General features: G+C 37.2%; 1 protein-coding gene, 1 non-coding gene and 1 pseudogene across 9 annotated transcripts; 2 read left to right on the top strand and 1 right to left on the bottom strand.

Moving 5' to 3' along the window:
* The first annotated feature begins 40,110 nt into the window (after positions 1–40,110).
* On the top strand, positions 40,111–40,448 carry LOC123858300 (mediator of RNA polymerase II transcription subunit 21-like; annotated as a pseudogene).
* Positions 40,449–87,735: 47,287 nt separating this feature from the next.
* SNX7 (sorting nexin 7) lies at positions 87,736–256,612 on the top strand. Of its 8 annotated transcripts, none has more exons than XM_045897129.3 (10): positions 87,736–87,955; positions 114,509–114,691; positions 121,034–121,144; positions 121,488–121,652; positions 123,735–123,933; positions 128,565–128,764; positions 131,595–131,681; positions 163,583–163,735; positions 251,022–251,168; positions 252,305–253,919. In XM_045897129.3, exons 1-9 carry the CDS (start codon positions 87,776–87,778, stop codon positions 251,121–251,123), a joined length of 1,380 nt encoding a protein of 459 aa, XP_045753085.1. In that variant the 5' UTR covers positions 87,736–87,775; the 3' UTR covers positions 251,124–251,168; positions 252,305–253,919. The 8 variants fall into 8 exon arrangements, 7 of the variants coding, with proteins under 7 accessions (XP_045753085.1, XP_064444838.1, XP_064444839.1 ...); XR_006794438.3 differs by lacking the exons at positions 251,022–251,168; positions 252,305–253,919 and adding exons at positions 193,261–193,314; positions 193,420–206,641 and having other exon boundaries at positions 87,738–87,955; XM_064588770.1 differs by lacking the exon at positions 87,736–87,955 and adding an exon at positions 88,253–88,567.
* On the bottom strand, positions 252,120–252,221 carry LOC123860667 (U6 spliceosomal RNA). The gene has a single exon (XR_006794788.1). It is a non-coding gene; the product is annotated as a U6 spliceosomal RNA (small nuclear RNA).
* Positions 256,613–288,358: the final 31,746 nt, after the last annotated feature.

Raw genomic sequence — 288,358 nt, 5'->3', positions numbered from 1 at the left:
TTCCCACTGGTTTCTATTATCAAAGAGCCTATGCTTAGAAAATATATCAATGACAATGCATATTTTATCTGAATATTGAAAACATAACTAATTTTAACATAGGCATGCAAGTCATAACTGAGTAACATTTAACTCATTCACCACTCGCTAAAGAATTATGAATACTACTTATAAAATGACTACTGCATGAGATTAACTTTTCATTATTTGATTTCATTTGTACCCCCAAAACAAGCCCAGCTTGATTCTGATGTTTAATGTAATAATTTCTGGTGAATTCCTAAATTGATCTGTAGTTGGTCCATCTTTAAAGGGAATGTGTGCACAGGGAAAATTGTGACCCAATTAATAACATTAAAATCTGAAATACTGTTTTTATCTTCTTTTTTGTTTTGTTTTGTTTTTATCTTCTGTACATTTTTTTTTTTAATTTTGGGTAAGTATCCATAAACATGAAATTTACCATTGTACCATTTTTAAGTATACAGTTTGGTTCATTAAGTACATTCACATTGTTCTGCTAAAAATCACACCCACATACACACCACTTGCACACAGACTAGAATTATTATTAATATTTTCATTGAATATTTTAAAAATTAACAATGCTAGTAACAATGTTATTATTCTGAAAGATATAAGCAAAATTTTTATTAATTCATTCATCAACCGTTTGCTTATTTTGAATCTGTCACTTTGCTAGAAATTAGAGATTTGAAGATGAGTAACACCTTGTCCCTGCCTACAAAGAATTTGCAATCAGGGAGTTTGAATTTGGACAAATACTTGCACTACAGCTTAATAAAGGACAGTTTATACAAGGTGAATAGAAGAAGATAAGTAAAGGCTTCATATCAGAGTAGATGCAGAAGCTAAGTAAAGTGGAAAAGGCTGGAGGAGATATCCTAGCTAAGGTACCAGCACAACAAAGGCATAAAAGTCTGAAACAGCAAAGTATATTTGTAGGAAGGCAAGTAGTCTGGCTTGGTGGGGATCCTAGTTACATTTTCCAAACTTAGTGATCTGCATCTTAGGTTTCTGATTTTTGCCATATCCATGAAACAAGTATATCTTTCAAAAGACTTTTTCTCATATTTGCACATCATTTATATTTAGTATAGTCATTAAGCCACTCAATTCACTTCTTAAATAAAATAGATTTATTTTAAAAGGAAGTTCTATTTCACTGTCCTAAATTTAAAAAAAAAATTGATAATAAAAAGTAATACAGAGGGGGGAAGGATGGCAGAGGAGTAGGGGACCCTATTTTAACTGGTCCCCGGAATTGAGCTGGATATCTACCAGACCACTCTGAGCACCCACGAAACCAGCCTGAGATGTAAGAAGATCTGGATCTCTACAAACAATATCGCAGGCGGTTGGTTTTGAGGTACCAAGCAGGGAGCCGTGATTCCACCGGCAGATATCGGAGGATAAACGGCAGCGGGAGGGCGCCTGGCCGTGGGGATCCTACACCGCCAGTGAGTGACAGCCTCGCGCGCTGCGGTCGGGGCACAGACTCGCAGACCGGTAGCAGCAGGGAAAGGTCTTTAGGGCAGCCCCCAGGACGGAAACCCAGAGCGGCAGGGTCGTGTGCTCGAACTGGGAGTGGCTGGTGGTTTTAGAAGCACAAAGAGCAGAGACGTGCCCCAACCTGGAGGTAGGACTGAGAGTGCCGCGGAGGGGCACACAACCCAGGACCCTGCAGTTTATAGCAGCACGGACAGAAACAGTGTGGCCTGGAGAGCTCACTGAAGAATAGACTGCGATCTCTCTGCTCTGAGGCAGAGGGTTGGAAACAGCCTCTTCTGCTCTGACTCGCGGAAGAGACACGGAAAGCCACCAGGGAAAGCCACCAGAGAACAAAAGCCCCCCAAAAACTCATTCCCGCTGAGCCCATCCCCCGCCACAGGGGCGCAGGGCAACTCCGCCCAAACAGGGTTGCCTGAGTAACAGCGCAGCAGGCCCCTCCCGCAGAAGACAGGCTGGGAAAGCAAGAGGCCAGCAACCATAAGATCCCAAGAAAACAGGTGCATCTTGCTTGGGTTCTGGTAAATAACTTGGACTCTGTACATTCCCTCAAACACCCATCAACAGAATGACAGGAGGAAGAGCCCCCAAAATAGAAAAGACACAGAGATTATGACTTATGCTGCAGATTTACAAATGGATGCAGATATAACCAAGATGTCGGAGATGGAATTCAGGCTAGCAATTGTGAAGACAATGGCTAGAATGGAGAAATCAATTAATGGCAACATAGAGTCTCTAAAGGCAGAAATAAAAGGTGAACTGGCAGAACTTAAAAATGCTATCAATGAGGTCCAATCCAGTCCAGATAATCTAACAGCTAGGGTAACTGAGACAGAAGAGAGAATAAGTGATCTGGAAGACAGTATAATAGATAAAAAGGGAAAAGAGGAGGCCAGGGAAAAACAACTCAGAATCCAAGAAAATAGAATCAGAGAAATAAGTGACACCATGAAGCATTCCAATGTCAGAATAATTGGAATCCCGGAGGGAGTGGAGAGAGAGAGAGGACTAGAAGATGTATTTGAGCAAATCGTAGCTGAGAACTTCCCTAATCTGGGGAATGAAACAAACATTCAAGGCCTAGAGGCAGAGAGGACCCCTCCTAAGATCAAGGAAAACAGGCCAACACCCCGGCATGTAATAGTAAAACTTGCAAATCTTAGAACCAAGGAAACCATCTTAAGGGCAGTTAGGGGGAAGAGATTCCTTATGTACAGAGGGAGGAACATCAGAATAACGTCAATCCTATCCACAGAGATCTGGCAAGCCAGAAAGGCCTGGCAAGACCTATTCAGAGTACTAAATGAGAAGAACATGCAGCCAAGAATACTTTATCCGGCAAGGCTTTCATTTAGAATCGATGGAGAGATGCAGAGCTTCCACAACCGGGAGAAACTGAAAGAATACGTGACCACTAAGCCGGCCCTGCAAGAAATATTAAGGTGGGTTCTATAAAAGGAGAAAGGCCCCAAGAGTGATCTACAACAGAAATTTACAGGGACAATCTTAAAAACAACGTCTTCACAGGCAACATGATGACAATTAATTCATATCTTTCAATAATCACTCTCAACGTGAATGGCCTAAACGCTCCCATAAAATGGCACAGGTTGCAGATTGGATAAAAAGACAGGGCCCATCCATATATTGTCTACAAGAGACTCATTTTGAACCTAAAGATACATCCAGACTGAAAGTGAAGGGATGGAGATCCATCTTCCATGCCAGCAGACCTCAAAAGAAAGCTGGGGTAGCAATTCTTATATCCGACAAATTCGATTTTAAACTAAAGTCTGTAATAAGAGACACAGAAGGACACTATATCATTCTTAAAGGATCTATCAAACAAGAAGATCTAACGATTGTAAATATCTATGCCCCCAACATGGGAGCAGCCATCTACATAAGCCAACTGTTAACCAAAATAAAGAGTCATATCGATAACAATACATTAATTGTAGGAGACCTCAATACCCCACTCTCAGCAATGGACAAATCATCTAAGCAGAAAATCAACAAGGAAACAAGAGCTATGAATGATACATTGGACCAGATGGACCTCATAGATATTTATAGAACATTCCACCTTAAAACAACAGAATACTCATTCTTCTCGAGCGCACACAGAACGTTCTCCAGAATAGACCATATACTGGGTCAGAAACCAGGTCTCAACCGATACCAAAAGATTGAGATTATTCCCTGCATATTCTCAGACCATACTGCTTTAAAACTGGAACTCAATCACAAGAAAAAATTTGGCAGAAATTCAAACACTTGGAAGCTAAAGACCACTCTGCTCAAGAATGTTTCGGTCAACCAAGAAATCAAAGAAGAACTTAAACAATTCATGGAAATCAATGAGAACGAAAACACATTGGTCCAAAACCTATGGGATACTGCAAAGGTGGTCCTAAGGTGAAATACATAGCCATCCAAGCCTCATTCAAAAAAATAGAAAAATCCCAAATGCACCAACTAACTCTACACCTTAAAGAACTAGAGAAAAAGCAACAAACGACGCCTAAGCCACACATTAGAAGAGAAATAATTAAAATTAGAGCAGAGATCAATGAATTAGAAACCAGAAACACAGTAGATCAGATCAATGAAACTAGAAGTTGGTTCGTTGAAAGAATTAATAAGATCAATAAACCACTGGACAGACTTCTCCAAAAGAAGAGAGAAAGGACCCAAATTAATAAAATTATGAATGAAAGGGGAGAGATCACGACTAACACCAAGGAAATAGAAACAATTATTAGAAATTATTATCAACAACTATATGCCAATAAATGGAGGAATCTGGATGAAATGGAGGCCTTCCTGGAAACCTATAAGCTGCCAAGACTGAAACAAGAAGAAATTGACAACCTGAATAGGCCAATAACCAGTAACGAGATTGAAGCAGTGATCAAAAACCTCCCAAAAAACAAGAGTCCAGGGCCTGATGGATTCCCTGGGGAATTCTACCAAACATTCAAAGAAGAAATAATACCTATTCTACAGAAGCTGTTTCAAAAAATAGAAACAGAAGGAAAACTTCCAAACTCATTCTATGAGGCCAGCATTACCTTAATCCCCAAACCAGGCAAAGACCCCATCAAAAAGGAGAATTTCAGACCGATATCCCTGATGAATATGGATTCCAAAATCCTCAACAAAATCCTAGCTAATAGGATCCAACAATACATTAAAAGGATCATCCACCACGACCAAGTGGGATTTATCCCCAGGATGCAAGGGTGGTTCAACATTTGCAAATCAATCAATGTGATAGAACACATTAATAAGAGGAGGGAGGGAGAAGAACCATATGGTCCTCTCAATTGATGCAGAAAAAGCATTTGACAAAATACAACATCCTTTCCTGATTAAAACTCTCCAGAGTATAGGGATAGAGGGAACATTCCTCAAGTTCATAAAATTTGTCTATGAAAAACCCACAGCGAATATCATCCTCAGTGGGGAAAAGCTGAGAGCCTTTCCCTTAAGATCAGGAACACGTCAAGGGTGCCCACTCTCACCACTGTTGTTCAACATAGTACTAGAAGTCCTAGCAACAGCAATCAGACAACAAAAAGAAATAAAAGGTATTCAAATTGGCAGAGAAGAAGTCAAACTCTCTCTTTTCGCAGACGACATGATACTTTATGTGGAAAATCCAAAAGACTCCACCCCCGAATTACTAGAACTCATCCAGCAATTCAGTAATGTGGCAGGATACAAAATCAATGCACAGAAATCAGTTGCTTTCTTATACACTAACAACGCAACTGTAGAAAGAGAAATTACAATAGCACCAAAAACCATAAGATACCTCAGAATAAACCTAACCAAGAGGTACTCTAGGAACTACAGAACAATCATGAAAGAAATTGAAGAACACACAAAAAGATGGAAAAACATTCCACGCTCATGATCGGAAGAATAAACATTGTTAAAATGTCTATGTTACCCAGAGCAATCTATACCTTCAATGCCATCCTGATCAAAATTCCAATGACATTTTTCAAAGCACTGGAACAAACAATCCTAAAATTTGTATGAAATCAGAAAAGACCCCGAATCGTCAAGGAAATGTTGAAAAAGAAAAACAAAGCTGGGGGCATCACGTTGCCCAATTTCAAGCTATATCACAAAGCTGTGATCACCAAGACAGCATGGTACTGGCACAAAAACAGACACATATAGACCAATGGAACAGAATAGAGAACCCAGATATGGACCCTCAACTCTATGGCCAAATAATCTTTGACAAAGCAGGAAAAAACATGCAATGAAAAAAGACAGTCTCTTCAATAAATGGTGCTGGGAAAATTGGACAGCCACATGCAGAAGAATGAAACTCGACCATTCTCTAGCACCATTCACAAAGATAAACTCAAAGTGGATGAAAGACCTCAATGTGAGACAGGAATCCATCAAAATCCTAGAAGAGAACATAGGCAGTAACCTCTTTGACATCACCCACAGCAACTTCTTTCAAGATACATCTCCAAAAGCTAGTGAAACAAAAGCAGAAATGAACTTTTGGGACTTCATCAAGATAAAAAGCTTCTGCACAGCAAAGGAAACAGTCAACAAAACAAAGAGGCAACCCACAGAATGGGAGAAAATATTTGCAAATGACACTACAGATAAAGGGCTGGTATCCAAGATCTATAAAGAACTGCTCAAACTCAACACCCAAAAAATAAATAATCAAGTCAAAAAGTGGGCAGAAGATATGAACAGACACTTCTCTGAAGAAGACATACAAATGGCTAACACACACATGAAAAAATGTTCATCATCATTAGCCATCAGGGAAATCCAAATCAAAACCACACTGAGATACCACCTTACACCAGTTAGAATGGCAAAAATGGACAGGGAAAGAAACAACAAATGTTGGAGAGGTTGTGGAGAAAGGGGAACCCTCTTACACTGTTGGTGGAAATGCAAGTTGGCACAGCCACTTTGGAAAACAGTGGGGAGGTGCCTCAAAAAACTAAAAACAGAGCTATCTTATGGCCCAGCAATTGTACTACTGGGTATTTACCCCAAAGACACAGATGTAGTGAAAAGAAGGGCCATATGCACCCCAATGTTCATGGCAGCAATGTCTGCAATAGCCAAACCGTGGAAAGAACCAAGATGCCCTTCAACAGATGAATGGATAAAGAAGATGTGGTCCATATATACAATGGAATATTACTCAACCATCTGAAAGGATGAAGACCCAACTTTTACATCAACATGGATGGGACTGGAGGAGATTATGCTAAGTGAAATAAGTCAAGCAGAGAAAGTCAATTATCATATGGTTTCACTTATTTGTGGAACATAAGGAATAGCATGGAAGACATTAGGAGAAGGAAGGGAAAAATGGGGGGAATTGGAGGCAGAGATGAACCATGAGAGACTATGGACTCTGAGAAGCAAACAGGGTTTTAGAGGGGAGGGGGGAGGGGGGATTGGTTAGCCTGATGATGGGTATTAAGGAGGGCACATACTGCATGGAGCACTGGGTGTTATACGAAAACAATGGATCGTGGATCACCACATCAAAAACCAATGATGTATTGTATGGTGACTAACATAACATAATAAAATTTTAAAAAATAATAATAAATAAAAATAAAAAGTAATACAATAAAACTAAAATAAATAATTTAATTCTAGCTATATAACATTGACTGTTAAATGACTGTAAGAGGAGATCTATTAGCTTTTGTTTTAAAGGAAATTAGTACTAAAAACAAAAATGAGCCTTTCCTCTTGAAGTAGCCTGAATATATGAATGAGAATTGAAAGAATAATGTTTTCTTGCTATGTGGTTCCATCTTATTTAAGACCATGTTCGTGTATTTCCCAAAATCATTTCAAGTACTACCAGGGGACACATTTCACACTTAAGAAAAGCTGTTTTACAGAATTTTGGTAGTGGAGATGATAACAAATAGACAGGAAATATTTAAGGCCTAAAGGGCCCAGCCTACACAATTGTTAAAATGTAGTATACATTACTTACACCATAAAAAGGTTAGGAAATGAGTCAGGGTTTAAAGGAGAAGCAGAGCTGTTAAGACAAAGAGGGAAACAGCTCATACAAGGGGAATTGCTTTGGCAAAATATATTGTAGATGCTCAAAAAATGTTTGTTTCCTGGTGCACTGAGTCAGGAGTCAAAAGAGCGCAAGTGTTGGACAGTAAGGAAAGAGAATTTGGAAGAAGTAAGAAATCCATTTAATAAAGAGGGTGTGAGTTAACATTTTTTTTAGACTGAATTAGCATTATTTCCCTCTAAAGTCTGTTCCTTCCGTCTTCCCTCTTTTGGGGAACGCACTACTTCCTAGATACAAATTTCTCTGGTTGCAGGACTGGGAACAGCTATGAGTTTCTGTGCCAGTGGATTTGTTGCTACCTTCCAGGCAGCTGCCTGGATGTTGTAACTGATCATGTTGCTCTTACTGAATGACCTACTAAACATCTTGTGCTAAATCGATTTGTGACCCATCTCTAACAAGTTTTCAAGACTTCATTAAATTTGTTCATGTACTCATGCCACTTCTGGTTTTTATTTTGTTATAAGGCTATACTTTCCTATGTGCCTCTTTTTCTTTTTCCTTTGATCTTTTAAAAAATTTTACCATTGATATTTAATCATCTTAATTATAATTCTTGTAAGCCACCTTAAACATTTTTGAAAAATTGTGTGTTGGTATATAAGATAAAGAAACAGTCTTCAAATTCCACTCAGTTACCCAAATTAGAGTCTGTAGTCAGTTTTGGTATCAACTTTTTTCTATATCCCCATATCTAATCAAGTAATAAATGTTACATATTCTATTCTCAACATCTTTTCAATCTTTTAACATCAATTCAGAATTGCTGCTTTCATTATGGATTCAGATTTCTTAAATAAATTGATACAGAGCTATCTAACTGGTCAGATGGCCTTCAGTTTCTCCTGCTCTAAGCTTTTCTTCATAGAGTTTCCAGAATGAACTTTCACAAAATAACAAAACAAAAACAACAATTTGTTAATATGTTACTCCTGCTCAGTGTCACTCAGTGCTCCAACTTTCAGAATCAAGTCCAAACTCTTCCTTACAGCATATAAGACACCTAACAGTATGCCTTCCATCTTTTGCTGACCCCTCCTTCAAACTTCTCCGGCCTCATCTGTCATGATGAACCTCTTGAATGCTGTGTTTTAGATCCACTGAGCTATTTGTGATTTTCTACCATACCAGGTACTCTCAACTTTCTCTGGTTAAAATACTCTTTCAGAACTGTGCAGGGCTGGAACAAACTGTCCTTGAATTAACAAAGTATCAGATGGCTATTTTTAAATTAATGAATATTGGCCAGTAGCCCAGGTCTATGAGTAAGGTTATCTTAGGAGGTAGATGGCAAAATGGATGGATGAGCTACACTTTGTCCAGGGTTGCTAAAAGAACTGAGAACAGGCAAGTCTCAACTCCACCTTGCCTAAGGCAAGAGTATATTGCAAAATCGTAAAAGAATACTTTCTTCTTCTATCACCATCTACCATAATACATCTTAGATTATTGGCAGATGGCCTAGTGTTGTGTGAACAACAATGTAAGTGATTGGAACTTTGGGTCAAATGGGTACCATGACTTCTTTACTCTCAAGATGCTTTTCTTATTTTTTATAAAGGTAGAATAAGAAATCTTCATTTCTGGCAGTCTCTGCAATCCCTAATTTCTTGAAAGAATCTGTACAAAATGAAAAAAAAAAAAGTGGCCCTATGTATCCCAGTCTGGAGAGAAATACCCAGCTGATCTCAAAAGATATAAGGTATGTTTGTTATAGAATAAAATTCAAAATTCTGTCACAAAATTCTGTATTTTAAAATTCTGTGTTATAACTTTTATGATAACATTAATTATTAACATCCAATTGCTTCTTTGCTTTCTGGCATGGAAAACCAACTTTAAATTTCCTTGAGAGAATATATAGATTCTTAAACGCAGCAATATCAATGGCAAAAAGGGAAACAGTAATTACTTGGAAACAAGAAACTGCTCCTTCAACAAAGGAGTGGATGTTGGATTTAAGCAATGGACTCCATTTGAGAAAAGTGTACCCATTAAAAAAATCAATACTTCTAGCTCTAGGGGGTCCAAGCAAATGTTTTCAGATCCTGCCAAAAAAATTAAGGACTTGGGAGTATTTCACCTGGCAAACATTTTAAGCTTAAGATTTGTCAGACTTTTAAACTTAAGATAAAAAAAAAAAAAACCTCTCAGTATTGATGGACAAAGCCTTTGCAGAATCAAAATATCATAAAAGTAGTATCTATAGAAACAAGCTGTACAATCATATCTATGATAGAATTGCCTGTCCGAAGGGAGGATGCATATTGTTTACTAATGTAATTTTTTGTTCTTATACTAAAGACTAAATGAGAAAACATGAACTTAGTTTCCCCAATAATACAAGTTGAATGAGTTCTTAAAGGTGATTGGCACAAATTTTGTTTTTGAGTTTTTTTGTGAGGGGATTTGGAAAAATGTTAAAGTCTTGCCATTTTTGAGAGTAATATTCAACTGCTAGAGGTTTATCTATCATCTCAGTGGCATATTTGATAATTCAGTTCAAAATCAATGACAGTTCATCATTCCCCACAGGGCTTCAATGTTTCTATTTGAAATCTACAGAAAGCTGAGCCAAGAACAAGCAGCAAATTTTATTTTGGATCTCCAGCTGGGATAATTCCGTGGTAAGCTAAAGAATGAAAAGTCCAATTCTTCCAAGGCTCAATCAAAATATCCCGACTTTAAAACCAGGGAATCATCAATGAAAATAACATATTTGGAATCAGTTAAATGTGTTTCCCCCACCCCCCACCCCTAGCCCACCATATAGCAACAGATCTATCCCTCACAATAAAATAGAAGGGAACCTGCCACATTCTCCCATCTCCCTATTTTATGAGTTACAGGAAATAAAAACCAAATAGAACACATATGTGAACTCTGCTTAGAAAAGGTGAGTCACAGAGGCAAGATAGTGTGAGGGAATTACATGGAACTTCCCCTATGGTGCAGGATTATTTCATTCTGATTGGACATCTGCACAATTTATTTGTTCATGAAATATGAAAGGGATTATTAGCAACACTAATGATATCTTTTGCTTGTAAGTTAAAAAAAACTGAAAGTAACTCTGATGTTTTTATTATATGAAACAATTAGACTGGCTAAGAAGAACAAAGGAAAATGCTAGGTAGGTGTGGCTGTTTCAGTTGCATGCAAAAAGCCTCATTCAATCAGTGCACTTAATTTCTACTCTAAAATAACCTAAGAGATTCAGGGCTTTCAATTTTTTTTTCTTTTTCTTTTCCCATATCCTTTTATAAATACTTATAGACATCTAACAAATTTATATCCTTTCAAACATGTTTTCTTCTTGCAGGGGAATTTTTTTCTAAGCAACTAGTAAATATTAGCTCGAATCCTAACATCAATTTGATTCCTGATTTGGGTCAATTTTGTAAGTCACCTTTGTATTTCTCCTTGACTTTGCTTATCTTTCCTTGAGTTTTTCTCTCTAAATCACTCTTTTTTAGATTGCTTTCCAATAAACAGAGCTCTGTATCATTCTGTTGATATAAAGGGCTGCATTTTGAAGACAGCAAAATGGCAGTTAGATATTGATTTGTTGATACACTGGAACTTTACTAACACATTTCCCACTAATCTCAGACTTCTGGGCCATGATGGATTCCAAATTTGATGATAACATTGTCTTGAACTATTCAAGAAGTAGCACAAGCAAGAGGCAAAGAGTCTTATAGGGTAAATGCACACATGCAGATGGGACCTCAGAAATCATCCACTCAAATCCCTCAGTTCTACAGATGAAGAAGTGACCTAAGAAACACTAAGTTATGCACCTAAGAATGCACATTTACTAAGTAGCAATGGTAGCACTTGAAATTGGGCTTTATGATTTCTTCTCCAGGGAGGAATACCACAGATGACCTTGCCTACATGAAATATGGGCATGTGTTAGTAATCTATTATGCCTTCTTTATAGTAGTTAATCACTCATTTGCTTTTAGTTGAGTAGTTCTTCCTTTATTAAAAGTATAGCATCTGGAAACCCTATGTATTCAAGTCTAAGGACTATCTCAATTTTAAAATATTTTAAAATAATAATATGCTCAGTGTTTTATATAATTGTTCTCATTTAGACCTCAAAATACCCTATGAGGAGGGTATAAATAGTATCCCTATATTATATGAGAGCAAATTGAGGTATAAAAAAGTTAACTAACTTGCCCAAGACCACACAGCTAGTAAAATTGTGGAACCAGTTAGAAGAGGCAGAAATTAGTTGTTCTGCATAATATTCAACGTGTTTCCATGGCCTTTAGTTTGGGGACCATTGTTCAGGAATCACAATAATTTTATCTCTTGAAAAATGATGCCAGTCACTAAGTTGCATTCAGTGTTATGGCCTTGACTTACATATTACAGGGCCTATGTGTCCAGCTGGGCAATGTAGGTCCTGTATAATGTCAGTGAGAGCCATAGCATAGAAGACATTGCAGTGACGCCTCCTACAGAAGCCCTTGCATAGAGACATAGAAATAGAAGCTGCTATATGATACCATCACTGCACTTACAGAGAAGAATGAAGTGCTCCTTTTATGAAAATTTTTTTGAGACAAGTAATTTCCTGAATACTAGGAAAAACTTATTTTCTTTTTAGACATGGGGAAAAGGGGCAGAGGGAGAAGGAGAGAATCTTCAGCAGGCTCCATGCCCAGCATGGAGCCCAACATGGGGCTTGATCTCACTACCCTGAGCCAAAATCAAGAGTGGGACACTTAACCAACTGAGTCACCCAGGTGCCCCAAAAAACTTCTTTTCTAGGGGTGCCTGGGTGACTCAGTTGGTTGAGCATCTGCTTCGGTTCAGGTCATGATCCTGGAGTTCCAGGATCGAGCCCCACTTTGGGCTCCCTGCTCAGTGGAGAGCCTGCTTCTCCCTCTGCCCCTCACCCAACTCATGCTTGCTCTCTCTCTTTCTCTTTCTCTCTCAAATAAATAAAATCTTAAAAAAAAAAAAAAACTTCTTTTCTAAAGAATATATTCATATTTTCCTCATGGGAAATTTAAGTTAGTGTTCACTATTTGTGTTTTGACTACCATGAAGTTCAGCTTTAGAACCACAGCTAAAACATTGACAGACTAAATTTTTTCTTAACCTTATTTTTTATCCTATTTTTATATTTCCTGGTCTCTCTTGTATTTTATTTTATATCTTCTCACTAGCTTGAATATGAACATTTGGTGCACCTATAGTAGAGTACTAGAATTATAAGGCCAAGATCTGCTACAAATGAAATATATAAAACTGGCTATAGTTTTCAACAATTATGCTGTGTAAGTCTCATTCCCATTGCTGACAGGGCCCTGCTTTTTTAAGTCTCAACAATGTAAAAAAACCCACTTGAATGTTACAACTATAAGATTACAATTTAAAGAAGAAATAATGATGAAAAGGAGCTTAAAAATGATAATGGAAATGAGAAAATAGTTAAAACTGAACACTGATGAAAGCATTATGTATCAAAACTTATGGGATACAGTTAAGCATCTCTTAGAAGAAGTAGTATTAAATGCATTTATTACAAAAACGAATTTTTTAAAAAATGAGTAGAGCATTCCATTCAGGAAACTAGGGTCACAAAAAGAGTAAAATTAAAGACAAAAGAAGTGATAACATTGTGAATCCAAAATAACAAAATAGAAACAATAAAAAACTTTATTAGTTTGTAAAACAGACAATTATGTAATTATGAAACAAAATGTCTCAGAAATATCTTGATTAAAATAAAGAACAGAGTTTTGTTTTGTTTTTAAAGTAACAAATGAACAAGGGAGCAGTAAATGAAATGGTTAATAACACAGACAATAGAGCCTCTAAGGGCCAAGCATAAGGCAAAACTAAGACTCAGGTTAAACCAGGAAAGCAGAAAACCTTCCCTGTGACTACAATTAGGCTATCAAATACAGAGTAACAAAAGACAGTAGTAGTCTACTACTGGGCAGAGACAAGACAGTGGAAAAACTTCCCTCCTCTCCCTTTCCCATGATCAGATATATAGGGATGCATGAATATTGAGGGTAGAGAAAGCACAAACATTGAGAAAAATTCAGCAGCACTCCAGCCTTCACTCTATGTACAAGATATTGCTAGACTAATATGAAATCTGGGGTGCACTGTAGATGACCATAGCAGTAACAAAATCAAACTCATTTCATGACTACATTTACTCATTCTCCCACACTGACAGAAGAAGAGTGTCCATTATAAGCATAAAAACTATTTACTTCTGTCTCTATTGTTCGACTTATGATATGTATCATTTAAATCTTTTAAAACGTTATGAGACACACTAAAAAAGAAGATAAAACAACTCATTGTCAAGAGACAAAACAATCAACAGACCCAGACTCAGAGGAAAGCCACATGCTAGCACTATGAAACAGGGACTTCAAGTTAGTGTAACTAGTGTATTAAAGATTTTGTGGAAGGGCACCTGGGTGGCTCAGTCATTAAGCATCTGCCTTCGGCTCAGGTCATGATCCCAGGATCCTGGGATCGAGTCCCACATCGGGCTCCCTGCTCAGCGAGAAGCCTGCTTCTCCCTCTCCCACTCCCCCTGCTTGTGTTTCCTCTCTTGCTCTCTCTCTGTTGAAAAATAAAATCTTAAAAAAAAAAAAAGATTTTGTGGGAATGTGGAAATATGTATAAACAGGTATGGAATTTCAGCACAAAAATAGAAACAAACAAATTTAAAAAAACATAAAATGGAAATGCTAGAAATTACACACACAGCATTAGAGATGAAGAACTTCTTTGACAGATCCTTCAATAGACTGGAAATGGTTGAGGAAAGAATCAGAGAACTTGAGGAAAGGTCAGTAGAAATTATTCAGTGTGTGGAAAAAAAAAAAAAAAAACAGAAAAAAACATTCAAGAATTGTGGGACAATATCTAACAAACTTGTAACTTCAGTCCCAAAAGAAGAAGAGAGAACATAGGGCAGAAGAAATATGTAAAGAGATAACAGTGACAGATTTTCCTGAAATAGTAAACATTACAAACACCATGTCCAAGAATCTCAGAGAAACCTAGCAGTGTAAATAATTTTTTTAAATCCCAAAGACAGTACATATTCAAATTGTTAAAAAGAAAAAAAAAACAATAAAGATAATGAGAAAATTTGAGACTGATGCGGGGGAAAAGAAACATTGCATAAAGGAACAAAAATTAAGATTACAATGGACCTTGTTAGAAACTATACAAGCCACCAGACAATGTCATCTTTAAAGTACTAAAAGAAAGACAGAAAGGAAGAAAAGAAACCTGGCAACCCAGAATGGTATACCCAGTAAAAATAAAGGTCTTTGTATTATAAACAAAAGATAATAGAATTCATTACCAGCAATCCTACACTTTAGGGAATGTTAAATGGAGTCCTTCAGACAGAAATTTGGAAATGTATAAAAAAATTAATAGCCCTGGAAATAGAAATTAAAGTCAACATAAAATAATATTTTTAAATGTAACCTAAAATTATCTAAAGCAAAAATAAAACAAAACAAAAAAGGAGTAACAATGTTTTTGAATTTATAACATAGGTAAAATAAATGTATGACAATAATAACACAATGGAGGGAAAGGGAAATTGAAAGTACACTGTTAGAAGTTTCTTATAAGATAAACAGTGATATTTAATATTTGAAGCTACATTACAATAAATTAAAGATGTATACTGTAAACTCAGGCAACCATTAACAAGAAAATTAGAGGAAGTAGTTTAACTAATAAAACAATTGTAGAGATAAAGTATAATCATAGAAAATATTCAACTAATCAAAAAACAGAAAAAGAGAACTAAAGAAACAACAGGCCTTTTAAGAAATGATAAAAGGACTTCTTTAAGCTGAAGTAAAAGTTCACTAATTAGTAAGAGGAAAACATACGAAGTATTAATTTCACCAGTAAAGGTAGATACATAGTAAAATTCAGAATAATCTAATGTTGCAAAGTTTATGGGTTAATTACATAGAAAGCTAGTATGAAGTTAAAAGTCAAAAGTAGTAAAATATAACTATATCTCCAGTAATTTGTTAATGAATACACAAGATAAAAAGGTGCATATTTTGACATCAAAACATAAAGTGTGTTGGCGTGGGTAAAAATGTAGACCTTTAGAATGTGTTCAAACTTGTTACCAACTTAAAATTGACTGTTATAAATATAAGTTGTTTTATGTAAATCTCATGGTAACCACAAAGTAAAAACCTATAGTAGATATACAAAAGATAAAGGGAAAGAAACAAATAACAGATATGAAAATAGACAAAAAAAAACTAAAAGATTATTGATTTAAATCTAACAATAACAATAATTACATTGAATGTAAATGGCCTAAGCACTCCAATTAAAAGACAGAGATGGCAAGAACCCAATTTTAAATATAAAAATAGAGAGGCACCTGTGTGGCTTAGTCAGTTAAGTGCCCACCTCTTGGTTTTGCTCAGGTCATCATCTCAGGGTGTCTTGACCTCTCAGGAGGTCAAGTCTCACATCAGGCTCTGCACTCAGCGTGGAGTCTGCTTGAGATTCTCCCTTTCCCTCCCCCTGTGAACTCTCTAAATAAATAAGTAAATAAATAAAATCTTTAAAATAAATGAAGAAATATAAAAATAGTGATAATGTTAAGAATGAAAGAATGGAAAAAGAAGACATGTCATGTAAAATTTAGTCAAACGAAAAATTACATTAATATCAGACAAAGTGGACTTCCAAAGAAGATTACCAGAAATAGAGAGATCACATAATGTTAACTATTATCACTAATAAAAGTGTTAACTCATTAAGAAGGTACAATGATGCTAAATGTATATGCATCTAACAACAGAGCTTCTGAAACTACATGAGTCAAAACTGATAGAGCTGAAGGTAGAAATCAACAAATCTCCAATTACGGTTGGAGACTTCACACATCTCTCTCAGTAATTGATAGAATATATATGCTGGAAGTCAATAAGGATATAGAATTGAACAAAACCATCAACCAGCTTGAGCTAATTAACATATATAGAACACTATATTGAACAAAAACTCATTATATTTGCTTTTCAAGTATATAGAGGCATTTACTAAAACAGCATATTGGACCATAAAACAAATTTCAACAAAAATGTAAAAGAATTAAAAGCATCCTAGGTATATTATCTAATCACAATAGAATTTAACTAGAAATCAATCAAAAGATACTTGGAAAATATCCAAATATTGGAATTAAACACGTATTTCCAAATAATTTCCAAATAATTGCTGGATCATCAAGAAAATCAAAATAGGTATCAGTAAGTATTTTTAATTGAATGAAAATTAAAACATATCACATTAAAAAATGGATGTATCAGATGTACTTAGAGAAAAATTTATAGCATTAAATGATTAAGAAAGGAAAAGATACCGAAATCAATAATCTAAAGTTCCACCTTAGGAAACTAGGAAGAGGAAAATAAACTAAAAGCAAGCAAGAGGAGGGAAATAGTAAAGACAAGAACAGAAATCAACGAAATTGAAATATAGTAGAGAAAAATCAGTGTAACAAAACCTGTTTCTTTGAGAAACTGATAAAATTGTCAGACTTATAGCCATATTTGTCCTTTAAAAAGAGGAGACACAAGTTAAAAACATTAGGAATAAAAGAACAGCATCACTACAGATCCTGCCTGCAGACATTAAAATATTAGGAAATATTATGAATGATGTTTTTGGATAAATTCCACAATAATTAAATGGACAAGTTCACTGAGAGACGTAATCTACAAACACTCACTCAAGATGAATAAGGTAAGTTGAATAATTGAATATATTTGAAATTTAATTCACAACTAAAAACAGTTCGTAGATTTCTTTTTTTAATTTAATTTTATTATGTTATGTTAGTCACCATACATCATTAGTTTTTGATGTAGTCAATGATTCATTGTTTTTGTATAACACTCAGTGCTCCATGCAGTACATGCCCTCCTTAATACCCATCACTGGGCAAACCCATCCCCCCCCCCAAAACCCTCAGTTTGTTTCTCCAAATCCATAGTCTCTCATGGTTCATCTCCCCCTCCAATTCCCCCCCCCCTTCATTTTTCCCTTCCTTCTCTTAATGTCCTCCATGCTATTCCTTATGTTCCACAAATAAGTGAAACCATATGATAATTGACTTTCTCTGCTTGACTTATTTCACTTAGCATAATCTCCTCCAGTCCCATCCATGTTGATGTAAAAGTTGGGTCTTCATCCTTTCAGATGGTTGAGTAATATTCCATTGTATATATGGACCACATCTTCTTTATCCATTCATCTGTTGAAGGGTATCTCGGCTCTTTCCACAGTTTGGCTATTGCAGACAATACTGCCATGAACATTGGGGTGCATATGGCCCTTCTTTTCACTACATCTGTGTCTTTGGGGTAAATACCCAGTAGTACAATTGCTGGGCCATAGGGTAACTCTGTTTTTAATTTTTTGAGGCACCTACCCACTGTTTTCCAAAGTGGCTATGCCAACTTGCATTCCCACCAATAGTGTAAGAGGGTTCCCCTTTCTCCACAACCTCTCCAACATTTGTTGTTTCTTGCCTTGTCTATTTTTGCCATTCTAACTGGTGTAAGGTGGTATCTCAATGTGGTTTTGATTTGAATTTCCCTGATGGCTAATGATGAACATTTTTTCATGTGTCTGTTAGCCATTTGTATGTCTTCTTTGGAGAAGTGTCTGTTCATGTCTTCTGGCCATTTGTTGACTTGATTATTTGATTTTTGGGTGTTGAGTTTGAGAAGTTCTTTATAGATCTTGGAAATCAACGCTTTGTCTGTAGTGTCATTTGCAAATATCTTCTCCCATTTTGTGGGTTACCTCTTTGTTTTGTTGACTGTTTCCTTTGCTCTGCAGAAGTTTTTATCTTGATGAAGTCCCAAAAGTTCGTTTTTGCTATTGCTTCACTAGCCTTCAGAGATGTATCTTGAAAGAAGTTGCTGTGGCCGATGTCGAAGAGGCTGCTGCCTATGTTCTCCTCTAGGATTTTGATGGATTCCTGTCTCACATTGAGCTCTTTCATCCATTTTGAGTTTATCTTTGTGTATGGTGTTAGAGAATGGTCGAGTTTCATTCTTCTGTATATAGCTGTCCAATTTTCCCAGCACCATTTATTGAAGAGACTGTCTTTTTCCCCTTGCATATTTTTCCTGCTTTGTTGAATATTATTTGACCATAGAGTTGAGGGTCCATATCTGGGCTCTCTATTCTGTTCCATTGGTCTATATGTCTGTTTTTGTGCCAGTACCATGCTGTCTTGGTGATCACAGCTTTGTAATATAGCTTGGAATCAGGCAACGTGATGCCCCCAGCTTTGTTTTTCTTTTTCAACATTTCCTTGGAGATTCAGGTTCTTCTCTGATTCCATAGAATTTTAGGATTGTTTGTCCCAGCACTTTGAAAAATGTCTTTGGAATTTTGATCAGGATGGCATTGAAGGTATAGATTGCTCTGAGTAGCATAGACATTTTAACAATGTTTATTCTTCTGATCCATGAGCGTGGAATGTTTTTCCATCTTTTTGTGTCTTCTTCAATTTCTTTCATGAGCGTTCTGTAGTTCCTAGAGTATAGATCCTTTACCTCTTTGGTTAGGTTTATTCCGAGGTATCTTATGGTTTTTGGTGCTATTGTAAATGGAATCATTTCTCTAATTTCTCTTTCTACAGTTGCATTGTTAGTATATAAGAAAGTAACTGATTTCTGTGCATTGATTTTGTATCCTGCCACATTACTGAATTGCTGGATGAGTTCTAGTAATTTGGGGGTGGAGTCTTTTGGATTTTCCACATAAAGTATCATGTCATCTGCGAAAAGAGAGAGTTTGACTTCTTCTCTGCCAATTTGAATACCTTTTATTTCTTTTTGTTGTCTGATTGCTGTTGCTAGGACTTCTAGTACTATGTTGAACAATAGTGGGGAGAGTGGGCATCCTTGACGTGTTCCTGATCTTAAGGGAAAGGCTCTCAGCTTTTCCCCACTGAGGATGATATTCGCTGTGGGTTTTTCATAGACAAATTTTATGAACTTGAGGAATGTTCCCTCTATCCCTATACTCTGGAGAGTTTTAATCAGGAAAGGATGTTGTATTTTGTCAAATGCTTTTTCTGCATCAATTGAGAGGACCATATGGTTCTTCTCCCTCCTCTTATTAATGTGTTCTATCACATTGATTGATTTGCGAATGTTGAACCACCCTTGCATCCTGGGGATAAATCCCACTTGGTCGTGGTGGATGATCCTTTTAATGTATTGTTGGATCCTATTAGCTAGGATTTTGTTGAGGATTTTGGAATCCATATTCATCAGGGATATCAGTCTGAAATTCTCCTTTTTGATGGGGTCTTTGCCTGGTTTGGGGATTAAGGTAATGCTGGCCTCATAGAATGAGTCTGGAAACTTTCCTTCTGTTTCTATTTTTTGAAACAGCTTCAGGAGAATAGGTATTATTTCTTCTCTGAATGTTTGGTAGAATTCCCCACAGGCCTTGGACTCTTGTTTTTGGGGAGGTTTTGATCACTACCCCAATCTCATTACTGGTTATTGGCCCATTCGGGTTGTCAGTTTCTTCCCGTTTCAGTCTTGTGAGTTTATACGTTTCCAGGAAGGTATCCATTTCTTCCAGGTTGCTTAATTTATTGCCATATAGTTGTTGATAATAATATCTAATAATTGTTTCTATATCCTTGGTGTTAGTTGTGATCTCTCCTTTTTCATTCATAATTTTATTAATTTGGGTCCTTTCTCTTTTCTTTTGGATAAGTCTGGCCAGTGGTTTATCGATCTTATTAATTCTTTCAAAGAACCAGCTTCTAGTTTCATTGATCTGATCTACTGTGTTTCTGGTTTCTAATTCATTGATCTCTGCTCTAATTTTAATTATTTCTCTTCTAATGTGTGGCTTAGGCATCATTTGTTGCTTTTTCTCTAGTTCTTTAAGGTGTAAAATTAGTTGGGGAATTCGGGATTTTTCTATTTTTTGAGTGAGGCTTGGATGGCTATGTATTTCCCCCTTAGGACCACCTTTGCAGTATCCCATACATTTTGGACTGATGTGTTTTCATTCTCATTGGTTTCCGTGAATTGTTTAAGTTCTTCTTTGATTTCCTGGTTGACCCAAACATTCTTGAGCAGAGTGGTCTTTAGCTTCCAAGTGTTTGAATTTCTGCCAAATTTTTTCTTGTGATTGAGTTCCAGTTTCAAAGCAGTATGGTCTGAGAATATGCAGGGAATAATCTCAGTCATTTGGTATCAGTTGAGACCTGATTTGTGACCCAGTATGTGGTCTGTTGTGCAGAAAGTTCCATGTGCGCTCGAGAAGAATGAGTATTCTGTTGTTTTAGGGTGGAATGTTCTGTAAATATCTATGAGGTCCATCTGGTCCAGTGTGTCATTCAGAGCTCTTGTTTCCTTGTTGATTTTCTGCTTAGATGATCTGTCCATTGCTGAGAGTGGAGTATTGAGGTCTCCTACAATTAACACATTATTATCAATATGACTATTTTGGTTAACAGTTGGCTTATATAGTTGGCTGCTCCCATGTTGGGGGCATAGATATTTACAGTTGTTAGATCTTCTTGTTGGATGGACCCTTTAAGAATGATATAGTATCTTTCTGTGTCTCTAACTACAGTCTTTAGCTTAAAATCTAATTTGTCTGATATAAGAATTGCTGCCCCAGCTTTCTTTTGAGGACTGTTGGCATGGAAGATGGATCTCCATCCCTTCACTTTCAGTCTGGACATATCTTTAGGTTCAAAATGAGTCTCTTGTAGATAGCATATGGATGCTTTTTATCCAAAAAGACCCATATGTCTTTTTATCCAATCTGCGACCCTGTGCTGTTTTATGGGAGCATTTAGGCCATTCACGTTGAGAGTGATTATTGAAAGATATGAATTTATTGTCATCATGTTGCATGTGAAGTCCTTGTTTCTATAGATTGTCTCTGTAAATTTCTGTTCTATATCACTCTTGGGGTCTTTCTCCTTTTATAGAACTCTGCTTAATATTTCTTGCAGGGCCAGGCTAGTGGTCACATGTTCTTTCAGTTTCTGCTGGTCTTGGAAACTCTGCATCTCTCCATCCATTCTAAATGACAGTCTTGCTGGATAAAGTATTCTTGGCTGCATGTTCTTCTCATTTAGTACCTTGAATATGTCTTGCCAGGCCTTTCTGGCTTGCCAGGTCTCTGTGAATAGGTCTGACGTTGTTCTGATGTTCCTCCCTGTGTACATAAGGAATCTCTTCCCCCAACTGCCCTTAAGATGGTTTCCTTAGTTCTAAGATTTGCGAGTTTTATTATTACATGCCGGGGCATTGGCCTGTTTTCCTTGATATTGGCAGGGGTCTTCTCCGCCTCTAAGATATGAATGTTTGTTTCATTCCCCAGATTAGGGAAGTTCTCAGGTACGATTTGCTCAAATATATCTTCTAGTCCTCTCTCTCTCTCTCCACCCCCTCAGGGATCCCAGTAATTCTGACATTTGAACGTTTCATGGTGTCACTTATTTCTCTGATTCTGTTTTCATGAATTTTGAGTTGTTCTCCCTGGCCTCCTCTTTATCCTTCTTTTCTATGAATTGTCTTCCAGATCACTAATTTGTTCTTCTGCCTCGTTTACCCTACCTGTTAGATTATCTAGATTAGATTGGATCTTATTGATACCATTTTTAAGTTCTGCCAATTCAACTTTCATTTCTGCCTTTAGAGACTCTATGTTGCCCTTAATTGATTTCTCCATTCTAGCTATTGTCTTCACAACTGCTACCCTGAATTCCATTTCCGACATCTTGGTTATTTCTGTATCCATTTGTAAATCTGTGGCAGAAGTCACAGTCTCTAAGTCTTTCCTATTTGGGGGGTTCCTCCTCCTAGTCATTTTGTTGAGGGGTGGTTGAGGGAATGTACAGAGTCCAAATTATTGACCAGAACCCAAGCAAGATGCACCTGTTTATAGGGACCTCAGGGTTGTTGGCCTTTTGTTCTCCCAGCCTGTCTTCTGGGGGGGGGGGGGCTGCCACACTGTTACTTGGGCAACCCTGTTTAGGCAGAGTTGCCCTGCCCCCTGTGGGGGGGGGGATGGGCTCAGTGAAAACCGGTTTTGGGGGGCTTTTGTTCTCTGGTGGCTTTCCCTGGTGGCTTTCTGCATCCCTTCCGAGGTTCAGAGCAGGAGAGATCATTTCCAACCCTCTGCCTCAGAGCAGGGAAATCGCAGTCTGTTCTTCAGTGAGCTCTCCGGGCCACACCATCTCCATCTCTGTCTGTGCTGCTATAAACTGCAGCGTCCTGGGTTGTGCCCCTCAGCAGGGTTCCCAGTCCTCACTTCCAGGTCGGGGCCCAGGGCACATCTCTGTCCTTTGTGCTTCTAAAACCGCCAGCTGTCCCCACTTCACACGCAGGGCCCCACCGCTCCAGGTTTCATTCCAGGGGGGCTGCCCTAAAGTCCTTTCCCCGCCACTACTGGTCTGCGAGTCTGTGCCCTGTCCCCAGCATAGGAGGCTATCTCTCACCAGTGGTGTAGGATCCCCTTGGCTCCCTCCCCCTTCCATTTATCTTCTGATATCTGCCCACAGAATCATGGCTCCCTGCTTCATACCTCAAAACCAACCACCTGGAGTATTCTGTTTGTAGAGATCCAGATATATCTTCTTACATCTCAGGCTGATTTTGTGGGTGTTCAGAGTGGTCTGGTAGATATCCAACTCAATTCCAGGGACCAGTTGGAATAGGGTCCCCTACTCCTCTGCCATCTTTTTCTCCTCGATCCAGTTTGTAGATTTCTTACGAAGTTAAAAGCCATTTGATTCAGCAATCCCCAAAAGATGTGTTAACCCAAGTCAAATGAAAACATATTTTCACATAAAAACCTGTATGATCATAATTATGGTGGCTTTATTCACAGGCATCAAAAACTTGAAACAACCTAAATTGTCCATCAACTGCAGAATAAACATATGTAAATTCATACAATGGAAGCTCATTGAGTAATAAAAAGAAATAAACTATGGATAACATGCACAACATGAATAAGTCTCAAAGCATTATGATCTATAAAAGAACACACACAAAGATAGACTAAAATGGTTGAAAAACCTAAATGTGAGACAGGAGTCCATCAAAATCCTAAAGTAGAACACAGGCAGCAACTTCTTCGACCTCAGCTGCAGCAACTTCTTCCTAGAAACGTTGCCAAAGGCAAGGGAAGCAAGGGCAAAAATGAACTAGTGGGACTTCATCAAGATAAAAAGCTTTTGCACAGCAAAACAAACAGTCAACAAAACCAAAAGACAACCAACAGAATGGGAGAAGATATTTGCAAATGACATCAGATAAAGGGCTAGTATCCAAAATCTATAAAGAACTTCTTAAACTCAACACCCAAAGAACAAATGATCCAATCAAGAAATGGGCAGAAGACGCGAACAGACATTTTTCCAAAGAAGACATCCAAATGGCCAACAGACACATGAAAAAGTGCTCAACATCACTCGGCATCAGGGAAATTCAAATCAAAACCTCAATGAGATACCACCTCACACCAGTCAGAATGGCTAAAATTAACAAGTCAGGAAATGACAGATGTTGGTGGGGATGCAGAGAAAGGGGAACCCTCCTACACTGTTGGGGGGAATGCAACCTGGTGCAGCCACTCTGGAAAACAGTATGGAGGTTCCTCAGAAAGTTGAAAATAGAGCTGCCCTATGACCCAGCAATTGCCCTACTGGATATTTACCCCAAAGATACAAATGTAGGGATCCAAAGGGGTACGTGCACCCCGATGTTTATAGCAGCAATGTCCACAATAGCCAAACTATGGAAAGAGCCAAGATGTCCACCAACAGATGAATGGATAAAGAAGATGTGATGTGATATATATATATATATATATATATATATATATATATATATATATATATATATATAGTGGAATATTATGCAGCCATCAAAAGGAATGAAATCTTGCCATTTGCAACAATGTGGATAGAACTGAAGGGTAATATGCTGAGCGAAATAAGTCAATCAGAGAAAGACATGTATCATATGATTTCACTGATATGAGGAATTCTTAATCTCAGGAAACAAACTGAGGGTTACTGGAGTGGTGGGGGGTGGGAGGGTTGGGGTGGCTGGGTGATAGACACTGGGAAGGGTATGTGCTATGGTGAGCGTTGTGAATTGTGTAAGACTGTTGAATCACAGACCTGTACCTCTGAAACAAATAATACATTATATGTTATTAAAAAAAGAAGAAGATAGTAGGAAGGGAAAAATGAAGGGGGGGAATCAGAGGGCGAGACAAACCATGAGAGACTATGGACTCTGAGAAACAAACTGAGGGTTCTAGAGGGGAGGGGGTGGGGGGACGGGTTAGCCTGGTGATGGGTATTAAAGAGGGCACTACTGAATGGAGCACTGGGTGTTATATGCAAACAATGAATCATGGAACACTACATCTAAAACTAATGATGTAATGTATGGGGATTAACATAACAAAAAAAAATCTTCAAAAAAAATAAATAAATAAACGCATGGTGTCAGCCACAAACCCGTCACCTTGAAAAGTAAAAAAAAAAAAAAAAAACTAATGATGTAATGTATGGTGATTAACATAACATAATAAAAAAACTATACTCAAATATTCTTTATATTTTATTATTCTATTTATATGACATCTTGGAAAAGGAATATCTGTTGGGGCAGAAAACAAATCAGTCATTGTTAAGGACTAAAAAGCAGGGAAAGAATTGACAACAAAGGGTCACAAATGAACTTTATGGGGAAATATAATGTATTTCTTGGTTATGACAATAGTAGTACCATAACTGTATTCTTCAATATTCATTGAACTGTACAACTAGCAAGGGTGAATTTTTATACATCCAACAAGAGTGAATCTTATCAAGTGTAAATTGAACTTCAATAAATCTTACTAAAAAAAAAGAAATTCTAGTCTCTAAAAGGAGATTTAAGACAAAAATATATCAAAATAATTCAGCATATTGACATTATCATCTCATTAAAATAAGAAGGAGTATTTACTAAAACTCAAATCCCTTTTATTTCTTAGAAAGTCATATAAAGATATTTACTGCATCTTAGTTTAGATTCCCTTTGAAGAACCCTGAGCCAAATATTTAAGTAGAAATCTTTTGTTTAGTAGAGGATCTCAGAAAACACCAGTAGAGGAATGGAGAAGTGTGACAGAAAATAAAGCAAGCCAATAAATTATGTATAATCAAGGGCGCCTGGGTGGCTCAGTTGGTTAAGTGACTGCCTTCGGCTCAGGTCATGATCCTGGAGTCCCGGGATCGAGTCCCGCATCAGGCTCCCTGCTCAGCAGGGAGTCTGCTTCTCCTTCTGACCCTCCCCCCTCTCATGCTCTCTCTCTATCTCATTCTCTCTCTCAAATAAATAAATAAAATCTTTAAAAAAAATTATGTATATTCAAAAAAGTTACTGCTGTGGGCAGCTTGAACTGCATTTCACAACAAAATTCTGGGAGGTGTGACAGAACACCCATCTCAAAGTCAGCCTACTTATGGGGCAAGAGATCTGGATAGTTATTTATCAATTCCTATCAGTCATTGGTAGAAGGTTGCCTCCAGATGTTGTCAATGTCTAGTGCTCCTGATTTGCCATAAACACTGGAAAAAGAGAGAAAGTCCTTGAACAAAGGGAGTATATGCTGGAAGTTTGATGTATTGCTGATGTGACTAGAAATTGTAAGACCCAAGGAAATAGACAGGACAGGTCTACTACACTTAACAAACTAGGAGAAGAAAACATTTCTACAACTTGAAAAACATATAGACAATATCATTCCTATTGGTGAAATTTTAGAAGCAGTTTCCTTAAAATGAGAAATAAGACAAAAATATCTACTAACACTGATGCAAGGCCATAGTATATTGGCAGACCTCACTGATGCAATAAAAACTGGATAAAGAGATAAGTGACAAAAGACTGGGAAAGGAAAGATGAGATCACCATTATTTGCAGGTTATGTACATATATTTCTACATAGTAAATGCTGGTAAAGTCATAAACAAACTATGGCATAGTATTAAGAGAGTTCAGCATGATTTTTGAACATAGATCAGTATATGAAAGCATACCTCTCCTATATACCAGCAATAGCCACATAGAAAATGTAATAGAAATAAAGATCGTGTACTCACTAGCAATAAAACTATAAACTAATAATAACATTATAAAGAAAGTTACAAAATTTTATTAAGTAATATAAAAAGATCTAAGTAACTTGAAAGAAACATTTTTCATGAATGTTAAGATTCAATACTGTAAAGATGTCCATTCACTCAAATTAATTCATAATTAATTTTGATTTTCTGCCATTTTGATAGAAATTCAAAGAATAATTCTGAGGGAACTTGACAAAATCATTCTAAAATTCACACAAAGTAAGAAAGTTCTGAAAGGAATGTGGAAAAGGAACTTACCGTATATCAAGATATGTTACAAAATACAAGCATTAAAACTGCATTTTTGGCACAGGGGTAAGTAGGTAAATAAATAGAAGAGAATGGAGAACCCGGAAAGAGACAAAACTCTTGCAAAAATTGCTCTAAGATAAATGGGACATTTCAAATTAATTAAGAATAGACTATATTCCATTAAAAGCATTGACCCAATTGGCTTTTTCTACAGAAAAAACAGTGAAATCACAGCATTACCTCACACTATAGAGAGAAATAATCTCCAGCTGGATTAAAAACCTAAATATAAGAAATTTTTTTTTATTATTTTCAGTTAGCCAAAGAAATTTTTAATAATTGAAAAAATATGAGATTAATTTTATGCACATAAAATAGGAAGCTTTCCTTAACTAAAGTAGCAAAAACTAAGTTATAAAAGAAGAATTGGTTAAATTTGACACACAAATTATTTTTCTGTGTGTAGAACATAGGCACTGTAGTATTTTATAAAAAACAGAAGGGGGAAATATCCCAACTCATTTACCAAAAATATAGGTCAGGTAGCTGATACATAGATTAGATAGGTGGTGATGATGGTGATGATGATGATAAATAGATAGATGATAGATCGATAGATCTATAGATAGATGATATTTCTTTAAGAATTCTGATTAGAACTCAGTTAACCACCTTCTCTATATCTTTTCTACATCTAGTAGACTTAAATTACATATACCATCCAAAATAAAACCACTTCTCAAATTGTGCACTCAGGCTCAAGCAACATAATCCAGATGCTCACTGTTACATTACTTGTGCTCACTTTTACACTGAACAAATAGGACTCGCTTCTCTATACATTGTGGATAAAAATCAGGCCATGTTTCAAGACTCCTTTGAGCACTCTCAGCAGAATGTCCTCTGATTCTTAAGCAGTCACCTAATAATATTGTTCTGTTTTCAATTTTCAAAATATTGTGCAATTCAATATTCTCAAGCGACCTCTACTCTCAGTCAAGATGGAGTAACAGGGACCAGATTTCCCCCCATTTGAAACAAACAACAGACAATATGTATGTTTACACCAGACAACAAAGGCTAGTGATCTCCAAGGGGTGGGAAACAAAAGAGATGAGCCCTGCAATTGCTATAGCTTACTGCTTTGAATTTCTGGGAGGCCGTGCTTGAAGGGTGAACTGAGGCAGACTCCTATTGATTCCCTGAGCTGAGGAGGCAGAACTGAAGCCTGGAAACACTAAGGCAGCTGGAGCTATGGGGCAGAATGACAGAAAAGTGGGACCTGCACAGGTAAAGAACATGAGAAATCCACAGAAGTTCCCACAGAATTCTGTAGGACTATAGATCAATGTGAGGAAACTACCCAAGGCTGGAGACAGAATCACCTGGGAAAAGAATAGAGGGAACAATGCACAGTTGTCACACTGCCTTGCCCTCAACCCAGTCTCAGCTAACTGTTCTCTCGTCTTTACCAATAACTGTACTCCTTCCATAAGGCCAATTTAAACCTTCCCACTCTCTAGCCACCACCTGTTACCTTCTGGGCTTACATTGCAGCATTTCCACAGGGATAAGAAAGGAATAAGAAAACTTTAGCAAATCACTACAATTAATATCACCAAAATGATAAGATTTATCTCACTTCTGGCACAAAAAAGATGCTATGATACAGGGACACACACATACACAAAGCACTTGGAAATTAAAAATATGATAACCAGAATTTTTAAATTCCATGGAATGGCAAAAAACACCTTCAAAAAAGTAAGATTAAGAAATATACTTTGTCATGCACTGTTTCTCTGAAAACTAGTGAAGGATGTCATCTAGAAAAAGAAGGCAATAATCCACAAAGAGGAAACTATGGGATCCAGATCAGTGCAATAGATTAAACCTGTCCAGAGTAGAGGATAAATGGAAAGGTCTGGAGGACATTCTCTGGAAAGAAAGGGCGGTATTTGGAAAGCCATATGAATTTATTGGTGCTATTGGGAAGAATTAGCAACACACAAAGTAAATGAAATGAAAAAGAATTATTTATTTGGGGAATGTGGAGGATAGAGAAGATTGTGTTAGAAAGGAAACAATCATGATATGCTACTTGGCTTCACAATGAATAATATCCATATCAACATGAGGTAGGCACGGCCTATTGACTTAACCAAATGTTGATCTATAGTCCTTTGATCTATAGTCCTACAGAATTCTGTGGGACCTTCTGTGGATTTCTCATGTCCTTTACCTGTGCAGGTCCCACTTTTCTGTCATTCTGCCCCATAGCTCCAGCTGCCTTAGTGTTTCCAGGCTTCAGTTCTGCCTCCTCAGCTCAGGGAATCAATAGGAGTCTGCCTCAGTTCACCCTTCAAGCACGGCCTCCCAGAAATTCAAAATGTGCCACTATTTTTAAAAAGGATGCAGAGGAGAATCAATGGGGATAGAAGAATAAATATAAGATGAAGTTAATGATATATTAAAAATTAAGCCAAGTAATAGCAACAGAAGTGTATTATATACAAATACTGAGGAAAAAAATGGGAAAGATTGAAAAATGATTGTTCCTGAAGAATGAAGGATAAAGCAGAGAGGACATTTTTACCACAATCAAATTAAAAATTTATTTTAAAATATTCTTATAAGCATTTTATTGTAAGCCACCTCAAATTCTTTTGTGAATCAAATGAGGGGGATATTAAATAAATTAAATAAATAAATAAATAAATAAATAAATAAATAAATAAATAAATAATAAAGGCTCTTTGTGCATTCATTTATCCACCATCACTCATTGATTTACTAGGTAATTGTCCTTGAGCCAAAATGTATGGAAATGCAATTCGATAATGCTTCCTCAGAGGAATTATCAAAAGCTTATTGTTAATCTGACTCAGTATCAAGCATTTCAAGACAGATGCTGTCCAAACTGTGGAAATGTCCAGCCCTGTCTCTGCTGTAGGTGTTGACTAAGTGTGCAGCCCATTCTCTTTCATACCAGCTCCTGCTTCGGCCTTGCAAGAAGTTTCACCAACTGTGGCAACTGCCTTCCCCAGGGTGCTGCTGATTAGCGAGTGTGCACTGAGTGTTATTGCTGCCGCTGATTGTCTCCTCTTGACCAACTCAGCTGCTACTTCGTGTTTGACGACAGTCTTAGAAAATGCCTCTTTTCTGGAAATTTGATGGCGCCATGCTGGCATGCAGAACCTTGCTGTCCCTAATTAAGGACAAACCCAAAGTTGAAATGTGAAGTATTTTAAAGATACTAGGAAGCAAATAGGCATTAAGTTCAAATGTCCAATTACCCTCTGAGCTATTCTGATCTTGAATTCAGCATATAACATTACTTAACTCAAAGAACACGTGTTTCATCCTCTTTCTATGAATGATTACTGACTTCCCTCTCACTGTCAGCTGTCGGGCTCCCTTTCAGAGCTCTGGGCCACTCTATCTAGTGTTTGTCATATGTCACCATTTGAATGCAACCAGTGACTCAGCTGTAAGTCTGTTAACTTATCTTCTTCCCCTTCATTTATCCCTATCTTAGTAAATGTGCCATTATTTATGTGATCCTCATTCTAGTTCCTATGTACCTGCTTCTCCATGCTGGCTGATAGAGTCATCCATGGAAGCTTTACAAAATGCAGATGCTTAGTACCCACCTAGGTCTATTAAATCAGAATTTCCAAGGATGAGGTTAATTAGGTGTAATTTTTAAAAGCACCACAGTAATTATGCTAGGGAATTAAGTTTGAGAACCATGAAGTCTCCCCTTCCCCCAGTCACTGTCTACATTTGGACCTTATCACCTCTTGCCTAGATGATTTGAGGTAGTTTCCAACTGCCTTTCATGCATCCTGTTTCAACACTTTTAATATGCTGTCCTTTTTTTTTTTTTTTTAAATTTAACAGATTGATTGGAGGCCTTGCTTGGCAAGGTGTTTTTCTCCACCATGTTGCTAGAATCATTTTTCTAAAACACGGGTCTTATGATGTTTTGTTGCTTAAAATCCTGTAATAGTTCTTTTTTCACCCTCAGAATAAACTCCAAATTCATTAAAGATCATTGATCTTGCCCCCCCTTTTTTTTTACAAACTCAAATCCATTCAATACCTTGGCCATGGTATTTGTTAGTTTCTAAATAGCCGAAAATCTAATGAGATCATCTAATATAATATTTAAGAGCTCATGCATGGAATCATTTAGCTCTGATTTCAGTATACCACTTTGGTCCTTACTATCTACATGTCCATAGCAAGATACTTAATTTTTTAAGTCTCAGTGTTCTTCTCTGCAAAATAGATGTAATAATGACTACCTTATATGGATATTGGGATGAGTAAATTACAAAATTTATCTAAAGTGCATAACACAAAATAAGTACCCAGTTTTAGCAACTATTACTGGAGGCTACACATACTATTTTCTGCTTATAATGTTATTCCTTCACTCATTTTCACTTGAATTACCCCCTAATTGATATTTAAATCTCAGCTAGTCATACTTTTCTCCAGGAAGTCTTCCCTTACAATCACTTTTCACAAGAACCTTAATCTTTCTTCTGTCTCAGGGGTCACCCAACTATGGCCTACGGACCAAATCTGACCTACTACCTATTTTATATTGTCCCTGGGCAAAGGATGTTTTTTATATTTTTAAATGGTTTAAAAAGAAATCAAAAGAAGATACATGGAAATCATACAAAATTTAAATCTCAGTATCCATAAAATTTTAGGGGAACACGGCCATGCCCGTTTGTTTACAAATGGTCTATGGCTGCTTGAGCACTTGCAACAGAAACTGTGTGACCCACAAAGCCAAAAATATTAGCTCTCTCTTTTCAGAAAAGAGTTTGCCCATCCCTGTTCTACCTTATCCTAGCAGTGACCATCCTATATTGTCTGCTCACTTGTCTTCCCACACCAGTGACCTCCTTTAGGTCAGAAACAGTGTTTGATACTTCCTCCAACACTTTGCACACTGCCCTTGTGCTCTCAGAGAGTAAGCTCTCAATTTATCCTTATTGAGTGAATGACAGAATTATCTTCCTAAAGGTGTTTTTTTTTTCCTTTGTCAAATATGGCAACAATGTATAACTGAACATTTTTATAAATTCGGAGTAATAATGAGTTCCAAATTTCATTTAGGTATTACTTTTGTGTCAGTCAATTTTATAACCCCTAACATATATTATTTCATAAAGCACAGCCCTAAGAAATAAATCATATTATTGTTCCTTTTTTATCTATATAAGAAACCAGGGGCACAAAGAGCTCAAGTAATTTGACTAAGGTCCCAGAATTAGGAAGTAACAAAGCCGGACAATCTCACTCAGAGCACTCTCAATTACTATGTTATAAAGCCTTATAGTGAAAATGAAGAGGAAGCTGAGATAAAATGAGGTGTTTGTTTTAATTAGCATTATTTTAAACAACAGTGTTCTTTTTTTTTAATTTTTTTTATTCTTATGTTAATCCCCATACATTACATCATTAGTTTTAGATGAAGTGTTCCATGATTCATTGTTTGTGCATAACACCCAGTGCTCCATGCAGAACGTGCCCTCTTCAATTCCCATCACCAGGCTAACCCATCCTCCCACCCCCTCCCCTCTAGAACCCTGTTTGTTTTTCAGAGTCCATCATCTCTCATGGTTCGTCTACCCCTCCGATTTCCCCCGCTTCATTCTTCCCCTCCCGCTACCTTCTTCTTCTTCTTTTTTTTTTCTTAACATATATTGCATTATTTGTTTCAGAGGTACAGATCTGAGATTCAACAGTCTTGCACAATTCACAGCGCTTACCAGAGCACATACCCTCCCCAGTGCCTATCACCCAGTCACCCCATCCCTCCCACCCCACCCCCCACTCCAGCAACCCTCAGTTCTAAAATAAGTTCAAAATAAAATGTAAAAATGTAGATTAGCTCATTCTGGACCATCCTTTGTGATAAAATGCAGAAGAGTACATGTTAGATCATAGAATATGCTTCAATCTTAATGATGTGTTCCTGTCACTTTCGTCAGGCAAATGCTTAAAAACATTCAAAGAGCCTTATTATTTCTCTATTATAAAATGTATCTTAAAGCTAGACCGTTGGATTTGCTTAACATTAAAAGTGAATAGCAAGAATACATGACAAATGCAACCCTTTAGAAATATGATTCTATCAGCCCCAGAACACACCTCACATCTTAAATGAAATATAAAGAAACATTATTAAATGGAAACCTTCAAGACTCATGTCAAAATTAATAAGTGATCATTTAAGTGCTACAGTAGAGAAAAATTCAGTTGCATTCAAACGTATTGAAAGCATTTGCTTAGGCACTGATAAAAAATGACAAAAATAAGATCTTTAAAAACAGACAAACAGATTATATGCTAATATAATTTCAGTCATTGATAATAAATCAAGTTGCTTTATATTTATTAAATAATTACACTGTTGTTTTAGCTGGAATTCTCATTGTTTAAGCCTTTTTTCATATCAATATCATTATTACTGCTCTTGTATAGCATAGGTCTCTCTACACACAAAGAATGATTATATGATTTTCAACTCTTTACAACTAATAGTAGGATAAAATAAAAATTATAGTGATACATCAAGTACTTGTAGTAATAAAAGTTTTCTCAGAAGAGTTAAAATTTTCTGCATATTAAGTAGAATTTATTAAGTAGGAATGATAAGTTTAATTTTTCATTAGAACATAATGGGCAAAGCTGGTGGATCTTTATTTTAGAAAAAAAAAGTAAAAAAACTCATAGCAATGTTATAGATGTAAACCCAAAGATAACAATAATTATGTTAAATGAAAATGACCTATGCACTAGAGGTAAAAGAAAAAGATTTTCAGAGTGGAATAGAAAAGAAAAAAAAAAAAGACCAAACACCATGCTGATTTAAAGCAACCTATTCAAATATGAAGACACAAGGGTGCCTGGGTAGCCCAGTCAGTCAAGCATCCGACTATTGATTTTGGCTGGGGTCATGATCTCAGGGTCACGAGATTAATCCCCAGGTGGAACTCCATGCTCAGTGCAGAGTCTGCTTGAGGTTCTCCTCTCTTCCTCTCCTCTGTCCCCTCCCTCTCTAAAATAAATAAATAAATAAAATCTTTTAAAAAATAAAATAAATAAATGTAAAAACATATAGGTAAAAGTAAAAAAAATAAAAAGCTATACCATGCTAATGATAAGCGTAAGAAATCTGGAGTGGCTTTATTAATGCCAAAGTAAATTTCAAAGCAAGAACTGCCTTGATACCAAAACTAAAAATAACCAGAGAGAAGGAATAGCAGACCAACATACTGCATGAACAACAACAAAAGTTTTTAAAAAGTTAGCAGTCACACTCAGCAATAAAGTATAATAAATCTTGACCAAGTGGAATTTATCCCAGAAACAGCCTTTATCCCAGTTTTGTTTAGCATTTAAGCATCAATTGTAACTTACCATTTTAACAAAATAAGGAGAAAATTTTTAGAATCATCTCAATAGATACAGAAAATCGTTTAAGAAAATTTGACATCCATTGATGACAAGCCCTTAAAAAAAAAAAAGGAACAGGAGGGGCACCTGGATGGCCCAGTCAGTTAAGCATCCTCTTGGTTTCGGCTCAGGTCATGACCTCAGGGTTGTGAGATAGAGCCCCACATCAGGTTCCCCGCTCAGCTCAGAGTCTGCTTGAAATTCCCTCTATCCCTCTCTCTGCCTCTCTCTCTCTAAAATAAACAAATAGGGTTTTACTTAAAATCTTTTTCTAACCTCATAATTAATAGTGAAACATTAGATGCTTTCCCCCTAATACTAGGAACAAGGAAGTATTATTTAGTGTAATATGCAAGAATACAAAAAAAGCGCACATATTATTTTCTAAAGTATGTGCACCATTTTACAAGCCTGCCAGCAACATGTGAGTGTTCTTATTTTATCACATCCTTATCAATACTTGTTTTCCCTGTGAAAGACATATGTATATTTTTATAAATATTTCCACAAATATACAATAGGTATATTTTTGTAAATATTTTTATAAATATAAAAAAGAGGCATACAAATTGGAAAAGAAGGTGTAGAAATCTCTTATTCTTTATCCAGTGCCAGAAAATACACCGAAACTCCTCAGAAGTCTGTGAAAAATCCAGTAGAACTAAGAAGTAAGCTTGTATAGTCACAGGATTCTAGGCCTCATATAAAAAATGCAATTACATTTCTGTACTAGTGATGAAAAATTGGAAATTGAAATTGTAAAAAATACAATTTATAATATCATTAGAAAACATGAATATCTTCTGGGTAACAATATATGCAAAATCTGCACAATGACAACTGTAAATCATGGCTGAGAAAAGACTCCAGTAAATGAAGAGATATATTCATGGATTGGAAGAGTCAGTACTTTTATTTTTTTATTATTTTTTTTAAGTAGGCTCGATGCCCAGGGTGGAGCTCAACACGGGGCTTGAACTCAATCAAGACCTAAGGTGAGATCAAGAGTTAGACACTTAACTGACTGAGCCACCCAAGCACCCTGGAAAAGTCAGTATTTTAAAATATCAAGTTACCCAAATTGATGAAGAGATTTAAGACAGTGTTGATCAAAAGCCCAGCAAGACTTTTTATAGCAATTGACAAGTTGATTCTAAAATTAATATTGGAATTGGAAGAAGCTAGATAGACAAAACAATTTTGAAAAAGCAGAAAAAAATTTGGAGGAGTTATACAACCTTATTTCAAGATTCACTTCATAGCTACAACCATGAAGACAGCACAACACTGGTGTGAGGTTAGATATATAAATCAATGGAATTGAATTGAGAGTTTAGAAATAGATCCACAAATATATGGCCAATTAATTTTTTAAGTTGAGAAGGTAATTTTGTGGGTAATGGATAATGTTTTCAACAAATGGGCCTGGAAAAATTACATATCCATATGTAAGAAAATGAATCTGATTTTGATGAACTTTATCTCTCTCCACATGCAAAAAATTATTTAATAAGATTCATAAAATGCAAAAGTACAAAACACATAGAAGAAAATGTAGGAGAAAACCTTTATGATTTAGGGACATACTAAGATTTCTCAGCTAAAACAAATGAACACAACTTTTTGAAAATGATAAATTGGGGGACAGAGAGAATCTTAAGCAGCTCCACACCCAGCCTAGAGCCCAATGAGGGGCTTGATCTCATGACCCCGGGATCATGACCTGAGCCAGAATCAAGAGTTGGACGCTTAATGGACTGAGCCACCCAGGCACCCCAAAAAATGATAAATTGGTCTTAATCGAATTGGAAACCTTCTGTTCTTCAAAAGACATGGTTGAGAAAATGAGGAAGCAAGACACAAACTGGGAAAAATTATTTACAGTACATTTATCTGATGAAAGACCTGCATCCAAACTATATAAATAGATGATAGATGATGATAGAAGATAGGTAGGTAGATAGGTGAGTAGGTAGGTAGATGGATAGATAAATAGATAGACACTAGATATAAGTATAGTTACAAACTCCTACAACTCTGTAAGAAATAAACAACTAAATTTGTTTAAGTAGCAGAAATTTGAATGGAAACTCAGAAAAGAAGATGTAAGAACAGTCAATGAGAATAGGTAAAGAAACATCATCCTTCATCAACTCAACATCCTTCATCATCAGAGAAATGCAAATTAAAACTGTAACAAAATAGGGCGCCTAGGTGGCTCAGTTGGTTAAGCGACTGCCTTCGGTTCAGGTCATGATCCTGGAGTCCCGGGATCGAGTCCCGCATCGGGCTCCCCACTCAGCGGGGAGTCTGCTTCTCCCTCTGACCCTCCCCTCTCTCATGTGCTCTGTCTCTATCTCATTCTCTCTCTCAAATAAATAAATAAAATCTTTAAAAAAAAAAACTGTAACAAAATAACTTACACATTCATGAGAATGGCAAAATGTAAATGACTGATGATACCAAGTGTTAGCAATAATGTTGAGCCACTGGAGCTCTCTATATTAGTGATAGGAATATAAAATTGTATAACCACTTTGCTCCATTTGGCAATCCATCTGACAATAAAGTTTGACCCAGAGATTCCACTGTTAAGGTCCCCCCCCAAAAATGAAAAACATGTGTACACATAAAAATTTGTACACAAATGTTTATGGTAACTTTATTCAAATGTCAAAAACTAAAAATAACTCAGATATCCATGAGTAGATTAAATGAACCATATTTTTACAATTGAATACTACTCAGCAATAAAAAAAATGAACTACTGATAAATACAAAAACATGATTGAATCTGGACACAAATGAATACATACTGTCCGATTTCATTTATGTGAAACTTGACAAACAACATATCTATTATATAGTAGCAGAAAGGAGATCAATGGCTTCCAGGTGCTAAAAGATGGGTACAGGAATCACTTGGGTGAGGCTCAAGGGAACACTTAGAGTGGTAAAATATTTTTTATCTTTAACATGGAGGTGATTATACAGATGTACAAATTTATCAAAGCATATTGATATCTACACTTAAAATGAGTACATTTTGTCATATGTAAATTTTATCTCAATAAAGTTGATTTTAAAATATTACAGTAGATAAAACTTTTCATTCATCTCTATAAAAAACTAAAAATTTTTTATTATAGACATAGATTTGTCAAATCAGTATGTTGTACACCTGAAATTAATGTAACATTGTGTTTCAACTATGCTTCAATAAAAAAATTGATAATAGGCTTTGGAAAATAGATGTTTTCAAATATATTACCTGATATATGAAATGTATAACTTTAAGCTAGGGCAATTTCACAATATTTTTAAAAATTAAATATGTATTTTTAATGTCTTTAGAAAATATATATTTTTCTGACTCAAATATAGAATGTATATTAGAGATACACACTTCCATGTTCAATGTGACATGTGTATAAGGTTTTCATTCTGTAACTGTTCGTAATAGTAAAAAAAAGAAATAACCCAAATGTCTGTCAATAGAAGATTGGTTAGTAAAACAAATGAGAATATATTCATTCAATGGAATACTATCCAACTATAAAAAAATAATGACAATGTCCTTTATATATTGAAGTGGAATAATCTATAAGATACACTATTAAAAAAAGCAAGGTGCAGATCACCTTTTATAGTATACTATTTTTGGCTTATAATGTGTTTGTGTTTACTTAAATTTCTTAGGGAAGATAGACAGAAAATCTGTTAAACTGGATATTCTAAATGGGAAACACTGTGATTGGGAGTTAGAAATCGAAGGAGAATTTTTAATGAATTCAATTCTAAACTTTCTCATTTAAAAAATAAATAGAATTAAAAAGCAATATAGGGGAGCCTGGCTGGCTCAGTCAGTAGAGCATCATGCAACTCTTGATCTCAGAGTTGTGAGTTTGAGCCCCCACACTGGGTATAGAGATTACCTAAAAATAAAAAAAAAATCAAAAAAAGAAAGCAATGTCAATTTTTAAAAATGAGAATGCCAGTGGTATAGGAATAAACAAAATAAACAAAGAAGTAGAGCATTGTTAAGCAACAGACTCATGAATTTTTGCCAATTGATGTCAAAGTAAAGGCATCATCCAAATTATGAAGATAGAATTGGCTATTTCATATATAGTGTTAGATAGTTGAAAAAAATAAGACCTGAATAATGTGAGTAATGTTTTCAAATCAAGTACCTCGAAAGCAAACCTAAACTGGTTTCAGATAATTTATTGGCTTACCCAACAAATGTTTAGGGGGGTACTGAGTTCATGTGTGTCTTGATGCCATGCCACAAGACATACAATATTATCAGGATCTAGTTCTCTTACTCTCTTAGATTTGTTCTGCTTTTTTTCTGTGTGCTGACTTCATTGTTAGATAAGGTCTTTCCCTAAGCTATAGCAGCTCTAAACATCATATTTCCCTCTTCACATCCAGTGAATAGTCTTATAATTTAAAATGAATTGAATTTCATCAATTATAATTCATGATATTAATAGACTAAAGGGGAAAATATGTAATTTTTACAATCGAGGCTAAAAAGGCATTTGCTAAAAGGCAAGCTAAGGTTTTCCAAAAAGCATTAGCAAATTAGGAATAGAAGAGGACTATCTTGGGGCACCTATGAGGCTCAGTTGGTTGAGTGTCTGACTCTTGATTTTGGCTCAGGTCATGATCTTGGGGTCATAAGATCAAGCCCTGTGTCAGGCTCCACGATTAGTGGAGAGTCTTTTTGAGATTCTCTCTCTGCCCTCCCCTCCCATGCTCTCTCTCCCTCCCTCCAAAAATAAATAAATAAATAGATAGATAATAAATAAATAAATAAATAAATAATTTTTTTTAAAAAAAGAGAACTATATTTAACTTGGTAAGCTATATATACCAAAACCTACAACAAAATTTGTACCTAATAGAAAAACCTTAATGCATTCCTTTTAAGATGAGAAACAGTACTAACACTGCTACTATTAAACATGCTATTGGAAGTTCTGACAAAGACTATAAAGAAAGAAAAATAAATAATATAAAGTATTTGAAGGTAAAACATAAAACTGACATAATTTGCAGATAATGTGAACATCTACTTAAGAGAGATTTGGTTCTCTACACCAACAATAGCCAAATAGAAATTAACTTCAAGAGGATAACGCAATAGCAACAATAACAATAAATTGCCTGGGAATATCCTTAAAAGAATACATAAAATCTCTGCGGACAAAACTTCAAAGCTCTAAATAACATAGAAGATGATTTACATGAAGAAGAGAGGTGTTCCCTGCTCTTGGATGATATGTCTCAGCACTATAAGAAGTCATAGCTGTCTAAATCGACCTAAATGTTCAAGGGAACCACAAACAAAATTTGGTGTATTTTCTGAGGAATAATTACTCTAAAATTTATTTTAAAGAAAGAAATGTTCCACAAATAGTTCATTCGACCTTTAAAAACAAAAGAGGGGCTTTAGCCTCCCTTAGCTTGTGGAGGCATGGCGGATGGGCTCACACAGCTGCCGGACGTGATGAATTGGCTTGCAGATGGGTTTTGTAATGCCATCGGAGTGTTGTAGCACTGTAGCCTCCTGCTTTCTTTACTAATATTCAGACAGCAATTAACAAAGATCAACCAGCTAATCCTACAGAAGAATATGTTCCGGTTTTTCGCAGCACTGATTGCATGAACAGCAAAAGACATTGATGTTTTGATAGATTCATTACCCAGTGAAGAATCTACAGCTGCTTCACAGGCTGCTAGCTTGTATAAGCTGGAAGAAGAAAATCAGGAAGCTGCTACATGTCTGGAGGATGTTGTTCATGGAGGGGACATGCTTCTAGAAAATATACAAAATGCATTTGCTGATAATACACAGTCACAATTGAAGACAAGGAGTAGTACCCATAGCCAGTCTCTTCTAGACTCACAGTACCAGTATATACCATGTGGCTGAGAAAAGAACCATTTCGGTGCCATTAAGAATTCTGCATCAGATTTAGATGTAAGCCTTACCAACAGTTACAGAGACATTAAGCACTATGACACATGTTATCTTTTTAGCTATTTTTAATAATCTTCTATTTTCACTCTTGATAAGTAAGCCTCTAAAACTGCAATTGAACTAGCTTTAAACCATCATTATACCATATACCATACCACAAAAATGATGGTATACCATTATACCATCATTTTTTATTATCAGAATGAAATGATTGAGGCAGATATTCCATTAATGGTTATAATATAATTAAACAGATGTACTTTAAAATTAAAAAAACATAAGAAATAAAAACAAAAAAGGGAAACTTGTTCTACCAGATATATTAAGATATTCTACAAAATAGTAATAAGTGTTATATGCTCTTGGTGCAGTAACATATAAATGAACCACGGACTATTCCAATGAGTCCAGACGGATCTATATAGATATGAGAACTTAATGTACAATAAAGGCAGCACTACAAAGCAATGAAGAAATCTGTCAAGACTGAATGTTGCAGAGGATTTGGCTCAATGGGAATTTTTATGCCAGAGGGAGTGTAAATTGCGACACCCACTTTGGAATGTAATTTGGAATAAACATTCTCATACACTGTTATACAACTTTTGCACAGGTGCCCTGAGATTCTTACATAACTATGTTCTTAGCAGCACTGTGTTCATAATCGAAAGAAGGTAGAACCAATCCAAATATCAATCAATGAATGAAGAATGAGAATGAAAAAAATTATGTTGACTCAACTTTATTCACGAGAGGGTACATAGTAGTAAAATTAATGAATTACAAATATACAAAAAAAAAGATGAATTTTGGAAACTTGTTGAATGGAAAGAGTAGGTCCAGAGAACTACATAACATATGATATCACATACATGATACCACAAAACCGAACAATATATTGCTTAGAGGGATGTGTGTGTGTGTGTGTGTGTGTTAAATTATACTAAAAAAGAACAAAAAGTAAGTTCTCTGGAACTTCTGACCTGCTTTATCCACTCCAGAGAAATCCCCTAGGCAGAGCATTGCAGACACTTGCCATTAATACTCCATCTGCATTTATAGGAATGGTGAATGCCAAGAGGATGTAGGTGGGGCACTGACAATGTTTGCTACACAAAGATATGTGAACACAAATGGAGGAGAGCAATGACTTCTAGGGCAGAAACAGCTGTATGCAATAGGAGAGAGCACTTAACAGATATCTGTGACCTTCTAATTCTTACATTTCAGCTGGTTTGTGTTGTTAATTTTATTATTATGCTTCCTATCCTACATATATTTTTTTCAGCACTTCATTAATATGATGAAAGGAAAAATAAAGCACTTTTCTTGACATGAAAAAGTAAGTTAAAAAAAATAAGAGTTCCCAATTAGGAAAAAAAATTGTTTCTAGTTACAAAAACCTGTTAATTGCCCAGTCTGTTTTGGGCAGAGTACAAATAGGATAATGTTTTATTTTTTCTTCAATAATTTACTTTTCCTTTTTGGTCTCTTAAGACATTTTGGGCAGTATATATAGCCATGCGTTCATTTTCAGATGTTAAAAGTCCAATTGATTGCAGCTTATAGATAATTCAGTGCTCAACCTTTCACTGCCAGTGCGTGCAAGATATCAAATGGAAAGCAGGGGCCCTGTGGTGGACATTTTCATTCCTCTTGCCCCACGATGTCCCTCCTCCTTCAAGCATCTCCAGGGTTGGGAAAAGAAAGGAGGCATTAGAGAGAAGGGAGTAAAGGAAGGTCTTACTAGCTGTTATAGTCTACTTTTGGTTGCTGATGTCCTCGGCACAAGTAGGTGCCCATCTGCTTCTTGCTGAGCCATTTGGGAAGCCCCAGGAGAGGAGTCTAATTGCCACCGTTCACTTTCCTCATGTGGAAAACACACTGTCATCTCCACTCCCCCTATAGCTCCCACAGCCTTTGGTACATGTTAGAGGAGATCATCGAGAGGATGTGACTGCCAGTTAACTGGAGAACTGGACCCAGGCAATTAGAATCTCCTCACCCCTCCCCAGTGCTTGAAATGTAAGTTCTCCCCACACTGTTCTCACAATGGGAGCCATTCTCAAGGACATAGCCTTGAGAGAGCAATATGTTGCTGAGACCATATGGATAATGTATGTAAATGAATCCAGTTAAGGCCTCTATAAAGATTTGGCAGACAGGTGTGGAAATCTATTCATCTTTTGGCTGTCCAAGATAAGCCTCCTAAGTAAACTCCCTCACTTATTAAACCTTCTCTCTACCAATCGGGAGTGGCCTGACTCTTTCCTTGGTGTCTCCCTGCCCTCCTCCTCCCCTTGTGGAGCATGTTTCAGAGTACACCTGGGAAGCTCCCAGGGTTTGTGAAGCAACAATGTATTCCATAGCCTACTGGGGTTTTCTCATCTGGCCATGTTAAGAGTGCCAGGAAAAACAGTGATAACTCACGTATCTGCCATGTCCATTTTGCTTATGAGATGCGTGCTTTAGCATATTGGCCTATATTATCTTATTTAATTCTCATGACAATTCTATGAGGTAAGTACTATTTTTAACTTTATTTTGCAAATGAGAGAAGTGTAACTTAAAGATACTGAAAAGCCTGCAGCTAACTATTGAATGCTGGGGCTGGAGAGAACCAAAGCACTCTGACTTCAGAACCTGAAGCCAAACGATAATCAGTATGATGCTGGGAGGAAATGAAATCAGACAAATGGAGGTAATTTCATCCAGGCCATGTTCAGATATGTTGAATCATTCCTGTCTACAACAGAAACTTTATTAATTTTCCATAAAATTCAGTGTCTATTATTCCTGAAATATGATGGTTGTTTAATTACTCATCTCTAAATGTCAACACTTTGCCCTTTGGCTTATGTTTTCTGAATTCCCATATTTATTAACATTTTCTTTAGATATGTTTAAAAACATCAGTTAGGCTACAGTTTATCATGATTAGAATTTTATATGGATTTTACTTCCTTTTTAAAAGAGGATAATCTCTCTTCCAAATATAAGTTATTTGAAAGATATAGTACTGTTTCTTACCTTTGTAATTACACAAAGAGCAGCAATGTCTAAATTTATGATGATATATATAGGAAAACCAAAAAAGTCTGCAAAACAGTTTCTGGAACTAAAGACCATTTTTAGAATGGTCTCATGATACAAGATCAACATACAAAAGTCAATCACAATCTTAATTACTAGCAAAACTGGAATTTAAATTTTAAAAATACCATTTACACTAGCTACTCTAAATATGAAACCATTAGGAATAAAGCTAACAAAGTTTGTACAGAATTTATATGCAGAAAACTAAAAAAAATCATTAATGAAAGAAATCAAAGAAAACCTAAATAAGTGGAGAGATACACTGTGTTTATGTTTTGAAGACACAATATTGCTAAAATATAAATTTTCTTCAATTTAATCTATAGATTCAAGGCCATTCTAATCAAAACCCCAAGGTTTTGGATTTTTAAAAAATATTCACAAGTAGCTTCTAAAATATAAACAGAAAGACAAAGAAACAGAATAATAAAAACAATTCTGAAAAAGATCAAAATGGAAGACTCACACCACCTGATTTCAGGACTACATGTAAGTTATAGTAATGAAGAAAAGAAAGAACATTTTGTTGGTGGTGAAAGAATAGACACACAGATCAATGGAACAGAATGGATTGATTAACTGATCTTGATCATTTGTGTCATCTTTTTTTCTTGATTGGTCGAAATAGAGGTTTATCAATCTTCTTGATCTTCTCAAATATGAGATCAGGCCTAGAATTTGGGTCTGATTTATATTTCATTGATTTTCACCATGACCTCAATTATTTCTTTTCTTCTGCTTAATTTTGGTTCATTTGCTTTGTTCCTTTTTTTCTAGTTTGTTAAGATGAAAACTGATCTTCATTCATTCCCCATATAAATTGTTTAGTGGCATAATTTTCCCCCTAAGCCTGCTTTTCATTCATACCCCAAATTTTAGCACATTGTGTTTTAATTGTCATTCAGATAAAAACATATTTTTAATTTCCTTTTTGATTTTTTCTTTGAATGATGGGTAATTTAGATGTGTGTTGTTTACTTTCTGTGAATTTACTTTCTTTTTTCTATAAAAAAAGTTAATTTTATATGTCAACTTGGCTAGACTGTAGTGACCATAGTTTGTTGGGCAAACACTAGTTTAGATGTTGCTGTAAAGGTAATTTTTAGGTGTAATTTACATTTACAATCAGTTGACTCAAAGTAAAGCAGATTATCCTCCATAATGTGGGTGAACCTTATACAATTAGTTGAAAGCCTTAAAAGAAAAGACAGGTATCACGAAGAAGAAGGAATTCTGCCTCCAGATTGCAACATAAAAGTTCTGCCTGAGTTTGCAGCCTTTAGATGCAAAAATGCAACATCATCTCTTTCCTTAATTTCTAGTCTGCTGGCTTGAAAAACAGATTTCAGATTTGCCAGTCTCCACAATTACATGAACCAATGAGTTAAATCTTTAAAATCTTTTTCTTTTTCTTTCTCTCTAATATATATATATGGGTTCCTGGATGTGATTCAAGGGATCCAGGAATATTTAAAAATTGTTATATATGTATGTTTGCAGGGGAGGGGATTCTTAACTTTCAGGAGATTCTCAAAAGGACCCCTTAAGTCCAAAAGAGGTCAAGGATCATTGGTATAATAAAAAAGAATGAAGTATTAATAATGGTACAACATGGAAACATGGATGAACATTTAGATAGATAGATAGATGATAGATAATAGATGATGATAGATAGATAGATAGATAGATAGATAGATAGATAGATAGATAGATGATAGATGATATAGGTACTTAGATGATAGATACAAAGATAGATACAAATATAATGTATTGGTTGTGTCTTTGGAAAATATTGACTGAAACAATTTTCAAATATTTGGGGATTTTCCAGAGATCTTTCTATTTTTTATTTCTAATTTGTTCCATTGTAGTCAAACAACATACTTTATATGATTTAAATCCTTTTAAATTTAGTGAGAATTGTTTTATTGCTCCAAATATGACAGTCTTGGCAAATGTTATGTGTGCATTTGAAAATAATGTGTATTCTGCTGTCATTGTCCAGAAACGTCTATTAGGTCAAGTTACATGAGAGTGTTGTTCAAATTTCTATACCTTTACTGATTTAGTATTCCATTATATAGTATACTTGTCCATTTTGCAAGAGGGAAACTGAAATCTCCCTCATGCAATTATGAAATTTTTTTAGTTCTCCTTATAGATCTGTCAGTTTTTGCTTCATTATTTTCAAATTTTGCTCATAAGTTTATAAATATTTAGGACTGCTGACACAAGGGTTTGTAAAAAAAAAAGAAAAAAGAAAAAAGTTTAGGAATGCTACATGTATATTTGGATTGATCCCTTTATCTTTATGAAATAACTTTCTTTATGCATGGCAATATTTTTATTGATCTGCCTCTTCTGATATTAATATTGCCCTCATCTCTTGTTACAGTCTTTGGTTTAAAATCTAGTTTTTCTGATATAAGTATTGATACTCTGGCTTTCTTTTGACATCCATTTGCATGGTAAATATTTCTCCATCCCTTTGCTTTCAACGTGCAGTTGTCTTTAGATCTAAAATGAGTCTCTTGTAGGCAGCGTATAGATGGGTCTTGTTTTTTTTATTCATTCTGAAACCCTATGTCTTTTGATTGGAGCATTTAGGCCATTTACATTCAGAGTAATTATTGATGGATATGAATTTAGTGCCATTTTATTACATGTTTTTGTCATTGTTTCTGGAAATTTTCTCTGTTCCTTTCTTGCCTTTCTCACTTTTGGTCTTTCCCACTCAAAGAGTCCCCTTTAATAATTTTGCAGGGCTGCTTTAGTGGTCACCAAATCCTTTAGTTTTTGTTTATCTAGGAAACTCTTTGTCTCCCCTATTCTGAATGAAAGCCTTGCTGGAAAGAGTATTCTTGGCTGCAGATTTTTCCCATTCAGCACATTGAATATCACTCTCTTCTGGCCTGCCAAGTTTCTGTGGAGAGATCTGCTAAACTTATTTATCTTCCCTTGTAAGTTAGGGACTTCTTTTGTCTTGCTGCTTTTATGATTTTTTTCTTTTTCTCTATATTTTGCAAATTTAACTACAGTATGTCTTTGTGTTGCCTGCTTTTGTTGATTTTGTTGGAAGTTCTCTGTGACTCCTGGATTTGGATGTCTGTTTCCTTCCCCAGATTAGGGAAGTTTTCAGCCTTAATTTCCTGCCCCCTTTTCTCTCTCTTCTTCTTCTGGGACTCCTATGATATGAAGGTTATTATGTTTTATGGAGTCGCCAAGTTCCGTAAGTGTACATTTGTGATCCAGTATTTTTCTTTCCCTCTTCTTTTCCACTTCATTATTTTCCATAATTTTATATTACTTATTCATTCTTCTGCTTCTTCCATCCTTGTGGTCTTTATATCCATTGGTTTTAAATCTCACTTATTGCATTTTTCATTTCTGCCTGACTAGTTTTTACTCTTTTATCTCTGCAGTTAGGGACTCCCTGGTGTCTACTATGCTTTTCTCAAGCCCAGTGTGTATCCTGTGATTGTTGTTTTAAAATCTGATCAGGAATATTACTTATATCTGTTTTGATTAGATCTCTCATGTTTTCCTTGTACAATCCCCTGTGCACTTCTTTCTCTCTGTGGCTCCCTTGCCTCTGCAGCACCAGAGATCGGTTTCTCCCTTAAAACACATCTCTGCACCTCCTACCTTCCATGATGTGGCCTCTTCTCTCCTTCTAGTTGTGCAATTTGTTCTGTCAGTCCTCAGATTGATTTCTTGGGTATTGAGAATGATTTGATATTTATCTCACTGTGTTCAAGGGATCAGACAAGCCTGGAGTCCTTCTACTACTCCACCCCTCACTTTGATTTAAGCTCATTCATTTGCCTACCATTGACGGAGGAAGAACAACTTCTGTTTACCTTACACCTTCCAAATACTGCAAGAAGATTCTAATTGGCAGACTTTTAACTGGAATGCTTCTGGCAAGGGATTCTGAAAAAGATAATTCTCAGAATTCCAATCTAGGTTTGTAAGGGAGAAAAGAGAATGGGGAAGAATAGTAGTAAATGCCAAGATCATTTTCATCTAAAAACATTATGAATGCAGAATAAAACAAACCAGATACTATTTTTTTATCAGATTGGAAAACATTTTAAAAGTTGAGTACATGCAGTACTAGCATATAATCTGAAACACAATTAATACGAGAGCAAATTTGCAAAAACAGTTTTGTAGAATACTGTGGCAACAAACTTGTAAAAAATCTAATTAAATTATTTATTAAATTATTTATTTAATCTAGCAATTCCATTCTGAGGAATTCTCCCTTCAAAAACTACAGAAATAGTATATAAAGATGCATGACTGTTTATTGCAGCATTGTGCATGATATCAAAAAATGTAAGCAATTCCACGAAGGGGAAGTTCACACATATATTATGGAACATTCATTCCATGGAATAGTATTCAGTTATGATAAAGAATTAAGGAGATCTACACATAATGACCTATAAAGACAAATATGACTTATTTAGTTAAATGAATGCTTTAAATATATACATATAACCTATATATATACATATGTCAATATATATTTATAAATAAATATAATATTCTTATATAAAATGTACACATTTCTCATATAAAAATATGTGTATTTGGCTGTATATATTAGAGAAAACGTAACAAGGTTATAGGCCAGATCATCACCAGCAGTTACATATGCATGATGAATGTGTATGGCAAAATGAATGTGATATTAAAATCATTACTTTGTAAATTCTTTTAAAAAGCTTATGGCATTATAGTGACTTGGTTGCTACTGTTCATACATTCCAGGCCCAGATTGATGGCATAATCAAAGAAACAGCAAGCAAAAAATACTTTCAAAATAACTCTTTTTTATTTGCCTTTCTTGAAAACTGAAGGGCACACATAGATCAAAGTCACACTTCTTAAAATCTCTTATGCTTCACTTCCTCAAAGGCAAATGATTTCATGATTCCTTCTTTTAAACTATCCCAAACCAAGCCTATGCACAAAAATCTTGACTTTTTTACTCAAACAGCCACACCAAACCCCAAAGAACCGATCTTGTAAATGGTGGTTTTACCAAGTGTAGTATGTTTGATATTTCCAAAATAATTGTTCTTTACCCCAACAATTGCATGGGAATTGTCTATTTCTCTGACATGTTGAAGTTGTGCTTGGCCATGGCACTTGTTTTGGCCAGTGGAATATATGATGTATCTAGGCCTTTAGAGTTATCCCCATGTTTCCACTTGTCCTTCTGAGTACTTCCATTTTTGACTATAATAAGACCATGCCCATGAAAACTGCCACCCCTCAGTCTGGGTCCCAGTTGACTCGCACATTGCCATGTTGCAGATGTCCTCATTTCTTTACATAGTTGAGCAAATTCTATCCTCATAACAACCTTTGAGGTAGGTAATGTTATTGCCTCTATTTTACAGATGAGGAGGCTGAAGCAAAAAGAACTTAAATTACTCAAGTTTCTAGCAGTAGATGAGATTTAAATATACTCTACTTCAGATACTGCTCTTTGACCAATGATATTTATTTTAACAATGCTGGTCTTTTCCAAAATGTTACCAGAAGATCATTCTAAATTTAATCCTATAGATTTTAAAAGTTTTGTATTTCAATTTTCAATCTTTCAGCCATCTAAGAAAAATTTGTGTGATATAGATTTTCCTTTTGCATGAAATGTTGATTAAAATATCCTCAGTACCTGGTAGTTATTTTTTCCATAGAAAGCAATCAAATACATCTGTGTAGAATTTAATATTTTCTTGGTGTTTCTTTATTTTATGCCATCATTTATAATTTAAAATTTTTTTTGGTTTTTTTTTTAAGATTTTATTTATTTATTTGACAGAGAGAGAGATAGCGAGAGCAGGAACACAAGCAGGGGGAGTGGGAGAGGGAGAAGCAGGCTTCCCACTGACCAGGGAGCCCGATGTGGGACTCGATCCCAGGACCCTGGGATCATGACCTGAGCCGAAGGCAGACACTTAACGACTGAGCCACCCAGGCGGCCCACCATCATTTATAATTTAAATCAAAGCACATTGGCAGCTGTCTACTCCTGATTCTCTAGGCACCACTGCCCCAATATGTATCCACATATAAATAAATTATAAATATAATAAATAATATTTATAATATAAAAACAGAAACATGTCCATTCTTGATGGAGAAAACTTTCAGTTTCATTGCCTGAAAGCTCCCCAGTAGTCTCCATTCTCAAATTCATCATAAAACCAGACCACAGAATTTTTCTTTCCATATAGCTAAAAGAACCCCGACAAGAGGCACCATTGAATAAATGCACCCATAAGTTATGATTGAAGATCATTAAGAACTTGGAATGAAGAGGACGTGAAAGGAGAGTGACTGAAATTGTTGACATGACCAGTGCTCTTTATAAAATAAAAGTTTATATTTATCTATTTTACTTTTGGATGACAATATGAAAGGTAGAAAAGTATGATATATAATAGATTAGAGTGAGTTCATCTGTCACTAAGTCTTAAAAATACATAAAACTAAAACTAGGTTATAGTATGTGAAAAAATGATCCATTTTTTGCACTTACCACCTTTTAAAATGAAAAGGTGAGCCAAAATCTAATTTTTGAAAATGAGAAGTTGAGCTGAAATATAATTTAGGTAATTTTTAAAAATATTATTTTATGAAGTGCTTTGTATACAACGTGTCAGTGACTTTTATTGTGTCTGCTATATATTAAAGATTAATTGAATTGTTCATGGAATATTCAAGGCTTGAGGGAACATAGTCTTTAATGGAAGTATAAACCCAATACTCTTTATGGATTATTCATTGTTTTCAGCTTCTCATAGCATTTATATAAAGTTATATACTTAAGTTGCAATTATTTCTAAATTTTGGCTCATCACTTGCCAGTGATCTAGCTCAATATTCTCATCTCCATTTAATTGGAAGAAAATGTGAAGTTGGAGATTGAATGAAGTAGTTTAGCTTCTCACACAAAATTAGGAGATGTGATAAGTTTATTATTTTTAGACTTCATAGGCTAAGCTAACAACTTCTTTTTCTGAATTATAATTTAATGAAGTATAATGTGCTCTTTCTATTGCATTCTGGATATTCCTAACATTGGCACAACATGTTCTCAAATAGGAAAAAAATACTCACTTTTGTGAAGACATGTTAATAAATTAAGGCCAAGTTCTAAACTTATATTTGTGTGTGTTTGTGTGTGTGTATACATTAACCACCCATCTCTCAAGAATACAGGGATTCTTCCTCTTGATGTTCCATCAGTAGCACTTTTCCTAATATGACTACCTTTTCTAGAACATAAAGCACAACCCATCATCCACTATTTCCAGCATTTGCTTCCTGGAAATTGTAATCTCCTGATAGATGTAGAAAGAGAGTAGATGCTGGTGTAGTAAGGACAGAAAGGCAAGGGAAGAGACTAGATGTTGGTGTGGCAAAGGAATAAAGGCAAAGGAAGCACACTGATGTTTATGCATGAAGTTTCGCCTCATGTCCTGATAGAATGACTTGGACAACCAAATGTTAGATGCTATCTCCAGAGGTCATTCAAAGTTTTATATATCTTCTTTTGGCCAATAATTCTTTTCTGGGTCAGAATGAAGTGCATACATACTACTAGTTTATTCTTACCTAAAAAAAAAAAAAATCCCCAATAAAAATGCTAGTAGAAAATTTCCAAGGAGGGTCTATTTTTACTCTTTATTTTCAAGCACACATGCAGGGTATGGGTATGTTGGGGGGGTGGGGGTGTGTGTGTCTTTAAGGACATTCTTATGGAAAGTGTTATAGGTCTCCAAGTCTGCTACTCAAATAATCCCTGTCCCCACCTTTCTGACATTTGAAGTTTAGCTAAATACTGACTGTATATGAAAATCAGCCTAGTTTCTGGGTCTAGATCTGAGAAGGTGAAGTATGTCACTGAACATGCAGAATGTAAGGGACTATGAGAAAATCACGTCTACCTTATCTGACAACAAATGTAAGACCTGCATAGATCTCTTCTATTTGAAAATGAGTAATAAAGAAATAGAAACAAGAATAACAATATGGAGCCTTTGGAAAACATTTTGCTGCCAAGGGAAAAGAGTCACTGAAGAGCAAACACTAACTTTGAAAATGTCTTAACATAGGAAACAGAAGAAGATGTTATAAATATACTTCATATCTTCTGAAACTCAAATAGGCATCTTCACAATGTACTGTAATCAAGGAGCAGTTGGAAGTAAAGGCAGAAGTGAAAAGGCATATGGCTGAAAGAGAAATAATGCAAGGGAATGAGAATGGGTTAACAGAACTAGGTCTGCACTTAAAAAAGTAAAATCATAGACACATCATAAAAATAAATAACTGATATCAGGGGAGGTGGGAGAGACTGACATAATTGAGAAGATGCAAGGAAGCACCATCTCCATCAAAAACAAGCCAGCAGAATGGGAGAGAGGAGGTGAAACCATCTGTGGCAAGATGGCCTTCCCTGCCTACCCTCCTCTTTTTAAAAGAAACAAAAGTTGATGACCAGATTGCCTCACAGAAAAACAATTATAACAAATTGATCTGTGTGGTATTGCTCCATTCACAGCAAATAGAGAGGGAAAATGCTTCCTTTTGTTATCGCCCAAACCAGCTTGACACACAGTAAGTGTACAGACTGATAGTACCATGGGATAACAATGCAAAAGAAAATTCTACATAAAATATTAGCAAGTAGAATTGAAAGTACATATTTGCCGTGATTAAATAGGCTCTTGCTGGGGATGGAAAGATGATTTAATATAAAGCAATCTATTAGGATCCACCATTTAGTATGTCCTGGCGGGAGGAAAATTATTATCTTAATAGACTAAAAAGTATTAGATAAGATTTAAAACATCCATTTAAGAGATTCCCATTAAAATAGGAACAAAGATATCTACTTATTATGATGAATAAATATACATGGGTGTATATATATATATATATATATATATATATATATATATATATATAAAATGTAAAACACTAACATGTATCTATGTGTGTTTGTATATACATCAGTCCAAAAGCTAAAATCAGACTGAATGTTTCAACAATAGAAACATTCATATTAAACCCAAAAATGCTACTATCATTAATTATTCTGGCAGATCTAGCCAAGGTAAATAGCAAGAGAAAGAATATGAAGCATAACATTTAAAGGGAGAATGCAGTATTTTCATTAAAGCACGTAAGTATTATTCTATTCTAAAAAAAGCAGAAGAATAAACTGTCAAGTTATTAGACACAAAGAAACCAGTAAGTATGCTAGATATATAAAAATGTATTACATTTCTATAGATACACAGCAATCTGTTAGAAAATACAATGGAAATAAAAGTCAAATTTAAAAGGAACATTCCATGTGAGACACTAAAGAAAAACTTAATGAGAAGGGTAGTATATTTATATAACAAAAAATTTTAAATGCTACTAAGGGACATTAAAAAAGATCTGAATAAATGCCAAGATTTATTATATTCTTGGATAAGAGGAGACAATATTGTAAATATGGCAGTTCTTTAAATTTTGAAACCAGGCAAGCTAATTCTAAAGTTTATAGAGAAAAAACAAGTTACTGAGAATAGCCAGCAACTTTGAAAAAAAGGAAATAAAGACTAATCCTACCAGACATTATAATGTCACAGCAATTAAAACTCTGCTGATATAAAAATATATGCAATAAAGGTGGATAAAAGATGGGTTAAAATAGCACTACCATGTTCCTTTTATCAAATTAGGTTTGAAATATCAGTGATTTAGTAAAGCCATAAAAGATTTAAAATGAAATATGGGAGTATTTTTCCATAATAATCTTAGAATTAGGAATGCTTTATAGGACATAAACCCCGACACCATAGGGGAAGAATGATTAATTTGACCATATAAAAATCAAAATATCTGCATAAAAACATATAAAGTCTTAAGACAAAAAGTAAGAAAAAGTACAACACATTTGACAAATGGCTAATTTCTTTCATCTTTGTGGAGACATTTCAAATCAGTAAGAAAAAGAACAGCAATAAAGAAATATGGGCAGAGGACCATTCTCAGAAAATAAAAAATATTGGGTGTTTAAATATTTTTTAAAACCTGCTTTATTTTATAAAGATATCCTAGATAAAAGTGCTGATATCACTTCTTAACCTATTATTTTAAGAAATGAAAAGATATTTGAAAACTCACACTGTTGGAGAGCAGATAGGAGAAAAGGCCTCCTCAGACACGAACAGTATGAGTATAAATTGCATGAACTTTTTGGAGATCAATTTTGTAATGTCTATCAAAATTAGAAATGTACATACTCTTTTACCTAGTAGTTCAACTTTGAGTAATATCTTACAGATATACTGGCAAAATTGCCAAATGACATGTGTACAAGTCTATTGAATTATTGTTTTTAACAGCAAAAGACTGTATTATATAAAATGTCCATCAATGGTTTCTTAGTCAATTCAGACTGCTCTAAGTGGAATACCATAGACTAGGTGGCTTACATAACAAACATTTATTTGTCACTGTTCTGGAGGCCAGGGAGTCTGAGATCAGGGTGTCCATGTGGTCGGGTTTTGGTGAGGGCCTTCTTCCGGATTTATTCATGTATGGAAGAGAGAGCAAGAGTTTGGGTCTCTTCATCCCCTTATAAGGGCACCAATCCCACCCTAGTGGCTCTACCTCCACCTGCATGACCTCATCCAAACTTGATTAGGGCTCTACGTTGGAAAGTAAGGCCTCAACATATGAACTGGGGGGGTGGGACACATAAAAATTCGGTTCATAACAATAGTCAAATAAATTATGGTTCATCCATGTAATGACACAGTTTACAGTAATGAAAAATTTTTTCCAATATTTTTATGCAGCATTTTCCTTGGCTTATAGAATTTATTGCAATAGTTTTGTGTGAATCTATGAGGAAAGAATTCTGTTTTTGTTTGTTCAAAAATCTTAAATTCACCTTCATTTTTGAAAAATAACTTCATTGTTTAGCAGTAGGTTTCTTGCAGCATTTTAATACGTGGCTTCGGGTTTTGGCTTGCTTGTCTTGTAGCTCTTATTTTCCTATTTTAAAGTAATGGCTCCATTTCCTTTTGACAGTTTACAATGGTCTCTTTGTCTGATATGCCTTGATGCCATTTCCTGTGTATTTTCTTGCTTGGTGTTTGTAACAGTTCTTAAATCTATCAGTGATGACTCTAATTTCCAATTTGTAAAATTCTTAGCCATTATCTCTTTCAAATATTGACTCTGTCTCATTCTCTCCTCTACCTGGAGACCTTAGTACAAATATTCTAGTTTTTTTAAAATCATCTCCATATATCTTTTAGGCTCTTTTCTGAATTTTCATCTTATTTGCCCTCTCCACGCTTCAGTCCAGATATCTTATATTGACTTTTCTCCCAGTTCACCAATGTTCTCCTCAGCTGTCTTTAACCTGCTATTAATCAATGTATTAATTTCTTAATTTTAGTTACCTTATTTGTGCATTCTAGGATATCCATTTTGCTCATTTATGGATTTCAGCTATCTACTGAAAGTATATGTTTTGTGATATATTTTAAAAATATATTAAAACTATTTTAAAGTCTAAGTCTAGTAACTCCAATATATGTATCACCTGTGGGTCTATTTATACTGCCTATTTCTCTGTTGCTTTCAATTATTTAATACATTATCCCACCTTACAGGAATTTTGTTTTATTTTGCTTTTAATGCCAGACAAGGCGTATGCACATTGAAGTTCTAGATGATGTCCTCTTTCTTCATAGATTTACATTTGTTTCTGGTTGTCAGCTTGATATGGCAGTGGATCACCTTAATCCAGTGTGGATTGAGCCGTTGAAAAACTGGGTTTCAATCTTTGTGAGGGATAATCTGTTTTCTGTTTATCCTTTGTAGGATTTTCTGTTTATCCTATGTATTTGTAGGATGTAACTATTCCAGAATCCCAACTGAGTATCTAAGGTAACTTCCAGGGGCTTCATCCTTGGTAGGTCCTGAATTGAAGTTTGTCTTGCTCATACATTGAGTGCTGAAAATTCTGCTAGTTTTCTCAGCTTTTTAGTTGCTGCTTTCTGCTTGACTTCTCACTCTTAGCTACAACTTAAAAACAAAAACACTTCAAGGGGAATAGTGACACCAAATGTTAGGCTAAGCTCAATGCATTTTCCTTCTATCTGGGATCCTGGTTTCTCAGGTTCTGAATGCCATCCGGATTGTTCCCTAATGATTATGAACAGTCTTTATTTTTTATCTAAAAAACATTTACAGTTGTCCATTATGGGAATATTGGTCTAATACAAGTTAACTCTTAATAGCCAGAAGTGGAAGTCTGAATTAGGTACTTCTGAGGTGTGGGCATTTTGAATAACTTTTTATTTACTATAGTCATCACAAAAAGTTTCTTTCACATATGTCTATTATAGAAAATACATTTAATTGTTAGACATAGGAGGAATTCATTTGCAGGTGACTAAAAATGAATACATAGGGCAGAAGTAAAAAAAAAAACCAAGAGAACATGAAATAATGAAAGTCAAAAAAGAAGATTATTCAAGACTGTATAAGAGAATAATTTGTTGACTGATCCTGGGAAGGTAAGTAAGATAAGAAAAAGGGAAATGTATAAGGATATCAGTATGATTCCAAATACTGATATTAAGGTACAAATATTACAAGTGTGTAATAGGTGTCAGATACATCGATTGAATAAAATAAAAAGCCCATAAACAGACACAAAAATCTACACAACTATAAATGTCATTATTTTATTATAAAGGTGGTGTTTCAAGTCAATGAAGAAAATTAGTGATTAAATAAATAGCATTGCAACCCCTTGGTGCACTTAGTAGGAAAAGAAAAGTTAGAGCCTTAATTCATACCTTATATCAAAACAAATTCTACAGAGATCAAAGACAGAAACCATATAAAATACCATACAGAAATAGAGATATATAAGGTTCAATTCTTTTCTTTTTTTCTTTTTTAACAAAGAAAAAAATTAGGAGTCTGGGTGGCTCAGTTGGTTAAGTGTCTGCCTTTGGCTCAGGTCATGATCCCAGGGTCCTGGGGCCCCCCATTGGTCTCCCTGCTCAGTGGGGAGTCTGCTTCTCTTCCTCCCTCTGCCCCTTCCCCCTGTTTGTGCTCTCTCTTTCTCTCAAATAAATAAATAAAATATTTTTTAAAAAAGAAAAAAATGTATTCATAAATATTCAGGAAGACATATTAATTCTTAAAATGTGAAAAGGCTCTAAGGAAAATAATTTTAAAAGATAAATTAAGATTTATTTTAGAAATCATGAAAACATTGGAATTATTACTCTGTGAAACATTGAAAAAAACTCAAAAAGATAAATCTACTTGTAAAAAATGAGAAATTTAGCAGTAATATGAAAAAGCAAGTAAGTTAACAGTAGTTGGTTGTTGTTTTAATTTAAAAGAATGTTATACACAAATCCAAGCTAGTGCATCTCAATGAAATAAGATATTTTTGTATAAATTTAAAAAGTATCATAATTGACAAAAATAGCTACTAATTAAACATACTATTTAAGGAAAATTTGAGGGAAAAGTATTAAATGATTATAATTATCACTGTCCAGAATGTTTTGGGCCATGTGGTTTTGTGAACATGAGTTTTTAGTATTTTGAAGAATAGAATTTTCTGATTCTAGTATAATTTATTCCGGGCTAAGGAAAATGATAAAGAGCTGCCCAATTAATTTGACAGATGTAGGATAATTCTAAACCCAAATCAATAAAGATTGCAGAAAAGAATCATGTACACAACTTTATTTACATAAAGATTTATATATCTTAAATTATTTTTTTAAATATATTCATCAGTTTGTTTTAAAATTTTTCTATAATCAATAGATTGTGCTTTAAAAAGTATTCAATACACTCAGCAGCCATTGCTTATTTTTAAAATGCTTTTGAGGAGCTCCTGGGTAGCTCAGTCATTTAGCGACCAACTCTTGATTTCGGCTCAGGTCATGATCTCCAGGTCAAAAGTTGAGCCTGCATGGGGCTCCATGTTCACTGGGGAGTCTGCTTAGGATTCTCTCTCTCCCCCTTCTTCTACTCCTCCTCTCCCCCTCTTCAAATAAATAAGTAAATCTTAAAAAAAATAAAACGCTTTTGAGAAGTATGTATTAAAGAATATATCCTTCCCAATGGTGAAATCATATAGAGTAATTTTAATAGTTTCTTCCATTTATTGGGCATTTATTTCCATTAATCATTTCAACACTAGAAAGTAAGTTATTGTTCTGCCTTTAAAGAAATTTACTTTATACAGAAAGTAAATGGAAGAACTAAGCTAGGGAGTGTCTTAACCATTATGGTGAACAACAGAGGCATTACCATTTATTTTGAATAAAAAAGAGATTTGCTTTATAAACAATAGAGATCTTACACCAGAGACCACCAAAATCAAAAGTGAATAGTCACCTGCATTCTGGAAAAAATACTTCAACTCATCTGGTAGAAAATAGGTTAATGCCATTAATATAAAATCAGAAAACGTGTTTTCTTAATTTATTTTTAGAAAAGCCATCAACTCAAATCTTCTTTATACTTTGGATATTACAACTGTTTTCTTTCTGGTAACAATTATAGATTTCTCTTCTTCTTACCCAAGCTTATTGTCTTTTCTGGAAATGGAAAAGGAATAAGCATTAGAGAAACTCTTCATAAAAATTACTCTGTATTTAACTTCTATTAAAATGCACTATCTTTGATGATTCAATCCACTTTGACTTTAAAAATATTCCTGGGCTTCATAGTAAGATACTATCATCTTTGTATTTTTTTTTTTGACTCTTCAAAACAAGTAATTAAATTTTCTCACTTTCATATATTGATTTTATTCTTAGCATGAATGTGTCCTAACTATATATTTCAGGAAATTTCTGTCTTTAGTCATCGGAGAAGTTTAATTCCCTTTGATCAGCTAACCAGGTTAAACAACTTCATCAGGAGATAAAATTTTAATTAGCAAGGAAATACATTGGAACTAAAAGAAAAAAGTTACTAAAACAAGTTGAATACAAAATATTACCCATTTTTATTCATTCATGATAAAAATATTAGCTGGGCCTTTATGAGATGTGAGAGATTTACTACAGTCTCATTTTTTTCCAGTCTTTGTCCACATCTTTTTTTTTTAAGATTTATTTATTTATTTTAGAGAAAGAAAGAGAGCGTGGGGAAGGGCAAAGGGAGAAGGAGAGAGAAACTTTAGCAGACTCCTTGCTGAGCTCAGAGCCTAATGCAGAGCTTGATCTTAGAACCCTGAGGTCATGACCTGAGCTGAAACTGAAGTTGGATGCTTAACTGGCACCACCCAGGGGCCCCTTTGTCTCTGTCTTTTATTTAAATGTTAAATGGTAGGCCAGAGAATTGTATGTAAGTTAAGAGACCAACTCTTCATTTCAGCTCAGGTCATGATCTCTGCATGGAGAGTAATTTTCAAAACATATGTATTTTTTAAAGAGACATTCCTAAAATAATTTTCATTCTCATTTTCATCTGTATTACATATGAAATAGCCAAATACAGGCAGATCTATCTATCAGGGTTTCATGGGGCAGCAGGTCAATTTAACTTCTCTGTTCTCTCATCTTCTTTAGTGGGCATCAGTCTAAGGTATTGTCCCAGGGTTCACCTGCAGCCTCAAACAAACTTGGAGCCAATGTCAAAAGAACATTTCTTCACGATCTTTCACAGTTTGTTCTCTCGTTTATTCTTTCTGTTCTGAACACATAAGTTTAATGTTAAATCACCATCCAGTTGTTAGTTGGCTGTCTGGAAATTAGTCATAGCTATCTCTTATGCAATTTTATTATGAGAAGAATATCTGTTTGAAGTTTATGTTTGAGGTTCCACTGTATTTCTTTAGCTGTCTGCTTCCCTAGATATTTAATGGTGAGCTATAGTCCTATAAATGGTCCCTCATTTATTCTATTGTTCATCAAGTATTTATTGAGTGTTCACCGTGTGCCTGATATTACAGTAATTATTGGGGTTACATGTGGAAATAAGGCACAATCCTTTGCCTATCTCTTCAATCTTATCTCTTCTCATTTCTTGGGTCACATCTTATGCTCTCTTAAAATCACATTGCTCAGGCTATTCACATTTGCATCTCTCCTCATCTTTTAAGATTCAGCTCAAGTCCCATTCAAGCATCCCTTTCTCATATCTTTTTATTATTTCTTCCTGTTGGAGGCTTCACTAATTGCTCCTCTTCAGGGTTTCTTGGTGTCTAGGTAATCATTCTGTTTGCTTCATTGTATTGAAAATATCAAGTTATAAGCTAAGATTATAAGAACAGAATTGCATCATATTCATCTTTATATCACCCTTATTTGTCTGGTTATAACATAATAGCCACTCTATAAGTATTGGTTGAACTCATGTAAACTATACTGAACTGAGTCTAGTAGATGACTAACATATTCAGAGATATAATATAGCAAAATATTAACAATATGTCACAGTATTAACAAGACAGGAACAAGGTGTTGCAGAACTAGCACATAAAGAAGGAAAAAAGAACTAATTCTGTGTGCAAGTTTTTTAGTTCTTATCTCTCAGATCCAGATTCACTCTTTTTTTGTTGTTGTTGTTGTTGAAATCAGTATCCTTTATTTTTTTTAATTTTTTTTATTTTTTGAGGTTTTTAATTTTATTATGTTATGTTAGTCACCATACAATACATCATTAGTTTTTGATGTAGTGATCCACGATCCATTGTTCTCATATAACACCCAGTGCTCCATGCAGTACATGCCCTCCTTAATACCCGTCACCGGGCTAACCAATCCCCCCTCCCCCCTCCCCTCTAAAACCCTGTTTGTTTCTCAGGTCCATAGTCTCTCATGGTTCATCTCTCCCTCCAATTCCCCCCGCCCGTTTTCCCCTTCCTTCTCCTAATGTCCTCCATGTTATTCCTTATGTTGCACAAATAAGTGAAACCATATGATAATTGACTTTCTCTGCTTGACTTATTTCACTTAGCATAATCTCCTCCAGTCCCATCCATGTTGATGTAAAAGTTGGGTCTTCATCCTTTCGGATGGTTGAGTAATATTCCATTGTATATATGGACCACATCTTCTTTATCCATTCATCTGTTGAAGGGCATCTCAGCTCTTTCCACAGTTTGGCTATTGTGGACATTGCTGCCATGAACATTGGGGTGCATATGGCCCTTCTTTTCACTACATCTGTGTCTTTGGGGTAAATACCCAGTAGTGCAATTGCTGGGTCATAGGGTAGTTCTATTTTTAAATTTTTGAGGCACCTCCACACTGTTTTCCAAAGTGGCTGTACCAACTTGCATTCCTACCAACAGTGTAAGAGGGTTCCCCTTTCTCCACAACCTCTCCAACATTTGTTGTTTCTTTCCCTGTCCATTTTTGCCATTCTAACTGGTGTAAGGTGGTATCTCAGTGTGGTTTTGATTTGGATTTCCCTGATGGCTAATGATGATGAACATTTTTTCATGTGTGTGTTAGCCATTTGTATGTCTTCTTCAGAGAAGTGTCTGTTCATATCTTCTGCCCACTTTTTGACTTGATTATTTGTTTTTTGGGTATTGAGTTTGAGCAGTATTTTATAGATCTTGGATACCAGCCCTTTATCTGTAGTGTCATTTGCAAATATCTTCTCCCATTCTGTGGGTTGCCTCTTTGTTTTGTTGACTGTTTCCTTTGTTGTGCAGAAGCTTTTTATCTTGATGAAGTCCCAAAAGTTCATTTTTGCTTTTGTTTCACTAGCTTTTGGAGATGTATCTTGAAAGAAGTTGCTGTGGGTGATGTCAAAGAGGTTACTGCCTATGTTCTCCTCTAGGATTTTGATGGATTCCTGTCTCACATTGAGGTCTTTCATCCACTTTGAGTTTATCTTTGTGAATGGTGCTAGAGAATGGTCGAGTTTCATTCTTCTGCATGTGGCTGTCCAATTTTCCCAGCACCATTTATTGAAGAGACTGTCTTTTTTCATTGCATGTTTTTTCCTGCTTTGTCAAAGATTATTTGACCATAGAGTTGAGGGTCCATATCTGGGTTCTCTATTCTGTTCCATTGGTCTATATGTGTCTGTTTTTGTGCCAGTACCATGCTGTCTTGGTGATCACAGCTTTGTGATATAGCTTGAAATTGGGCAACGTGATGTCCCCAGCTTTGTTTTTCTTTTTCAACATCTCCTTGGCGATTCGGGATCTTTTCTGATTCCATACAAATTTTAGGATTCTTTGTTCCAGCACTTTGAAAAATGTCATTGGAATTTTGATCGGGATGGCATTGAAGGTATAGATTGCTCTGGGTAACATAGACATTTTAACAATGTTTATTCTTCCGATCCATGAGCATGGAATATTTTTCCATCTTTTTGTGTCTTCTTCAATTTCTTTCATGAGTGTTTTGTAGTTCCTAGAGTATAGATCCTTTACCTCTTTGGTTAGGTTTATTGCAAGGTATCTTATGGTTTTTGGTGCTATTGTAAACGGAATCTTTTCTCTAATTTCTCTTTCTACAGTTGCGTTGTTAGTGTATAAGAAAGCAGCTGATTTCTGTGCATTGATTTTGTATCTTGCCACATTACTGAATTGCTGGATGAGTTCTAGTAATTTGGGGGTGGAGTCTTTTGGGTTTTCCACATAAAGTATCATGTCATCTGCGAAAAGAGAGAGTTTGACTTCTTCTTTGACAATTTGAATACCTTTTATTTCTTTTTGTTGTCTGATTGCTGTTGCTAGGACTTCTAGTACTATGTTGAACAACAGTGGTGAGAGTGGGCACCCTTGACGTGTTCCTGATCTTAAGGGAAAGGCTCTCAGCTTTTCCCCATTGAGGATGATATTCACTGTGGGTTTTTCATAGATGGATTTTATGAGCTTGAGGAATGTTCCCTCTATCCCTATACTCTGGAGAGTTTTAATCAGGAAAGGATGTTGTATTTTGTCAAATGCTTTTTCTGCATCAATTGAGAGGACCATATGGTTCTTCTCCCTCCTCTTATTAATGTGTTCTATCACATTGATTGATTTGCAAATGTTGAACCACCCTTGCATCCCGGGGATAAATCCCACTTGGTCGTGGTGGATGATCCTTTTAATGTATTGTTGGATCCTATTAGCTAGGATTTTGTTGAGGATTTTGGAATCCATATTCATCAGGGATATCGGTCTGAAATTCTCCTTTTTGATGGGGTCTTTGCCTGGTTTGGGGATTAAGGTAATGCTGGCCTCATAGAATGAGTTTGGAAGTTTTCCTTCTGTTTCTATTTTTTGAAACAGCTTCAGTAGAATAGGTATTATTTCTTCTTTGAATGTTTGGTAGAATTCCCCAGGGAATCCATCAGGCCCTGGACTCTTGTTTTTTGGGAGGTTTTTGATCACTGCTTCAATCTCGTTACTGGTTATTGGCCTATTCAGGTTGTCAATTTCTTCCTGTTTCAGTCTTGGCAGCTTATAGGTTTCCAGGAAGGCCTCCATTTCATCCAGATTGCTCTGTTTATTGGCCTATAGTTGTTGATAATAATTTCTAATAATTGTTTCTATTTCCTTGGTTAGTCGTGATCTCTCCCCTTTCATTCATAATTTTATTAATTTGTGTCCTTTCTCTCTTCTTTTGGAGAAGTCTGGCCAGTGGTTTATCAATCTTATTAATTCTTTCAAAGAACCAGCTTCTAGTTTCGTTGATCTGATCTACTGTGTTTCTGGTTTCTAATTCATTGATCTCTGCTCTAATTTTAATTATTTCTCTTCTAATGTGTGGCTTAGGCGTCATTTGTTGCTTTTTCTCTAGTTCTTTAAGGTGTAGAGTTAGTTGGTGAATTCGGGATTTTTCTATTTTTTTGAGTGAGGCTTGGATGGCTATGTATTTCCCCCTTAGGACCGCCTTTGCAGTATCCCATACGTTTTGGACCGATGTGTTTTTGTTCTCATTGATTTCCATGAATTGTTTAAGTTCTTCTTTGATTTCTTGGTTGACCCAAACATTCTTGAGCAGAGTGGTCTTTAGCTTCCAAGTGTTTGAATTTCTGCCAAATTTTTTTTTGTGATTGAGTTCCAGTTTTAGAGCATTGTGGTCTGAGCATATGCAGGGAATAATCTCAATCTTTTGGTATCGGTTGAGACCTGGTTTCTGACCCAGTATATGGTCTATTCTGGAGAAAGTTCTGTGTGCGCTCGAGAAGAATGAGTATTCTGTTGTTTTAGGGTGGAATGTTCTATAAATATCTATGAGGTCCATCTGGTCCAATGTATCATTCATAGCTCTTGTTTCCTTGTTGATTTTCTGCTTAGATGATTTGTCCATTGCTGAGAGTGGGGTATTGAGGTCTCCTACAATTAATGTATTGTTATCGATATGACTCTTTATTTTGGTTAACAGTTGGCTTATGTAGATGGCTCCTCCCATGTTGGGGGCATAGATATTTACAATCGTTAGATCTTCTTGTTGGATAGATCCTTTAAGAATGATATAGTGTCCTTCTGTGTCTCTTATTACAGACTTTAGTTTAAAATCTAATTTGTCGGATATAAGAATTGCTACCCCAGCTTTCTTTTGAGGTCTGCTGGCATGGAAGATGGATCTCCATCCCTTCACTTTCAGTCTGGATGTATCTTTAGGTTCAAAATGAGTCTCTTGTAGACAATATATGGATGGGCCCTGTCTTTTTATCCAATCTGCAACCTGTGCCATTTTATGGGAGCGTTTAGGCCATTCACGTTGAGAGTGATTATTGAAAGATATGAATTAATTGTCATCATGTTGCCTGTGAAGACGTTGTTTTTATAGATTGTCCCTGTAAATTTCTGTTGTAGATCACTCTTGGGGCCTTTCTCCTTTTATAGAACCCCCCTTAACATTTCTTGCAGGGCCGGCTTAGTGGTCACGTATTCTTTCAGTTTCTCCTGGTTGTGGAAGCTCTGCATCTCTCCATCGATTCTAAATGAAAGCCTTGCCGGATAAAGTATTCTTGGCTGCATGTTCTTCTCATTTAGTACTCTGAATATGTCTTGCCAGGCCTTTCTGGCTTGCCAGGTCTCTGTGGATAGGATTGACGTTATTCTGATGTTCCTCCCTCTGTACATAAGGAATCTCTTCCCCCTAACTGCCCTTAAGATGGTTTCCTTGGTTCTAAGATTTGCAAGTTTTACTATTACATGCCGGGGTGTTGGCCTGTTTTCCTTGATCTTAGGAGGGGTCCTCTCTGCCTCTAGGACTCGAATGTTTGTTTCATTCCCCAGATTAGGGAAGTTCTCAGCTACGATTTGCTCAAATACATCTTCTAGTCCTCTCTCTCTCTCCACTCCCTCCGGGATTCCAATTATTCTGACATTGGAACGCCTCATGGTGTCACTTATTTCTCTGATTCTATTTTCATGGATTCTGAGTTGTTTTTCCCTGGCCTCCTCTTTTCCCTTTTTATCTATTATACTGTCTTCCAGATCACTTATTCTCTCTTCTGTCTCAGTTACCCTAGCTGTTAGCTTATCTAGATTGGATTGGGTCTTATTGATAGCATTTTTAAATTCTGCCAATTCACCTTTTATTTCTGCCCTTAGAGACTCTATGTTGCCATTAATTGATTTCTCCATTCTAGCCATTGTCTTCACAATTGCTAGCCTGAATTCCATCCCCGACATCTTGGTTATATCTGCATCCATTTGTAAATCTGCAGCATAAGTCATAATCTCTGAGTCTTTTCTGTTTTGAGGGCTCCTCCTGCTAGTCATTCTGTTGATGGGTGTTTGAGGGAATGTATAGAGTCCAAATTATTGACCAGAACCGAAGCAAGATGCACCTGTTTTCTTGGGACCTTAGGGTTGCTGGCCTCTTGCTTTCCCAGCCTGTCTTCTGGGGGAGGGGCCTGCCGCACTGTTACTCAGGCAACCCTGTTTGGGTGGAGTTGCCCTGCACCCCTGTGGCGGGGGATGGGCTCAGTGGGAATCAGTCTTTGGGGCTTTTGTTCTCTGGCGGCTTTCCGCGTCTCCTCCGTGAGTCAGAGCAGAAGAGACCATTTCCAACCCTCTGCCTCAGAGCAGAGAGACCACAGTCTGTTCTTCAGTGAGCTCTCCAGGCCACACTGTCTCCGTTTCTGTCCGTGCTGCTATAAACTGCAGCAGCCTGGGTTGTGCGCCCCTCCGCAGCGCTCCCAGTCCTACCACCAGGTTGGGGCACATCTCTGCCCTTTGTGCTTCTAAAACCGCCAGCCGCTCCCAATTCGCGTGCACGACTCCACCGCTCGGGGTTCCCACCCCGGGGGTTGAAGTTCACCGGCACGACCCCGGCGCACAGGGTTTCCGTCTGGGAGGCTGCAGTTCGCGTGTGCATGATCATTGCTCTGGTTTCTTTCCGGGGGGCCTGCGGTTCACGTGCGTGCGACCCCGCCAGTCTGGTTTTCCGCCCTGGGGGCTGCCCTAGAATCCTTTCCCTGCCGCTACCAGTCTGCGAGTCTTTGCCCCGACCGCAGCGCGCGAGGCTGTCACTCATCAGCGGTGTAGGATCCCCACATCCAGGCACCCTCCCTCCTCCGTTTATCCTCCGATATCTGCCCACAGAATCACGGCTCTCCTTGTAGTACCTCAAAACCAACTGCCTGCGATATTCTGTTTGTAGAGATCCAGATCTTCTTACATCTCAGGCTGGTTTCGTGGGTGCTCAGAGTGGTCTGGTAGATATCCAGCTCAACTCCGGGGACCAGTTGAAATAGGGTCCCCTACTCCTCCGCCATCTTTCCCCCCTCCAGATTCACTCTTTTATATTTTTTCTGTGACTCTGGGACTGGAACTGTGTTTTGCCAAAAGAAAGAAAAGATTGGAAGGCAAGAGGAAGGTAGATAAGGGGCTTCCTCCTTTGTGTTCTGCTTGCTGATCTTGACCGTGTTTCTGAGCCATGGAAAGATGCCACAGCCAGGAGTTGTTGGTTTTAGATACCAGCTTCTTTCAAGACTCCTAGAACCATCCTTATCTTGGTCCTTCACAGGAGTCAACAATAGCAGCCATGACTTCCTTCCTTAGAAGGACTGCAGCTCAGCTCTATAGGACTTCACCTCTGAGCTTCTAGTTCTGATAGCCCCAACCTCTTACCCTTGTTCCCCAGCCTTTGCAGTAGCTGCTTCTCACAGTTCTTATTTCTTCCTTACCCATGGCCTGTGTTTTGATTTGCCAGCCCCCTAACATCTATGTAACTAGTTCTTTTTGCAAAGTCTTCTTTATGAAATACCTTCGTTGGCTGATTTAGAAAGGATTTATTTTTATTACTGGCCCCTGTGACTAATATGTACGGCCTGGAGATGGTATAGAAAAGACCTTACAGAAGAAGTGGTATTAGAGCTAATTTTTAAAGGATATGTAGGAAAGCTAGAGAAAACTTTATGGACCTTAAGAAGCAAAAATGAGCTAAACCAGCTAATCAAGTGGCTAATGACTACAGTGATCTACTTCTAACTGCAGTTTTGTAAGACTTCGTTTGAACTAGGAATTCCTCAACCTAAAAAAATAAAGTTCGAGAAGTAATGCCCTAATCCAAAGATATGAATGAAGCTGATTGGGAATATGTCTGTGACCATTATATTCATTCCTATTACTAATAAAATCCTTTGTGATTCTGATATATGATCCGCTTTGATCTTTTCAATAACATTGTAAATTAACCTGTGTAGATATTTTAAATAGGTTTCCCAAAGTCATATAGCTTGTAAGAGACAGATTCCATTAGCATCTGTATTCTAATGTAAAATCCAATGTATTCTTCATACACAGTGTGGCCTTTAATTGCAGACAAAAGCTGTTTGGAGGCAAAAAGGGTTTATAGCCCTGTCAGATCATAGCATGCTCCCAGATGGTCCTGTAAATATGGGCATGGCATCCTTTTTCATAGTAAGAACTAATATTCATTTGGTACTTACTATTTGCAAGGCATTTTACAAAGTGTTTCTTATGGGTTATGTCATTCAGTTATCACAACTGTTACTCTACTTTAGAGATGAGAAGACTAGGACTTGAAGGTGTTAAATAATTATCACTTGGTAAGGGACAAAGTCAGAATTTTATAGCAGACATTCTGAATCCAGAGCCCACATGCTTAATCATTATACTCTGTTGTCTCTCGTAAAAAGGTATTCTTGCTTCTTAAATTCCACATATGAGTGAACTAACATAGGGAAAAGAAAAGAAAAAAAATAAAAGAGAGGCAAGCCATAAAACAGACTCTTAACTATAGAAAACAACTGAGGGTTGCTGGAGGGGAGATGTGTTGGGGGATGGACTGAATGGATGATGAGTTCTAAGGAGGGCACTTGTGATGAGCACTGGATGTTATATGTAAATGATGAATCATTAAATCCTACTCTTGAAACTACTGTAACACTATATGGTAACTAACTAGAATTTAAATAAAAACTTGAAACATTAAAAAAGAAAACAAGAAAGTATTCTTAAACTATCTTGTGGGGAAGGATATTTTCATCCTAAATGTCTGAGTGAATAAATAACATTTTTACATTATGAGTTAAAATGGAATGAATGTAGTCATTTGCATGTCACTGTAAGTTTGAAACAAAGTGAATTTGTTAGAGTATTGTAAAGTTGCAAGAAACAATCGGATTCCAACACTAAACTGAAATTATTTTTACTGAAGTATCAAACTTACTAACACTGGAAAATTGAAACTGCCTACATATTAATAACTGATGAAGATACATAAACTTTCATAATTTTCTGAATAACTTTTTTCTTTTGTGAATTTAAAATATGATACCATGGTCAAAAGTAATTTTGTTTAAAGGACTGCTATTATTTTTCAAAGACTTTGATATTATTATATATTTATATACTAGAGTTTGTACCACCCTCCTAGTCTGCTTTGTCCCCCATTTATAGATACTATTGAAAGGAAAAAGCCACTTCATTTTCTCTCACATGATCTGTCCACAATATTTCAATTCCTAACGAACTAACATTAATTACTTTTTAAAAGCTATTCAATTGTCAACTGAACTGGCAAATAAAATCAAGATAAAATTTGTCACTGCTTTTGTAGTCTACACTGACTTTTGTTAAAAAACTAAAAAACATTTATAGAAAATTTCTTTTTTTTTTTTAATTTTATTATGTTGTTAGTCACCATACAATACATCATTGGTTTTTGATGTGGTGATCCACGACCCATTGTTTTCGTATAACACCCAGTGCTCCATGCAGTACTATAGAAAATTTCTTTTTGAAATACAAACGAATGCCTAATAATTGCGTTAAATAACAATGTAAGTCATGAAAATGTTTTTGATAAAGGTTTTTTAATAGTCATAATATAAACTGTCATATTTGGAATATGTTGATGTGAAAAACTTTAAAAATTGGTTTTGAAGGGCATGAGAATAAAATTAGTTCACTTTATCTGTCCAGGATGTTGACCTTTAAATCAAACCATATCAAGTGACTTTCAGCTACCTTTTCTTCTTCTAAGGGCAGTGACAATGCAGCTGTTCGGCTTAATAATAGCAAAGTTTGGAAATTGTCATCACTCTTTCTGATCTAAAGTCTAAAGCTTAAGCACTAAGTCAGGCAGTTTCCCACCACAGCTCCTGCAGGACAGCAGGGCTGCCTCGCTTCATTCTTTGGCCGGGATCCCTGAGATGTCTCATTTTGCTGTCTCTCCCAGGACTGTAGGGGCCTCCTCAGCCTCCAGCTATCTGCTTCATTTCCTGCACACTAAGTCTTGCTTTTTCTTTCCTTAGTATTCTGTCTTGACAGAATATTTGGAATACACTCCTGGCCCTGTATCTGACACACTTAAAATCTCTATTCACATTTGCAAAGCTGTTTCCGCTGACTCCTAATCACTTCTCTCAAATCCCTTTTTTCCTTTAGTTCCCTAAATTCAGTTTCAAACATTTTAAGATCACACAATCATATCCAAACATTATTATTAAATATAAATACATATGCTATACAAATATAAGTTTTAAAAATCATTATTTTATAAAATAAGTTATAAATTTGTCTCTAGTCATATTTTTACCTCTAGGTGCAATGATACTTTGGAAAACCCTGCCAAGTCAATGTGTGTGGCTGGAATTCATTTCTTATACTGGCTGCATAATATCCCAGAATAAATTTCACAACTTATTTACCTAATCAATTGTAGATAGGCATTCAAATCCTTTCTAGTTTCAGCCACTATATAAACTGCTAAAATTAAAAAATTGTTAACAGACCGGTTCTCTTGCTTTTAAGGACCAGAAGTCAGTTTTTAAATTTTAATAGACATTTCAATAGATATGTTTTATATTTTAGCATATATCATGAGATTGCTTTCACAAAGTGGTGCAATAATTTATCTATCCACTGGTATTTTAGGAGAGCAGTTTCTATCTGTGCCCACAACAGCAGCAGGTCTAATTAATTTCCAGTCTTCTCTTGCAGTCACCTGGCTCCAGGGCAGAGGAAAGGGATCTGCATATCTAACCATTTCTCAGCCCACACATTTTTGGGGCCTTCGATTCCTAACTGTTTATGAAGTGGAAATTAGGTTACTTTTCCCACTTTACTCCAAGTCCTGAAAACTTGCTTTCTTTGGTATGTTAAGTCAGGTACTGCACACCCATCTCCCTTTCAGTGTCACCTGGCTTCTTGTCTAATCTTTTGTTATCTGTTATTTGTTTAAAATTATTCACAATTATGATAAGTTTAAAGAATAGGTGCATATGAAGAACGTATTATGGTTTTAAGTCAAACTTTGTGAATCCAGGTTTTATATATGACAAATGGCTACCAACAAATTCTTTTAACAGATGGAAATATTTTATATCATGATTATGGTTGTGGTTACACTATTATATATAATTGTCAAAATTTATCAAGTTGTACACTTAAATTTGGTGAAATTTGCTGACTATAAATTATACCTCAGTAAAGCTGGTCCAAATTTTAAACGCGATGGTAGCATTTGTATCCAGTAATAGTAGATTAGGTATTTCAGATCACCTGCTCCATCAGAAAAAAATACTGAATTAAGTATTCAAAACATGAAATGTACTTTTGTCTTGAAGGCATTTAGCAATCCAGAAGTATAGAATTTTAGTCTTTCCAGTCTCATAGGAGTAGATAAGAAAATGTCACATCCTATATCACATGGGGGGTTTAACAAGAGCCCCCATCTCATCCCCTCACACTCTGTAATAATTGTGTGGGTAAGAGTAGACCAGAAGTGGAATCCCCATGTAGCCATTTTCAAGTCAAGTTGAATTTGGTATTTTTTTCAGAATGTAGAGAAGAAGAGTGACTCAAATAACCTCAACAATTAAGACATCTATCATTTCAATCTGCATGCACAACCATGGAATCTTTGATAAAGACACTGCCAAATTTGCTTGATAAACACTACTGTCTTTATGGATCCAGATATTTTCTCATCTGTCTGTTAACTGTACAGTGTTGGTTTTGTTTTCAGGATAAATCCTCCTGTGGTCCCCAAATGGGCTCAACATTTCCGGATGTCAAATCCAGAATCAACAACTTCCAGGTCTTCAGAAGTGGAGCAAGTATTCTAACAGAGAGGGAAGGAGGATTGCATGTAGGCAGAATTGAGTGAGTCTGTATGTTTAAGACTTCTGTTTTCTTTATAAAGTAGGAGATAAAGCCACCTGCTGAGAATAAGGAGGGAGGTTATGCAATCAAGGTTCAGAGTTTTCTCTGAACTTCTGAGTTCTATCCAACTTTTGAAATAGTCATTGCGGGGAGTAAGAATGGGAGTTGAACAAAGAAACAGTAGAATAACTGGGTATCGGTGAGGACCCAGTTGAGGTAGGTGATTATGAAGTTACACTGAGAACAATTTGTCATGTTCAGTAATTCTCACTCAGAAAATGAATAGTTGTAATTATCTAGATTGAGGGTATTAGAGGCATGTGCAAAGGAAGAAAAAAGGGATGAGAGGACTGAGTACTAGAATGACCGAAATGAAGGAGCAGGAAATCTAAGCTGAACGGTGATGTATTAGAGAGAAGTAGCAAAAGCAATGACCTGAGGGCCCACCGAGACACAAGAATGATCACAGAGGGAGCAGTTGAAAGAATAAGCTAGAATAATAGAAGATTGTGCTCAGGAAATACAATGCTTGAATTAGTGTTTCGGTGGCAAAGGAGCTTTTTAAAAATTAATTCTTTATAAAGCATGAAAACATGGATGCATCCCCCTTTAAATGTTAGAGAAAAACCAAAGTTCTTTGATGCAATTGAGTAAAAGCTAAAGCATTTTTGGCTACCCACATCCTATATCCGTTTTTTGCAAAGGTAAACCGCAATAACAGTTTGGTGTCTATTTCATGTACAAACATACCTAGCCTCAGAGAATATATGTTATTGGTTTGTGTGTATGTACAGAGCTATGTGGCTATGTATTTGTTGTATATACATATCATTCTGCTGCTTGCCTTTTTTCATGTAATGATGTTTTATTTAACAGCCACATCTGGCTTTATTGATACATGGAGCTGCTCTTTACTCCTCTAATTAACTAATAGATCATTTCATTATATGCATATGTTATACTTAATTTTGTCATTTCCTTATTGGGGGTACATCAGTCAGGGTTCAGTTTGGGAAACAAATAGCTGTATGTAGATTAAGCAGGTAGAGATAGCATATAGGGAATTGGGGCTTACAAAATCATTAGAAAGGCTAAAAAGAGAGGGTTCTCAGTGGGCCCTTCAGGAATATCTTCTGAAACAGTACAGGATTGACTGACTCATGTAGCTGTTACCTCTGAGACCACCTCTGAAGCTGTACCAAAATCAAAATGCCAACCCTCCTTCTGCCCCTTCCTCCACAACCTCCCCTCGACACCCAGGAAGCTGGGGAATGGATCCTGGAATGCTCTGCTCTGGGAACAGTCAATCAACCAAGCAGAGCAAAAGCAAAAAGACTGTTCATTTCTACCACCTTGCTGACCTTTGGAAATTACCAAGTAAAAGCAAGAAGATGATGTCCACCTCACTTCCAAATGCCATACGAATGCATCTAAGTGGTTGATCCAGTTTGTACCCAGAGCCCTAGCTGCAATAGTGTCTGGAAAATAAAGTTCTTAGTGTTCCAAATTTGAAGAAGAGGTGGTAAAATGAAACCTGAATGAGCAAATTCAAAATATCTAACCCAGAAGAAAGGCACTGGAATTATGTCCAATTCTTTGCAATTGCAAAAATGCTGTAATGAGCATTCCCGATTGTGTCCCCCATCTTTATCTAGAGAAAAGACCTATAGTTGGAATTTCTGAGTCAAAGGTTTTGTGTTAGTTAGCTCAGGCTGCCAAAATGATACCACAAGCTGAGTGATATAACAGAAATGTATTTTCTCACGGTTCTGGAGGCCAGAAGTCCAAGATCAAGGTGCTGTAAGGATTTTGGTTTCTTGCGAGACCTCTCGTCCTGGCTTGTAGATAGCGTCTTTCTCATTTCCTAAGTGGTTTTTCCTCTGTGCCCATGTGGAGACAGAGAATGCTTTGGAGTCTTTTCCTCCTTTTATAAGGACACCAGTCTTATCAGATTAGGGCCGCACACTTGTGACCGCATTTAACCTTTATTACATCTTGACAGGTCCTATTTTCAAATACAGTCATGTGGTGGTGGTGGGGAACACAATTTAGCCATAACATCTCTGTACAATTTTTATTTGATAAATATCACCAAATTGCTCTCCAAAGAAGTTTTACCGAATTTATCAAATTCTCCAAGCAATAAAATTTGGAAAAGTAAACTTTGAGATCTTGCACAATCATATGAATTAAAAACTGGAACTTACTGTGAATTTTATCTATATCTTTTATCTTTGCATGAGTGTCTTTTTATAGGCTTAAAATCATATTATATATATATAAAATAAAATTTGTGTGTATGTGTGTGGGTGTGTGGGTGTGACAGTAGAAATAACTGAGTCGAAATGGACAAGAAAACCTTTAGAGTTGAAGAAGAAAAGGGACTTATAGGTCATCACATGGAATGGATTTACTCAGGATGAGTGTAGGATTCTGAGTATAAAGAAAGGCAGTGGACCTGATGCCAAAATTGTTATATATTAAAAGGAGCAATGGAGAAGTAAGTAGATGGTGTTATCAAGAACAGGGAGAGTATGCTATATCCAAATGGCAAACACCTCAGTGGAGTTTGATATGCAAGATCACCATAGCGAACAAATACTCTTTAGATTCTTTGGAAAGATGGTATGCCAGGGTTTCTACCTTCAAAGGCTGTATGGTCAGGTGGTTCACCCATATTGTCACAACTAAATCATTCTTTGGATATAGCTAGTTGAAAGAGAGAGAAACTTTTTACTTTAGGTTTCTACATATAAAATTCTCATTATCTTTTTAAAATAAAACAAAACAAGACAGTTTTACTTTGTAAGATCAAACTTCTATAAAACATGTTTGAAGCAATATTCCATCTTATAATGACAACTGCAGTGTTTTCAAGAGGAGATGGCTGAGGTTAAAACTGGTGTTTCATAGTTAAGAACATTCAAAACTCTTGCCTCTGTTCTCAAAGTATATTAAATATTCACCGCACATTTTCTTTTTCCTGAAGGTATTAAATGTGGGAGTTTTAATGTACTTCTTTGTCTTTTTTATATATTTGTTTTGCATCATCATTATTTATAACCCAGTAGGAATTTTAAAGAGTTGATTTTTTAAATAAGAACACTTTTATTTTCTTAAACTGTATTTAATGCAGATCTTTTAAAATATTTCTCCAGGCCAAAGCGTCGATCCTAAGTTCTGATACTAAGGAAATTGCTTGACAAGTTCCTTTTTGAAATAAAAACACAATTTTAATTAAGAAAAATCAGAGAAATAGAAGATTACCCTGGGATCATGTCACATTATAAAATTCATGTCTTCCAAAGTCTGTATCATAATGAAAAGGGGTGAAAACCACTCTTGTCTGGGCAATTTTTTTGACTTTGTGTTATTCACAGAAAGTAAGCATTTGAGACAACTTCCGGAATAGCTGCATGAGGAGCTCTGCAGACCTGCTCCCCCCACTCCTGAGAGACAACCATAAATGGTAACTGACCTTAGGGCATGTAGGAAATGTAGAAACATTTATTCAAGAAAATCTAAAATCTGTCAGAACAGTGAGAGTCTGTTGCACTTGAGACACAACCTGCTCTCTCTCTTTTCTCCCTCCCAGCTCATGGTGATGGAAACTCTACTCTAGGTGAGTGTGTACCTCACCTAGATTCCTCTTCCCCCAGCTATAGTTAAGAGCTTGAGTATCTCCCTGGGAGGGACAGGCCACCAGCATTTCCATTCCTCTCCTTCCCTTGCTCATGTTCCAGAGGTTAAATCTGAGGTGAGTGTAGTCAATGTATGGGGGTCCTTCCCTCCACCCAGCTCCCACACATAGGGTGGAGGCTCTACTGTAGGCATTATAGGCCAAGAATACAAGAATATTCGGCTGTGATAATCCTCCTGTCCTCAGTCATAGGACAGAAGTTTCAACCCAGGAGGACAAAATCCCCATTATTCTCTCAATCCATAAGAAACAACATTTGAGAAAATCCAAAACACATTCATGAAAAAAACAAAAAACAAAAACCACTCAACCAACTAGAAACAGAAGGGTATTGCCTCAGCCTGATAAAGGACATGTATTAAGACCACACAGCTAACATCAAACTTACTGGTAAATTTTGAATTCCTTCTCTCTAAAATCAGAAACATGACAAGGATGTCTGCTGTCTTGCATCTCGTCAACCCACTGCAGTTGCTAGCCAGGTCAATTAGGTAAGTGTGATGGGTGATTTTATGTCTCAACTTGCTGGGCCGTGAAGTGCCCAGGCATTTGGTCAAACATTGTTCTGTGTGTGTCTGTGTGTTGTTTCTGGATGAGATTCACATTCAAATTCGTAGACTGAGTAAAGTAGATTGCCCTCTCTAATGTGGATGGGCCTCATCTCATCAGTTGAAGGCCTGAATAGAACAAAAAGACTAAGTAAGAGGGAAATCCTCCCAGTGGGCAGAACTTCAAGCAGTGCAGTTGATCATTCATTTTGCTTGGAAGGAGCAATGGCCAGGGATGTGATTATATTTCAATTCACTGCCTCTGGCTAGTGGTTTAGCTAAATGGTCAGGGACTTAGAAGGAATATGATTAGATTATTGATGACAAAGAAATTTGGGGAGAAGATATGTAGCTAGACATCTCTGAATGGGCAAATGACGTAAAGATATTTGAATCCTGTATAAATGCTCAACAAATGGTGACCTTAGCAGAGGAAGTTTTAACAATCAAATGGACAGGATGACCATTCTGTAGTTACCAGTCAGCCTCTTTCTTCGGTCACACTTGTCACTAAGGAGAAATTGGACTGCTACTCCACAAAGGAGGTAAGGAAGAGTATATGTGGAATACAGGAGATCCCTTAAGACATCTCAGCATTGCCATGCTGTGATTAAGATCAATGTCAAACTACAGCAACCCAAATGAGGCAGGACTAGTCATGGCCCAAACTCCAGGAATGAAGGTTTGGGTTGCTCCATCACATAAAGAACTATGACTAGCTGGGGTGCTTGCTGAAGGCAAAAGGAATACAGAATGAGTAATAGAAGATGGTTGTTATAAGTATCAGCTATGACACATGACGACTCTAATCGTCATGAGTATTTCATCCTTATTCCTTATTTTGTTATGGATATATTTCTGTATGTGTGTATGTGTGTGCATGTATATACACATATGAAAGGAACAAAGATGTTTGCCATTTCTTTCCTCTCTTATTCCCTTATCATATAACATAAGATGTATTAACTTTATATCATAGTAGTTAAGCAGTGTTAGTTTTACATCATAGTATTTAGGTCATGGAATATCAAGGAAAAGAGTAAACATCACCCAAGAACTTTACCTTTTCTTCCAGGAGAGGGGCATTTTTTTTTTTTATTATGTTATGTTAATCACCATACATCACATCATTAGTTTTTGATGTAGTGTTCCATGATTCATTGTTTGCATGTAACACCCAGTGCTCCATGCAGAACGTGCCCTCTTTAATACCCATCACCAGGCTAACCCATCCTCCCAACCCCCTCCCCTCTAGAACCCTCAGTTTGTTTTTCAGAGTCCATCGTCTCTCATGGTTCATCTCCCCCTCCAATTTCCCCCACTTCATTCTTTCCCTCCTGCTATCTTCTTCTTCTTTTTTTTTTTAACATATAATGTATTATTTGTTTCAGAGGTACAGATCTGTGATTCAACAGTCTTGCACAATTCACAGTGCTCAAAATAGCACATTTCTTTCCTCTCTTATTCCCTTATCATATAACATAAGATGTATTGACTTTATGTCATAGTAGTTAAGCATTGTTAGTTTTGCATCATAGTATTTAGGTCATGGAATATCAAGGAAAAGAGTAAACATCACCCAAGAACTTTACGTCTTCTTCCAGGACAGGGGCATTTTTGGTTGTATGCAAGATAGTTGTATCATGCTGGGTGGCATTATGACCTTGTTATTTCTTGATTTGGATATGAAGTATGGCTTAAAGAGATGTGAATTGGGGAACACTTGGGTGGCTCAGTCAGTTAAGTGTCTGCCTTCAGCTCAGGTCATGATCCCAGGGTTCTGGGATAGAGCATGTATCGGGCTTCCTGCTGAGTGGGGAGCATGCTTCTCCCTCTCCCTCTGCCCCTCCCCTCCACTTGTGTGCTCTTTCTCTCTAATAAATAAATAAAATCTTAAAAAAAAAAGAGAGAGGGATGTGAATGGGTGCCAAATTGACAAGGAGTGAACTTGTGATGGTTAATTTTATGTGTCCAGCTGACTGGGCTATGGCGTGTCTAGATGTTAACTTTAACATTATTCTGGATGTTTCTGTGAGGGTGTTTCTGGATGAGATTACATTTGAATTGGTATACTGAGTAAAGCAGATTGCTCTCCCTAATGTGAGTAGGTCTTATCCAATCAGTTGAAGGACTTAAAAAAAAAAAAAAAAAGGTTGAGTAAGATGGAACTCCTGCCTGACAGTCTTCAAGCTGGGACACTGGCTTTTTCCTGCTTTTGGACTTGAACTGGAATGCTGGTTCTTTCTGTGTCTTCAGCCTGTTGATCTTCAGACTGGAACTACACCAGGGGCTCTTCTGGAACTCCACTGTGCTGACAGCAGATCTTAAGGCTTGTCAGCTTCCATAACTGTGTAGCCAATTACTCATTATATAATTGGTTCTGTTCTTCTGGAGAACCCTGACTAAAAGAGCAAGCAAATGAAATAAAAGGCAACTATACTGGAAACAAAGATGTGAAACTATCACAATTTGAAGATTACTTGATTGTGCATATTGGAGATCTTGAAGAATTCACTAAAAAATATTAAACCGAATAATCAAGTTAAGCAAGGTTATAAGGCACCAGATCAAAATAAAAAGAACTTGGGTGCCTGGGTGGTTCAGTTAAGCATCTGACTCTTGATTTCGGCTCAGGTCATGATCTCAGGGTTGTGCGATCAAGTCCGGCATCAGGCTCTGTGCTGAGCATGGAGCCTTCTTAAGATTTTCTCTCTCCCTCTCCCTCTCAAAATAAGTAAGTAAATAAATAAAAATTAAAATTAATAAATTAATTAAGTAAAAAACCCAATCATAATTCTATACAATAGCAATGAAAAATCTGTAAATAAAATTAAGAACATAATTCCATTTATGGTAGTATAATAAAGAATAAAATATCTAGAAGTAAATTTAATAAGAGAAATGCAAACTTACTGCTAAAAACTACTAAACATTTTCAAAGAAATTAAAGAAGACTTAAATAAATGGAAAGATACTCCATGTTCATGGATAGATTTAATACTATTATATGATTCCACTTATATGAAATGTGCAGAACTAGGCAAATCCATAGTGACAAAAAGTACATTAGTAGTTGCCATGGGCTGGGGGCTGGGGATAAATGGGAGTGCTTGCTAATGGGTGTAGGGGCTTCTTTTTTGGAGTGATGGAAATGTCCAATATGTGAATATATAAAAACCATTGACTTTTATAATTTAAATGGGTGCATTATATGGTATATGAATTATATCTCAATAAAGCTATTAATTTGTAAAAAGAGAAAGAAAATATCTAAGTCTCACTTTTAAGATATGGCATCTCTATGTTCCATAACTCCTTCATTTAAAAGCATTACCAAGCACATGAGGCACCTGGGTAGCTCAGTGAGTTAAGCGTCTGACGCTTGATTTCAGCTCAGATCACAATCACAGGACCCTGAGATCAAGCCCTGCCTCGGGCTCTGTACACAGTGGGGAGTCAGCTTGAGATTCTCTCCTTCTGCCCCTCCCCCCACTTGTTCTTGCACTCTCTTTCTCTCTCTCTCTCTAAAATAAATAAATAAATCTTTTAAAAAATTACCAAGGACATATAACTTATTGGAAAATTTTTTCTGAAGTTTCCTTAAAGCAAATATCTTCAAATGAACTTTTCTTCTAGAATTAAAATGAACTGGAGATAAATTCCCATTATACTAGGTACCACTTAAATGAAATTCCATGATACCAGTGATCTGTCTAATGGGTCTGTCCATAGAAAAGGAGTATGGTAGACCTGAGAAACTGAACATTTGTTAAAACATCAACATTTTATTTATTTATTTTTAAGATTTTAGGGGCACCTGGGTGGCTCAGATGTTAAGCGTCTGCCTTTGGCTCAGGTCATGATCCTGGGGTCCTGGGATCAAGCCTCACATTGGGCTCCCTGCTGAGCAGGGAGCCTGCTTCTCCCTCTCCCTCTGCCTGCCGCTCCCTCTGCTTGTATTCTCTTTCTCTCTGTCAAATAGAAAAAAAAAAAAAAAGAATAAAAAAATAAAAATAAAAAAAAGATTTTAGTTTTTTGAGAGAGAGAGAGAAAGTGAGCAGGAGTGGCGACAGAGGAGGGCATGCAGAGGGAGATGGTGAGAGAGATGGAGCAGGGAGCCCCACATGCGGCTCAGTACTAGGACCTTGAGATCGTGACCTGAACTGAAGTCAGACACTTAACTGACTGAGCCCCCAGGCTCCTCAAAACATCAACATTTTAGAAGCAGGGGAAATCGGAGGGGTAGACGAACCATGAGAGACGATGGACTCTGAAAAACAAACAGAGTTCTAGAGGGGAGGTGGGTGGGAGGATGGGTTAGCCTGGTGGTGGGTATTGAGGAGGGCACATTCTGCATGGAGCACTGGGTGTTGTGCACAAACAATGAATCATGGAACACTTCATCTAAAACTAATGATGTAATGTATGGGGATTAACATAAGAATAAAAAAAAATTAAAAAAAAACATCAACATTTTAAAAACAAGTTTGGCAATAGTAAGCTGTTTCTAAATCAGTTCATTCATCCAATTAATTAGGTAACAATTATTGAACAATTATCTTACAATGCCTGCCTTCTTAGGCCTCTTACCTCTGTATTTCTAGTTATGTTAGATAGTAAATTTGTTTCCTGTATTCAATGAAAATAATTCCTAGCTTTCCTGATAGGAGGATCATTGCTTTACATTCAACAGAAAAGCAGGCCATTATCGGTCATGGAATTACATGCATAATCCATGTCCTTTGGGTTTTGATGAGTTAAAGATGTTTAAAATCATGTTGCCTTATTATTCTAACACATTTATTTGTTTCTTTGTCGCAATAAATGACTGAGGACTTGGAATTGCCAGTGTTCCTTAAAAGTAAGGGAGACCTTAAAAACAAAACCCAAACCCATATATTCTAATCAAACTGCAAAGCATCATGTTACATTATGGGAACTAACCCAGACATTACTACTTGGGTGTCTAAATGAAATTATGGAGAAAATATGGCAATCATATGCTACTGCTTACATTAATAATATTAATAGTAATGAAACAATTAAGATTTGTACTTGTCTTTATTTCACAAATTATTTCACATCTATTAGTTTCTTTGATCCTCATAGCCTTTGAAGTATATACTAATTATCCCCACTTTTTAGATGAGAAAATTGAAGCTAATAATTTAAAATACTTGCTTGAATTTTTTAAGCCAGTAAGGAATTCTCTTTAAAGAACTGTACACTTACAGAATAAATGGGTATTAATCACAGACTTGGGTTATTGCTTTCCATCACCTTGTTTTTGCCTCATGTTAATTACCTAGAATTAACCACACATAGGTTGGAACTGTCATTTGTGCTATTCATCAAGTATTTTTGACCCTCTGCCTATTGAACATATGATTGTACTTCATGACCTCCTTGGGGTTAGATGAAGCCACATGACCAGCTCTGGCCAATTTGTTGTGAACAAAAGAGACATGAGTCACTTTTGGGCCAGAAGAGATGGAATGGAAAGCATATAGGTTAAGGGGTATATGGTAAGAATAATTGATTCCATGTACATGAGTTTATGATTTCCTTTGCTGTGAAATGAATTTTTTCATTTTGATCAGATGGAATGCTATATGGAATGCCACAATGGTGAATAAGATACTCTGTGAACTCATCAGTGGTGATGTTGGCAAAAACAATGGCAGGAAAGGAAAACTCATCTAGAATTTCTGTTTCAATGAGGATGAATCTCTACCTACTCCATGAAGGCATATATCCAGTGTAATCAGCTTGCCACCAATGACTGGCTTGCTGTCACATATCCCCAAAATGGTGCCATATTGAGGATTCAGTGTTGGTTTGTGCTGTTGGCAGATTAGTCACTAGTCAGGTCAGCAACACTAGTCAGGTCAGCTTTGGTAAAGGGATGTCCATGTTATCAAACTCATGCATAGATTCCATTCCTGCCACCATTGCTACTTAAGTTCACAGGCCCATTAAGTAAGGAATGTGATGGTTAGGGAGAATGGATGATTGACATTCCTAGAGTCTATAGTTTTTCCACCTGATCGTTAAGAACCTCCTCTGCAGGAGAGGTCTTTTAGTAGACATTTCACATTCACTAGTATTGTCACAGCCTGTGCCCCTACGGAAAGTCCATTGACATCTTTCTTCCCTAAGCTCCCTTTTCATCAGTTTTCCAATATTCTTTCCAAGTCTTTAACCATCTGACCAAACCATTTACAACTACTTATGAATTAAGACAGACCTACATTTCTGGACATTTCTCACTCCAGATGTAGTAGTTGACCACATTTCATACCTGAAGTTTTGGCCACTAGGAGGATTTTCCTTCACCACTGTTCTTCAGGTTCACCCTTGGGTGGGGCTATGGTGCTGCAGCTGCTCTTTGAGGGGCTACTAGCTCCTAGCATATCACGAAGATTCATCTGTAGATCAGGCTCAGGGTTATTTTTTCCTCGGTCACCTCGTTGTACAGAGATTCCCAGAATGCCATTTTTGTAGGTCTATGTCCTAGGACCATTCCTAGTACGAATTCTATATTGTTCAAGGTCCGGTCAGGAGATGGGACCCCACCATCATTTAAAAAGGGAAAGTTTAATATAAAGCTTTACTAGAAAGGGATTGGAGTAAGGAGTGTTTCAAAGAATTCTAAAGTAACAATAACAGAGAAAGATGTGACCACTACCCCTAGGGTTGAGATAAGTACCCAAGAAAATGTCCTCCACTGTTAGGGCTAAGGTCCAGATATCAGTGGAAAGAGTACCACACTGGCTTCCTGAATGGCGAAGTCAGCAAAGTGCTTCATTAGTGGAACCTGCTGGAAATCTACCCTCTGGGAAGTGCTAAGCCTTAGAACTTGTTAGGCACCAAGAGAGGCTGCTGGACACTGTTGGAGTCAGGAGCTTAAGAGGTCCCCCTCTTCAGGAGTCTAGTGCACTTCCATGTTCAGTTCAGACTGGGTCAGCTCTGGGCTGGGTGCAGGACAAAGGTCAGGGGATGGCAGACCTCCAGTGCCCCTGGGTGTATGTCCATGCCTGGGACTGAGGAGAGGGTATGGGTTGTGGCAACCTAGGCTGGGGGCAGGCTCACAATGTCTGGGTCTCTAGACTATGCCACCACAGTCGTATGAGTTTGGTAGTGGGTAAAACACCATCAAAGCTGTGCCCTGAAGGAAACTTACACTAGAGAAACTATGTAGGGGCTGAACAAAGGAGGAAAAATAGCTCTCCACAGGACACTGGTAAGATAGCATACCAAAAACAGGAAGAGGAACATCCTTCTTCCTCCAGTGCTCCTCCAGGCCCTCTACTGACAAGGCTTGACATCATGCCAGGTGGCAAAACAGAAATATTGACAAGGCCCAGCACCATCATTCTGGAGCAGGCAACAGGAGTTGATATGGAGTGAAGAGGCAAAAAATTAACCATCAGCACAATAACTGTATTTTTCATTTCTCAATTCTTAGCTATTTTTATAGCATCTTGTAGTTATTTTCATTCTTTTTATTTATTAAATAATTTATATTTTTGTGTACTGCTTAAAGTTCTCTAGGCTCTAATCCTTTTAATAGCTTTATATAGTGATTCTGGTACATGGTAGGTGGTTTCCTTGAACATTTTTAATCTCATGGATTAACACTGATCTCATCTACAGTAGAGTTTTATCTGTAGAAACTCTGTCAGAAGTGTTTTGAAGAGAGATTTTGTGTTTGGTTGTGCCAGAGGTTCCAGGTATATATCATTAACCCAGGTACACTTGGAATTTTTTGAAGTGTGACTTCCTGAACTATGGTTAGGATTTGGGGGCGGGGAGAAAAGGATTTGGGTGGGGAGTAGATATCTTTCTCACACAGAGCCCAGGCTGATGGAGAAAAGTTTTGTTATTGAGTGCATATTTTACAAATTTTCACTTCCATTATTCTTTAATTCAAACTTTTAGATTATAGAGGCCAATCCTATCACCCCACCCTGGGGGCATGCAGAGCGTCAGCTGAAATGTTTAGTCTCATTCTCTCAAGAACCAAGAATCCCAAAATATCCTTATAATTCCTCTTTTTTATTTTTTTAAGGCAACATACATAACACTGTCTTTCAGTGAGCTGTAGATTATTTGCCACTTATTACTTACCTTGGATAAGTTACTAAACCTCTCTGTTCATCAGTTTCCTCATCTATAAAATGGGGATGTTAATAATAGCACCTCTCATAAGGTGTTTTTGAGAATTAAATGAGTAAACATACATAATGTACTAATAACATTGTCAGACTCAAAGGAGGTACCAATTAGCTACTTTTGACAATATTATTGATGAGCCTGTAGAAACAGGATGCTCTCTGGAATCTGTGACAAGTTCTGAAAGAGAATAAAAAACATCAAGTTTTAAGGCAAAACATGTCCTCTTTTTTCATTTAGGAAACCAGCCCTTGGCTTGCTACGGGGTTTTGACAAATACTAAATACCTAAGCGTGGGACATCATGTGACTATGTGACCTGAGCAGCTCATCATGAAATTATTAACAAAATAATTATTAACAATATACTAACAAAAAACCATAAAATTAGATAAGCCCTCAGCCAACCATACTCATGTGGAAATGGTATATATAAAAATAGTCCTAAAAGCATACATTGCATGAGCATTTGGCTCTTGCTACCAACAGGCATACTGTTAGGATCTCACAGGGAACTCCATTTGAACAGTTAACTAAGGGGTAAAAATTTCAGATCTGGGTTGCAGATGGTTCTTTATCATATTCTGGAATCGGTGTACTGCTGTGAAAAAGGACGATGGAATAGAGAAACCCTCCCCATGGTATATAACAATGTCCACTAGGCTTCAAAGGAGAGAGGCTGGGATGAAGATTCTATATTGCTCCAAGGACACAGGCTGAAGGGTTGTTGGGTGGGACTTAGAAGGAACAAGGTGGGATCCAGAAGTCAAGGAGGTTTGAGAAAATATATGTGGCCTCTTGGAATGGTCCCAGAATAAAAGCCTATTTGTAGCCCATGGCAATGTTTTCCCAAAACTCCATTTGATGAATTTACATGATCAAATAGTATGTTTGATAAGAATTCTTGTTCTGTGGATGCTAATACTATTGCTTTGCCAGGCACTCCTATGCTTTTTCTATGGCCATGATGGTGGGAATGATGTATGCTATGCACCAGCTTAACAGCATGGATTTCCCACACACTAAAGGACAACTGGCTACTTCCACGGCTAAGTGTTCATCTCGCCACAGCAGCAGCTACTTCTGGTCCACCCCTGATACCCATCTGGAGGATGCCATGATTTGTCCTTAATGGCAAAGATATATTGGGTTTGCTTTTCCTGCTCAGTTTCTCCCAACATGATCATCCATGAACTCACTGACTGGTTGCTTTCCCATCAGATTTTACATATAACATTTTTTTTTTCTAATCAATTAAATCATCTTCCAGCAAAAGAAACAAAGCCATTGGGCAATACCCAAGGGGTGACCTGTCGTATCATGAACCCCATTACCAGAAACAGCTAACTTTATGGATGGCTGAATGTAACATTAAAGACTCAGTTATGGTCTCAGGAGATCCCAACTGGAAAGGGTGAGAGAGAGGAAGGTTTTTGACAAGTTGTACGTTCTCAGAAACAAAATTTAATATATGATACTATTTCTCCTATAATCAGAAAAAGAGTCCAGAAACCAAGGGACAGGACTGGGTAGGCCTCCTCTTAATATTACACCTGTACTTAAAATTTTGAGCCATGCTGGTTTATAGGCTTTGGTATCCAAATAAGAATTCTTCCATTAAAGAACCCACTGATGATCCCACTTAATGGTAAGCTTAGGCTGTTATGTGGCAGTTTAGGATTTTTCATGCCATTGAATAAGCAGGCCTGGCATTTTGGTAATTAAATTCAAAAATTTAGTCCATAAGTTGCAAAATATCAACAGGATTGTAGAACTGCAGGAGGAATGGACATGTTAGACTTGGAGCTGCCCCAGTAATGAATAGGTTTGGGTTTTCTTCCTTTGGGGAGCTAAGTACTATATTCTCAAGTGCTTGAGCCATAGCTGAACTATACAGCAGGAATGGAGGTCAGGGGGAGACAATGTGTGAAGAAACATGATATTAATGTTAGGCAGTCAAAGGAGTGAATTCTAGTGGTAGGGATTTTTTTTTTTTTTTTTAATCTTCTGACCAGCATCAATATGGCCTTTCTATGTTTAGAAAATTCTTTGCCTTAGAAACCTCTGTGGGATTTGGCCAGGTGGGTCAAGCAGATCTTTCCTCCAGGGTTTTGCAACTAGAACTACTAACACCGGGAAAGAGGACTGTGGGGCATTTTTGTGGCACTAATAGAGGTACTTCTCAGAGGCTGCTGTGATGTGGCCCTTGGTGACAGCACCCTGAGTCCAGTGACATCAGTGTCAGCGGCATCCTGGGTTCAGCAATGGCGGCTGCAAGGTCTGCACATTAGCTCTATGGCATGGTTTTGGCTGTGATCCAAGCTATGTAGTCCCGGTTTGTTCTGCCCATTTTCTGAGCCTGTCTCTATGCTTTCTGGCAACTGTGTGAGTCACAGTATCCTTAAGAATTTCCTGGTTCAGGTTGCAGTTAGAAACCCTTGAATCTCTCACTAGCCAGCATGAGCTTAGAGAGGGAAAAAAAAATAGACTTTTAATAACTTGTATTCCTTTTAGACATTAGCACAGAGCCTTTTTAAGTGAGTATATCTGACACTGTGGCTTAATAATAAATAATGTGAACACTAACCTTTAAATGTTAAAGTTTGCTAAGAAATATAAGGCATTTACATGAAATAAATACAATCTATAAGATGGCATAAAATTAAATGCTAAATTGGGAACAGGAGGTGTTGACTTGGAAAGTCTTCCAGAAAGAGATGGGACTATAGATAATTCCTGAAGGATGAGCAGGAGATGGTATTCTGGATACAGGAACCAAAAAGTGTAGGAAGAAGACTGTATATTCACAGGGCAGCTGACCAGCCTGACTTAGGAAGAGCATATGTGAACCGAAAGCAATGGGAGGTACATCTGAATGGTTAAGAGGGAACATATTATTAAGGCCATGTCCTCTAATCAGAAGTAGAGAAATGCTCTATTTCCCCAAATATTTTATATCTATCTATCTATCTTTCAATTTCATTAAGTTAAGAACTCTGAACATTGGGTTAAATATTTTGCAGGGAGTCAAGTCTCTGAGGTAGCCTCCTCCCTGCCTATGTGCAAACTTATTAGACATTCTTTCCAGGGCCGATGGAGAAAAGAGCTGGCTGGGACTGAGGGGAGTTAAATAATAAAACATGAAGATAGTCCCAAAATATATCAATTTGTGTTCAATTTTCCTTTTTTTGGAACTTAGATTTTTTTTTTTTTTAATATTAAGCAGTGACAACTAATTGTAGCTTGGCATTGGCAGCGCAAAGATGAAGATTATTTCTTGGTGGCGAGGTCCAGTCCTGCTCTTTGTCCTCGGCTCTTAGAAATGTTCCCGCTCATTAACTTCAGGAAGACTTCCAGAAGTAAAGGCACATTTTAAAGTGGCTGAAAAGAGTTTTTAAATCCAACTTCCCTGGCTTGACAGGGAGATGACCACACAGTCCGGTCACTGGGTCAAAAATCAATTACAAAAACAGAGGGAGCTTTTCAGGTCTTTTATTTTTGCATTAGCCTTAGTAAAAGACGGACTCCAAAACCACAACCAAGAAGAAAGACAACCATTTAAAATACAGGAAATACAGTACTGGCTTTTTCTCTCGGCAGGATGGGTCGGCTGCCTTCCAGCCTCGTTGTGGCTCCCCCGAAGTTGACGGTGCGCTCTGTCGCTTATGCCCAGACCCCCCGCCGCCGCGGAAGCCCACGCTCGGCAGTCCCCGAGCCAGGGCTCTGCGGGGACGCCCTCCTCGTCCCTTCGCGTGCTCGGCTTTCCTCCAGCCGGAGCGGGCCTCTCCCCACCCTAGCCAGGGCCCGCGAGCCCCTCTCCCGCGTCTCCGGCAGGCCCCAGGCCAGGTGGGGACGAGCCGGCCCCGCGCTGGCCCCGGCAGTTCCGCGTCTGCGCAGCGGGCGAGGGGCTGGAGCGGGGCCGGCCCGGGAGGTGCAGGATGCGCGGGAGCCAATGGGCACGCTCGGGGGAGCCGGGCTGGCAGCGGCGGCGGGCCGGGCGCGCACTGCCGGGATGGAGGGCGAGCGCCTGGCCGCTCAGGCGCGCTCCTCCGGCCTCCCGGCTGGGGGCGCCACGGGGGAGAGCCCGGGGGTCGACGCCCCCCTCCTGGGCAGCGGCGGCCCCGCTGCCCTGCTGCAGGCCGAGGTGCTGGATCTGGACGAGGACGAGGACGACCTGGAGGTGTTCAGTAAGGTGAGGGCGGCGGCGGCGCGTCCCGAGAAAGTTCCAAGTCAACTCCAGGAGTTGGCACCGTGGCGCGGCGGCCGCCCCCAGTGCGCTCGCCCGGCCCCGGCGGAGGCTCCGAGCTGGAGGTGGGTGGGGTCTCCCCGGCCGCCCAACCCCGCCAGGCGGCTCGCCGCAGCCGGGGCTGCGTCCCGGCCGGGCCGCGAACCGCAACCGCGCCCTCCTCTGCACTTTGACCCTCCGTTCGGCACGGCCGTCGCTTTGTGGAGTCGGCAAAGCTGTGATTTTTCCCCCCTTTTTTCTCTTTCTCGGTTCTTGTCTGACGCGGACGCCTCCTCCGGACAGTTTCCGAACCCGGGAGGCGGTGGCCCGAGAGTGCCCCCGCCCTGGCCGCTCCTTTTCGGGCGCAGCCAGCCCAGCACTCTGGGAGAGATCACCCTAGTCGAGAGAAATTATTCCTGATTTAGTGGTACTGACTGTGGGTTTAAGACTGGGCTGACTGACACCGGGGTGAGCCTCAAGCCCGCGAGACTAGGTGGCGAGGGAGTCCCCTCTTGAGGAGCAAACGGGTCCCGTGTGTCCAACAGGAAGCTCCTCCGCTGCGGAGTTGAGGATTTTTCGGTGAGCTACTGCCTCCCAACCCACCGCCGGCCGCTTTCGTTTTTCCTTTCCCCGGGGAAAATCAGGACGAAAGGGCCCTCCTAACTTGCAGTAGAGTTGGAGAGAAAAGGACTCAGGTTAGTGGTAGACTTGTGGTGCCTGTACAACGGCTGGTTGTAATTTCTTTTTGGAAAAGAAAAATACCTTTCTTGCAGGGCTGTTAAAATGTCAACCCAGTTTCTTAACGTTGCTGCTGTACTAATTAATAAGCCTGTGCGGTAGTTAGCTGCTACCTTGAGGCGTTAGGGAAGGCGACCTTCCTAAGCACTGCTATACCCTGGGAGAGCGAACTGAAGTTACAAACTGAACAAGCATACTCTGACCCCAAAGAGGAATACGAAAGCTCCTTTCTCCCTTTAGGATTAAATGGAATGGTAGGCACAATCGGATTCTAGATGTTCAGACAGAGTAACAGTTTTGTGCTCTTGAGAAAGTGATTTGACCTTTCAATGTGTTTAAATTGTAAAACAATGGAATTATTTTATGTTCGCTTGTAAAAAATTAACACTGCTGTTTTATATTCCACACATACTTTATGTTCAGATCGAGGACAATTGGCCTATCCCTCACATTGCCTTCTAAGATACTGTTAGTCTTTGCATATTAGTGTAGGGCTCTGCATTGTGAAACTTCCAGCCTGGGGGAGGGAGAGTGTTGGTTGGGAGTGGCCGTTGTGTATCAGCCAGGATTGTTTTAACCTAGTCCCGTGCTTTCTCTTTCCCCAGATTCTAGGTGTCCCAGTCCCCTCTTAAGAATCATTGTTTTAATTAGCCCCTGTTGTCAGAGGCAGGTCTAAGATGAGGCTAATGAAATTGAAGCTTCAGATGTTTATGTGCTTAGGCCTCTGGAAATGTTGAGAGTTACTGGGAATTCTAGATGTTCTAGGTGGGCAGGGAATGACAGATTGCAACCAGAAGCATTTCTAAGTTAGCATTTCTGGTAAATTGCCTAAAGCTATCTCAGAAGAAAGGAATCTAGATCTCCAAGTCTCCGGAGAAGAGTTGTTGAGATTTCTTTTCCCATTCTAAATCGACATTTGTTTTTCTATCTAATTTTGTTTTGTTGAGTTTGGATTCTTTTTAAAAGGATGTAAGCTTCAGCTCCACACACCTGGATCCACACTACCTGTTAGTGCTTTATAACTACATGTGTTGGACCCTTAGAAAAATGTTAAGAACCACTTTTACAGAGACTGGCCACGTAGATTAAGGTAAAGATGTAATGTTGGTTAGAGTCTGAAAATACTTGGAAAAAATTTAAGTTAGCTGCCTGCTTATAAGTTGAATTTTACAACCATTAACCACAGTTAGTTAGACAAGCAGATTTAAGAAAGTCCTCTCCATTTGGACTGCTCTCTCTACCACTCCCTTTTTAGCCAGCTCCTCTGTAGACCTCTCCCACTGACCAGTTTACCCTGAGATACTTTCAACAATTACTTCTAAAGTATACTATTGCTACCCTTTAGTACTTTGAGATCCCCTACTTTAATATTCAGCTTACATTTGTCATTCCTTCTTCCCTTAGATTATTTGTGAATATATATCATAATCTCCTCCAGAAGCTTTTTAAAGAGTAGAATCTTTGGCTTATTATTAATTCTTCTCTTCCCACAATACCTTACAAGCGCATGGCAAATACATGTTAAATCTTTTTGTGTAAGATACTGTGCTGAGTATTTGGAAAAAAGAGAGACATGATTCAGTCTTGGAGTCCAGGTGGAAGATGTGACAGAGACTCTAAATGGCAATATAAATCAGGAGAGATGGGAAACAAAACAGTATTTTTCGGAGTTTTCAGGTAATCTAGTGAGAGGAAAATGATACCAAATCTCAAGAGACCATAGGGAATGCAGAGGATATTGACTTAAAAGAGTAAATATAGATGTTGGAAGGTAGGGGAACATGACCAATGATTCAAAAACAGAAAAAAGAAAAAGGATAAAAATTATAATGTTAGTGTAAGAATAGTGTTAGGACTGGGCCAAAATGACGTGTGGCTTGCAAAAAATTTAGAGAAAAGAGTCTGGTTTCTCTATATTAAAAAAAAAGAAAAAAAGTTCTTTTTTGGAAATGTTAAAATAACTAGCCTTTATTTTTATTAAATACTGTAATGTGTAGAAGGAGGAGCAACTGAAACATAACTAAGGTAACTAGGTCACAGTAAAGCAGTGGGGTACTTATCTGATTCTCGGTAAATGATAGATATTGTTATTGGTCTTTTTAAAAGGTATTCAGGACCATAAAATAAGATCTGTATCATCTAAGATAAACAGGGGATCTACAGATATAATTATCCTCATCACTGCTAGGCATGTTTAAGATGAGCATGGTGCACCAAAACTAAAAAAAAAAAAAAATTCTTTTTTTAATACAATGGGCAAAAAGAAGTTCTGGAAGGTATAGGCAGGCAAAATTTCAATCTCCAGCAAAGCTATCAAGCCTATGGAACTATTTAGTATTTTGTTTATAAACACTTTGGAAAGAAAGAGGTGATCTGGTTTTATAACAATACAATAATAGAAAATAGTTCTGTGGTAAATCAGAAATATAACAATGAGCATGTTTATTTGAACAATGCTTTTGAAAGAATCACTCATTTGCAAAAAAGGTTACTTTCGAAAGAAGAATATAGTTGTTGAGACATCCAGCTCCTATATATTGGATCTCTGTCAATCCCGACATAGTGGAGGGACATAATTGTAGTATTCAATAATTATATCAGATACTTAGTAGAAGATATTGGAAGTTTGGTTATTAATTTTTCATATTTGTTCCCTGAACTGTCTCTATTGAGTTCCTGTTGTGTGCCTGTATCAGTCATGGCCCTGTTAAGAATCAGAATTCTCTCCGATGACTTAAATGAAGAATGTTTAATGCAAGAACTACTTACAGGATTTGGGGCAGGGTTCAGGAACACACAAGGGATACTGAGGTACTTAGAAACTTGCAGAGGCAAAAAAGCCATTAGTACCCAGAGTTTAATGGGAAGAGAAATAGATATGGTGTTGCTGGAATCCAGTGAGAACTGGACCTGTAGCGAAGGGGCCACTTCCACAGGAGCTGTATATACAGAGAGATGTCCGTAGAAGTGTACCCCTGCCAGAAACGTGGTGCCGAAGCAAGGAAGAAATAGTATATTCCCTGAGCTCCTCTTCTGCTGCTCTTGGATCTCCTGCTTGTGACCTGCCCTGGGCAAGTGGCTCAGGTGATGTCATCCACCCCAAGAGTAGATGCTGGGAGCCGGGAGGTTGGGAGTGGAAATAAAGAATAACCAGCATAATACATAGTACCAAAGTGTGGCAAGTAGCTTTGGATAAAGATAACCACATCTCTATCTCCTGTCCCATAGGCTCTTCTATACAGTGACCTGCCACCTTCCTAATTAGAGGTGGGATCTCTGCCCCCTCCTTGAATCTAGCTGGGATTGTGACTGCCTCACCAATACGGTCTGGTGGAAATGATACCGTGCAGCTTCCAGGGCTAGATGATAAAAGGCGGTGCAGGCTGTGCTTTGTCCAGTGGGACACTGTACTGTTCGGAGCTGATATGTAAGAAATGTCTGTATTGGAAATCCTGGCTCCACTGCTTGATAGCTTTGTTTCCTTGGGCAAATTACTTAACCTCTCAATGCCTCAGATTCTTCATCTGTAAAATGAGGGCAGATAATAAATATGAAGATGAAATGAGTTACTATATGTAAAGAGCTTGTGAATAGTTCCTGGCCTTTAGTAAACACTCTTGACTGTTGATCAGCTATACACAGCCGTAGGATTCTCTTGTCCAAAAAGATGTGCAACAATGGACATGTTCTGTATCTGCCTGTCTACAGGAGCAGCCACTAGCCACAGGTGGCTTGTGAGCACGTGAAATGCAGCTAGTACATTGGAGGAACTGACCTTTTAATTGTATTTAATTAATTTACATTTAAATATAAGTAGCCGCCTGTGGCTAGTGGCTATCAGTTTGAGCAGGAGAAGACTAAACAAATCTTTATTTCATTACAGGCTTGACTTATGGTTACTCAAGAAGTATTCTTGAATGAATGAGTAGTTCCTTGGTGATCCACACTGAAATATGTAAAATACACACATGCATCGTACACAACATATGCACACACATATGTGCTTACATATATGTGCAGTGTGTGCATGCATGGATTATGTATGTATTGTGTGTGTGTATAGTGTGCGAGCGTGAATGTATGTGAATATTTGTGTGTATATGCTCAATTGTCCAACTCACTTAAAATCTAGAATGCAGGATTACAGCAGTCAGGTCATGTGTTCTCCTTTCCCGGTCTGTATCCTGATCCTGCCTCAGTGGGTGTTAAAATTTTGATGGTTAAAAAAAGAGGAACCCATAAAACAAAGGAAAGTAGGACATTTACCCTACTGAAGTTCCATCATCTACCATCATTACCCTGTTATATGTTAAGTATTCTCATATTCCTGCCAGAGGAGGAGGTGAAGTAGAAAGAAGATTAAAAAATCCTCAAGATCTCCTTATGAGTGAGTATATATGGTCAACAATAGAATTTAAATATATAAGGAAATTTCAGAGTAAGTTTAGGGAGACCTTGTATGGACCATTCTATGTACAAACATTCCTAGTGGTTTTCAGTGACTGAAAGATCAATGTACACAAATGACGTGATACTGAATCTAAACAAGCACCATATTTTCAAGGTCATATGGAGTATTAATTATACTGTACTCTGATTTGTCCATGCCACTTCCGAAATTTCATTCCATCCTCTGTATTTTATTTTATTTTTTTTAAAGATGTGCTTATTTAGTTTAGAGAGAGAGAGCACATGCACATGAGCAGGAGGGGCAGAGGGAGAGGGGAGCGCAGAGCCCAATGCGGGGTCAATCCCACAACCCCCTAGACCATGACCTGAGCTGAAAACAAGAGTCAGATGCCCAGCTGACTGCGCCACCGAGTCGCCCCGCATTCTCTGTATTTTAAAGGGGAATCGATTTTATCAGGAAATGTCAGAGGGATGTTATCTCATCTGCAGATGCCAGTGCCTTGTTATTGATTCTTTGGAATGCTGTGTTGAGGTTGAGCGTGAGATCTTCTCTGGGCTCAGCAGAAAGAGGGCTTGGATCCGTCTACACTGTTTTCCACTAGCATGAGCAGTGGGGAGGGCTGCCCAGCAACAGTCTTGCCACACATTTGCCATTGTAAAGGAGAATAAACAAAGGGGTTTCACCAATGATATGTTTTGGCAACCATGGCCTATGAAGAAAGGCTGGGGAAAAACAAAAAGTAGTTTAGCTTGGAAAAGACTTGGGTTAATTCTTTATGAAGAGTTATTTTGATTTAGGTTGATTAGATGGTTGTAGTTTTGAAGGGTGAAACTAGAATTGCTAGGTCAAAAATACAGGGAGACAAGTTTTAGGTCAATTTATGGAAGAATTTTCTAAGTGAAAGTTCCAAAATGAAAAGGATTACTCAGCATGGTCATGAATTCTGTCACTAAAAATGTTCGAGCACAAGCTGGATGACTAACTGTCCCAGAGGAGAGGAGGGTGTGGCAATTGGACTGTCCCTTTGCACTATTAAGAGGCTGTTACAAGTGGAATTTTAACTTACACTAAATCTAACTATAAGGGCAGTGGAAAGTCTTAATTAGATGGTCCTACTTGTCTCTTCAACTTAATTCCCAAATCAACTTATCTTCTACCATTCCCTAGTTTTTATACTTCTCTTCCCACATAGGTTATGGTTTCCATTTAATTGTCTGCTAATGATGTGACAACTTCTTAGACAGCCAGGATAAAATGCTTAGTGTTACTTTCTGTTTATCCCTTTCACTCACTCTCCATGTGTCCAACATATCTAAGAAGTCCCCATCAGTTATATCTTCTTGGTATCTCCAGAATCCATGCCTTCTTCTGTTCCCACTGCCACCATCAGAGTTGTTATACAGTTACCATTAAAGAGATTGAGAACCATTAAAATAGTCTCTGACAACCATTAAAATAGTCTCTTACAGTCTCTTCTCTTCTGCCTCTAGTCTATCCCACGTGCTCACAAGCACACCGATGTTTCCAGAGCACACAGTTCTGATCATATGGTCACATTTTGCCATTCAACATGCTTGATCAGGCTGCTTGTGGCTCTCCCACCTCACCACTCTGTCCTCTACAGCCTTACTCCGCTGAGTCCATGAATCTGTTGCATCACCTGGGAGCTCGTTAGCAATGCAGTCTCAGAACCCACTTTCCAGGCCAGATGAATCAATCTGTATGTTACCACGAGTCCGTATTGATTTGTTTGCACCTTAGAGTTTGAAAAGTACTGACTAGAAGCACTGATCTAGGTTGGTTCACTTGCCACTACATGGGCTTGCTTCTAATTTTTCTACCTCTGTGTAATTATTGTTAGGTTGACAAAGCAAATTCCTTTCTGTTTCTTATGGCCTAATGTAAAACTACCTCTTACCTAAGAGCTTCTTCATTCTTCAGCTAGAATTAATTTCTCCACTCTACGCTTCCCATAATGCTGTTTTGAATCTTGTAATACTACATTACCTTATGAATAGGTATTTACTTATCATCTGTAAAACTTTGATAGCTTGTCTATCTCCAATAGATTAAACTTCTTGATGGTAGAGGAGTAGGAACTTTAAATATTTATGGGATAAATATGTTAATGAATGATATGGCCTATGACTTTTTTCCTATGTATAGACCCAATTATTACAGTAATTTGCTAGTGATCTGTTTTCAGTAAATTCAATTTGTATTGTGTTGGTCCTTCCTACCAGGATACCAAACCAAATAGAATTAAAACAAATTGGTCTGAATAAGTGGTGAATAAATGTTATTGCTGGATGACACAGAGCTATGTTGAATGTCAATCTGGACAAAATCTCCTTTTTGAATTGTATTAGAAGAAATAAACACAAAACAAAAAACAAAACAACAACAAAACAACAACAACTAAAACCCCCAACAACCCCAAGGGAATCACTTAAGAACCTTCTTTAGTAGGAAAAATAACTTTTAGAGCTAATAGCTCCTATCTCAATCAAAAAGCTTGGTTGCAAGCAATGGAAACTAATTACATTAGGAAAGGAAAGAAGCACAATTAGGTACTCACAAAGTAGATGTGAAGGCTGGAGATGGCAGCTGCAGAAAGGGATAAGCACTAGCAGAAACTGTAGTCAATGTTATATTTGGAAAGGGGATTGGATGTTGTATAGCCAAAAGTAAAAATCCATGAGAACCTTTAGGAAAGGTTTTTATGCAGACAACAGTGTTTATTTATTGATCCATGACAATGGAGAATATTATTAAAAATATTTTGGGAAAATAATGTCAAAGGGCACCAGATTTGAACATAATATACTCTAAAAAATACTTAATAAAGTTTACGTGCAATTTTATTTCTGCATCCTTGAGGTTCTGATAGGATGCTCTCGTATAACTCTTCACTGATAACCTGCTACATTTTTACAAATGGCTAGTGTGATCAAAAAGAAACACAGATTCAATAACTATGTGGTTGTAGTCTTCAAAGTTTATTTTATTCTTATATTCATTTGTATCCCACATTTTCCAAACAGGATATAAGACTAAAAGTTAAGGTAAATTTTCATAGTTAATCACTTTAGGAATGTATGTTAAAGTTTTCTCAATAAACAAGTGAAAAGTTATATGCTTGAAAGATTTTCTCAGTTTTAAATTGAATATTTTATTAACTCTGCATATACCAGTCATGCTGGATAACACAGTGTTGTTACCTGTAGTATTAATAAGAAAGGATAGAATCAGGAAGTCAAATTTATTAGCAAATACTGACATAAAAAATCAGCAAAATGCACTTACGATAAAACAGAACAGAGGGTTAAACCAGTAGTTTTTAAAATTAAAACTGAAATAATTATATATATGCTTATGTATTTTTTAATTTTAAAAATGCTTTGGTCTGACATACTCTTTTTTATTGTTTTTAAGGTAACTTCACTGAGGTATAATTTATATACTATAAACTTCACTCAGAGGTGATTTTTTTTTTTTAATTAAATTTACTGAGTTGCATAGCCATCCCTGTAAACCAGTTTTGGAACATTTTTATACCCCCCAAAAATCCATCACATCATTTACAATTAATCTCTGTTTTCACTCCTACCCGTAGACAACCACTAATCTACTATTTTCTGTCTCTGCAGATTTGCCTTTTCAGGAAATTTCATATAAATGGAATCAGACAATATGTGGTCTTTTGTGTATGGTTTCTTTCATTTAATTAGTATAATATTTTTAGGTTCATTTTTCTTGTAATTTTATTTTTTTAGTCATGGCTTTAATTTTTTGGTATAAGAAATAAAGTTTTTATTTTGAAATGAAAAACAGAGCTTAATCATTTTAAATGAAATGTTAGGAGTAAAAGTTCTGTTTAATGTTGAAATGAAAGCCTTATTATGTGTGACCAAAAGCAAATGGCAAACTCTTTGTATAAGAATCTTCAAAATTAAGGGCGCCTGGGTGGCTCAGTCTGTTAAGCATCTGCCTTCGGCTCAGGTCATGATCCCAGGGTCCTGGGATCGAGCCCTGCATCAAGCTCCCTGTTCCATGGGAAGCCTGCTTCTCCCACTCCCCCTGCTTGTGTTCCCTCTCTCGCTATGTCTCTCTCTGTCAAATAAATAAATAAAATCTTTTAAAAAAGAAAAGAATCTTCAAAATTAGAGAAGATTTTGTTCTTTTGTACTAACTCTGAGAAAGTTAAGTGTGTGTGTTAATACACACATATATAAGTATATATTTATATGTTTAATCTAATTGAACATTGAATAATATTTTCATCAGCTTTCACTAATTATGCTGTAATATAAGCAACAAGATCTCAGTGACTTAACTACAATAAAGGCTTATTTCTTTTTCATGAATCTGTCAACTGTAACTGAGCTATGAGTCTGTCCCAAGTTTTGAGTCTGTTTCACATGTCTTCTTCATTTTGGGATCAAGACTGAAGGAGAGACCCCTAACTGGGACATGCCATTCCTCTGGCAGAGGGAGAAGAATAGGAGCACTGGTGGAAACAGGCAGTGGCTTCCAAATCTGCCCAGACACATGCCATTATCCAAACTAAGTCAATGATCACATCCGTTGTGGTGGGAGACTCTTTTCCTTCTATAAGGAGGCACTGAAAGTTACCTGGCAGTTGACCAGGAGATATAATGCTCTCATAGGAAGACAGAAGGCCACTGGGAACAATCATACCATCTCCCACAGTGGTCTTGTGGCAAAGCTAGAGGCAAATGGCATGTTGGATCTCTCTGAAGAAGGAAAAACATTTTTCCCCCATGGGGTATTAAGTACAAAAAAGAAATTTTTTCACTAGGTAAGGAGCATAATTGAGACAAATTGAGAAACATCATGATTACTAATCTCCAATTGGCTAATGCTCATGAGAGTCTGAGTAAGACCATACAGATCCTTAAAAACCTCCAGTGTACAACAAATGTCTCACTTTTGGATTTTTAGGGGCAACAGTCATTTATCAGGGAGTTCTCCCCTCCCTTTTTTCAAGACCTATAAGATGAAAATGCGAATACTTACAATTCTGATACAGTGAATGTTAAAATGAGTTTTTTGTTGTTTAGACCTTCACCAAAGCCTGTGTTCCCGCCATTTGCCACCTTTCTGGTCTCTCCAGCATTCTGAGTCCTTTCCTGTCATAGCTTTCATTGGCTCTCCAGACTGGAATCCTTTTCCCTCAGTGTTTTTCATGACTGCCTCCTTTTCAGTATTACCTCCTGAAAGACACCTTCCCTGATAGCTCTATCAGGAGCGTTCCTCTTTCTCCCTTTCAGTGTTACCCCAGCAACCCACCCCACTTTTTTTTTTGAATTTATAACCCTGTTTATCAATACTTATTCAAATCTGGAATTTTCTTGTTTTTTCTCTATCTTTACTTGTTTATGATCTCAAGCCCTCCCGCTTAACTAAAGTGTGGGCTACATACGAGCCCAGGAAGCCTGCCATCTCGGCTGCTGTTGCAGCCCCAGCCCAGTGCCTGACACATGGTTGACATTCAGTGAACATTTGTAAAATGAAGTAAAGCTTCTACACTGGGTGCTTTTTTGTGCGTGCATATGGCTGGTGGTGATGCTAGTGATGATTGAGTCTTGGCTCTGCCAGTTGAGATAAGGGAGTTGGGGAGAATTATTATCACCCTATGCCACAATTTATCTGTAAGATGCAGATGATGATAATTGCACTTACTTTCCATCATGTTGTTGACAGGATTAAATGAAGTAATGTAAGTATATGGTGCTAAGGCACAGTCCCTGTCCCTTAGAGAATTTCAGTATTTGCCATTATGGTACATAAGATTAATGTTTTTAAGTTGTAGATGCATCTGGTTTGCAATTTGTAATGAGATCTTCAGAGACTCACAAGCATATATATGTTCCTGTATGTTTTTTAGTTACTATTGAGAGTGCTACCAGAATTTTGGTATTGTCTCTCAAATGCTGTGTTATAGGCTTACTCATTTTATTGTTGTTTCCTTTATTGCAGGCTTTGCAAATATTGCATTTTTTTTTTTTTTACCAATTGAAAGTCTGTGGTAACCCTGTGTCAAGCAAGTCTCTTGGCATCATTTTCCTAACAGTATTTGCTCACTTTGTGTCTCTGTGTCACATTTTGGAAATTCTTGCAATATTTCAAACTTTTTAACTATTATTATATTTGTTCCTGACCTGTGATCAGTGATCTTTGATGTTATTATTGTAATTCGTTTTGGGGTTCCACGAACAGCACCTGTATGAGATGGGGAACTTAATACATAAATGTTGTGTGTGCTCTGGCTGTTCCACTCACTAGTCATTCCCCTGTCGCTCTCCTTTTCCTTGACCCTCCCTATTTCCTGAGACACAACAATATTAAAATTAAGCCAATTAATAATGCTACAGTAGCCTCCAAGTGTTCAAGTGAAAGGAAGAGTTGCATGTCTCTCACTTTAAAGGAGAAGCTAGAAATGATTGAGCTTAACGAGGAAGCATGTCGGAAGTCAAGATATTCCAAAAGCTACGCCCCTTGCACCAAACAGCCAAGTTGTGAATGCAAAGGAAAAGTTCTTAAAGGAATTTAAAAGTGTTACTCCAGCGAACACATGAATGGTAAAAATGAAACAGTCTTATTATTGATATGGAGAAAATGTTAGCGGTCTGGATAGAAGATCAAACCAGCCACAATATTCCCTTAACCCAAAGCCTAAGCCAGAGCCCTAACTCTTCAATTCTGTGAAGGCTGAGAGAGGTGAGGAAACTGCAGGAGAAAAGTTGGAAGCTAGCAGAGGTTGGTTAGTGAGGGTTAAGGAAAGAAGCCATCTCCATAATATAAAAGTGCAAGGTGAAGCAGCAAGTGCTGATGGAGAAGCTGCAGCAAGGTATCCAGAAGATCTAGCTCAGATCATTAATGAGGGTGTCTACACTCAACAACATATTTTCAATGTAGAAGAAACAACTTTCTATTGGAAGAAGATGCCATCTATGGCTTTCATAGCTAGAAAGAAGTGAATGCCTGGCTTTAAAGCTTCAAAAGACAGGCTGACTCTGTTGTTAGGGACTAATACAGCTGGTGACTTTATAAGTTGAAGCCAGTGCTCATTTACCATTCTGAAACCCTAGAGCCCTTAAGAATTACAAATCTACTCTGCCTGTGCTTCATAAATGGAACAACAAAGCCTGGATGACAGCACATCTGTTTACAACATGGTTTACTGAATATTTTAAGCCCACTGTTGAGACCTCCTTCTCAGAAAAAAAGTTCTTTTCAAAATATGCCTGCTCATTGACAATGCACCTGGTCACCCAGGAGCTCTGATGGAGCTGCACAATGAGATTAATGTTGTTCTCATGCCTGCTAACACAACATCCATTCTGCAGCCCATGGATCAAGGAGTGATTTCTACTCCTTAAGTCCTTAATTTAAGAAATACATTTCATAAGGCTATAGAGTTGCCACAGATAGTGATTCCTCCAATGGATCTGGGCAAAATCCATTGAAAACCTTCTGGAAAGGACTTACCATTCTACATGACATTAGGAACACTTGTATTCATGGGAAGAGGTCACAATATCAACATGAACAGGAGTCTGGAAGAAGTTGATTCCAGCCCTCATGGGTGACTTGGAGGGCTCAGGACTCCAGCGGAGGCAGGAACTGCAGATGCGGTGGAAACAGCGAGAGGACTAGAAGCAGCAGGGGAGCCTGAACATGCGTCTGGACGGCTGCGATCTCATGATCAAACTTTCATGGCTGAGGAGCTGCTTCTCACGGATGAGCAAAGACAGTGGTTTCCTGAGCTGGAATCTAATCCCGGTGAAGATGCTGTGAAGATGGTTGAAATGATAACAAGGCATTTAGAGTATTATATCAACTTAGTTGATAAAGCAGCAGCGGGGTTTGAGAGGACTGACTCCAATTTTGAAAGAAGTTCTACTGTGGGTAAAGTGTTATCAAACAGCATCACACGCTACAGAGAAATTGTTCATGAAAGGAAGAGTCAATGTTTGCAGCAAACTTCACTGCTGTCTTATTTTAAGAAATTGTCACAGCTCCCCCAGCCTTCAGCAGCCACCACCCTGACCAGTCAGCAACCATCAACATGGAGGCAAAACCCTCCACCAGCAAAAAGATTACAACTCACTGAAAGCTCTGATGATGGTTACCATTTTTTAGCAAAAAAGTGTTTTGTAATTAGGGTATGTACTGTACCTTTTCTAGACATAATGCCACTGCACACTTAATAGACTACAGTTTAGTGTAAACATGACTTTTCTATGCACTGGGAAACTAAAAAATTCATTTGACCCACTTTATTGCAGTATTCCCTTTATTGTGGTTGTCTGGAACCAAAACCCCTCAATATCTCCAAAGTGTGCCTGTGTGTGGATATAGCTCCCCAGTTGAATGATTCATGATGTGTAGTATTTGTCATGTTATTTGAAAGGACTAGAGGATAAGAATATTCTTGGTACAGCTGTTTTAACAGTCTACTAGTTTTCTTGATATAAGTATATATTAAGTCTCTTAGGAATGCTTTTAAGGTTGTTGGTGTGGCTGGATATCAAGGCAACTCAGCCTTTTGCCTGGAAAACATTTACAAAGATGAAACTTTGGTTTAGGGGCGTAGTTATAATTTACTGTATGCCGGATTCCATTTTAGTCATGCCTAGTAAGTGTACAGTCAGTTGGCTGTGCTCCTTAGGAACTGTTTTTTTTTATTTTTTAAATTTTTTAAATTTTATTACATTCCTAAGTTGGGTCTGCAGTGTTGTCTGCCCATAGAACATATTTTCAACTTCTTCAGGAGTTCTGGTTAGAGTAATTCTTTTTCCTGGCTTGCTCCGTTTCTACTTAGTCATCACTGAATTTATAATAGGTAGTTGGCTGATACTGTATTTAATATGTGTATCCAATACCCCAAACTTATTTTGAGGCAAGTTTAATAGACCTTTGTCATTTGTAGATTTAACATTAACGGTTTTAAATATCTCTGGCATGTAGTAACATGACATATTGGTGAGGCCTACATAGAACTGTACCAGTGGTTTAGAGGACACACTTCGTGTAGGAGCCTTGCCTGTCTTTCAGCCTTAACATTTTACTTGTTATTTACTTGTCCTAGCTTACATATGCAGTGATCTTTACTGAGGTGAATAAGAACATTAATGTGTGTATGTGTGTGTGTGTGTGTGTGTGTGTGAGAGAGAGAGTATAAAAAAAGAAGCCCTTAAAAGAACACAAATGCTAAAAATCTGGAAGTTACTTACCTTTGCCTACCTACGAATTGTCAATTGTGACTTTATTTTTATTTCTAAGTTTTATGAGAAAACTTTAAAAGAAAATTACTGGACAGTTTTCAGTAATCAAGAATCTATCTTTATCCTATTTGAATACACCTTTTATAGCTTTTTTTTAAGATTTTATTTATTTATTTGAGAGAGGGCAAAGGAGCAAGCACAAGTAAGGGGGAGGGGCAAAGGGAGCGGGAGAAGCAGACTCCCCCCTGAGCAGGGAGCCAGATGCAGGGCTCAATCCCAGCACCCTGGGATCATGACCCGAGCTGAAGGCAGATGCTTAACAGACTGAGCCACCCAGGTGACCCCTTTTATAAGTTTTTAAATGATTTTTCATTATAGAGTATTTTCATGCATACAAAAAAAAAAATACACAGATCTTCCTTCACTTATGATGGGGTTACATCCTGGCATACCCCTCATAAATTGAAAATATTGTGAGTTGAAATGCATTTAGTACACCTAACCTACCAAACATCATAACTAGCCTAGCCTACCTTAAACATGCTCAGAATATTTACATTAGCCTACAGTTGGGCAAAATCATCTAACAGAAGCCTATTTTATAAAAGAGTGGTGAATATCTCCTTCACCTGAGATACTGAATTTGTTGAATACTGTCCTGAAAGTGAAAAACAGATTGATTGCGTGTGTACGGCATGGTGGTTAAGTGTATTGGCTGTCACCCTCATGATCACGTGGCTAACTGGAACACTGCTGTCCAGCTTTATGGAAGAGTATTGTGCTGCATATATATCGCTAGCCCAAGAAAAGGTCAAAATTCAAAATCAAAGTATGGTTTCTACTGAATGTGTGTCACTTTCTCACTAGTGTAAAGTCAAAAATCATAAGTATTGCTATCTGGTTAAAAAAAAAAGTGGTGGGGTGTAGAAATAGAACATACTCAACAGGCTTGTGGTTAAGGTTTACCTAAAATAATTCATACAAAGCCTTCAAGCAGATGATGTGTACATCACATTTATTCCTCTCTTTTTTATCCTCTCCTTAATCCTCTGTGATCGAAGGTGAGATATGACCTCACTGCCTGACTACAGAGACTTTTCTTTTAATATACTACATTTTGGGGGAGGCAGACAGAGGGGAATGTTCTGTCAAATAGAATGATGTGAAAAATTACTATGGTTAGTATATAGCTTTGTAGTGCACAAAACCTGAGGAAGTCCAAGTACATTCAAGGCAACAGTGTTAGAAAATAGAAATACTAGAAGCAGAAAATGGGTAAATAAATTATCATATGTGCATACAAGGGGATATATCCTACATAGCCCTGGAAATTATGTCAAACAAGATTAGAGTGTTGTATGCCCCTTTATAGAACATGACACAGGCTGGCTTTTCCCCCAATCACATTTTCAACAGTGTTCCACAGAAGGCCTTTCTGATTTTTTATTATTATTATAAGCAGGCAGATTGGAAGGAGCTGTAAACCAAAACACAGCTGGTAAGTCTAAATTTAGGCCCATCAGGGGATGAGTGTCCCTCATAACACAGTTTCTCAAACTCCTTCCACTTTAAGTTGCTTTTTTACCAGATGTCTCTTGGTGTGCGAGTTTCTTGCGCATCAGCAAATTTTATTTGCATGGCCTTTTCATGCCACTGTTCTGATTTATCACACTTCTCACATTGATTTTTTTCCCCTCTACTTGTAAAAAGAAAATAGCTGTTTGTGCACAGATGGTAGATACGATTTAGTATTATAAGAGTAATTCATGTTATATTTATGAGATGTTTCCAAGTAGCCTTTTAGTGGGAGATATTCAGGAAGGACACCTCTTAGAAAGGTCATCTCTCACCTTTTAACCTGTTTCTTTGGGTGTTTATCTCCTGAGTACTCAAATATTGACAGGCTGTTGTTTGTTTTAAATTTCAGCGATGTATTTTATTTATTTCAGTAGTAGAACCTTGGAACCATCTAAGAGTATTAAAGGAGGGAGGCAAAAACATTTCTCAGAAATTACTGGAGTTGACTGTTAACCTGTAAGAAAATGAAGGCAAGGAGCACGGATGAAATGCAGTTATCATAATTCCTTCCTATGTTTCCACCCTTGCTTCCTTCCTTAAATTTTTATTGTGTACAACTCTATGTGTAGAAATGCTGTCAGTTTGCCAGGGCTGCCGTAACAAAGTACCATAGACTAGGTGTCTGTGTCTGAAATGTCTGAAACAAGAGACATTTATTTACCTTTTTCACAGTTCTGGAAGCTAAAAGTCCTGAAGTGAAGGTGTCAGTGGGGTTGGTTCCTTCTGAGAGCCGTGGGGAGGGAATCTGTTCCAGGCCTCTCAACCTGGCTTGGCTTGTAGATGACTCTCTTCTCCTTACCTTTCTTTCTTTTTTTTTTTTTAATTTTATTTTATTATGTTACATTAATCACCGTACATTACATCATTAGTTTTTGATGTAGTGTTCCATGATTCACTGTTTGTGTATAACACCCAGTGCTCCATTCAATACGTGCCCTCTTTAATACCCATCCCCCTACCCCCCTCCCCTCTAGAACCCTCAGTTTGTTTCTCCTTATGTTTCTTAACATTGTCTTCCTTCTATACATGTCTCTGTGTCCAAATTTGTTCTTTTTAAAAAGACACCTATCATATTGTGTAAGGACCCAAACCAGTGGCCACATTTTGACTTAATAACCTCTGTAAAGGGGCGCCTGGGTGGCTCAGTTGGTTAAGCGACTGCCTTCGGCTCAGGTCATGATCCTGGAGTCCCGGGATCGAGTCCCGCATCGGGCTCCCTGCTCAGCAGGGGGTCTGCTTCTCCCTCTGACCCTCTTCCCTCTCGTGCTCTCTCTCTCTCATTCTCTCTCTCAAATAAATAAATAAAATCTTTAAAAAAAAAAAAAAAAACCTCTGTAAAGACCCTGTCTCTAAATAAAGTCACATTCTGAGGTATTAGGTCTCTTCATCATATGAATTTTGGAAGGACATAATTTAACCCATAACAAATGCTTAAAATAAACCAAATGTAACAACAAGGAGAACTTACACTTAATTTGTAAGTGATTGTATCAATAAATTTCAGCATCATGCTAACACAATTCTAATGTCCATTAATTTCAGTAAAGTCATTTAAGTTGTTTCTCTCTTGATGGTTTGGAATAAGGGTAGAAGACAGTGACTTCTTGCAATAATTTGGCTTCGCTATTATACATGTTCACATCTGGGCTTGAAACCATACCAGGATTTTTGGTGTGTGTGTGTCTGTGTGTCTTCACTATCCTGGGTATAAGAAAGGTATTCAGTGTTATTTAAGAAGTCGAGATTTACCACACAGATCATTTCCCTTCTGCTTTAATCTCTTGAAGAAAGAAAATGAAATGGTGTACTTTTTTTTTTGTTTTTTTTTTATCTATTCATGACAGTCAGAGAGAGAGAGAGAGAGAGAGAGAGAGAGAGAGAGAGAGGCAGAGGCAGAGGGAGAAGCAGGCTCCCCACCTAGCAGGGAGCCCAATGCGGGACTCGATCCCGGGACTCCAGGATCACGACCTGAGCCGAAGGCAGACGCTTAACCATCTGAGCCACCCAGGCGCCCCTGAAATGGTGTACTTTCATTGTCTAAAAGATCAGAGGATAATGGACATCTATCCAAATGCTAAGAATGAATGAATGTATAAATAAAGTTCAGGGGTGGGGGCGGGGAGAGAGAAAAGAGAGAGAGATCACTAACAGGAGGAAGAAGCACATGTTATTGTGGAGGTGAGACCTTTGTTTGGAAAGAACAAATTTTAATGATCCATTTCTCCTGAAAAGCATCCACCCCAAAAGGTTAAATGGAGGGCTTTTTTGTTAATTGCTTCTTTGGGTCTTCTCAAACACTTATTTTCTTCTCTTATTCATGTCCAAATGTAAATCTTTTAAGCATTGTCATTATATTTTCTTTCCCTTTTTTTGAAGTGAATATAAGTCTTTAGATAGTCAGTTTTATTGAGGTTTTAAGAATGTTTTTGAGTGATTCATAGTAATTTAAGTCCTACTGAATTCTTGGATGTTGCTAAATTTCAGCTTGTAATTTTCTTCCTTTGCTTGATATTGAAGCATATTTTTGACACCACACTATGCTCATTGGAATTGTGAGCCTTTGTAAATTCATGCAGATCTTTCCCGCTCTACAAAAGGATGCATTTTAAGCAGAAGAAATAGAATGCTAAATTATGTAGTAGGTATAAGGAGTGGGTTGTGGTGAGTTAAGAGGGTGACTACAAAGAATACCAAAGCACATGGTTGTGTGCAGTGTCAGGGAGATTTAAAGCACGTTTGCCTATCAAATTAAAATTTGTCAGCTTAAAAAGCTACTACAGGAACCCTCCTCCCCGCCCCCCCCGCCCCCCCCCCCCCCACCCCGGCCCGCCACCCCGATCTGAAAGTAGAGCATTCCAGTGAAACCTTTTGTAAGCTGAAATGGCATAAAGTGAAGGAGCAGTTACCATTAATCTATATGGAACATTTTTGTGAATATTCCCAGACCCAAAACACAGCCTCTCTTAGGCTTTTCTGACACCTTAGGACACATTTTGCTAATGGATGCACAAAATAAATGGGGATAAAGCACAGATGTTCACAGACACAGTTCAAGCTGTGGAGTTTGATGCCAGGATGCTGAGTGTAGTTCCTGGGGAAGGAGCTTGGTATCACCCCTCTTACTGCTTGGGGTGCACTTTGCTTCTCTAAGGGCTTGCTGCAGAGCAGTTGCTGAACACTGTTTTTGCTTTTCATCTTTTTCCATAAGAGTGAAAATCTTTGGATTGCAAAAACAGATACTTATGTAGTGAAGTGGCTATACTATATACAATATATACTATACGGAGAGATATTTTTGTATATGCTGACTGCATATTCACTTGGAACCTCTAAATTATGTTTTTAATGGCTCCTTAGTGTTCCATTGTGTTAGCATTCCATAATTTATCTCGATAATCCAATTTCCATGTGATTCCAAACGTTTTAAAATTTCCTATTTAATTATGCAACTTTGATGAGTTAAGAAAAAAAAATCAAATGTAATCCAAGGTCCTTTGCCCAAATGGCCCTAGACAGTTGTTTTAACTTATTACAGTAGTTCTTACTGCCTTGGAACATATTATACACAGTGTTGACACTAACAATTTTAATATTTTCCTCAACATATATTTATTTTAGAATATGTGGAAATGCAGAAACTCATAGAAAAATATTAAACTCAACAGCAATCCCAACACCTGGAATAACTTCTGTTAACCTTTTTGGTATAGCTTATAAGTTTGTGTCCCCTGTCTCTCACTCACACTTTTTCTCTCCTACCCTGTCTGTCTTAAACACACATACACACATAAGAATCTAATTGTACACAAATTTTATATCCTGTTATTTTTTTTTTTAAAGATTTTATTTATTTATTTGACAGAGAAAGACACAGCGAGAGAGGGAACACAAGCAGGGGGAGTGGGAGAGGGAGAAGCAGACTCCCTGCCGAGCAGGGAGCCCGATGAGGGACTCGATCCAGGGACTCCAGGATCATGACCTGAGCCGAAGGCAGTCGCTTAACCAACTGAGCCACCCAGGCGCCCTATCCTGTTATTTTCTTTTAATAACATACTATGACCCTGTTTCTAACATACTGTATTCTAAGCTACTTCTAGAATATTACTTATAATATTACTTCTAGAATATCACATGGATAGACTTTATTGTAACCTATCAATAGGGATATGCCATAATTTATTTTGCTAAACTTTCATTGCAAGACATTTATTGTCTCTGTTTTTCTGTCTCATTAATACAGCTGTTACCTGTCTTCTATTCCTTGGTCTAAATCATGCCTAAATGTTTTTCCTTTCACAAATCATTTTGTAATCACAATAACCTGAATCTTCTTAATTTAAACAGCGATTGTTGTTCTTATCTCTTCAACTGGTGTGTCCTACCATAATATCTCTTGCATTATTGCATTGAGGGGTTACCAAATGCTATATTATAGCTCACATAACTAACTTTTTGTGTGGGATGAACCTTGAGAATAGTGCTCTGGGTATTACTGATGCTTCACAAGGATTTAAGTTGATTTGTTTTGAGGGGAAAAATAAGTCAGTATTATGATTTCAATCTTTTTTTTCATTCCTAGTACTACAAAAGCATTCCTTTCTTAAAATATCAGGGTTTTGCTACATTTTTCTATATTAATACATTTAGAAGTTGTCCTGTCTTAGTCTTTGAGGTGGGAAAGATTTTGCAGATTTTCAACTCCGGATCCTCAGTTTAACCTTGAAAGGCTGAATTAATTGTTCAAAGTTACCTGCTTAGTTAGTGGCAGAGAAAGGACTGGAACCCAGTTTTGGGCCTCCTTTGTAATGATTTTTTTTTTTTTTTTTCATTTAGGACTGGCTAAACTCTGTTGCTAAGTTATGATGGACTTTGTTGCCGAATTCATCTTTAAGTGTGTTGGTTAAATTTAATCTGTCATAACAACAGACAAAATTTTGATTCTGACATCTGTATTCTTAATTTTGGAGGAAAAAAGTGGTATCTAAAAGAGAAAGCAGAGAGGTGGAAACAAGTCATTATTACTACTGAAGAAATAATTCAAATGTTATATTGGTACTGTTAGTTTTATCTTTGCATATGAATAAAACATTACTTGTAGAATTTACTGCATATTATCCTTTTGTTTCATTTAAAAATTTTTATTAAAAAAATAACATGCAGCCCTTTCTTTAGAAACAAACTATTGAAAATGCCTGAGGAGACAGTATGTCCAAGGAAGTAGCCAGTGGGATTGGGGCTGAGGAGTGAACCTGTGTGGTTGTGAATGAGAATAAGACTGCCTTGGCTCATGGGGTCAGGGCTGAGGAGACAGTTGGCCTGGTTGGGAGATTGGTTACATGTAGGGGGATTGAGCATATTAATAAATATCTTCAGGATACTGGGAGCCAGGCTTCTCTCTGCTGGAGAAAAGAGTTACAAATATGGAAAGAGGTAAGGCCGGGACAGTCAAATGGTGTCAAATTGTAATTGGAGGTATCAGTGTGAACTCATGGTATTTAATATCTATCTGTATATATCTGGATCCAGATGTGTATGTGGCGTGTGTGTGTGTGTGTGTGTGTGTGTATTATACTTACATTTCCTATCATTCACATCTTGGTTTCCAAATTCCAGTTTCCTCTAGAAGGAACCAGAGCTCCTTGGAGACATGTCTGATTCCGTAGCTGGGTCAGGGAAAATATGATAAACCTGAAACATCTTACTCTGCCAAGTTATGTTGTGTAAAGTGCTCAAGGAATAATGAAGACAAATCAAAAACACACAGGTGCCGCTAGGGGGTCCCACGCGTCAGGTCTTGAACACTTAACAATTATAACCTGTTGAATAACATAGGAATCTGTGAGTCTATACTTGTATAATTAATTGACTAAGTAAATAAATACTCTTTATTCTCCTTAGTAGGAAACCTACTGATAATGTCAAAATTGAAAAAAAAAAAAAAAAAAAAAGAAGCAATACATATGTTATTTTGAAATAAGGAATGTTGGGGCGCCTGAGTGGCTCAGTCGTTAAGCGTCTGCCTTCGGCTCAGGTCATGGTCCCAGGGTCCTGGGATCGAGCCCCGCATCGGGCTCTCTGCTCGGCCGGGAGCCTGCTTCTCCCTCTCCCACTCCCCCTGCTTGTGTTCCCTCTCTCGCTGTGTCTCTCTCTGTCAAATAAATAAATAACATCTTAAAAAAAAAAAAAAAAAGAAAGAAGGAATGTAACAAGGAACAAAAACAGCTAATAGAGTTCTGCATTTGTTTCTGAGGAGTGTGAACTGAGAACAGCAATTCTGGAGCAGAGGAAGCTGCTTTTAAATTTTAATTTGTTTTGTTTTATTTTAAACTTTGTAGAATTATTTGACTTTTAAAAACTATAAATATACTTTTTATTTTGAAGTAATTTCAAACTGGGAGAAAAGTTGGAAGAATACCACAAAGAACCTAGATTTCCCAATGACTGCGATTTCACAATTTTTCCTTTCTCTTTCTCTCTCTGTGTTAGTTGAGTAAATTGGAGACATGATGTTTTATTAATCCTGAATAGGTCTGCATATATTTTATGAAAACAGGGACACTCTCCTACCAAATTACAGTATACATATCCAGATCAGGAAACTAATATTGACACAATACTACATTCTAATCCACAGACCCTTTTAGATTTCTCTAGTTGTCCCAATAACATAGTTTAGAGAGAAAAAACAAAGGTTCTCCTCCTTTGGTATGGAATCCAATTCAAGATCACTTGTTGTATTTAGCTATTATGTCTCTTTGGTCTTCTTCAGTCTGAAACAGTTGCTCATCTTCCTTTTTTCCATCATAGAAATTGCATTTTTGAAGCTATTTTACAGGCAATGTCTCTTCCCCTCAAACATATACAGTACCTGTATTTTTCTTCTGATCAGTATAATTATAACACCATTTTTAGTTAAATTCAGGATTAAGAACAATTTATTTTTATTCACAGTCAAGCCATATAGTGAATTAGGATTACATTTTCATTCTTGTACATCTTTTGCTTTCTTGAGAGTTTATCATTCATTTATTCCTTCATTCATTCTTTTCCTCTACTTCTTTATCCCTCGCTCTTGCTTTCCCTGCACCCATCTCAATTCCTCTACAAAATCTAACATGGCTGCATAATATTCCATTGTGTATATGTATACTACATCTTCTTTATCCATTCATCTGTCGATGGACATCTTGGCTCTTTCCACAGTTTGGCTATCGTGGACATTGCAGCCATCAAAAGGAATGAAATCTTGCCATTTGCAACGACGTGGATGGACCTGGAGGGTATTATGCTGAGCGAAATAAGTCAATCAGAGAAAGACAAGTATCATATGACCTCACTGATATGAGGAATTGTTAATCTCAGGAAACAAACTGAGGGTTGCTGGAGTGGTGAGGGGTAGGAGGCATGGGGTGGCTGGGTGATAGATACTGGGGAGTGTATGTGCTATGGTGAGCGCTGTGAATTGTGCAAGACTGTTGAATCACAGATCTGTACCTCTGAAACAAATAATGCAGTATATGTTAAGAAAAAAAAAAAGAAGAAGAAGAAGAAGATAGCAGGAGGGGAAGAATGAAGGGGGGGAAATCGGAGGGGGAGACGAACCATGAGAGACGATGGACTCTGAGAAACAAACTGAGGGTTCTAGAGGGGAGGGGGGTGGGAGGATGGGTTAGCCTGGTGATGGGTATTAAAGAGTCCATGTTCTGCATGGAGCACTGGGTGTTATGCACAAACAATGAATCATGGAACACTACATCAAAAACTAATGATGTAATGTACGGTGATTAACATAACAATAAAAAAATTTTAAAAAATAAAAAAAAGAAGAAGATAGCAGGAGGCAAGAATGAAGGGGGTAAATCAGTGGGGGAGACAAACCATGAGAGACTATGGACTCTGAGAAACAAACTGAGGTAGAGTTCTAGAGGGGAGGGGGGTGGGGGGATGGGTTAGCCTGGTGATGGGTATTAAAGAGGGCACGTTCTGCATGGTGCACTGGGTGTTATACGTGAAGAATGACTCATGGAACACTACATCAAAAACTAATGGTGTATGTATGGCGATTAACATAATATAATAAATTTTTTAAAAAGTGAAAAAAAAACTGACATGGCATGCTTCCTCTCATTATGTTTAAACATATCACATATTCTGTCACCTGCCTCTCTCCCTCTTCCTCCTTCTCTTCTCTTCTTTTCTCTTCTTTCTTTCTTTCTTTCTTTCTTTCTTTCTTTCTTTCTTTCTTTCTTTCTTTCTTTCTTTCTTTCTTTCTTTCTTTTCCTTCTTCCCTCCCTCCCTCCCTCTCTCTCTTCCTTCCTTCCTTTCCTCTCTTTTTTTTCTTTTCCTCCTTCCTTTGCTTACTCCCCTGTGTCTTTCCTTCTGTCCCTCCTTCCTTCTTCCCTCTCTTCCTTTATTCTTTCTCCTTCTTCATCTCCTTGCCTCCCTGGTGACTCTGTCTTCCTGACCAGGTCTATATAGGTTGTTCCCTAGTTCTGTTGCAAAGCTGTCAACCTGGAACATTCCTTCACAATCATTTGAAGAATTGCTTCTGGTTCTCTTTTCTGTTGAATCTGCTGTTTTTAGATTCTGTTACTTCTTTTTTTTTTTTTTTAAGATTTATTTATTTATTTTGAAGGGCAGGGGAGGAGCAGAGGGAGAGAGAGAGAGAGAATCTCAAACACATTCCCTGCTGAGCGCAGAGCCCTATGCTGGGCTTGGTCCCACAACCCTGAGATCATGACCTGAGCCAAAACCAAGAGTCGGATGCTCAACTGACTGAGCCACCCAGGTGTCCCCTAGACCCTATTTCTTCTTGCTCTATGCCCTTATTTTGGCAAGTTAAAGAAGCTTTCAAAGAATGGGTTCAAGGGAAGTCAGTTTTGGGAATCTTTTCTATCTGAAACGGCTTTAATCTACGTGTATACTTGAATGACAATTTGCCTGGCTATATAGAGTTCTGGGTAGAAGATATTCTCTCAAAATTTGGAAGATATTTTATTGTCATTTAGTTTCCTGTGTTACGTTGAGAAATATGGAGCCATCCCGATTCCTGAGATTCCTATTGTACTTTACCTGTTTATATTCTCTCTGGAAGCTACCCTCTACTGTGAAATGTCATGGTAATGGATGGTTGCAGGAGCACATCCCACCCCAGCACTGCCTCATTCATTCTGAGGAGGTGTGAGAGGCCCTATCAACCTGGAAACCCTTCAGTTCAAAGCACATTTTCCTCCTTCATTTTATGGAGCTAGTTTTATTAAGGCACTGCCTGCCTGGACCGTTCAATTTTTAAAAACACCTCCTCGTTTTCCATCTCTTGTTCTTTTAATTCAGCTTAGTTCTTGACTTCTAGCTTTCAAACTTCCTGTTGAGTTGTTATCTTATTATCATATTTCAATTTTCATGAGCCTCCTTTTTTATTGTCTTGCTGCTGTTCTCTGAATTTTTTAAGGATATAACTCCTGTTTTTATTCATGAATTAGATATCATTCTTATCTCTGATGACTTCATCTGTTTTTTGTAAGCGTTCTGTTCTCTAACTGCTTCCTGTCTTCTGTTTGTGAGTCTTTCACATCAGAGGCTTTCTGCATATTTAGATACTTTGTAGTCGCTACATCAGGTAATAAAAAGTGGAGTAGATATTCAGCATGTATGGTAGGGGCTTCACTGCAGGGTGATTATGCAGAGACCTGGTTAATTCATCAGGGACTGCAACTGTTAGTTTTTTCTCAGAATGGTGAGGTGAGAGGAACCCTCTGACCACTGTGTGGAATTTTGCATTTGCTGCCAGCATCCCTGCGGCCAGATGAGGAGAGGGCTGGCTATCTTCCTCTCTAGTCTATAGGACTTTCCCTTGCTCTTTCTTCCTCCATTCTGCCTGGCAACCTTGAGTTCAGAGACACTCCAGAAAGTAAACTTCCAGTTTTCTGCAAAACTGGGAAAGAAATGTCACCTGATGGCATGGGGTAGGTGAGGGAATCTGAGGTACTAACTCTCTCTCTCTCTCTTTTTTTTTTTTTTGGCTTTATTAGCTCTTCAACCAGTCCTCTGGTTTTAGCTCTACCAGCACTCTGTGTCCACGGGTTTCTGCTGCCTGTAATTCTCAAGTCACTCTGGGATTCTGTCTTATAAACGTGCCTTCTAAGTTTACCATCATCTCCTAGGTTTATTGTTCAGCTTTCTCTGTGCTGCTATTTCACTTACCCCTCAACGATCAGATTTCCAGTTTCCAAAAAGTTGTTACTTTTGTTTGCTTAGTCTCCTTCTCTCTCTCTCTTTTATTACCTTGAGGGTTTATACCTTTTTATGCCTTTTTGTCTTGTTTTGTTTTAATTTGTTTCTTTGCTGTCATTTTTAAAGTGGGATTTTAAGAGGAAACAGATAAAAATACATGTTCAACATACCATATTTAACCATGAGTCCAGTCATCCTTTTTGTTCTTGACATATTTCATTAGTCTTCATGGTTTCTAAGAAAAAAAGAGGATTTTAAACTATTTCTTCTATAGATGCTAATTTTTGAATGTGTTTAATTCCTTAGGATGCCTCACTGATGGACATGAATTCCTTCAGCCCTATGATGCCAACATCCCCTCTGTCAATGATAAATCAAGTCAAGTTTGAAGATGAGCCAGATTTGAAAGATCTCTTCATTACAGTTGATGAACCTGAAAGCCATGTTACTACAATCGAAACTTTCATTACTTACAGGATTATTACTAAGGTAAATTTTTAATAAATACTTTCTTGAATAATACAGTTGCTCTCTGAACTTTTGGAAGTGCTTTTTGTTCACTATGACTTTCAACAGTAGATAATCTTAGCTGAATTGACTTATTTTTTTTTCAACCATTTTGGGTAAGACATTGCATCTGATCTATCCTTCCCTTGTTCTGTATGAAATCAGTGAAATTCAGATTACAACAGTCACTCATCTTTTAGCACTTACGCGTCTTGAAAGAGGAACATTTAGTTTCTAGTTTCAAAAATTATGAAGAAATATCTTAGGAAAAGAAGAGCTTCAGTTTTCTAATAAAGAAAACTATTTAAAAACTTGATATAATACAAATATATACATATATATATATATAATATATATAATGTTGTAGCATATCTTCTGAAGATTACAAAATATAATTTCATTTGTTTTCCAAATAAGAGCAAGTGGCTGCTTTATAAGATACTGTTAGTTCTCCAATAATTCAAAGGCAGAGTAAATCTAGAACCAAATCTTCTTAATCCTAGGAGAAGACTCTGTAAAAAAGACAGTTTACTTCTGACAGAATAAAACAACCAAATAGTATAACTGGGTTTTTTTTTTTAATCCTTATGTAATAGCAGCCTTTAAGAATTATATTCATAAGTTGTAACATTTTCTTCTCTTTCTTTCTTTTTTTTTTTAAGATTTTATTTGAGAGAGAGAGCGCCTGAGTGGGGAGAAGGGGCAGGGGGAGAGGGAGAAGCAGTCTCCCCACTGAGCAGGGAGCCTGCGCAGGGCTTGATCCCAGGACCCTGGGATCATGAGCTGAGCCGAAAGCAGATGCTTAACCATCTGAGCCACCCTGGTGCCCCTATAATATTTTCTTTATGAAGCCCCACCCTAATCTCTTTTGTAGTACATCTCTTTTGTAGCTGAAAAGGGTTTGGACCATCTTCCTGTAATCACTTCTTCCAGTGCAAATTCCACCTTGCTGCTAGTTATATTTCATAAAAATATATTGATCTCTTCACTCAGATTCTTAAAATCCTTCCTTGGTTCCTCATTTCCTATAGAACAAAGTACAAATTCCTTTGAATGACATACAAAGAACTTCTCAGTCTGATGCCAGCTTACCATATAAGACTCATCTCCTACCTCCCCATTTTTAATACTTCTGCTCTCCACTCAACTAGAACTATTTTTGTTATCTGAATACTCTAGGATATATTTTTTTTTTTATAGATTTTATTTATTTATTTGACAGAGAGAGACACAGCGAGAGAGGGAACACAAGCAGGGGGAATGGGAGAGGGAGAAGCAGGCTTCCCGCGGAGCAGGGAGCCCGATGCGGGGCTCGATCCCAGGACCCTGAGATCATGACCTGAGCCGAAGGCAGACGCTAAACGACTGAGCCACCCAGGCGCCCCTCTTTTTTTTTTTTTTTTATAAGATTTTATTTATTTATTTGAGAGAGAGGGAGAGAGAACCAGAGAGAGAGAGAGCAGGAGTGGAGGGGAGGGGCAGAGGCAGAAGCAGGCTCTCCACTGAGCAGAGAGCCCTATGTGGGGCTCCATCCCAGGACCCTGAGACCATGACCTGAGCCAAAGGCAGACGCTTAACCGACTAAGCCACCCAGGTGCCCCTCTAGGGTATTTCTTACTGTCATTACTTGGCATTTACTTCTCCTTGTTTGCTATGTCCTTCCTCTTCTAGAGGAAGAATAAACTACTGTTTATTTTTCAGCAACTCAAAATGATGCCTGCTCCCCCGTCTCCCCGGCACCTGCAGGCTCAAGTCCTCTTTCTTTCTTCTGTTTTCTCATGTTGTCCTAATTGGATTCTTAAAGAATGTAAAACACTGGAGTCAATATAGCAAAGAAATTAAAGGTCTATATTTAATCCTTCTAAGCCTCAGGGTTTTTTGTTTTTTTTTTAAATCTATAAAACAGAAATGATAATCGAATCTGGTTCTGTAGAGTTGCTGTAAGAATTGATTTAGGATTGGTAATCAATGCAAAACACTTAGCAAAATGCCTGTCACATAATACATGTTCAGTACTCGCCTATCTGTATGTGTTTATTTGTATTTATTCCTAACAAGTCTGTGAGCTTCTTAAGGAGGAAGGTAATTGTATCTTAAGTTATCCATATTTCCAAACACAATCCTTAGGATATAGTAAGTAAGCAATTTAACTTTTCGGTGAATGGATGAGTGAAGAAATTTATGGTATCATACTTATATCAGGATGCTGTAGAGCAAGACAGCATGGAATTGAATCTTGATGACTCCCCTTTCTTGCTATGTGTCTTGGGCAATTTAATTAACCTCTCTATGCTTAGTTTCCTCAGTTATAAATAAGATAACAGTACTAACCTTGTAGGGTCTTTGTGAATATTTAATGTGTTTATACAGACATACTGCTAAGAATAGAACCAGATTTCTCCTGGTATTACTATTTTAATTATAAGCACCCATTGTTATCTTCCTTCCTAGCAAAGAATTCGTGTAACTGACTAATTTTCCCATCATTATTAGTTTCTCTTAGAAAGACACTTTTTTATAAGCCACCCTGTGAATTTTACTCTAATCACTGACATATAATTCTGATGAGTTATTCAAATTTACATCGTACTTTAAATGTACTCTTCTCATTGTAGTATTAGTAGTGACAGTATTACAGTGTGTTTAACTAACATTTATTGTGTGATTATTTTGTGCCAGGCAATGTTCTAACCACTTTATACATATTAACTTATTTAAAGCTTAACAATGGGGGCGCCTGGGTGGCTCAGATGGTTAAGCGTCTGCCTTCGGCTCAGGTCATGATGCCAGCATCCTGGGATCGAGCCCCGCATCGGGCTCCCTGCTCAGCGGGGAGCCTGCTTCTCCCTCTCCCTCTGCGTCTCTCCCTGCTCATGCTCTCTCTCTCTCTCTGTATCCCTGTGTCTCAAATGAATAAATAAAATCTTTAAAAAAAAAAACAATGATCCTAGGACCTAAATGTTATGAGTTATCCCCATTTTGTGCATGAGGACCCTGAAACTCAGTTGCCAAAGGTCACACAACATAATGATTACCTGAGCTGGGATTTAAATCCAGACCATTTATGTTCACACTGTATGTGTTTTCTGTGCATCTCTACATGGTTATGGCCAACTATCTTTCATTTCATTTTTATGAAATAGGCTATTATACAATAAATCCCTTTGTTCTACTTCTGATTATTTTTACTATATCCTAGTATTTAGACTAAACCTATATATGCTAAAATATGCCTTGCAGATACAAATATATAAATATTTAGTAGATGGATATTATGTTATCAAATAGTCTTTTTTTTAAATTTTTTTAAAGATTTTATTTATTTATTTGACAGAGAGATAGACAGAAGAGCACAAGCAGAGGGAGTGGGAGAGGGAGAAGCAGGCTCTGCACTGAGCAGGGAACCCGATGCGGGACTCGATCCCAGGACCCTGAGATCATGACCTGAGCCGAAGGCAGACGCTTAACCATCTGAGCCACCCAGGCGCCCTCAAATAGTCTTTTCTTTGTTATTCACTTTTATCATTTATTCACTTTCTCATATATTCAATGAAATTTTGTTGAGTGACAGTTATGTCCTGGGTACTGTGCTTGTATTTTGAGACAACACCAGCAATCAAGACAGACATACCCTCTGCCTTCATGGAGCTTTCAATCTAGGGGGGTGATGGATATTAAACAATTACATGCTTAATTATTTAATTATTTAAAAATTACAGATGCTATGATTTTATGAGTACAGGCACCCCATCTAGTTTGGAGGTTCAGAGGTGGCTTCCCTGAGAAAGTTTTAGTTTTATGAAAATTTATATTAATGACATTAAGATTATAAGGGTAAATGCACATATACATGCGCACATATGTATACTGACAATATCTACTTAGGAATACTTAAGAATGACCTGGCTGTAAATAATGATGAGTGTCAGGAAGCCCATGTTCCTGGCATCTCTTCTCCTTGTGGAAAATTACCCTTTACTTTCCAGGTTAGACTATCTGAAGTGACTGCTCTAAAGTATTTTCTCTTTTGGAGCTCAAGAGATGTGCCTTCCTTTACTACATACAGAAACAAGAGTGAGGAGGTTTAACAAGGGTCTTCTCTCTCACATCCTCATCATGAAGACAGACTCCTAAATGTCTACCAGTATGGAGTAGGTGTTAAAATATATTCCTGATTCTAAGATTCATTTTCCCTCAAAAACAGTTTTCTAAATCCTCTGAGCCTAGAGTAACTGCCCTTGACCAAAGGTCAGTGTTTGTTGAATGAGTGCATTTTGGGGTATAGATCACATGAGTCTATTCATCGTAAACTTCAAGTACCCAAGCTTTTAAAGTCAGGCGTGAGAAATTAAACACCATTTACCATATAGCTTCCATAGAAAACTGTATCCTGTATTAGAAGCATTATTTGTACGTCAAATTAACTTTTTGGAACACATGTTCTTTCTAAGCTGGAGATCTGTCATCAAACTGTGTTATTCCTATAGTTTGGAAGTTTCTATCTATCTTCTAATGACCGAAATTGGCCACTTTAGATGAGACAACGATTCTGTCCCTGCTGTTGGGAAATTAACCATGATCGGAGCCCGGCTGATAATACTTGTTTTCCTTGCCCTATCTTAGTCTTATAACTCCTTGGGAATAGAATGAATTCTTAAAGTAACACAAAAGAACACACTGTCTTTGAGACTTGTACTTATCTTCTGTTTTCTTCCTCTGCTATTGCAGCATGTTATAAAACTCTTCTAAGTCAATGGCTGAGTGTGGGGACAGAATCAGCCAGTTATTTGACTTGATTTTACATCTTCCTCTTGCCAGAATTTATATCAGATTGTTCTATGTTGACTCAGAGTGTTGAAAATTCTTGAGGACATATAAAGCTCTTAACTGCCCAATTTTTTAGTATTTTAGTGTTGGTTATGCCAATTTATATTTTTGGAAATTGGTAGTGAACCTATACATATATGTGCCACGTACAAGAAGGTGTTCAATAAGTATTTTTTAATGAGTGACTATAAACCATGTTTTATGTGTATGTATGTATGCATATGTGTGTATTTGCATATATATGTACATATACCAACTCGTATATATGTTGTTAAACTGTGTTTCTACTAGATTTAGTTTTCCTATTTTTACCATTTCCATAACTTGTACCCATAGTTAAGATTTCATAGTGTTTTGTGAACATTTAGTTCCTTAGACTTCTGCATCTCATTTGCCTCCACTTTCCCCACTAAAAAGGAAATGTTTTGATAAAATATATTGTGTGATATTCTAAACATTCATTTTAAAAGAACAAACCTTGGAAAGTACAGCTTTTGTGAACCTTATTTCGTGACAATTAAGATGGCATCTATGACTTGAACCACTTAACTTTACGATTGCATTCATCTATGTGGGTGATTGATATTTCTGGTGAGTGCGAAATATGCATGCAGTGTGTTATTCCATCATTATTCCTCCAGGAAAATTTCAACTTTAATGTTAATGTGTATAATTTTTAATATGCAAAAATTTTAGTTAATGCAATATTGGTGTGAGTGTGTATTAGATAATCTTTTTTTATTTGGTTTGGGATCCATGCAGTGGAAGTGAGGTTGATATTATACCCGTGTTCTTCTTGTCATATGTGTTGGCATAGATTTTTGGTTTGTTGAGAACAGATATTTTAATTTATTTGCTTAATTTTTAGGAGTTTAGGCATATAACTCAAAATCCCTTGAGAAATGACAGGAAGATTTTCTTTTCACATCAAATCTTCATTAATAACATTTTTTAAACAGTGGTAAAATCACTCTGTAAAATGTTAGAATTTTCATATACTAAAAGCAAATTTTACCAAAGCAATTCATTTGAGCAAATTCCAGGAAAACATTTTTTTCTCAGTTATGTTCAGGTTATTTTCCAAATTACAAAAATAGAACTTTCCTCAAATTCTGAATTCTAATCATCTTGAGAAAAATATATTTGAAACCTAAATTCAGAACACACTTTCTTGTTAGCAAGAAAGTCACGCCAAATATAATCGTAGTTAAAATCTTGTGGAAGGCAGATGGCTGCTCTAAGACAGATTTTTCAGTTTGGATTTTAAATTTGAGCATGATGTTTGCTTTCTTTCTGGAAATACTGAAAAGTTTGCTTTGTTTCATCTGCTACATGAATTGATGACTGCAAAAAAAGTACAGGCTGACAAACACTGAATAATTAGAATTTGTTAATTTTTCTTAGAGACCCATTTATTTCAGAATGTCTAAAATAACATTAGGCAAATGTCTTCAGTCTCATATTGCGTGTGCTGTTATTTTCTCCTTCTTTCTTCAGACATCTCGTGGGGAATTTGACTCCAGTGAATTTGAAGTTAGGAGACGTTATCAAGATTTCCTTTGGTTGAAAGGAAAACTTGAAGAAGCACACCCCACTCTGATTATTCCAGTAAGTCTACATTTTTTTTTTCCATAGGGTGGCTACCATTTTGTCTTGTGAATCATTAGAATGCTGAAAACCTAATGTCAGACCTTTAAATTTAGTGTAACTCATTGATCTTAGAAACATTTGCTCTTAAACATTCAATCTATATACAGATTTGTTTTTCTAAACTATTCTAAATATGTTAAGATTTTGCAGGTTTTGGTTCTGGCATTGTGAATCTTGAAAAATTATTTTTATAAGAAATCATCACGTGTTTGAACAGTCTTCCAGAAAGGAAGAGTACAGAATTTCTTGTAATCCCATGCCACATAATGCTCAGATACGTTTTAAAATTTTTTTGCCTCAGCCGTTGCCTGAGAAGTTTATCGTGAAAGGAATGGTGGAACGCTTTAATGATGACTTCATCGAGACACGCAGGAAGGCACTGCAGAAATTCCTGAACCGAATTGCTGATCATCCAACTTTAACATTTAATGAAGACTTCAAAGTGTTTCTTACTGCACAAGCTTGGGTAAAGAATTTTGATTTATACTCATATAATCCTTTAGTGTCTTTATGTATCGTAGGTTGTACGCTTCCTCTTGTTTATCTTTAAATCAGGCAGCAGCGTCCTTGAATTAAGATGGATTATCAGACCTTCGAGAGATATCCTTCAGATTTAACCCTGTGTCAAATCTACATGTAAACATCACAGACATCTTTTATCTTCCTCACATACACATATTATATTTCTCTTGGTAGCTGATTTTTTTATAATGTCAGGGTATTCCTTGCATATATAGCTAATACTGAACATATACAAATATATTTCTTTTATAATGGGTTAGGACTTTTCAAGTTAGGATAAAAGTCTTTATTAAATGGATAGATGGTTGGATGGATAGCCAGATAGAGAGTACAGTTTTCTTATTTTTCTTTCAATTACCTAATGAAGGGAAGGGGGTGTATCTATTTCTAATCCAGAAACTTTATGTGTTCCTCTTCTTTTTTCTTGTCACCTATGAGAATATAACTCACCAAGAAAAAGAATGGATAGGGAAGATGGTCAATATGAAATGATTGCTGACCAATATTGAGTTTTATATCTCTCAGTTGTTGCCTAAGTGACAGAGGCTTGAAAGTGTTTCGTCTCAGTCTTGACAGATAGTACTACTTTTTGGAAGCCCTTTGAGACTTCTGTGAAATGAATTTGTGGCCTGACTCCAGAGCCTTAGACGCTGCTAGAAACATTCTCTGTAGTCAACATTCACAATAATAGCTTGCCAGTTGTGACTTGTGCTGTCTCTGATAATGTTAACTATATCAAGAGATGCTGTAGCACTCCCAGAGAGATGTGTTACCTGGTCAGGGGGTGGCATCTGTGGTTATATGCTCATAAAATCATACTGACTTAGAGGCAAACAAGTTTACCTTCTATGTGTTCTGTGTAAGACCTTCAGGAAAGAAAATCTGGAAAATGTGTTATTTAATATTTGGGTAAATAATACATAATAATATTTTTATCTGTGGACTTGGTAGTCAACAGTATTATTTATAGATTTTTTTTTTTCGTGGTGGGTAACCTTTTATTTGATCAACTTTTATTTGATCCCAAACCTACGTTTACAAGTGGTATAACCATCACCAGGATCCCTTGGTCTTCTTCTTGGTGTTCTTTTTCAATATGCTGTACTTCTAAAGGGTTACTTTTGTGTGGTGTATCCTTTTCTTGCATTTCTTCTTTTTGCAAGTCTGTAGCCCTCCCTCCCAGATTAACTATGAAACAGCCTGCTACATACATTCTTAAAAATCTTTCTCTACAGCCAGCCAGCAAGTAGAGGTAGTGTCACAGTTTACCCAACTTCAGTTGACTGAAGAGCTCTCTATGGTCAGGGAGTATCTATTTACAAACTACTGTAGAAACAGTACGAAGACAAAGCTAGTTAGTGCTGAGCTGTGAAGCCTCTGGAGTCAGACTGATCCTTGTTCAGCACTTAATTGCTCTTGGACTTAGAGCAAGCTCCCTAACCTTCCTGTGCTTGTATTTTCTTCTGTAAAATGAGGATAATAATAGAACCTACCTCATAGTGTTATTATGAGTTATAGATGAAAAAAATGTGAGTGTAGTTCCTGGAACATACTAAGCTCTCAATACATGTTAGCTATTGTTATAACTGAAGAATTAATGAAATTTTCCTTTTTTTTTTTTTTTTTCAGGGAGTAGTTTAGACCCTAAGAAATCTTCTCTCAATCATTTTCCCATTAGATTCCTGCTATAAAATACAGATTGCATTTCATATTATCCTCTTATCTTTTCCAACATCTTAAGCACGATCCCCTTTGTTAAACCTCGTTCTTTTAAAGATCCATGCTGAGAGGAAGCAGGTATACATGTTTCACACGAGTACTTTGAAAAGGAATATTATCAAGAAGGCAGACTTAGAGGAAGAACTGTGCCCCATTAAAACTCAGCTGCTTCAAACTACGTGAAAAAAAAAGTATATGGAACATTTTTATTCTCTCTACTTCCGGTCAGATTTCCTTTTGTTGGGAATATTGGAATATTTGCTTCAGCACAAATATTTCATTTGTCTGTCTGTCTGTCTGTTTCTAGGAACTGTCTTCTCACAAGAAGCAAGGGCCTGGATTGCTCAGCAGGATGGGGCAGACAGTCAGAGCTGTCGCGTTATCAATGAGAGGAGCGAAAAGCCGCCCGGAGGAGTTCATGGAAATGAATAACTTTATTGAAATATTTAGCCAGAAAATAAATTTGATAGATAAAATATCTCAGAGAATTTACAAGGAAGAAAGGGGTATGTAGAATCACTGGAATGTGATCACAAAGTTGTTCAGTTTCTGACAGATCTTCACATTTGCTGGTGTAGTAAAGCCACGTGAAGTTAGCATTTCTTCCTGGTTCTCTCTTAAGACTTCCGTCTCTCTGCTTACAGCCCGCATCTGTTCTTGCATGCCGTTTACTTTCTCCATTAGAGCGTTGCTTTAAATTCCTGGTCTGATCTTTTCAAGGTCCCTGCCCTGTCCGATTCTGATGCTTGCTTGTCTCTTTAAATTATCTTTTTTATTTGCCTTTTATTATGCCTTGTGGCTTTTTTTTCCTTAATAGCCAGACGTGCTGCTGGGTAAAAGGAACTGCTGTAAACAGGCCTTTAGTAATGCTCTAAGTAAGGCATGGGGGAGGAGAAAGCTTCTATAGTTTTAAATATAGAAGAGGTCTATAGTTCTAAATATAGAAGAAATTGTTATACCTGAAAGGTTCTATAGTTTTGCCATCAGGTCTCAGTCTTTTAGTGAGAGCCTGTGCTTCTGGACTGTGAACTTCACGAGTTTCTCAGTTTTCCCCTCCCTGCTTCGTGGGGACAGAATGGCCAGAGTGGGCTGGAGTTGAGTATCTTCCTTTCTCTGGTTAACTAGTGTCCCCTGAGGGCAGGCCTTTGTTGAGAAGAACAGATGCTCTGGCTATTTCAAAATGGTTCATTTTCCCTTGCAAGAAGCAGGAGTGGTTTTTATTCGGTATTTACTGTGGGAACCTCGTTGAACTCCTCCGGGTAAATCCCACAATATTGTGGGGGCCCCCCATGACTGGGTCCTCCTGAAGGTTTTAACTCTTAAAGTTGTCCACCCTGAGCCCCCAGCAGTCCCTCAATCACAGTTGCAGTCTCCCTACCCCAGCAGTGGGTGGCTGGAGGTGGTTCCACTCTTTAGTGTACGCCCAGGAACCCACAATTCCTTGTATTCACCTGTCTTTCCAACCTTGAGGGCAATGGTTTGTCCTGTGTCCTCTCCTATCTTCCAGAGTCAAGAAAAGGTGTTCATTTTTCAGTCTCTTCAGCATTTTACTTGTTAAGACTGAGGAGTGATGTCTAAGCTCCTTACATGAGGAATCACATAACATTAAGTTAGAATTTCACCTTCAAGTGTGGCTTATGCCCAGACCTACTGAGAACATCTTTGATTTCTATACGATTTTGAAGGTAGTCATGGCCAGTCCCCATTTGCGTTAATCAATCGCTAGCTATTCTTGTTCCCATTTTTAAAGTAATAGTGGCAAAGTAAGCCCTGAGCTTCAGATTTTGAATGTAGTTGTATGAAGTCGGTCTCAAATGTACAACATGGATCATAGCTTAAAATCAAAAAGGTGATGTTTAAGAAAATCAGGTTTCCACATTTCCTAGTGGTATTTTTGGAACAAGTACTCTCTATTGGGCCTGTCCCAGCATGGCAGAGAAATGTATATATTGGAAATTAGGTCCCTCTTTCTATTTTCTGTCACCATTTCCTTTTTCAGTTTTCTTATTTTTTTCAGTTTATAAGTTAGACTTTATTCCATGATGATTTTTTTTCCAATTCCATGATGACTTTTTGCTAATTTTCTAATTGCATTTAACTACATTAAAAATAGGTGGCTAAGTCAATTTATATTACTTCCTAATATAAATTGGTTTGAGAGTCTCTATATTGATGGCTTATTATTATTTTTTTTGTTGTTATTTTCTGGGTTCCCCCATTAAACAGTAAATTCCATCAGAACCAAAAAGGGAAAAGATTTATTTTATTTCTAGTATCTAGATAGTACTTAACACATAGTAGGTGCTCAACTAAAACCTGTTCAATGATTGAAAAAATAAATGAATTAACATATCATTTGGTGGTAGGAAAATTTGCTTTATCAAGAATCAGTTGGTTATCAAAAGAAATATAGAAAAAATTGTTATAGCTGAATGTACGTTTCCCTTTACCTTTTTTTTCCAATGCACTGATACTTGATGATGTCATGTGGTAACTGAATATAGTTTAATAATTTCTCTTAAGACTTATTGGTCTGCCCTTGTTATTTACCATTTGTCTTTTTTTTTTTTTTTTTTTTTAATCTCAAGAGGCTAATTGTTTTGAGTGGGTTCTGTGATTCTAGTTCTGTTAAGTATATTCTTGATGCATAGTTAAGTGGGATAGTGATTCAGAGAAGCCGCTGGAAACTCTTGAGATGTAGGAGTTTTGTAGAATATCAATGTGATGCTTCACATTTGCTGGTGCAAGGGAATAGTTTTAAAATCTTTGGTATACTCTAAAGTTGGTGAAATGCTCAGAAGGAAAGCTGGATTTTATGGTAGATTATAAATTTGAGTTCTAATTTTCAGGGAGTGATTGCCACTGGCCCAAACTTGAGGGATTTCTTAGTCTTTCCAATGTGAAGCCCACTTGTCAGATTCTATTCAAAATGTTGGAATGTTTTCATTTGTAGCCTTGGGAGCCTAAGCTATATAGGACGTTTCATTCATATTCAAATCATGAAAATTTGGTGATCATAACTAGTGGTTTCTCTTTTTAAAAATTTCTTATTCAAGTTTTGGGGCGCCTGGGTGGCTCAGTTGGTTAAGTGTCTGCCTTTGGCTCAGGGTCCTGGGATAGAGCCTGGTCAGACTCCCTGCTCAGCAGGGAGTCTGCTTCTCCCTCTCCCTTTGCCCCTCCTCTGCTCGTGCTCTCTCTCTCTCTCAAATAAATAAATAAAATCTTAAAAGTTGTTTTATTCAAGTTTTTTCTTTGATCTTGTTTTCTTTTGTGTTCTCCAGTTTATTTGCCATATTTGTACTGATCACATGCTGTGATCCTTCTCTGTACTGGAGGCTAAAGGAGGAATAAAATGGTACCTGTCCTTGAGCTCAGAGTCTAGTTGGAGAAACAGATATATTAATAGACATTACAGTGCAACTCATTAAGTGTTTGCATATAAATGTGATCTGAGTGCTGTGTAAGCACAGTAGAATTTTAGGAAAGCTCTCTATATAAGCATAAATATTGCAGGGTTTAATGATACACACTGATGTATACAAAAATTGAGAAAAAGAGATAAAGGAAAACATTTTTCTTTGCTAGAAATATTAATTTAATATGGCCATTACTTAAAACAAAGGATAGGCCTAGATCAGGAGGGTGCAATTGGAAAGGCTCTAGTGGTCATGAAACCTAATACCTTTATTCAGTGACAACTAATATTTCCGTTATTTTTAAATTTTTAAAAATATTTTTCAGCTTGCTTGATCATATGAACTTTTGATATTTTAATAGTTTAGAGTAATATGACATATTTCAACTAACCCTAATGAGTAGTAAGATGATAAAATATAGAGAATTTCATTGTATTTAATGGATATTAGACAAAAAATTGCTCACTGCTTATACATTCTCTACCATAAAAAGCTATTATTTATCAAAGCTGATAGTACAAAAGAAAAAATGTAAAAATATTCAGATTTTAAAATGAAATCCAAATTTTTGAATTAATGGCTTATCAAGCACTGAATAATCTTTTGTTGTTCATTTGTTCTCTCACTAATATGAGAATATTTATTGAACACAGGCTTTGAGATAAAAGAAAATAATGAGACTCAGCCCCTGTTTTAAGGAGCATAGGGCCTAGGAGCATATGATATGCAAGCAATTATAATAGAAGGGAATAATACAAGCATAAAATTATGATAGGCATTAATAGAAATATAAAATTATGATCAGCTCATTGAGGAGAAAGCATCTACAAATCTTTTGGAATAGAATCAGAAGGAATTTATTTGTGCTAGGATTTAAAGGATTAGAAGTAGCTTGTCAGATGGTAGGAATGGCAAAGGGCAAGGCAAAGGGATATCTGTAATGTTTAAATGAGGAGAAATCATGAGATATTCATGAATGAGTAATTATTTTGGCCTGAATTAAAATATCTTTGGGAGAGAATCTCAAGGGTTGGACCTGGAGAGGCAATGTAGGGACTGATCATAAAGGTTTCTAATTCAGTTGAGAAGCTTCAATGTTTGTATACTGTGACAAAAATTAAAAGAAGGAGAATAGTTAGAAGTCCCTTGCGGTAGTGTAGTTATAGATGCTGATGAGCTGATGACAGTGGAAGCAAGAATAGATGGATGGATGGATGGATGGATGGGTGGATGGATGGATATTAAGAAATATTGGAATTGGTGATTGAGTAACTCTGTGCAGGTATGTGTATAGGATGATACCTGGATTTTTTGCTTAGATCACTGGAAACAATTACTGTTAAGTAGGATATATATTCAGGAGAAGGGGAGAAAGAAGACAAGTTTGTTTAGGTAATGTTGCCTCTGAGACACTGAGGTATAGTTTATTTGGTAGGCAGATGTCCATGATAGATGACGGTGATCGTATAATTTATATTCTAAGCCAGGATACTTTTGAGAGTGAAAAAGGTGGCTGTTGCTGATCACTCTTGGACAGTAGTCATTCAAGAACTCGCCTGAGTGGATTGGAATGACCGCTCAATTTGATGAAAGAGAATATCCATCTTTTTATGTGCATTTGGGAGAATATATGCACAATGAAAAAAATAACTTTCTTACTGTCTTTAGTATAGGGGCTTTTGAAGCTTCTATAAATTGAAGGACTTAATTTTTGTTTTTAGAATATTCTGATGAAATGAAAGAATACGGCCCGATTCATGTTTTGTGGTCAGCCTCAGAAGAAGATCTGGTTGATAGCCTAAAAGGGGTTGCCAGATGCCTTGACCAATGCTGTCAGGCCACTGAGAAACGGATGTCTGGACTCTCAGAGGCCCTGCTTCCTGCTGTACATGAGTATGTGCTTTACAGTGAAATGGTAATGGTAAGAATGCCTTGTTACACTTTCGCCTTAGTCCGCAGCCTGATTATAAGCTTTACAAAGGTGGTTTCTATTTCTCTTGTTTCACCACTGTCCTCCTGTCTGAGCAGAATGCTTTGCATATAAAGATACTCCATAAATATTTGTTCACTATGTGAGTGAACTGATGAGTAGCAGAATATGTTAATAAAAGGCAGAATACTCAATAGCAACAAGGACGTGTAAGATTACACGTAGATCTGAAACATCCTCAGTCAAGATTTACATAGAGGATATGATTAGTTTTTCCAAGCTTTTAAAAGTTTACTTTAAAAATTTTTAGTGCTTTAGAAATTTCTTTTCATGAAAGAGTTGCTTACCCCCTTCTAGGTACATTTGATTTAGCAATTCATTTATCATTATGTACAAAGTACTTGAGTGGATCTTGATGTTTGTTCTGTTTTCTGGGTGCTTCTAAAAAGAAATCCTTTAAGTTAAAATGTGTTTCTTTCACTGGTTGCAAAGGCTTCTCTTCCTCTTATATCAAAGTTTTGCATTTAACCTCCTCAATTCAAGTTAAGGTTTCCAGATATTTGGGATTTAGCAATGCTATCTGCAGAGCTAATGTTTTTCATCCTGTGTTATCCTCTGCGCACAGTACCTTGGCACAAACTGGTACCCTCGGGGTTCTGGTGTTTTAGCGTGGCCGTGGGGGCAGGAGTCTGCTTACATTCAGATATAGTCCATTTCTTCTGCCATTTCTAATCGGAGCCATGTTTTCATGTACTCTTGGTTTGGAGGGAATTTTTTTTTTTTTTTTTTTTTTAATTTTGCTTCTGTCTTGGTAAGAAAAACTCTCTTAGCCTTTCAGCATGAGATCTGCCCCTTTTGTGCTTATCACATTTAGGTTTTTCTTTCAGAGCCATTAAATATTTTGTAGATATTTCAGGTTGCTGCCGTTACTTGCTTTTATTGGGGTCTTCTTTAAACAGACCCTTCTGGCTTCCCAAAAGCCTCTGAGGTTTCACTGTGGAGGAGTCTCCTCCTTGTCTCCATCAATCTCCTTGGCTACATTTCATTGTTTTGCTTCATTATTGATATCCTCCTTGTGTGGCTTTTCAAAGAGTTCTGATTTGTATAATTAAAAATAGTGTATTTTCCCTTAATTAGATGTTTTTCTCTTTATTATGTCAAGATGAAAATTATGTAATTGAAGTCATATATCATTATAAGTGTGGAAAAATTAATAATAGTAACCAGAAAGAACTATTTTGTAGGTTCTCATTTGATTATATTATTTTGTAGATTCCCAGGGCATAATCAGTAGCATTTATATTGCAGTTCTGGTCTGTTTTGTATTGGAAGGTTTTCTTCAGTGTGAGCTAAAATAATGAAGTGTATGCCTTGACAAAATGATTAAATTTGTATAATTTTACTATTCGTCTTCTGAAGCAAACTCTTAAACTATTTCTACCTATGTGAAGCACAGTACTTCATATTTATGGAAACAGACCTTAAATGAGACTAAATTGTAGTACATGTCATTTGGGTTAGAGAAAGGAAGGGGTTCCTGATAGTAATGGCAATGAAACATTGAAATAAATGTAAAATATCTGTGATAATTAGCTGAATTTTCTATTGATTTCTTTGAAAATACAAGAAAGGTTTATCTCTTTTGAGTGTTTTAAGAGTGATTCCACCAGGCACAAAACTAGACTGAGTAATTTTCAGGGTGCTTTTTATCCTTAATGCCTCTCAATTCCCAAATACTATAGCCATCTTATCTGGCCTCCATTTAACTGTATTATAGGTAGGTTCTTAACCTTCCTCTGAAAACCCCTAAATGACCTGTGCCTCATTAAGGCTCTTCTCTTGTACGTCCTGCATTTCTACTCTTTCTGGTTGAATTGTTCACTTACCTGGAACTTGTTTTCATTTTTCTTCCTTAACCTGTTTAGGCCACTTGTGTTCATTATCACAATTTTATTACTTAAACTAATATTGTGAAAACCAGTGAAAATGAGTACAAATAAAATGAGTCCTTGGGTCCATAAATTAGCCCAAGGAGCGTGTCTTGGAAGAAAAGTGAGTCACTCAGGGAAAGACATTGTAAAAGACTGGCAAACATTATAAAAGGTGAAGGTGAATTCTGCACTCAAATTGCCTCACAAGGGTGTTTTAAAGACACCAAAACATGAAATCATGATTACGCAAGAAAACAAGATGGAACTCCTCACAGTCAGAGAAGAGGCTGTGATTTCTCATCAAAAGCTTGGCTAATTGATTAATATAGATACATTTTAAGCTAAGACAGAGTCTCAGAATGTGAGTGCACACTTCAGTTTTCTGATTCCCCACTATAATTAACTCTTTGATTAACCATGCCTTTGGAATTGGATAAGTGGGCTACCAATTATTACAGACATTTTAGGTGAGTGGCCCATGTGACGTCCCAACTGCAACCACTTTACACTATCGCATGTCTTTTCAGTGCTCTCACAGATTTTTTTTTGTTGTTTGATTATTTGTTTTGCTTTTTTGCTCTTTGTGAAGAACTGTGTATGTCTAGGGTGTTCCATCAAGAGTTGTACATAAAATACCTAACCCAGGAAGATGTATATTGGGAAAATGAATAAAAGATTTGGGGAGGGGGGCAAAAGTCTCTTAAATGCTTGCTTTCAGTTTAGCTTTTAGAGATTAAAAAAATTTTTTTTTCTTTAAGTCATTGTAATCCCAAATGACTGATGACTTGGGGGAAGAGATGCTATTTATATTCTAAAGTGTATATTTTTTGTCATACAAATATTATTAAACCTAAGTGCAACCTATTCCGTCCTTGTGTTTTGATATGAAGGGTGTTATGAAAAGGAGAGACCAAATACAAGCAGAACTGGATTCCAAAGTGGAAGCTTTGACGTATAAAAAGGCAGATACTGATCTGGTAAGTTTTTAAGTTTCTTGATCTTAATCATATAGAATTCATTGTCTTAAATTTTTATTAGCAGTGTAGAACTCCATTGCATGCTTGTTTTTAAGGATTCAGCAAATGATACTAAACTTTCTTCTAAAAACTGATTATACATTGAGTACCCATTGAGTCTGCAAGCTAAACAATGATGCTTTTCTGCTTTTCCATCTTATATTTTGTCTCTTATTATGAGTAAAGTTTGAAGTTAAATTTTTTTTAAGTGTTAGTAGAAGGTATGGAAAGTACCTAACATTGTTCCAGAAGGTTAGTAGATAAATCCATTTTTTGCTCATTATGTAAGGTTTTTATACAAATAAGTCAATGTTCCTGTACAGTTTTCCGTAGTTCTTGTCAAAACCTTTAGAGAGGAAGTGTCTTTGCTTTCAAGTTTCATCCTTTCCTTGCAGTAGATTTTTATGGAAAATTTCAAACATAAAAAGTGATATAATAAATTCGTATACCCATCACTGGGCTTCATTCATTTCCAACATTTTGTCTGCCTTTCTTCATCTGTCTCTTTCCTCACCTTTTTTCTGAAGTGTTCTCATGCTGATTCCAGACACTATCGTATCACCCGCAATATTTTAGTATTTATATTTTATTGTCTTTGCATATCTTCAGAGTACTACTTTCACCTTGGAATTATTATTCTCATTTTAAAATTGAGAAAGAGGCTTTCAAGGTGGAGTAACTCTCCTAAGTTCATATAGTTCTTGAAGCAGAAGTAGGCTCAGAGGTGTTATCACTTGCCTTCCTCAGACTGCTGCCTCCCAGAGAACAAGTATAAAAGTGGGAAAAATTGAGTATTACTTTGGTTAACTTCTGTTGAATTCTCTATGATCCTTTTTAACGTAAGGATTTTGTTTAGTATTGAGTACAATATTGAGTATGCTTATGGCAGTTGCGTGGGGAGTTCTTAAAACCCTCCATTAATCCTAGTATCATAGCCCCCATCCCATCCTGGCTTGGGGTCAGCCTCCCTCTTCTCTGCTTTAATTTTCTCCCTGACTTTAATCATTTTCTAACAAGAGATACGATTTTGTACTTACTGGTTTTCTTTGTACTTACTATCTTTCTCTCTCTCCCTGTCTATAATCTAAGCACCTGAAAGGCAGGAATTTTTTATTTGATTCCCGAAGTGTTCTCAGCCCCTAAAACAGTGCCAGAGATATTGTGTAGCTGCTCAATAAAAATTTAGTGAATAAATGAATGAATGAAAATTGCAGTGATGGCTCTGATTCACAAAAATACGCTGAAGGCTTAAAGCAAGAAGTCTCTACAAATTCAGACTTTGTGTAGAACATCGAGCCTTCACCAGGAAGTGACTATGAATTATCCTCATCTTCCTTGAACTATTTTTGTTTTTCAAACTCAAAGTTCTTTCTCCTGGATGGAAGGTGAATGGGCAGTGGTGGACTGCAGTGGACAGAGTAGGAGAATGGCATCTGAGAAAGAAAATAATGGGAAATGTAAAGCCAATGGAACTAATGCTCAGTGGGGAAAATCATGTTTGCCGTTACCTCAAGATGAGGAGAAAAAAAGAGGAAACCCAAGGTTAACCTTTTCTTCACAATAGGGAGTGTGTGTGTGTGTGTGTGTGTGTGTGTGTGTATAAATTTAAAGAGTCACTTGGAAAGAACAAAAAAGAATGGGCACGTGTACAGAAATTATAATTGTATCTTTTGAACTGTGGATTCTTTTTATTTGTTAGGTAATTTTTAAAGATACTGAAAAATTAGCAATTAGATAAAATTTGCCCTTCACTAAATACTAGATAAAGTACAGTATTTTAAAGTTTCAGGAGAATAGTTACATGGCTTAAAAACCAAGCATCTGTTCAGAATGGTTTATATTCATATTTTAAATTGAAAGGAAGAGTAATTGAGATTGTTCCAACCACAAAAATACAGGAAAAAATAGCTTGGGCCCAAATACGGCTAGGCTTTCCCAACTCAACTAAAAAAACACATTTTTTTTTCATTTGACTTGCAAATATTTTGTCTTTTGCTCTATAAAAATTTCCTTGATATCTCATTATAACCTAATGATCCATCTGTATTTATGATTTCATTTTATGTGTATGTGTCATATCCACTATAAAGTATTTTTTACCTAGTTATCTGCTATGTTGTAGGATTGGAGAAATTTGAAACTTTAATTATCTGCATTATACTCTGTAAGATATTTTAAATTAAGATTTGAAATGGACACATTTAACAGACGTTGCAAATGGTTTTTTTTGTTGTTTTTTTTTTTTGTTACCCATCAAAACAGATCCTTCCTAAAACGTATAGGGACTAATTTAATGATTTATGAATGGTACCATTTACGTTTTCAAGCAGTTTATTTGTTTACAGACCTCACTTCCAAATGCCTATGTGTTATGACGGTATCTTTGGGAGAAACTGTCCAGGGTGACTCTCAGAATGAACCTGCCATGATTGGTCACAGAACAACCAGAGGGAAGTTGCTTAGAAATATGCAGGATAGGGTCACCATGGAAACGCGCCCTTGTGAGGTCCTTCTAAGGAGCCATCCTTTGCAGTCACCATGGCGACCCTGGCAGAGAACTGAATATAGCAATCTAGCCTGGTTGTTTACCATGGCAACTCAAGCAGGGCCACTTTGGAGACAACCCTGGGGCCATTTCTATGGAGACCTGCCGGGGCTGCATTTGGAGGCCCCATCAAAGTCACCTTTGGGTGGGATGCTATATGCAAACCCAGCAAAGCAACTCATAATGAAAAGGTCCGTGAAATGAAGCTTTACCAAGAAGGGCAAAAACTAGGAGAGTTATAATTATTGGGTAGAAATGAGCAGAGTTGTAACATTCCAGAGGTCCTTTTAGACATATCAGGTGACGGTTATGTGGGCTTCATGGCACACAGAAACAAGGTTCTGGACTTTTACCTTGCCTGTAATTTTGTAAATGCTGTAAATTGACAATAATGGTATTATTGTTAGTTTTTCTCATCACACAAATATGCCTACAAAAATTATGTGTTTGCCTGCAAACTAAAAACAGTGCTTTAGAGTGAATTCTTTGATTTATTATCTGGGTAGTTATAAAGTGGCAGCTTCTTAGAGCTTGTGGTTTGTAGTTCTTATCTCACAACAATAAAATACATCGTTTTAAAATGACCTAAACTCAGTAAAGACTTTCAGAATACCCATTTAAAGTCAGCTCAGCTGTTTTTTCAGTTTTGACATTTAGGCTTTGGAATTAGGTAGATGTAGGATCCAGTCCTAGCTCATCTGCTTATTAAGTCTATGACCTAGGACATGTTTCCTAACTTCTTTTAGCCTTGTTTTGTCATGTATAATTTGGGGGAAGTTATTAGTACCTTTCTAATAGATTTGTTTAAGGGTTAAATGGTACAGTGTAAGTCAATTATTTGAATCCTAGTAAGCACTCAGTGGTTGTTAGCTGCTGTTATTTTGATGACTTTATAGAAGTAATATTTGAGATGGCTTCTGTAAAATGACTTCAGAATTTTTCCTTGAAGATCAGGGAGCATATTGCATGTACAGTCAGTATTATGAAAAGCAGCAAAAGCTCAAGAAGCATGCTAAACTGAGAAAACTAGGTTGATGTATAGGGAGCACGTATAGGGGAGATAAGGAGATGTGGCTATAAAGATAGGCCACAGTCAGTTAGGGAGCCTTGTTGTCTGTCAGGATGAGGAATATGGACTTGATCGTTTGGGCAGCGTGGATCCAGTGGGAGCCTGAACTGAAGAGGTAGTTGAGGAGTTAGAGAGGGGAGTAAATTTGAGAGAGTTGTAGGTGGAAGATAGAATCCATAGCAGTTAAAGAATGAAGGGAAGTCAATGTTTCAAGTTGTTAGTGACCCTTACCATCTCTAGCTTGCAAGGAGGGCAGATAATGAATGGCTCTATAGACTGAACTATATCATATAAAATGGAGATAAAAATGAGAGATATGCAACTTTATGTCATGATAAGATGACCTTTAAGGTAGAGGTATTCAATGAAACCTGTCGACAAATGTTGTTGAGGACCGACTGTAAGAGAGACACTATTGCAGGCAGTGGGGAGATAGCAGTCAAGAAAAGCAGGCCCTCATTCTAGTGGATGGAGACAATAGTAAACAATTAATTAATTAAAATTTAAGTTGATTGTCCTATAAGGATAAGTGCGGAGAAGAGGGAGTGTTTGGGAGCAGTGAAATTTAAAATTGGGGGTCAGGGAAGGTCTTACCAAGAAGGTGATTAAGTAAAACCTGAAAGGGGGGAGGTCTGGAGCTCCGTGAATATCTGGAAGAAGAGCATTTCAGTTAGAGTCAGTAAGTACAAAAGGGTAAATATGCCTGCACGGTTCAGAAAAAGCATGCAGACTAATGTTGCTGGAATGGAATGAGCAAGTGAAAGAGTTATAGGAAATGAGGTCAGAGGGGTCAGATCCTGAGATCTGGTCTCAGTGAAATAGGAAGAGAACAGTTGAACTGAGGAGTAACACCATCAGACGTAAGTCATGAAACAATTACTGTTCTTGGGAAAGACAAGAGATGGTGTGTATGTGGTGTGTGCATGGGATAGGAGAACACCAGTGCTGGAGACTGACTACCTCTTACAATCCCACTGGACCAGGGTGGAAGGGGTGTGAAGTGGTCAGATTCCAAATATATTGTGAAGGTAGAGCTGTTTGCTATTTGGACATCTGTAGATTGTGAGTGGGCAAGGATGACACCAACGTTCTTGGACTGAGCAACTGGAAGGTAAGAGTTGGCATGAATTGAAATGGGGAAGACTTCAGAAGGGACAGGATTAATGGGGAAGATGAAGAAATCAGATTTAGACATTTAAAGTTGATGTACCTATCAGATATCCAAGTGGAGATTTTGAGTAAAGAGTTACATATAAAAATCCATATAAAAATCCAGAGGTCAGGTCAGGGATCCAGCTGGGAGATACATATTTGGGAGTTGTTAGTAGATAGTATATAAAGCCATGAGCTTTGCTGAGGATGAGAAAAAAGAGGTCCCAGGACTTAATGGGACTGAGCCATGACATATTCCAATATTAAAAACCAGAGAAGGATTAGCTGGTGAGGAGAAGGAAAGGAAATTTATATGCTTTGGCTGGTGGTAAATGATGGAACCAACACAATGAACTCAACAAATTTATTTAGGGTCATTCATCCTTTTAACTACTTCTCCATTTATGGGGAATTTATAAAAGCAGCTTGATACAGAATAATTAAGATAAGTATAGGTAATAGAGATAATAGTGTAACAATAACTGAGATTTTGAGGAAAATTCAGGTATTTTGAAGAAACTTATCGTTTTTACAGTTTAGTTATTAAGTTTTCAGAGTCAGAGCTTCTGTTTGAAAATGCTTATTCACTTCGCTGCTTAACTGCAAGATAAATAAGGTTCATCTGTGGTGCTAAATAATGCTGCATATCCATTTTATTTTTGTTTTTATTTTTGAATGGGTGATTTATAGTTTTCCATTCAAAGCAGCATTCAGATATAAATGAATATGAATACATTTGACATTTAGCAATATGTGCATAGAATCTGAGAGTTGGATCTAGATATAATGCCATAGCTGTTTAGCAGTATATTTATGTGAGCAAAAAAAAAAAAATGCATTTTCATAAGATCATTATGATCTGGATTTGCATATAGCTACATTCAGTAGATGCAAACAGATACCAAATTTATTCAAGCTGGTCTTTGCTCTGTATGACTTGCTATTTTTGAACCAGTATTTTACTCTTGTCCTCAAATAGTGGCTATTAATCTTCAAATGTTCTTGATAGTGTACTAAACACTGTGCAAAGCAAGATTGGCTTTCCTCTAAGCTTCTAGGAAATGATAGTATTGACATAATTTTTTTTGTGTGGAGGGGGGGCAGAGGTCGCCTCTACCTTTTCTCGGATATTTATTGTCCTACCTCTCTCCCTTGACCTTTTACAAATTTATTCCTTTCTGTGTGCCTCATTTCTTAGTATCTGTTTTCCTCTCTTGGCTTCTTTTTTGTCTGTTTGCCTCTGTGCCCCTCACATACACACAAGTACACACAGGTACATATATGGCACTTATCCAGTGGAAGGAAAAGGGACTTTTTTCTTGTATATTTCCTTTTATCCATTTACTCTAGAAGGCATCCAGCATACTTTTCCTCATTTCTCACTAGCCAGAGTTGTGAAAAGTCCGTGATTGAGTCAATTACTTGGAGTGGGAATGTGGCCATCAGAATTGACTTAGATAAGCCAACAGTATGCCCCCTGATGCAAATACCAGAAAAAAAACCAGGGCTCTTTCAGGTAGTAAGAAGCGGAGTGGAGAATGGATTCTGGGTAAAAAACTAATAGACACGTGCCGCAAATACACAGTGTAGCACGTATTGGAGTAGTATACCACAGCTGGATGGGAGTTTGGGACAGGAGGGTGGGGGAGGCTGTAATCAAAACGGCCCTCAGCAGCTTCTCCTCCCAGAACAAAGTCCCTGCCAGTGCCTAGAATTCCTGTCCCTCCATACCTTCGGCAGCAGGCCTCTCATTCAGGGCATCGTTGGTTTGAGTGGTTGTGGGGGGGAGGGGGGTGGGGCATGTACTCCTATTTACATAAACTTGTAAAGGAGGCTAGTGGATATTTGAGTCAATGGTAAAACATCATGTCTACCCTATGAATAGGAGTCTGTTGAGTCTGGGATCTCCATCTGAAATTGTACCATATTACTTTCCCCCTCTAACATTTATTTTCATGCTCCTGGCACTTTTATGTAGAGCTGTCCCTGAAAAGTATTTCATACAAGGTCTCAAACCCAATTGCAGAGTTGCATGTAATTTCAACCACAACACTGTGCTCCTTTGTAGTTTTAGGCAAGTTATTTACGTTTTCCTTGCCTCATTTTCCTCGACTATAACAGTTGTGGGGAATATCTTCCCTACAGTGTTAGTAAATCAGCATCTGAAAACTTAGTCCAGTGCCTAACTAGTGTTAGATTGTAAATATTTTTATAAGCAATATTAGAAGAACTTTCTTTGAAGTGTGTGTTGGATGTTTTACTCTTCTAGAGCAAAGTTTAAGTGTGGCTATAGTTTTGCTTCTTGGACCTTCACAATGTCAAAAAACTATATTAAGAAAAAAAAAAAAAGGCAGCAATTAGCTTGGCTGAAAAATGACCGCTCCCAGTGACCCCACCTAGTCACTCTAGGTAATTGAATAGATAATTTAAAACGTATCTGAATTTGTACAATCAAGAAGTTGTGTTTTGGACTCCATGGGATTATTTTAACTAAACTATACTTGGTATTATGCCATTGATTTATAATGAAGGACTTTTTAAAAATGAGAACCATAAATCCCTTTATGATAAGCATCAACAGCACTGACTACATTTTATTTTTCATTTATGAAGACTCTTGAGAAAAGTTTCATTTATCTCTCAGCATCAGCAATAGGATCTAATTTCTCCTGAGCCATTAGCTTTTTTTTTAGCATATACATCAGTTTTTTGTTTTTTTTTTAAAGATTTTATTTATTTATTCATGAGAGACAGAGAGAGAGAGAGAGAGAGGCAGAGGGAGAAGCAGGCTCCCAAGGAGCAGGGAGCCCGATGCGGGACTCGATCCCAGGACCCTGGGATCATGACCTGAGCGGAAGGCAGACGCTTAACCATCTGAGCCACCCAGGCGCCCTATACATCAGGTTTTATACCTGATCCAACCCACCGTTTACTTTAGTTACTAGACTACTAAGAGCCCCAATTCAGATCCAGTTCTGTCTGGCAAGTAAGTGTGTCTTTTGTGTGTCATCCTCACCCCTGGCTTTAACCATGTTTTTCCCTACTCTTATTTCCCCTCTGCACTAATGCCTTTATTAACTTACAGGGTTTAAGCTAGTTGTAGAGTATAACTTTTGAAGCCATTTCAAATCTAATATGGAACAAGTGAGAAACATCAATAAAAAGAGCTTAAAGCATTTCAAATCAACTAAAAGATCAACACATTTTTTATAACATATTTATGATGAAAAACCATGTTTTAGTCACTTTCTTTTTTTTGAATCCACAAACACTAGCATGTCTGTTGTGAACACAAATTTGAACGCTGACAGGCTCATCTTAACTGTTACCAAGAAAATTAGTCAGGAGATATCTGAAGGTGAAGTGAGAAACTTGTATGACTTCCAGAAATTTTTACCCATGAAATTTGCTTAGGGAATGTATTACATCTTAATGTTTACTGATTTGAAAAAAAGAACACATAAACCTACAGTCTTGATGAATGAGGCTTGTGTATGCTTGTGGTGGGTGAGGGTAGAAGGAGGGAGGAGACAATGGAAGGCTTAGAAAAACAGAGGCAGTGTAACATTGTTGTAGATGATTTTCTAAAGGAAGATGGTTAGCTCCTGTCTTTCTCTCCGAACATTTTTTTCCCCCACTGTCTTAACTGCAACAGAAAAAGTAACAAATGGATAAGTGAAAGAAGTGGTTTAAAATTCTAGTCCTGTCTTCTCAGGATTTAAGAAATTCTACTTAACGGTGTCCTTGTGGATTTGTGGTTTGGTCTGTGGAGTTCTGCCCACCATAGATATAATAGTTTAAATAGCTGTCCCATATAGAAACTCAAAATAGATTCAATTTCCTTTTAATTTAGACTTTTTGTTAATAAGAAATGTGTCCTAAGGGTCTGTCTTACATATCTCTTTCACTCCCGGCCTGGCCTAGGCCCTCAATAAATATTTGATTATGCTTAGAGCAATAACACACTGGGAGTCTGAAGCCTGGAGAGGGCTCTGATTCACTTTTACTTAACTTGTGACCTTAATCAGACATTAATTATTCTTTATCCATGAACATGCAGAAATAATGCTTACTTTGAAGACATTTTTTTTGAAGATGAATCTAGAACTTGTGTCAGTAAAAATTTTGGTAAGTTAGAGGAAGAAAGTATAAAAGAATAATATATGTTAGGGAAGATATAATGGTACCATAAAACATGTTATTTAAAGTATGAATCATTTAAATAGCACTACTAAAAATTAAAAAAAAATTATATTTCCATGAAGAATAGAACCAGTAGTTTTTCTTCCAGCACAGTGCTGGATTGCTAAATTAAGTGCATTTTGATGTGTTATATTTCTAGGCTTTGGAAAGGAAGCATTTTCTCTCTATTAAATCATAGTCAATAGGGCAGTAAGTTTAGGGAGAGATACCCTATCAAAGCACCATTCAACTTTCAAAGAGTTTCTAGACCCAAACTAGTGCTTTCCATTGTCTATGCATATTTTGCATCTATTTAGTACCTGTTGTGTGCCAGGCACTGTGCTAATCATTTGCATATATTATTCAATGTATAATACTACAAGTTCGGTAGTAGTTTATTCCCATTTTGTAGATGAGAAAATCAAAGCCTAGGTTATCAGTCAGCCAAGAGTTATTAGCTGCTTCCCTCTCCAGGCACTTGGCTGTGGGGAAATTGCAGGGATGGAGACCGACAAAGCCCCTATCCTTAAAGGTGATTGCAGTCTAGTTGGGGGATACTGAAAAAAAGGAAAAAATAATAAATGACTATGATAATTTGATAACCAAATTAAACAAATTTAATAATAGTAAATTTAAATTAAATTAAATAATTTAATAAATTACGAAGGGACTGGACCTGGGCGATGCGATAGAGAATACCAGGAAGGGAAGAAAAGGTCTTTCTGAAAAGGTAACATTGAGAGAACAGGTGAATGCTGATAAGGGGCAATCATTCCAAGATCCAGACACAAGTGTTCTAAGAAGAATCCATGCAAAGCGAGCTCTGCACGTTCCAGGAGCTTAGTCACAGCTTGTGTAGCTGGAATATAGAAAACGAAGGGGTGGAGGCTGGGGATGAGGACCGAGCAAACAGGATAAAAACACATAGGTCTTGGGTTTTATTCTAGTTGCTGTGGGGAGCCACTGACAAGTTCCAAGCAGGGAAGACTTGTGATGCGAAATGTTGTGTGCTTGTAAGTTTGGTATTTTTTAAATCTTGAATTGACTTATAGAAAAGTTGTAAGTAGAGCTCAAAAATCTCCCCACCCCCCACCCTGCCTTGAGCCACTGGAAAGTAAATTGCAATCCTTATACTCAGGACTCCTTGATGGTGCATGTTTCTTACAAACAAGGACACTCTCCTACATAGCCATAATACAACTAGGAGTATCAGGAAATTATCATGGGAACATGACTTTCATCTAATGCTCAGACCCCATTCAGATTTTGCCAGGGTTCTGTAATGTTATTGACAGCATTTAGTTACATGTCTTCTTCAGTCTGTAACAGATCTTTCATCTTTCCTTGACTTTCATGACCATTACATTTTAGAGGCTAGTTATCGTGCAGAATACCTCCAATACCAACTTGTTTGGTTTTTCCTTATGGTTAGATTTAAATTATCAATCTTTGACAGGGATATTGCTCAAGTGATGCTGTGATCTTTTCATTGATCTCTGCCAGGTAGCACAGGATTTTTATTTGGCCCATTAATGACAATGTCCTCTTCGATCAGTTGATGAAGGTGATATCTGCCCAGCTTCTCCACTGTAAAATCACTCCTTTCCCTTTGTAGGTAATAAACACTTTGTGCAGAGCTACTTTGAGACTATATAATCGTACCATTCGTTATCATACTTTAAACTTCCAATTGATTTGTGTATGTGTGTTGTGTGTGTGTGGTTGTGGCTTTCTATGTTAGTCAGTAAGTTTGTTACTATCACTGTTTATTTTGATATGCAAATTGCCCCCAGTTTGGCTAATAAGGCAGTCTTCAAGCTGTTTTTTTTCCCTTTTGACATGCTCCCATCATTCTTTCTCATACAACAAAACATTCCAGGCTCTTCTTATACTTTTCTTGTCCTCAGTCCTTTTTCTAACAAGCCCTAGTTACTTTTTTTTATTATGTTAATCACCATACAGTACATCATTAGTTTTTGATGTAGTGTTCCATGATTCATTGTTTGCGTATAACACCCAGTGCTCCATTCAGTGCGTGCCCTCTTTAATACCCATCACCAGGCTAACCCATCCCCCCACCCCCCTCCCCTCAAGAACCCTCAGTTTGTTTTTCAGAGTCCATAGTCTCTCATGGTTCGTCTCCCCCACCGATTTACCCCCCTTCATTTCTCCCTTCCTACTATCTTCTTTTTTTTTTTTAACATATAATGTATTATTTGTTTCAGAGGTACAGTTCTGTGATTCAACAGTCTTACACAATTCACAGCGCTCACCATAGCACATACCCTCCCCAATGTCTGTCACCCAGCCACCCCATGCCTCCCACCCCCCACCACTCCAGCAACCCTCAGTTTGTTTCTTGAGATTAAGAATTCCTCATATCAGTGAGATCATATGATACATGTCTTTCTCTGATTGACTTATTTCGCTCAGCATAATACCCTCTAGTTCCATCCACATTGTTGCAAATGGCAAGATTTCATTCCTTTTGATGGCTGCATAATATTCCATTGTGTGTGTGTGTGTGTGTGTGTGTATATATATATATATATATATATATATATATATATATATATATCACATCTTCTTTATCCATTCATCTGTCAATGGACATCTTGGCTCTTTCCATAGTTTGGCTATTGTGGACATTGCTGCTATAAACATTGGGGTGCACGTACCCCTTTGGATCCCTACATTTGTATCTTTGGGGTAAATACCCAGTAGTGCAATTGCTGGGTCGTAGGGCAGCTCTATTTTCAACTTTTTGAGGAACCTCCATACTGTTTTCCAGAGTGGCTGCACCAGCTTGCATTCTCACCAACAGTGTAGGAGGGTTCCCCTGTCTCCACATCCCCACCAACATCTGTCATTTCCTGACTTGTTAATTTTAGCCATTTTGACTGGCGTGAGGTAGGTAGTATCTCATGGAGGTTTTGATTTGGATTTCCCTGATGCTGAGTGATGTTGAGCACTCTTTCATGGGTCTGTTGGCCATTTGGATGTCTTCTTTGGAAAAATGTCTGTTCTTGTCTTTTGCCCATTTCTTGATTGGATCATTTGTTCTTTGGGTGTTGAGTCCCTAGTTACTTTTAGTAGAAAAAATTATATTTAGAATACAGTATCTTGGCATTAGGGGCACCTGGGTGGCTCAGTCAGTTAAGCATCTGCCTTGGGCTCAGGTCATGATCTCGGGGTCCTAGGATGGAGCCCTGCTTTGGGCTCTCTGTTCAGCGGGGAGCCTGCTTCTCCCTCTCCCACTCCTGCTGTGATCTCTCTTGCTTTCGCTGTCTCTCAAATAAAGAAATAAGATCTTTTTTAAAAAAAGGAATACAGTATCTTGGCATTAGATATGTTTGTTGCTATTGAGGTATCAGTAATTCCAAGACCTGAGTGGATAGAGATAGGGAATCTATTTATGTGTGAGCAGGCACACACATATTTTTATTTATATTTATTTGTCCAATTTTATATTAAAAACAGAATTCATACCAATGTCTCCAGTTCAAATTCAGTATCGTAAGGGTTCACACTAGTTTTCTTTCTTTCCTTACTTGTAGTTCCCTTTCTGACAATGAAAAACAGGTTCCCATTATCCTTCATATATCTACCTCTTTGATCAATCCTCTGTTTGTAACCAGTCTTAACATGGGTCTTGTCATCTTTCCTAAGTACCTCACTCCACATGGGATTTTGCACCCTATGCTGGGCCACACCCAGGCAAGAGCATCCTTACACTCTACGATTCTGTTTCCCCATGCCAGCCACCCCTTCCCCCACAATAAGGCACCCTCTTCACCCTGCTTGGGCTGTTACTTCCCATTCCAGACCACTTTTTGCAGAGGTCATCTTGCTTCCCTTCCTCCACCGGCATGGACACCAGCTTTGCTCTGCCCCACCACATAAATTTCAGGACTGAATTGTTCAGGAAGAGAAAGGGAAATGGAAGAACTTGCAGTTGCTTTCAGACCTCACTCTTTTTCCCGCATGGGAAACAAAAAGACCTGCTGAGTCCAGTGCAGTAGGAAGATGATGATGGCATAAACCAATGTGGTCATCATGGAGATTTTGATAAGAGGGGTTAAGTGATTTGTCCACAGTTATACAGCTAGTTAACCAGCAGAGCCAGACCTATAACCTGGCACTGCACACCCCGGTCTCTTGTAAATACTATTTTTTTTTTTTTTTTTCTGATGGGTGGGTCAGAAGCCCAGAAAATTTGAAGACAAATAACAATTATTTCCTACTAAAATCAAAACAAAGGAATTTTAAGAGTTTAGTGCTTTCTCCTTTTATCCCCTCCAAAAAATCACATTAGAAATTTCAACTTGAAAACACTTTGGAACATATAGAGTTGTTGATGATCTCAGAAAGTTGAAATTCTTTTTTTCTTCTTATAAGGAATTATTAGAGAATTTTATTTTACCAGGTCAGAATGTAATGCTAAAATTAAATGATGATGATGATGGTAATAGCTAACATTTCTTAAGCACTTTCTTTGCTTCTAAGTGCTGTATATGGGTTATCTCAGTTATGTTTCACACAATACAGTGAGGTAGGTACTATTACTTCCTCATTTTACAAATGTGAAAACTGAGGCGTAAAGTTAACTGGCTCAATATTGCACATGTTGGAGTTGTCGAAGCAGGACTCCAGAAAGGGTGCTATAAACTTATTCCAATTAGATTAGATTAGATATAAAACTGTATTCCAGGGCAGCATGTGAAAAGATGCTTATCAACATGCTTCAGATAACTAATATCAATAAATTAGAGTTTGCATGTGTGATAAATTCTATTTGCCATTCCTGCTGCAGAACATTAGTGGTGATTTTGAAATATTCTGTCACCGTGAACTGGCAGTTTTCATGGTATTAATTTTAGAGTAAATTGACCTGCTTTGCTTATCTCTCAGTAAAAAGAGGGTGTGAAATGAATTTAGGAGGCACAATTTCTTCCCCAATGTGGGTCAGTGGTTCTCAATAGCAGTGTGGCCTGGGAAGGGGTAAGAGTTCAGAATCAATGGGTCACTTTTCAAAATATACCAACTTTCAGAGGTTCTGCCCTGCCAGGAGACCCTCTGATCTAGAAGCTTTTAATTTAAAATGAGTAAGAAAGAGGACAGAGAAATGCATTCAAAACAAATCTTTCATGTATTTAAAGAGCTGGCGCAGACCTTGCACCAGGAAAATGCTAGACACGTTATGGAGAGTCCATAAATGAGGATGCAGAAAGGGCGTGCACACACACCAGATATGGTCATCATAATCACGTGTAGAAATGCAAATGTGACCCCCCCCAAAAAAAGTTTCCCAATGAAGATCCCTCACGAAAAGATGAAGTTTTTGTCCAATGTCAAATTTTTATTTTTATTTTTATTTTTTTAAGATTTTATTTATTTATTTGGCAGAGAGAGTGAGAGAGCACAAGCAGGGGGAGCAGGAGAAGGAGAGGGAGAAGCAGACTCTCGGCTGAGCAGGGAGCCTGAGGCGGGGCTCGATCCCAGGACTCTGGGATCATGACCCGAGCTGAAGGCAGACACTTAACCATCTGAGCCATCCAGGTGCCCCTCCAATGTCAAATTTTTAGTTATAACATTTAGATTAACTTAGTTATACACATTTAAGATCACATGTATGTATGAATGTGGAGTTTTCTAATATTAAATAATATTAGAATTAATAATTAAATGAATTAAGTAATATATTAGTGTAGAAGTATCACCTTTTTCCACTCACATGCATCCTCAACATTTCTTTTGAGTCATCTAACAGTCCCTTTTCATTGGAAAAGTTTGTATATTCACACAGTTCAAAAATCAGGAAAAAGGAGCCCAGATTCCCTATTTCTGTGCCTTACTTTTGAATCCTTACGTGATATGTCCCTACAGATATTACCTCCAACCATCAGTACTCATTTAGATGACATAGGAAACTTCAATATTTCATTTCTCCCAAAAACATGTATATTTTTGATCTCTAACATAAGAACTTAGCATGTTGTTTTTTAAAAAAAACCTAAAATGATTTATTTGAATAGGTAATACCTTCACATGGTTCAAAATTTATAAATTTTAAAACTCACATTTAATGAAAAGTCTTCTTCCCATCCCCATATCCTTGGTCCCCCCAACTCTCACCACACACATTACAAGGGCATGCTGTTGTTAGTCACTTTCTGGCCTTCCATGTTTCTTCAGGGATGTACAACAAATACAAATATACATCCTGATTTCCCTTTTCTTAATGAATGTAGTAATATGCTATAAAGTTTTCAGAACCTTGCTTTAGTAATATAATATCTTGGACAGTCACTGGCCTTTTACAGCTACATGGTATTCCATTGTATGGATGTATCAGGATTGATTTAATCTGACTGCTACCAGTGCCTGTTTACTTCTAATCTTTTGCTGCTATAAACAGTGCTTCTGTGAATAACCTCATACAAATATTATTTCGTAAATGTACCAGTAGATCTATAGAATAAATACCTGCAAGTTAAATTGCTGAATCAGAGGCTATTCAGTTTTGATATTTCCTTACTAAATGTGGAACCTTGGGCAAGTGAGCTAACTTCTTGTCCTTGAGTTTACTAGTTTGTAGAATAGAAATAACAGTACCTAGCTCATAGGGCCAAATGTGTTAACGTATATAAGGTGCTTAGAATAGTGCCTGGCACAAAGGAAGGGTTAAAAGAATTGGCTGTTGTTGTTATTGTTGATGTTGTTATTATTATTACCACCAAATTGCTTTCTACCGGGAGAGCTATTTACATTCTCACCAGGATGTTTTTGATTGCCTGTTTACTCCTGTACCCTCCACCCTAGGCTTGTCAGTGTTCAACTAGAATGCTCCCATCTGATAAGTGAAGAGTAGTAGTTTTAATCTGCATTCCTATTATGATGAGCAGTATTAAGAATTTTTGTATGTTTAATTGTATTAAATTTATTACATTTTATTTAATTTACATAAAATTTGATTTCTTTTTTTATGATTCTCTATTTTTTTTTTAAGATTTTATTTATTTATTTGACAGAGAGAGAGATAGGGAGAGCAGGAACACGAGCAGGGGGAGTGGGAGAGGGAGAAGCAGGCCTTCCGCCGAGCAGGGAGCCCGACATGGGGCTCGATCCCAGGACCCTGGGGTCATGACCTGAGCCGAAGGCAGACGCTTAACGAATGAGCCACCCAGGCGCCCCTGATTCTCTATTTTTTGATCATTAGATTTTCTCTGTTAATTCTTGGGCTTTCCCTGATTTTTAGAAGATTCTTATTAAGGAATATTATTTGGGTTTTCTTGTTTTTTGTGTTTTTTGTGTTTTTTTTTTTTTTGATCATTTGTATTGTTATTTTCTTTATAGTGATTTTTGTTATGCAAAAATGTTGAGTTTTTATGAAGTCAAATTTATCTATCTTTTCCTAAAGGATTTTAATTTTAAGTATATGTGACAAAGTCCTTCCCTAATTCAGGATAATAAAAGAATTGTCTCATGTTTCTTCTATTAACTTCTATGGTTTTCTTTTTTTATATTTGAATCTTTGAGCCATTGGAATTGATTCTGGTTATGAATGTGAGGTGTAGATTCAGTTATCTTCTGTTCTAGATAACTATCCAGTTGTGCTAAAACTATCTATCGAATATTCATGTCTTCCCCAGGAATTTGTGATGCTACCTGTGAAGGACACTACCTTTGAAAGTTTTTGTTTTCATTTGCACCTATTTTAAACCTTTTTGTATGTTCCTTTGATCTGCCTGTTGGTTAAGCACCACAACCATACTGTTTCAATAATAGAGGTTTTAGAATGTACTTTATGTATGATGGGACTAGTCTATCTCCAGTCGTTACTCTTTTTGTCTATTTGCAGTGTTTTTAAAAGTAGACTTTAAAATACTTATTTGTAATGATAATAAAGCACTTGAATTATGAGTCATTTCCTAGAAATAATTATTGTGTTGTCATCTTCAAAAAAAAAAAAAAATTCCATTAGTGGACTATTAGTGAATCTATATTTCCAAAAGTACCATTAACTGAGTTTGTTTCAAGTTAATATTTCTTCCAAATTATTATCATGTTCTTTAGAAGTAATTCAGAAAATATTCAACAATATGAGAGGCTTTTTAAGAAAACAGGAGCGTTATTAAAGGATACCTTTGTGGGAGAGAACATCTAACTTACATACTTGAGCATATCTGCTATTCCAGTTATATTAATCATAGCTTTCCAGAGCTGGGCTGTATGGGATAGTATCCATTAGTCACATGTGGCTATTCTCATTTACATTTGGATTAGTTAAAATTAAATGCAATTTAAAATTCAGTTCCGGGGCGCCTGGGTGGCTCAGTCGTTAAGCGTCTGCCTTCAGCTCAGGTCATGATCCCAGGGTCCTGGGATCGAGTCCCACATCGGGCTCCCTGCTCGGCGGGAAGCCTGCTTCTCCCTCTCCCACTCCCCCTGCTTGTGTTCCCTCTCTCGCTGTGTCTCTCTCTGTCAAATAAATAAATAAAATCTTTTAAAAAAATAAATAAATAAAATAAAATTCAGTTCCTCTGTTGAACTAACTATATTTCAGTAGTTATATATGGCTATTACTACTATTCTGGACAGTCCAGAATCGAACATTTCTGTCATCACAGAAAGTTCTCTTGGCTAGCCCTGTTTTAGAATATGTTGTAAGAGCTGTTTTTTATGAGTGGTAATTTGGTTGATTGGGTCAAAGAGGAAAGGTCATATCTAATAGAGGTTTTAGGTTTGGTAGGAATTCAGATGGAAAAGAGATGAAGGTCTGAAGGAAACATCGAGAGAATTCACTTGAATAAAAGTGTAATGTAACGGTACTTCAGCAAAGATAACATGTAGTCACTAGACTTTGATCACATGCTTCTATCACTTAAATATTTCTGAGCATACCACCCACTAGATGTACATTTTAAATTCACGAATTATCAAGTTATACTACTAAATTCATATATTTTACCTGTATTATAAACCATGCAAATAAGTTAAAAATATGGAATAAGAGTTAAATATAAGGTTGTCCAGAGATACAAACTTCCAGTTATAAAGTAAATAAGTCACGGGGTTGTAATGTTCAGCACAGTAACTATAGTTGGCACTGTATTATATATTTGAAAGTTGCTAAGAGAGTAGATCTTAAAAGTTCTCATCACAAGAAAAAAAATGTGTAACTATGAATGCTGATGGATGTTAGCCAGACTTATTATTGTGGTGTGATCACTTTGCTCTATGTACAAATATTGAATCATTATGTTGTACACCTGAAACTAATATAATGTTATATATCAATTAAAAAAAAGCGTTACATATTAATGGATGTTCCTGTGTGTGGCTCTGTGAGCTGTTTTTTCATGCTCTGAAGTTCCCTGGCCCATTTTGGAGTTGAGTAGTATGTTGGGGGTTGGATCACAAGTTAGAGAACCCAGGTTCTAGGAAGAAGTTACAAAAAAAGTCACTGAGACCTCAAAAGCCTTACTTTTTTTCTGGTTGGTAAAATGGGAAAAATAATGCTTGCTTTACAAGTGAGATATTGTTTGGTTAAACAGTGAATAAAATAAAAGTCTCTCTTGGCAGAAAATTGTAGAGCCTATAAAGGCCTGTAAAAGACATGTTTAGATTTTGCTTTGAAATAACTTTTAACCTCAGTAAAACCTAATGATAATACACCATATTGCTTTTCTAAGCTTAGATTATGCTTTTCAGAAACAAACACAGGAAATTATTACATCTAAAGAGTCAAAGACCTTGACTTTCTTTTTAATTTTTAAGGAGACACATCATACCTTTTTAGAAGGTTTATATGAACAAGACTCATGGAAACACCTAGAAAGCAATGAATCCTCTTTAGTCCAATATGTATCTACTATGCCTCTGTTGTGCAGAAGGTTCGAAGGAAACCACTACATTTTTTTAAAAATAGAACCCTTTAAATAATTGGCTTTGTTGCCTCCAATGTTACAGGAAATCATATTCTTTATTTGAGGGATGTTAGTGGTGCTGGAGATGTTGACTTGAAAGGTGATGTGTCAACTACATTTGTGGGTGTTTATGACTCAAATTGACATTTTTAAAAAATGCATTGTGTTTTCCTGAACATGTTACATTTGGATAACAAAATTGCCAGTGGGTTTCAGGGAGAAAGGTTTCTACTTTTTAAGAAATATGTGTATTGTAAAGTATATAAAAAAGGTACTACTTAGTAATCATATGTATGCCTGAGCAGCATTGTATAATAAGGCATCTGATTTCTCCAGACACATCTTACCTCTCTCACGAATCAGAAAATAATATAATTTTATTGTTAAGAGCCCTCTTATCTCTCCCCTGCAATTTAATTAATACTTGTTAAGAAGATGTAGCTGTCAGATTAGAATTGGATTTTTGAATTTTCTATTGTCTTCTGATGGAGTGGCAATCTAAATCTTTTTATTTAGGTATATTATTTTCAAGAACTTTTCGAAATGATAATTTCCCAGCTTTTCTGATGAGGAAGAGAAATTTTTAGCATTTGAATAAATAGATTGAATGGTTGATTTTTTTTTCCAAAAAAGGAAATAATAGAGAAGCCATTTTAAAAAGAAAACAATGAAGATATTTTTAAGAAAGAATAGCTATTATTCTCAAATTGTATTGTTTTGTTAAAAAATTTGGTGATAATATTACTTTAGGGTTAGGTACAGGCTCATTTTAATTTCATGTGGTATTTAGAAGTGTAAAGAAATAATCATTGGAAAGGCAGTAGGGAAACAAGCCTACATTCATTACTAATATTTCACTTTTCTAAAATCATTCATCCATTCTACAAACAATTATCAAATTCCCACATGGTGTAAGCACTGGGGATGTAAACTGGTCAAAAGATAGACACATGGTCCTCATGGTACAACTTACATTTCAACATGGGAAATAAAAATAATAGCTATTTCTAATCAGTGTTAAGGAAATGAACAGTGGACTGAAATAGAAACAGCAAAAGAACCTACTTTGTACATAAATGCTCTTCTGGAAAGGATTATCTGAGAAACATATTTAAGCTGAAATTAAAGGAAAGAGCACTAGCTAGAAGATGTAAAATAGAATGATTTGTCAGATACTCACCATTTATTTAAGTCTTCTTGGATATCTCTCAGTAAAGTTCAAAAATGTCTTTTCCAAAAAGTTCTTATACATTTTGTGATAGATTTATTTCTAAGAACCTTATTTTTTTGTTTGTATTTATCTTAAATTATAAATCTAAAAAATTTTATTTTACAACTTTGTTTCCAGCTTGAGTATAGAAATGTAATTCACTTGAGCGTATTATCTTATATCCAGCAATCTTTTAAATTAGTTTTAATTTTAATAATATGTAGACTCTTTGGGATTTACTATGTAGAAAATCCTATCATGGGTGCATATTGATAGTTTTGTTTATTTACTTGGTATATGATATTTAGTCAACCATTATACTTTATATTTCTTTTTTTTTTTTTTTTCATTTCTTACTAAGCTGGCTAAAAAATGCATTATAATGTTATTAGTGATGGGACATTCTTGTATTATTCCTGATTCTACCATAAATGCTTTTAAAGTTTTTTTCTTTAGTAATGATGTTTGCTATATCCCCTCCCCCCCCTCATATTTTTAATCAGGTTCAGATAGTTCTTATTCTCTGTGATAGGAAGTTGGTTCATAAGTGGATTGTGAATTTTATTAAATAGTTATCTGCATCCACTCATATAAGTCTATGATTTTTCTCCATTATACACTTAATGTGGTGATTTACACTAAGAGATTTTCTCATTTTAACCATCATTGGAACCCTGGGCAAATTCAACTTGACTGTTGGTGGATTTGGCTTGCTCAGTGTTTTAGGACTTTTATATCTATATTTCTAAATAAGAGTGATTCATCATTATCTTGTACACTTCAAACATACACAACTTCATTTGTCAGTTATATCTCAATAAAACTGGGGAAAGAAAAAGAATGACTTGTCATTACTATTGCTAATGCCAAGAATATCAATTTTTATATCAAGGTCTTGCTAACTTCATAAATAGTTCCATGTTGGACTGATTTTGTGAGATTGCCATTACTTGTTAATGAAGAAAAAATTCTTCCAATAACGCTTTTGGAGCAGACCCTCAAGAGCTGTTTCAATGTTAGGTTAGGGGCTTAAGTCATGATACTGGAGAGACTCTTAAGTTTTAATTGTGCTGTCTGAATATCTTTACTACCGTACTTGCAAATGGAGAACAGTGACAGGGTGAAGAAAAGGGATGTTTACTTGCCACTGTTCTAGATTATAATGTAAGACATAAGCGATGAAAGATGGATGATTGAATAGTCAGCTAGGGTGATTCTTCGAGAGGTCAGTGAAATCCCCCTAGACTGCTCTTTAGCAGTGATAGATCACAGTGATTGAAAAAAGTTTGACTGATATTTTCTTCCATCATCCTGGCAGCTATTCCTGGAGAAATAGACTGTAAGGAAGCTGCTTTCTCAATCTGTAATTTTTATAAATGATATTTTGACAAAATTGTTGGTAATCATGGCAATTAACTCCTCTAGAATTATCATGCCAGAGTACATTAATTATTTATTAAATATATAGTTCAGCAGTCAAGCAGATTTGCTTCTAACACATATTTTAATGTAGTGTGTAATTCAAACATTTTTACCAAAAGAGTTTACTTTCTTCGATATAAAAAAGTTGGAACATATACCCAAGTCGTCTGAGAGAGACCCATTAATTGCCAGCATAAGCTCAACATTTGTTTAAGCTCTTCTATTTTAAAGTTTCACTGCTACTCCATAAAACATTTGTGTTTGTGTTAATTTAAAAATATTTGTATATGATCTCCATAAAATATCTATCCACATAAAATATCATAAAAGAGTATGCCACATTTTTTCATGGCTTTAGCAATTCTCTAGGCCATCCCTGGAGTATTAATGTGGATATAGGAATCCCAACTTGAGAGACATAGATTAAGGTATTCCATATTGGTCTCATCATGAAATTGTGAATTTCATTGTGAATTGTGAAGAATTGAGATAATTTCCTGACATTATGTAAAGATCTGTCTCCGTGAAATCAGTATGCCAAAAAATGAGTGAGAAAAGAAGAAAAATATTTTACACCAGTGTTGGCATGGTCTTCGGCACATCGTTAGTGTTCAACAAGTCGCTGTTGACTGAACTAACATATTTTCTAAAAACTGATCTCTGATAAATAAGAAAAACTAAAGGCCTAAGAAAATGTTTGGAAATATGGTGGGTCTTCTGAAGTTGCTGAACAGGTATTGTTAGTTACTAGGAAGTATACTCTATAAAGTGCCTTCAGAGTCAGGGGAGCAAAAGGTCCATTTGCATTTTTTGTTTTAGGATTTTATCATTCCATAATTAACAAGATACGAATATTCCTTAGTTAAAGTGAAATACTTTATTAAGGGGACATGGCAACCTAGTTCCTTAAAGTGGAAGTAATGTCTGGACTTTTTCTGATTTGGAGGAGGGCCTGAGCGAATGGCCTTACATAGACTTTTTGGCCTGGCTGCATTGTCCAGTCCAGCCACCAACACTTTCAGGTATATTGGGATTTGGGGGGAAGCTTTCTGAGCTATTGATAAAGTGTCTCTTTGTTTCCCTTATGACTGTCGTTCCTTTTTTTAAGCAGGTCCTCAATAAGGATTCTCTAAGACAGTACAAATGAGTGAGTGGGCAGATTCATTCAGGACATTTCTGACACACCCATCCTTCCATGGTCTGGGAGTGCTTCTCTAACCCTAGTGTGTGCTAAGTGCTTAGTCCCAGAGTTTTTACCAACACGTTATTCAAAAGAATCTTATTATGTAGGGACTTTCTTTCTCCTCATATTACAGATGAGGAAACTTGACTATTAAGGAGCCTATTATACACGTGTGTGATTATGAAATTTTTAAAATTCAGGAGAAGAGGAGGAGCCCAAACCAATGTATTAATGCCCTAAGGCAACAAAAAAAGATAAAATGTTACTTCTTCAGAGCTGAGCTGCTTCAGTGGACAGTACATGTGGAATCTGGGTCAATCTAGATGCAAAAACATCTTGTCGTAAGGAGGCCGGGAACTTGTCACTGAGGCAGGTCACACTCCCTTCTAACAGGTACATGTCTTGCTCCTCACATGCAGCAGAGCACTGGACATACAGAAAAGTTCTGGAAATGAGGATATTCAGTGTGAATGACATTTAAATTACTTACTTCAAACCAGAAAAATGTTTTACAGTTTTCTGAGAACCTTGAAAGCATAGTGCTACAAAATAATTGATTGAATCGAAAGAGGATATGGCCAAAAAATACAACCAGGTTTATATATTTATGTATTTTAATGAGTAGGATTAGGCATTCATTTTTTTTTTTTTAAGACTTTATTTATTTGACAGAGAGACACAGCGAGAGAGGGAACACAAGCAGGGGGAGTGGGGGAGGGAGAAGCAGGCCTCCCGCGGAGCAGAGAGCCTGATGCGGGGCTTGATCCCAGGACCCTGGGATCGTGACCTGAGCCGAAGGCAGACGCTTAACGACTGAGCCACCCAGGCGCCCCAAGGCATTCATTTTATTGGAACAAATGTTTTAATAGTTTTCAAATGAACCGCATCACTGTTTCCTGTTCTAAAAGAATTCTAAGGCAATTTAAGCATCATTAAAATATCACACTAAAAACCTTGGTAATAAGGAGAAGTCTGGTCTTGCCCAAAAGCTAGGGAGTGTACATCAGCTGCGCTGAGATGCAGAGCACTTCTCTGGTATTTTCCTTGTCGTTTTCCTTCTCCTCCACAAACATGTAGCTCTCATTTTTTGTTATTTAAAATGCTCATCTGTGTTTGCATGTAATTGGTATATCCCTATCCCCTCCCTGCTTGTCCAAACTACCCGAATTACTACAGCAAAGTCACTTTGGAAGTTTCAGAGTTTAAGTGTGATCTCGACTCCTGTTGACCTCCAAAAATTATTTGATGCCCTACATACAACTGAGTGGTTTTGAATGTTTACATACAAGTGTACCTCACCCTGTGAGACTATTCCTGTCGCCCTCAGGCCTTCATTTCCTATTTTACCCTACCCCACCTGTTCTCCCCATTAATCTTCACGGCAAAACAGACTTTTCTCCCAATGCCCACATATTGTCAGTTGAAAACCCTGCGGATTCTGTCTCCCAGCATTTCAGTTTTCTCTTCTCAGTGCCCCTGCATCAGGAATCTGATAGTTACTACTGTCCCCGGGTCCTTTCCTTTCCTCAGACTCCTTCAGTGATTTTACTTGTTTTCTATTAAAGGAAACCCCTTCAGGACCTGGCAGCTGCCTGCCTCTCTTTCCTCATCTTTTGCAATTCCTCCACTCACACTCTAGGTACCGACTTTAACGAACCACCTGTAATTTTTCAGATACTCCCAGGTAAACATGCTTCTAAGACTGTATACTGCTATTTGCTTTACATGAAATGTCTTTCACACTTCTTTATCTGCTTGATTGTTTAATCTCTCCCCTTAGGCATGAGTCCTTCAGTTTCTTCACTCTTCATCTTAGTTCTTTCTTCCTTTTTTTTTTTTTAATGAAGTGCAGTCGACATACAATATCCTCTTTATTTCAGGTGTACATCATAGTGATTCAATATACACTACAAAGTAACCCCCATGATAAATCTAGTTGCTTACATCTGTCACCACACAAAGTTATTACAATATTATTGACAGTGTTCCCTGTGCTATACATTGCATCCCAATGATTTATTTATTTTATAGCTGCAAGTTTGTACCTTCTAATCATCTTCACCTATTTCACCCAACCCTCAACCCTTCCACCCCTCCCCCATGGCAATCAACAGTTTGTTTCCTGTATCTATGAATCTGTTTCTGTTTTGTTTTTTAGATTCCACATATAAGTGAAATCATCACTATTTGTCATTCTCTGGTTTATCTCACTTAGCATAATACTTTCTAGGTCCATCTGTGTTGTCACAGATGTCATGATTTCATTCTTTTTTGTGGCTGAGTAATATTCCTTTGTATATATACACCACATCTTCTTTATCCATTCATCTATGTATGGACACTTGGGTTGCACCCATATCTTGGCTACTGTAAATAATGTTGCAGTGAACATAGGGGTGCATATATCTCTTTGAATCGGTGTTTTCATTTTCTTCAGATAAATACCCAGAGGTGGAGTTGCTGGATTATAAAGGAGTTCTATTCTTAATTTTTTGAGGAATTTCCATGTTCGTTTCCATAGTGTCTGCACTAATTTACATTCCCACCAACAGTGTTCAAGGGTTCCCTTTCTTCCATATCCTGGCCAACACTTGTTCTTTCTTATCTCTTTTGATAATAGCTATTCTGACAGGTGTGAGGTCGTACCTCATTGTTTTGATTTGAATTTCCCTGGTGACTACTAATGTTGAGCATCTTCTCATGTGCCTGTTGCCCTCTGTATGTCTTCTTTGGGAAAATATCTGTCCAAGTCCTCTGTCCATTTTTTAATCAGGTTGTTTTTTTTTTTATATTAAATTGTGTATGTTCTTTATACACTTTGGATATTAACCCCTTGTTAGTTATATAATTTGCATATATCTTCTCCCATTCAGTAGGTTGTCTTTTTGTTTTGTTGATAGTTTCCTTCACTGTGCAAAAGCTTTTAATTTGATATAGTCCCATGTGCTTGTTTTAGCTTTTGTTGCTCTTGCCTGAGGAAACTGGTCCAAAAAAATATTATTAAGACCAATGTTTAAGAGTTTACTGCCTATTATTTTATTCTAGGAGTTTTATAGTTTCAAGTTTACATTTGAGTCTTTAGTCTATCTTGATTTTATTTTTGTATGTGGTATAAGATACTGGCCCAGTGTCCTTCTTTTGCATGTGGCTGTCCAGTTTCCTAAATACTGTTTATTGATTTATTTTTGTATGTGTTGTAAGATACTGGTCCAGTGTCATTCTTTTGCATGTGGCTGTCCAGTTTCCTTAATACTGTTTATTGAAGAGACTGCCTTTTCCCCACTGTATATTCTTTCCTCCTTTGTTGTATATTAATTGGCCATCTAATGTGTAGGTTTATTTCTGGGCTCTCTATTCTATTCCATTGATCTATGTCTTTTTGTGCCAGTACCATACTGTTTTGATTGCTATAGCTTTGTAGTATAGTTTGAAATCAGGGAGCATGACACCTCCAGCTTTGTTTTTGTTTGTTTTTTGTTTTTGTTCGTTTGTTTTCCTTCAAGATTGCTTTGACTATTTGGGGACTTCTGTGGTTCCATACAAATTTTAGGATTATTTTTTCTAGTTCTTTGAAAAATGCCATTGGTATTTTGATGGGGATTTTGTGGACTCTGTAGATTGAATAGGGTAGTATGGACATTTTAATAATATTAATTCTTCCAGTCCATGAGTATGGAATAACCCTACATTTATTTGTGTTGTCTTTAATTTCTTTCATCAGTGTCTAACAGTTTTCAGTGTCCAGGTCTTTCACCTCCTTAGTTAAATTTATTCCTAGGTATTTTGTTCTTTTTGATGCAGTTGTAAATGGGATTGTTTTCTTAATTTCCCTGGTAGTTTGTTGTCAGCGTATCAAAACACAATTGATTTCTGCATATTATTTTGTACCCTGACACTTTACTGAATTTATTTATTAGTTCTAATAGGTTTTTGGTGGAGTCTTTAGAGTTTTCTATATATTGTATCATGTCATCTGCAAATAGTGACAGTTTTACTTCTGTCCAATTTGGATACTTTTTATTACTTTTTCTTGCCTAATTACTCTGGCTAGGACTTCCAATACTATTTTGAATAAAAATGGTACAGTAGGCAGCTTTGTCTTACTCCTTATCTTAAGGTGAAAGCTTTCAGTTCACCATTGAGTGTGATGTTAGCTGTGGGTTTGTCATATATGACATTGTCATTATGATGAGGTACATTCCTTCTATATCTACTTTGTTGAGAGTTTTTATCATAAATGGATGCCAAATTTTGTCAAATGCTTTTTCAGCATCTATTGAGATCATCATCCTTTGTCTCTTTAATGTGGTGTATCACACTGATTGATTTGCAGATGTTGAACCATTCTTGCATCCCTGGAATAAATCCCACTTTATCATGGTATCTGATCCTTTTAATGTACTTTTGAATTTGTTTTACTACTATTTTATTGAGGATTTTTACGTCTATATTCATCAGGGATATTGGCCTGCAATTACCTTTCTTTGTGGTATTTTTTGTCTGGCTATTCAATCAGCCCTCAGATCTTCAGGAGAAATTGCTCTGTATATAGGTATAGATTTGGTGTGTTCATGGGAGGAGGTGGGTTCTGGGTCTTCCCACACCACAGTCTTGGATGTCCTTTATCTTAGTTCCTAACACGAACTAGATGGATGCTGAGTGAATGCTGCTGGATGAGTGAGTGAATGGGGATGAAGCAGATCCTACTTATCATTGTTTCTTCATAACGTTCTTCAATGAACATTAACTGGTTTCCTTTTTTCCCTCTACTCCTTCCTTTCTCTTTAACCATCCCTGCATGTCTCTGACTTAGGAAATACAGCTCTGTCCTGGTCAAAAACGTTTAGTGATTTACCATTTCCTGAAGAATCCATTTCATGCTCAATATCATTTATACCCTCAAGCAGTGAATATTTAATCAACCTATCCAGCAGCATTTCTTGTTTCTGCTTGCCTACCTCCAGACTCCAAACCTACTTCTTATCCATTCTGTTATCACAGTCTGTAGCATGCCGTTTTGTTTATGCCTTACCTTCATCCAGGTGTTTCTTCCCCAGTCCCTGCCTACTGAATTGACAGTCAAAATGTCCCCTGCTCCAGTCAGAAATAATCCTCCATTCTGTGTCCTCCTATATCACTTTAATTTTTTCCTCCATTGTGGTATATATCATATTCTGCTTCATATTATATAGTCTTCAGTTTTTATTTCATTTTTGTTTATGTATATTCTAATAGATTACAAACTCCTTGAGTTAAAGCTGCATCAGTTCAGCCTTGAAATCCACAGGCAAGCTAGCTTGGTGCTGTTCAGTCCGTGTGGAAAAAACATGGGCTTTGACTTAGGCAGGCCGTGGTTTGAATCTCTATAATGTCACAAAAGCTCTGCGATCTCTTTCATTTTTTTTCTACCCGTTTCCTAACTTGTAAAAGGAAGATAATAATACCAAATTTGCAACATTATTATGCAGATTAAATGAAATATGTAAAGTATATAGCTTAATGCAATGGCCCTCGGCAGAAATGCAATAAATGGTTATTATTCTCGTTGGTATTACTGGTACCATAGTAGGGAGTCACTACTGGACAAAGGCTTTGTTTTGTTTGCCTGAGTTCTTAGTATTAATGGTTTTCATTTGATTGTGTGGCTAATTTTTAGCTGAATATAACTGAAGCTAGAAATTACCCATTAGCCTTGCTGTTAAATATAAATTTTCCCCCCCTTTTTTTTCACTATCTTACAATCTTGTATTACTTATTCTGGTATTACAACATTTTCCTGGCAAAAAGGGTTGCTTGGTTCTTCTGTTTTTCCACTAACAGAGGGCCAAATCGCTTCCAGGATTTGTGAAAACAATTATTCAAGCCTTAATCCTTTTTTAATTCAGTCTTTTCTGTGCTATTTTGTCGTAGAGAATATGAATTGAATTTCCTACTTTTAGAGTTATTGAAACCTTCCTTGGCCTCCAGGTTCTGGCACATCTTACTCTCCCACTTCTTTTAACTGTTGTTGAGTGTATATGTCCTAAGCCCGATGGCACCATCCAAATGCACAGTTCCTTATACCAAAGAACTTGCTAAAATTGAAGTCAACTAAGGACAAGGACATACTATGCTTTTGTAAAGTATTAGGAAAGATAAGGTCCAGCTCATTCTTCATTTGAACTAGGTGCTTTGTGCTTATTATCAATTAGAGTTTCCTAGAATTGAAATTATGGGAAGATGATTCAGTGTGGGGAAATACCTAATGTCTCTTTTCTCCTTTTCCGACTGATATAATGATGAAATCATCAAAGAAAGAAAAATTACTCCTGTATAGCTGCAAAAAATGACAAGACTTGATCATATATATTTAAAGCATATGCATCATCTTCCACCCTGGTGAGAACAGATTAAGCAATAGCACTAGGAATGGACTTAAGACCAAGACCCTGGCGGAGGAATGCGATACTTCTAGAGCTCAAAATACTGGAAAAGGAGAAGGAATCAACTTCAGTTTCACCAACTGATAACGATGGTGATGATGATGGTGGTGGTGGTGATGGTAATACCTAACATTTAGTAGGCAATTGTCAGGCACTGTGACAGACAGTTAGTGTTCATTATTTCATGCATTTAAAACCCCTATGTGGTAGGCATTGCTATTTTTATATCCATTTTACAGCTGAAGAAACTGGGGCGTCAACAGCTAGTCTTACCCAGTGCCACATAGTCTATAAAGACAGAAGTGGGACTTAAACTGAAGTCAGTCTAACTTGTTATCAGTCTTCTTAATCCCAATGCTGTGCTGGTAAGGCTACAAACCTTCTTTTCTGTAGGTGAGAGTGAGGTCAGAGAACAGGACAGGACTTCTCTAGTAGCTCTCAGCCAGAGCAGGAGCGCCAACCAGCCAAACCACCACTTCCAAGGGCTTTTATGAGAGGGAGTTGCAGATTGATCAAGGGAAAACTCTTATAAACCCCTTATGGCTGGGACATCATGCTAAACTGTCAGGAAGGGGAGAAAGATAAAATATATATGACTTAGATACCCTGTTTCCTAAAGCCAATTTTAATAGAGCAGTCTGCCAGTAATCCCACTGCAGTGCATAGCAATTTTAGACTGCACAAGCTAAGCAGAGGAGAATAATAGTGAGTTTACAGTTGGTGTATGTACCTCCTGATTCTATGCAAGAGAGACATTTTGCTAATAATTTCCATCTGGCTATGAAAATGGCACAATTTCATCCAACAACCCAGAGGAGTGAAGTTCTCTAACCCACCCCTGAACTTTTTCCAGCACACCCAGATCCTGTTTGAAATATTTGGACTTTCAGCAATTTCACTCTTAGCTTATCCCCTAGTATCCACAGCCCACCATCAGATATCCCACTAATATACCATTAACAACTCTTTAGACGGATTCTCTAAGATTTAATCAGCCCAAAGAGTATACATACTCAAAAAGTAATAAGTGGCCTCACTGAGATAGTTAACACACAAAACAAGTAAAAAAAATCTCCTTTCCCCCGCAAAAAACATGGAAGTCAACCTTACTATTAAAATAGATCTCCCATTGGCAATGGAAAATTTATATAATACCAAATGTCTATTCTTAGGAAATAAAAGCAAATAAAGCTGTGATGAAATAAGGATAGAAAAGTGAAATTCCATGGCAAAAATAATAATGATGATGATGAAAATAATAATAAGAGTAATAATTCACATGAGCATTTGAAGCAAAATAACATATTTTGATTCTAAGACATTTTCACATTTTAACGCCTCTGAAATGGGGATCTTCTTAAGTAATCACCTCTTTCAGATACTTTCAGTCACACCACAGTGGTAAAGTATGATGCCCCTTTGAAAATATGAGAGAGATGGTGTCATTTCTGCTCGAAGTTTCCCGGCCTAGGATCTTATCCCATAAAATCCATGAATTTTACCACAAACTGCATGGCTCAGTAGGATATGGTCACCCGTTCCTTCTGTGACTTCATCTCCTAGAACTTTATTGTTCACTCCACTACGTGCCATGGCCATGCCAGTCTCCACGTTCTTCTCGGGCCATCCAGGCAAGCTTCCACTTCCAGGCTGTTGCCCTGTGGTTTCCTCTGCCAGGAATGATTTTTCTCCTGAGAGTCTCATGGTTCACTCTCACATTGACTCCAGATGTTTAATCAAATGACGCTTCCTCATTTAGGCTTGCCCCTGTCATCTTATGTGAACTTGCATCATCCTACATCCCCTACTTTTCTGCTTCATTTTTCTTTTTAGCATTAATTTTTCGATCGCTAGTTCCTGTTTCATTTATCTTGCTTTTTGTTTGTCTCTCCCCGGTTGAGTATAAGCTCTGGTACAAGCAGGGATTTTTTTGTCTGTTGTCTTCACTGCTGAATCTCCAAGACCTAGAAGAATGCCTGGTACAGAGAAGGCACTTAATAAACATGTGCTGAACCTATGAATAAATAGTGTACATAAATAAAGTATGTATAAATATATGTATTAGTATGTAAATACACTAAATACAAAACAATACATTGATGGATTACATGCTCAGAGGTTGGTGGGTGAGATAGGAGGAGGTGTAAATATCACACTAAACCTGTCTGATGGCACATGGACTCGGTGTCAGGCGTCCTGAGATATAAACCTGCCTCTGTTACTAGCTCCGTGATGTTTGGCAGGTTAATCCCCTGGGCCTCCAGGTTGGACTGCATAATCAGAGTGGATGTTATAACATGTCAGTTAATTGATCCTTCTAAAAACAACTGAAAAATGAGGCCCAGGAATGGGAAGCTGGGGAATGAAACCATACCTCTTAACATAAATATTATCACCATAAACAATAGTGGTAATGAGACTTAATGCAAAAAATTTTGAGATAACTTGTAGTTCAATTTCCTCTGTTTTATAAATAGTGAAACCCAAGCCCAAGGTTTGAGGGACTTAGCCAAGGTCAAATGCTAATTGGTGGCAGACCTTAGAACTCTACTCAGCATCTCTGGCTGAATCCAGTCTTCTTTTTACTATAACTGCTTAGTACAAAGGGTAAATGCCGGTGACTTTCCAAACAAAGAATTATTCTTAAGCTGTTTTGATAAAATGATTGGCTTAGATTTGATGAATTCATTCAGTAACAAGAATACGTAGATCGTAGATTGATGCTTCTCTCTTTGTGATCTAATTCAGCTTACAGAAGAGATTGGAAAACTTGAAGATAAAGTGGAATGTGCTAATAATGCCCTGAAAGCAGATTGGGAAAGATGGAAACACAATATGCAAAATGATATCAAGTCAGCATTTACAGATATGGCTGAGGAGAATATCCACTATTATGAACAGGTAATTAGTGATACATGATATTGCTTCATTTTATGAAAGTTATCCTCTCTAACTTTCTGTCTGTCCTTTATTGCAAGAGTCTATTAAGGAACCAAGTGTCACATTCAAAAGCCTCCTTGGTGGCTTGGTGCCAAGAGAGTAATGCTGAACCCACCCACTGAAACAAATGTGTTTATGTGGAGGAAGGATGAAAGTCTTCCTTCTTACACAGCATGCCCCAAGTGCCTATTTTGAGCCTTGATGTGAGAAAGAAATATGATACCATTTTGCTTTATTTGTTTTCCCCATATTTTCGTGTTTTGGAAGGATTTGAATTTTTCAAAAGCACTTGGTAATGCTTCCTACTGATTCTCCTATCTTTCCTCTTCCTTTCCTTCTCTTATGTTAGAAAGGGTTTGCAACATGAGAAAAGAACCAGAGGTTTGAACGAGCAGAAAATCAAATCAGGTCCTATATCTTGTGTCCCTGCCGATTCCACCTTACCTTCTGTAGCTGTTCAAAACCTCAACAAAAGAGCTCTTCTTTTTTTTTTTTTTTTTTTTAGTTCAGTTTAGTTTAGTTCAGCCCTTCTCTCTTTTTTTTAGTTCAAGATAGAACCTAGTCATCATTTTGCTTTTCAAATGATTATTTTTTTACAACTAACAGCTCCCCAAGGTGGTTGTTATTTTAAATAAATTTTATACTATCACGTTTTTTTTAACCTAGCGTATTCTAAACATACTCTTCCTAGCAGGTACATTTTAAACATACATCTTTCACCTTATCTCTGGCTGGATTAATGACTATATGAAATTGGTACATTAAGAATATTATTTTTTATGCTTTGTAGTCTGTAGTGCATGTCAGTTTAATACTATAAAATACTGTATATTTTGAAAGATGAACTGATAATGATATTTTCATTTAACACGAGTTTCTTAAGCCCCTACTTCCAGCAGACCCTGTGCTGGGCCCTGGAGGGGACCACAGCATGCAAGACAAATACAGTGCCTTTCTCATGGAGGCACAGTTCACCCAGGGGAACCCACAATTAATGCAAAAGATTATAGTAAAGTATAAGTCATTCTAGCTTAGAAAGACATTACAAAGGCATCTAACCTGATCTAGAAGGAATGAGGGAGGTTCTGCAGAGGGTGTGTTTAAACTGAGACCTGAATGATGAATAAGGTAGACGGATAAAGATGTGAGAAAGAGTTCCAGTCAGAGAAAACACATGCAGAAAATCCTAGAAGTGAGCGAACATGTTCAAATAACAGAGGTTCTTTTTTGGAGGCTGGAGAAGCACAGGTCGTGTTGAGTTGAAAAACAAGGTTTTGGTAGGGGAGGAAAAAGTTTTCCTGAACCCTCTTAGCATCCTTGGCTAGGTCTGAAAATTAAAATGAGGAAGATAAATTGATAGGAGAAAAGTATAAAATTGATTTAATGTAAGTTCTCTGAGACACGGAAGCCTTCCTAAGGACATATGCGAGAATTGATGAAAGGTGGGTAGTTGTGTAGAAATCTGGTAGATTAAGGAGTATGAGGTAAGTTTAATAAACAAACTTAACAAGTCCTGTTTGTTAGGTGTCTTCTTTGTGCTGCTTCCCTTTGATAAGGACGTCTCTTTCCTCTGGATATAAGGAAGGCACCTTTCATATGAGGATTTTATCACCTGCATCAGGGGATGAGGGTTGTGAAAGTTCCAAGTGACTTTTCTGCTTCTGTCGTAGTCTCAAAGTACTTCAGCTTAAAATACTCAGTCTGGCCAGGTGCCATATCTTGCTGCCATGTGTCCTGAACCCCACTGGGTTGAAGAGGGCCTGATAATAGTAAGACTTTTATTTTTCATCCTAAGGGAAATAGGAAAGGCCATTGAAGAGTTTTCAGCAGGGAAACAACAGTATCTATCAGACTTGCCTTTTAGAAAGGTCACTCTGGCTTTTATGGGTCAGAGTGCAACACAGCTGGACGTGATGAGACCTAATCGTTAGGGAACAGTTGCAGCACCAGATGGAGATGTGACCTGACACAGGGATTTCATGGCAGTGGCCTAGAGCCTCAAGTGATGGAAAAGATCGTTTTCTCTCTCTCCTTAATTTTTTTTGTTCTACATTAACAACCTTAAGTAAATTCAATTATCTCAAAGGAATTTCCCGTAAGTCTCAGATTTTGAAATGGTTTAAAATATTTTGTTGAATAAAGCACATTGACCACCATAGGCTTTATTACCCCTTAACTATTTAAATCCACAAAAATAGCCTTCTCTCTCCTTTACATTAGAACTGTTCATTCTGATGTTACAGAATTGTTATGACAACCAACCAAAATAATTTATAAGAAAATGCCTCAAAAATTAAAATATGCAATATACTATAAGTGATTATGATTATAAAACATAAATATATTAGGGTATAAAAATCACATGACAAATGCACTAACTGTTTTTTCCTTTAAGTGATAGGATCTGTAAAAATTTTTTTTCTAAGTGTGGACTTTATTTTTTTAAGGGAAAGTGTTCATAGCAATTCCACTGAACTCCAACTGAAATGTTTGGGTTTTGACTATACCTGTCATATAAATTCATATTTTTTGTCATTCTCATAGACTGAATTCAGTTTATATAAAATATTGTTAAATTAGCATCACTGTGCCATATTGCCAATCTTGTTCTTCACAGCAGTTTATATCAGTATGTTTTTAACTCTTTCCTCCAAATGAATTATATTTCTAAATGTTACTAAAATGTATCAAGTGCACTGCATCTTAAATATGTAACTTTGAAGGAATCATTGGTTTTCTTTCAATTCAAAAAAACCCTACAGTTTCAATTATTTGTTGTTTTTCCCCTGAGTGAATAACTTTTAGCTGATTTGCCGTATCAGTCCAAGCATAATCAGGAAGTTGGAGCCCTTAAATAATCAAGGCTTCCTAATTAGCACATAGACTGTGTGGCCTGAAACAGTAACTGTCTGCTGTTATCTGTTAACTTCAGAATATCTTAGGTATACAGAGAAGTGAAATGTTCGAGAATCTTTCCATTTCCTTTTTTAATTTAATCACATTATTACGGAAATACTTTTTTTTTTAATCAACATTTGCAAATATAAATCCCTGAAGGGGTTTGTCCCTGGTATGATAGATGAATTGGGGTATAAACATTTGCCTTTGGACTTGTTTTATGAAGTGAAATGGTCACAGCTCGTTTATAACTTAAAATTTAAATCTCAAAGTGAGAGAGGAAAATCAGATTATAAATATGAGGCATGGGTCTGTATAGGAAACCAACTATTGTCATATTGAGATGTAGTATTTAGATGTGTGAATTTACTTGGAGATAGTTGATATCAAATATAAAACAGGTATCTCCAAGCGAACTCTAAATAAGTAAAATGAAGCTATTTCCATTTTGTCCTATATGACCAATAATTAGAATTAAGAATAAATTTCACTTATTTTTAAAAACAAGAATTAACAAAGCATTACAACAAAATTCCAAATGAACATGGGTGAGTAATTTCAAAGTATATTGGTACCCAAATAACCAAAGAAAATTACTTCCTGATAAAATGTGGAGGGATGTTAAAACCATAAAACATGACATGCTAGATTAAGTGCATGGACATTTTCTAATTGTTCTCTGGTAGGTACAGAAGTGTGTCTGTTTATGTGGTTATTTATGCTGATGTTGATGATGATTATGATGACGGTGGAGAGATTTGAAAGGAAGTGGTCTTTGGTAGGTATTGCAAACTGAAAGAATATACTCTTTGAAAGTTCAATTTTAATATCATAGTGAAAAGATCACATAATGTTAATTTTTGCCAAATAAACCAGTTTATAGTTAAGTGAATATAATACTTAAGTGAATGTAATACTTAAAGTAATGTAATTTATGCCTTTGTGCAGTTTACTGTATGATATTAATGTATGGAAGTCCTTGTTTCATGGTTTTATTTTTGTGGTTATAAAATTAATATATGTGCACACTAAAAACAAACAAAAGCTAGGTACACTAATATATAAATTAAAAATAAAGAATGCCTGTAACCTTTTCTCCTAGAGAGAGTGGCATATTTAAATACAATTATAGAAAAATAATTTGCTATGTTCAGGTCAAAATATTTTAAGATTTCTACATGACCCTTTCTGAATGTGTCTTCAGAAAACATGATGACTTATTTATTCTGTGTCATGATGATTACAGTGGGTATGTGTTATTTTGCATTCCATATTTCTCATTTGTTTACTTTTCTGTATAATGTATAATCTTAACATAATACAATCATGTTAATATACTTCTATTAGCAAAGGTAACAACTAATAGTTGAACCTCTATGTTATTTTTTTGCTGTCACAGACAATACTATTACAAATAATTATGAACATTAGGCTTTAAAAACTTTCTGGATAAGAATTTCAAGAAATAACCAGGCCAGAGGACATTTCATTTCAAATTATATCAATCTTATTTAAGAATGTCAGTTGTCTCATGTCAAATCATTCCTTTAAGATTCTGTTACCATCAAAATCCTGTGCTAAGCACTATGGAGCATCCAAATTCAAACTTTAAATCTTGCCATTCAGACCTTAGAATTTACTGGGGAAGAACAGTAAGTCTATGTATTTTTCACTTGGTTACTATGGCTTTGTTTTAATGGAAGAGTATTTAAATTAGTTTTATTTACTTGAATTGTAATGAACAGATTTAGTCGAAGGGTTCTATCACTATGGAATAATACAAATATATGTGTCAACATGGAAGTGTTGGAAACAAAAAAATTATTATAGCATAGGACATTTTCTGGAAAATAAGTGAAGAAAGAAAAAAATCATTGCAAAAGTATACCATCTAGCCAGATGAATAATACAGCTAATGTTTTCCTAAAATCCAAGAGTAGTTATTTATAGACCACTTGAAAATTAGAGAAATTTTAAAAAGACACACAAACATATATATATGTTATAGTAGTCCAACAAAGTAAGTAATAGATGAGCATTGAACGTCCCAGAAGTTCAAGTATAGTTGTATTTATTTAAAAATATATTCCTTGTTATGTTGGGGAATGGTAAAATAAATTCTAGCGAAAGAGTTGTTTGTTTTCAATTCAGAGGTGCACTACATAGTTTGGAGTGTGTTATAAATTTTGTAAATTTAAAACACCTTGGTCCAGGTAAAGAGAGCTCCCAAGCATGGTGACTTGAAGAGGTCAGTCTATATTAATAATGATTATAAAACTGCCAGATAAGCAGAATTCTGGGTGGCATTTAGATTTCTGTCCAAAATTTCATTCTTCTTTTGAAAACTGGGATCAGATAAGTGATGGACTCTGTTCATCTACATGAATTAAAAGAAGCAGTGAGGGGGAATAGCTTCCTTAGACTTAATTCCATCCAACAGAGAGGAACTGTTCTAGAACATGACAGAAACCTGGGAAGAAAGTACCCTTTTCACATTCTGGGAGGCAAGAGCAAAGGAAGGAAACCCTGGCCATTTTCAGTCATACTCCCTAGAATTTAGTAAAGTGGTTTTAAAAAGTTACAGAAAATTTAGTTGTAATTGCAAAGTCACAGACTGAAAAAGAGAATATAAGACATAAGAGGAATGAACAATTCTAAAAAGTAAAAGGGAAGCAGTTAAAGAATCAGATATGATCATACCTGCAGACCATGGACTATGAAAGGCAAAGACGCAACAGGATACAAACATGAAGACAGAGGAAACAGTGTCAGGAGTCACATTTCAGGAAGAAGTGAGGTTTGGGAGGAAAAAGTGAATGACTTCCAAAGAGTATCAAAGTCCCATGGAAGTGGGTGTTGAGGAGCCTCTTTGCATGCAAGAAAGCTAGGAATTAATAAGCTCTAATAAAATTAGTAAAGTGAACCTCTAATGGAAACCGTGTTATGGAAGCTGAAAAGACAGAACTACTTCAATTCTATTTCATTCCTGTTTTCTCCATCAAGGAGAATGAAAGTATAAGTTGAAAGATTTAGGCAAATATAAATAAAAGGTAACTAAAATCCAGTATATTTGAAGAGATAATAAAACAACAGCTATCCATTTCCAGTAAAAGAGGAGTCTGGGTAAATTCTCTTTTCCAGTGAGCAATGCCAAAGCCCTTCTTTTACCAGCCCCAAAGCAGTGCTTACCAAGCCTTCGTTGTAGCCCTTAGTTCTAAACTGACTTAGTCAGGAAGATCAACAGACTTCTGCTCACCCAGGAGAAATGCAGACTGTTTTTCTTTCCTAGGTAAATACTAAAATTAGTTTCAGAGAAAGTTTTGGGTAATCCTGGAACAATGATACAGGTGATACAGGTGAATGTTCCCCTACTATTGCAAGTAAGAAGGTAAATATTATCCCCTACATTGACGACAGGGTCCTGCTCTCATATTCCAAGTTGTAAATCTACCTCTAACTAGCTTTTTTCCAAAGGAATCTTTAGACTCAAGCCAAAATTATTTCGCAATAAAATTATCTTCAGCGTGTGAAATAATAGTATACTTTGTGGAAGTCAGCTCATTTAATTCACTAAGTCTTTATCTGGTGATGACATTGAAATTTGCTGTCTTCCAAATTTAAGTTTTATGAGAGCCATATTAAAGTCTTGTTATGCTGGAAAAACACTTCTGACTTAAAAAAATAGAACAAAGTAATTATCTACATCCTTCACTAGCCATCCCAAATACTGAATTCAGTCCTAATGATGCATTTTGAAAGAAACATTGGCAAACTAAGATGTAGTCAGAATAAGGTTGTGGTGATAATGGTCTTAGAAATGCATCTTCATTCAAAAAATTAGAAAAGAAGAAAGGTATTTGGAGGGCAGTCATGGAAGAAGGATTACACATTTTATCGTTGCTTCAGATAATATATCTAAAACCAACTCTTGGAAATTGTATAATTTGAACTCACACACACAAAACTATTTCCTTTATGTTACAATTTTCTAAATTATATTAAATTGCATTGTAAAGAAATAAATTCCTTGCCACTGGGAGTTTTTGAGCAATTGTTGAATAATGTAAATCAGTAATTCTGTCTATACTAGAGTCTCTCAATGCATTTTGTAGAAAATTAGTGTTTTGTAATGTTAATGAGTGATACTTTTGAAAGAAAAAGTTCTGTAGTCAAAGAAGTTTGGATTAAATAAAGTTAAACAGGTTTATTTCCTAAATAAGTTCTTAGCTTACTTTATGTGCTTATATGGTTTGTGAATCTGAAGATATAATTTCCTTGACTAGATCAGCACTTCTTGCAGGATTAGCATGTCATGGAACACAGTTTGGGAAACCTTAGGTAATTATGTTGATCTCTAAAGTAATGCTACTTAAAGTGTGGACTGATGCCCAGTCCATAAGTTGTTTATTGCAGATTCATAACAAGATAAATTAGAAGTTGAAAGTAATCAGTTAAAATCTTCTACAGCAATTAGACATCACCATGACATCTAGGTAGATGATTAGTAGACTTGTTATGTTGATTAAGTATTGGCCAATTAAGTATTGGCCAGTATCTTTCGGCTTTTGTGGTGATTCATGTGGCTTCATGTACTGCAGACTAGTCATGCTCAGTAGCATCACTTAATGGTCCTTGAAGATTGAAAGGAAAAGTTGTGTTCTTCACCATCGATAGTTTGAGAAGCACTGCTCTGCAGTTCCATCTATTTTCTAAGAGTCTGCTCATCTCAGGCTAAACATAGTGTCCTTTCTCATTTAAAAGTTTATAATCTATTTAATATTCAAGTTTTATATAAAGTATATAAAACAGTCAATTATAGAAATATGTAACAGGGTGTGATTTTTATTTACTTCTAAGGAAACTTTAAAATCAATTGTCATTTTTAGAATTTTAAAGTAATTATGTAATTAACTACAGTTGATCCTTGAACAACGCGGGGGTGAGGGGTGCCAACTCCTCGTGCAGCTGAAAATCTGTGTGCAACTTTTGTCTCCCCAAAAACTTAATTGCTAATAGCCTACTGTTGACCAGAAGCCTTACCGGTAAAATCGTCAATTAACACATATTGTGTAAGTTATATATATTATATTCTGTATTCTTACACTAAAGTAAGCTAAAGAAAAAAAATGTTATTAAGAAAATCATAAGGAAGAGAAAATACATATAGAATACTGTCCTGTAAAAAATATGCAGATAAGCAGTTCAAACCTGTTGTCATTCAAGAGTCAGCTGTATCTTGTTGTTTTATTAAGTGAGAATTTCTGTTGTGAATTGTACATTCAAAAGCCATAGTTACAGCTCACATTTTCATATAACCATGGACATCTTTTATTAGGTTTCGTGAGTCTTGAAGATTTTTGTGTTTTTCAGGTTTCTGCTTTCTTAAAAACTTCTCTTAAAAAAATTCGCATTAATCTCTTATATTCTGTGATATTATTTCTCAATTATCTGTACAAATGAAGTTAAGTTTAGGTGTGAAATGGACAGTTATGCTAGAGCATAGACTGTCTTTGCCTCTTTTCCATCCTTTGGATTAGATGAATTTTTCTGTTGTTAAGCTAATCAAGGATTTGAATAGAAGATTACATATTTATAATTTCTGAAAGTATCTAGTTTCTGAATCAAGGACTTTCATCTGATTGTGCTTCGTAAATGATAGACTATATTCTACAGATCAATAACTATGTAATTCCCATAAAGAAAAGGAAGGGATTTAAGACACACACATGCACATGTACACACTGCATGATATAACGTCTTGAAGAAAAAAGGTGGATTGACTAATGAAAAAAATTAAAGTTGGATATCAGGATGCTTGCCACTAGCTAATTGTAAAATCTTAATCATGTCTTCTCTAAACCCAGTTTTCTAATTTGTCAGTAGACGTATTGATAATCCTCCCCTTCCCCACCCCTGTCCACACACTGAACTCATAAATCTTTAGGAGAATAAAATTAGAACACATGTGTGAAATGCTTTAAAATAATGCACTGAAACATCATAGCTGTGCCTTGATAATTTTTCAGTAATTCAAAGGTAAATGTGCTCTTCCTTGTAGTTTGCTGTACTTTCAAGATGTGGTTAAACAAACACAGATAAGCTTGGTGTTTGAAGTGTCTAGTACTAAGCTGGACATCATGCATATTATTGGTCAAAAACAATGATGGTAAGGAATAGAAAAAGTATGAGTTGAAAAGATTTGAATTCAAATTTTGGCTCTTGTATTAATTCTTTCTCTAAAGATTTCCAATGTATTAGACCTTTTGGAGCTCCAGTTTTCCCATGTGTAAAAATGAGAGAAAGGGAATAAATTATATCCAGGGTTCTTTCTTTCTCTAGCAGATCTTGAGTTAGAGTTCCAGACTAATACGACAAAAATAATAAAAACGTGGACCACAAGATGGCGTTTGTAGCTAATGAGTCCTTTTGCATTAACTGTTAGTCTTTTAAGTATTTGCAGGACTTATAAATCAAGCTTATTACTTATATTCTTGAGAGATATGTAAAAGTAATTTTTAGAAAAAATATGCAAATTCTGTTATTTTAAAGTTGTAATAGTTCTAAAATTATAAATTGGCAGATGATTCTTAGAAGCTGAATTTAGACTCTTCCAAAAATGAAATGTAATGAGCAACTTTGAGCTATTACAAAATAATAGAAGTTGCTTTCCTCTAGCAACATCATCTCTAATTTCTTTCTGGATTGATTACATTCACAATTTAAAATATGCAGTTCCTGTAAGTTTTCAGTACTGTTTTGAATCTTAAGCTTAGGTGGTAAAAAGCAATTACTGAAATGATACACATTCCATTACCCTCATTTTAGGCATGATCTACATTTTTTATAATGTAATTTATTTTGCAGTGAAATTGGCCTAGTACAGAGATGTTCACATATTTGAGCTTCAATGTTTCCTCAAATGTAGGTGATAGCATTTGTGCCCAAGATCATTTGAGACAGCATTAAAATACTTAGAGGACACTCAGTCATATTTTTCATTTTTAATTTATTAGAAGACATGCAATTATCATGGTACTGTCTAAAAGACATTTTTAGATTGGTAGGAAAAACCTAGAAGCACAACAACTTTTGGCTTAATATGGAAACTTCTGGTTTAAAAAAAATATATGGTAAAGTTTGGCTTTTATCACATTTCATAATGATAGGTTTAATTGTTATTGTTTCAGGCAAATGTATAGTTATTTTACTCTATTATCATAGAGATATATAAATAGTATTTTATTAATTTGACTTAGGTGATAATTTGGATAAAACTAAATTTTCTATTAGCTATTCCACAAACAGGGTGGTAGCATTACCAATGGAGACATTAAACTTTATATTGACATTGCATGTTGGCCAAGAGCATGGCTTTGGACAGACACAACTTGTAACTTTGAGCTGAGAGACCTCGAAGACTTTATTTTAGTAAGCCTCAGTATCCTTCTCTATAAAGGGCTGAAAATAATAGTACCTCCATCACAGATTTGTTTGGGTATTAGAATATATCTGTATGTATGTGTGTATGCATGTATGGAATGGAATAAGGAAAGATGAAAGAAAATTCCTGGAAGGAAAATTCAATATTCCCTGTAAGTCACTAAAAATAAATTATTTTGAAGCTTTTATACTCATAAACATCCTTCTAGGAGTCTCCTGCAACTTACTCCTCTCTACTTGAGCCTGAAATTGCCAATATAGGAAATAAGTTTCAAAGCTGATGATAGATAGATAGATAGATGGATAAAAATATATGTGATGTCCTTAGCTTGGTTCCTAGCACATAATAAAGGTTTCAATAAATGTAGGCTACCAATAGAGCAGCAATAGTAGTAATTGAAAATATTTCTCAGTTTATGAATCACCTCTTTGGAAATTATTTATAATGATAATTATCTTGTAAATATCAAATACTGAGGAAAGAGGTAAAATTTTATGCTTGATGCATTTCCACACTGTGTCAAGCCAAGGAGAGCAAGACAGATTTATAAATTGTGTGTGATCTCATTTCCCAGCTTCTTGTTGGCTACAATTAGCCTCTGGTAGCATTCACTTTTAATTCTAGGCTCACACTTAATGGACATACACAGTCCAAGCCCCTTACTTTATGAATGAGTAAACAGGCCCAGAGCAGTGAAGATATTTGCTTGAAGTCACACTGCAGGACAGAACCTCTTCGTACCCCACCAACTTGAGAAAATACTGATTCTTAAACATGCAGGCTTTCATTGGAAGCTACATTGTATCTGTAGAAACACCATTTTTGTCATCATTCATTCTCTGGAAAATTTGGTCCTATCTGCTTGTAGGGTTACCACACACTTATGAGAACTGAAGAGACATTTATCTTTTCTTTTTCTTTTCTTTTTTTTTTTATTTGAGAGAGAATGAGAGAGAGCAAGCACATGAGAGGGGGGAGGGTCAGAGGGAGAAGCAGACTCCCTGCCGAGCAGGGAGCCCGATGCGGGACTCGATCCAGGGACTCCAGGATCACGACCTGAGCCGAAGGCAGTCGCTTAACCAACTGAGCCACCCAGGCACCCGACATTTATCTTTTCTAATGGTGAATTTTCATCACCACCTTTGCTGAAATAGCAACAGATTTACTTTCAAAACTAGCTTTGGAATTAAAACTTACTTTCTAAATATTCTGTCCCTGCATTTGAGAAGTTTTTAAGCATGTGTATAGGAACAAAAAGGTTTCTGTTTACCTGTTGGATCTCTCTCCCGCAGCTCTGGCTCACCTTCCTAACTGTACAGCTTTGTTTTCCAGTCCTGCCCTTCAAAGAGAAGCTGCAGGTTTTGGCCTTTGGCTACAAACTGGAGCCACCTGGGGAAGACGTGCACTGGATTCTCAATTAGTGAGGATTTGTGATAAATTTACTTTTTGATCACCCAACATCCTGCCCAGTAGCATGTACAGCATATTTATTGGCTCACTTTTACTGCAGTGAGGCATCGGAGACAGTGGGAAAGGTACTGAAATCTGTAGACACAGTTTTCTTAACTATAAGATGCAATTCCTCGATTTCGTCCAAGTATTGTTGTATCAAATAAAATGATATGTGTGGAAGATTATGACACACTATTCCACTCACAGTGGAATTCCTGTTGTTGATTCTCTGAGGATAATATGAGAATCTAAAACTAGAATGAGCTGCTGGGTGCTGCTAAGAAGGTCAGGCCAACAGTAGTGCTGGGTATTTTCTATTGATAATTATTGACTCTAACTTTGATAGATATTAGCTTGCTTCACTAATTGTAATGATTTAAAAGTGGAAGAAATCAATTCCTTGATAGAAAGCAATGAGAAGCCAAATAACAGAAATATCTTTTTAAAAAACATGATTTACAATTATAAGCAAGTCTCACACTAGGTTTTGAGATTGTGTTGCTGTTGTTTTGATGACTGTTTATCTCCTCCAATTATCACAGTCATGGACACAGTAGATACTGAACTAAATTGCTTAACTACATGGTACAAACAATCCATTTCTTGAGTCTTTACTTGGTTTTTCATACTAAAAAAAAAAAAAAACAAGAAAGAGAAAACAGTTTTAGGGATTATCTCTTATTATTTTAAAATAGATTCATGTACATTGATTGGATAGATGTGCAAATATCAGGTAACAGGTAATATTAAATATTGGCAGGAGGGGACAGTTGACATATTGATTTAGAAAAAAAAATCTATCAAAATTCCAAAAGAGGTCTGGTAGCATCAGGAGCTACCTAGTTCAGGTTTAGAGAGCAATAGAAGCCAGGATGTCAATTAATTAATAGTCAGGTTGAAAACTGCAGTTTTTGTGATGACCAGCGTATTTGTATGTGTAGTTCAATACGTTCCTTCTCTGTAATCATCAGCATTTACTGAGTACTTAATGTATGCCTGGCATGTATTAACTAGGTCCTCTTCAAAGAGTGTGTGTGCTCCTGGAAATATGTAAAGAATTTCCAAGAGGTGTGTAGCGAATCAATTTCTACACATTCAACCTGCACATATATACTTTGCTAAAATTTTTTCAGCTTAATGACCCTTGCAGTCATGCATTTTCTTACCCACCTCTCCTTCCAGAATTGCCCTTTTTCCACTAGGTAAAAGAATGGTATCTCATCTTGATGGCCCAGTGACTTATTGAATGTATCCTGATGGTCATTTGAGAGATTACTTTCCATCTGTTGATGAATAAATACTGGCTGTACTACTTACCAGATTTGTAATATCACAGATGTACTTAACGATTTGTGCCTCAACTTTCTTATCTGTGAAATAAGATACGTAACAGTCATTGTAAGGTGGTAATATGCAGGTAATACATAATAAAGCAACCATTATAATGCCTGAGCAAATATTCATATTAGTATATATTGCAGGTGTCATGTTTTTTTCTATTTTTCTATGGTAACGTTCTATAACTCTTATTTCAAAATACATAAATTGTTTTTCTTCCTATCGTATGGTAGATGGTAAGGAGATAGTTCTGTAGTTAATTTGTCTTTTTTACTAAGTTTCACTGTCCCGTTTAGGACTTAGTTGGGAAATGAAAATGTTAATTCACAACACTAATCAGTGTGAATGTCTATTGAATATCTTCCTTAGACATTTATTAAACTAGAATAGTTGAAGCAGAAGATGACAATAGAAGTTTCTTCAGGGAGAATTAATGCCGTCTTTGGTGTAATTTGGATCACTTATTTGACAGGAATTCTAAATAGAGCAGACTGCTCAGAATTACATTTTGAATTTTACCTTGAGGACTTCAGAAGTTTATTCAAATGATAGTTTGGCAGAATTATCAAAAAGATGTGATATCTCCTGAAAGCAGTAATTGCTTTGGGCTGCCCTGCAGGGTTACCAGGTGGTAGAATTGTGTGTGGATTTGCAGAGGAGGCCAGAGGGCTCTAGTAGAAATGAGGTTCACAAGGGAAACGGGGCTCATCCCAGATGCAAAGTATGGTCTGCTCTCTGTTGGGCCATCGGTCCCAGTTAATAACTTTCCTTGTTTTGTAGATACTGTAGCTAGAGATTTAAAGTGATTTGTATTTTGGTACTTTTCTTTCTTTTTTTAAAGATTTTATTTATTTGAGACAGAGAGCACATGAGAGGGAGGAGGGTCAGAGGGAGAAGCAGGCTCCCTGCCGAGCAGGGAGCCCTATGCGGGACTTGATCCAGGGACTCCAGGATCATGACCTGAGCCGAAGGCAGTCGCCTAACCAACTGAGCCACCCAAGCGCCCGTATTTTGGTACTTTTCTTTTTTTTTTTTTTTTTAAAGATTCTATTCACTTATTTGAGAGAGAGAATGAGAGAGAGCACATGAGAGGGGGGAGGGCCAGAGGGAGAAGCGGACTCCCTGACGAGCAGGGAGCCCGATGCGGGACTCGATCCTGGGACTCCAGGATCATGACCTGAGCGGAAGGCAGTTGCTTAACCAACTGAGCCACCCAGGCGCCCTTTTGGTACTTTTCTATTTCCTGCTTTGTTTATACTCAAAATTTGGTGAAGGAGATTTTTGAGTATATATAAGGCTGAGTTTTACTTTCTGTTTTTCCTTGGCATTGAAAAGAAATAAAATACTAATGACAGCTAATATTTAATGCATGTCTGCCTATGGTGTTAACTTTAGGTTTTTTGTAGGTGTTCTTCCTCAGGTTGTGGAAATTCTCCTCAATTCCTAATTTGCTGACAGTTTTTTAAAATCAGAAATGGACATTATAATTTGACAAATGCCTTTTCTATGTCTATTGAGATGATATTACATTTAATATAGCTAATTACATTGATCAATATTTGAATGTTAATCCAATCCTACAGTCCTGGGATCAACCCCTTTTGGTCATTCTATAGATTGTTGGATTTGCCAAAATTTTGTTTAGAATTTTTGTATCTATGTTTATGAGAGATACTGGTTTGTAATTTTATTCTCTTACACTGTCTTTGGTTTTCGTAAATTGGAAAGCATTCCCGTGACTTCAATTTTCTGGTAGAGTTTGTATAGAATTAATGATTCCTTCCCTAAATGTTTGATAAAATTCACCAGTGATGGCCATTGGGCCTAGAGTTTTCTTTGTGGGAAGATATTTAACGACAAATTCAAATTCATTGAGTTATTCTGTTTCTTCTGGAGTGAATTTGTGTAGTTTGTGTCTTTGAGGGAATTGGTCCATTTCATTTTAAGTTGTCAGTGTATAGGTATAAAGTTTTTCATAATATTACTTTATTTCCTTCAGTAGAATCTGGAGTGATGTCACCTTTCTCAGTCCTAACAGCTGGAAATTTGTGTCATATCTCTTCTTTTAGGTCTGGTTAATGATTATCACTTTTATTAATCTTCTCTAAGAGCCAACATTTGGTTTCATTGATTTTTCTATATTTTTTCTCTTTTTCATTGATTCGCACCCTGATCTTTTCAACTTGCTTGCTTGCTTGCTTGCTTGCTTGCTTTCTAGTTCTCCCTTGTTTGGGTTTAATTTGTTTTACTTGTTTGTTTGTTTATGTTTTTAAAGATTTTATTTCTTTATTTGACAAAGAGAGAGAGCACAAGCAGGGGGAGCAGCAGAGGGAGAGGGAGAAGCAGGGTATCCGAGGAGCAGGGAGCCCGATGTGGGGCTTGATTCCAGGACCCTGGGATCATAACCTGAGCTGAAGGCAGACGCTGACCTGTCTGAGCCACCCAGGCGCCCCTATGTATTTATTTATTTGTTTGTTTGTTTGTTTTTAGTGTGGAAATCATTTATTAAGACCTTTCTTCTTTTATTTTATTTTTTTTAGTTTCTATTTTAATTCCAGTTGGTTAACCTACTATAATATTAGTTTCAGGTGTACCATATATAGTGATTCAACACTTCCATTCATCACCCAGTGCTCATTGCAAACTTTCTTCTTTGCTAATAGACATTTAGTGTTATAAATTTCTATGTACTGCTTTAGTCACATCCCAGAATTTTTTATATGCTGTGTTTTTATTTTTATTCAGTTCAAAATACTTTCTATCTAAATTTCCTTCTGATTTCTTCTTTGACAGAGGGGTTATTATATATGTAAGTTTCCTGTTTAGATTTCAAATATTTGGGTATTTTTCAGATATCTCTCTATTACTGATTTCTAATTTAATTCCATTATGTTCAGGGAACAAACTTCATGTGACTTGACTCTAAATTTACTGAGACTTCTTTTGTAGCCTAGAATATGGTCTGTTTTGGTAAATGTTGCATATGCACAAGAATAAACATGTATTTTCCTTTCTATAGATACTGGTTAGGTCAACTTGACTGATAATGGTGTTCTAGTTTTCTGTATCACTGCTGATTTTCTGTCCACATATTCTGTCAATTCTTGTGAGAAAAGTGTATCAAAATCAATTGTAATTGTGGGTTTGTCTTTCTCCTTACATTTCTATCAGTTTTTGTTTCATGTATTTTAAAACTCTCCCATTATATATATAAATATTTTAAATTATGCCTAGAAAAAGTGATGCCTTTATCATTATGAAATAACCTTTAACTCTGATAATAATCTTTGTTCTAAAATCTATTTTATCTAATATAGCCACTCTAGCTTTCTTTTGACATGTGTTACATAGTATATATATTTTTTCGCCCTTTTAATTTAAATGTGTTTGTGTGTATTTCTTAGAAGTGGAATATAGGTGGGTCTTGTTTTTATTTAATAGGACAATCTGTGTCTTATTGGAGTATTTACTTATTAACATTGAAATTGATTATTGATATGGCTAGGTTTGAGTCTATTATTTTGCTATTTGTTTTTTATTTGTTCTTTGCTCCCATTTTCTTCTTTATGCCCTCTTTTGGATAATAGACAATTTTGTATCGCTTCATTTTAGATCTTTTGTTGGTGTATTTGATATACCTTTTACTTTTTAGTGGTTATTTTCAGGTTTATTTTTTGTAGCTTAATCTTATCATCGTCTACCTTCAAGTAATATTATACCACTTCACCTATCATTTAAGAACCTACATTTTCTTTCTCCTGGCCTTTATGCCCTTTTTGTCATATATTTTATTTGTACATGTATTATAAGCCTCACAAGGTCTTGTTACTATTATTATTAATAATTAAGTAGTCAATTGTATTTTAAATAAATTTAAAGAATAAGAAAAATATATATGTTTCCATATCATTGTCATATTCTGTGTTCTTCATTCCTTTGAATGGATTCATATTTCTATCTGGTCTCATTTTTTTTTTTTGCTTGATGAAATATTTCTTTTTTAAAAAACATTTCCTGTAGTGTGGTCTGTTGGTGACAATTCTATAGCTTTTGTATGTCAGAAAATATCTTTATTCCATCTTTTTTTTTTTGATGCCCGATCTTATTTATTTGTCACTCTTAGAAAATCTCATTTTTGACTGGACTCAGACTTATTCCATCTTTGTTTTTGAAGGATTATTTTTGCTAGGCATAGAATCCTATATCTTTTTTAGTATTTTTTTCTCTCAGTACCTTAAAAATATTATTCTGCTGTCTTCTCATTTACATCATCTTGGATGAGAAATACTCATCCCTATTTTTTCTTCTTTTGTAGGTAACAGTATCATTTTTCTCTGTCTCTAAAGATTGTCTTTATCACTGATTTTGAGCAATTTGGTTATAAAGTGGCTTGATGCATTCTTCCTCATGTTTCTTATGTTTAGAGTTTGTTGAGTTTCTTGGATTTGTGGGTTTATAATTTATCAAATTTGGAAAAATTGTGGCCTTTATATTTTCCAAAAGTTTTTGTGCACCCCACCTTTTTAGCGATGCTAATTACATATATATTATACTACTGCAAGCTGTGTCCTCTGGATCACTGATGCTCTTTTCCTTTCTTTCTCATTGATCTTTTTTCTTTTTTAAAGATTTTATTTATTTATTTATTTATTTGAGAGAGTGAGAGAGAGCATGAGAGTGGGTTGAGGGACAGAGGGAGAAGCAGACTCCCCGCTGAGCAGAAAGCCCGATGTGGGACTCCATCCCAGGACCCTGGGATCATGACCTGAGCCAAAGACAGCTGCTTAACTGACTGAGCCACCCAGAAGCCCCTCATTGATCTTTTATCTTTGTGTGTCTTCTTTTAGATATTTTCCATTCCTACGCCTTCGTGTTCGCTAATTTTTTTCTTCTGCATTGGTCTTATATGTTACTAATTCCATTCATTATATTTTTTCATCTCACACATAGTGATTTTCATCTCGGGAAGGCTAATTTGTGTCTGTTCTTCATTTGTTCCGTGCCTCTACTTAACTCTTTGAACATCTAGGACACTTTTATAATAACTGGTTTAATGTCCTTGTTTGCTAAAATCTAACATCTTTGTCAATTCTGGGTCAGTTTTTTTTTTTCTTCCAAATTTTTATTTAAATTCCAGTTAGTTAACACAGTGTAATATTGGTTTCTGGTGTAGAATTCATCCCTTACATACAACACTCAGTGCTCATTACAGGTGCCCTCCTTAATCCCCATCAGCCATTTAACCCATCCCCTGCCCACCTCCCTGCTCCAGTAACCCTCAGTTTGTTCTCTATAGTTAAGAGTCTGTTTTTTTGGTTTGCCTCTCTCTTTTCTCCCCCCATTGCTCATTTGTTTTGTTCTTTAAATTCCACATATGAGTGAAAACATATGGTATTTGTCTTTCTCTGACTGACTTATTTCACTTAGCATTATACTCTCTAGCTGTATCCACATCGTTACAAATGGCAAGATTTCACTCTTTTTTATGGCTGAGTAATATTGCATTGTATATAAATTTCAATTGATTGATTTTTCTCCTCGTTATGGATTATGTTTTCTTGCTTCTTTTTATCCTGTTATACTTAATTAGATGCCAGATACTATGAATTTTGTTGCATGTTGAATATTTTTGTATCCCTATTGCACTTAATTCAGTTGCTTGGACACAATTTGATCCTTTAGGGTCTTACTTTTAAGATTTGATAGATGGTACTTGAGCAGCTTTTAGTAGAGGGCAAGAGAGTATTGAGGCAAGACGCTTCTTTGTATCCTACCCAATATCTCATGAATTATGGGATTTTCCAATCTCTTTGGTGGGATCCTGTACTATTCTAGTCCCTGGGAGAACATGGACACTGTTCACTCTAATTCTCACTGGTGGCTTTTTTTTCCAGGCCTCAGGTAGTTTTCTACATGCATGTACTGATCAGGACTCCACTGAATACCCAAGGGAGACCCACCACAGATCTCCAGAGTGCTCTGTCTGCACTCTTTCTTCTCTGGTACTCTGCTCTCCGAACCCTCCTGCATTACTTTTCTATAGACTCTTAGCTCCATCTCTTCAACTCAGGAAGTCTGCCTGGCTACATCTAAGTTCACCTTCTTTCACCGTGGCCTCGAAATTCTCTTAAGGCAGTAAATTGGTGTATTGGTTTGCTAGGACTGCCATAACAAAACACCACAAACTAAGTGGCTTAAACAACAAAAAATTATTTTCTTACAGTTCTGGAGTTTAGATGTCCAAGATCAAGATGTTGGCAAGCTTGGTTTCTCGGTTTCTTCTGAGGCCTTTCTTCTTGGCTTTGCAGATGACAGCCTTCTCCCTGTGTCCTCACATTGTCTTTTCTCTCTGCTGTCATTCCTGTAGTCTTCTTGTATAACCAATTTCCTCTTAGAAGACACTAGTCAGATTGGATTAGGGCCCGTCTTAACAGCCTCATTTCAACTGAATCACCTCTTTAAAGGCCTTATATCCAAATACTTTCACATTCTGTGGTACTTCAATAAATGATTTTTTTATTGTATTTATTATATTATTATTTTTTTAATTTAAATTCTGTTATTAACACATAATGTATTATTGATTTCAGAGGTAGAGGTCAGTGATTCATCAGTCTTACATAATACCCAGTGCTCATTATATGCCCTCCTTAATGTCTATCACCCAGTTACCCCATCCCCCCCACCCCCCTCCCCTCCAGCAACCCTCAGTTTGTTTCCGATGATTAAAGGTCTCTTGTGGTTTGTCTTCCTCTCTGGTTTCGTCTTGTTTTATTTTTTCCTGTCTTCCCATGTGATCCTCTGTTTTCAACAAATGAATTTTGAAGTATCTCAGAATGTGTTTCAACAAATAAGTTTTGGGGACACAATTCTGCCCATAACAGTAGGGTAATCGTAGAGCTCAGATTGTTTTTATCATGTCTCTCAGGGATCACTGTTCTTTGTTGCCTGATGTTCAGGGTCTTGAAAACTGTCATTTCATACATTTTTTCTTATCTATCTATCTACCCACCATTTTGGCCAGCAACAGAAGTCCTAAGCCCAAGTTCTTAACCACTGTACCATACATTATTCCTCACATTGCCCTTCCACAGACATGCACAGAAATTTATGGGCTTACTCCTACTAGGAAACGTTTTTTAACTCATTCTAGTCTGATTTAGATCCCACTACTATTTATTTTCATCATACCCTGTAACTTCATAGACCCTGAAGTTGATTATATTTGCTTACTTATGTTTCTTTGCTAAATCATAAGTTCCACGAGGTCAAGGATTGTGCCCCAGACCCTGTCATAGTGCCTGACATAATAAGAACTCAAAAATATTTTTTGAGTGAATGGATGTTTTATGTCAACCCCCACATCCCAAATTATGTATAGTTTGGACAGTTATAAAAGACATAAGGTCTAAAAGTTGAAACATAGATCAAATGTGAGGTATTTATCTTAATGCCCTTTCATGGGTATAAGCATTTAGATGTAAAGACATCTGCTTTTTCTCCTGAACCATGTCAGAGGAGGCCACTCTTGCCTGGTGGTCCCTGTCATAGCTACTTGGCCTTCTCTCTTGTCCCTGACCTCTCCTTCCTTACCCCTATCTTATTTTGTTATTTCTTCATCCCACTGAGATAGGTATTATTATTTTACACCCAAAGTAGAAAATCAGAGAGTTAGTAACTTACTAAAGAGTAAAGATAAATCACAGAACTAATTCATCACAGTGACTAAAATTATGCTTTGTGGCTTATACTTGGCTTCCAGTACTCTCTAAAGTTTTTAAATCAAAAATATCCCTTAAAGTCTTGATAGGCTTAATTATTCTTATGAGACCTGTATTTACCAAGCCTGACTTTCAAAATACATATATCACAAAATAAATACTCAACATTTTACCCAGTAATTTACTCCGTTTTTAAAAATTTGATAATTAAGTTTTCAACAGTATTTTCTACGGTTCTCATGCAAATATATAATTTTCTAGCCTTATTATTCATTTCCTAGGCTATTGAAACTATCTCAGAATCAAATCACTGCATATAACCATTATAAAAACCTTATTTGGCAAAATGCTTCCCATATTCTAAATCTTCAGTTTGAAAAAATATTGACACACACACACACACACACACACACACACACACCTACATAAGTCCATACATACTTTTTGGAACACAGCACATTTATAATTTGGGAGGTTTAAATTTTGAGTTTGTATTGTGTTTGGGAAATTGCTGGTCTGTCACTAGTACTTGTCAGATGTGGACATATTAAAGCTATAAGAGGATTAGAGGATAAAGAAGTGATGTGAAAGTAGTTTAGGCAAGTTAACCAATGTTAATCAGTCCAACTTCAGAGTGTATTATATAAAAAACTACATATATATGTATTTGTATATAGCAGTCTATCCACATTTGGGAAAAAAATGATTTCTTTCCTAATTAATTTTAGCTCATGCTAAATATATGTTAGAGTAAGTATGTTTTAGAAGAATCCTAAATATGTGTAAACTATTAAAATTATGCTGTGGATAAACTTCATACAGATAACTGAGACTAGGCTAGTAGGCAGGTCAGTCCTAAGCAACATCACAAAGGTGGCCACATTCCTGTTGTCTTGTCCCCACCACCTTCAGTCTCCTCTGATCCTTTTTCATTTCCTGTGGCACATCAATGACTAAGTTTCACCATCTAGTCCCACGAGACCATCATAATATAATAATTGCTAATTTTTGAGCACTTAATTTGTGTTAAGCATTCTGCATAGAGATATATACAGATTAGGGAACTTTGATTTTTACAGTTGCCCTAGTGGTAAGTACTGTCATTAATCTCATTTATAGCTGGAGAAACTATAATAAAGATTCATCAGCTTGCCCAAACTCAAATTTGTAGTGGGATTCAAATCTGATGGATGCATGCTTATATCCCCACTCCTCTGTCTAGATGCTTAACGCCTGCCTCCTTGGATGCAAATGGTCCATCTTTTCCTCCATAATTTAGTGGTTTCCTTTCCTGACAGTGGGGTAATACTGGGTTATTTTAGCAAACTAATCCATGCTCATTTTTTTAACCTTTTATGTTTTCCTCTTATTTAGCAAGAGTATCCATGATTAGGAATTAAAATATGTAGAAAACAACAAGGATTTTGGCTTGCTGGTAGGAGAGAGGAGCAGGGCAGATTGCCCTAGGAACAAATACATAAGGATTTATTAATCCTTTCACTGCTGAAAGTTAACTACTGTTGATCTCGTGGTGTATTTCCATTATTCAGTGCCTTGCTACATGGGAATCCTTCCTTGCATCACAGACTGACCTCCACATGGAAGAAACCTCTGAAGATAAACCTGAATCCCATTGAGGACTTCTGTGTGATCTTTGGGAGACAGCATCTATTAACCAAAGTTATTCTTTCTGGATGGGCTGTGTCCTTTATGAAGTGGATGAAAAATGTTTCACACTATCTGGAAAACCAACAGCTTGAAACTCAGGTATTCCAGATAATTGATATGAATTTATAATACATACATATATATATGTTATACATACAAATATATATGTGTATGTATTAGCTTAGTTTTTATTTTAAATTTGTGTGCCAATAAGTACATATAGAAATTTTTTGCCCAAATATTTGTTTGTGGAACATGTCATTTTAAATATATTACGAAGATTCAGTTTTAATAAAAAGTTTAATATGAAATGCCTGGCTGTGGTGTGGTGTGGTTTTTCTACTAGTAACTCAAGCCTCTGAAGCAGATTCTGATAAGAATTCAGCATGTTACCAAGCATACTATGTATTCACCTTTATTTCATCACAATTTTCTCTAAAATACTATTCACTTTGACATTAGGAACTTGAAGTAAATATATAAAAATTAATTTAGTATTATTAAATATTAATGACAACTGTTCACAAGTTGGTTTGGTAAGAGTAAATTGTTTTTCACAATTGAAAAAAATTACCAAGATAGATTTACATTATTCTTTGAGTTATTAGTTAGTAATCCTATGAAACCTAGTAATTAAGTAATACTGACCATACAGAGTGATTTCATTTTTTTTTTTTAAGATTTTATTTATTTATTTGACAGAGAGAGACACAGTGAGAGAGGGAACACAAGCAGGGGGAGTGGGAGAGGGAGAAGCAGGCTTCCCGCGGAGTAGGGAGCCCGAGGCAGGGCTCAATACCAGGACCCTGGGATCATGACCTGAGGCGAAGGCAGACATTTAACGACTGAGCCACCCAGGTGCCCCCAGCATGATTTCATATTTATCTTATGGCTATATTTAGAAACTGTATATGTTGGTTATTTAATATTTGCTAATTTTTTGAAACAGATATTTCTCAAGACTTTAAAGTTTGAGGTATTTGGTCATGCATGTTACGTTACATAAAGGACATTAAGTATCATTTGGGCATTAGCCTTAAATAAGTGTCACAAAAAACAACCTAGACATTTGTTTTAGATACACAAATGCAGATATAAAGCTAAATGTTTTTCATAAATATTGGTATGTATAATTTTTGAACCATCTGTGATAAAGAATCTGACTCCATTTTTTGATGTTAGACCGCTGGTAGCTTTTAAGTACACTTTCCATCTTCCCCTCCTGCCACATCTGGTCAAGTTGCTAAGAAAGCCCGAGTGCTCCCTCCTTTGGCATTGACATGAAGTTCAAACCATATGACCCCCTCTCTGCATGTAGGAACCCACCCCCTGACCCACCATAAAAACCCCAAACCATTCTCCTTCTCCAGCTCTCTCAAATCATTTTCAGAACAGCCTGAGAGGCCTGCCCAACTCTCCCCAGAAAAGCTCATTATGTGAGTAATAAACCTTTTCGTAGCTTCTCAGTGTGTTTATGACATCACTACCCTTGACATCTAACACAAATTTTGGGTGAGAATCCTTCCTGTTTATTAGGATGGCCCCAACCATATTGTTTTGCAAGCAATTTTACTACTCCAAACTGTGTTTCCCTATCTAGAGATAATGGAGATAATAATCTCTAACTCACAGGTTGTTAAAATGATACAGTAAACTTAGAACACCTACCAGACAGTAGGGGGTGAGGGAATTAGGTGGGGTGGTCGAAAAGTACAAACTTCTAGTTATAACTTAAGCCCTGGGGATGTAGTGTATACAACATGATGACTATGTTAACAACACTGTACTGTATACTTGTAAGTTACTAAAGGAATAGATCTTAAAAGTTCTCATCACAAAGGAAAAAAAGTTGTAACTGTGCTTATGTGATGTTAACTAATCTTATTGTAATCATTCTGTAGTAAATACATATATCAAATCATTGTTATACACCTTAAACTTAGAAATGTTAGATGTCAGTTATATCTCAGTAAGACTGGGGAAAGAAAGAATACCTACCAGAGAAATGGTACCAATAAGATCATTAATTATTTAAATGGGAATCACATAAAAATGCTTTATATTTAGATTCAGTACCTTTCTTCTTCCTCTTTAGTTTTGCATGTCTTTCCTCCCCCGCTCCCTTCCTTTCTGTCCACATGACTGCCATCCCACATACATACCATGCATACCCACACAGCTAACTCTTGTTAAGTAGTATGTATCCTTCCTTATATTTTCCCATACCCAAAGTATTCGGTATAGACTTACATACACACACACACACACACACACATACACATGCTCCCAAACACAGTTTTAAAATTTGTTTTATAAAAATGAAGTCCTATTATACATGCTATTTTGTCTCTCATTTCGTCACTCAACAATATCTTGTGGAAATGTTCAAAGTCAAGAATAGCTCTAATAAATTTCTTAAATGGGTTTACAATATACCATGGTGTGAGTATGTAGTAATTTATGCAGACATTTTCTTGTTTATAGTTATTTACTTTGCTTCTAGTTTTTCATCACCTCAAAAAGAAACCCTATACCATTTGGCTATCACTTTCTAACCACCCCCCCCACATCCCCAGGCCTAAGGAACCACCAATCTGTTTTCTGTCCCTATAAATTTGCCTATTCTCATTATTTCATATCACTGGAATCCTATAATATGTGATCTTTAATGACTGGCTTATTTCACTTAATATGTCTTCAACAAGTATTGCAGCATTTGTCAGTACTTTATTCTTTTTTTAAAATGGCCAAAAATTGGGGTGCCTGGGTGGCTCAGTCGTTAAGCGTCTGCCTTCGGCTCGGGTCATGATCCCAGGGTCCTGGGATCGAGCCCCACATCGGGCTCCCTGCTCGGCGGGAAGCCTGCTTCTCCCTCTCCCACTCCCCCTGCTTGTGTTCCCTCCCTCTCTGTGTTTCTCCCTGTCAAATAAATAAAGTCTTAAAATAAATAAATAAATAAATAAATAAAATGGCCAAAAATATTCTATTGTATGGATATACCACATTTTGTTTATCCGTTATATTTGTTTATTCTTTGATAGACATTTAGGTTATTTTCAATTTTGACTATTATGAATAATGATGCTATAAAATTGGTGTATACATTTTTGTGAGTACGTATATTTTCATTTTTCTTGGGCCTTTACATAGGAGTGGAATTGCTGGGTCATAGCACAACTGTATTTAACCATATAAGGAGTTGCCAGATTGTTTTCCAAAGTGGCTACACCATTTTACATTTCAACTAGCATGTATGAGGGTTCTGATTTCTCCACATCCTCATGAATGCTTGTTATTTTCTGGTTTTGTTTGTTTTTGTTGTATTATAGCCACCCAATTGGGTGTAATGATATCTGATTATACCTTTGATTTGTATTTCCTGTTGCATCTTTTCATGTGATTTATGGCTATTTATATATATTCTTTGCAGATATATCTATTCAGATCTTTTGCCAATTTTTAAAGTGAGGTTGTCTTTTTATTATTGAGTTTAAGAGTTATTTATATATTCTAGATAAAAGTCCCTTATCAGATTATGGTTTGCAGATACTTCTTTTTACTTCTTGATAATGCACTTTGAAGCAAAGAAGTTTTTAATTTCGATGAAATTCATTGTTTCTGGCTTTTTTGTTGTTGTTGTTGCTTATGCTTTGGTGTCATTTTTAAGAATCCATTCTCAAATCTGAGCTTGTGCAGATTCACCCCTATGTTTTCTTCTAAGAGTTTTAACTTTTAGATTTATGTCTTTGATCCATTTTGAGTTACTTTTTGCATATGATGTGAAGGAAAGGCCCAATTTCATTCTTTTATATGAGGCTATCCAGTTGTCCCAACACTATTTGCTGAAGAGGCTGTTTTACAATTTTCACACTGGGGATCAAGTCCATGGAACTCCTTATGTTGTCATCCCAGAGGTGGGACACCTGGTATAGCTTTTGAATTGGTTGTTGTGATGTGTGCTGTGATGGTTGTTGCTATTAATATGGAAATACGACTACTGGATACCTCATTATAAAAAAGCCTCTTAACAACAACAAAATAACTCATTTGGATTTTACTTAAAAGAAGGATTCCCCCTGAAGTTTACATATACTTTTCATTCAACACATGCCTTCTTTCAATAACTGCTTCCCAAAACACAGATTTCCTGCTTTCAATTAATTTTCTGAGTCATATAGCCTTTCAAAAAAGACAAAAGAAGGATTTTAAGTGGATGTGCCAGTAGCTGTTATATAGAATTGGTAATAGACTTAGTATATTTTGAAAATAGTTTAAGTCCATCTTGTGATATTGCTAGGATTCCACGCCCCCTACCCCTTTCATTCCAGTGACCTAGGGGGAAATTAAAAGTCTTTTTACCTCAACTGGCTCTTCAAAGCAGAAACATCAATGCTGAATCCGTCATTTTGACCCGAAATCCTAGGGAGAAAGAAACTTATTTCTTGTGTTTACAGGAAATGCGGTTGTACTTGGATGAAAGTCATCATCGTAGAGGATGACTCATGGGAGCTTTGGAATCAGTGAGCTCAGGATAAGATCCGATCTGGAGATATTACTTGCCTGGTCCACAGTTTGTACTTTTCCTTCTCTTTTTGATTGGATAGGAAACATATATGCTCCATTTTTAGAGAACTACAAACACACACAGAGATACATACTTTAAGTAGGAAATCGTCACTAAACATGTGTATAATCCCAGGAAGATACAAATAAAAATCTGGGTTCGTTTCTTTTCTTTTCTTTTTTTCCTCATGCCATGACTACCTTGAAGATAAGAGGCTCTGAAGTGAAGATAAGTACATTTATACTATTGACCATCTATTTCATAATCAATTTCTTTATCTTCTCTTTGCTTTAAACAGGTTTATAAGTTATTATATATTTTTTAAAACTCACAGTTTAATCTACTTGATCAAGTCCTATTATGGATTGATTTCTCTTTTATTGTGCTTTGGCTCTGTTTCTCCATTTGTATTTTTCTGTTATTGTTTCAGAATTTTTATCTTTTTGACAAAAGAACAAACCAAACTACTTTAGATCACAGGGAATTGATGCAGTTATATAACCAAAAATGAAAAGGGTATATTTGGGTATAACTGGTCCTGAACAGGTTTATTTCTCTTTGTCTTTATTTCCTACTTCTCTTGAAAGGGTTGACTTCCCGGACGCCTGGGTGGCTCAGTCGGTTGGGCGTCTGCCTTCAGCTCAGGTCATGATCCCAGGGTACTGGGATCGAGTCCCGCATCAGGCTCCCCGCTCCGTGGGGACCCTGCTTCTCCCTCTGCCTCTGCCTCTCTCTCTCTCTGTCTCTCATGAATAAATAAATAAAATCTTAAAAAAAAAAAAAGGGTTGACTTCCTTTACCCCTATTGCTACCTTTACATGAGGCTCATTCTGTGGTTCTCAACTGGGGAATATTTAGCAGAATCTAATAATATAGTATGGTATAATATATACTATCATGTAATATCTAGAGATATTTTTGGATGCCACACTAGGGGAGAAGGGTACTACTGGCATCTAGTTGGTAGAAGTCGGGTGCTACTAAGCATCCTGCAACAAGAAGTTATCTGACCCAAAATGTCAAGACTGCTGAGGTTGAGAAATCCTGGGCTAGATTAATGTCTACCAGTAGCCCCTGGATCACAAGTTCCCAACTATCTACGAGGAAGGAAAGAGCTCTTCCCTTCCAGTTTTAAATCAGTTGAAAATTCCTAGGGAAGACCTGGCTTCGGATACAGCCAGTGCCTCCCTGTCCCCCTCAACACTGCCCCAGGCCAATCTTTGTGGCTAGAAACCAAAATACTGCAATCAACACAGCCTAGGTCAGGTTCTCACTTTTATACAAACTACATCAGCCAGGGAGGTTATGACCAAAGGAAGATGGCACCTTTAACTCAGACCACATGTTAGATGTTCACTTGCCAAAAGAAAAGAGCTACTTTATGCAGAAGTAAGCAGAATATCAGGGAAGATAAAATAATACCTTACGTCCACACTCTCATTTTAAAATGAGGATACGATTTTATTCATTTAGAATTTTTCAAGTTCTATACATTCATATATTTAACAATATTCTGTTCTTATGCCTAAAATTTTCAATGAGAAAAGACTAAAGTAAAAATAGCTCTTCAAAGAACATGAATTAGAGATTACAAGTGTAAATAAACCATTAGTCCAGCACATATAATTACATAGGAAGTCAATCATAATTTTATTGGCTAAGAAATAGCACAAGACTGTGAAATTAGAGTCATTAGTGCATTAATCTGTATTGAAAATAAAACCTTTAGATTAGGTTTGATTGAGACCAGTGTATAAAATATATTCTCTGCTGAAATAAGGCATTGAGATTCCATCAAAGTACATTGATGTAAAGAAGATATTGAATGACAAAGCTGTGATTCTTTTACAAATATGTTCAAATACATGATCATCTTACATGAATGGAGTATTGAGGGACTGCTACACCCAGTTTCACTGAAGATCAGTTCAATATTCTCACTGTTTCATAAGGATTTGAAATGTAAGAATAATGAAATTAATCTGTATGGAGATAACCAGGTCTTTAAACCAGCACCTAAAAAATGGCAGCTAGGCACCTTTAATTTAAATGTAAGGGATGATGTCTATAACTGATCTTGTAATTAATCAATCTGCTCCTGGACTCCTCCACCATATTATATTTTTACCCCCTTTAGCAGTGTACTGCTTTATTCTGCAACCTGTGACAGAGAATTGTTGATTGTCCATTTGAAAAGCAACTAATTTTTTCATTATGTCTCAAATGGAACTTGCACAAATATACAGTATTTAAAAAACGTTTTCATAGCTAAAGCAATAGTTCTGTGCCCATTTATTTCCTTCTCTACAGATATTTTGCAAAGGACCTAATTTGCTGTTTTATTTTATTTTGCTTTTTTTTTTTAAAGATAAGATTAAGCCCTATTTTCTTTCTCTTCTGAAAGTAAAAGGAACAAATCGTGGATTTCTTACAACTGCAGAATGACTAGAGGCACCTGGTAGGTATAGTATGACTTCACAATTTTCTGTCTGTAACACCATCATTCATCAGGTCCCTGAAGCTTAAGCTTTTGACATATTGTTTTATTTCTGTCATCTGGCAGATGTACTTCATTTAGACATCTACAATCAAGACATTTGATAACCAGATCTTAATAATATCTCAATCAACCTTTGTCATATGAGAAAAGAAAAGCTCAAAGGAGTATAATGACTCTGAGTTGCTTGCCCTCTGTATTTTGTAAAAATTAATAAAAGGAAACCTCATTTAAGATGAAGTCTGGGGACCAGAAGGGGTAGCTTTCATGCCCTACAACTTGTCATCAACTGCAGACCCAACAGGAAGAGACATACCTTGCAAGTAGATAGTGCTTTAGTTACAATGTTACTGTTCCAGCAGGAGGAAGAAAGGTTTCTCTGCTCAACCAGGCAACAGCCCAGCCAATGAGAGACTGCCATAACTCAGCCAATGAAAAGCCACTATCCTTTGAACTCCCAGTTTACTTCAAAAGGCTTTTTGTTTATAATAGCCTTCCCAACTTCCCCCTTTTCCTCTATAAAAGAGTGTTCCTCTCCTTTGTTCTCCAGACTGCTCTATGGTTTTGCAGTAGCTTGTTTGTTCCAGAGTGTAATTCTCTGCTATTCCTGAATAAATCTTTTTTTTTTCCTGGTAAAATACTGGCAGTTTTATTTTTAAGGTTAACAATTTCATCACTCCTTCCATACTCTCATTAACAGAAAATCAGGTCTTTGTCACATCATTCCTGGATTTTAGCAGCATTCCCCCCTTAATATTTTACTCCCTTGCAGGCTCTCTCCCCATAGTCTCCAAACCACAATTTTCTGACTCATTTCATCCTGGCAGAGTTTTCTTTGGGTCACATTAAAATCAGACAATTAAGGGCAATGCACTGTAGTTTTCTACAGTCAAACTAATTTAGTTTATGAATTGTTTAGAAACAGGGTCTTTGTTAAAGTCATAAATGTGCCTCTTCTTTTATGAGGTATTGGAAATGCAATGCCCTTAACTTGGTAAAATAAAAGTTTAGCTGTAATCCTTTATTTCTTTGTCAACGGAACTGGACCACAGGGTGCCCAGATAGTTGGTCAGATATTATTCTAGGTGTTTCCACGAAAGTGTTTTTGATGAGATTAATGCCTAAATCCATAGACTGAGTTAAGCAGATTGCCCTCCTTAAAGTAAGTTGGTCCTCATCCAATCAGTTGACTGCCTAGATAGAATAGCAAAACTAAGAGAAGAACTCCTGCTGCCTGGCTGTCTTCAAACTGGGATATTGCCTTTTTTCATGCCTTTGTATTCAAACTGAAACATTGAGTCTTCCTGGGTCTCCAGCTTGCCAACTGCAGATTGGGACTTATCAGCTTCCATAATGTATGAGCCAGTTCCTTATAATACACTCTCTCTGTGTGTGTGTCTCTCTCTCTTTCTCTCCATACACACGTACACATGTATTGGTTCTGTTTCTCTGGAGAACCCTGACTGATACACCATCACTTTGTCTTCGCTTATTTTTTTAAAACTTTCACTAGTCGGTGAAATCCAAAAGCCCAGAATCTATGCTCTGCTCCATCCTACTTGATCAATCTGAATCTATTCCTTTAAGTCTATTGTTTCTGCCTTAAGCCCCTCAGGGCCTACGCTTGTGCATTCAGAGTTTTCTTTGCTGGCCGACTGTATCATCTCATTCTTGTGGCCGTTAGTGCCTCTACAGTCTAAATGAAGTTGAGAAGATGCTAAATAGTACAATAGAAGGAGACATTTTGATTGGTATTCCAATATATTGTCCCACTATATGATTAATTATATTAAAAGAAGAGGTATGATCTTTTCAGGTATTCCAAACCTATCAGAAGCATAAATTAAGTGCAATTTTAAGAGCTTATTAATAATAGTTACCAGTTATTAAGTCCTTTTTATTTGTCAGGCAAGCTTGGTTATGATTTCCTTGCATTTTCTCATTCCTACCAATTCAGATCCAGAGGTACTATGATCTCTATTGTTCAGGGGCAGACTGGATCTTAGAAAAATTAATTTATCCATTACGATCAAGTTAGGAAATAATGAAACAAGGATAACCCAGGTCTCCTCTCAATGGCCTTGTGTCCTATACCACTGCTTCTCAAAATTTAATGTACGTTAGAATCACCTGGGGATCTTGTCAACAAGCAGATTCTGATTCAGTGGGTCCAAATGGGGTCTGGGGTTCTGTATTTCTAACAAGCTCAGAGGGGATATTGATGCTTCCAGTCCAAAGACTACATTTTTAATTGCCAAGGTTATATCATTCCTGGAAAGGTGCACACTGTGAGAATGTATTACATGATGTATATAAAATCCTCTGAGGCTTAAAGTCATACTTTGGTCTGGCTCTATTACTTACAGTTCTGTGATCTTAGGAAAGTTAATTTCCTTTACCTGTTCTAGAGAAAAACTAATAATAGGGCACCTGGGTGGCTCAGTTGGTTAAGCGACTTCCTTCAGCTCAGGTCATGATCCCAGGGTCCTGGGATCGAGTCCCACATCGGGCTCCCGGCTCAGCGGGGAGCCTGCTTCTCCCTCTGACCCTCTCCTCTCTCATGCTGTTTCTCTCTCGCTCGCTCTCTAATAAATAAATAAAATCTTAAAAAAAAAGAAAAACTAATAATAATACCTAATTAATATCGCATTGCATAAAATAATGTATGTAAAGAAAGGTCAGTATATACTCAGGGCACAGGTTAAGCATAAAAAATAAAAGGGGCGTAGGAGGATATAATTATTTTCCAGAGAGATCCATCTTACAGCATAGGCTTCTTCCTAAATGGGAAAATCAATTTCACTACTACATAATCTAAAATAGAAACATGCAACTATTAGGCACTGACAAACCCACAAGTACTATACTAATCAAGACAACATTCCCAATTTCTAGCTTTCTGTTTTTTTAACCAGATGTAGGGTTATAGCAGTGTGATCCATGAGCAACCTAAATTCAGAGAGAAATAAAAGTTATCTGGAAACATTCTTTCTGGCAACCCAATTCTGACATCTAGCTTATAAATGTAGAAATAATGTTCTTGTGTGTCTAATAATGGCTTTAGATAAACTCTTAGATTGTTAGAGGTAGAATTAAATTCTGAGCATACTGTAAAAAGAAAAAAAGGCATTTAGCATTTAAAATTCTGAGCTTGCTAGTTAAGTATTCTAGGCCCCAATTTCCCATCTGTGGAAAGGGGGAATTAATCTGCCAAGATCTACATGGCTGGGAAGTACAAGAATAAATTATACACAGCTGACTTTGACTACTTTCTTAAAAAAAAAGTATTAAATTTTACATCAGCTCCCCCTGGTTACCCCCAAATACTTAAAACTTACAGTTCATCCATGAATTTAGGATATCCTGAGATAAGGCAAGCTAATGGTCATCGCTGCTAAGGTATATTACAGTAGGAAAGATTCAGAATGTGATGCATAGGTGTGAATATAAATAGATATACATACATATTTAAGTTCATATTTATGTACATGGGTGTGTGTGTGTATGCTTGTGTGGTGTGTGAATTATGGAGTAATTGGTGGAAAGACATATGAATTAAAAATCATTGGAGCTGGAAGCCAACTGCATGGGTACTACTGCTTATCTTCCTCCCTTTCCTCATGTATTACTATTCCTCCAGGTTTGAAAGTGTATTTATGTTGATGTTCATAAGGTTACTGAACAATGAGATCCTTTAAAATGGACAACTGTTTGTGTGTGCTTGCTGCCACGTTTGCATGTGTAATCCTTTAAGGCTATAAATGCATATGTGGGAGAGGGAAAAATTGAACTTCCACAGTTCCTGTTTATATTTCTCTTATTGTAAAGTCATGGAGATTGAAGAGCTTGTTTGTATTTTTTTTTCTAAAACATGACATCTTTTGATAAGATCAGAAGAACAATGCTTTCTCATTTTAAGAGAAATCATCCCAGAACATGCAATTTAAATAGCTAATCAGAGCTGGTTAAATGAGGCATTTGATAATTATGCATAAAAGATTTTCTCTTCCTACTTGAAGTATTATGATTACTGATGTTAAAATTAAATTATTTTTGCTTTTAAGTGGTTTTTTTGAACAATCTGAGATTCTACAATCTTTTGAAACACTTTGCGTTCAAATATCATATATATGCATCCATTTATGCAGTAACTCACTAATTCCATAAATATTCCACTGCTAATAGGTGCCAGACACCTTCATCTGTTGTCATAAGCAATATGGTAAATAAAATAAACCTAACCTGCCCTCAGTAAGCTAAAAGTCTAATGAGGAGACAGGCACCATACATAAATAATGAATAAATCTCAATTGATGCATGCATCAGTCTCAGGATTGGCTGATGCGGAAGTTATAGAGGCTGGAGAGAGATGTAGCTGGAGAAATGAACTCAGTCACAGAAAATCCAGCAATTCGGACTTGATTCAGGCTGGTATCCACATCCAAATTGGTCCCATTCCACAGAGGAAGTATTAGAAGCTGGAGGCTTCATCAGAGGAATAACTGCATGCCAATTCCAGGAGATCAGCCGAGGTATGAAGGACAGGATCCTCTCTATGCGGAAGAGAACTGGCCCATGTTGGACACTGGACAGGTTCCTATGTAAGCAGAGGAATGGAAAGCTAACACAAAGAAGTAGGATCTATTTGGATATCAGAAATAGGATCTATATGGCTATCAGAAGTAGGAAATTGACTTTACTAGTTTTAAGCAAGGAGGAATGTATCCTCACTTAACTAGGAGGTCCAGAAGGAGAAAGTGGTTTAGGATCAGCTTAATCAGGCCTCCCTACCTCTGTCTCTCTGTAGACTCTTGTCCCTTGTCTAGTTGGCCTGTCCTCTGCCTGCTTTCCTCACAGCATGAAAATGAAGGCTTTTGGTTCACATTCACCTACACAATATCCAGAGGAAGCTAGAAACTGTCTCCTAAATGTTCTATTTTTAAGAATAGGAAAACTCGGGGTGCCTGGGTGGCTCAGTCAGTGAAGTGTCTGACTCTTGATTTTGGCTCAGGTCATGATCTCAGGGTCCTAGGATCCAGCCCCGTGTCGGGCTCCCACTCAGCTGGGAGTCTGCTTGAGATTCTCTCTCCCTCTGCCTATCCCCCCACTTGCTCTCTCTCCCTCTCTCTCAAATAAATACATCAATCTTTAAAAAAGAATAGGAAAACTCTTTTCCATAATAACCAATAAACTTTTCCTTGTGTCTCATTTCTCCAAATTGGAATTTATTCCCATCTTGAACCAATCCCAGTGACGTTTTGTTGTACAACATTTTGCCTAAGCCTGAATTCCTGAACCAATCTTAAACAAGGGGAATGAGATTACTCTTTTTTATTTTTAACATTTTATTTATTTTGCTTGAGATAGAGAGGGCAAGAGAGAGCACAGAGGGAGAGGGGAAGCAGACTCCCCGCCGAACAAGGAGCCTAACCTGGGGCTCAATCCCAGGATCCCGGGATCATGACCTGAACCGAAGGCAGACGCTTAACAGACTAAGCCACCCACGTGCCCCCAAGGGAATGAGATTACTCTTATTCCATTTAGCCCACTCCTCGGTTTATTATCAAAATTTGTTTTTCTTTATTAGCACCGGACCATTTGATTAGATCTTTCTCAATTTTTTTTTGAAAGTGAAGAGTCAGATACAATTTCATACCCTAGTATTAGAGAGTATCCAATAATGAGGCAGACTCTAAGACAAAATGAAAAATGTCAAAGATTCAGGTACGATATACTTGTAAGAGATAAAGGGGGAGAGGAGCAGAGAAAGGAAAGGCTTCAGCCTGCACTGCAGATCTGAACCTGAGAAAGGGGAGGTGGAAGGAAAGGAAACTGGGTCTCAGTTGGAAGGGCCTCAGGATATAGCACAGCCCTGAGAAAGTCCTGGGGCCAGGAGGGAGCCCCAGAGCAAGGATGACTATAAAAGAGTCCTGCATTGGCAGAAATGGCCTGGCTCTAGTCCCCTTACCAGGCTCAGTCATTGGCTGTGAGCAGCCTGCAGAAAGCATGACCTCCCCGTGAACATCACAGTGGATCCCTGTATGTGGGGGCTGGAGGATACCTGCTGACCACACTTCTCATGGCAGGTTTTCTCTCTTTCTAGGTGACATACTTAGCTGCTGTCTGTGTATTTGTCATACAGTTTGCTTTTCAGCTTCTGGGAAGTATAGAAAGATTTTACCGAAACTTATTCAATGACAATTACTACTTCCTTTATTCTTTCACATAGAGGCACCTTGTTCTACAGAACAAAGGTTTGGGAAAATTTTAATATTACTAATTTTAGTAAACCTTTGCCATTACAATAAGTTTTGATAAAGTGCTTTAATATTAGGCATGTTTTAGAAAGATTTATTTATTTATGTTAGAAAGAGAGAGAGGTGGTGGGGCAGAGGGTAAGGGAGAGGGAGAGAGAGAATCTCCAGCAGACTCCCCATTGAGTGTGGAGCCCTACAGGGGGGCTTGATCTCACAACCCTGAGATCATGACCTGAGCCGAAATCAAGAGTCAGATGCTTAACAGACTGAGCCACCCAGGTGCCCCTAATCTTAGGTATTTTAAATATATTTCTTGTCAATAGGTATTTTAAATATTTTTTGTCAAAACTTTGGATTTATAGACTTAGATTATTCAATTTGTGGAAAATGCCTGGCATATAACCCAAAGTCTGTCTTTATTTTTCAATTCAAAGAAATGTATAAATTCATATTTTCATGACAATCATTTCCCTTCTGAATTCTGAGATAGTTACAGGGAGAGATAAGTGATACATGGGAAGATGGGTGCATACATAAATAAATAGATCAGGCTTGCTGCTACCTTTTCATTTGGATAAAATAAACCATCACAACCCTCAGCATTTCTTATATGGACTCTTAGCTTTGCTCATGAAAGACATTCATTGCTCACTGGAGCAATGCATTCTTTTCTGATCTTCTGAGATGGATAAATAAAGTCATTAAACAAAAATTAAATAATCCTACCTTAGCCCAAATTCCCAGCATTGATAAGAATACAGAATTTTAAATTACACACACACACACACACACATATAAATTGTCTGTTCAGTGACCAGTGTCTTTTACCCCTGGGCAATTAGGCATAGTAAAATTCAAGTTGTGTAAGAGAAGGACCTCTCTTTTGTAAAGTGGAAGAAAGTCTACTGGAAAAGGGAAGATAAGAAAGAAAATAAGGCATGACTTAGAAAACAGAGACATTCTCACATAGTTTTAGAAAGGACTATATTTAGGAGTTAAGTATCTAGAAATTGGTTACTAAAAAGATTACCCGTGCCAGATTAGCTCTTGAAAATTTTTCGTCTGCAGCCCTAGGCTATGAAGACGGCTGGTCTGTATGATCATTCATGCTTTTTTCCCTGCCCACTCTCAGTTCCAATCACGAACTTGCCTGTCATTCTCCAAGCCAAGCACTTAGTACATGTTCATGCCTCTGTAATTTTGCTCATTTTTTTTTATACTGATAAATTCTTCCCTCCTGCCTTTCAAACTTCTACTCATCCTTTAAGACTGACCTTAATATTACCCCAAATTTGATTAATCTATTATCTCCAAGTCACTCTTCCCTTTTTCCTTCCATGGCAGTTGATAGCTAGGTTTATTTATTTAATTGTTTTTTAAAAATCTTTATTGAGGTATAATTGACAAAATTGTAAGATATTTGAAGTGCACAATGTGATGACTTGATATATGCATACATTGTGAAAGATTCCCTTCATTGAGTTAATTAACACATCCATCACCCTACATAGTTACTCCTTCCTTTGTCTTTTGATGAGAAAGTGTAAGTTCTCTCTTAGCAAATTTCAAGTATGCAATACAATGTTATCAACCAGCCATCATGTATACATTATATTCTCAGACCTTACTCACCTTAAAACTGAAATTTGTACCTTTTTACCAACCTCTCCCTATTTCCCCCACCTCCCACCCCTGGCAACTTTTCTACTATTTCTGTAAGTTTGGTTTTGTTGTTGTTATTGTTGTTGTTTTTAGATTCCACATATAAGTGATACCATGCAGTAGTTTTCTTTCTCTGTCAGGTTCGTTCATTTTGTCACAAATGGCAGGATATCCTTCTTTTGTAAGGGTGAATAATATTCCATTACATATCTATCTGTCCATCTATCTATCATCTATCTATCTATATCTATCTATCTATCTATCTATCTATCTATCTATCTATCTATCTATCTATTCATCCATCCATCTTTGCTCACTTTGTACATTGTTGTCTTACAGGGAAACTTAGTCTCAGCACATGGGCCAGCTTGAGCTACTAAGTCCCTGGGAGTTTTTAAGATTTTCCTTATAATAAAGAAATTCTCAAAAATGTTCTCACATACTTACATAACTCAAGAAATAAATGCCAATACTTGTTTTTCTCCTTGAACTTACAGCAACTATTTCTCTCTAAGGCCTGGTACTACCTAGATATTAATTTGCTTGACAATCTTAAGGGTACTGATCAACACATTTATCACCAATTATTAGGTATTGATCACCTAGTGGGCTGACTATGATCAAAACCTCAGGAGTCCTCACCATCTAGGTATGCAGATAAGAGAACCAAATCTCTCTTAATTAATGGTTAAGAGTGAGGACTCTGCGGTTAAGACATGGATTTGAATCAATCATTTATTGTCTGTGTGACCTTGGGCATATCTACTAACTTTTTCTGAGTGTCAGTAGTTTGTGTTTGTTTGTTTATATAATGTTTCATTCAGTAATAAACAAGTATCTTTTGAATATCTATTTGTGAAGTTAATGGTGAAAAAGATAAACATCATCTCTGCTCACAAACATTCCACCAGACCACACATCTCTACAAACTATGAACACAGGAATGTTAACACTAAACTACCCACCTGGAGGAAAACTTAGGTGTAAGATCATTAAAATCTGAGAAATTTAAGTAAAAGTGTTATATTTGATTTTGCGTACTTGATTTATGTTTGCATTACATTAGGAAAGTGCTCGCTTTGGCAGCACATATACATTACATTAGGAAAGATTTGCTCTAATTACTATTTAGCAGCTTGCCCCCCGCCTATGTATGCCATGTGACTTTCAGGGTCCTCCTTTTAGGATAATGTAAATATCTTGTCCTTGATGGGGATTAACTGTACAGCCATGGAAATACCATTAACAATCAGAAAAAGAAACTTTATCACAGATTTGGCAAAGTTAACTTATTCCTTTTAGCTTTCAGAAATCTTTCATAAAAGTAGATAACAAAGAATCTAATGTATGATCTTGTTGTGCGTGGGTGGTTATACATTGAGATATCTGACACCCAGTTGTTAGAAGATCAGAAAAATGCAAAGCCCAACTGAAAGGCTAATTGTGTTTGGTGTCACCTGCGGCAGGGCTGTAGAAGAGGCACGCTGTGTGGGAAGAACACTCCTTCTGAAGGCTGAGAGCCATTCATTTTGCAGCATGTCCAAACAAAATGTATAGAGAAGAATAAATTCGTTCCACTTTCCTTACCTTCATTAACTTAATAACTCATTCATCAAAAGATCTTTTAAAATATATAAGAGGAAAATAATTTATTTATATACTATTTCAACATACCTTCCTCTGGTTCTAGTACAAAGAAAGAGCAAAGAGACGCTTGACATTAAATTGATTCAGTGATTCTCAAACCTTCCTCTTACTACCTCATTTCCCTGGACTTAACTGCTACATTGAGCTTTCAGGAGCCGTTATCAACTGGGCACATGGATCCCAGTCCTTTAAATTCAGCTCGCCTGAAAGGAAAAAAAAAGAAGGGTGTAAAGGGGGATGTAGAAAAAGCTATCTCGCCAATTCCAAATACTCATGGGTGACTGCCCTCATCGGCACACTGACCTTGAAGCTTCATTGTTGCTGTATTTCTAAGCCTTCCAGAAACCTGTGGCCACAGATGAATCTGAAAGAAAACTTGGGTAACGATTTGGTATTGATTCTGAGATGATGTGTTTATAATACTTTATATTTGATACGTGAAAACATGGTTGCCTAATAAATTTGTAAGCTATAAAAATTCATTTTTCCCCATTGTGAATCGTGAGTAAAACCAAGGGCTACCAGATCACAGGGCTCTTCTAGGAAAAGAAACAAAGGGGATGAAAAATCCTATTTGATTATATAGTAACTGAATATTTTTTGATAGATTCTGTGTCCAACACTTTAAATGTGATTAGCCTTTACTTGATAGTATGAGACCAAAATAATTATTACATTTTTACAGATAAGAAAGTAAGGCTTGGAGAAGTCAAATAGCTTGTACAACCTCACGTGACAATTAGTGTGATTCATACCAAAGGTCTGTGCTCTTTCTTAACTACTGCCCTAAACTGTCTTCCCTATTTAAGAACTCCAGGCTTTTGTTTCTTTTTCTAAAGATTTTATTGACTTATTTATTTGAGAGAGAGAGAGAGAGAGAGAGAGAGAGGGAGAGGAGGAGGAGCAGAGGGAGAGGGACAAGCAGATTCCATGCTGAATATGGAGCCCAACTCAGGGCTCGATCCCACAACCCTGAGATCACGACCTGAGCCAGAATCAAGAGTCTGACGTTCAACTGACTGAAACACCCAGGCGCCCTGCTTATTTTTAATAAGCACAAACCACTTTGCATTTCCCTGAATCATTAGATCTATGGGGTGGGAGCAGTGGAGTTCTCCCAGCAAAGTCCCTTGCAAAAAGGAAAGAGTATCAATCCCACTCCATAGAGGGAGGAAGAGCCACTGCTGCTGGCCACAGCAAATGTGTCTCACCTTTAGAAACTCTGCTGTGTGTCAGAGAGGAGGAAATATCAGTGTGGACAGATTTAGTGATCTACCAGTCAAGACTTTGAGAACTAACAGTTGACGTGCATGGATGGGTCTTTATCCTATCTCTGTGTGAAGTCACTTCACTTCCTAGAATATCCGCAAAATTAAGGAATGTATTAGCTGGCTGTTAAAGTATTTTCTACCTCTAAAAGGATGTGAGTCTATGAGACATTGCATTCAAATTATAGATCACCTTACCTTTACCCCAATTCCCATCTTAGACCATGTGATTTCCCTTCTAATGCTCAGTTCAGCCTGTATTGTTTCTTTCTTCATGAAAACATGCAGACTCAGGAGAGAACTAGAATAGTGAATACACATGTGTCCACGCCACTTTCAAATACAAGACTTCAGAGAAACTGTGATGTTCTTCCAAGTTAGTCTTTGTTGAAGTCTCTTAATCCACAAAATAAAATTCTAAGCAGAAACCTCAAAAACCTTGCTGTTAGGAAGAAGTTTTAAGCAAGGCCTGTTGTTACTGTAATGCTTACTGACATTTTGATGACAAGAAATGCCATGATATACTTTGTAAATCCAGCATAAATGTACTAATCTATTTCTTGAGTATCACTTGAGGTTTCTATGTCAGTTTTTCAGTGGTCATTGGGTAAACGTTAAGCCAGTTTCTTACTAGTGTATATTTAACTTAGTTTATATGAGTGTTCTATCAGGCGAACAGGGGGTTATTCTAAGTCTTTGTACTTTTGTGCAAACAATGCATGCCACAGACTATTTGTAATCACTACTATTTCTCCTCAAATAACAAAGACACCTTACATCTAAGGAGCTTTAATACTGTTGTAGCTTCAAAGTCCTTTGATAAAAATATTGCAAAAAAAAAGAAATAATTAAAATATTATTGAATTCTCCAGAACCCGTAGCACCCAACATAGCACTGCTATTCCCAGATTGTCTTATGGCTCCATATACAACCAGTTCAGCCATTTTTGATTGACATGGTGAGTCATTTCATTGAAACAACCCGTCAGTTTCATCTTCTGCAACAGTCCAACCAATTTAACTGAATTGCCAGGGGTTTGAAACAACCAAGCAATCAACTCAAGCAAAGCAATTAAAGTGATTTTACCTGTAGGCAGAGTCTAAGTGATTGATATAAAGTTCCATAAGTTGATAGGTTTTATCCACACAAAAATTATGTTTTCCTTATTATAAAATATTCCCATTTCTCTACTATGTTTTTACTTGTATATTCTTCTAAAATTAAGTTTACATGGAAACATCCTGAATTTTTAAAAAAGAAATGTAAAATGAATAATTTCTAGATTTATCTCTATAATCTTTTAAGAGCATTAAGTTGGCAGTAAAAAATAAAATTAACACATGGCACTTTAAGAACTGTAGCTAATCAAGAATAGAATGAAAAATATTAATTTCAAAAAGCAATTTTTAAAAAGATAAAGTACAAAACATTTACTGAAAGCTATGCCCATTCGATGACAATAACAATTCTGGCGAAAGCCATCTTTTTTTTCTTTTTGTATGAATTATTGCACAGAGAAATATTTGAGTTTCCATGATTGTATGGACATTATAACTGCTTATTCACTAGTCAGAATGCTGAGCCTTGCAGCTTGTCATTTAAGATCTGAATGAATACACTTAGGTATGTCCACTTCCAACTGAGGTGGAGTAACTGAGAACAGAACTTCCACTGAAGCTGAAAAAAGAAACAAATGTACAAAACATATGGAGTAAGAGTTATCAAGACGCTAGCATCAAGGAACATAAGACAGTGATCCTGAAAGGTGGAGGAAAATGATGTGCACCCTATGATTTCCTGAGCTTACTGCCTTGAGAGAGTTTCTAGGTCATAGAATATGGAGGCAGAACCCAGCCAGAGTCTGACCAACGCCCTGAGTTGAAGAGACAGAGCTGAGGGTTTGAGGACAAAAAGATGCTAGAGTTTGCCTCTGCAAGGTACTAGAGAGGAGAGAGTTGCACAGAATGGTAACTCCAGAGATCGGAGCAGGACTCTTCATGGCTTTAGCATAGTGTCGATGAGTGCATGGTGTGGGGAAACTACCCAAGGCCAGGGAAAGAACCACCTGAATGACGTCGAGGTGACAGTGCCTGGCAGTGACCACGGACCTGAAAATAGCCCCTTCCCCATGATTCACAGGGCATAACGTGGAGCTCGCTGAAGTGTCTTTATCAATAATAGGAAATAAGTAGTTTTAAACACTTTTCTAGGGCGCCTGGGTGGCTCAGTTGGTTAAGCGACTGCCTTCGGCCCAGGTCATGATCCTGGAGTCCCGGGATCGAGTCCCACATCGGGCTCCCTGCTCGGCAGGGAGTCTGCTTCTCCCTCTGACCCTCCCCCCTCTCATGCTCCCTGTCTCTCATTCTCTCTGTCTCAAAAAAAAAAAAAAAATCTTTAAACACTTTTCTAGTCTTGCCTAACAAATCTTAAAAGCAAGTTCAAACAGTATCCAAGTAAGTTAACTGTGACTCAGAACAAAGCTCAAGAACATATATGATGATACAAAAGTATCCAGCATCTAACAAAGCAAATTTAATAATGACTGGTATTCAATAAAAAAATAATCAATAAATCTGCCAACTAGGCAAAATAGTAGAAAAATATGACTTGTGATGAAGGGGAAAAAAATCAATCAATTGAAAGCCAGATTTGAAACAGATGTTAGAATTAGCAAATAAAAATATTAAAAGAGTCATCATAACTCTATATGTTCAAACATTAAGTATAGACATGGAAGATATAAAAAAGACAAAAACTGCATTTCTACAAATGCAAACTAAAATGAAATGAATAATACACTGGATGAGATTAATGACAAATGCAACATTGTGGATATAAAATTAGTAAGCATGAAGGGACGCCTGGGCGGCTCAGTCGGTTGGGCATCTGCCTTCGGCTCAGGTCGTGATCCCAGGGTCCTGGGATCGAGTCCCGCATCAGGCTCCCTGCTCTGCGGGGAGCCTGCTTCTCCCTCTGCCTCTGCCTCTCTCTCTCTCTGTCTCTCATGAATAAATAAATAAAATCTTTAAAAAAAATGTTTAAAAAAATTAGTAAGCATGAAGATTTGGGAATAGAAACTATGAAGATGAAACACAGAGGCGAAGGACAATTTTTAAAAAATGAACAGAGAATCTATGAGATATGAAACAACAAAATCCGCAACTTGAAAAGTGGCGAATATACTTGTAGTACAAGTGGCCAAAGGAAGGGGACACGGACAGGAAAAAAAAAAATATTTGATGAAAGAAAGGCTGAAAGATTCTTAAATTCGATGAAATCTATGAATCCACAGATCCAAGAATCTCAATGAATCCCACGTCCCAGAAATAAGAAGTCAATTGCAAGTCACATCTTGATCCAATTGTTAAAAACTAGTAATAAAGGGAAAATTCTTAAAAACATATATATAATGAACTTATCATATCCAGAAAATATAAAAACCTCCCCAAACTCAATATAAACAACTCATTTTTAAAAATGAGCCAAAAATTTGAATAGACCAAAAAAGGTATCCTACTGTGGCAAATAAGCAAAAGAAACCATACACCACACCATCCACCATTAAAGAAATGCAAATTAAAACTACAATGAAATATCACCACACTTCTACTAGAATGGCTAAATTAAAAGGTGTGAACATTCCAAGTGTTGACAGGGATGTGAAGGAACTGCATCTCTCATTTATTGCCAAATTAAAAAAAAAAGAATATAAAAAAATATAATACAGCCACTTTGGGAAAAGTTTGGCAGTTTCTTTTTTCTTTTTCTTTTTTTTTTTTAGTTTGGCAGTTTCTTAAAAAGTTGTACATACTTCTGTGATCCAGCCATTCTGCAACAAGATATTTACTGAAGAGGGCTGAAAGTCTATTTCCATAAAAATACTTGTACAGGGCTGTTCAAAGAAACTTTAAGGTTAATTGCCAAAATCTGAACAAATCAAATGCCCATAAACAGGTGAACAGATCAGCAAACGGTTATATTTTATACATGTATATAGTATAATTAGTCTATGCAAAATTTATATAATGGAATACTCTTTACCAATAAAAACGAACTATCGATATATTCTACAGTAGGAATTAATCTATTGATTTTGCGGAATGAATAAAACACATAAAAAGAGTGCTCAATATAATTCTATCAAATTCTAGGCTATACAAACCAATCCCTAGTGACAGATTAATCTATATTCTGTAGTGACAAACTAATTCAGGTAGAGAGTATGTGGGTGGAATCAGGAGAGGCCAGAGAGAGGATTTATAAAAAGGTACAAGGAAACCTTTGTGAGTGATGAAAATGTTCATTACCTTGATTGTATTAATTTTGCATGGGTGTGTACATATGTCAAAACAAATTATACATGTTAAATATGTGGTGTTTGTTGTGTGTTAATTTTACATCAATAAAGCAGTCTAAAAAATAAGTATACTTAGGAAAGCATACCTTATTCTGTCCCTCACCACCCCTGTTAACACTCTAACTTGGAGAGCACTTTCCTGAATGGTGAAGTGCATTTCACAGCAGGAAAATGTAAAAAATATATGTATTTTCCATTGACATTACTATTATCTTATTCTATGATACAAATGATTGACTAAATATCTTTGCATATAGATATTTTAATCATTTTGGAAACCCTCTTTATTTATTTATTTTTATTTTTATTTTTATTTTTATTTAAATTCAACTAGCCAATATTGGAAACCCTCTTTAATGGGATGTTTCTTTTGGGGCTATTTTGCCAATAACTAGATATGTTGTCCCTCCTCACCTCAGCCCTGGAAACCAATACAAAAAAAACCCACTATTTGATGACCCACCAACTGGCATTTCATTGTGCAACTAATTCTTTAGTACTGAAATCATTTAATCCATTCTCTTACCAAAGAAATTATTCTTAAATTGTGGAAGTTTAAAACTTTTTGTGGAGGGTTGCCTGGGTGGTGCAGCCAGTTAAGTGCCCAACTCTTGGTTTTGGCTCAGGTTGAGATCTCAAGGTTATGAGATGGAGCCCCTCCTCCATCTCTGTACTCAGTGGGGAGTCTGCTTGAGATTCTCTACCTCTCCCTCTGCCTCTCTCCCCAACTCACGTGTGCTCTCTCTCTAAATTAAATAAATAAAATCTTCAGGGTCACCTGGGTGGCTTAGTCATTTAAGCGGCTGCCTTTGGCTCAGGTCATGATCCTAGGGTCCTGGAACGGGCTCCCTGCTCAATGGGGAGTATGCTTCTCCCTCTCTCTCTGCTCCTCCCCTGGCTGTGCATGCATGCTCTCTCTCAAATAAATAAATAAAATCTGTAAAAATAAATAAATAAATAAATAAATAAATAAATAAATAAATAAATAAATAAATAAAATATTTAAATTAAAAAACGTTTTGTGGAAAATTATTTTTCTCATTAAAAAAGCAATGCATCTTTCTTAGAAAAAAATTTAGAAAATACCAAAAAATGAACATTTATGTATGCATATAGTTATAACTACTATTAATATTTGGCATAATGTACCTGCATTGTTTAATGAAAAATCCTACTTACATGTTATAATACTATATAAAATCATGTATCCTGTTTTTTTTCCACTTGATATTAAAAAAGACATTTTGTACTAAACATTCATTTCAATGGCTATCATAAATTCCATCATTTAGATTTATGATAGTTTATCACCCATCTGTTGTTAGACATTTACATAGTTTTAAATGGCTTACTATGTAAATAATATTATAGCATTCACCTTTTACATAAAACTGTTTTCTTGGAGAAGTGTCTCTGGGATGGAATTACACTTGAGCCTTGAACAACACAGAGGTTAGGGGTGCCAACCCTGCACGGTCAAAAATCCACATATAACTTTCGACTCCCCTGAAACTTAATTTGTTTGTGTTGTATGTGTTCTGCCACAGGACTTCTTTCGTGCTCTGGGTTTGCGTGTTTTCTCAGCGGTCCTCCACAGCAATCAGTTTAACCTGAACCAGACATTCATGTGCTATTAACCACCTCTTGGTATGGCTTGGGTCGAAATGTCTAAATGTCTACCTCTCTGATTTTAATGATGGTTTCTGAGATGAAACCAAATTGACAATTTGAGTTTGTTAATGTTAGTATGCAAAGAAAACCTCCCTCCTCATCTCTCTCTCCCTCCCTCACTCTCTCTTTCTCACTCTCTGTATATATATGAGAATGTCATAAAATAAAAATAGTGCCAGTATTTTTTATTTTTAAAATGCATTTGAAATTTTCTTCCACAAAGTTGAGATTTTATAAAAAAAAATTTAACGGGAAAATGTGTTGTTGGAAATATTTGAGAAATCATTAGTGTTGATGGGTAAGGAAGTAGGAACCACTTAGCAGAAGATCAAAGTTGAGAGTAAAAGAGTAGCCAGAGGCAAATTAAAACCCTGGCTGAACAAACACATTATGGGTAACAAAGTTATATTAATATCAATGAAAAGACAATTAAAACTTAAATTGAGCACTCTTTGGTTCACTACTGTGAAATATTTTAAAATGTTTAAAACATGGATCATTCACTTTCAATGGCTAACACTGTGGTCAGGATGGAGCTAAGGAAAAAAATCCTGGAATTTATTCTGTACTGGAGTAAAGGCTCAGAATAATCTGGGCGGGAGAGACATAAGACCACTTAATATTCAGTGTTCAGAATGTTGCTGCAAGCTACATAGTAAAGGGCCATTAATAATATGTCTTTTTTTTTTTTTAGTATATTGATACGCAATGTTACATTAGTTTCAGGTATACAACACAGTGATTCAACAAGTCTATATGTTATCCTATGCTCACCACAAGTGTAGCTACCATCTGTCACCATGCAACACTGTATCATTGACTATATTCCCTATGCTGTGCCTTTCATCCTTGTGACTTTTTCATTCATACCTGGAAGCTTGTATCTCCCATTCCCCTTCACCCATTTTGTGTATCCCCTACCCTCTTCCCTCTGACAACCATCAGTTTGTTCTCTGCATGTATGGGTCTGATTTTGCTTTTTGTTTATTCATTTGTTTTGTTTTTCAGATTTCACATATAAATGAAATCATATGGTATTTGTCTTTTCTTAGACTTATTTAACTTAGCATAATATCCTCTAGGTCCATCTATATTGTCTCACGTGGCAAGATCTCATTATTTTTATGGCTGAGTAATATCCCATTGTGTGTATACGTATCACATCTCTTTCATCCATTCACCTGTCAATGGACACTTGGGTTGCTTCTGTATCTTAGCTATTATAAATAAGCTGCAATTAACATAGTGGTGCATATATCTTTTCAGATTAGTGTTTTCATTTTCTTTGGGTAAAGACCCAGTAGTGGAATTCATGGAACACATGATATTTCTAGTTTTAATTTTTTGAGGAAACTCTACACTTGCATTCTCTCCAACAATGCACGAGGATCCCTTTTTCTCCACATCCTCACCGACACTTGTTATTTCTTGTCTTTTTGATCCTAGCCTCTCTGACCGGTGTGAGGTGATATCTCATTGTAGTTTTTTAAAGCAGCTGAGAAAAGGGCAGAAAGGATTAGCAAATATAAGACTTGTGCTGCTACTTCCTGTCCTGAGTGCCCTCACAGACATTTTCAATCAGTTGCGGCTTTCTTTCCCATTAGGCCTCAACATGAGTTTGGAATCCTTCTTATTATAACACCATGTATGTTCAATACCAACAGATGGACTTTGAAGCTCTTAAACATGACTTCAACCTGAGGTATATGGATGTTTCTCTTTTTTCATTACCTGCTTATTTGATAGAAGAATTGTTGTGAGGAGTAAATGAAATAGTTCATGTTAAAGGACATTGTCAATAAAATGGTGGGACTTATTAAATGCAAAAATAATGGCTAAGTTGATTATTAGCCTATGGTTCTAAAAATGTGGCTAATGCAGTAACAGGTGAAATTCCTTTACCTACAGCCTAGGAGTCCTTACCGTATGCAGATTTGTTTCGTGAAGAATCACAATAGACTCTACTGTATGTATGTCTCCCATTAGACTGTGTGCTTCCTGTGGAGAGGACGTGTGTCTTTCATCTTTGTATTTCTGGCACTTGATGTACTGTCAGGAACACAGAATATATCCAATACTTGTTGAACCAAAATTAGAATAAAAATCTGGATGGCCCACTATTTCTTCAACTTTTATCACAGTTTCAATTAAGGCTAGGTGTTCAGAATTTTACCTTCCGGCTACATTAGACACTTCTCAGTTACTGTGAATTTGGATTTCATACAGTTTAGTCTGGATGATTTTTGGTCCAATTCTGTAGTGATGTTTATAAATCAACACACAAGATATTCTTCTAACTTATGTAATATTGTGCCTGCATTTCACTGGAGATGGCTCCCAAAAGGAAACTATTAATCCAACCACAAATATGTTTATGTTTTGGATTCAAAACCTAAAATAGTGATAGAATCTTTGATTTTTATCTCTGTGTTCAGTCTTGCTACCCACTGCCAACTGATTTTGAGATTCCAAAGGAAAATCTTTTCATATGTGCCTTCTTAAGCATCGTACATTTTATTTCCTAAAAATTTAGGATTCAACTTGCTCTGCTCTGAGGGTGGGGTGTTTTAGTTTATAGAAATATTGAGACAGCAATGCATCAGCAAATTTGTATTGGGAGGAGAGATGAATATTTCAAAGCTCATATTCATACTGCCTTGGGAGGAATTTGTAATCTGGATCCCACAGCTGTTGCTAAGTGAACCAGTGGGGTCGTTTTCCTCTGGCTGAGCCAGTAGGGTGTTCCCAATGCCTGTCTCTACTGCAAGATGCTCTCTGCATTTTTATTACTTTCTGTAACCTTAACGACTGTGTTTGGAAATGCATGATTTTTTAAAAATCCCCTTATAAATTATGTATGTTTCTATTGACTTGAAATCATGCTCATTCACAGGTTCTGCATTTGGGAGAAAACAAAGAGCATTTGCATGGGGTTAGGTTCTTAAAATATTTTTCAAGAGAGGGAGCTAAATGGAAAAGCCAATTTATCTGAATATTCTAAGGGTTTTTGGAGTGATTTCATAAAATCTGGTGTGTGTGTGTGTGTGTTCACACACACTCCCGAGTGCACAACATGCTCCCGAGTGTTACAACTTTTTTACCTACTTCTCCCTTGGAAGCATTGTGTTGCCTCAAAAATTGACTCTTAATCTCAAAGCCGTAAGGGATAATGTAAGGCTGTCATCCAGGAGAGAGAAGAGGTATCAAATTTTAAGGGAGAGAATTTTCTAGAAGTAGACAGACAGGGAGGGGGCAGGCGATTGGTACCAAATTTTTTATATCATTATGTACCTCAGAGCAAAACAGTGCTTTGCACATAGTGGGTTGTTAGCAAATTTTGTCAGTCTGATATTATATCCTCTATTTTTACATTGAGGAGTTCTTTGAGACTGTTTAATGATTATATTTTTGGAGAAAAGAACACATAAAGATATATTAACAATATATGGTTTACATAATATAAATATACCAGCCTCTGAAAACACCTGCTGCTTGTTTTCATAAAACTCGTCTTAACGAAAAAAAGAAATTGTTTCCAAGATTTGCCCCTGATATTAATGTTCTCATTTTAAGAGTTTCTCACTTCAATCTAAGAGGAGACATTGAGTCCTTTGGGCCTCCCTGTTCTCATCCTTGAGCTGCTTGAGCCCTAAACGTCATTTCTTGTTTTTAAAATGCATCTTACATCATCTGTCTGTGTGAATAATGGCACGAGAATGAGCTAATGGTTAAAAGTGACTTGTGATTTGGAAAGGTTGGTTTTTATAGCTTTTAAGTGCACAATGCAGAGTCGATGTACATGAGTCATTTTTTTTTTTCATTCAACAGCAATATGTTTCCTTCACTGAGTTTTGAGTGGGTCTTATGAAGAGGATTTTCAAGTGGCTCCGGGGAGAGCAAGGCAGTGATGACTGACTTTACAAAAGCTACTGTGGATATATGTTGCCGTATCACCAACATTTCTGGTGATTTAAATTCAGCACTAAATTGGCTCTGATAATGTTAACCAACAAAGTGGATGCAATTCCAGTAGCACATATTCTGACATCTTATCTAAGGGATCTCAGCTGTTTTCCTGCAGAAATAAGTTTGGAGCAGGGCTGCAATGCAACCTCAATTACAGGGCAGATGGACCAGCTACAAATGGATGTTCTCCTGCTAGATGTTCTGTTCCAGAGAAGGATGCAATCAGTTCAAGCTGTTTTTGACTGATGCTTCAGATTGTGGTCTTGTAAACAGGTCTGAAAATAGCCACTTTTTAAAGACTGTAAATTCCTGTAATTAGGGTATGCCTTAAAAATTAACCCTAAAATGAATACGGGTTGGAGCATGGAATAACTTTTTGTTTTGAATTACTAGCTGGATGGCTGTAGCCCTCTGTTCTTAGAAGAGGAAGAAGCAGGTCATTAAAGGAGATGCTTCTAAATGCTGTGTGTCAGAACTGAAAGGAAAATGGAGTTTCCTTGGTGCTGGAGAACTGTGTAATTAGCTGGGATAACAAGCATTGATATTTATTGTTGTGGAATGCAAGGAAGAAACTGAAAAACAAAACTCCTGGTGTCTCTGCTCCACATCTGCCGAACTAATTTGGGGGTAATTTTATCATTTTAATCTGCGTGGTGCTCTTCCCCTTTTGCTAAAGTCCCCTGGTGTTTACCAGATGTCAGACATTTAAGGAGGCCTCACAGGCTCGGGATGGGTTTGATTGCAGGTGTTTTGTGCCTACCAGGCCTTTAGACAAACCTACAAGCTGGTGTTTTCTTGTTTGCCTTGATGCATACTACTTAAACCCTTCAGAAAATGTTAGTGGGCACTCAAGCCACTAGGAGGAGCTGGAGGCTACTTCATTCACTCCACTCAACTTCACCCCAGACTGGTTCAGATGAAAGAGCAAAACACTTCAAGTACTAGGGTACCAAGGCGTTAACATTGTTAAAGGAGGAATTCGAGCTCTCACTCCACAGAGGTACTTGAGATGGTATAAAGTGATTAGGAATATATGACTCCTAGCGTCTAGGATTTAAGTGCTGGCAAAATACTGATTATCTCCATTTCCCCAGCTTCAATATAAGGATAATAGTAATATCTCTCCCTTAGATTTGTTGTAAGCCAAACATAAAATAATCCAGATGAAGCATTTAGCTTGCGCCCGGTATCGTGTTAACACTGCTCGTAAATGGTGTTTATTTTTGGTATTATTACGTGATCCCTCGAGGGTTCGCTTAATCTTGGGAATCCTCTTCTGGGGAGCTTGGCCTCCAGCTCACGTAGAGAGTAACGCAGGTCACCGAAGCTATAGTCGTTGGTCCCCCTTCTCGGAGGAGTTTAGCTCCAGTTCTTGAAGCATGGGGACTAGAGTCCTACAGACCTGGGTTATGACACTTAGTGACTCTGTGACCTTGGGAAGTTTCCTTAACTTTGTTAAACCTCACTTTTAAGGTTCTTTACTGTTTTCCAGTGTTACTGAGATATAATTGACGTATAACATTGTGAAATGATCACCATAGGGTAACCTTTCAATCACTTCACATGATTACTCTTTTTAGTGATGAGACGTTTAAGATCTACTCTCTTAGCAACTTTCAAATATATAATAGTGTTGTTAACTGTAGTCACCATTCTGTACCTAAATCCCCCAAACTTACTCATCTTATACCTGAAAGTTTGTATCCTTTGAGCATCTCCCCCATTTCCCCATCCCCCGTCCCCTGAGAAACACCATTCTACTCTCTGTTTCTATGAGTTAGGCTTTCTCAGAGTTCACATGTAAGTGATCATACAGTAGTTATGTTTCTCTGTCTGACTTATCTCACTTAACATAATACTCTCAAGGGCTGTTCATGTTCACGCAAATGACAGGATTTCCTTCTTTCTCATGGCTGAATAATGTTCCAATGTTTCATGGAATATTATTCATATATATGTATAATAGAATATTATATATAACATATAATGGAATATTATATATAATATATAAGGAATATTATATGTTTCTTATAATATACATATTATATGTTTCATATAGTATATATATATATACACACTATAGCATCCTTTTTCTATCAGTTCATTCATAGATGGACACTTAGGTGGTTTCCATACCTTGGATATTGTGAACAGTGCTGCAATAACCACAATTTTATGGTTTTTATCTCTGTTAAACTTATTTTGTTTTTGTTTCCCTAACTTTATTGAATTGTCTTTCTGTATTTTCTTATAGCTCATTAAGCTTCCTTAAAACAACTACTTTGAATTCTTTATCAAGTAAATTACAAATCTCCATGTCTTTGACGTTGGTCACCGGAAAATTATTGTGATCCTATAGTAATGTCCTGCTTCCTTGATTTTTCACATTCCTTGAAGTCTTGCACTGCTGTCTTTGCATTTGAAGTAGTAGTCACCTCCTCCAGTCTTTACTGATTTTCCTTCAGGAGAAAAATATCTTCTAGTAGCCCTGCTAGGGATTCTGAGGCTTTCTCAAACCTTTTATGGATATACCTGCTCCACGCTTCTTGCTCCCTCTTGCATGCCTTCTCTGGATCCTGCAAAGCACCGGGCTGAATGCTGCCAGCCTCCCTCTTGCTTTTCCAAGGGTGGTGCTAAACGCTTAGGCTTGTGTTGTCTCCCAGTCTTGCAGAACCAGAGGGGCTTTCTGAGCATGCTTACAAGCTATCTGCAGCAGCTGGCTCTTGCCCTGGTTGGGAGCACACACAGGGAGCCTGCCGTGGGGTGGGTGGGTGTGGGTGAGGCATTTGGGGCTCTAGAGGTAACTGATAGGCCGGTTGGGGGGATCTGAAAGGTGATCCAGTGGCTTGTGGGTGGACCTCCCGATAGAGTCTGTAGTATGGTAGTAGGATCTGCGTCCCTTTGATTCTTTCATTCCAAGCCCTGGCTGTCACTCTCGCAGCCCCTCACTGCTTCGCACCCCTACACCATCATGCAGCTCATGACAAGTACTGGGAATGAGGCAAGAGCCAAATGGGCCTCTTTGACAGTATCCTGAACAGCAGAGGAAGTCAGGTGTTTCCTTACATGCTCTCACTTTTCCTCAAAGGAGAAATCAGAGGCCAGAGAAGCACTCTCTTGGCCCTAAACTGTGTGGCCTTGGGGGAGGGGTGATTTGGGAAAGTCCAACAATTCCTTTTGACTCCAATGTGTCCAGTCTCAGGTTATGTTGCCCCACTGGTGTGCTGGAACTTCTCTGCTGGACTTCCGCAAAGGTTCTTTTGTCTGTGGGTGACTGTCTAAGACAGTGTTTTCCAGGGGCTCCCAGACCATGGCCAGAAGGGCCTGGAGGTGGTTCTTGGGCCACTTCAGGATCCACAGCTGGAACGGAAGTCTGTATGGCTATTACTAGATGGGGGGGGGGGGCAAGATGCTACCGGGTCTCTTGGTGTGTGGTGCTGGATCCCACAGATCCACAAAGGGACCTTTATCCATGGATGGATGCCAGATTGTTGTTGTTGAGGAGGGATATCATGAAGGACATCTTATGTGGCCATCTTGCTGATAATCATTCTCACGATCTTTAAATGAGTAAAACAATAATAATTTAATCACATAGTTTTTACTAGGATTACAGATGAGATAATTCATGTAACTGTACTTAGCATAGTCTCTAGTGCATGGTTAGTACACGTTTGGTACTATTACTATTCCTTAGTCCCAGTGTTTTTTAATTTTTTTAAATTTTATGCTCTTTTTACTAGGTTTTATTTTCAATGTTGTTTACTAAACAAATTTTGGGCAACTCTGGTCATAGGAGACTTTTTTCTTTTCTTTTTTCTTTTCTTTTTTTTTTTTTTAAGGGAGAGAGAGTGGGAGGGGAGGGGCAGAGGGAGAGAGAGAGAAAATCTCAAGCAGCCTCCGCACCTAGCTCAGGACCTGACACGGGGCTCAATCTCATGACCTGAGATCATGACCTGAGCCAAAATCAAGAGTCTGATGCTCAACCAACTGAGCCACCCAGGTGCCCCAGAGATTTCTTTCTTTCTTTCTTTCTTTCTTTCTTTCTTTCTTTCTTTCTTTCTTTCTTTCTTTCTTTCTTTCTTTTTTTTTTTGGACAAGAAGACCTTCCTATTTCCTCTGTACTCATACTCCACTTACTTACAACTTCGATTTTGATGATAAATCTATGTCAGTCATTCTAAGATTATGGACTTTTGGTTCAAAATGTATGGTCATCATTCTTTTATATGTCTCATTCTTTTAGCTAAGTATACATGGATTTGAAGACTAGATGTGATATTTTGAGAAAGAGCTTCTTTTAGCATGAATTTTCTTATCCTTAAAATGGGAATAAAAATATCTAACTCATGGCATTATATTTTAAAATAAGCTTACACGGGGTGCCTGGGTGGCTCAGTTGGCTAAGTGTCTGACTTCAGCTCAGATCATGATCCCAGGATCCTGGGATCAAGTCCCACATTGGGTTCCCTGCTTAGCAGGGAGCCTGCTTCTCCCTCTCCCCTCCCCCTGCTCGTGCTGTCTCACTTTCTCTCTCTCGCTCAAATAAATAAATAAAATATTTAAAAACATTAAAAATAAAAATAAAATAAGCTTACAGATAAAGCACAGTGCTTGGCATATGGTGGGGTACCAAGAAATGAGCCTGACTGCTGGAGGAAGGAAGGTGGGAGGGTGGGGGAGGAGAAAGGGGATCAGATAATCCAATGTAGCTTGGCTCTAGGATCTGGAACTTAACTCGCCGAGGATAGATTGTAAACTTTCACATAAATATACCCACTTTTCTCCCTTCCTTTAGCATAGACACTTTGCCCATTCTTATTTCTCCTTCTCCATGTCACTAGACCCAACTCCAAATCAACCAGGTATTACATATGCGGATGTAAGTTGGTGCCCTTGTATTGGTCACTGATGCTTTGGTATTTCCACTGCTGATGGAGAAGAGACAACAATGGCTAAGTGCATTGCTTAGATTCTGGAGAAAGTCAAGCAGGAGGGTATTGCTGGGCTAGGAAGGTCATCTGTGGACCCTTTACGAATGGAGGGCAAGGGCTGATGCGCAGGGCCAAACATAAAGATGCCTGGGCATGAAAGCATGAAAGTGACTCTAAAACAACTGGAGTGCATCGAAGACGAGGTGTCATTTAATTCAGGTTTCTGCACACAACTCCATTTGGAGTTGGCTTCTTTCGTGGTTTAGCATCTGCCCAATTGAACTGCATCTTGGAGTAAAATTACAACAAACTAAAACCCTCCTTGCCACCACTGATGGATTTCTGTTGAGAATGTTTTCAACAGGTGACAACCACTCTGAGAACAGCCAGCCAATTGACAGCTGCCTAGAGTCAGCAGTTAGAGCTGAAATTGAAAAATGCATGAGATACCGTGCCCAGTGAGAACTTCCCCTAAACTTTAAACTGTTTAGTATACCTGCTGAGGTGTTTTCTGACTAAGAGAATTACAAAAGAAACTAAAACATGAAAGAACTACTGAGAAGGTGAAAATATTTTTTGCTGACATAGAGGACAAAAAAAGAGAAAACTTTCAATGATATTCTGAACAGGACTTTGTAAGGTATCCTTATAAGTTACTTCTGTATTTCTGCATATAAGCAGTGGATGAGGAAAATCTACAGAAGAAAAGAATATTCCATGTTAAATTAGAATATTACATTGCACTCAGTGTATATGACTGAATTCTCTTAAATATAATGACAGAGGCGTAAAAGGGCACTTTTCTCTTTCAGTAAATAATTATTGGGTAGATATTTTTGAAATATTGGTTTAAATGTGCATGAAATTATTAGCTATTCCAACTTATCATATGTCTAGGGAGTTCATAATAGCCTGTTACGGCTTTAGATAAACTATCTCTGCTTTTATCCTTAAGTTGGATCAGAAATAAGCTATTCTAGGGATCTAGTAACCGAGATGCTGGTAATCCATCCTGAATAAAAGGAAAGGGGAAATGAAGTGAAAATGTTAGCAGCATTGCACTCCACAAAGTTCGTTTTGCATATGTCACTTTCCGTAAATGTGGATTCATCATCTCTAAGATAGTCTCTACATGTGGTGAAAATCCTCGTGTCTTTTTTGAGGGATGTAATCACAGAAAGAAATTTAATTTTATTTGGTTTAATTAACCAATTACACAAATGTGTTCTGAGCACCTACACTGTGTACTTCTGTGGATTCATGGAGTGACTGGTGTGAAGAGTGAAACTCCTCAGGTGGAAACAGCTGCCCCTGTAAGGAGCTGACACTGGAGTTATGACATGAAAGATAAGAAAGACCAAACATGTGAAGATTTAGAGCAAAAGAAATAGCGGATGCAAAGTCTTGAAGGCAGGAGTGAACTTGCCATCTGGGTGCATTGAAAAAGAAAAAGAAGTTTTCATTAGGAATACTTACCCACAAGCCTGGATTCAGAGTATGGAATGCTCTTGTGTGGCTCCCCAAATACTATACCAAAGAATCATTTTAAAGTGGTCATGGTTGGCAGGGCCCCAGGCACTTAGCAGAAGTGAACAGAAATTTTCTCTGCGCAGAGAGGCCTCAAAGTACCGTCACAGTAAAATTCCCCTAAACTTTAGCAAGAGGAAACAAGCCACCATCACTGGGAGACAGCAGAAACTAGAGTCTACAGAATCAAAGGCCCAAAGACAGCAAGTGCTAGGCTGAGCAGTGTCAGAATTTAAAATGAGCACATTTAGTATGTGTAGAAAAATGAGAGAGTATTTAATGTTTCTCTTTACCAACCGACATGTATTGAACACCTTTTATGTGTCAGGTAGTGTCCCAAGTGCCCATCTTCAAGTTCCTAATATCTTAGAAGGTGTTCATGTTCATTCATTGTCCCAAGTGTGTGGCTACAGCTCAGGACTCCTGCGTATCTGCATCCCTCCTTCTTCTAGATACTTCTGCTGGGTTGTGTTTAAGGGAAGTTTATTTTTCGAAATCTATGTAACTATATCTTTTGGTCCCATGTCGTGGAGTGTGTGTCAGGCACCCTTTCAAGGCCACACCTGTTTGCAACTCTGCTTGTGACCTAAAATGAAAGAAGGCACTGGCCTTGGGCCTGACACAGGTGGACAGATTTGAGAAATAATGATCAGTTCAATGACAAAATGCGATAAACACAAAATTTGTGAATGAGAATTATAAAGTGTTTGATTTATGTGGAGAGTTTAATGAAAGGTGAAAGACTCTAACACACATATGCGCACACACACCACACACAAAGGAAACAGAAAAAGGGAACAAGAGAAAGAACATTCCTACATTAACATTTGAATTTCAACTCTTTCATGGTTGCTATGACTGATTCTACTCAATCTATCCTAGAAATGACTTAAAATGTAGGCATAATCTGGTGGCATTCATTAAAATAAAAGTGTTTTAAATGTGGATGAAAAATGTTAATCAGATATAAGAAACTTAAATCTTTATTGAAGAATATAAAGGCCTCATTTTTGGAGATCCTTAAAAAAGAGATTATGGGATTCTTATATTCTTGAAACTATAAAACTTCCTTTGCAGGCTAAGTGAAGCTCTGCTTAACAAAAGAGAGAAGCATATGAATGACCTATTAAATGTAGTTTCAGAATTCTAGTTTTATGATGTTATCTCACTTAAGAGGGCCCCTCCTGGGTACTCTGGCTATGATCTGGATTAAAATAAACCATGTGCTTGTATATGTGTGTGTGTGTGTGTGTTTGTATTTACAGATATTCACATACATTTTTTTTTTTAGAGAGAGTACCAGGAAAAGCATATGCACCCTTCCTTTCTTGGTAGGACCAGCTAATTATAATGGGAACAATAATGAGAACAGTAGAAATCCACCACTCCAATTTTTAAAAAGAGGTGATGGAGGAGCATGAAACTTTCATAATATTGGTAACACAAATATTTAATAACAATTTTAGTAGTGCTTTATCTTTTAACAAGCCTTATTTCCCTTTGAGTCTCACAGCTGTGTTTAACAGATATTTTTAATCCTGCCCTAATTAGGGTTTGGTTGGTAGCAAGAGACCTGACTTACTCAAGTCGATGAAGTAAAGGGAGATTTATTACAAGGAGAAAGGAAGTCTAACAAAACTGAAAGGCAGGATGTGTGGCTAAGTCTCATGATGTACTGAAATGAAAGAGGGAAGCCCTTGGTAAAACAAGCCTCTCTCTACTACTTCGCATGGCTTTTCTACCTCCTCGCTAACAGCCCCCCCCCCCCCGCTCTCTCTCTCCTGAATTCTACTTCTGGCAGTTCTAGCAAATTACTAGATGCTCTTGTACCCCAACTTAAAATCCCTGGGAGCCAATGGGATGGGTGGGAGTGAGGAGCAGAGAAAGTGAAATGCTCTGTATGAATGAAATGAAACAAGAGGTGGGGCCAAAGTTAAATAGTTCTCTAAGAGTAACTCATGGGGGAGGGGAATAGTTTAGGGGGCTGGACCCCCAACCCCAAGGGTGTCAAAATATATTCCCTTTATAGATGAGGACACAAGGCTCTGTTTTCTTCACTGTCCAGCATCGGATGGAAATCTGAAAGCCCTCAGTGTGGTAAATTGAAATAAAAGCAATAGTAATCATTAAAATACACATGGCAGAGTTCATCAGTGTGCTGAGGACTACTGTGATACTTTCTGAAATATTAAATTTTTTCAAAAGGTGTTTTTCTCATTTTCTATACGTCTGTTTTCTTAATCTCTAAACACATAAACTAGGACACGAGCAAGTTCTTTACCACTCAGAAGAAAATTCCATGCCAGACTGAAAGTTGGAAAATGCAGGTACTGACCTTTAAGTTCTTTCCAGTTTCCTGAACATAAACTTGGTCTTAGAAGGGCTTGTGTGAATTAGGAGACATTCTTTTCTGGTGATGTATGATAAACGGAGGCTTTCTGCTTTCTTATGTGTAATGCCCAGAAAAGCGCATTTGATCAGAAAATATAGCATGCTTTGTCATCCATTCTAAAGACATTCAAACACAGATTTATTTTTTGCATTATTTGAAAGGTAATTTTTGTTGCTTAGATAACAGGAAACAGGTTTCTGTAAATAACCTGCAGTTTGACAACTTGAATGCCATATAGGTGAGTCTTATCCTCGTATGATGACCCCAAACCTTCCGACAGGTCCTTTTCCAGCTGATTTCTCAGTTTTCAACAGTGGGGCTCTTGGGGCTAAGTGGACAGGGAGCAGACGATGTCAGCTCTTCCTTACTTTCCCAATCTGCTCACTAAGCAGACAATCCTAGGCCACGCCTAAGAGTGGGAAGGGACTGGGACTCCTCTTTATTGTCTCAGCCTCTGTTATGTCTCAGTGCCCCCCCCCAAGAGTAGGTGCTTATTATTTATTAAATGAATGAATTCATTTTTTCAGCTTAAGAATTCATCTGAAATCAGGCATTTAATTGGAAATCCCCATCACTGGGAGGTTTTCAGAGTAGGCACAGTATGTAGTCCAGGTTGAAAATAAACAGTAAGCTAAACTGTAAACTAACCCAGGGTGAACACAATTCTGAGTGACCCAGAAATCATCCAGTATTCACCATGGCCATTTCTCTGGGATATCCTGGTGATTGATAAAGTCTTCTATACTCCTTTAAGGCTGAGATAATTCTAAGCCAATACTACTTATAGGATATAGAGTATAGAATAGAGTAGTTTTCACTCTGTCTCTGGGCGCTTATTCTGCTTTTTCTTCATTTCCATTCCTTCATAAAATATTTAGTAATGTCAAGTATGTTGGAGGCCATGGGAAACAGAAGTGAATAAGACACGGCTTCTACCTTTAAGAAACTTTCAGTCTCAAGGACACAAAGGGAATTAATGAACAGTAATGAAACATTATGGATGTGCTCAAAGTGCATAGTGGGCACACTGGTTGTAAAAAAAGGAACCATTGTCATCTGGAGATTTGGGGACTGGAATCATGATGTTTTCATAGAGTTTAAATATGAATGACAATTCTTTATATATTTCTTAAAGTTCATATTGTTTCACTTTGGAAGATAAGGAAAAGAACATCAGGTATTAACCTGTAATTGGGAACTTGCCACAAAATATTTTTAAGATGATCTCCTTTTGAAAGAATAATACATGTCATACTAAGCCATTCTGCTGCAGAAGTTTATCACGCAGACTATGAGGTACCAGGCTATTCCCAGGCACAGAGAAGGGAGTCGGCGTGGTGTCTTGGTGAATGTAGCTACCGACTACAGAGCCCAGGGTGGGGCATAGTGGATGCTAGAGATATAGCTCTCATTTGCTGATATGCAAATTCGTGGTTTTCTTCTGTCAAATATCCTTACCGCATACCTGATTCTGGATTTGAATTTGGGAAGTTTTTGAACACATGTAGTGGTGATTTTCTAAGGTATGTCTATATAAAAGTTGAGTGAGGGCAGATAAGGCAAAGAGGAAAGAGTTGGATCATAAAATGATAAAGAAAAAAAATTGGGTATATATTTACTAGATCTAGGTGCTATTTTCTAAATCCTAAAATTTCTCATGGGGTTTCAGACCATATGGATTTAATTATTCTCTTTTTCTAGCAGATGTTCAAAGACAATTTTCACTTGCCAAAGACTGTAGGAAATGTCCAACCAAAAGGAGACTGGAGTGATAAATCTGACAGGTTTTTGGTAATGAATGTATTAAAATAACAAATACAATTTACATAGTTAGATGCTTATTTTTATTGCAAAAGCCTTTGGAGAAAATATTTAAACCACTATTTAAGGTCTCTAACATCATAAATGCCTACTAATTGGCCTGTATCTACCCTTGCCTGTCATTTCAACTCAGCCTGTTGTATAAACACTACATTTTCTAAATCCATTTCATGAAGTCTAAAAACTGAATAATGTTCAGATGAAAAGATGGAAAGGGAAGACAGAAAACCTTGTCAAATGGGTTTCCCAAGTGCTTTTTTTTTTTTACATTCTAGTGTTTTTCTCACCTTTGAGATCCAGTAAATCAATGACATAATCACAGTTCATTGGCCATAATAAATATTAACTCATACTAACCAAACGTAAGTAAACCAGATGGCTTTTTCACTAACTGAGCCTGAGGGATTTTCATATCCAGCAACCAGGATATCCTTCTACCCAAGTCAATTCCTCCCCAATGACAGAGTCTGGGGTTGTTGAATTGGCAATTGGCAGTTTCTCAGTAGACACAGAAGCAGAGAAAGGGAAGTAAATGTTTTATGGATGGTTTACTGAACCATGGTGAGACCCTACAAACGTTCGCTACTTCACAATAGGTTCTATATCTCCAGTGAGTAAGAAATGTATTTGTCAGCTTTCTTGTCTGTTTTCTTTAGAAAGTGCTGGAGAAATATTGCCAAAATCATTTTCTGCCTTCCATTTTCCTATGACCCATGATGATAATTCCACCTCTCTTAATACATTCTTTCTTCAGGGAGATTTGTATCACACAGATTTGGAAGTCACACAGCATCACTTGCATGGTACTCGATGGGTAGAGACAATCACAAAGGTCTGCCCTTGTTCCTGGGAAGGGACATAGATCTCACTACTCAATGGGAGGAGCATTAGGATGATAGTGTTAGAAGACCACGTGGGATAAGAGATACCGATGATAACCATCTTTGCAGAGTACAATCTACCACAGTCTACCATCTGGTCATAACAATTCACATAGTTTTCACATGGGAATTACGTCCACCCCTGCCTCAAAATTTCCAAAATTTAATCCCATTATAGCATCAGCTCACAGTCTAGTATTTCATCATTTAAATTAGCTTCAGACTCATGTGCAGCAACTTGGTACAGTTCAATCTAAAGACTTATGAATTAAAAGGGACAAATGATGTCTTCCAGCTCCCTCTCCCCAAAACATAAAATTCTGGTACAGGAATAAGACAATTGTTCAAAAGTGGGGATATGAAAAGCACACAATATTCACTGGCTCACAGCACTTCTGAAATCCCGCAGGAAACATTTTGTCAGTTCTTTGAGTAAGGCTCAATCTTACTCTATAGGAGTTCTCAATCTCTTGGTCCTGTTCCTTGAGTTCTTCCTTTTTCACAAGAAAAAGCCTGTGGTTTCAGTTGAGATATCTTCTTAGCTTGTACTTGCCTATAAAATGGTGCTGGTACAAAGGATTTTTTTTTTTTTCATTTTGTACTGTCTCTGCCCCTTTCAATCTATGATGGCAATGCTTGTGCCAAAACAATCCTTTTTAAAAATCTTGGTGACTTTTCTATAAATCTTGTTGCGGTTCCCTCCTGTACACAAAAGCCACAAGTGGAAGTATCTTTATGACTGGTTCTTTTCTACCCTGGGTTCCCTGAAAAGAAGCTAAATGACAAAACGATTTATATTCTTACAAGCGATTTATATTCTTACAAGCCCTATTTTTTGGTAGAATCTCAAGACATTCTCTTAAGGTCGTTAAAATGCCTTTTGTTTGTTTGAACTTTCTTTTTTATAAGACACTATATTAGAACTTTCTGAAGTCAACAATAGAGCTTTTAGTCCTATCCAGGATTTGATCTTTCCCATGATACTTAATTTGAGAATCATTTGCCATCTGGGGAGACTGGGAATGAGAAATAGTTTGATTTTCCAGCCCAGCAAGTCTTGAATCTTAGATATTTAACAGTTGTTTTTTTTTTTTCTTTAGCTCAACTTGTTCTTTTTATATTCTATCAAGATTAGGAGAAGAAGCCAGGTGGTAATTTTAATATTTTGCCTGGAAATCCCCTTAGCTAGAGCACGATATTCAATGGGGTACATTTTCTATTTTTTCACATTACAGTGGGCAATAGTGTTGCCAAGTTTTCTGCCTCTACATAACAAGGAACCCATTTCTGTAGCTTCCAGTAACTTCATTCTTATTCATTCATAACATTCTTATTTTTCTTTAAACCCTCACCAACAATGTTTGGGCTTTGAGGTCCTTTATGTACCTGTTAACACTCTTGTCCGGTCCCTTTTTTTAAGATCTCACTAAATCTTCTCAAGCTCTTTCCAGCTTTTATGCCCTGCCGAAGCCTCAAGCCAATACCATAGACTTTAAGTGTTTGTTACAGCAATGCCCATTTCCAGATATCAAATTAGGTATGACTACTGATTGTTACATAACAAATTACTCCAAATCATAGTAGCTTAAAACAACAACAATCATTTATTTTATTCACAACTCTGCTATTTGGGTGGGGCTCTGTGGGGATATCTCCAGGCAGCATAGAATAGGACAGCTTGATTGTAGCCTGAAGGATCCATTTCCAGGATGGTTCACTCAATCAAGGTGTTGACCCAGAGTTGTCAGCTGGGGGCCTTAATTTCCCTTCCTGTGGGTCTCTCTGTGGGTTTCTGGGACTTCCTTACAACATGGTGGCTGGCTTCCCGGGCTGAGCATTCTGAGAAAGTGTGGTGGAAGTTCATGGCATTTTTATGGCCTACCTTCAGAAGTCACGTAACATCACTTCAGTGGAAATCTATTGTTCGAGGAACATCAAGGTCATATTGTTGGAAGAACATGTCGAATGGGAGATATTATTACAGCTATTCTTGGAGGAAAAAAAAAAAGAGCCCGCTACACCTGGTATTATTGTTACAGTCTTCCTGTTTATGGGCCACCAGCATGTTATTTATTGCCTTTAAAAAAAATCCTCATATTTGACTTTTTTTTCATTTGTATATGTGCTTTGTATATTGAGACTATTAACCTATTACCTATCATATCCATTGCCAATGTTTTTTTGTCTGTTTTTGTTTTTTTCCCCTAGAACTTTCCTTTTTGGGTGGATTTTCAGTGGGCCACACGAGCGTAGCCATGTCTGTGCTGGGGTGTGCTATGGCTCAGGTGTGTGCAGACTCATGTCCCCCTGGGCTCTTACTTGTTACACATATGAAAATTAACAGTAAAAGAGAGCAAAGAATTTGTCAAGGCAAAAATAAGGACATTATATTTTCCCCCACCCAGCGTGTGGGGAACAACCTTATTCTGGTGAGGCATTTAAAGGGAAGAACTTTCAAGAGCAGGTAAATAAAATATATTTCTTACATGCAAACACTGGACAGTGCCTGGCACATAGTAAGTGCTTGTTTAAATGCTTGATAAAGTAGTTTTCATCAGTGACAGTCTAAGTGTGGGCTCTCCCAAAAGCAGTCCCCGAAAGGTTGTGGGCATAAGTAGTTTATTTGGGAAGGGATTCCAACAAGCAGAGTGAGGTAGGTTGAACGTGGGACAGGGAAGGGAGGATGGTGCTACGGTTAGGTTACCAATGTGAACAAGTGGAACTCCATTTATCTGGGGTTCTTGAAAAGGCTATAAAGAACACATCACAGAATAATCCCACCAGGAGACAAAGAGGCTGGGGTCTCAGGCCATCAACTCAAGCCCCTCAGGGATGAGTGTTATTCCTGGGAGCATTAACACTCTGGCATTTCCAGCCTTCCTTGAATGCAAGTGCTTGATTTAAAAAGCCACTGGCATGTACAGGAACTGCATACCTCCGTGGTGGGTACGGGTGTAGAGGCAGGGCTCTGGCAGCATCTACTACAGTGACACATTGGATAAAGGGAAAAAAGAAAAGAAAAAAAAAAACTAGAAAGACGGAATAACATAAATGGAGCAAGAAAAAAAAGAAAATCCATTTATGGAGGGAAAATTAATTCTCCTACAACTCCTAAGAATGATGTAAAACCAACTACATTTACCATAACTTTTGGGGTCAAGTAATATAATTTAAAACTTTAAATCATTTCATACTTAATTATCTGAGTTGAATGTGTGAAGTGGTATATTTCTGAGTTAGAAGTAACAGACTTTGGTTAAGGGTTCTCTGCTTAAAAGCTGCCTTTTGAATGAAAGAGATAAGGTACTAGAAAAGAGAATGCTGGTTTACTACAGAAAGAGAGATATGAGAGTTCTGGCCAAATGAAAAAATGGAAATTCATCACCCCTCCTTCACTCCCTCCCTCTCCCTTCCTTCCTTTCTTCAAATGTGCAACTCAAAGAAAATGCTTTTGTAAAATATACATGACCTAACATATATTTAGCCCATAATACCTTTGTCTTTACCTTTTATGTCACCCTGGAACTTCTTAAGGTAATGACATGCTTCTGATTACTTGTTGCCTATCATTTAATATCAATTTGGCCCTTCCAAACTGTATAGTCTTTACATTAGCTCTGAGCTGTCACAGCCTGATTACCATTTGGTACTGATCTCCCAGTGAATGATAACAGAATTAACTTAACAAACATACAGAATAAAATGAAATGTCAACTTTTATTACATACTTTTCTTCCATCTGCCAGAGTGATTTTAAATGCCAGTTTTAAAAAGTAGAGAGACAACCAGCCGGCCTTTCAGTGGAGTTTGCATATGGCTGCCTATGGCGTATGGCGTTTGGGTGTCGTCCTGCGTGGCGGCTCAAAGCACTGCTGAGCCCTGACCTGGTAGGTAGTGGCATTGGGCTGCACATGGCAGTAATCCCTTGTCCATCTGTGTCCTTTCTCTGCCTGGGATAAGCTGTTATGGTTGAACAGCTCTGTTTTGTCCTTTTTCTGAAAATTTCTTGAATTTTGAATCTTGGCTGTTGCATTGGCAAGAGTTCTGTTTCATTCCTCTTTCCAGAGAGATGCTGCATCTTCTCGTCCTTTCCAGACTGCTACCCTAGTTGATTGTGATCCAACAATATGCATCCCTCTGTTTGAGGTTTTGGTGGTAATTGTCTGATAAAATATGGCAGCTTGTGAGATAGACTGAGGACAATATGAAGAGTTTAATTTTTAAGATCCCTGGCTAAATCCTACAGTCCTACTGGTATATTAGCAACCCACCCAGAATAAATTAGGTACTTCAGTCAGATTCTACGATAGCATTGTGCACATCTTCATATTGCTCATCAATACTTATCTTTTATTCCCACCCCACCCTTATTTATTTTCTACAGTCCCATTAGAATGCAAGTTCTAAGAAGGTAGGAACTCCGTAATACATCTGTGCAAGTATACTTCTGGCATACCTGATACATAGTAGGTGCTCAATAAATACATTTTGAATAATTGAGTGATTATCATCTTGCTGCCTACTGAGTCCATCCATTTTAGAGTGTATTGAGTTAAGAATCAATAAAATGGGTGACAACTAAATTTACCTTCCTAACAGGATGTTACCTGGAAGTGCAGTTGCAAATTTGCCTCAGAGCAGTTCTTCCCTTGTTACTGTAGTATATAGTGAGTTAAAAATGGACAAATCAGAGCACTGAACCATCTCATTTCCTGTTTCTGGCAGGTAGCACTGAAAGTATTAGAGTTTTAGGATGGGAGGTGCAAGATCACATTGCTTTAAGGTCCCATGTTCATGACTAGAAATTCCAGGATAGGGCGCCTGGGTGGCTCAGTTGGTTAAGCGACTGCCTTCGGCTCAGGTCATGATCCTGGAGTCCCGGGATCGAGTCCCGCATTGGGCTCCCTGCTCGGCAGGGAGTCTGCTTCTCCCGCTGACCCTCCCCCCTCTCATGCTCTCTCTATCTCATTCTCTCTCAAATAAATGAATAAAATCTTAAAAAAAAAAAAGAAATTCCAGGATAATGGATATGGGGCTCCAGAAAGTAGTGGTGCAGGTATGAAGAGAAATGCAGAAAAGATGCTGATTAGAGAGGTCAGAGTCAGAAGCCATGAGCACTGGCGAAGGGATGATTGGAGGGACAATCTGCATCCTGAGGTAGCTTCCAAGCTCATCAAAGGCCACAGTGGGGTGAGAGGTAAATTGCTGGGTGGCAGCAGCTTCCAGAGGGGAGGCTAGTATATATATTCCTGCCACCATGAGAAAGTAGTAACATGGGCCTTCCCAGGCAGCCTTGCTAGGGATCCTTCCTCTTCTTAAAAACTACTGCTTTGGGATGCCTGGGTGGCTCAGTCGGTTGGGCATCTGCCTTCGGCTGGGGTCATGATCCCAGGATCCTGGGATCGAGTCCCACATGGGACTCCTCGCTCGGTGGGGAGCCTACTTCACCCTCTCCCTCTGCTGCTCCCGTTGCTTGTGCTCTCTCTCTCAGTCTCTCTCTCTGACAAATAAATAAAATCTTTAAAAAAAACACAAAAAACCTACTGCTTCTTCCAGAGGATTGCAGTTCTCTGTTGGAATGCTGGTCCACTCATCTGTGACAGGCTTCAATCCCTTCTGCAGTGTTTCCACTGTGTCCAAACAGCGGCCACGCTTATTTCTTAACAGAGTCAAATTCATCTTTGTAGAGTTCGGATGATTACAAAATGGTTTGTCTTTTAAAAATATTTGTTTGCATAGGTTTTATCTTGGGTTTTAATTCTATTCCTCAGGGATTTGTTACTTCTTCATGACTAGCTTCTCCAACTGCTTGAGGACACTCATTATTCCCTGTGTTAATCAGGGTAATTAACTCTAGTGACCAAATCAGAGAAACCCTGAAATCTCAGTGGCTTATCCATATCGAGGCTTCTTTCTTTCTCATGCGGGTCAGGATGCCTTTCTGAGTCTTGTAAACTAGGCTCCCTGCCATATGTGGCCTTCAGGATCTCTTTGACGGAGGGAAAAAAAGAGATGGAAACAGCAGACCAACTCTTAACTGCCCCGTCCTTTAAGCCACACACATTGCTCGATCCACTGGCCAGAATTAGTCGTGTGACCCTAACCTGCCCGCAGGGGACTCTGCGAAATTGCGGGGAGAGAGGAGAGCGCGTGGAATTATTTTTGCAACTGGCTGAATTTCCCAGAACCTTTGATTCGTTGCTTTGCTTTTCTGTTCTTTCAATTAGCTCTTTTAGGACAGAATTCCAAGTACCCTCGTCGTCCCAAACCTTTAATGCCGCCACATAGTTCATTAACCGCGCGCTACGCTGCCTGCACAGCTATTTTCCCCGGTTCGCCGTTGCATGAAGGCACCTTTCCCCACAAAGCTGAAAGACTAGCGGGCGGGTAAATTGGAAATTAAAATAGGACATTAGAAATGTGCTGCTCATGCTGGTACAGACCTTGTAGCCACATGGAGAAAGACAAGCCAACCCAAATCCTTCCTTTGTGAGATCGTATCTAAATCTCAGGTCTGAGGAATTAGTCGGGTCCACGAGGTGGGAGGAGAACTGAGGGCGGATGTGTCAGGCCGTGGGAGAAGCCGGAGGCTCAAGGACAACCTGGAGAGTGATGCTTTCAAAGAACTCTCAGGAATCCATCTCTACTGGAGGCTGGAATGTGAAGGGGCACTGGGCAAGGATGAGCTGAGATGCAGGCAGTGCCCACATCATTCAGAGGTCTCGAAAATATACTCATGGTTTTGACTTATTATAAGAACAATGGGATTCATCAAAGTTTTTAAGCAGAGCGATTTAAGAATCAGACAGTTATTTTATTAAGATTTTATTTATTTGAGAGAGAGAGAGAGAGAGAGCATGAGCAGGGAGCAGAAAGCAGAGGGTGAGGGAGAAGCAGACTCCCCGCTGAGCAGGGAGCCAGACACCGGGCTCAATCCCAGGACCCTGAGATCATGACCTGAGCTGAAGGCAGACATTTAACCGTCTGAGCCACCCAGGCACCCGGAGACACATTTTAGAAAGACTATTTTGGCTTCAGTGTGAAAGATCAGATTCAGATGGAAATGGGATGAAGTCAGAGGCAGAAATCAGGTGACTATCATGATAAACTCAATAGGAATGTATAGTACTCTGCCAGAGGGTAATATCAGAAGTATTAAAAAGCTTAGAAGATGGATTTTCAAGATTTTTTCAACCTGCTCCGTCTAGAACTTGTTTCCACTGGAGTTTCTGACTCAACAAAGGAGCCATATCCAACTAGGTGTTTCCAACCCACCAATGTTACAAATTACCAAATTTCCTGTTTGGGTTTAAATAAGACACCTGGAGAGATGTGTATTTATCTTTCTTTCAGCTAAAATTTGAATTTATTTGGGGAATCACATTTTGTACTTCCTTTTATTTCTATCTGGAGTTCTAGGTACACAATAAATATCTTAATTAAAAAACTAGGTACAACATAACATATAAAATAAAACAAATTTTGAAATCATTATTAACAAGCACATCTACTATCTCTCAGATTATCTTTTTAGTAATTCCGTGATCTTACAAAGCTGCTTTGGAATATATTTACATTTGAATGTCTTTACTTACCAGGGGGAAGAAAAATAACAAAAATATGGATTAAGTGGATGAAGGGGCCCCCGACAGTGATTTTGATTGGAGGAGGATTTCCATGTGATTTTCTCTTTAAGCTATTAATCAGGCAGGAAAAATAGTCAAAATAACTAGGCTCATCCTTTAAAGATAGATTAATGATATCCATACTCGAAAGTTAGTGAAGCACATTTATTGTAGGAAACACTGCAGATAGTACAGTGTCTTTTTCACATGAATACAGAAAAAGAGCAAAGCTTTATTCTGATCCTTAGACCTTATTGTATAAGATGCCAACATCTAAAGAGAAGATATTATTCACTCCACCTTTACTGCAAATATGGAGCTTTCTTGCCCATAGTCGGAGTATCAGTGTTGATACATATGTAGGGGGATATTTGTTAAAACTGCAAATGCATATGGCATGTTAGCAAAGTAGCCTCTTTACACACATACCTGCAGATGAGGTATATTCACCATCTGCCCAAAACAGAGCCACGTTGTGCTGGCATAGTTAGAGATGATCATTCTGGCAACGAAATGAACATCTCAGTGGGAGCTGAGCACCACCACAGAGTCGAAATTCTTGTTAAATTAAGATTATCCAACCCCACTGAGGAACATAATCCATTTACATATTTACACCCCGAGCTCTTAATTTTCTAGACAGGCCTTAAGAAGAAAGACTATCCTCTGCACAAGAAAACAAGGAAATTAAATATTTAGTCCATTCTTTTATTTTTTTCTGTTCAATCATATAATAAATAACAGAATTATGTGATTCCTAACAGGTTTCAATATCCAAAGTGTTTCACTTTGAATATTTCAGTTTATGAAGGCAAGGATCGACATAGTTTTGGTCTTTGTTATATTCTTACTACACACGAAAAAGGGGTTGAGTAAATATTCATGGAGTGAACACATGAATGAATGATTTACACTAATTTCATTTTATTTTTTTGTCTCCTAGACAGCTCTACAGCTAATTTTATGAGGCTTTTATTCTAATTAGGACTAGGTCTATAAAGTAAACATCATGTTTCATTACCAATAGAGTACAAGAAATTATTTTACTTGTAAAATAATAATAGGGGCGCCTGGGTGGCTCAGTCATTAAGCGTCTGCCTTCGGCTCAGGTCATGATCCCAGGGTGCTGGGATCGAGCCCCGTGTCGGGCTCCCTGCTCAGCAGGAGGCCTGCTTCTCCCTCTCCCTCTGCTTGTGTTCCCTCTCTCGCTGTGTCTCTCTGTCAAATAAATAAATAAATAAATCTTTAAAAAAAAATAATTATGAAGTCACTTACAAAACTATAAATTTTCGAATAGATAAATTTTTAAAAATTCTTCATTTGAGTATAGTTGACAATGTTACATTAATTTCAGGTGTACAATATAGTGATTCTTCATCTCTATACTTTATGCTGTGCTCCTCATTTTTATTTATTTAAGTTTTTATTTAAATTCCAGTTAGTTGGGGCACCTGGGTAGCTCAGTCGGTTAAGCGTCTGCCTTCGGCTCAGGTCATGATCTCAGGGGCCTGGGATTGAGCCCAGTGTAGGACTTCTCAGCAGGGAGTCTACCTCTCCCTCTCCCTTTCCCCTATGCTCCTGTTTGCTAGTTTTCTCTCTCGCTATCTCTCTCTGTCTCTATCTCTCAAATAAATAAATAAATAAAGTCTTTAAAAAAATAAAAAAATAAAAAAATAAAAAAAAATAAATAAATAAATAAAAATAAATAAATAAATAAATAACGTACAGTGTTATACTAGTTGCAAGTGTAGGGGACAGTGATTCAACACTTCATACAACACCCAGTGCTCATCGCAACAAGTGCATAGATACACTTTTAATAATGTTAAATCATTCAAAGTGACTCTTCACTTCATGTTTTAAGGAAATATGTTGAAGGAAAATGTTGTTTGTTTTTTTCTTGTTGTTGTGACTGATTCATACTTTAGCTAGTGACAAAATAATAATCCTAATAATCATCATAATTCAAAACATGTCCAGAGATTTTTAAAGATAATAAAGAGGCTTCAGGTAATAGAATCTCCTTTGATCTTCACAGAGTCTGAGCTTGCATTGTAATATTTACTTTTAGGAACCTGCAAGGACAGGCATGTGGCATTTGTAGTTACAGGTACTGATTGAAGAGAAGTCCCAATTCAGCACAGCCAACTCAGCATTTGAAATTCTGTCCGCCCAAATCTTCATCACGCCAGCAGTTCCACACCAGTGATTTCGTAGCTAATTGGTATTTGTACCTTTCTCTGTTTTCTTTAAGAAAAAGAAACACGAACTCCTTAGCTATCAACATAAGTAGTCTCCTTTGAAAAGTTATACTCATATGAAATTAAGTATGGAGATTATTCAAAAACATGAAGAAGTGTGTAGGATCTGATGTTAAGTGGAATATATGTTATGTAGAAAATACGGATGGAAATAGATAAAGATTAGAAACTAACATGCAAAAAATAGAATAGCTAGTTAGGTTTTAGGGTTTTAGGTGACTATTTTTCCTTTTACAAAATGACATTCAAAACTGGCATAGCATTATTGTTTCCCTATTTTAAATAGGGAAGATAGATAATACAGTCTGGTGCCATTATAAGACAAAAAGATTATCCTGGAAATGTGAACACATAGCTTGGGATTACTTTACAAGAGTGGCGATGATGTCTTTGGAATTGCTACACTATTCTGTGTTCCTTGTATAGGCATTAATTTCATACTACTTTTATCTTCTTGTTAAAAAAAATTCCTCATTCATTCATGTTATGACAAACTGTTAAATCCAAGCAAGTCTAATTTTTAACAATTATAAACAAAAATGGGCTATAAGTTTTAGATATTCAGATATACTACAAGGCTGGGATTGACTAAAAGAGAAATAATTATTAACAAAAAGGAGAAAGAAATAGTCACAATCGGATCTATTAATCCAAGTAAATACTGAATGTTTTGATATTATTTAAAAAACCTTCCCTATGCCATATTTTTCATTTAAAATCCAACATTTTAAAATGCTATCCCTCATCATATACTTTAATTTGTGACATGGATATAAATAATACTGTTTTGTGATTATAAACCTTGAACTCATGCTGTGTGGTTCAATGCATACTGATTGGTTATTTGCAACAGAGAGGAAAAACTAATAATGGATACATGATTTATTTCATGAGTGGAATAAAACTATTTTTTCTTGAAATCATATCTTTTCTAAAAAAATGTGAAAGAGTTGTAAATGGGAAAGAAATGAAAGCTTTACATGTATAGTGACCTTCTCATTTTCTCGGCAGCCCTGTCATCATCTAGAACGTGCAATTGTACCGAACTTTCATTCTCAAGAAAATTTGCAAATTAACTTTTATACCAAAAAAGAGAAATCATTCCTACCATCCACACCACCAAAAGACCATCATTCATGAAAATTTCAATGTCAGTGATCAAATGAGGGATATTGTAACTTAATGCTTACAGAAGGAATAGAGAGAAGAGAAACTGAGTTTGATGTGTGACTGTTTAACCTGGAGAAACCAGGTCCTGCCAAGAAAAGCCCTTTTGTGAGAAATACACACACACCAGTTAGAAGGAAATGTTGATATTATTAAATACACAAGGGTGCCAAATCTGCTCATGTATACTAAGCATCAAAATAACATTCTGAGCATAAAAGATTTAGAAAGAAAAAGAACCATGGCTCTGGAATGAGCAGTCAATAATATGACAACTATAAAAGGCTTACTTTGGAATTCAGAGATCAAAAAGGAGCTGTACTCTTTGCAGCTCCGTTAGGAATTAGACCCAAACCACTTCTTTTTTTATGACAGTATTCAACTGTGCACTTTAGATCTTCCCAACAGAAAGTCTAATGAGCCCTGTGGAGGCCATACTACCTGCCAAGAAAATAATCCATCCTCCAAAAGCCCCAGCAACAATATTCCTCAATGTTCAGAAAAAGTGCTGAAATGTTGTCATTCAAAAGACTCTTGACAATCCTCTCTGGCAATCCTAGAGAATCTAATGAGTGAAAAGCCAAAGTATACAAAAGAATAATCATCATCCAGATTTAGAAAGGAAAAAAAAAAAACAAGTGCTATAAGTCAGAAAATTAACTACTGACTGTCAAAAATGACCTTTCTGCATTGTCAAACAATGCCTGTCATGACTTCTCAAATTAGCCCAGCGGGAAGGCCCAGTACCTGAGGAGAGGCCACAGTGCGCTGATTCACTGCCCCGCTAATGTGCAACCTGTTCTTAACATTCTTATTTCCATCTCATTTTGGAAATATATTTTAAGACTAAATAATCCTCAGGCCAGCGAGTGAGCAAATCTGCTAACAAGAGTGTTACAAAGAAGAAAGCTGTCTTTTAGAAAATTCTTTTCTAGTCTTTTCTCTCATCTTTTTATACCACTCATTGGCTGTTGTTCTCTTCTTTTCTCATCAAACATCAGTATAATTTTTATTTTCACATTAAAGAAGTAAATAGGGGGTGCCTGGGTGGCTCATTCGTTAAGCATCTGCCTTCGGCTCAGGTCTTGATCCCAGAGTCCTGGGATTGAGCCCTGTGTCAGGCTCCCTGCTCTGAGGGAAGCCGGCTTCTCCCTCTCCCACTCCCCCTGCTTGTGTTCCCTCTCTCACTGTGTCTCTCTCTGTCGAAAAAATAAAATCTTAAAAAAAAAAAAAAGAAGTAAATAGGATACCCTCTGAGGCATATAGAAATCAACACTACTGACTGACCCTGAGGTGAATTCTTCTTCGTAGATTTCTAGGGGAAAAAAATTTAAAAAAAAGAAAGACATGCAACAGTGAGTAAGGCACCATATCTGCCCTCAAAGAGCTTGTATTGTAGTTATTATTCAGGCAAGTATGTTGCAGTTATGGTACAGGGTATTAACTACTGTAATAAGTCAACAACAGAGACTTAACATAACACCTGAAGTGTATACCAAATTTAGTCTTGGAGAATTGGGGAATCTTTCTGGAGAAAATGATGATTCAGCTGAGACCTGAAAAAGGTGATGGAGTTTGCCTTCTGAATGTGCTACCCTTTGATTATACAAGAAAGAATTTAGAAGATCAAAGTTGCGATTTTAGCTGGCAAGTCACTTAGGCTGTCTGTATCTTGATTGTCTCTTCTCTGAGACTAGTTTTGCCAATCTGATTGGGTTATTGTGAGGAGAAGAATGTGTCAAGCTAACTAAATAAAAATGGATACACAGGGGCACCTGGGTGGCTCAGTCGTTAAGCGGCTGCCTTCAGCTCAGGTCATGATCCCAGGGTCCTGGGATCAAGCCCCTCATCGGGCTCCCTGCTCGGCGGGAAGCCTGCTTCTCCCTCTCCCACTCCCCCTGCTTGTGTTCCCTCTCTCACTGTGTCTCTCTCTGTCAAATAAATGAATAAAATCTTTTTTAAAAAAAAATGGGTACACAATGACAAAATGTTGTTATACATTTTATTAATTATAAAACCTTACATGGTGTGGTAGGCAATCTTTAAGATGGCTCCTAGAGATTCCTACCTCCCGGTATTCACTCTCTTGTGTAATCCTCTTCTCCTTAAATATGGCCTGGACTTTAATGACTCCATTGTTAAGGTAGAATATGGCAGAGATTCTGATACATCATTTCCAAAATTAAGTGATAAAACAACTGGGTCTTCTCTATTGGGGGCCAGTTCTCACTCCCACTCTTCCTTGGATTCATGACCCTGGGGGAAGCGAGCTGCCATGTGATGAGGCAACTCTGGGAAAAGGACCATGCTGGGGGGGCCAAGGTCAACAATAATCATAAAAGTGAGTTTGGAAATGGATGACATTCCTGCACCCACCCAGTTGAAACTTCAGCTGAGACCACAACTCTCGCCAACGGCCACCTCATTAGAGACCATGAGCCTGATGTAACCTGCTAAGCTGTGCCTGGATTCCTGACAGGCTTGTTAAACACCTTGGGGTTTCCACTGAAACTACAGAGAGCACACAGATTAGAAGAAAAGAACATAACTAGAACTAAGGGATTCTCATAAGATTAAGGGCAAAACTAAAATAGTTCCTCCCTAACAGTGTATAAAGTGAGCCTCCATAAGATCATTATTTTTTATTTACTTTTTTCTATGCCTCTATGTCCTCAAATTTTTCTAAAATAATAGTATGTTTATTTTATTAACGACCAAAAAAATCATTAAATACTAAAAAGACAGTATTTTTAAAAGTTGTTTCTCTTGGGGCACCTGGTTGGCTCAGTCAGTTAAGCATCTGCCTTCGGATCAGGTCATGATCCCAGGGTCCTGGGATCAAGTCCTGCATCAGGCTCCCTGCTCATCAGGGAGCCTGCTTCTCCCTTTCCCTCTGCCACTCCCTCTGCTTGTGCTCTCTTTCTCTCATAAAAATCTTTAAAAATTGTTTCTCTTGTGCAAAAGCTTGACTGGAATATCATGAATACTAATGTTTATGAGTATGAAACAGTTAAGACCAGAAAAGAGGAGAAATAAATAGATTAAAAACACAAGTGTGCATTAATACATTAAAAGGTACATATATAATACATTGGAACTTTGAATTTGGCAAGGTGGAGACCAAAATCCATAGCTATGAAAAACTATCATTAAAATATCCTCCAAGGTCAAATGAGAGGGTGTGTTGCAAAGTAAAAATCTGGATAAAACTGCAGCATTATTTTTTAATTGAGAATCAAGAATCATGGTAATTTATAAAAGAACATGTGTCCTGGTTCTAGGTGAGAAGCATATTAGCTGGACACTATCTGGCACTTTCACTCAGAGAATGAGGTCATGGCAAAGGATGTGTTCTGTTGACAAAAACCAGTATTCAAAAATTTTGACCTTTACTAATCAAAATTGAGTTCCACCTGGAATTTGTGGACTTGGAAATCAATGAGAGCAAATGTTTCTCAGCTTCTAATTGGATCTCCTCTTCATGGTGCCTGGAAGAGAATATGATCTGCCAAAACAAATATTTGGTGTAACTTATATACAAGAGCTGTATATTTTTACATGACATAAGAAGAAAGACACATCATTGCAACATTATACTGAAATGACTATAAACATTTTTGAGTAGTATTTTAATAATACTATGCATACCAACTTGAAGGTTTGTAACTGAGGACTTTATTCTCTCCCTTTATCCACTTTTTTTTTTCTGTTTTGTGTGTGTGTGTGTGTGTGGTGGTGTTGTTGTTGTTTTTGGTTTTGTTTTGTCCAATGTGGTATGCCTACAAGGAGAGTGGAAAGACGAAATTGTTACTGAAATAATATAGTGCATGACTTTTATAAGAAAACAAATGACAGATTCTCACTACCATGTTTAAATACATGCAGATGATTTCAGGTAAAGAGTCATGGATGTCTTGCTTCTCCCTGCTTTACCCATCCTCAGATTGCTCATACTCTCTGAGTCAACATGGATTTTACAGATGTGTGTTAGAAAATTCTAAGCAAAGTCTTATCAACCAAACCGAGAGATGTAAGAGTAGAATACTATAATACTCACCTGATATATTATAGAATCATAGAGTAACCAAACCAGAAATATCTTCTAGATCTTCAGTCTTCTTATCTTTTCCAATGAAGAAACAGAGACCCAGAGAAATGAATGATTTGGCTAAAGTCTTATACCCAGAAAACCAGGAGTAGAATCTTGGTCTCGCTTGACATCCACTTCAAATTTGTTAAAAAAAATAAAATGATAGTTAATCAAATAACTTGCCTTTTTGGGATGCCTTAGAGTTACAAGATATTTTTTATTTTATTATGTAATCCTTTGAGGTAGGAAGGAGGTATTGTTTTTATTTTACAGAGAAAGTGAAGCTCAGATTCTTTATAAACAAATTTACTGGGAGATTCAGTGCATAGGCTCAGGTCCATATTTAATTTGTCTACTGAGCAATTAACATGGACCAGGCATGGCATTACAGAAGTAGTCTCACTCCCTGCTACATATCAGAATCACCTGAGTAGGTTTAAAGCTTATCCATACCTTAACCACAGAGTCAGATTTAGTTTGAAAATCAATATTTTTAGAAAGGTCTCTAGAGGATTCTATGTGGAACCAGATTGAGAACCACTGTACTATAAGAAAAAATTATGTTTGTTCATTCAACAACTCTTTATTATATGGTTAATATGTGTCAAGAATTGTTCTAAGTGCTAAACATGCCACAGTAAATATCACAAAAATCTCTGTCCTCATTGTATTTACATGCTGGTGGGAGAGACAAATAATAAAACAAATATAATAATGAATTTGGTGATAAGTGAAACTGGAAAAACAGAACAAAATCAAGGGAGGGGAATAGAAAAGGAGATAAATATTGCCATTTTAAATAGGGTAGCATTAGAACAAAGACCTGAAGGAGATGGGAGGGAGACGGAGAGGGAGTACATCATGCTCATATTTTTGAATAGAGACTTCTGGACAGAAAAAAATCAAATACAAAAGCTTTGAGGCTGGATCATGCCTGGTGTACTCTAGGAACAGCAAGGAGTTGTCAGTAGGAACCGATTTAGTGAAGGGAAAAGTATAAAAAGATGAAGTAGGAATAGGGAACAGCTCATGTAGGACTTTGTGGGTCGTTGTAAGAAATTTGGATTTTATATAAAAAAGATGGAAAGCCAATGGAGTATTTTGAGCGGGGGAGTAACAAGGGCTGGTTTTCATTTTAAGAAGATCACTGTGTTTAGAAAAAAATGGTAAGGTGGCCAGGACAGAAATGAGGGCCCAATAGGAGGCTCTGCAATGATCCAAGTGAGGGATACCATGATTTAAACCACAGTGAAGGGGGTGAGAAACAATTGGATTCTGAATATATTTTAAGGTTAGAATAACAGAATTGATCATTTTTGGATGTATAAAGAATTCCAATTTAAAATGGAATCAGAGGATGGAAAATGGAAAATTTCACTCTGAGGTGCTCTCAGAAAAGCAAGACTTAAGGACTGAAAAACTGATGTCCCATAAATGCCTGATTTATAGAAAACTGATAATATTTGGAAGTTTCTTAAATGATAGAGAACTTGTCAGGGGTTGCCTCATATCAGCCTTGGAAAGTTTGGGTTATGGTTTATAGAGGCAAGAGCAAGAAGCAACCCAGGTTGGGTGGGTCTCACAAAACCAGCTGAACTGAACTTTTGTTCCTATGACTGGACTGGTTTTGTCTGCTTGGGAAATTCTTAAAGCTGGTCTCATTTCCTTTGATTTTAGCAGACCTTACTGATCTCTCCCCTCCTTACATTCCCTGCCCATAAATACAGCCTTGCCCCAAACTTTAGCAGACTCCCTGTACCTTGCTACACTTTGCATGTCCCAAATTGCAATTTCTCTGTTATCCCAAAAAAGTTCATCTTTTTGAGCTAGCCTCAGTTTACCTCTTTATTTGGGTTGGTAGATGTGTGGCATGTGGTAGTGATATTAGCCCAGGACAACCTCCAATTTTGGGTCTGAGGGACTAGGATTTCAGAGCACCCAATAATAAAACCTCAAAATACATGAAACAAAGCCGATCAAATTGAATCCACAATTACAAATGGAGACTTAACACTCTTCTAACAATAGCTAATAGATCAAGTAGACCAAAAAATCAGTAAGGACATAGAAGACTTTAGCAACTTGACCAATTAATATTTGTAGAACATTACAGCAAACTGCAGAAAACCAACTTGTCTAATGCACATGGAATGTGTACCAGGATAGATAATCTGCTGGAGTATAAAATAAGTCTAAATAAAGTTCAAATGATTTAATTATTACTAGATGTGTTTTCTGACTTCAATAGAATTAAATTAAAATCAATAATGGTAAGACATCTAGAAATCCGCTAAATATTTAGAAATTGAAACACTAATTTCTAAATAATTTATGAGTTAACTATTTTAAGATTCCCTATTGAAATATATACAAAAATTCTTAATTAGCAAATTAAATTCATCAAAGTTTATAAGAGGTGATATATCATGAAAAAGTGAAGTTTATTCCAGGAATATAAGGTTAGATTACATTCAAAAGCCAATCAGTGTAATTTTTATATTAACAGAATAAATGAGAAAAATCTTATGATCATTTCAAAAGTTCTCAGCAAGCCAGGAATAGAAGGGAATTTTCTCAATCTGATAAAGGTCATCCATGAACACTCTATAATTAACACTGTATTTAATGAAGAACTTATAAAATGCTTTCCCCCTAAAATTGGGAAAAATGCACTTTCATTCAACATTGTACTGGAGGTTCCTAGCCAATGCAATATGGCACCAAAAAGAAATACAACTGTAAAGATTGGAAAAAAATAAGTAATGCTGTCTTTATTCACAGGCAATATGATTGGTTATATATAAACAATCTTAAACTGCATTTCACACATACACGGACCAATAAATGTGGTCAGTTTACAAAAATACATTTTATTCCTGTATGCTAGCAGTAATCAATGAGAAAATGAACTGTAAGAACACTGTTTTCAATACTATCTAACAATGTAGAATACATAGGGATAACTTTAACAAAAGAAATGCAAGTCTTGGGGAAGGAACAAGATGGAGGAGTAGGAGACCTAAAGTTCGTCGGTCCCAGGAATTCAGCTAGTTATCAAACCATTCTGAACACCTACAAACTCAACAGGAGAGTGAAGAAAAGAAAAGCAGCAATTCTATGAACAGAAAAGCGACCACTTTCTGGAAGGTAGGACGTGCGGAGACGTGAATCTGAGGCAATATTTGGGAAGTTAGACTGGAGGGGGAGGGAGCCCCCATCAGCCAGCTACTGGCAAATGATAGAGCAGTGGAGCACAAAATCGAACTTTTAGAAGTCTGCTCTGCTGAGGGATGTTGCTCCAGTGGCTAAGCGGGGGGTGGAACCCTTGCTGGGACAGTGTGGTCTCAGGACCCTCGGGGTCACAGAAAGACTGGGGGTGCCTGAGTGTGGCAGAGCTCCCAGGTATCAGAGCGGGAAAGCCGGCTGCAAAGACGGAGCCGAGGCATGGGCTCTCAGCTCGGGGTTGACATAAACTGTGATCTGTGGCACAGTCGAGTCACTGCTCTTCCATCAGGGACCCAACAAGTGGCAGATCTGGGGAGACTCCCCTTCCTCCCCCGGGAGGAGCAGCACAGGAGCACACCGCAGGGATCTGCTGGGTTTGGAGACTCCACAAGGGGTCGGGTGCCAGAGATAGAAACACTCGGTCATAGGCCTGGTGAGCACGGGGTGTGGCCAGAGACCGGGGAGACACGAGTGATTGCTTTTCTCTGGGGGCTCACTGAGGAGTGGGGCCCCAAGTTCTCGGCTCCTCCAGGACAGAGATTGGGAGGCCGCCATTTTCACTCTCAGCCTCCAAAGCTGTACCGAAAACTTTCAGGGAACAAAATCTCCCGAGAGCAAACCCGAGGAGATTACTTAGCCTGGACTGGCAAGGGTGGGGCAATTCCACCTCCAGCAAAGACATTTGGAACCACGGCAACAGGCCCCTCCCCCAGAAGATCAGCAAGAACAGCCAGCCAAGACCAAGTTTACCGATCAATGAGAATGGCAGAATTCCAGCACCAGGGGAATATAGCACATAGAATTCATGGCTTTTTTCCCATGATGCTTTAGTCTTTCAAAGTTAGTTTTTAAAATTTTTTTTCTTTTTCTATTTTTTTAGTCGAATTTTTCTTCTTTCCTTTTTCAACCAACATCTTATCAATTCCTTTTTTAAAATATTTTTTAATTTTTCATTTTACTGTCATATTCTACCTCTTCATTGTATTTAACCTTACTTTTTGTATCTATATATATAAGTTTTTCTTTAAAATTGTGGGATACAGTTTCTTCTAAGAGACCAAAATATACCCTAAATCTAGTGTATGACATTGTCCTAGTCTCCCGCCTGATCACATTCTCTCTCTTTTTAAAATTTTTTTTCATTCTTTTTTCAACCAACTCCTTATCTTATCAACTCCTTTATTTATTTATTTATTTATTTATTTATTTTTAAATTTTTTAAAGATTTTATTCATTTATTTGACTGAGAGATAGAAACAGAGCACAAGTAGGCAGAGCAGCAGTCAGAGGGAAAGGGAGAGTCAGGTTCCCTGCCAAGCAGGGCGCCCAACATGGGGCTTGATCCCAGAACTCTGGGATCATGACCTGAGCCAAAGGCAGATGCTTAACTGACTGAGCCACCCAGGCGCCCCTCAATTCCTATTTTAAAATCCTTTTAAATTTTCATCTTTACAGTCATATTCCATCCCTTCATCGTATTTACCCTTATTTTTGTATATATATAAGTTTTTCTTTCTTTAAAATTTTGGGAGGCAATTTCTTCTAACAGACCAAAATACACCCAAAATCTAGTGTGTGGCTCTGTTATTTTCACCAGCCTGATCATATTTTTTTTTTCCCTTTCTTTTCCTCCAGGTTTTAGGTCTCTTCTGGTATGTTTAGTGTATATTTTTCTGGGGTTGTTGTTAACCCTTTAGCATTTTTTAAACATTTGGTCCTCTCATTCATCTATTCTCCTCCGGACAAAATGACAAGATGGAAAAACTCACCTCAAAAAAAAAAAAAAAAAAGAAGAAGGAATACCAACTGCCAGGGACCTAATCAATACAGACATTAGTAAGATGTCAGAACCAGAGTTCAGAATGATGATTATAAAGATACTAGCTGGGCTTGAAAAAAGCATAGAAGATACTAGAGAATCCCTTTCTGGAGAAATAAAAGAACTAAAATCTAACCAAGTTGAAATCAGAAAGGCCATTAATGAGGTGCAATTAAAAATGGAGGCTCTAACTGCTAGGATAAATGAGGCAGAAGAGAGAATTCATGATATAGAAGACCAAATGATGGAGAATAAAGAAGCTGAGAAAAAGAGAGAGAAACAACTACTGGATCAAGAGGGGAGAATTCAAGAGATAAGTGATACCATAAAGCAAAACAATATTAGAATAATTGGGATCCCAGAAGAAGAAAGAGAGAGAAGGGCAGAAGCTATATTGGAGCAAATTATAGCAGAGAATTTCCCTAATTTGGGGAAGGAAACAGGCATCAAAATCCAGGAGGCACAGAGAACCCCCCTCAAAATCAATAAAAATAGGTCAACACCCTGACATCTAATAATAAAACTCACAAGTCTCAGAGACAAAGAGAAAATCCTGAAAGCTGCTCAGGACAAGAGGTCTGGAACCTACAATGGTAGAAACATTAGATTGGCAGCAGACCTATCCACAGAGACCTGGCAGGCCAGAAAGGACTGGCATGTTATATTCAGAGCATGAATATCTAAATGAGAAAAATATGAAGCCAAGAATACACAACTGTTCAAAATCTTTGGGATACAGCAAAGGCAGTCCTGAGAGGAAAGTATATAGCAATACAAGCCTTTCTCAAGAAACAAGAAAGGTCTTAAATACACAACCTAACCTACACCTAAAGGAGCTGGAGAAAGAATAGCAAATAAAGCCTAAACCCCGCAGGAGAAGAGAAATAATAAAGATCAGAGCAGAAATCAATGAAATAGAAACCAGAAGAACAGTAGAACAGATCAACGAAACTAGGAGCTGGTTCTTTGAAAGAATAAATAAGATTGATAAACCCCTGGCTAGAATTATCAAAAAGAAAAGAGAAAGAACCCAAATAAATAAAATCATGAATGAAAGAGAAGAGATCACAACCAACACCAAAGAAATACAAACAATTATAAGAACATGTTATGAGCAACTATATGCCAGCAAATTAGATAATCTGGAAGAAATGGATGCATTCCTAGAGACATATAAACTACCAAAACTGAACCAGGAAGACATAGAAAACCTGAACAGACCCATAACCACTAAGGAAATTGAAGCAGTAATAAAAAATCTCCCAACAAACAAGAGCCCGGGGCCAGATGGCTTCCTAGGGGAATTCTACCAAACATTTAAAGAAGAATTAATACCTATTCTTCTGAAGCTGCTTCAAAGAATAAAAATGGAAGGAAAATGTCCAAACTCATTTTACAAGGCCAGGATTACCTTGATCCCAAAACCAGTCAGAGACCCATCAAAAAGACCAATATCTCTGATGAACATGGATGCAAAAATTCTCACCAAAATACTAGCCAATAGGATCCAACAGTACATTAAAAGGATTATTCACCACGACCAAGTGGGATTTATTCCTGGTCTGCAAGGTTGGTTCAACATCTGCAAATCAATCAATGTAATACAATACATTAATAAAAGAAAGAACAAGAACCATATGATCCTCTCAATAGATGCAGAAAAAGCACTTGACAAAGTACAGCATCCTTTCTTGATCAAAACTCTTCAGAGTGTAGGGATAGAGGGTACGTACCTCAATATCATAAAAACCATCTATGAAAAACCCACAGCTAATGTCATACTCAATGGGGAAAAACTGAGAGCTTTCCCCTGAGGTCAGGAATGTGGCAGGGATGTCCACTATCACCACAGCTGTTCAACTATAAGGCCTAGCCTCAGCAGACAACAAAAAGAAATAAAAGGCATCCAAATCGGCAAAGAGGAAGTCAAACTCTCATTTTTTGCAGATGATATGATCCTTGATGTTGAAAACCCAAAAGACTCCACCCCAAAACTGCTAGAACTCATATAGGAATTCAGTAAAATCACAGGATATAAAATCAATGCACAGAAATCAGTTGCATTTCTATACACTAACAACAAGACAGAAGAAAAAGAAATTAAGGCATCAATCCCATTTACAGTTGCAACCCTAAGATACCTAGGAATAAATCTAACCAAAGAAGCAAAGGATCTGTACTCAGAAAACTATAGAATGCTCATGATAGAAATTGAGGAAGACACAAAGAAATGGAAAAACATTCCATGCTTATGGATTAGAACAACAAATATTGTGAAAATGTCTATGCTACCGAGAGCAATCTACACATTTAATGCAATACCTATCAAAATACCATCAACTTTTTTAAAAGAAATAGAACAAATAATCCTAAAATTTGTATGGAACCAGAAAAGACCCCGAATAGCCAGAAGAATGTTGAAAAAGAAAAGCAAAGCTGGTGGCATCACAATTCCGGACTTCAAGCTCTATTACAAATCTGTAATCATCAAGACAGTATGGTACTGGCACAAAAACAGATACACAGATCAATGGAACAGAATAGAGAGCCCAGAAATGGACCCTCACCTCTATGGTCAACTAATCTTCAACAAAGCAGGAAAGAATGTCCAATGGAAAAAAAGACAGTCTCTTCAACAAATGGTGTTGGGAAAATTGGACAGCCACATGCAGAAGAATGAAACTGGACCATTTCCTTACACCACACACAAAAATAGACTCAAAATGGATGAAAGACCTAAATGTGAGACAGGAATCCATCAAAATCCTGGAGAAGAACACAGGCAGCAACCTCTTCGACCTCAGCCACAGCAACTTCTTCCTAGAAACATCGCTGAAGGCAAGGGAAACAAGGGCAAAAATGAACTATTGGGACTTCATCAAGATAGAAAGCTTTTGCACAGCAAAGGAAACAGTCAACAAAACCAAAAGACAACCTACAGAATGATCTGTCAGATAAAGGGCTAGTATCCAAAATCTATAAAGAACTTCTTAAACTCAACACCCAAAGAACAAATGATCCAATCAAGAAATGGGCAGAAGACATGAACAGACATTTCTGCAAAGAAGGCATCCAAATGGCCAACAGACACATGAAGAAGTGTTCAACATCACTTGGCATCAGGGAAATCCAAATCAAAACTTCAATGAGATACCACCTCACGCTAGTCAGAATGGCTAAAATTAACAAGTCAGGAAATGACAGATGTTGGCAAGGATGGGGAGAAAGGGGAATCGTCCTACATTGTTGGTGGGAATGCAAGCTGGTGCAGCCACTCTGGAAAACAGTATGGAGGTTCCTCAAAAAGTTGAAAATAAAGCTACCCTACAACCCAGCAATTGCACTACTGGGTATTTACCCCAAAGATACATATGTAGTGATCCAAAGGGGCACATGCACCCCAGTGTTTATAGCAGCAATGTCCACAATAGCCAAACTGTGGAAAGAGCCTAGATGTCCATCAACAGATGAATGGATAAAGAAAATGTGGTATATATATACAATGGAATATTATGTAGCCATCAAAAAATGAAATCTTGCCATTTGCAATGATGTGGTTGGAGCTAGATGGTTATTATGCTAAGCAAAATAAGTCAGTCAGAGAAAGACAAGTATCATATGATCTCACTGATATGAGGAATTTGAGAAACAAGACAGAAGATCATAGGGGAAGGGAGGGAAAAATGAAACAAGACAAAACCAGAGAGGGAGACAAACCATAAGAGACCCTTAATCTCAGGAAACAAATCTAGGGTTGCTGGAGTGGAGGGGCATGGGAGGGATGGGGTGGCTGGGTGATGGACACTGGGGAGGGCAAGTACTATGGTGAGTGCTGTGAATTGTGTAAAACTGATGAATCACAGACCTGTACCCCTGAGACAAATAATACATTATATGTTAATTTAAAAAATTAAAAAAATATATAAAATCTTAAAAAAAAAGAAATGAAAGTCTTATATGTTGAAAACTTCAAAACATTGCTGTGAGAAATTACAGTAGACTTAGATGGAAAGATTGTGTTCATGGAATAGAAGACTCAGTATCATTTCAATATCAATCTCCCAAGTGATTCACAGAGTCACTATAATGCCAAAATCTCAAAATTATTTTTTATAGAATTTGAGGAGATTCTAAATTCTATATGAAAAAGAATAGGACTTAGCATAGCCAAAAGAATCTTGCAAAAGAACAAATTTGGCAGACTCTTGCTATATGACTTCAGTTAACTATAGATCAGCATTTTTTGACATTTTTTTATTATTGTTCCCCTCTGCCAGAAGAAAGTTAAATTAAAATTCTCCATAATGAGAGAAATTACATCTTGAATAAAGATTTTGTCAGGTAAGGTTGAAATGTAGGGTGTCATTCACCATTGTAATACCCAAGATTTTTTCACCCATTACCAAGAACCAATTTTCACTTCTTTGGGGATGATACCTCTACTGAGAACACATATTAATGAGCTATACAAATATGGACAGTATGAGTCTACTTATAGTAATTCTAGAACAGACAAAATTAATCTCTATGATAATAGACAAAACATTGGTTACCTGTGGTGGGTAGGGTTTGACCGCAAAGGGGGCATAGAGAACTTTCTGGAGTGGTTTAAATATTTCATATCTTTGTTGGTCTATTAATTATGGGGCTGTCCCACTTGTCATATCTCATCAAGTTTTCTATATAAAATCACTGTATGTAAATTTTACCCCAGTTAAAATAAAAGATTCATATGAAGATTATAGTTTAATTTGAAAGAATATATCCTTATATTTGTCATCCAATAAATATGCAAACAAATTAGGCAATAAGTACATCTTGGTAAGTTATACATTATATACTATATGTTACTTTATTGATATCCAGTGACAAGCAAAATATTTCCATTTGCATTCTAAAAGTTATATGATCATTAAATCCAAAAATGAAAAGCATGGCATGATGAAAATAAATATTAATATATGCCACCCTATTGTTTTTCTACCTTTGTAAATTGCGTTAAATCTTTTCAGGAAAATTGTCTTTTGGTTACAAATGCCATGTGGCAAAGTACCTCAAAACTTTCCATATTAAAATAACCATTTTCTTTTTGTTCAGAATTTTTTCGCAAATCAGGAATTTAAGACGGACTCATGTTGGCAATTCTTGGGGAGTCTCACGTGGTCGCAGTCAGCTGTTGCTGGGACTGCAGTCATCTGAAGGACCAACTGGGCATAATGTCAAATATGTTGCACTCAAGTGAATGTGAGTTGCTGGCTGTTTGCTGAGCCCTCACTAGGCTCTTGGCTAAAGTGACTACACGTGGGCTCTCCAGCATAACACTCTGAGGGTAATAGGACTACTTAGATGGCAGTTCAAGGCCCCACGTACGAGGGTACCAGTAAACAAGACAGAAGCTGTGTTATCTTTTCTGATCCAGCCTTGGATGTCAGGCAGAGTCACTTCTGCATTCTATGAGTTACAAGTGAGTCACGGGTTTACCCTTATTCAAGGGGAAGAGGAGGGCACAGAGCAGATTCCTCCATAGGAGCAGTATCAGAGAATTTCCAATCTTTTTTTTTTGAAACTGCCACAGACTAAAAAACAATAAATGAATGAAACATTTTTGTTTTGTTTTTGTTTTGTCTTGAAGAGTTGACATCCATTGAGATCCAGCATATTCTAGCCTGAGTGAAAAATATTTCTGAGAGATTAAGATTTCATCTAGACGTTGAGATCAATGTTATTATATTCATATAATCTCTCTTAATAGTTTCACCTAGTCAGTATCCCTGTTAGTGGAGTAGTTGGCGGGGGGGGGGGGGTGGTGGTAAGGATTTGGAGCAATTAAGTTTAAATGCGTCCTTTTTGATTCAGCAGCTTCTCAGGGATGGAGCTCTAAATTACTTGTTAGTTCATTTACACAGGAACAGGGTTAGGTAAGAACATGGAGCTATTGAGGATTCTAAATTCAGAGGATTTAAGGAGATTCTTTTTCTTTTAACTTTTTGAGTATAGTTGACACACAACATTACATTAGTTTCAGGTGTACAATATAATGATTCAACTTCTCTATATGTTATGCTATCCTCCCCACAAATGTAGCTCCCATCTCTCACCATACAACACTATTACAACATCCTTGACTGTATTCCCTCTGCTGTGCTTTTTATTCCCATGACTTATTCATTCCATAAAGGAAGCCTGTACCACCCCCAAAATATGGAATGCTTCATGAATTTGTGGGTCATTCTTGTACAGGCCGTGCAAATCTTTGTATTGTTGCCATTTTAATATATGTGCTGCTGAAGGGAGCACAGGAAGATTGCTGTTTATCCATTCATATATACACTCATGATGAATTGATGCATTTATCAGTAACCTTTCATTCCTTTCTCTAGGGAACAAGAGGAAGTTGCCTAACCTGGAATGGCCAGACTCTAATTCTATGATTTCAACTCCTTGTTGTGAGAGATTCCTGGAAAGGGATATCAAGACCATTTTGCAGGAAGGAAACTAGCTCTGAGGCCTGAATGGAGGTCATGAAGGATGCTTGTGTTGGGACAAAGGACCCAATAATTTAGTGCCATCCAGTCATGCTTGAGAGGAAAACCTGAGCTCCCTGACACATTTGCAAATTTTCTTTCAACTCTGCAAAACCTCTCTCATCTCATAACAGGACATGGCCTTACTGCCTGGGGAGGCGATGAGTGCCACAGATGTGTAGTTTTCATACAATTTATTTACATCAGCCTCTTGAAACATGTTGAATTGAGGTAGGTGGTAGGGTATCTCTACCCTATAGGGTATCTCAAACTTCACTCTTGATTTAGGAATAAAGCTTGGGAAAATGCTTATTTATGACCACCTGGATTCCTTCATTCAAGATGAATTTATGGTAGAATAGCAATTTATTTGTTAGTTTTCTTGGCTCTGACATGATAATGCGTTTGGTAAATATGAAGCCATATTACTGTACAGTGCAAGAAAAAAAATGATATAATCTGAAATGGTTCTTCTCAGACTCATTTTTCAAACAGGTCTCCTGGTTTAGTTGGAAACTAATGGCTTACACACCAGCAATGTGTTAGAAAACTCTTACTTTATGATTGTGTACAAAAGTAAATGAGATGTCAGGTAAGCCAATCAATCAGCTCTTTAAAGCATCATCTGTTCTCAGTAATGAATAGTTTCTCTCAGCATTTGGTTAATTTTTCTTGCTGGGATCTAAAGAGTCTTCCTTGAATCTAAACTATAGAATGATATATGGAACGAGGAATCACTTACAATAATGTCACCTTGTGTCTCTGCCTGCCTTCAAAGTTGAGTTTGGGGTACTCTATGCTTTTAAAAGTTCCTGCTTCAGTGATTACTTTGCCACCAGCTGCTGTGTCTTCTCTCCATTTCTGGACCGTAAATGTGGAGTCTCTGGGGAACCTCAGACTGCTGCACCAACCCTAGCTTGAAAGAGGTGCCTCTTCCCCCTTCATGTCATTGAACTGGGAGCCACAGTACTAGAATGAGAAAGAGGCTCAGAATACTGGAGCAGAAGAAAGATTTGAGTCATTGAACATTAGAACCCTCTGTTTCACCTCTCAGGCAATAGAGGCCAAGGTTGCATAAATGATTTTTCCAAAGTCACACCTTACATGTCTCCAGACTCAGCAACCAATGCCCCCCACCCCCGCCATTGAGCTCCTCTGTAATAAAAAATTAAAGCAATTTGAAAAGTCAGCACTGAAAAGTGTGAGGACCATGAAACTATTATACCCCTCTTCCTATTCCTTTTAGTTTCTAGTCCCTAGGAACTAAATATTTCAAATATTTGGAGCTCTTGGGATAAATTACTGGTTAAATTACTGGTTAAAGCTCTCCTGACTGTGATAATCTCTTTCATTTGTTTTGTTTTGCCTTTTACTGCTGGACAGAGGATTCGTTCTCAGACCTTAAATTTTCTTCCTTGTAATTTACGAACTATCGTGTAGATTTTCCCTATTGGTAAGAAGTCTTCTTTTTCCTGGCACGGAAATGGTAGCCTTTCACTAACTTTCTGAGCCCGTGTGGGTACTTCATTGCCCAAACCTGTACATTCCTTAATACATAAACCTTTAGCTGTAAGAGACAAACAGCATTAGATAAATTGGACTTGTCTCATTTGACCTAGCAAATAGAACAGCTAGCCATTTGATGCAACTTCTAAAACATTATCTCCTATAAGCAACTGCATCACTGTCATTATTTTTGATATGCCAATTTTCATGTATTAGTAGCTACTTTTTGTACTAAATTCTAGTGCTCATATTTTTCTTTGATGAACTTTAATGGAATATTTAGATAGCTTTAGAACTTCAATCAATACTGAATATTTTAAGGAGAGCCTACCATTAAATATGAAAATATTCTGTAAAGTAAAAGCAGCACATAGAAATTTCATGTGTTCCTTCAGCATCATTTGACCCACAGCCCTAGTATTTGCGGATAAAATTACAGACGTCTTTTTTTTTTAAATCATTATTCATAGAAGATAACATTTTAAAGAATACAAGTGAGGAAACTCTTCAGCCACAGCTAGTATATGTCACACTGTGATTTCATCACTAACTAAGGATATTTAAAAAGAAACAACTTTACATTGTTAAATTACACAATTTTTAAAAATTTACTAGTGAAATAAGAGTAAACTCTGCCCTTCTGTTAGGAGGACATAATTTTAATAAGAAATTAACACAATGAATTATTTTCAAATTGAGTCCAAATCTGTTTAAGTCCTCTAGAAAAGCATTTTCTCTTGATTGCTTTTAATATGAAACAGTTGGCTCACAAATAAATTAATGCTAGTCGGTGCACATTTCCCTCTGGATAGCTTTTCTTTTTTTTTCCCCCCCCAGCCTGAGACCTTTTTTTTTTTTTCCCCCATCAGCCATTTGGTTAGGTTTCTTAGCTCTTTGAAAATGCTTTCACAACTTGGAAGGTTTCTTACATACCTGTACGCTATGCATTGCATCTCAATGTATGGCATTCCCAGCATTGGAATTTGGAAACTCTGATTGTGCAGTAGCAAATTGTACAGCAGTGCTACTGACCTAACTAGTTTGGGGAAAGACCTTCTGAAAAGCTTAGTGCTGCTACTGAATGCTACCTTTGTTTTACTGAACTTCAAGTAAGCAAAATAACAAAAAATCAGAAATTTCAATCATACCTCCTAAGGTCAGACCCAATGCACTCTAGGGATTCATATGTATTACTGAAGAATGGTTGCACCGAGTAATTATAATCTATCTCATTTATAGCCTCAGACAGGGATGAGTGGAAATAAAACTATGTCCAAATTCTTCAACCATAAACTTAAATTCTTGCATTAAGATATAACTCTGGGATCCTAGAATATTAATCAGGTTCCTGAAATAGGGTTTAATAGGATTTCCCCTCACTCTTATTTTGTTCCTGCCTCTACCACCAAGGAGGAGTTTCTACTGTTTAATATATGGCAGACAGTGGGTTTAAAAGTGCTCAGAACTCCACATGTATCATATGACCTCACTGATATGAGGAATTCTTAATCTCAAGAAACAAACTGAGGGTTGTTGGAGTGGTGGGGGGTGGGAGGGATGGGGTGGCTGGGTGATGGACATTGGGGAGGGTATGTGCTATGGTGAGCACTGTGAATTGTGTAAGACTGATGAATCACAGACCTGTGCTCTGAAACAAATAATACATTATATGTTAAAAAAAATTAAAAAGGGGCACCTGGGTGGCTCAGTCGTTAAGCGTCTGCCTTCGGCTCAGGTCATGATCCCAGGGTCCTGGGATCGAGCCCCGCATCGGGCTCCCTGCTTGGCGGGAAGCCTGCTTCTCCCTCTCCCACTCCCTCTGCTTGTGTTCCCTCTCTCACTGTGTCTCTCTGTCAAATAAATAAATAAAATCTTTAAAAAATAAAAAAAATAATAATAAAATAAATAAATAAAATAAAAAAGAAGATAGTAGGAAGGGAAAAGTGAAGGGGGGGAATCGGAGGGGGAGATGAACCATGAAAGACTATGGACTCTGAGAAACAAACTGAGGGTTCTAGAGGGGAAGGGGGTAGGGGGTAGGTTAGCTTGGTGATGGGTATTAAAGAGGGCATGTATTGAATGGAGCACTGGGTGTTATACGCAATGAGTCATGGAACACTACATCAAAAAGTAATGATGTAATGTATGGTGATTAACATAACATAATAAAAAAAACTAATGATGTATGGTGATTAACATAACATAATAAAATAAAATTTTTTTTAAATAAATAAATAAATAAAAGTTCTCAGAACTCCAGAGTTCTAATTTGGAGCCTTGAGAAAGGCTGGTTTCACACCCAGACTATACTCTATACTTCCTCCTCATCCTGGGCTCACTCCATTTTGTCACTCTATATATATGTATATAGACAGATAGATATATCTCTGTGCCAGAAAAAGCAAAGCTACATTTCCCACTTTCATAGTATGAATTATTGCTGGGAGTTCTTCTGGGCCAGAAACTATATTTTCCAGACTTTTTGCATCCAAGCCAAATGATTTTCATCAATGAGACATGAGCTGAAGCGGGATGGTCCTTTTTGGACCTGGGTTTTTGAAGAGTAGTTACTCTTCTCTAATCTCTCATACTCTTTCCCTTTTCCTTTCGGGTGGCTGGAGACAGATGACATTGAGGTCCTAAGTGAATCCAGAGCCCCAGGCCGACGGAGTCTAGTTCCCTGAATCACTGCCTAAAGGAAAGACACACCTGCCAAACAGGAAGAGCCACCTTGGACTTTTGCATGAGTAGGACAGAAACTTCTATGGGGGTGAGCCATGGGAATTTGGTGGTTCACTTGTTACAGCAGCTGGTATTTTCTAACTATAATTGTTTCATATGCTCTTTTGAATTTACTAAGAAGTAAAACTGACTTGTTCACTTTTGAAACTTCTTATATTCCCAACTCCTACTCAGTTTCTAGCACAGTGTTTTTATATTCAATGGGTAGCAATAAAACTATCTCTTACTGAGTTCTTGCTATGTGGTCATCACTATGCTAAGAGATTTTCATATATTAACACAATCATCTTTACATCCTATCGCAAAATCATTACAAGAGAGCACAAAGAAATGTAACCTCTCCAAGAACACAAACAGATTGGATAGCTAGCTCAAGGTCACACAGTTAGTAAAGGTTCAAATCCGTAATATCTAAGTTTAACACATATTTCTTTAACACTAAATTAATCTGTTATCTTTGCAAATTTCATCTACTGAGGACTTTCTCTGGGCCATCTATGTATGTTGCAAAAATCATCTCATTTAATCTTCAAGCCTATGAGGAAGCCACTTAACAGAAGAGACAAGAGTTTTATAGCTTAAGCATTTTTTTTTTTTAGCACTTGCACTGTGAGCAGTGTTATGATATGTGAAATACAAAACTCATAGGTTTATTGACTATTTTACAGAGTAGTTAGTTGATCAAATGTTGACATCAATACAACTGAAGAACTCACACAAGTCAGGGTGGAAGATTAAAATCAAGATAGCCTGTAACTTGGATATGCAAGACTTAACTAGAAAGATATTATATTTGTTTGTTGGGGCTTAGACAACAGGGTGGCTTAAACAACAGAAATCTATTGTCTCACAGTTCTGGAAGCTATGAATCTGAGATTAAGATGTCAGCAGGGTTGCTTTCCTCTGAGAGCTTGGAGAGAAAATCTGTTCCGTGCCTCTTGCCCAGCTTCTGGTGGCTGGCTGGCAATTTTTGCTCTTCCTCGGCTGGTAGAAACATCACCTTGATCTCCACCTTCATCAACACATGGTGTTCTCCTTGTGTGTTTATCTTTCCTCCTAATTTACCTTTTAAAAAAAAAAATCAAGATTCCTGTCATATTGGATTAGAGCCTACCCTAATGACCTTATTATAACTTGATTACCTTTCTAAAGAGCCTGTCATCAAATAAGGTCACACTCTGAGGTACTTGGAGTTAGGACTTCAACACATGGATTTGGATGGGAGGACACATAATTCAAACTATAACAGGTATTCATGTGTTCACTTAATGAATATGTAAATACTACGCATCTACTGGGTGCCAGGCACTGCTGTAGGTGGCGGGGGAGTAAGCAATGAATGGAGCAATAAGGTCCTGCTCGAATGGCACGCTTCTCACCTGTACCTACCTCCTCCAAAGTGCTGTACCCCACTGGACTCCTTATGAATTTTCTTTTTTTTTTTAAAGATTTTACTTATTTATTTGACAGAGAGCGAGACAGCCAGAGAGGGAACACAAGCAGGAGGAGGGGGAGAGGGAGAAGCAGGCTTCCCACTGAGCAGGGAGCGCGATGTGGGGCTCGATCCCAAGACCCTAGCCGAAGGCAGACGCTTAACGACTGAGCCACCCAGGCGCCCCCCTTATGAATTTTCTTGATAAATTATTTTAACATTTTAATCCCATATTTTAAACAGCTAACAGAGTATACATGTCTCCCATTTTCCAAACCCTGTACAATAAATAAATTCTTTGGGTATATTTAACAAATGAATGTATACCACCTAGGGGTAAATTTGGGCTGTTAGAAAACCTATTGAGTTTTTCTTTTCTTAGGTCCTCAGCATGAACCTTAGAGGATTAATCTGGGCTGTTTGTTGAATGATATAACGTACAATATGGTAAGCCAATTAACTGTTAGGTAACATAACATTGCTTTGCATTAATTTTGCATTTCTAAGCTGTTAAAATGCCTTATACACTCTAGGCCTGATACTTCTGGAGCTAAGCAGTTTGCAAAGTGGTGTAGTAATGACATGTTAAGATGGTCTTACCACATCTGTTCTTTCCAGGAAAGGCAAACTGGCAGGATTCAGGGAAGGATATCCTCATGGACAAGAAGGAGCTAAGAATTGATGCACAGTCTGAAAAGATAAGTGTGTTTTAGCAGTTCTCCTAGAAGAAATCAGGAAACAGCCATTTTAGATATGCACTGCACAAATTAACATTTTGATATCAGACAGTTCTACTAATTTCTCGAGAAAAGAAAAATAAGGGAAGAAAAAAAAAATCTTTGTATTCAGGTGGCCTCCTGGATGGACCAGCAGGACCCAGCACTGTGTCCCCGGCCTCTGGGTAATGAAATTTGTTGAACTGTAAGTGTGTCACCCAGTGTTGGGGGAGAAGGAAGTTCTGCTGTATTGAAACATTCTTGGAAGCCTATTCTCAGTCCTGCTTTATTTATTCTTCCTGGAACATCTTCCCACACTTCCATCTCCCATTTGCTGGGCTAATTTTCTCAGCTTGACAAATTTGATTTTATGCTTTTGAGAAATCTTCCCTGATGTCCCCAATCCCATATTAGTGTCCCTTGCTCTCTGTTCCTTTGACACAGTACATACCCCTATCATGGCCCCCACCGAGCCTTAAGGGCAAATACCAATCTACCAATGTATCTCTTCTACTACACAATGAACTTGAAGACGGGGATTTCATCTTTTTCACAGTGGTAGACCTGGGGCCTGGCCATATATATTTGTCAAAAGAGAAAGAACGATAAACATTTTATCCAATTATTTTGCTAAGAACATTTCATTTTTTTTTAAATTTACACTAGAAAAGCACAGTATGAAATGAAGAGGCATGTGGATATACAGTGTTTATAATTAAATGAGGGATTTTCTGTTGTTGCTCTGTCATTTATAGTTCGATGACATTTGAGAAGTCAACCTTGCTTGAAACTTCAGCTCTTCATGCATAAGATTTAAAAAAAAAAACAATAAAAGTCTCAATCAATTCCTAGGAACGTGGTGATGATCACCTGAGACGTATGCAAAACATTTTGTGAAAGGCCATATAAGTACTCCAAAAAAAAAAAAAAATGAAGAAAGAAAGAAATCAGTGTCATTAGTCAGATTGCATAAAACTCACTTATGGAAAGAACAAGTACCCAAAGATCCCCAAATGTACTTTATTGCCAAAACCACTCTTTGTAAATTTTGCTCTATATCATGGCCAACAAATATTTATGGAATTCATGCTAGAGACAGCAGTTCTTTCATTTGCATTTTGGGTGAAAGTGCAGAAGGTTTGGCATTGTCAAATGCGTTTCCTAATTAAGTGATGAAAATCATTTGAATCTCTTTATTTTCCACTAGGCTCAGGGAGGCTTTTTGTAAGATAAAGTCCTGAAATCAACCACTGTTTTGAGTCCTTTTTGTTTTTCTTTCCTTGCGGCATAGTATCAGTTTACAGTTTCAGATTCCTACTGCTGCTGGAACAAGTTGCCACAAAGTTGTTACAACACAAATGTATCCTCATACAGAACTGGAGGTCAGAATGAAAGCAAGGGGTCACCAGACAGCTTTGCTTCTGGAGGCTTCACTGGGGAATCAATTTCCTTGCCTTTTTTTTTTTTTTTTTTTTTCCCCAGCTTCTAGAGTCTGCCTTCATTCCTTGAGTCTTTTCTTGTCAGCACTCCAATCTCAGCCTCCGTGGTCACATCTCCCACGGCTCGTTTGACTCTCCTCCCCCTCATAAGCACTCTTGTGATTCATCAGATGTTAGGAATTGATTCCTGACCGTAGTCTAATTATGTAGTAAGTTAACCCATAAGAACAGTTTCCCTCTGCTGAGAAAGCAACTTAAAAAAGAAGAAATGTATGCAGCATTATGAGAGAGATGAGCATCTGGCCATTGATTGTTTTTCTTCTTTAATACAGCTTTCTGTCTGATATTTTCCCAGCTTGTGAAGGTTCACCTTTCAGAACTCTCGCTGGTTGTTTTCAGGATCCATCACATCCCACTTAGTGTGTTACGGAGTATTGACAAATTGCATACTTCAGTTTTATATTTAGTGTTTTCTGACGGTATAGTTTTCCTACCTTCTGCTTCTAACAGTTGCCAAATGTGCTTTAAACTATCCCAACTATCCCATTATCTCTTCGCTTATGCTCCCCCTGCAAAAGATGAGAGAGAGACAGACAGAGAGAGAGACAGAGAGAGAGACAGAGAGAGAGAGAGAACCTCTGTCTCATCACATGGAAACTAGTTTTGTCAAAAGGTGTGAGATCTTCAAAGTTGTGAGTGGTTTGAGGGTGGTTAAACTGCCAGGGATACAGCAGTAACACTTCTTTATGGCACCAAAAGAAGTGTCAAGATGGAGCAGACACTCCAGCAGCCCGAAAAGCAGTTTTAGTGACAGCCACTTTCTCCTGGGCTATTTCTAGAAACCAGGATTGTTCTGTCTTTAAGAACAAATTTGAAACCAGATTCTCCACTGAGGACAATATTTTTGGGGGTGGATATCTTTTAGGGTATCTGTCTTCCCTCCTGTACTTATAGTACCTCAGGCACTAGGGGTGAGCAGGAATCCTTCTTGCTCCTATTGTACCTTCTAGACTGTTCTCTTTCCTTTCTAAGCCAACAGATTGTGCCCATATGCAGCCCGACTACCAACCCATCTGCCAACCAACATCCCCTTATTCCTTGAAGATGTTAGCTCCTGGCTTGCTGTCATGCTCTCCAGCACTACCCTTGTCATAACAGTGGGTGATTTCAATATGCACTTGGTTTATTCTCCCAAACCCCTAAAATTTCAGTTTCTTTAGCTGCTGTCATTCAATGACTTTTTTTCCTCTAAACCACCGCAGACATTCATTCCCACTGACAGCACCAATCGTCAAATCCCTCCATAATCTTAAAGCCAAGCACTGAGGTCTATGAACAACATCTCTTAGCCTTTCTGCTCACTCATACTACTGTTCTGATACTCTTTCAGTCCCTTCATAGTTAAAATTCTTTGATTCTATGGGCTTTTTACTTATTCTCATGTCCTACCTCCCCTTTTTAGATTCCATTGTCAATCATTATAATCATTTCCTTGAATACACCTTTACATATCTTGTATTTACTTGGCAAAATCCCAATCCTCATTAAAACTAAATCTCGGTCTACCTTATCCCTGTACCTGTTCAGGTGAAAATGTCTGGAGAAAAACACACGCTATGTTGACTGATTTCACTTAAGTTCATAATCAATTACTTTAACTGGCTGTTAATGCGCTCAACAATAATACCACATTTCCTGCTCCATTTATTTTCCCATTCTCCCAAATAACTAATTCATATCTCCTCTTCTCTCCTCCCACTTCTGATCGCCAAAACCTTCCTCATCTTCCTGATGAAGCAGTCAAAAGAGAATCTCCCAGTTCTTGCCATTTCTGCATACTCTGTATTACTCTATGTCCATATTTTATTCTGTGTCCATTTCCTCTTGAATTCATCAGTCAGGCTTTCACCCACACCAACCCCCCTCAGCTAGTCTTTTCCAGGTCACCAGCTGACTTGCACATTCTAAATGAAAGATCAATTCACAGTTCTCATCTTACTTGACCTACAAGTTAACAAATTTGATCATTCTCTCCTTGAAACACTTTCCCTTGGCTTCCAGAACATCACGCTCTTGGTTTTCCTGCCACCTCATTGGCCACCCCTTGGTTTCCTTTGATGATTCTTTCTTTCTCATCTCTCTGGACACTTAATGTTGGGGTGCCTCAGGGATAAGTCTTAACGCTACTAGTGATCTTAGTATGCAAGCATACAGTATCGAATGTATTTCAGATATAAATTATGTTATATGTTTCTAAAATGTATATTCTAGTTCCAACCTTTCCCTTGAATAACAGACTCAGGTACCCAACTGTCTACTGGACATCTCAAAATTGATAATAGGCATCTAAAACTAGTATCTGTGATCAAAACTTAGCTCATGCCATTTCCTCTCAAAACTCATTTCTCTTTCAATCTTCCTCATTTCAGTTAATGGCAGCTCCATCTTTTTGCCTCCTCAGGCTAAAATCTCACATTAACCCTCGACCTCTATCTTTCTCTCCATAGCTACCTCTATTTACTTAATACTAAATAAACACTAATAATACTAAAAACACTAATACATTAATCCTAAATGAATATGAATACATACATGCTTTATATTTATTTATCAATCCACAAATTCTATTGTTTTATATCTTCAACCGTATTCAGAACCTGACCAATTCTCACACTCTCTTACCACCCACATCATGTCATCGTCTCTTCACGTGGATACATGTAATAACCACCTAACTGCTCTCCTTGTTTCTGGTTTTGCCTTCTCCCCCTTGTCTCTTCTTACACAGTAGTCAGATGAATTCAAAATATTTTATGATTTTCCAATACAATTTCCAATACAATTAATTCTTTGATCCATAGGTTATTTGGAAGTGTGTTATTCAGTTTTCATACATCAGGAGATTTTCTACTTTCCCAAATCTATTTCTAGTTTAAATCCCATTGTTTTTTAAGGAACATACTCTGTGTGATCTCAATCTTTTAAATTTATTAAGACTCATTTTTATAGCCCAGCTTATGATCTATTTGGATGAACGGGACCATATACACTTGAAAGTAATATATTTTCTGTAGCTGTTGGGCATAGTGAACTGTAAATGTCAATTAGGTCAAGTTAGTTAGTCGTGTTCTTCCAGTCTTCTATATCCTTCCTGAATTTCTTGTCTGCTTCATGTCTTAGTTCCTGGGAGAAAAATGTGAAAATCTCTGAGTAGGATTGTGGACTTACCTATTTTTTTTCTTTTCCCTTTTTCCTCATTTTTTTCAGGTACGTTGAAACTGTTATTCAGTTAAATATATTTAAGATCATTGTATCTTCCTAATGAATTGACACTTTTATCATTAGGAATTCTCCCTAAGTTAATACTCATTGACTTTGAATCATACAGCATGTTTTCTTTAAGCACATCTGTGTCCTTATACCCAAAATAGATTCCTTATAAACATTATTTAGTTGAGTCTTTCTTTCCAAACCGGCAAGCCTTTTAAATAGAGTGGTTGAATCTACTTAGATTTATTATGATTACTGATATAGTTGGGTTCAAGCTTAGTATTTTGCTCTTTGCTTTTTATATACATCCCATCTGTTAGGTGTTCTTTCGAAAAAAAATTTTTAAATAACCTTTTATAGGGCACCTGGGTGGCTCAGTTGTTAAGCATCTGCCTTCGGCTCAGGTCATGGCCCCAGGGTCCTGGGATCGAGCCCCGCATGGGGCTCCCTGCTCAGCGGGAAGCCTGCTTCTCCCTCTCCCGCTCCCCCACTTGTGTTCCCTCTCTCGCTGTGTCTCTCTGTCAAATAAATTAAATCTTAAAAAAAATAAATAAATAACCTTTTATATTTGCCCTCATATTTACCATTTTCAGTGATCTTCATTAAGTCCTATAGGTCCAGATCTTCATCTAGGAACATTTCTTTTTAACTTTAGAACTTCCTTTGTGTTTGTTTGGCATGGGTTTGCTGGCGTCGAACGCATTAAGCACTTGTTTATCTGAAAGGTATTTATTTTGCTTCTGTTTTTGGATACCTATTTTTGCTGGATATATAATTCTAGGTCCTTGGATATGTCAGTAAAGATGTTTTTACATTCTCTTTTCATTTCCATTTCTTTCTGATGAGAAGACAGTATCATTTTTATTGTTGTTCTGATGAATTTAATGTGTTTTTTGCCTCTTGCTGGTTTTAAGATTTTTCTCTTCATCTTTGGTGTGCTTCATTTTCACTTTGGTTTTTTGCTGTGGTGGTGGTGGTTTGTTTTTTGTTTTTTGTTTGTTTTAGAGAGAGAGAGAGAAAGAGAGCAGGGTGGGAGGAGCGGAGGGAGAGGGAGAGAAAGAATCTTAAGGAGGCTCCTTGCCCAGCATGGAGCCCGATGTGGGGCTGATCCCACCACCCTGAGATCATGACCTGAGCCAAAGTCAAGAGTCAACCGCCTAACCTACGCAACCCAGGCCCTCCCTGCATCTTCAGTTTCACTTTGATGTGCCCTGGTGTGGTCTTTACATTTTTTCATTCTCTTGGAATTTGCTGTATTTCTTGCATCTGTGGATCAATATTTTTAATCAAATTTGGAAAATTTTTGGCCCCTATCTTTTCACGTATTTTCTATTCTGCTCCATTTTCTGTCTCTAACTCCATCTGGACTCTAGTTACATTTATTTTTGTTAAACTATTCGACATTAGCCCACATGTATGGAAACTGTGGCCTGCAGTTTTCAGTCTTATATTTCCTCTCTGGAGGTCAGATTAGATAGATAGACTGAGATCACTGACTTTGGGATTACTAAAACTCCTTGCAGCTTCTCAGCTCCATTAAATATTCCAATAAATTCTTTGTCTTGGAGAGACTTTCGTTTCATTTCTAAAATTTCCACCCAGTCCTCTTCTGGAGTTTCAACTTTTTGCTGAAATTCTCTATCTGTTCATACCTTTTGCTCATATTTTCTACTAAATTCTTTAACATATTTACAATAGTTCTTCTAAGTCCTTCACTGCTTATTTCAACATTTGAATCATTTAGGAAATCTTTTATTGGCCAATTTTCTGTGGACATGGGTGTCATGCATCATCTTGCTTTTTGCATATCTGGTACTTTAATTGTACACTGAACATAATAAATGGTATCTCATAGAGTTTCTGGATGATGTCATTTTCCTGTAAAGAGGGGGTTTTGTCCTGACAAACAAACAGTTAAATTCATATCAGGTTACTTTGTTCTCATTTGCTGTTAGTCCTAGCACGTTTTAAGTGGAAGGATCTTAGGCTACGGTCCTAAATTCTAAGGCGTAGGTTTTCTTAGTTCTCAACCGAATGCTCAAGTAGTTCATCAGCATCTCTCCATCTGGCTGGATGGGCATGCCAATGTTTCCCCCACACTCTGAGGCTCTGAAATCTCTGTTCACCTCTCAGTCCCCCAGCAGCTGTTCTTTGCTTATCCTCACAGACTCTTGCCCTGCACAGGCACAACTTAGAAGCTGGCCAACGGCTCGAGGGGAAGCTCTATCCTAATTTCTCAGGCATCCTCTCAGTGCTTTCCTCTCTCCAGGGCCCTGCCCTAACAATTACACATGCCTTTGAATCCCCAAAGCCAAATATCCATTTCTTTTACCCACTTAACTTTTTCCTCCATCTAGTCATATAACTCTTCTTTCCTTCTTCAGTTTTCTGAGAAATGACTTGGAAATCTCTCCCAGACAGAAAGCCAGCATGAGTGGAAAATTGGCCTCATGAGCTTTCCTTCTTTCAAGGATCACAGCTTTGTACTGTCCATGTTTCAGTGTCCGAAATCAGTTTTTAAAAATTGTTTTCTCCAGTTTCATAGTTTTCTATTACATGAGTGTAAATCTAATACTAGCCCCTTGATCATGAACTGAATCATGATATTGTTATTTTTAAACATTTTCAATAGAGTTTTAATTTTTTTCCCTAAGGAAAAAGTTTTTAAATGGCATACTTTTTTTCAGTCTCCAAAAAATGTGCTGCAGGGGGCACCTGGGTAGCTCCGTCTGTTAAGCTTCTGCCTTCTGCTCAGGTCATGATCCCAGGGTCCTTGGATGGAATCCCACATCCAGCGCCTCACTCAGCGCTCAGCAGGGAGCCTGCTTCTCCCTCTCCTCCCTGCTCATGCTCTCTCTCTCTATTTCTCTCTCCCAAATAAATAAATAAAATCTTCAAAAAAAAAATGTGCTGCAGAAATTATGAGTAATTAATACAGTGAATCACATTTTAAGTGTTGATGGTGGTGGTAGTGTTGGTGTGTGCGTGTGTGTGTAGAAGGTAAGTTCTAAAGTTGGCATGTAATGGGGCGCCTGGGTGGCTCAGTCGGTTAAGCGTCTGCCTTCGGCTCAGGTCATGATCCCAGGGTCCTGGGATGGAGCCCCACTTCTGGCTCCCTGCTCAGCAGGGAGCTTGCTTCTCCCTCTCCTTCTGCCGCTCCCTCTGCTTGTGCTCTCTTGCTCTCTCTATCAAATAAATAAATAAAATCTTTAAAAAAAAAAAGTTGGCACATAAGACATCACCACCTATCTTCCAAATTATCATTGAAGACTCCTTAGAATGGAGATGTACATACCATCTTTCAGAAAACCCAACAGATAGACAACCTCTTTGAGCACCAGATGAGGAAGTAAGCTGTTGTAAGAAAACTTACATCTTTAAACACTGGATCCTACTTAGTGCTCACACTGTATGGGGAGACGGATGCTGACTGAAGCAACATCAGATTCGTATCTGCTATTTTATGCTCTCCTTGAGCATTTATGGTTTACCATAAAATGGTAAACTTGTGTTTTTTTCCATCTTTTTTCTATAGAGTAGTGAATTTTATTTTCTCTCTTCCTTTTCCTTTCTCTCTCTTCCTCACCTGGGTACGTGGCTAAGGGCATTTTTCACAAGCTTGCTATGTGGATTGGTCTCCAGCAGAGTATATGGCCAGAGGGCTGAGTAGCTAAGTAGGTTATAAGATAGAGCTACCCTTAGTTCCTCTAGAGGCTAGTTTCTTTTCCTTGGTTGCCTGACCACAGATATCATTCTGACCCTCATAATATATTATATTCAGTTTTTTTGCATGAAATCAGTAGATGTTTGATCCAAGTCTGAAAGGTGCAAGGGGTCTGGCGAAACTAGAGAGGTTTGAAAGCAAGTGGTCTTTGCAGAATTGAGACTAAATATTAGATTGTTTGAGAGAATACCAAAAGATAGATAATTAGGTATGAATATTTATCTGATTATGGTAAAACCCCAGTCTTAGAATATTTATTTGCACAGCAGTGTGAATGATTGGCAAAATGGGCATGAAACTTGAAGTCAGGAAATAATTGAAAGCCTACTGTAATGGAAGAAGAGGAATTAAACTAACAAGAATTGATTTGGTGAAAGGGAAGAGCCAGATTTATGAGATAATTTTAACATCTAATCCATAGTTCAGGTATTGAATATATAGCATGCTGTTCAAGTACACTGAATGAGCCAAAGTAAACATAATACACTAGATTATCAGTAAAGGCAGAACCCTGAAGGAAAAAAAATACACTCCATACATTAGGTTATTGAGAATCATTATTTGATGATATGACTGAGCTATATTGGTGGCTCAAACTAAGCTATATTGGTGGCTCAGTAAGCTAAAAAGCAAGCAGGGAGATCTGTAATAAAGAATAAACACACACCAAAAAAACCCCAATATAAAAACAAGTGAATGTATAACCCAGAAAAAGGCAAGGTTATTCTAATATTATTCAGTACTGTCAATAGCCAGGCCTGCCCTAGGCATTTACATGAGCTCGGAGAAAAGCCCATAATCCTTATTAATCAAGGGTGCCATACGACATGTAGCTTCCCCCCACAGTCTGGTTAGAATAATGTGTCCTAACATAGATAGCCAAAGGTCTTAGAGAGCCAAAGGCTGCATGTGTCTGGAGAAAAACAACTAGAGAATCATTACCTTAGAGTCACAGACCAACTCCTAATGTTGGATACCAGACACACATATATAGCCTAAAGTGGTTTATAAACCCCAAATTAAAAGTTGCCTTATAAAAATCCAGATTTCTGGCTTCTCTTGAAATATTGGAAGATCCAGTGACTCAAGGTCAATGGCAATAACTGACAGGAGCTGCACATTGCAGCCACCAACCCTTTATCTAGGCATGCACCCCTCATTTATACAATGTAAACATGGGGACATAAAGACCAAAGGATCATTTATTTTTATTATCTTCCTGGCCTTGTAGGCATTTGAGTTTGCAGTACTTGATTTAAGTTTCAAGTAAAGTCACAAGTGCCAGAGTATTTCATATCTGGATCTAATAAAGGAAAAGCAATGGGACCCCTAAGGGAAAGCTAAAGGAGTTGGGATTATTTATTTTGAAAAGTACAATGAAATATTTCTAGAAATGTCTTCAGCATGAAGGCTTTCATGTAGAAAAGAGGCTCTCAATTACATTAGATTAAGTAGATTTTCTGATTGAGGACCTATATTAAGGCAAAATTATCAAGTGACCTACATTTTATTTGGGGCCAAAATAAAATGGAGAAAATTCTTTCTCTTCAACATTGGACTATATCACCAGATCGCTGGGTCTTTATAATGCCTTCTGTAAAATTTGCATATGTGTGTATTTACATATTTATATTTATAAAATATCTTCTCAGTAGCTAAGAAGAATGGGATTTTATAATTATTATGGGTTTTAATTATGGGGTACCGTCTAAGGCTTGGGGTTTAGATTAATTTATTTGTTCACCACATATTTATTTAGCTCCTGGAGATAAAACAGGTTTGAGGTTCTTTCTTTCCTGGAGCTTAAATTCTAGTGGAGAAGACAAATAAAAGATAAATAACAAAAATAAGCAAAATAGATGATATTGCATATTGATAAGAGCTATGAAGCATCCAAGGGTGATGGGGAGAGGGGGGTGAGTAATGGCTGAAAAGTCACTGTAGAAAGGCAGGTCATGAAAGACCTCCTGGGAGGGTGACATTGGACCAAAACTGAATGTTGAGGAGTCAGCCTGGGGCTTGTCATTTTCCGGACAATGCAAACAGCAAATAGAAAAACAAGAAGGACCTTGATATGTTCTAAAAGCCTAATGAAAGCAGGGGAGAGCGGCAGGTGATTATGACTGAGGTGCATTTCTCACATCTGTAAGTTCCTTCTGATCTCAGATTTCCTATTGTAAAATGAAGAACATACCAGCTCTCTCACTGGGTTGTATGAGGATTAAATATAATCAAGGACGAAATATTCACCTCTAGAAATAGTCCACATTTCTGCGCGATTGTGGAACTTCCTGGGAGAAAATTCATTACGGGGGAAGGAAGAAGTACACATGCTTCCCCCAGGAACAAATACCTCCTGCATAGGAGAGGGGAGAGATGTCTGAGCGCAGAGTGGGAGTAAGTCAAGTTCAGTCCAGTATCGAACTCATATCTGATTACTGTGAAGCACAAGGAATGATGGTGGTGGTGGGCAATAGAACAGGGTGAACTGGAAGCAACAAGTTTAAAGTGCTCTTTACTTCCACTCACAGCTCTTTAAGATATTAGAACACAAGCAACAGTTTTTTTGGGGGGGGGTTCCCCTGTGAGAAAATAGAGATCTAACAGGTCTGGAGAGTCTTTCCATGTATTTCTGCAGAGAACACGGCCAGCTTCGATGCTTTGACTTAAGTGGCAACACACCCGGCAGGAGATGGCACACCCCAGAGAAGGAGCAAAGTCAGGTGGATGAGATGGTTCCTGGTGGATGTGGCTCAGCGGGTACCTGTTGATGCCAGAGCCACTTAAGGACCAGGGTGGGACCCAGGAGATGTGGTGGCACCAGACAGGAGTGGAGTATTAGTATTACTGCCTTGATGTTGTGGCCAGACTATTCTGGCAAAAGAGAAAAGCAATGAGAGAAAGAGAGAGGGAGAGAAAGAGAGAGAGAAGACAGTGTGATAGAGTAACTAACTGTTAGCACACAGGAAATGAATGCTGGAGATTTCCAGAGAAGCTTGGGAGTTGGAGAGTAAAGGGCTGGGGATCTGAATAAGGGCACGAGAGACAGGAAAATGTGTGTGTAATGCCTCACGCTATGCCAGATATACAAGAGATGTCCCTATAGAGATGCCAGATAAAATATGAGAAGCATAATTTGCGAGATGTCCCTATAGAGATGCCAGATAAAATACGAGAAGCATAATTTGCTTTGAATTTCAGATAAACAATAAATATTTTTTTTTCTGTAAGTATGCCCCAAATACGACATAGGGCATACTTACACTAAAATGTATTCATCCTCTGTCTGACATTCCAAGCTAGCTGGACATCTGTATTTTCGTTTGCTAAATCTGGCAACCTTATGCCCATAAAGCTCTATTTGTTTTTATGAGGTACTACAGCTTGAATAATTGCCCCTCACTATTTGGAAGCCATTATCTGTGTAGCAAACTCCCCAGCAGGCTTATTGCAGTTGGGTTAAACATTATTTACTTAAAACACAGTGCCACCTAGCTGGGATTTGCTATTTAACTATTTCATTCCCATTTTGCATGTAAGATTGCTCCAAGCAGTCACCATCTGCCCTGTGTTGCTCTACAAAACTTCACGAGATTCACTATAATTCATTACCTATTGGGAAGAACCCCTTTTATCTAATGGGTATTTTTTCTTGACCCCCTCCGTCTCCCCGCCAGGCAGCCAGCCAGCCAGTATTTCGTAAATACCTAAAATGTACTCAGGCTAAGAGCTTAGTTTTGAAGGAATGAGACAATGAATTACTAAGTTTTGAGGTGGAGGAAGTCGTTCGAAGAAAAAAAAAAATTACCAGGGAGGAACTGGTGAGGGACTCTAGGCAGCCTGGTTGTGAAGAAACTGAAAGGGAGACATGTGAGAATAAACTTGAATTTTAGTCTCCTTGGTAATTTTGTCTGAGTTCAGTCCTGACTATGGCTTGGGATATACTGGCTTTGATTCGTTCGTCTCTGGAATTAAACTTTCCCCTCCCATGGCGGATGTCATCCAGCAGAGCAGATCCCACTTCTCACAGATTCTTGCTCCTGTGGTGGTGAGGAGCACAGATGCACCGGATTCCTAGCCCTGAATAGACGGCGCCCTCCCAATGCACTCCGGGTTGCCAGGTTAAGCCTGATTCTAAAGCTGCATCCAAGCTCAGTGAAAATGTATTCAGTGATGGATTAACAGTGTCTGCCGTGAAAAAGTGGCTGTTGGGGGAGGGGCAACGGACAGTGGGAGATAAAGTTTGGCAAAATGGACCACAAGTGATTTATCATAATGCTACCTTTAAAGTTATCTTTAACTGACCTGTACGTTTTGGGCAAGAATAGCAAGAGCCAGGCGAGTTTGCAGGCCAACGTCCTAAGACACTTGGTAGATCTTGGAGTAGACTTAGGTCATGCAGGAAAGCAAATGGGACTGAGTTGGCAGACCTTGGGGGGGGTGGGGGCAGAGGGGTCGGGGCTCCACCCACTCACCCAACAGCTGTGACTAGAACTCCCAGTCTCTACAGAAGAGCAAGTTTTTAGGGCTGCCAGAGCGTTGGTTAACTCATCCATTGTTTTCAGTGTAGGTGGATGAGAAGCACACAAATAAGTCCTATCTAGGCTGTGCTAGAAATAGAAACCCCAAGGAGACATAGAGGCCAAATACAGCACACAGTTCCCCAGCTGTCCCCTTAGTGTCCCCCTGGCCGACGTTGCTCATCGATCACTGGATTCTGTCCCCCTGCGCCTGGATATTGCTTCACACTCTTCATCTAACAACGCAGGCAACGATTACTAATATATCAGGCTGGATTTGATTGGAAACTCGTTTGACATATCTGGTCTGAGACCAGATTCTGAGATAGCACAATTTTCACACCAAGTTCAAAAGAGTGAGGCTAATGACCTGGCTGTGGGACTGAAACAGAGATTGAAGAAGAGCTGAAGTTCAAGAACAAGGTTACAAGAAGTCAGAGCACAGACTATCTCCTGAGCTTCATGATTCGGTTCCCATTAAGGCATCTGGAGACTCTTAAAGATGGAATGCTCTGAATAAAGTTCCTAAAAATGAGGATGCTTTTGGTTCTGGGCTAAAGGAGACTTCATACTATCTGACATTTTGAGCTCCTCTTAGTATTTTGCTTTTAAAATGTTCCCCCTTTTCAGGTGAATGTATTACTTGAGGACAAAAAAAAAATCTTTTTTGACTAAAGAATAATTTGTGTACAAAAGGTAATCTAGTATGTTGGTCTGTCTCAGAAGAACCCAATGTGGAGCAACATGGTTTGAAGAGGTATAGAACACTTTAAGTGTTTGTTCAATAAACCTGAGTTTCTGCTTCATTCCCCGTGTCTGATCCTAATCTTGTATTTCCACTGATAATCAAAGTCTTATCTTGATACTCATGTTTTCAAGCCTGTATGATAACAAGCCTACTAAACACGTTTCAGGACTAAGGTTTGCCTTACGTTTTTCTTTGGAGGCAGGGCAGGGGGAAGGAGAAGGTAATCAGAGGCACAGCCCCAATACCCCACCTCGTTCAGTGGTTTCTGAACCATTGCCCTGATTCATTCAATGGCAACTGACTGTTCATATCTGCAATAGCAACTACTCTTGGATCCTGTTCTATACCTCTTCAAACCATGTTGCTCCACATTGGGTTCTTACCAGAATGGCCTTCTGTCTTAGACAAGCAGCGGCCATCATGCCTGCTCTCCCAGCCTCCATACCACAGTCAGATCTACCTCATTGCAGCCCACCCAATAAGTTCTGTTCCTTTACGGGAGCATGAGGCACTGACTAATCTCTGAGAGCAATTTAAAAAAACCATTATTTTTTTTTTAAAGATTTTTATTTACTTATTTGACAGAGAGAGAGACAGCAAGAGAGGGAACAAAGCGGGGGCAGTGGGAGAGGGAGAAGCAGGCTTCCCGCAGAGCAGGGAGCCTGATGCGGGGCTCGATCCCAGGACCCTGGGATCATGACCTAAGCCGAAGGCAGACGCTTAACGACTGAGCCACCCAGGCGCCCCCCCCCAAAAAAAAACACCATTATTTTTAAGCTTAAACTGTATTTCAGGATATTTAGGCTTACAGAAGAGCTGTGAAGATGGTACAAGAACTGTTCCCATATACCCACACCCAGTTTCCCCTATTGTTAATATCTTTCATTAGTATGACACATTTTTGCAGTTAATGAACCAATAGTAATGCATTGTTAACCAAAGTCCATACTTTATTCTGATTTTCTTAGGTCTCACCTAATGTCCTTGTTCTGTTCCAGATCCCATCCAGAATACCATATTGCATTGAATTGTCATACCTCCTTAGACTACTCTTGGCTATGACTGTTTTCCAGACTTATTTTGTTTTGATGATCTTGACAGCTTTGAGGAGTACCGATTAGGTATTTTGTTGAATGTCCCTCAATGGAAATCTGTTGATTGGTTAGATTGGGTTAATGGGTTTTGGGAAGCCCACAGAGGTAAAGTGCCACTTTCATCACATCAAATCAAAGGTACATACCATAAACATGATTTATGACTGTTGATACTAATTTTGCTCATGTGCCTGAGGTAGTATTTGTCAAATTTCTTCCCAGGAAAGTCACTCTTTTTCCTCTCTCCATACTGTCCTCTTTGGATGAAAGTCACCCAACTCAGTCCCCACTTAAGGGGTGAGGTGTCATGCTCTATCCCTGAGGTGAAGTATCTATCTAAATTATTTACACTTATGCTGCACAGAATTGTCTATTCTCCTCCATTTATTTATTCAATCATTTATTTATATCAGTATGGGATCATTGGCATATTCATTTTATACTTTGGATTATAATCCAATGGCACTTTATTCATTTTATTACTTGAATTGTTCTGGCTTTGGCCATTGGGAGCTCTTTTAGTTGGTCCTTATGTTCCTTCAACGTACCCCATCACCGAGTGTGTGTGTGTGTGTGTCTTTTATCACTTCCTTTTTTCCTGGGACTACAAGATGTCCCAGCCCATCTCGCATATTTCCTGTCCCAGTTCTCGAATCAGCTGTTTCTCTGAGGAGTCCTGGTTCCTCTTATTGGAGAATAGTATTAAAACCAAGATGTAGGCATTGAGTGTCCTTCTGTTACTGGGATGTCATTGCTTCTAGGCATTCTCTTTAGCTTGGTTGAGGTTAATCTGAGCAGTTGCAATGAAGAAATGTTTGGGTTATATACCAGTTGGCATTGGAGTGAAATGGAGGTGAGAAATTGGTAGTAACAAGTAATAAATGGTAGAATGGAAGTGGTATAGCCTGAAGTGGAACTGGGTGGTCCCCCAAAGGATCCTGAGCATATTTGTAGCTAAAGGCAAGAACCCAGTGACCATGGAGAAATTCAAGACACAGGATGGGGGCAGACAATTGATTAAGAAAACTAGATTATTTTATTTGGAAAATACAATAAAGTGGTATTATTTTGTTATGGTTTTCATTAATATTCTCCAGGGAAACACAGCAAATTAAAACTTTCAGAAGCAGTTACTCATATGCTATTGAATAGTTGTTTCTACCTTCATTTTTTTTTTGGTAATCAACTTAAAGAGATTTTTGAAGTATATATATAATGATAATATTTGTATGGTATTTACTTTAACTTCTTAAAGCACTAGTGCATTGTCTCTATTTTACTCTCAGAACCGTCCCCTGAGGTAGGATAAATATTATTTACCTTCATTTTGCTAATAAATAAATTGAAGGATAGGATTTAAGTGGCTAGCTCAAGGCCAACATTTTAGCAGTGAAAATAAAATTAAAAGTTGGTTTTCTTTACTGTCAAGCTTGTATTCTTCCCACTGCCTTTTCTAGGATTTCTCAACCTGGGTACTAATAGCATTTTGGGCCAGATCATTCTTTGTTGTGGGAGCTGTCCTGTAGCTGTCATGTATGTTGTAAGATGTTTAGCCACATCCCTGGCCTCTACCCACCCGATGTCAGCAGCACAATTCCTTCCCCCAAGTTGTGACAAGGTTTCTAATTATTGCTACATGTCCCCTGGGGGACAAAATTAAGCCCTGTTAAAAAACTACTGGACTTAGTCCATAATCTGCTTTGTAACAATGAAGGCACAGATACTACTTCCCACTCAAAATTCCAGCAAGTAAGATACCAAAGGTCTGAAAATTTAAAATCCACATTCTATTGCAATGTCTCAGAAGTAAGTTCTGGCTGATTACATCATTTACTAAATTTCTGGATTTATTTATTTAAGATATAATACATCACTTCCAATATCAATTTAATATAGAAATCACAAAAGTGGTAACTTGAGGATTATAAATTTAAGATAGGATAAGGTTCGGTCAGATTAGAGCACATAGTAAGATTTCGGTCAAGATCAAATCCATTGAGTAGGAAATCATTGTTCTCCATGGCTCTTTTAACTATAATTTTGAATCCATTATATAAACAATAGTGAGGGAGTACTTGTTAAACATTTGATAAAGGTAACAAAATGAATAAAATATATTTTTAATTACTACAAATTTGTACATTCTAGATTTCACTTTTCCATGTTCTCTTTTAATTTTATGCATTTACATTTATGATTTTTACATCACATAATTATAGGTATAATTTGCATTCTTTTTAAAATTAAAATTATATCATAAACATTTTTCCTGTTGCTACATAATGTGCATAATTATCATTTTAATTACTACATAATATTCTATATAGTTGGTAAGCCATAATCCATTTAACCATTTCCCTATTGCTGCATATTCATTTTGTTTTTGATATCACAAATAACACTGCAATACTCATCTTTGTGATTATTAAATTATATTACTTTCAGAGACAGATTCACAGGAATGAAATTACTGAGTCAGGGTTATGAGCATTTTAGTGGATCATGAAATGTATTGCCAAATTGCTTTCTAAAAGGATTTTCACTGCCAGCAGAAATACATGCCTGTCTCAGTTACATTACATCCTTGCCAGAATTGGGCATTTTAATCCTTTTTCTATGTTTTATAATTTAATAGTCACAAAAATCACTTTGAGTCTTCTGTTGTTGATGCCAATGATCTAGGGTGTTGGGGGAAAGGGAAAAAAAAAAAAAACATTTCTTGGGTGCCTACACTTGCTATGGACCATGCTAGGGAATTTGTACTTGTTGCTAAAATATCGACCTTACACCTTCTCACTCCAGTGTCTCTCAGTAACCTTGCCCTGCTTCACTTTTCTTCATAACACTTATAAGTATCTGAAATTGTATTATACATTTACATTCTTCTTTATTTTTACGATAAACTCCTCCAATAAAATAAAAACTTGTTGAGGGTGGGGATTTGTCTTGAGAGTAGCTCTCTGGGATAGTAGCTAGCACAGAGTAGGGCCTGGATAAATATTGGTGAATGAAAATATGAATGATTAAATTAGTTAATCTCAATTTATGATCATATCAATGCTCACAGATGGCCATTGGGACTGTTTACAGATTTTTGGTGCTGTTTCTCCTTTCTAAGTTCTGCTCCACTCTCTTGCATTCAAGCAATAGCTGATTTGCTTTGGCCAATGAAAAGTGAGTAGAAGTGATGTGCGTCTTTTGGGGGTAGACTATTTAAAAGCCAGGCACACTTACCACTGGTCTCTTTCCCCTCTGTCAGAATTAATGCCTATGTTCCAAACAGCGTCTCCTCTACCAGCCTGGGTCTCATTTTAGGGTGGTTATTAAATAGATCAGAGCCTCCAAGTGACCCTGGGTGGGCATGTGTGAAGCAGAAGTAAACAATAATTACTTTGGGCTGAGATTGGGGGGTTGACTGTTTCTGTAGTAAAATTTAGTGTAACCTGACGATACAGAGATGAGTAGGTTTAAATATCATGGTCTAAATCACGGAACTGGCAATGGAAAAGCGAAAATTCAAGCCTTTCTGTCTTTGCCTTGCCCTCTATTGCAGAGTACCACAGGCAGTAAATAGTTCTATGAGCTTGTTAGGGTTGTGTGCTACAAACTGGGTGGTGTAATTCAGAGCAATTTATTATCTCGCCATTCTAGCGGCTAGAAATCCAAACCAAGATGTCAACAGTCTTGGTTCTTTCTAAAGGTGGGGAGGGAGAGTCTTTTCCATGCCTCCCGCCCAGCTTCTGCCAGTTGGGTGGCAAGTTTGGAGTTCCCAGGCATGTAGAAGCATGACCCAGTTTCTGCCTTCGTCTTCACATGTGTGTGTTTGTGTCCAAATTTCCCCTTTCTCGCAGACACCCATCATGTCGGAGTGGAGGCACATTCTACGCCAGGATGACCTCATCTTCATTACTTGTATCTGCAACTACTCTACTTCCAAATAAGGTTCCCTTCTGAGCTACTTGGGGTTAGGACTTCAGCATAATAAATTTAGACGGACACAATTCAATCCACAACAATAGGAAAAGAAGTGCTTGCTTGGTCTATTACCCAAAATGAAATGATATATATATATTATATATATATAATTTTTATATATTTACATGCAAACATTAGTATTTATTTTAATAGTTAATATTATTAAAGTTAATGTTTTATATATTTATATAATTTGTATGTAATATAAATTTATAATATGTTATATAATATTTAATATTATTAAAGTTAATATTTTATATATCTCTATAATTTATATGTATATAAACTATATATGTAATATATGATATATATAATATATGCCATTATAAATATACCAGGAGTTTATTTATTTGTTTATTTATTTAGGAATGCATACATTTTATTTTTTTCTTTCTCCAAATTTTTATTTAAATTCCAGTTAGTTAGCATACAGTATAATATTAGTTTCAAGTGTAGAATTTAGTGATTCATCACACATACAACACCCCGTGCTCATCACAACAAGTGCCCTCCTTAATACCCATCACCCATTTATATATCAGGGTATAAACAGTGTGTAACATTTTTGTACCTACATCTAGATTAACCTGGATAGAAGAGAATTTAGCTTACTATTGCTTCTGATATCCTTACAGTGTTCCTGGAAATCTGTTGAATTAGAAAGAGGCAGCAATAGGGGAGGGGAATATGGAGTTGAAAAATAGCAATGCTATCTTTTTAAAATATATATTGTGGGGCGCCTGGGTGGCTCAGTTGGTTAAGCAACTGCCTTCGGCTCAGGTCATGATCCTGGAGTCCCGGGATCGAGTCCCACATCGGACTCCCCGCTCGGTAGGGAGTCTGCTTCTCCCTCTGATCCTCCCCCTCTCATGCTCTCTGTCTCCCATTCTCTCTCTCAGATAAATAAATAAAAAATCTTAAAAAAAAATAAAAATTAAAAAAAAATAAAATATATATTGTTAAAGTGAACAATGTTAGAGTTTCAATTGATGGTGGCCCAGCTGGTATGTTCATATGTCTTTAGTATTTTGAGATTAAGACCAAGTATTCAGAATAAATATAAAAGCATCTAAAATGGTATGGCTATGATCCCAGATGCTGTCACCATTCTCACTTAAAAAATACCAGGTCTATATTATTTGGCTTATCTAGTCTAATATACACGTTGATCTTCCTTAACACAAAGCACCAAATCACAATGAAAACAGTCTAGCTAAAATAGCTAAAACTTTCATAGCACTGAAGTTTTACATTCGGTCATTGCAATTTAGGATCTCAAAAGTTTACACTTCATTTATAATAAAATTGTACTAACATTGCACCATAGGCGAAAAGCATTTTCTTAGAGAGCAAACATAATTATTTGACATCTATTTGAGTTCTTGCAGATCATGCCTTAAGATAACACCTGGAAATCTCATGTTACACTTTCTTATTTTCAGGAAAAAAAAAAAAAAAAAGACCCTACCTTCAATATACTTACCCACAACAAAGATAATCATGGCTCCACTTTTGATGATCAGATAGCTTTAATTTGAACCATTAAAGGCCACCTGAAATCAGTAGCCCAGCGAATAAGTCAGAGTAGCAGCAGTGAAAACATCTATCACAAAGCCCATACATTTTATTTCATGAGAGAGTAGAGCCCCCCCTTATCCTAATTGAGTTTTATGTATAATAACACCCACGTCACCTGTGTTCCACTGGCATCCTTCAGTTACTGGGTCACTATAGAAGATGAAATTTTATTTTATTTTATTTTTATTTATGTATTTATTTTTTAAGAAGATAACATTTTAAGGAAATGAGTGCATAGCTGTTTTGGACCGAATTGCATCCCCCTCCCAGATTTATATATAGAAGGCTTGACCCTGAGTGTGACTATTTTGCGGCAGAGCCTTTTGGGAGATAACTAAGGTTCAATGAGGTCATAAGAGGGGGCTTTATTCTGAGATAACTGGTGTCTTTGTGACAAGAGGAAGAGACACCAGAGCTGTTTTTTTCTGCAGGTACACAAAGGAAAGGCCATGTGAAGACACAGAGAGAAGGCAGCAGTCTCCAACCCGCGGAGAGAATCCTCACCAAACACCACCTTGATCTTAGGCTTTCAGGCCTCAGAACTGTGAGAAAATAAATATCTGTGGTTTAAGCCACCCAGCCTGTGGTACTGTGTTGTGGCAGCCTGGGCTGACGAATACAGTAACATACTGGAAGCAGGTCAGAAGTTTGCTAAAAGAGATTTCAAGACAAGAAACAATGAGAATTAACAGCAGAGGGCAGAGAAAGCTCTAAGAAGGTAAACAGGAAAAAAAAAAAAATCAAATAAATAATCCTTAGATCAAGGAAACAAACCCGCTGTATAACTTCATAACTCATTATAACTCCCGAGAGCTTTACTTATTAGAGCACCAAAAAATGATTCATGCTCAAAAGGCAGAGTGGGTTAAATTATGCATATTTATGTACTAAGCCAGAATATGTGCAAGATAATTTAGAAAGATTACATACAGTATTAAGTTTGAGTTATTTGGAAAAAAAAAAAATCACTTTTCCTGATCTCCTTTCTACTCTCCTTCTAATGAATAGTTTCCATAGCGGAGATGGCACTCTGATACAAAGACATTTCTATACATTCACAGGACCAATATCTCTTAATTTGGCCATAGAAAATATGTGACCAAATAATTGCAATAAAAAGAGATCTATATAATAATGAACAAATATGAGACTACAAGTATATTGTGCATTAACTAAAGCATGGAACATTTCTTTTAAAAAGAAAGCTTTTATATATTATATATATTAGGGATTTTATATATATATATTTATATAATTTATATATATATAAAAAACATATATATCCCTCTAAATATCTTTATATGCTTCTATATTTAATAAACAGTATATATACATATACACATATGCATACATATACATGTAGACAAGCAGTCTTACTTTGTACAGTAGACTTTGTATGGTGTACCATACATAATAACCATGCAAACTAAATCTGTGCAAAGAGATCATAATAAGCAATGGGGAAAGTTATAATTTATCTTTTACCTTTAAATTTTTTTGTCAAAACATTAAAAACTTTCTTACTGCCAAAATTTTAAATGTATAAGAAATAAAAGTGGCAAAACTAATATTGGTTAATACACTGTAATTTAAAACATTAGAAACATTGAAAATAAATGCTTGATTTCTTTATAAAAAATGTTTATTCAGAGCAGTTTGAACAGTGCTTGCCTTCTTCCTATCATATTAACTTCTGACCCGAAGTATTATTTTCTGTGCCTTGGTTGTCATATTCCTTTCTTTTTTTTTTAAAAGATTTTATTTATTTATTTGACAGAGAGACACAGCGAGAGAGGCAACACAAGCAGGGGGAGTGAGAGAGGGAAAGCAAGCTTCCCGCCAAGCAGGGAGCCCAATGCGGGGCTCGATCCCAGGACCCTGGGATCATGACCTGAGCCAAAGGCAGACGCTTAACGACTGAGCCACCCAGGTGCCCCATGTCATATTCCTTTCTTTGTTTGGATCAGCTACCAACATTTTATCCTCCATGCCTCTCAATGTTGTGAAATACCTCTAAGAGTGCCTTTAGCATGGAGTTGGGTTTTTTGGTCCACATCACTTCCTTTGAGACATCTTCATCTTTTTCATCACAAATTCTTTTCCTTTTCATTAATAAACCCACTTTCCCTCAACTTCTCTAGCTGTTCAAGTGAACAGTGTTTGGTCTCAGTTGATGGTGGCCCGGCTGGTATGTCTGTGTGTCTTTAGCATTTCGAGATTGAAACCAAGTATTCAGATTGAATTTCAAGGCTTCTGAAATGGTAGGGACATGGTGTCTGTTGATGGTAGAGGTTTCATTCACTACCAACATTCTCACGGTCAGCTAAGTCTTCTACAACCACATGTATGTTCGATTTGAATTTCATTTTCAGCATTTTTCTTTGCTTTTCTTCTTTGCTGCACTTCCATCTTTGTTGGCTAGTTCCCTCTTTTCATGATGCATTTAGAAAAAAGTCACATGGCGTTATCACGGGGAGACACAGAGTTAACACAATTGCACGCTTTGCTGTCTGTGCATGAACCAAACAACAAATGTGCAGTGACCATTGACAGACTCTAAAACTGTGACAAAATAGGTCGCTGGTCATAACCCACATGTGTTATTTACATAGTGACTTGAGAACAGATGAATTAGCAGCAATGTTTGTACTTCATGCAATAACTCATAGTTATTATACCATGGTAACTCAAATGTGAACAATGTTGCTGGGGGAGTGGTGTTATTTAACTAAACCATGCCTTAGTCAGTTTGGGCTGGGTGACTTAAACAACAATCATTTATTGTTCTAGAAGCTGTGAAGTCCAAGATCAAGGTGCTGGAGGTCTGGTGCTTGAGGAAAGCCATCTTTCTGGTGTGCAGGCAGCTGTCTTCTCATATATCACATGGCAGAGAGCAGAGAGAGAGAGGAAGACAGTCTTCTTGTGTCTCTTATTATAAGGGCATTGACATCAAGAGGACCCGCCCTCATGACCTATGACCTCATGATCCAAATTCCCCCATCTCAACATACCATCACTTTGGGGATTCAAGCTTCAACATATGAATTTTGGGGGACACAAAAATTTGGGGGGACACCATAGTTCCTAGCACTATGGTAACTGAAATTCGTGAAAATAAAAATTTCACAAAGTAGGCACATACACAACACACATACACGCACACGATCAATCAATGAATCATAACCTGGTTTTCTATTTCAGTTATTCCTTTGCCTTCTTCAGGTTTTACTTATTATTTTTTTTTTTTTGCTTCAACTTTTTTCCTATTCTTTCTGTTCAGATGCTTTTCTCATTCTCTGTCTCTTCATTTTCTTATAAAATATGACTGCTTCCTTTATTACTATAGGAGAAGACCTAGGAAGACTTTCTGGGAAAACCTAGAAAAGCTTCAGCAAGCTCCCCATTGCTTTCAGTTAAGAGCTGGCTGGGCTGTTCTCCAGCCAGTTATCACAAAGACATTTTTGGGATATAGTTGATGATTGGTGGGGTGGCCATTTTTGTTCAGATACAATGAGCTTGCTTTCTATTGTCATTCATGGGTATCTTGTGCTTATCAGAAAAAATCTGTACTCAATAAGTTGAGGAACTCAATTCAGGGGGGCACTCCTTAAACATTTTTAAGGTTTAGGTGCAGTAAAAGTTTATGGTACATTGAATGCAAAGTAGCCCTTATTCTCCACCCATCTTTGTGTCCACCTCTTTGCCAATGACTTTCCAGCTGCTCCTACAATACTGTGTCTGGGCTGGCCTTGAGACTTGGCCTTTGCCAATTAAATGAGATAGAAATGACAGTGTGCCAGTGCCTGCCTGATTCTGCTCTGTCTTCGTCCCCCACACAGGAAGGACCTTGGCTAGCCCCGGGGATGTTGAGAGACCATATAGAGAAAAGTTCAGTTGTCCCAAGTGAAGCCACCTTAGATCAGCCTACAGCCAGATGACCCCCATGTATGTGAGAACGTCTAACCAAATCAGCAGAGCTACCAGCCTGATTACAAGTGCATGACTGAGCCCAGCTGAGACTACAGAAGGGGCTCCACTGACCCACAGATTTGTGAGGATTATTATAGCACGTTAGGGCTTTTTAAATTCAGCAATAGCCAAATTATACTATGTTGTTTATGGAGGCAATGTTTTTTTGTTAACCGTAGCTGTTGCTGTAATCTACAAAAGTGTCCTTTGTTTTGTCTCAAGAGTAGATACCTGGCTAGCCCCAAGACAATTCTCCCACCCTAACTTAAATAGACCTCTTAGGGAACCATCAGTGTCGGGGCAGCTGAACTGTCCAATCTGAAAGGGCAGGGACTGTGTCTGTCTTTCTAGCCACTGTTTAGTTGGCACATTGCCAAGTGTCTGGTATGCAAAACCAGTCAGTAAATATTTGCTGAATGAAAGAAGGCTGAAGGGCCTTCTTGAGTAGGAGCAATACCTCCAGAGAAGCCTGATTAATACTCAATGTGTGTCACTAGTTTGGAAAGATTTTTCTTTCTTTTTCTAATATTGATTTAAAAATATACCTTTTTTTCCTCTTGAGAAGAGAACAATTTTCCTCTTTTGTACAAGTGATAGTGTTTCAGGGCAAAGTGAAGAATGGACTCACATGTATAAATGCTATTAATAATATGAAGATAAACAGGACACAGGATAGTGTTTGTCAGGATCACCCTTGTTGAGGATGGCATCTTCGAGATGTGAACTTTGTGTTTTCAGCTGAATGCTAAAGGTGGTTGTATGTCCACTCCTGTATATTTTCTTATTTGGAGCTCCTTGTGAGCAAGGCCACAGATTTGAAAATATCAGTCTAGAATTTAGATCCTGTAATCCATGGCTCACAAAGCCTGGTGGGTGGGCAGGGGGGGAGACATATTTTTTCTTATTAAACCTCGACCATGTCCCAAGGTTTATCAGCCTAAGAACCACCTATAATCTAAAGTAAAGGGGATAGTGAAGCAGAATATAAATACTCTTATTTTTTTCTTTTTATAAGAAAATCACTCACTTAAAATCTGGAAGAAATGTCCTTAATTGAAATTTTAAAAGAATCCAAGGTCACAAACTTCATTTCAAAGTCCATGTCTGGCAAATAGTGAAAAGATTTGTGTTTCTAAGGCATAAATAGAACCATTTGGTATATGTCCAGGGAAACTTTTTTAAACATGCAATCAAAATTTAATAAATGGTGCCCTAGAGGCAAGAACAAGATCATTTACATCCATTCTTTAGTACCTTCCTTACCCAGAGGAGACAGATTATGTAGTAGATCATACACCTGCTCAGCGTCCCAGATAGTTTCAGGGGCTTCTGAATTGCAAATAAAGAGGTTGCTAAGATCCCAGGATGGCCCATGGGATAGAGCTGCCCAGAGAACTGGTCTAATGTCAACCATTGTGATCCCTTTGCAAACATTCTCCAGTCACTCTGACAATGCGACTTGCGTCACACAAGTGTTCTTTATTCGTCTACCCCAAGAAAAGATTTATAAAAAAAAAAAAAATCAAACTTAATATTTTAAATTTTTAAGATTTTATTTGAAAAATACAATACACAGCAGAGAATTATGTCCTCCCCTACTGCTCTTTCACAAAGGAAACTGTATGGTAAATGTAACTGTGATATTTGGCTAGGATAGATCCTGAGAAAAGAGAGGCCCAGTTAGAAGTGGAAAAGACCAAGTCTGTCAAAGAAGATTCACCTCTCTTTTAACATAAAAGAGCCTTTTAAATAATCTTAGGAATCAGATAAAACATGTGCAGAATTTCTGCCATGCAAACAGAGACTACTAGAATTTTCACGCTGACCAATTTAGACTGACCTGGGCCCCGAGTAAGTAGAATAAAAAGATGTCTTTATCAGAAAAGTAGGTGTTTGCCTGCTTTTACTAGACTATATATGTACATATTTACAGATTCATATTTTCTTAAACGTTTTTTTCATTATTCATAGTTATAGCATCATGGTTCAGGGCTCTTTGCTGGCTTTTTGCCTTATGCATGTGTATCTTTTTATTTTTCTAAATTTCTATCATGACAGGGTCATTCAGTACACAATCTTGGGCCCATGACATTTAATATTAGAGATGACCTTACTCCAATCCTGGATAAAATCTGGATTTCTGAGGAATGTATATAACTCCTGCATTTGGGCCTGGTTTAACACGGTGCAAAGACACAATATTTACACATGAATATATAGCTAAGGCTTCCAACAGGAAAAACATTCCAAATTGGTTCCTTGGAAAACTGATTCTAGAACCTTTAAGCTGATTTAACTTCAGAAGTCTTACTGGTAATCCTGACTCCAAAGACATTATAATCATCCTTTTCACTTCCATTCCTTGTAAGTGAACTCCCTATTACTGTTATTGCCTAAAAAGATCATTAAAGAGGATCAAAGCATTCTAACCTTTCTCGTGTTTTAAATTTCCAACAGAGTTGAATTGCTATAGAAGTCTGAATTTGGTAGAAATATGGATTTTCTGCTTTTGGCCCTACAAAAAGTGTTTTAACTCCCATAGTGATGGAAAAGAGCAAGTAAAATCTATTTGGGGAATAATGAACAAGTCTTTGGTTATATTCATTTGCTGATTTCTGTTGAAATTACAGAGAAAATTTAAAGTTTCTTTTTTTTTTATTACTGTCAAGGTGAGGAAGATTCATTTCAGTCAATTAACTACTGCTCATATAAGACAAAGCTACCCAGGGTGGCTTTAAAAATTGTGACATTATGGTAGAAGAGTACATTTAATGGTGTAATCATAGCCCAGTTCATCTTCCTTATATTGACATGGTTTCATCCTTAGTTTCATATGCTCAGTGTGAGGTACGTCCTTTGGGGCCTCTCCTGAGGGGTGGGGTTTAGAGCATTGGGGTGAGGGCTGCAGGACAGATACCTGATTTAGGTTTCCACTTTACAAAAGACCTCACATCTAGACTCTTGACATTATTTTTGAAGAAAATTAAAAATAGGTTACCATATAGTTGCATATTTGAAAAGTGTTCCTTCTTAAAACATAAGTATTTAAAATACAACATAGCTCTTATAATTCTATTTTGGTATTTCTTCATATTTTTTAAAACCATAGGTAGTTGTCCAGGACTCTCCTGACCTCCAAAAGGTTTCAGTGTGTCCAAAATTATACCATAGCTCTGGTGTATTAGAAAAGAATACTGGTTCAGGGTCAAAAAACCTGAATTTAAATTTTAACTGCCTCCTACTAGTTGTATGGAATTGGGCACATTATTTACCTTGCCTTGGCTTTACTTTTCTCATTTATATACTAAAGCCATTTTCAATGATTGCACAGGGTTACTGTAGGGATTAAGTAAAATTATAAATGAAAATGTACCTTGTAAACTATAAAATTATACAAATGCAAAGTAAAATGCGTTAACCACATTTCTGGCATTTATAGATTTTTAACTTATGTGTCAGAGTGTAGTTCTTTCCTGTTTAAATTATGTGGAATCTTGACTAGTAAAAAGCCTAAGAACGGAGGCTTTCCCCCCTCTTGAGAGACTTTTATCAGTGGAAAATTGCTCAACACATAGGCACCATTGCTAGATTTTGTCTTAAAATGTCCTAAGCACTAGCTGCATTCAAAAGCTACAAGTCAACAATTAAACCACAATTGTCAGGAACAAAAGTCCAAATAAATAATTTTTAATTATGATACATTACTTATTACAGTAAAAATTGGCATTTTCCCCCTTCAAAAGCAGAAGCACCAGTCTTAGAATGTAGAGTATGAATGGTATTTTAAGTGAAATATAGCATAATATTATGTGCAAACATTATTTTAGTATAGAACATACTTTCTAAAAGTAATTTCACACACTGAAATCTGTTAGAATGGAAATAATGTCATGCTGAATAATAACATAAAACCCCCATGACTTTCAAAGTCCACTTCAAATGAAATGTGATATACTGCTGAATAGATCTATGAAAAACTAAAAAGCTTAACTAGCCCCAGATGGAGGGATTTCTTATACAAGATGACTTGTGTAAAGGTTCCTTTTCACACTAGCCCCAGATGGAGGGATTTCTTATACAAGATGACTTGTGTAAAGGTTCCTTTTCACATAGTATCGGTGATTCTGTGAGAAACTAACTTGAATGTTTTATTTATGAATTAATCTTTTCATTGGGTCGTTACATTTTATTTAACACCTACTTTGTGCGAGGTTTTGTTGTAGGTGCTGGGGATACAGAGAAGAAAGACACAGTCCTGCCCTTGAGGAGCTCACAGTCTAGTGGGGGAAACAGATACGTTGACACTGATTTTAAAATTATAAAAATTATTAGACAACTTTATAAACTTCTGTTGTAATCAAACAAACTTTGGGGGTTATGAGCGGGTGGTGAAAAGGGACGATGTCCAATGCAGTGACAAACCATCTGCTTCAATATCATGTGACTTCTGCAAAGGCAGTGATATGGTTCTGAAAAAGAGAAAGGAATGAAAACATCAGAGTCCTGGGAAAATTGGCTTTGGGAGATATTTAGTGCTTTTACAAATGATCATTAGCTTAATAGAAATCTGTAGCCCATCTGTGTTTAAGTTGCAGAAAATGCACTTAAGTTCTATGTATTATTATATACATTTAACTGCTAATTATATATTTTATTCAATATTCTTAATTCACCAAATAGATTAAGGTGTAATATTCACAATTAACACTGAAATTTGGAGAGATGAAAATGGCAATCCCACACACGTTAATATTCTGCTCACTGTTGTTAATGGAATTTTAATGCTGCATGTTAGAGGCTCAGATGAATTGTTCCCTGTGAGACAGATGGCATAAAACAACTTGGTGAAATGCTCAGACTGAAACGCATTTGCTGGTTAACAAAGATCTCCTAAAACACTTCATTTGTTTCCAGTTTTATTGAGAAATAATTGACATACATCACTGTATAAGTTTAAGGCATACAGCACGGTGGTTTGATTTACATGTTATGAGATGATGACCACAATAGGTTTAGTTAACATCTATCTTCTGGTATAGACACAACTAAAAGAAAGAAAAAAAGGGAAAAAAATTTTCCCTTGTGCTGAGAACTCTTCAGGTTTACTCTCTAAAGAACTTCCCTATAGCTATCTTCATCATGTTGTTCATTACAGTCCTAGGACTTAGTTACTTTAGAGCTGGAAGTTTATATCTCT

The sequence above is a fragment of the Mirounga angustirostris genome, unplaced genomic scaffold, assembly GCF_029215605.1.
Source record: "Mirounga angustirostris isolate CCGP_5_RB_7025 unplaced genomic scaffold, mMirAng1.0.hap1 SCAF_4, whole genome shotgun sequence".
Classification (NCBI taxonomy): Eukaryota; Metazoa; Chordata; class Mammalia; order Carnivora; family Phocidae; genus Mirounga; species Mirounga angustirostris.
The sequence above is the reverse complement of the archived record's forward strand: the minus strand, read 5'-3'. Positions and strand labels throughout refer to the sequence as shown.

What these genes read in the sequence shown, in the direction of transcription:
- SNX7 (XM_045897129.3), top strand. Translation starts at nt 87,776, where the DNA reads ATGGAGGGCGAGCGCCTGGCCGCTCAGGCGCGCTCCTCCGGCCTCCCG. An exon ending in ACCTGGAGGTGTTCAGTAAG is followed by an intron (nt 87,956 to 114,508) that starts GTGAGGGCGGCG and finishes TTAATTCCTTAG; the next exon opens with GATGCCTCACTGATGGACAT. An exon ending in ATATCCACTATTATGAACAG is followed by an intron (nt 163,736 to 251,021) that starts GTAATTAGTGAT and finishes CTTTTTGTTCAG; the next exon opens with AATTTTTTCGCAAATCAGGA.